The 288,358-nt window shown below is 39.4% G+C and overlaps 11 protein-coding genes, 1 non-coding gene and 1 pseudogene across 19 annotated transcripts; 10 read left to right on the top strand and 3 right to left on the bottom strand.

Annotated features, from left to right (window-relative positions):
- The first annotated feature begins 16,646 nt into the window (after positions 1-16,646).
- Positions 16,647-35,835, top strand: LOC124394863 (annotated as a pseudogene).
- A 21,492-nt stretch (positions 35,836-57,327) lies between these two features.
- Positions 57,328-83,043, top strand: LOC124394368 (alpha-2-macroglobulin-like). 2 transcript variants are annotated; one of them, XM_046862511.1, is made up of 34 exons: positions 57,328-57,628; positions 59,210-59,390; positions 61,368-61,524; positions 61,645-61,697; positions 61,880-61,900; positions 62,048-62,213; positions 62,365-62,449; positions 62,559-62,652; positions 62,736-62,841; positions 63,041-63,150; positions 63,257-63,427; positions 63,515-63,748; positions 63,869-64,081; positions 65,326-65,475; positions 66,739-66,816; positions 70,277-70,355; positions 70,598-70,763; positions 71,864-72,089; positions 72,180-72,303; positions 72,644-72,765; positions 72,841-72,892; positions 73,061-73,144; positions 75,189-75,365; positions 75,469-75,544; positions 75,704-75,860; positions 75,955-76,029; positions 77,748-77,910; positions 80,238-80,428; positions 80,541-80,756; positions 81,441-81,562; positions 81,823-81,904; positions 81,996-82,064; positions 82,151-82,256; positions 82,346-83,043. In XM_046862511.1, exons 1-34 carry the CDS (start codon positions 57,546-57,548, stop codon positions 82,438-82,440), a joined length of 4,284 nt encoding a protein of 1,427 aa, XP_046718467.1. In that variant the 5' UTR covers positions 57,328-57,545; the 3' UTR covers positions 82,441-83,043. The 2 variants fall into 2 exon arrangements, with proteins under 2 accessions (XP_046718467.1, XP_046718468.1); XM_046862512.1 differs by lacking the exons at positions 57,328-57,628; positions 59,210-59,390; positions 61,368-61,524 and having other exon boundaries at positions 61,658-61,697; positions 61,885-61,900.
- A 6,320-nt stretch (positions 83,044-89,363) lies between these two features.
- Positions 89,364-92,168, top strand: LOC124394369 (ovostatin-like). Its single transcript, XM_046862513.1, has 5 exons — positions 89,364-89,564; positions 90,276-90,397; positions 90,627-90,708; positions 90,800-91,039; positions 91,132-92,168. Exons 1-4 carry the CDS (start codon positions 89,409-89,411, stop codon positions 90,884-90,886), a joined length of 447 nt encoding a protein of 148 aa, XP_046718469.1. The 5' UTR covers positions 89,364-89,408; the 3' UTR covers positions 90,887-91,039; positions 91,132-92,168.
- Positions 92,169-92,761: 593 nt separating this feature from the next.
- trnae-cuc lies at positions 92,762-92,833 on the top strand. Its single transcript has one exon. It is a non-coding gene; the product is annotated as a tRNA-Glu (tRNA).
- A 4,523-nt stretch (positions 92,834-97,356) lies between these two features.
- On the top strand, positions 97,357-106,064 carry nlrx1 (NLR family member X1). Its single transcript, XM_046862666.1, has 9 exons — positions 97,357-97,508; positions 98,185-98,304; positions 98,404-98,473; positions 98,561-98,667; positions 98,893-99,515; positions 99,823-101,249; positions 101,961-102,047; positions 102,283-102,534; positions 104,939-106,064. Exons 1-9 carry the CDS (start codon positions 97,478-97,480, stop codon positions 105,273-105,275), a joined length of 3,054 nt encoding a protein of 1,017 aa, XP_046718622.1. The 5' UTR covers positions 97,357-97,477; the 3' UTR covers positions 105,276-106,064.
- Positions 106,065-106,211: 147 nt separating this feature from the next.
- Positions 106,212-115,872, top strand: pdzd3a (PDZ domain containing 3a). 2 transcript variants are annotated; one of them, XM_046862669.1, is made up of 11 exons: positions 106,212-106,652; positions 108,489-108,516; positions 108,614-108,678; positions 108,766-108,971; positions 109,980-110,184; positions 110,288-110,424; positions 110,505-110,709; positions 112,631-112,827; positions 114,072-114,254; positions 114,407-114,631; positions 115,737-115,872. In XM_046862669.1, exons 1-11 carry the CDS (start codon positions 106,637-106,639, stop codon positions 115,767-115,769), a joined length of 1,500 nt encoding a protein of 499 aa, XP_046718625.1. In that variant the 5' UTR covers positions 106,212-106,636; the 3' UTR covers positions 115,770-115,872. The 2 variants fall into 2 exon arrangements, with proteins under 2 accessions (XP_046718625.1, XP_046718624.1); XM_046862668.1 differs by lacking the exon at positions 106,212-106,652 and adding an exon at positions 107,570-107,617.
- phykpl (5-phosphohydroxy-L-lysine phospho-lyase) lies at positions 115,547-121,032 on the bottom strand. Of its 2 annotated transcripts, XM_046862670.1 has the most exons (13): positions 120,846-121,032; positions 119,688-119,806; positions 119,366-119,525; positions 119,181-119,255; positions 118,994-119,081; positions 118,800-118,916; positions 118,615-118,697; positions 117,878-118,103; positions 117,572-117,726; positions 116,918-117,007; positions 116,687-116,817; positions 116,477-116,519; positions 115,547-116,346 (listed from the first exon to the last, which is right to left on the bottom strand). In XM_046862670.1, exons 1-12 carry the CDS (start codon positions 120,902-120,904, stop codon positions 116,500-116,502), a joined length of 1,323 nt encoding a protein of 440 aa, XP_046718626.1. In that variant the 5' UTR covers positions 120,905-121,032; the 3' UTR covers positions 115,547-116,346; positions 116,477-116,499. The 2 variants fall into 2 exon arrangements, with proteins under 2 accessions (XP_046718626.1, XP_046718627.1); XM_046862671.1 differs by lacking the exon at positions 119,688-119,806 and having other exon boundaries at positions 120,846-120,982.
- ube4a (ubiquitination factor E4A (UFD2 homolog, yeast)) lies at positions 121,026-133,727 on the top strand. Its single transcript, XM_046862665.1, has 20 exons — positions 121,026-121,138; positions 123,849-124,018; positions 125,754-125,930; positions 126,260-126,372; positions 126,484-126,636; positions 128,375-128,534; positions 128,634-128,836; positions 128,936-129,127; positions 129,216-129,549; positions 129,642-129,768; positions 130,776-131,083; positions 131,214-131,346; positions 131,434-131,624; positions 131,720-131,820; positions 131,957-132,070; positions 132,222-132,396; positions 132,491-132,671; positions 132,759-132,906; positions 132,988-133,145; positions 133,235-133,727. The coding sequence occupies exons 2-20, from the start codon at positions 123,892-123,894 to the stop codon at positions 133,368-133,370; spliced, it is 3,231 nt and encodes a 1,076-aa protein (XP_046718621.1). The 5' UTR covers positions 121,026-121,138; positions 123,849-123,891; the 3' UTR covers positions 133,371-133,727.
- A 1,034-nt stretch (positions 133,728-134,761) lies between these two features.
- On the top strand, positions 134,762-184,593 carry kmt2a (lysine (K)-specific methyltransferase 2A). Its single transcript, XM_046862664.1, is given in 36 exon segments — positions 134,762-135,639; positions 149,460-149,532; positions 149,775-153,094; positions 160,113-160,290; positions 160,382-160,607; positions 162,106-162,170; positions 162,260-162,745; positions 162,849-162,922; positions 163,001-163,240; positions 163,409-163,555; positions 164,465-164,557; positions 164,640-164,760; positions 164,850-164,960; positions 165,098-165,282; positions 165,375-165,548; positions 165,707-165,817; positions 165,919-165,992; positions 167,969-168,162; positions 168,278-168,378; positions 169,681-169,818; positions 169,914-170,072; positions 170,164-170,281; positions 170,383-170,461; positions 170,549-170,709; positions 170,795-170,947; positions 171,029-171,580; positions 171,583-175,531; positions 175,622-175,690; positions 175,780-175,856; positions 175,993-176,151; positions 176,758-176,832; positions 176,956-177,130; positions 178,281-178,385; positions 178,492-178,575; positions 178,940-179,069; positions 180,093-184,593. Coding segments are annotated over 36 exon segments (12,678 nt in total). The 5' UTR covers positions 134,762-135,393; the 3' UTR covers positions 180,369-184,593.
- Positions 184,594-186,907: 2,314 nt separating this feature from the next.
- c1qtnf5 (C1q and TNF related 5) lies at positions 186,908-190,160 on the top strand. Of its 2 annotated transcripts, XM_046863400.1 has the most exons (4): positions 186,908-187,044; positions 187,397-187,470; positions 188,169-188,404; positions 189,261-190,160. In XM_046863400.1, exons 3-4 carry the CDS (start codon positions 188,179-188,181, stop codon positions 189,779-189,781), a joined length of 747 nt encoding a protein of 248 aa, XP_046719356.1. In that variant the 5' UTR covers positions 186,908-187,044; positions 187,397-187,470; positions 188,169-188,178; the 3' UTR covers positions 189,782-190,160. The 2 variants fall into 2 exon arrangements, with proteins under 2 accessions (XP_046719356.1, XP_046719357.1); XM_046863401.1 differs by lacking the exon at positions 187,397-187,470 and having other exon boundaries at positions 186,912-187,044.
- A 3,456-nt stretch (positions 190,161-193,616) lies between these two features.
- Positions 193,617-196,281, bottom strand: rnf26 (ring finger protein 26). Its single transcript, XM_046863398.1, has one exon. The coding sequence runs from the start codon at positions 195,659-195,661 to the stop codon at positions 194,348-194,350; it is 1,314 nt and encodes a 437-aa protein (XP_046719354.1). The 5' UTR covers positions 195,662-196,281; the 3' UTR covers positions 193,617-194,347.
- Positions 196,282-203,876: 7,595 nt separating this feature from the next.
- On the top strand, positions 203,877-241,689 carry mcamb (melanoma cell adhesion molecule b). 4 transcript variants are annotated; one of them, XM_046863630.1, is made up of 17 exons: positions 203,877-203,996; positions 228,504-228,628; positions 228,744-228,978; positions 230,703-230,767; positions 231,109-231,199; positions 231,280-231,456; positions 231,817-231,944; positions 232,355-232,490; positions 232,580-232,695; positions 233,621-233,762; positions 233,883-234,007; positions 234,978-235,119; positions 235,284-235,388; positions 235,996-236,028; positions 238,260-238,386; positions 238,532-238,646; positions 239,738-241,689. In XM_046863630.1, exons 1-17 carry the CDS (start codon positions 203,939-203,941, stop codon positions 239,738-239,740), a joined length of 1,923 nt encoding a protein of 640 aa, XP_046719586.1. In that variant the 5' UTR covers positions 203,877-203,938; the 3' UTR covers positions 239,741-241,689. The 4 variants fall into 4 exon arrangements, with proteins under 4 accessions (XP_046719586.1, XP_046719587.1, XP_046719589.1 ...); XM_046863632.1 differs by lacking the exon at positions 203,877-203,996 and adding an exon at positions 212,361-212,398; XM_046863631.1 differs by lacking the exon at positions 235,996-236,028.
- A 96-nt stretch (positions 241,690-241,785) lies between these two features.
- cbl (Cbl proto-oncogene, E3 ubiquitin protein ligase) lies at positions 241,786-281,201 on the bottom strand. The gene is made up of 17 exons (XM_046863629.1): positions 281,045-281,201; positions 280,391-280,827; positions 270,471-270,718; positions 257,641-257,787; positions 257,360-257,516; positions 253,775-253,896; positions 252,696-252,833; positions 252,325-252,412; positions 252,100-252,231; positions 251,780-252,001; positions 250,920-251,051; positions 250,426-250,782; positions 249,714-249,808; positions 249,453-249,614; positions 249,235-249,344; positions 247,602-247,799; positions 241,786-245,752 (listed from the first exon to the last, which is right to left on the bottom strand). Exons 2-17 carry the CDS (start codon positions 280,535-280,537, stop codon positions 245,487-245,489), a joined length of 2,721 nt encoding a protein of 906 aa, XP_046719585.1. The 5' UTR covers positions 280,538-280,827; positions 281,045-281,201; the 3' UTR covers positions 241,786-245,486.
- Between the last annotated feature and the right edge of the window lie 7,157 nt (positions 281,202-288,358).

Genomic DNA, 288,358 nt, shown 5'->3' with positions numbered 1-288,358 from the left:
CAGTGTTTGGTAATCTTGGGATTTACATTGGGTTGTATAACATCTGTCTTGCGTATACTGGAATTGCTCATTTAGGAAATTATATTTTTTTTATTTATAGGATGGTTTTGTTTGGTTTGTTGGTTTGGTTGTATATTTTGTGGGAGGATTGGTTTATTATAATTTGAAGTATGTTTTGTATTTCTTGAATTGTGCTTTATCCATTGTTGGTTTAAACAATTGTTGCCCAAGAGGAAACAAAACAACAAATTAATAACGAACAAATTTATTTTGCATTTTGTTGTCGTTGATTGTGTATATTGTAATTTTTCTTTTTTCTTTTTATTATTATTATTGTATTGATTACTGTGACAGTGTTGTGTGTGTGTGTGTGTGTGTGTGCGTGCGTGTGTATTTGGTGTAGGGTGGCCATGTCATTGGTCCCTACTAGAGCTCCTTGTTGTGTCACTGTATTTCAAAGTATTGTGCCCCTCATTTCATTTGACATTTTGAAGCCTACATGTAAGGCAATTGGGTTTCCTGAGATTATTGTAAGCTGTGGGTTTTACAGGGAAATGGTTTTATTTTTGATGTTGAGCTCCATCTTTTAAAAATCTATGTATAATAAAATGGTGACGTCTGTGGTAATTGTACATTTGCTTGTCTCTTTCCATTTAGTTGGTAGCTTGTTAATGTAGAGGTAAAGTGGTAATGTTGGCCAACTGTAGTAATCATTTGCAATCATTAAGGAGCAGGTTGGGCTCCGGCCATATATATAAAAGCAAAAACAGACAACAATTGACAGGGAATGATGGAGAAAAGTTCTGTGGACAGATGAGTCCAAATGTGACATTACTGGCTCTAACAGAAGAGCATGAACAAGACAGATTGTTTCGATCTGGACACACAAGATTTACGCTCCGAACACAACTGCCATCAGGATGCTGAATGGACAGCGATGGCTGGTGACAAATCGAGCCCTCAGCTGCTCCTCACCATCCTCGAGGAGCCGGAGGCGCAAAAAAGGAGACAGAGAGAGATGCGAGCGGGTGGTTAATTTTCCAGATGCCTCTTCTGAAGTGTATTTCTCTTCTTCCCCCCTTAGGCAGCAGCAGCAGCTCCAGCAGCAAGGACGCAAGAACCCGCCACACCCCACTGCATCTCAGCAACAGAACTCACCAGGAATTGTCCTGATCCCTCGGAGCCGTGAACTTTCAGTCCACGTTTCTGCAAGCCTCCGTCACCTACGCACTCACTCAACCCCATTGTCCTCACTATGAAATAAAGCACAATAAACTTTACTTAACACCTCGTCCACGTCTACCGTCTCAGTGCAAAAACTCAACAAATTGACATGGAATGCTTGGAAGAAAGTTTTGTGGACAGATGAGTCCAAATGTGACATTTCTGGCTCTAACAGAAGAGCTTATTCTGAGTAAAAATAACCAACATAGCTACAATTTCATGCTTCAACACCATGTAATCCTGTCTGGACCGTGGCTAAGTAAAACCAACTTCACCACAACCAGAGGTGTAAAGAGTAGCTGAAATTCATACTTAAATAAAAATATAGATACCTTACTGCAAAACTCACTCTATTACAAGATAAAAATCACCAATTCCAATATGACTTGGGTAAAAGTCTTATTAGAGTATCTGATTTAAACAGTACTTGAGTTCTTGACTCAATTTGAACATAGGTTCAAAGATGCACTCGTCCTAAACACCAAGACATATGTTAGTGAAAAGCCCCAAACAGTTCATTTGTGAATTATTCTTTCCTAAACACCAGTCAAATTGTACATCTCAACACTGAATTAACCATCAACACAACAGCCTCTTCAACATGCCAGAATGAAACAAAGCTCAAACAAGTAATTCAAAAAAGACAGTCATGAAGGAATCTTTCAAGAAGGGACCTTCAATTAACAAATAAAAATACAGCAAGCTCTTTTTCGACTGAAACTGAGGCCAGCTGTGCTAAAAAAAACACTAACAGGCAGCAGATGTGGGTAGGGGAGTGTTGAGCCTAAATGACATTTTCAGCAGAGGTAAAAAAAAAAATTAATTGGTGATGCTTATTGTCAATTAAAATATAAAGGAGTAAAAAATATATAAATCATAAATGTAGATGAGTAGAGAGTAAATATTGCTAATATCTTTGATATTCCTAAAATTATAAAGGAGCTAAAAATTACTTAATACAGTAATGAAGAACATTTCCTTAAATACTGACCACAACAGGACAATGTCCTGAAGCATAAGTCCAAACTTTGTAAGTGATATTTAGAGAGCAAACAGTCAGCTGGAGTGTTATTTATCTTGAAATGGCCTGGCCAGTGATTGCACCTAAATCCTATTGATCTGCTCTAGGATGAAATGGATCGCACAGTCAGAAAGTAAAAAAACTTCAACATTGGTACATTTATGTTTGTTTGGTCCTTAACAAAAGGAACATGAATGTGTCTGCACTTTTTTTATCTATATGTATCTTTATCATTACTGTATATTCTGCCCAACATTTCACATTTATTTGTGTATATAACGTATGTGTATATATATATATATATATATATATATATATATATATATATATATATATATATATATATATATAGTAGACTGTTTATTCAGCTTGCTAACTCCTTAAATGCCATAATCTTGTGATTTTGTAACCTTTCATTTCTGCACATTCCTCTTCAATGCCATAGCCTCAGAACCATTTCAGAACCTTTACATTTATTCACTGTACGCCTTTATATTTATTCACTGTACTCCTGAATGTCCACACATCTCTACACTAAAATAGCCTTTATATTTATTCACTGTATATACTTTCATATATACCGATTGCTGTAAATATGCTAGATAGTTATCTGCACTAATATCCTAGTAATATCCTAGATATTTATATGCAATTTTGCACGACTGCTACATTTTGCACTTCTGGTAGATGCCAAACTGCATTTCGTTGCTGTGTACCTGTACTATGCAATGACAATAAAGTTGTATCTATCTATCTATGAATGTGTCTTTTAAAAAACAAAGAAGACTAGGTGTTTCTAAAGTTTTGACAGGCACTGTAGACTTAAAATTCTAGTATGTAGAAATTGAAATATGCATAGTATGCATACTATAATTTCTAGAGTACATACTACAATTTTAAGTATGCATACTAGAAATTTAAGTATGCATACTTTGAATGTAAGCATACATGCTAGAAAGTACAGGTACTAGAAATTTAAGTGTGCATACTTAAAATCGTTCAATGCATAGTAGAATTTTGAATGTGCATAACAGAATTAGACAAAGTAATAATGCTATTTCAAAAAACAGTGTTGAACAGTGATGAAGTAAATCTGATTCATTATGGTACTTATGTAGCTTTTTCATGCATCTGTACTTTATTGAAATATTTCCATTTGGGGAGACAAAAATCATGCAAAATCATTTGTTCCTTTTCATTTCTGAGTGGATTAAATGTAACTTGTCAAGCAGGCAGCAACCACCATCCAGGCTCAAGTTTGTGCTCTGTTTTGAACTTGTTTTGATTGCCGCTTGGTGTTAACTACTTGGCACAAACATAGGGTTCAGCACATATGTGAGGCACATATGAAATCTGATTGGTTTAAGAAACAGACCCGTTACTAATATTCTCTAAGGTAAAAGGGCCAGCAGTACAGACTTTGCAGGCCCTGGGCAGATTAGATTGACATGGCAGCACATAGAGGCTGAAATCTGATTGGACAAAAAATCTAACATTCACATACCCATACTGGAACCAGTGCAGCCAAGAGAAACACTACGAAATGAAGAGAAGAAACTGTTGGGAATAAATGAATACAATTTCATGGAACTAATATTAGAATTTAGGTTGTAAATGTAGGTCAGTGCATTTGATAGTGTTTAGGCCAGCAGAGAAGGCTTTGCTGGCCCTGACCGCCCGCCACTGCTAAAAGAAGTGTAGAAGAAGAATATGTTTGTTTGGTCAAAATAAATCTTCATACCGTTAAATTACAGAGTTTGCTGCATTTTAACAAAAGGAACATGAATATGTCTATCAAAAAACGAAGAAGACTAGGTGTTTCTAAAGTTTTGACAGGCACTGTAGACTTAAAATTCTAGTATGTAGAAATTTAAGTATGCATACTAAAAATTTAAGTATGCATACTAGAATTTAAGTATGCATACTAGAAATTTAAGTATGCATACTTTAAATGTAAGCATACATGCTAGAAAGTTCAGATACTAGAAATTTAAGTGTGCATACTTAAAATCGTTCTATGCATAGTAGAATTTTAAATGTGCATAATAGAATTAGACAAAGTAATAATGCTATCTCAAAAAACAGTGTTGAACACTGAGGAAGTAAATCTGATTCATTATGGCAACCACCATCCAGGCTCAAGTTTGTGATCTTTTTTGAACTTGTTTTGATTGCCGCTTGGTGTTAACTACTTGGCACAAACATAGGGTTCAGCACATATGTGAGGCACATATGAAATCTGAGTGGTTAAAGAAACAGACCCGTAAATAATATTCTCTAAGGTAAAAGGGCCAGCAGTACAGACTTTGCAGGCCCTGGGCAAATTAGAATTCACATACATGTACTGGAACCAGTGCAGCCAAGAGAAACACTACGAAATGAAGAGAAGAAACTGTTGGGAATAAATGAATACAATTTCATGGAACAAATATTACAATTTAGGTTGTAAATGTAGGTCAGTGTTTCTGATAGTGTTTAGGCCAGCAGAGAAGGCTTTGCTGGCCCTGACCGCCCACCACTGCAAAAAGAAGTGTAGAAGAAGAATATGTTTATGAATATGTTTGTTTGGTCAAAATAAATCTTCATACCGTTAAATTACAGAGTTTGCTGCATTTTAACAAAAGGAACTTGACTGCCTGCCATTGAACACCTTCACCACAGCAGATGTCTGCGCAGAGCTCACAACATTATCAAGGACTTTTCACATCCCAGTCATGAACTGTTTAACCTCCTTCCATCACGAAGGAGATACAGGAACTTACGCCCCAGAACCAGCATGTTCAGGGACAGCTTTTTTCCATCCACCATCACACTACTGAACTCTACACTACACCGCTAATCACTACAAAACAAGCACTAACAAAAGACTGTATATAACCTCTGTACAATACATGTACATACTACATAGTATATCCTTTTTACTCATCATCACATCTGCACTTTTTTTATCTATATGTATCTTTATCATTACTGTATATTCTGCCCAACATTTCACATTTATTTGTGTATATAACGTATGTGTATATATATTTATATATTTATATTTTTATATATAGTAGACTGTTTATTCAGCTTGCTAACTCCTTAAATGCCATAATCTTGTGATCTTGTAACATTTCATTTCTGCACATTCCTCTTCAATGCCATAGCCCCAGAACCATTTCAGAACCTTTACATTTATTCACTGTATGCCTTTATATTTATTCACTGTACTCCTGAATGTCCACACATCTCTACACTAAAATAGCCTTTATATTTATTCACTGTATATACTTTCATATATACCGCTTGCTGTAAATATGCTAGATAGTTATCTGCACTGTAAATATCCTAGATATTTATATGCAATTTTGCACGACTGCTACATTTTGCACTTCTGGTAGATGCAAAACTGCATTTCGTTGCTGCATTTTCGTACCTGTACTATGCAATGACAATAAAGTTGTATCTATCTATCTATGAATGTGTCTTTCAAAAAACAAAGAAGACTAGGTGTTTCTAAAGTTTTGACAGGCACTGTAGACTTAAAATTCTAGAATGTAGAAATTGAAGTATGCATACTAAAAATTTAAGTATGCATAGTATGCATACTATAATTTCTAGAGTGCATACTACAATTTTAATTATGCATACTAGAAATTTAAGTATGCATACTTTAAATATAAGCATACATGTTAGAAAGTACAGATATAAGAAATTTAAGTGTGCATATTTAAAATTGTTCTATGCATAGTAAAATTTTGAATGTGCATAATAGAATTAGACAAAGTAATAATGCTATCTCAAAAAACTGTTGAACAGTGATGAAGTAAATCTGATTCATTATGGTACTTATGTAGCTTTTTCATGCATCTGTACTTTATTGAAATATTTCCATTTGGGGAGACAAAAATCATGCAAAATCATTTGTTCCTTTTCATTTCTGAGTGGATTAAATGTAACTGGTCAAGCAGGCAACAACCACCATCCAGGCTCAAGTTTGTGCTCTGTTTTGAACTTGTTTTGATTGTCGCTTGGTGTTAAATACTTGGCACAAACATAGGGTTCAGCACATATGTGAGGCACATATGAAATCTGATTGGTTAAAGAAACATACCCGTTAATAATATTCTCTATGGTAAAAGGGCCAGCAGTACAGACTTTGCAGGCCCTGGGCAGATTAGATTGACATGGCAGCACATAGAGGCTGAAATCTGATTGGACAAAAAATCTAACATCCACATACACGTACTGGAACCAGTGCAGCCAAGAGAAACACTACGAAATGAAGAGAAGAAACTGTTGGGAATAAATGAATACAATTTCATGGAACAAATATTGGAATTTAGGTTGTAAATGTAGGTCAGTGTTTCTGATAGTGTTTAGGCCAGCAGAGAAGGCTTTGCTGGCCCTGACCGCCCGCCACTGCTAAAAGAAGTGTAGAAGAAGAATATGTTTGTTTGGTCAAAATAAATCTTCATACCGTTAAATTACAGAGTTTGCTGCATTTTAACAAAAGGAACATGAATGTGTCTATCAAAAAACAAAGAAGACTAGGTGTTTCTAAAGTTTTGACAGGCACTGTAGACTTAAAATTCTAGTATGCATACTAAAGATTTAAGTATGCATAGTATGCATACTATAATTTCTAGTGTGCATACTACAATTTTAAGTATGCATACTAGAAATTTAAGTATGCATACTTTAAATGTAAGCATACATGCTAGAAAGTACAGATAATAGAAATTTAAGTGTGCATATTTAAAATCGTTCTATGCATAGTAGAATTTTGAATGTGCATACTAGAATTAAACAAAGTAATAATGCTATCTCAAAAAAGTGTTGAACAGTGATGAAGTAAATCTGACTCATTATGGTACCTATGTAGCTTTTTCATGCATCTGTACTTTATTGAAATTTTCCATTTGGGGAGACAAAAATCATGCAAAATCATTTCTTCCTTTTCATTTCTGAGTGGATTAAATGTAACTGGTCAAGCAGGCAGCAACCACCATCCAGGCTCAAGTTTGTGCTCTGTTTTGAACTTGTTTTGATTGCCGCTTGGTGTTAACTACTTGGCACAAACATAGGGTTCAGCACATATGTGAGGCACATATGAAATCTGATTGGTTTAAGAAACAGACCCGTTACTAATATTCTCTATGGTAAAAGGGCCAGCAGTACAGACTTTGCAGGCCCTGGGCAGATTAGATTGACATGGCAGCACATAGAGGCTGAAATCTGATTGGACAAAAAATCTAACATTCACATACCCGTACTGGAACCAGTGCAGCCAAGAGAAAAACTACGAAATGAAGAGAAGAAATTGTTGGGAATAAATGAATACAATTTCATGGAATAAATATTAGAATTTAGGTTGTAAATGTAGGTCAGTGCTTCTGATAGTGTTTAGGCCAGCAGAGAAGGCTTTGCTGGCCCTGACCGCCCGCCACTGCTAAAAGAAGTGTAGAAGAAGAATATGTTTGTTTGGTCAAAATAAATCTTCATACCGTTAAATTACAGAGTTTGCTGCATTTTAACAAAAGGAACATGAATGTGTCTATCAAAAAACAAAGAAGACTAGGTGTTTCTAAAGTTTTGACAGGCACTGTAGACTTAAAATTCTAGTATGCATACTAAAATTTAAGTATGCATAGTATGCATACTATAATTTCTAGTGTGCATACTACAATTTTAAGTATGCATACTAGAAATTTAAGTATGCATACTTTAAATGTTAGCATACATGCTAGAAAGTACAGATACTTGAAGTGTAAGTGTGCATACTTAAAATCGTTCTATGCATAGTAGAATTTTAAATGTGTATAACAGAATTAGACAAAGTAATAATGCTATCTCAAAAAACAGTGTTGAACAGTGATGAAGTAAATCTGATTCATTATCTTACTTTTGTAGCTTTTTTCATGCATCTGTACTTTATTGAAATGTTTCCATTTGGGGAGACAAAAATCATGCAAAATCATTTGTTCCTTTTCATTTCTGAGTGGATTAAATGTAACTGGTCAAGCAGGCAGCAACTACCATCCAGGCTCAAGATTGTGTTCTTTTTTGAACTTGTTTTGATTGTCGCTTGGTGTTAACTACTTGGCACAAACATAGGGTTCAGCAAATATGTGAGGCACATATGAAATCTGATTGGTTAAAGAAACAGACCCGTTACTAATATTCTCTATGGTAAAAGGGCCAGCAGTACAGACTTTGCAGTCCCTGGGCAGATTAGATTGAGATGGTAGCACATAGAGGCTGAAATCTGATTGGACAAAAAATCTAACATTCACATACCCGTACTGGAACCAGTGCAGCCAAGAGAAAAACTACGAAATGAAGAGAAGAAACTGTTGGGAATAAATGAATACAATTTCATGGAATAAATATTAGAATTTAGGTTGTAAATGTAGGTCATTGCTTCTGATAGTGTTTAGGCCAGCAGAGAAGGCTTTGCTGGCCCTGACCGCCCGCCACTGCTAAAAGAAGTGTAGAAGAAGAATATGTTTGTTTGGTCAAAATAAATCTTTATACTGTTAAATTACAGAGTTTGCTGCATTTTAACAAAAGGAACTTGAATATCTTCTTCTTCTTCTTCTTCTTCTTCTTTTCTTTCGGCTGCTCCCATTAGGGGTCGCCACAGCGGATCATCCGTCTCCATACCACCCTGTCCTCTACATCTGCCTCTTTCACACCAACTACCTGCATGTCTTCCCTCACCACATCCATGAACCTCCTCCTTGGCCTTCCTCTTTTCCTCCTACCTGGTGGCTCCATCCTCAGCATTCTTCTACCAATATAATTCATGTCCCTCCTCTGCACATGTCCAAACCATCTCAATCTCGCCTCCCTCACCTTATCACCAAAACATCCTACATGTGCTGTCCCTCTAATAAACTCATTTCTAATCTTATCCATCCTTGTCACTCCCAACGAAAACCTTAACATCTTCAGCTCTGCTACCTCCAGCTCCACCCCCTGTCTTTTACTCAATGCCACTGTCTCTAATCCATACAACATCGCAGGTCTCACCACAGTCCTATAAACTTTCCTTTCATTCTTGCAGATACCCTACTATCACAAATCACTCCTGTCACTCTTCTCCACCCACTCCACCCTGCCTGCACTCTTTTCTTTACTTCTAACACACTCTCCATTACTTTGCACTGTTGACCCCAGGTACCTGAACCTCCACCTTCTCTACCTTTTCTCCCTGCAACCGCATCACCCACTGCCCTCCCTCTCATTCACACACATGTACTCTGTCTTACTCCTACTGACTTTCATTCCCCTTCTCTCCAGCGCTAATCTCCACCTCTCCAGGCTCTTCTCAACCTGCTCCCTACTGTCACCACAAATCACAATATCATCTGCAAACATCATAGTCCAGGGAGACTCCTGTCTGACCTCGTCCGTCAACCTGTCCATCACCACTGCAAACAGGAAAGGGCTCAGGGCCGATCCTTGATGCAGTCCAACCTTCACCCTGAACCAGTCTGTCGTGCCTACTGCACACTTCACTGCCGTCACACTGTCCTCATACATGTCCTGCACCACCCTCACATACTTCTCTGACACACCTGACTTCCTCATACAATACCACAACTCCTTTCTTGGCACTCTGTCGACGCTTTCTAAATCCACAAATACACAATGCAATTCCTTCTGTCCTTCTCTATACTTCTCCATCAACATCCTCAAAGCAAATAAGGCATCTGTGGTGCTCTTCCTCGGCATGAAACCATACTGTTGCTCACAGATGGTCACCTCTTCTCTCAGCCTGGCTTCCACTACTTTTTCCCATAACTTCATGGTGTGACTGATCAACGTAATTCCCCTGTAGTTACTGCAGGTCTGCACATCTCCTTATGCTTAAAGATCGGTACCAGCACACTCCTTCTCCATTCCTCAGGCATCCTCTCCCCTTCCAGAATCCTGTTAAACAATCTGGTTAAAAACTCCACTGCCATCTCTCCTAAACATCTCCACGCTTCTACCGGTATGTCATCTGGTCCAACCGACTTTCCATTCTTCATCCTCTTAATCGCTGCTCACTTCCTCCTTACTAATCCTATCTACATCCTGCTTCACCAACTCCACATCCTCCAACCTTCTCTCTTTGATTTTCCTTATTCATCAGCTGCTCAAAATACTCCTCCACCTTCTCAACACACTCTCCTCACTAGTCAACACATTTCCTCTCCATCCTTTATTGCTCTAACTTGCAGTACATCCTTCCCAGCTCGGTCCCTCTGCCTGGCCAATCGGTATGAATCCTTTTCTCCTTCCTTAGTGTCCAACCTCTTATACAGCTCCTCATATGCCTTTTCCTTGGCTTTCGCCACATCCCTTTTACCTGCTGCCGCATCTCCTTGTACTCCTGCCTACTTTTCTCATCACTCTGTCGATCCCACTTCAGTTTTGCCAACCTCTTTCTCCTAATGCTCTCCTGCACTTCCTCATTCCACCACCACGTCTCCTTGTCTTGCTTTCTATTTCCAGATGTCACACCAAGTACTTTTCTAGCTGCCTCCTCATCACTCCTGCAGTAGTTGCCCAATTATCCAGCACCTCTTCACCACCACCAAGCCCCTGTCTGACCTCTTCCCTGAACCTCACACTACACTCTTCCTCCTTCAGTTTCCACCATCTTATTCTTCTTTCAATCCTTACTCTACTTTTCTTCTTCTTCGCCTCCAAAACCATCCTACAGACCACCATCCGATGCTGTCTAGCTACACTGTCCCACGCCAACACCTTACAGTCTCCAATCTCCTTCAGGTTGCATCTCCTGCATAGCACATAGTCCACCTGTGTGCACCTTCCTCCACTCTTATACGTCACCCTATGATCCTCCTTCTTCTTAAAATACGTGTTCACCACTGCCATTTCCATCCTTTTAGCAAAATCTACCACAATCTGCCCTTCCACATTCCTCTATTCACCTACATGCCCATTAAAGTCTGCCCCAATCACCAATCGTTCTTTCTTAGGTACACCATCTACCACTTCATCTAATTCACTCCAGAATCTTTCCTTCTCCTCCATCTCACAGCCAACTTGTGGAGCATAGGCACTGATGACATTTATCATCATCCCTTCAACTTCCACCTTCACGATCATCACCCTATCAGAAACTCTCTTCACCTCCACTACACTCTTACTGTACTCTTCCTTCAGAATCACCCCTACACCATTCCTCTTTCCATCCACACCATGATAAACAGTTTAAACCCACCTCCAATGTTCCTGGCCTTACTCCCTTTCCACTTGGTCTCCTGAACACACAGCATATCTACCTTTTTCCTCTCCATCATTTCAGCTACCTCTATCCCTTTACCTGTCATAGTACCAACATTTAAAGTACCAACCCGAACCTCTACTCTCCTACACTGCTGCTTTTCCTGCCGTCTCTGTAAACGTCTTCCTCCTCTCCTTCTCCTCCTTCGGCCAACAGTAGCCCAATTTCCACCGGTACCCTGTCAGCTAACGATACCTGTGGCGGTCGTTGTTAACCCGGGCCTCGACCGATCCGGTATGAAATTCTCATTTGTGATCCGCATATTTGATTTGGCACATGTTTTACGCTGGATGCCCTTCCTAACGCAACCCTCCCCATTTACCCGGGCTTGGGACCGGCATTAAGAGTGCACTGGCTTGTGCCCCCCTAATGGCTGGATTAAAAGGAACATAAATATGTCTATCAAAAAACAAAGAAGACTAGGTGTTTCTAAAGTTTTGACAGGCACTGTAGACTTAAAATTCTAGTATGTAGAAATTGAAGTATGCATGCTAAAAATTTAAGTATGCATATTATGCATACTATAAATTCTAGTGTGCATACTACAATTAAGTATGCATACTAGAAATTTAAGTATGCATACTTTAAATGTAAGCATACATGCTAGAAAGTACAGATACTAGAAATTTAAGTGTGCATACTTAAAATCGTTCTATGCATAGTAGAATTTTAAATGTGCATAATAGAATTAGACAAAGTAATAATGCTATCTCAAAAAACAGTGTTGAACAGTGAGGAAGTAAATCTGATTCATTATGGTCCTTATGTAGCTTTTTCATGCAGCTGTACTTTATTGAAATATTTCCATTTGGGGAGACAAAAATCATGCAAAATCATTTGTTCCCTTTTATCTCTGAGTGGATTAAATGTAACTGGTCAAGCAGGCAGCAACTACCATCCAGGCTCAAGTTTGTGATCTTTTTGTAACTTGTTTTGATTGCCGCTTGGTGTTAACTACTTGGCACAAACATAGGGTTCAGCACATATGTGAGGCACATATGAAATCTGATTGGTTTAAGAAACAGACCCGTTACTAATATTCTCTATGATAAAAGGGCCTGCAGTACAGACTTTGCAGACCCTGGGCAGATTAGATTGACATGGCAGCACATAGAGGCTGAAATCTGATTGGACAAAAAATCCAATATCCGTACTGGAACCAGTGCAGCCAAGAGAAACACTACGAAATGAAGAGAAGAAACTGTTGGGAATAAATGAATACAATTTCATGGAACAAATATTAGAATTTAGGTTGTAAATGTAGGTCAGTGCTTCTGATAGTGTTTAGGCCAGCAGAGAAGGCTTTGCTGGCCCTGACCGCCCGCCACTGCTAAAAGAAGTGTAGAAGAAGAATATGTTTATGAATATGTTTGTTTGGTCAAAATAAATCTTCATACCGTTAAATTAAAGAGTTTGCTGCATTTTAACAAAAGGAACTTGACTGCCTGCCATTGAACACCTTCACCACAGCAGATGTCTGCGCAGAGCTCACAACATTATCAAGGACTTTTCACATCCCAGTCATGAACTGTTTAACCTCCTTCCATCACGAAGGAGATACAGGAACTTACGCCCCAGAACCAGCATGTTCAGGGACAGCTTTTTTCCATCCACCATCACACTACTGAACTCTACACTACACCGCTAATCACTACAAAACAAACACAAACAAAAGACTGTATATAACCTCTGTACAATACATGTACATACTACATAGTATATCCTTTTTACTCCTCATCACATCTGCACTTTTTTTTATCTATATGTATCTTTATCATTACTGTATATTCTGCCCAACATTTCACATTTATTTGTGTATATAACGTATGTGTATATATATTTATATATTTATATTTTTTATATATATAGTAGACTATTTATTCAGCTTGCTAACTCCTTAAATGCCATAATCTTGTGATCTTGTAACATTTCATTTCTGCACATTCCTCTTCAAAGCCATAGCCCCAGAACCATTTCAGAACCTTTACATTTATTCACTGTACGCCTTTATATTTATTCACTGTACTCCTGAATGTCCACACATAAAGAAACAGACCCGTTACTAACATTCTCTAAGGTAAAAGGGCCTGCAGTACAGACTTTGCAGGCCCTGGGCAAATTAGATTGACATGGCAACACATAGAGGCTGAAATCTGATTGGACAAAAAATCTAACATTCACATACACGTACTGGAACCAGTGCAGCCAAGAGAAACACTACGAAATGAAGAGAAGAAACTGTTGGGAATAAATGAATACAATTTCATGGAACAAATATTAGAATTTAGGTTGTAAATGTAGGTCAGTGCTTCTGATAGTGTTTAGGCCAGCAGAGAAGGCTTTGCTGGCCCTGACCGCCCGCCACTGCTAAAAGAAGTGTAGAAGAAGAATATGTTTGTTTGGTCAAAATAAATCTTCATACCGTTAAATTACAGAGTTTTTTGCATTTTAACAAAAGGAACATGAATGTGTCTATCAAAAAACAAAGAAGACTAGGTGTTTCTAAAGTTTTGACAGGCACTGTAGACTTAAAATTCTAGTATGCATACTAAAAATTTAAGTATGCATAGTATGCATACTATAATTTCTAGTGTGCATACTACAATTTTAAGTATGCATACTAGAAATTTAAGTATGCATACTAGAAATTTAAGTATGCATACTTTAAATGTAAGCATACATGCTAGAAAGTACAGATATTAGAAATTTAAGTGTGCATATTTTAAATTGTTCTATGCATAGTAAAATTTTGAATGTGCATAACAGAATTAGACAAAGTAATAATGCTATCTCAAAAAACAGTGTTGAACAGTGATGAAGTAAATCTGATTCATTATCTTACTTTTGTAGCTTTTTCATGCATCTGTACTTTATTGAAATATTTCCATTTGGGGAGACAAAAATCATGCAAAATCATTTGTTCCTTTTCATCTCTAAGTGGATTAAATGTAACTGGTCAAGCAGGCAGCAACCACCATCCAGGCTCAAGTTTGTGCTCTTTTTGAACTTGTTTTGATTGTCGCTTGGTGTTAACTACTTGGCACAAACATAGGGTTCAGCACATATGTGAGGCACATATGAAATCTGATTGGTTTAAGAAACAGACCCGTTACTAATATTCTCTATGGTAAAAGGGCCAGCAGTACAGACTTTGCAGGCCCTGGGCAGATTAGATTGACATGGCAGCACATAGAGGCTGAAATCTGATTGGACAAAAAATCTAACATTCACATACCCGCACTGGAACCAGTGCAGCCAAGAGAAACACTACGAAATGAAGAGAAGAAACTGTTGGGAATAAATGAATACAATTTCATGGAACAAATATTAGAATTTAGGTTGTAAATGTAGGTCAGTGCTTCTGATAGTGTTTAGTACAGCAGAGAAGGCTTTGCTGGCCCTGACCGCCCACCACTGCTAAAAGAAGTGTAGAAGAAGAATATGTTGGTTTGGTCAAAATAAATCTTCATACCGTTAAATTACAGAGTTTTTGTATAATGCAAATAATGCATCTTTATACTAATCATTATATTAAAATAAATGCTGCCATGATCTCATTTATTGTCATAATATTTTTTTATTAATACATAAAAACAAGACTCAATTTGCTTAACTAATGTTTTGTTTTCAAAATTCTATTTCAGTGAAACATCACAGTACAATGTGAAACAAACCAATACTTTTTTTACAATAGAGTTCAATGTATAATACAGCTATCTAATTAAAGACATGACATGAAGATGGATCGGCCTACAGGGAAGAGATCCGAAGCGTGTTAGCGTGTTGTGCCACCAACAATCTAACCCTTAACGCTATTAAGACTAAAGAGCTTATTGTGGGTTTTTGGAAATTTAAAAATAGGAGACACTTCCCAGTCTACATCAATTGAGGTAGAGAGGGAACTGAGTTAGAGAGGGTCTCCAGCTTCAAGTTCTTGGGAGTTCACATCTCTGAGGATCTGTCCTGGCACCAGAACACTGCAGCTCTAGATAGGAAGGCACAACAGCACCTATACTTCTTGAGGAGTTTTAAAAAAGCTCACCTGTCCCCGTGGATTCTAACCAGTTTGTATCGCTGAATCATCGAGGGCATCCTGACCAACTCCATCACTGTATGGCATGGAGGCTCCACGTAAAAACCCTGCAAAGGGTGGTCAAAATCACCCAATGCATCACTGGCACCCAACTACCTGCCATTGGTGACAGCAGCAGATGTCTGTGCAGAGCTCACAACTTCATCCAGGACTCCTCACATCCCAGTCACAAACTGTTTAACCTCCTTCCATCAAGAAGTAGATATAGGAACATAACCACCAGAACCAGCAGGTTCAGGGCCAGCTTTTTCTATCCACCATCACCTTACTGAACTATAAACTACAATGTCAAAACACTGCACTGTATAATCGCCATGTATAACTTCTGTACAGAATTGAATACATATCACATATACATACTGAATAATTTATATACCCCTCGTTCTCTACACATATTGTGACTTACACACGTCTATCTATCTATCTATCTATCTATCTATCTATCTATCTATCTATCTATCTATCTATCTATCTATCTATCTATCTAATCAAAGACATAAAGCAGGTCAGAAAAAAAGGTTAGTTTTATCCAAATTGTATTTTATCCTTTATTTCCTTTACTGATATATGGCATGGGGACCCAAATCAAAGGTCATCACAGGATAATTTTGATTCACGTGCCCTTGAGCTTTTCTGCACTAAAAGAAAACATGAACAAGCCCACTACAGCTACAGAAGCTTCGTGCTAATGATTTTTGCATACAGTTTTTGTCCAAAAAAAAGCTTTGAAGAAATATGACTAAATCCGAGTGTTAAAGCTGTGTCGTTCTGTTCTGCAAGAAAAAAACTAAAATTTAAACTATTATACAAAGAGTTTGTTTTAAGAGCATTTAATGTAAAACAGATGAGATTACAACTGTACCAGAGACGATAAACGTGTCCCTCTGAAGAATAATGATCTTTTGTATATGTTGTCCCAAGCAGCACATTGTGAGTGCGCATGCGCACTGCATCAAATCTGCCAGGCTTTGGATTCTCACTTTCGATTTGGAATTCATAAACAAGGAGGGCTGATCCTTTCCGTACCACACATCTGCATCATATTAATAGATTTTTTAAGCTTATCGTTTCCCTATGTGCAAAAATACATGAAGAATTTTGTGTGCAAATGTAGATAGCTAGTATTGTTCATCCTTATCCCTTATAGGAACTGAACATCAGAACTTTTTAACAGACTTCAACATGGTATTCAGCAGGTTTCAGAATAGGACATGGCTACTCATCTGCTTCCTGTTTCTTTGTGTTTATGGAATAACATCAAAACCGTAAGTAAGAATAAAGAAGAATATAAAGTCATACTTTAATATTTTATAGCAATTATATGTATTAGTGAAACAGAAAGTCATGCTGGATGTATTTCTGCTTTGACAAAGGTTTTCATGATTGTAAATGCCATAAAGAGAATGTAGTGATGGTCAGATTGAAGATCAGATTGAGAAAAGGCAATGTCAATACCAAAATTTACACAATAAACAAGTCTCCATACAACATACATTATCTGAAAAGCAACAATATCAGGCTGAAGTCAGGCATATGCAGTATAAAACAAGGGGGCAGAGAACAAGACTTCAAGTTATTGCGTTTTCATGTGCTTGTATGTAATGTAGTGGTGGAACAGGACCAAGAACCAAGAAGGGTTTCGAAATTCATGGGAGGGAGCTGTGTAACAGGCCAGATTACAGCATGTTGCACTTGGATTATGCAATTGATAGTCATTTCTTCCTTTTTTTTTATACATTGTCACTTTATTTAAATAGTTTTCTTCCACCAATTACTAACTCACACAACTCCCCTAATTCTCATTAACAAGCTGAAACATCTAGCAGAATTGTGCTTAAATGTTGTGAACGCTTCATCTCACCAGTGGAAGATCCTGCCCATTTTCCCCTAAAATTTGTGGAAAAGCTTTTTAAGTCCCATTTCAAGACAGCAGGAAACATTTCAGCTGGAAACTATGTTCCACTTTGTGTCAGGGAAAAGTCTATAAAGAATAGTGTCAGTGCTTATCTTCCACCTATTATGATCTGTAAATCTACACAGTGTAGTCAGTGAGATATGTGAACATGTCAGTCTTTCTACAGTTTTGATTGAGTACACCAAGTTTTCTAAATTACTACAATAGTTAATCTCACATAACTTCTTTACTTTTTCTTCTCAAAAAAAAAATGTAATAATTTTTTACACACTTCATCGTGACATTCCCTGCAGTCATAGAGTCAGGCTCTGAGGCCAAATTTTGTGTGAGTCTCCTGAAGCCTAATGAGACTCTGCAAATGGATATTTATCTAATTTACGGGAATCAGAGCAAAACTCTTTTTCAAGAGACAATAGAAAAGGAGTTTCACCAGTGCTTTCAGTTTAAGGTTAGTAATCCCATATACAATGTGAAGAATTAAGTTTTGGGATTTTGTTTTTGTTACTTTACAATATTTACATTGAATATACTGAGTGCCTTGCAAAAGTGTTCAGACACCTGAAACATCTCATATTGCTGAAATTAAAATGGGGCAGTGGATTTTTATTCTGTTTAATAATTTATTTTTAAGCTCAGGAATTTAAAAATATTTTTGTAAGGTTACACTTTGCTCAAAATTTTACTATAGTACAGTAAAACCCTATTGTATGAGCAACTAATAGTATGAGCAAGCAAAGATACAAGCGACCTTGCTTGCAAAACTTTAGCCTATTTTGCGAGCAAATTTCGAAGGCACGAGCAAACCCACGCTGCCGGTTCCCTGCTTTTGGCCTGAGGGTAGCAACAGTCGTTTAGTTTATCTTGTGTCACTCGGTCGCGCTCGTTGTTCAGTGCAGCAAAAACTTTTCTTTTTTAGTGTTATATTTTTATTTCACTAGAAGTCTTAAAAAATGTCTTCCAAGAAAATCAGTGATGATGCTGGGTGCTTTTCCTTGGCATGAAACCATACTGCTGCTCACAGATAGTCACCTCTTCTCTCAGCCTGGCTTCCACTACTACATAACTTCATGGTGTGACTGATAAATTTTATTCCCCTGTAGTCCTGCAGGTCTGCACATTCTCCCTCATTCTTAAAGATCGGTACCAGTACACTCCTTCTCCATTCCTCAGGCATCTTCTCACCTTCCAAAATCCTGTTAAACAATCTTGTTAAAAACTCCACTGCCATCTCTCCTAAACATCTCCTTGTCATCTGGTCCAACTGACTTTCCACTCTTCATCCCCTTAATCACTGCTCTCACTTCCTCCTTACTAATCCTATCCACTTCATGCTTCACCATCTCCACAACATCCAACCTTCTCTCTCTCTCTCTCTCTCTCTCTCTCTCTCTCTCTCTCTCTCTCTCATTTTCCTCGTTCATCAGCTGCTCAAAATACTCCTCCATCTTCTTAACACACTCTCTTCACTAGTCTACACATTTCCATTTCCATCCTTTATTGCTCTGCAGCACATCCTTCCCAGCTCAGTCCCTCTGCCTGGCCAATCTGTAAAAATCTTTTTTTTCCTTTCTTAGTGTCCAACTTCTCATAGAGCGCCCTATATGCCTTTTCCTTGGTTTTTGCCACATCCCTCTTCATCTGCTGCCGCATCTCCTTGTACTCCTGCCTACTTTTCTCATCTCTCTGTCGATCCCAATTTTGTTTTGCCAACCACTTTCTCCTTATGCTCTCCTGCATTTCCTCATTCCACCATGTCTCTTTGTCTTCCTTTCTATTTCCAGATGTCACACCAAATACCTTTCTAGCTGTCTCCTTTATTACTTCTGCAGTAGTTGCCCAATCACCCACACCTCTTCACCACCACCGAGCCCCTGTCTGACCTCTTCCTGAATCTCACATTAGTCTTCCTCCTTCAGTTTCCACCATCTTATTCTTCTTTCAGTTTTCACTCTCCTCCTCTTCTTGTTCATCTCCAAAACCATCCTACAGACCACCATTCGATGCTGTTTAGCTACACTGTCCCCCGCCAACACCTTACAGTCTCCAATCTCCTTCAGGTTGCATCTCCTACATAGAACATAGTCCACCTGTGCACAACTTGCTCCACTCTTATATGTCACCCTATGATTCTCCTTATTCTTAAAATAAGTGTTAACCACTGCTGTTACCATTCTTTTAGCAAAATCTACCACCATCTGCCCTTCACATTTCTCTCCTTTAAGCCATACCTACCCATAAACTCCTCATCACCTCTGTTCCCTTCACCTACATGGCCATTTAAATCTGCCCCAATCAGCAATCTTTCATTTCTAGGTACCCCTTTTACCACTTCATCTAACTCACTCCAGTATTTTCTCCTCCATCTCAAAACCCACTTGTAGAACATAAGCCATGATGACATTTATCATCACGCCTTCAACTTCCAGCTTCATGTTCATCACCCTATCAGAAACTCTCTTCACCTCCACTACACTCTTACTAAACTCTTCCTTCAGAATTTTCTGAACAGGCTTTCTGTTTATTATCTATGACTGATGGAGGCAACCTGTTACACTTAAATCCACCTTTCACAAGACAAGCCGAGAATTTTCCTATCTGCGTGGGGGGTGGTACATTTCATTGTTTCTAAATGGAAACACAACTTCTTTAGTGTTCTCTCTAACTTCAATGTTATTAGTTTGAAAGGTTGTTGTAAAATCCTCTGTAGCTTTTTAAGCCTTTTCATTGTCACTTAATCATGAAATCTAAGGAGTTACATGTCACCTTAATCATAATTGCTAATTGTTCAATAAAACAACTGTTAAATTCCCAACCATGTTACAGTATTACTAAATAGATCCTTTAACATTTATGAAAAATATCTTTTTTATTTAAACTTATAAGTACAAAGTACAGAATACATTAAATGTAAAGTGGAAATATAGACTGGAATATTAAATAACAAAAGCTGAATCTAAAATACGTATTACCCTTGCTGTATTACTTTGTTTAAATATTATACTAATAAAAAAATTAAAAAAAGGTATATTTAGTTAATGATGTCATTTAACATGGAACACATCTCCACAGGCTCCACAGGTGGAGGGTGAATCAGTGCAGGAGATCCATGTAGAGGTCAAGGGTGAAAGCTTTAATATGACAGAAAATACGAAAGTGATGTTTAAATCCTATGATGCAATGGTATTGATCCAGACTGATAAACCCATCTATAATCCAGGCCAAACAGGTGATTCATTCTCCATATATTTCTCCATTATTTCTATTAGAATTATTCAATGAGGAATTTATTTTACTGAATTGTTGGTGCAACTTAAAACATCGTTTTTGTTCTGCCACATTTTGTTTTTCTACAGTAAATTTTAGAATTGTCGCTTTGGATTAAAATTTTATTCCACTTAAACAAAAGGTAAAAGCTGATTTTTTCTATAAATATTTATTTATTTATTACCGTATTTTCCAGACTATAAGCCGCTACTTTTTTCCCATGCTTTGAACCCCGCGGCTTAAACAACGAAGTGGCTAATTTATGGATTTTTCCTGGGTTTTTCCCGGTTTCACAACCTTTAAGACAAAAAATTGAGCCCCATAACATTAGACTAATGAAATTGCCGAATGGGTTCAGGTGAACCAATGAATTCTTTATATTAAATCAGGTGCGCTCCCACTGAATCGGGCCGCACCACATCATAAATATGGTTGCGGTTCCTCTGATGTTTGACCTGCCGCTCACTCAAACTGTCTACAGGAAATGCGAATGATTCATCACGCTGAAAACAACCGGGCATAAAAAAAACGCACTTCACCTGTGTTCTAAGCTGCACGGCATCGGGAGAAAAGCTTCACCGATGGTAATTTTTAAATGCACGACGATGCCAAAGGATAAACTCTCGAGAGAAATTGTTTTGAAAGGAAGGAGGAAGACAGTGAACAATGACTTTTTTGATAGGCTACTGTTTAAAAACAAGCTGTGTAACAGACACTGTCTTTCGTTAAAGCCTGTGTAAAGTTCATTAGTTTCAATGTACGCTTGTTTATGTTCAAAATATAAATCTTTGTCAAATTCAGTGGGTGCGGCTTATATTTGGTGCGCTTAATAGTCCGGAAATTACGGTACTTTTAGAATAATAAGTCTGTAATCTGTTCACAATTCACTGTACAAAAAGGCTCTTCTGTGTTTTTCTTTGTGTAATGTTGGTAAATTGTTTTAAGAGTGTATTAAATAAAATACCTTCTTGTCCACCCAAATTGTTCATAGTACGGCACAGTAATAATTGAGGTAAGAAATTATAACTCCACTATATGTCCGTAATTATTTTTTGTTGTTTGTTGTATTTTTTGTATAATATTTATTATATTTACATACACTGGTTATTATTGGTTATATCAAATATATTGAATCTATTATTTGTATTAACAAATCAGGATAATAATGGTAATAGAATTGGTCAGTGGACAAATGTGACCTCAACAAGACTGATACTGCAGCTTTCACATGAGCTGAATGCTGAGGCTCCACTGGGACAGTATCAGATAATTGCTAATGCTGAAGGGAAATTATTCAGGCATTATTTTAATGTGGAAAAATATGGTAAGATTTACTTTCTATTGCTTTTCTGTCCATACATAAGGACTTTCTTGTAATTATAATCATATTATTATATGACTTATTATTATTATTATTATTATTATTATTATTATTATTATTATTTCTATTATTAGTTTTGCCCAAGTTTGAGATTAGAGTAGAATCACCAAAAAAACATAGTGTCGTTGAGGATGAACTGAAGCTGGAGATTTGTGGAAGGTAAGTGATAGTATCATGTGAAAAACAATAAAAATAGTGAATTAAAATATACCTATGTATTTAATTAACACACAGTCCAAAGCAAAGGTCAATGCTTGTGTTTTTTAAAGGTACACATATGGACAGCCAGTACCTGGTTCAGCACTGGTGCAAGTCTGTCACTGTAAGTTTTTTCATTGGAATGATTATCTTGATAACAACCCCCCAATGATTGCACCATGCCGGGATACAAGAGTAAAGGTGCATAAGTAACACTATATTCAAAAAGGTGTTAAAAAAAAGGTTAATATTTTTAAATTGTCCTCACCGTGTATTTTTTGTGTTTTCCCAATAGATGAGTCAGACTGGTTGTGCCTTACATATACTGAATGTGGCAAATTTTGTAAACTTAAATGACAACTGTCTGGCTGTTAACATTACAGTAACAGAGGAAGGAACAGGTGAGTCAGTATCAGATTATATTATCAAATGGAGACAAAGAAGACGAAAAAAACATTCTAATTGCTAATTTTAAATCCCCAGTTATGCTCAAATTGTTGTAAAGTAGTATGTTATTGTTATTATGTATATTATTATGTATTACATAACGTTAATTGCATTTAATGTTGTTGTTTTTTTTTGTGCAGAATTGTCCATTGTAAAATCTAAAATCATAGCACTCACTTACCAAATTGGTAAAGTGGAATTTGTGGATTTACCAAAACACTTTGAACGGGAGAGAGTTATTGAAGGATTTGTAAGTTTTCATTGCTTTACATTTTTCCACTTTCATTTGTCCACCCATTCTGCTTTTTTTATTTGTGTTGTTTTTGACAAATTATTAATTGTTCTTTTTAAACAGGTCAAAGTTAGTACCTTCAGTGGAGCACCAATTTCTAACAAGAAGGTGTATCTTTCAGAAGGTGAACTTTGGCCTCTAAGGGTTCTACTTATTCTTACTACAGATAGGAATGGATTAGCACGTTTCCTAATTGCTCCACCTGAACATCCTACAACAGAGATTCAATTGCGGGTATTGTATGATGACCCGATTACTCACAGAAATAGGAAATCATTTCAATAGATCTTGAAAGATCTTGATTATTTTACTGTTATCTAGGCAAGTGTCGATCCAGAGCAAAAATACCATGAATACAAAACACTGTTCTTTACAAGTGCTGATACACGTATACATCTGCTCCAACCTGCCACACCGTACAGTCCAGTGTTCAGTGAACTGACAATAGAGAGTTCAGAGGAAACATTTAAGTGTGGTGCTGAAGTTCCCATAACAATTAACTACTATATTGTTGGAGAAACTACTGAAATTTACAGCATTAATCTTATATACATGGTAAGTACAAGCAGTAATATTGTTAACCAAGACAGTAAATGCAAGTCTACTGTTTTACCTAAATATCAGCAGCTTAAAATGAAATGTACCTGACTAAAACTAGCATATATTTTGCCTCTGGCCCAGGGCTTATCTAAAGGACTTATAGTACATCATTGGCATGAAAAAGTTGAAGTGGAAAGCTCTACAGATATCCGAAGGGGAAACATTTCATTCATATTGTCAGTTGCTGCTGAGTTTGCTCCAGCAGTGGAGGTTGTGGTGTACTCTGTCCTGCCCAGTGAAAAAGTCATCGCTGCTAACAAGAATTTTGAGGTGGAAAAATGTTTTAGAAATCAGGTAATGCCAACTTCAAATGTTTTTCCTACAAAATTCCCCTAATTCCAAAACTTGGGACACTGTAAAATGTACATAAAAACAGAATGTAATGATTTGCAGCCATATTATTTTCACAATAAAACAACAACAACAAAAAAACATCTTAAATGTTTAAACTGAGATGGCTACAACAAGTCTCAAAAAGGTTGGGACAAGGCCATATTTAACACTGTGTAGCATCTCGCCTTCTGTCTATATACGTCTGGGAACTGAGGAGAACAGTTGCTAAGGTTTTTTGAGAGGAATGTTGTCCCATATGGGTTTAATACAGGATTCTAGCTGCTTAACAGTTCTGGATGTTTTTTATTGTGTTTTTTGTGTTCATGATGCACCAAATGTTGTCAAATGATGAGAGGTCTAGACTGCAGGCAGGCCAGTTCTGCACCCAGACTCTTCTACTACAAAGTCATGCTATTGTAATAAATGTAGTATGCAGTTAGAATTCTCTTGCTTATATATGCTATTGTACAAAATGTAGTATGCAGTTAGAATTCTCTTGTTTAAATATGCAAGCCATGAAAAAAAAGTTAAGTCAAGTCATTTCCTTAAAATGTTACATTTCCTTAGTTTAAACATTTTATATTTGTTCTCTGTTCTATTGTGAATAAAATACTGGTTTATGAGATTTGCAAATCATTGAATTCTGCTTTTATTTATATTTTACAGTGTCACAAATTTTTTTTTTAATTAGGGTTGTGTATTTTTGTATATGGTTAGTCAATACGTGTGATCTACTATTTTGATTCTAATTTGAGATATAAACTATCTAAACAGATATATATATATATAAAAAATAATCTCTTGGACTCCAGGTTTCGCTACAGTTCTCCCCCTCCAAGGCAGTTCCTGGTGAGAAGAACACTCTCAAGCTATCAGCTCATCCTGGCTCTTTGTGTGGCCTCAGTGTTGTAGATCAGAGTGTGTTCATCTTGGATTCTGAGAACCGTCTAAACTCAAACAAGGTTAAGATTTACTAAATCTTTAAATGCAAAGTTTTTGAGCATATTTTAAAATCTAGCACTCTCCGTGACTACTAAATTATTATAGAAAAAAACAAAATACTTCAAGCTTTTATTCCTGTGCATTCCTAAACATCTAATATTTATAAGAGAGAAATAACGGAAAATTTCAGCCACAGTTCCAGGGTCACTGTTTCAATTTTGATATCTAGGAACTGTCTGTGTTGAGTTTCATATGTTCTTGTTGTGTCTTAATTGGGGTTCTAAATTGTAAGCCTATATCATCAATGGATGCCATTCCCTAAAACCTCATCGTGAAGTTCATACCAGTTGAGTGACAGCAAACACTAGAGAACATTTGGAATTCATAGAACTTCAGTTATATATGAAATTCCTTCCTTTTAACTGCTAGGGGCACGATTTAACACCTAGATAACTATCTAGTTAAAAAACTATCAAGTACACGGTTATGCCTAACTAGCAATAGCACAGATCTCCTAGTGCACAATACCTGTATATCATATCATACTACCTATGATGAGAAGTGAAATGATATGGAAAGACACCAAGCCTGCCTTCTGGCTGAGATGTTGACTTTCAATACCCAACGACTTATTCTCTTCTTACAGATGGTAATCACCAGTTGTTTCTTCCCCATAGCAAATTAACAGTCTGATATGTGAATTGCTTCTGTTCACAAGGAGTGTCAGTTGGATTGTCATTCCTCTGTATGAAAATTTTCAAATTGGTTAAAAAAACAAATGAGTGTAACTTAGGTAGGAATTCTGCATTTGGCCACAACTGGCCACAAAATCATAATATGCAAGACAGACATATTGATAAAACATCCAAATCAGGCCAGCCATTTAGACTTTTCTACACCTAAATTTTTAATTTTCTATAGTCTACGCATTGTAGTCCATCTTGTTCAGCAGAACCAGAACAGTCAATGTGAAACTCCCTGACAATGACAGTGACAATGAGTTACAAATTAAAATAAAGCTATTTTACGTTTGATACTAATAGCATGTAAACAATCCAAATTACATGAACTTAAATACTAATAGCATGTAAACGATCCAAATTACAACTTAAATGTGAAGAGCTTTCTGGCTCTTGGCCCATGTGCCTGCCCCTGCCCCTGCTGCGACATCATGGTAACTTCTTGAGATAAAAAGATAACATTTTTAAATTAATCAAGAGAGAACTTTGATAATGAGCAAGCAATGTTGCTTGTTGATTTTTTTTTTTATTTTAAAGTTTTGAAGTTTAAATGGATGTTTTTCAAAAATGGAAACATACTGTATGTGTAAACTATAATAAGTTAAAATATATCTTCCACAGATATTTAACTTGTTGCCATTGACATCTGTTAATGTCAGATTATGAAGCTGGGCTGGGATGCTTGCATTTTAAACTCCAACAAGTACGTACAGCCATGCTTACAATACTGTAAATAACACATAGTAATAGTAAAGTAAAATTGTTGGAAATATAGTAATAAATATAATCACTGTTCCCTTGCACAATGCAGTTGTGTGTATTGTGATGTCATCCATGGCATATAACCATTATTATGAGTATAAGCAATATCCATTAGCAGGAATAATAAGTACAATTAATTTAATAAATACTTCATAAAACATTAAACACATATTATTTAATTATACTTTATTATATTATGACTTTGACAGGGAGTGGGGATGAAGATGATAACAAACTTGGCTCTTGAGTGTTTGTTGATCCTTGATGAGCTGAATTAAGATTATAATGGTATATCCAGGGCCTTTTCTAAAATATATGAAATAAATTAAATATGAAATATATGAAATACCTTAAATAATAAAAATTTTATTCTTACCTATACATTTTGTATATTACATATTATGTTACTGCTAAATGTATACCAATGATACCAGTATGGTTAGTACAGTGTTATGTACATATTTCTCATTCTGTTTCAACAATTTAAAAGAGGTCTAAAATGCTAATTTTAGCTAATAAACTGCTAATTGTTTATGTTTTCTGCTTCCTTTTCTTACATGGCTATGTAGCTAATGACTTTGCTATTAGTGGATCATCAGCATATTTTGAAGATGATGATCACCCAGTGACCACTGTCAGTGAGACAGTTCAAATTCTTTCCTGAAACATGGATATGGCATCTGTCTGAAGTGGGGTTAGTGAATTTACCCATTACCTATAGGTATAATAAAAGGTGCACACATTTATACTCTCTCAATTTATTATGGGAGAAAACCAAATAATAGTGGTGTGAAGTTCTGATTTTCAGATATTAAATGAATGCGATTTCGTTCTGGAGCAATTACACACAGGGGCTTAAATACATAAACTAATTAAGACCAAATAAAAACAAGTGAGAAAAGTCATAATATATTAGGCTACATAGAAAATAGAAAAGCAAAGCAGCAGTGTATTTTAGGCTGAATGCCACAAAACAAGTTAAGAGCTGAAAAGAGCTGATATGTAAAGACCATGCAACAAAGTTAGAAGGTGTGCGCATAGGAATCAAGTGGTCAGATTTGGAGTCGGGGGGCTGGCACGTTGACTGCCCAGCACTGGAGCAAAATGACAGCATCCTATGCTAGGTAATCAGATGACAGAATGATATCCTCATTTTGGCAGAAAGTAGAGTAACAGAAGGAATCAGGAGGTAGAGTGTTGACAGAGCCCCAGTGTGGAGTGGTGACATCATCCAGGAAGTCAGGAGGTGGAGCAGCAAAAGCAAAAAGTCATAGAGTGCAAGTCAGCCTTGTGCTTTGCCTGAGAGGCTTCTTTTTAAAGCTCTAGCTTGGGCAAGCCCACCTTTTGTACAACCTTATTAGCCTTAGTCTTGAGCTTAACTGAAGAGGCCTTCTTGTGAGCCTTAGCCTTATGATAAAAAAATTGGCATACATAAAATTTACATTAACATAGGAAAAGACAAAGTTTAAAACAGATTACAAAATAAATGCAACTATTTAAACATTTAACAGCTACACACATTTTCACAGTATTCCACATTTGTTTAATGTACTTACAGTTAAACCTATTGAGGATTCAACAGAAAAATTACATTGACAATTAAAAATCTATGCATATTTTATTTTATTTATTTTTATTTAACCTTTATTTTTACAGGCAAGTCATTAAGAACAGGTTCTTATTTACAATGGCGGCCTGACAAGTGGAATAACCACTTAGGGAAAGGGAAGTAGGGCTAAAATAAATACATAAAAAATTAACAATTACATAAATACATTTTAAAACAAAATTATGGAGAAAAACAACTGCATAAATCCGTGAACAAATATGATATCATATTTTTAAAGGTTGAAATTGGAATGAATTTATTCAGTTTGAGGGTATTTTGCAAAGCATTCCAGTCGCGAGCGGCAGCAGATTGAATAGATGCAAGACCAAACGCAGAGTTGGTTTTAGGAATGCTTAATTGAAAATGAAGTGAGGACCGGGTGTTATATGTGACAGGCTTAAACTGTTACAATTTGCATGTTTTACACAGTGTAATTTGTTTCTGTTTACATTGATTTCCACAGAGACTCTGGATCAGTAGAACTTCCTGTCACTGTTCCTGACACTATCACTACTTGGGAAACAGAGGCTTTCTGCGTGTCCTCTGTAGGTCTGGGACTGGCTCCTCCTGTTCAGCTCACTGTATTTCAGCCATTCTTCCTGGAGCTCGCTGCCCTACTCTATTATACGAGGAGAGGTTTTGGAGTTGAAGGCCACTGTCTTCAATTACCTTTCCAAATGCATTATGGTATTGTAAAAAGATTTTACTTAATAAACATTTGTGCATTGTTTGACTTAATAAACAGTTGTGACTTGTGTCACAAATGTGCAGCAAATTCATGGCATGTGCCTCATTGATAGGTTAAAGTGACTCCAATGGCTTCCTCAGACTATATTATCGAAGCTCTTTCTCCAGGCAATTCATCCTGCCTTTGTGCAAATGGAAGGAAAACCTTCAAATGGACTCTGATTCCCACTGTGCTTGGTAAGTCCTACATTTCTTTTAAACTCTTACAGTATATGGAGGTCTTTGCAAGTCCAGTGTGATTTGGTTATTTAGTGAATGATAATTTATCATTTTAATTTGTAAGTTGATTAGAACGTATTGTGGATAGACCAGGTACAGGTGTTGATATAACCAATATATCTTTCTGTTTATTTTTTTTGTGTGCCAATGAGATTGTGAGTGTTCCAGAGAGAGGCCGCATTGACACGGTTACACAAAGCCTAATTGTACAGGTGGGTTTCTTAACACTAAATTTGTACAACCCCTCATTAGGCTATAATTTAACAATACTTTTTCCTCTGTAGCCTGAAGGAAATGAAATGATGAAGAGTCAGAGCTGGTTATTATGCCCCCAAGGTTAGACTTGTAGATATATTTTTACTTTTTAATCCAATCGATTAAACAAACAAGCTTGTGTCAGTTTAAAAGTGATGTATTTAACTTTCTATTTCTTTCTATTTGCATTTTACTACATAATACTACTTAACCTCCTACGACCTGGGTGTCCACATACGTGGACATTGTGCACAATGGTGTCTTTATTGTTTTCTGTAGATACAGACCAAGTGTCCACATAAGTGACATCATTTTTTTCCAAGAAGAGCTTCATGTTAAAAGAAAATATATGGTTATTATAATTATTGGTTCTTCCTAACCCCAAATAACTGGAAGAAATCTAAAATGCAAGCCAAACCAAAGCTCAGGTCTTAGGAGGTTAAATATGGAAATTAGATGGAAATTACTTTTATCTCACTTACAGGGAACAGTGTTTTAAAGAAGTTGAAGCTCATTCTTCCTGAGAACGTAATACAAGGTTCAGCACGAGCTTCGGTTTCAGTACTTGGTAAGACAGAAAACTTTCTGGTTGTAAAATGAATGCTGCAACAAAAAGGTAATTTTTCACAATCTCCCTTTCCATACTACAGTAAATGTAGTTGAGCCAGACAGTAGTTTGTGGTACTTGTGGTACTACAGTCGCAGTCCATGCATTTTACACTTAGGCCTCCATTAGTGTCTTGCCTGAATCAATCCACCTTTTAATATCATCAGTAATAGAATCGCTATAGAAGCCATCAATATTACACAGAAATAGCAGAGTGCTGCCCCACAGACAAGTATCTCATACAATAATAATAAATGGCATTACTAAAGCAAGAAACTCAATAAACACAATATAACAAGTCTTCTTTTACTGCAACCAAAGCTGCATCACATACATCATCTCTAGCAGAAGCATCAATATTAACCTTATAAAATTACCTTGGGCTTTCTGTGGATTTTTATGCATTTACAGCATGTGCATTTTCTCTGTGCATTGCGGTTTTCCTGTGGATTCGAAAGTAAGACATGAAGTGACCAGCTTAATACAAGCCCATAAAGTAAATAAAAACAATGCAATAATTTGCAAATCTCATAAACCCATATTTTATTCACAATTAACCATAGAATACATAATTGTTTAAACTTAGGAAATGTACCATTTAAAGAAAAATTAGGGCATTTTGAATTTGATGACTGGTGGCAATAAAAGTCAGGAAAAAGTAAGGGTTAATAAAATTAAACAGTTGGAGAAATAGTTTGCAACTAATTATTTTAAAGAGGCAAAGTCTATTATGTATAAAATAAATAATAATCGATAATGAAAATCGTTGTCAATTAATTTTTTTATCGATTAGTTGCACTGCTCAAGTAAAGGTTTGGCATGGTAGATGGTCAACCTGCAGCAGGAAAAGTGTTCATCCCATGTCATCCAAGCCAGGGGAGAATTTTATATTAAACGCAACTAAAACGCAAAGAAAATTGTAGCTGGACGTTATGCAAAGCGGGGCTTGTGTGGCATGGAGGTACCACAGTGATGCATGAGCATGCAAAAGGAAAACACACTAGTTTTCTTGCACATGATGACATGGTGTCATGGTGTTATTGTGTCAACAGCATGGTAAGTAAAAACTGTGTAAACGTAGTATAGTTTAATAAAGTGCTATTGATAGTAAACTACTAATAGTAAGATAGTAAATTTATCGTTTTCAAGTGTGATTTACTGCGGCTTTACTACGTTCAAATCCTTGTTTTCACTGTTTGTCCATTTAATTTGAGCATATATCATTATTAAGTAATTAACTAATTAAGTAATTATTATATAAAATTAAATTGATTCTAGCCGCTTTTATCTTTACAAATGAAAAAAAAAAATGTTGTATTATATTTTATATAGGCTTGAGTGGATTTGTTCAAAGGAGAAATCCCCCATATACTTCTCATCAAGCATCCACTATAAGATTTAAAATGTCTAAATTAAAGATAGTTAAACTCTTTAAAGATAGCTAAACACTAAAGATAGTTAAACTGTAAATGCTTTTGTATTTTTTTAGTACATCTTTATACATAAATACCATGAATTAGAGTTTTATATAGTTTTAACAAGCACACTTTGTGGATATGCATTTTCTTTACACAATAATGCACATTGTTTTGATTGCAGGATCCTGTTGTAAATAATGGACTGTTGTGCCTAAAATATTCTGTTGATAAACTGGAGAACACCTACACAACTGCGCTGTTGGCCTACACTTTCAGTCTAGCTGGAGAGAATATTATTCGGGAGCAGCTACTAAAAAAGTTGGATAATGTCGCAGTTCGAGGAGGTACTGAATGGATGGATGAATATGTAGCATTTATATTAGTTACAAATCTAACAAATTTTCATTATTTGTGAGTGGCAAGTAATACGCATTCATTAAGAACTCTCCATTCTATACCATAACACCATTGTTATAACCCCAATTCCAAAAAAGGGACATCAGAGACAGTGGTAACGTGGTAATCATGGCCCTGTCCCAAATTTTTTGAGACCCGTTGTAGCCATGAAATTCTAAGTGTTTTTTTCCCTTAAAACTTCTGAGTTTAATCATGTTTTTTAAAAAAAAATAAAAACATTTTAATAAAATATGGGTTTATAAGATTTGCAAATCATTGTATTCTGTTTTTATTTACATTTTACACAGTTTCCCAACTTTTTTGGAATTAGGGTATAATTTATATACTAGATGATGTTTTTTTCCTTTGTCCCAAATGTGTCCCAAAATTTTAAACCAGCCCAGAACAAAATTCCTGAAAGAAATTTTGATTGGGTGTGACCTAGTCGACTATTTGGTATATTATTTAAAAGAAGGAATGCAGTTGTGAGCTCCGTAACACCAAAAGACCCAGATTACAAGACAACTATGGTGGATGGCAGAAATAATTATTTCCCTGGTGATGGCAAACCTCCTCACAACAGTTAGCCATATCAAATACACAATTCAGGATTTTGAAATATCTATGTTAAAGTCAACATTTAAGGCAGACCCTTACCATAGTACATACAAAGGGTTTACCACTAGGTGCAAAACACAGGTAAGCCAGAAAAACAGTAAGACCAGATAAACATTTAGTACAAAAACTGTACAGTTTTGGAACAGCTTTCTCCAGACACGTGTAATGAAATCTGAATGGTTCAAAATAACGGGAAGAGAAGTGTAAGGAGAAGGGTAGTAATTTCTCATAATGTAAAACATATTACATTATCTTATGGTGTGGGCATTAATGATGGCATATGGATCTAAACTCCCTTGTATTTATCAATTATGTGTTTGTTAGCAAACGCAACAGAAAAAGTCAGAAGCCAGACTTGTTTAAGGCAAAAAAGTACCGGTAGAATGTTTTACAATGGCCAGGTTTATCACCTGAACTGAAATGAGTGGAAGCATGCACTTCACTTGCTAAAAACAAAATACAAAAAAACAAAATTTGAAAGTTGAAAGTGTTCACTTTAAACTCAAAATCAGTAATTACTACTCATACTGTAAATGCTGTTGTAGATAGGTAGCATATCAATAATTTTGTCAATGACTAAATGTTAATGGACTTGACTGTATAGGTCTTAATAACCTTTAATTGTAGCTGGTCATCTTCACTGGTCTCAGTCAGCATCAGATGGCTCCAGTGTATTATCAGTGGAAATCAGTTCCTATATGCTGCTAGCAGTTCTCACTACAGGTGAACTCACTGCTGCTGATTTGGGATATGCTAATCGGATAGTCAGATGGCTGGTAAAGAAGCAAAATCCTTATGGAGGCTTTTCATCTACTCAGGTACTCAATTAACCTGCAGCCCTCCTTTAACATTTTTTTTCATTTAATCAGAATACTGATAAAGCATGTTAAAAGTTAAAGTTGTATTGTTTGTTTTATTTTTTTCCCACCAGGACACAGTTGTGGTCCTCCAGGCTCTGGCGCTTTACTCCACTAAGGTGTTCAGCTCAGACGGCTCTAGCACAGTAACTGTAACATCAGCAGATGGAGACAGTCACAACTTTGATGTAAACCAGAACAATAAGTTAGTGTACCAAGAAAGATCACTGCAGGATGTTCCTGGGAAATACAGCATTGATGTGAGAGGATCATCTTGTGTGTCAGTGCAGGTCAGTGCATCCATCTTTTATTCTCTTAAAAAAGATTCATACAAATGGTGCCTCCATATTTACATGAGTAGAGTCATTTGTATTGAGACTTTATCTAAGCAAGTTCACAAGCAGGTTTTCTTTGCTCATCATTTGGCTAATACAATTTACTGGCATGTAGGCTTTCCTCCAGGTCTTTCCTGCCATATCATTCTGAAATAGAATCATATGAGATTGTTTTTTTTAATCACTAGAAAGGCAGTCAGTTATACACTTTATTTACCCCAAAAATAATTAACTAAAGGAAATAGCTTATTTTTCTTTACTATTGTCAGGATTGTGACCCTGAACTATGGTTGCAATCAGCCACTGCACCTCCACATTCCAAGTATCATGCTGCACTAATCACTCATACATACATCTGTTTCATGTTTTACCTAATTATTGTCACCATGTAAGTTTTGTAGTCAGTGTTTCTCATTGTCTTGTTTTCTTGTTCATGGTTGTTATTGTCCTTATCCATAGAAGTTACAAAATGTTAGGTCTACACTTTTATTGTTTTTATTATGCTTTGAATAATTCATATACATTAAACATCAGTCCAAAATGAAATGACCCATTCTATTCAGTGTCAATTTGCCTTTAAATAGAATTCCAAAAATCCTATTTTTTTTTTTTATTTCTGTCACTTGCAGACAGCACTTTTCTACAATGTCACCACACCTTTTGAAACCAGTACATTGAGCATCACGACTTCAACTGGGGGAAGCTACAGAAAATTACTTGGAAAAAATCTGTTGCTCAAGTTCAAAGTCGTGTAAGAATTAATATTTAATGAAATATACAGAGGATTAAACGATAGACGATATTTTATTATTATCAAAGTTTCAGTAAATGACTCCTAATAGTTTAAATATTGCCAGAATTGGCTATGAGTTACTGTATATATTGGGATAGTGTCTGAGTTAAAAAACAATAAATTGACACGTACAACATGATATTTGGTATCATTGATAATTTAAATACTCCTGAAACTTTTTTCCACTTGAAAGCACTAACATGATCATTGTGGACATAAAACTCTTATCAGGGTTCACAGCAGATCCCGGTGAGGTAAGGAGTAGTAGGGTTGCTAAAACATTTGTACAATAAATGGCAGGATGAAAAGATAATGGTACAATAATTCTCGTTTTGTTTTCTATAGCTAAAAAAGGGCACTTTGGTAGAACGAGTCGATTCCAAAGACGACCATCTTGTCATGTATATCAAAGCGGTGAGAGAGATTATTTAACTGTTTACTCTTTTAAGAGATATGGTGTGGCATGTTTGTAATATTACTTATGGTGTATTTCTTAACAGCTCCAAAGGAATACTCCTATCACCTATTGTCTGAACATGAAACAGGTACTTCCTGTCAAGAATTTAAAGTCAGCTGTGATAAAAATTTATGATTACTACCAAACAAGTAAGACTATTAAAGACTGCATTTTGTTTTAGCAATTTTTACTTTAACTGTCAATTTAGTCATCATATATTGATTTTTAACATATTTCATTCAGGTGACCACTTTGAGACGGAGTACACCGGTCTCAATGATTATTCCCTTCACTCCCAGCTCTCGGAGCACATGCTGACTTGCAGTGCTACAGCGTAGTGCAGTGTATTTTCTGTTTATGTAGCCATGCTTTTGTTTAGTCTTTGTCTTGTAATTTGTTAATTTCCTCAATTGGTCAAATTGTCTACAGCTGTTTTGAGTATTAAGTCTTAAAATACCCAATGTTTCCATACTCAGATGGCAAAGTATTGTTCAGTGTTTGGCGCTGGTCTTTACCAAGCCTTTCTTCCTTGTATTTGTCCATGTTTTTATTTTGCCTCTTTTATGTTAATTTGCTGTATTATGTTTTTTATTTTGGACACCAAATTTTAACTTGACTGCTTGTTTAGTAAATATATTTTTGCATTCAAATGTCCTTATTATACAACACAAATATGCTGTGTCAGATATCACATATGCACTGTCTATATGCTGTGTGATGCTTTTATTTTCTTACTCAATTTTTCTTCGGATGCCTTATATGTTACATTTGCAGTTACTCACATTATGATAGTAGCAGTATAATTTGAACATTCTTTTCAGTATATATTTTCAGTGTTAGCCTTTGGCAAAGATGTTGGGACTCCTAGCTGGAAATGCCCTACCTAACTTTAAATGTTAACAGTTCCTGATAAAAGTGGGCTACATACAATTTAAACATCTTTAAAAAGAAAACACTTTGAGCTTTACTGTCCATCATTCAAATTTGATATTGCTCAAAAAGTTAATAAGTTATAGATAACGAAGTGCCATTTATATACATTTATATACATTATTTTTATTTCATATATATATATATATATATATATATATATATATATATATATATATATATATATATATATATATATATATATATATATATATATATATATATATATATATATATATATATATACCATAATTTCCTCCACTATAATAATAATATTATATAATAATACACTACAATAATTGTTACTCCACCCCAAGAATATTTTCCATATCGCTGCTTTGTGCAAATATCCGATAAAACAACTTTTTTGACTTTCTATATTTTTCTTTGTATTCTTTTTTTTGTAAACAAAATCCAGTTAGCACAAGCTATAAACAGCTGTTTGTGCCGAACTGAGAGCTGTAACCACTTCCTGGGGTGTCACTGCACGTGTGCAATTGGACCAGTAAGACTTTCTAAAGATTAATAAAACTAACAACTCACCCATGTGGGTAATAAAATCCTCCCATATATTAATAGAAGCCTGCACTTATTGGCTACATTTTCCATAAATCATTTTGTTTCCCTAAAATATAAATGACGGATGTTCCTGGTAAATACAACAGTGCAGGTCAGTGTATCTATTTTCTAACTTTCCTAAAAACTTTTTAGTTCTGTTCTGCTCATCAACACCAGGGCTTTTGTTTAAACAGCTGGAAATCTTCTTTTACACACTACTGAAATCCATAATTCAGCAAGATGTATGCAGTGCAGTTGCATGTAGTTACCTTAATGGTTATTGATTCTATTGAGCACTGCAGTCATAATAAACATACTTCCTAAATCTAACCTTTAGTTCTATGGTGAATTAGGTCTTTACAATGTTTTAGTAAAATGCATTATGCAATCACTACATGATTTCAGCATGTCAGCATTACCCAGGTGTTTTAAGCTTAATGGTTTAGACAAAAAAAAAGTCAGTATGTGATTACAAAAGTGCTGTATTTTTTACTTAATTAAAATATATTTTTGTTGCTTTGTTTATTTACTTAATACACATTTGCAGACAGCCCTTTTCGTCAATGTTCCCACACATTCTGAAACTGTAGGGTGTAACCCCATTGGCCCAACAACAGAATCCACTGACGTAGGTGAAGGTATGCTGCATGTTAGTCTTTCTCGCACTGCTGTAAAAAGATTACTAGAATGGATTGCACTTTGTTATGTGAATAAACATTTTTACCCCTAATCTGACTCTAATTTATAATAAAGATTTAACTTGAATATATTGAATTCAAGCTGATCACCTTATTGGTGGTATTTCCTCTTTAATTTTAATAGATCATTCTAAACATTCTGTCTTTTCAAATAATCATTCACTAATGGACCTTGAGTCACTTAGAGGCTTGTGCTTGGCAAACGATACCTGCTCACGGAGGCACATTGGAAAGTCCGAGTCTTAGTCAGAGGATATAACAGTAAACTAATATTCTTTAAGTAGGCCGCTCAATGCTTGCTCATTTATAAAAAATAATTAATTTAGTTACTTGGTTATAACTTGCTAAGTCAGTGATCAGAAGGTCTCAGCTCTATGCCTTATCCATTCATGAGCCTTCAGTTTGTACTATCCTGGCAATAGATTTGCGGTAACAGCAGGATACATAATCAACTAGATATACAAAATGTTGTGACACTGTACAAATTGTGAACAAAAAAGGATTGTTAAAGAGTCACTGTACCTGGCAAAAGAGACACAGAAACTGTGTGGGAAGTTCTGACTACAGAATGCTTTCCTGAGTATTTAGCCAAATTTCCTTAAATACCCAAACCATAGTAAACACTCGTAAATTCAAAGTGATAAAAGCTTTGCAAACACTTTCTTGGGACAAGAGGTTACCTAAAAAACAAATGTCACCTAGCGTAAAGCCGACACCTGATAAGGATCTTCTCAGGGGCAACCCGTACGTCAGTAGGAAAGAATTTCCCCAAACCTGAAGTCTGTTCTACTGATATGGGACTGAGATCATATTTCCCATCACACTTAGACCTTTAAAATGATACCAAACATGTGGAGTTAAAATGCATACATTCCTAAAATGTAATTATTACATTATGCAAGTGTAGTACCTTAGATTTCTGAGAACTTCTGTCACCTTTCCATGACCCGGTCATCATAACAGTGTTTCTATAGCCGAAAAACAGCATTTCAGTGGAACGAGTTGATTCCAGACATGACTATCTTATCATGTACAACAGAAAGGTGGAGAACATGGCTAAAGAAAATATATGACATTACTGACCTTGCTCGAGGCTGCCAGCATTTCCAATCCAGAGTTCCGCTGAGGGTGCCGCTCCGCTCCAGAGTTCTGCCGAGGGTGCCGCTCCGCTCCAGAGTTCTGCCGAGGGTGCCGCTCCGCTCCAGAGTTCTGCCGAGGGTGCCGCTCCAATCCAGAGTTCCGCTGAGGGTGCCGCTCCGCTCCAGAGTTCTGCCGAGGGTGCCGCTCCGCTCCAGAGTTCTGCCGAGGGTGCCGCTCCAATCCAGAGTTCCGCTGAGGGTGCCGCTCCGCTCCAGAGTTCTGCCGAGGGTGCCGCTCCGCTCCAGTGTCCTGCCGAGGGTGCCGCTCCGCTCCAGAGTTCTGCCGAGGGTGCCGCTCCAATCCAGAGTTCCGCTGAGGGTGCCGCTCCGCTCCAGTGTCCTGCCGAGGGTGCCGCTCCAATCCAGAGTTCCGCTGAGGGTGCCGCTCCAATCCAGAGTTCCGCTGAGGGTGCCGCTCCAATCCAGAGTTCCGCTGAGGGTGCCGCTCCGCTCCAGAGTTCTGCCGAGGGTGCCGCTCCGCTCCAGAGTTCTGCCGAGGGTGCCGCTCCGCTCCAGAGTTCTGCCGAGGGTGCCGCTCCAATCCAGAGTTCCGCTGAGGGTGCCGCTCCGCTCCAGAGTTCTGCCGAGGGTGCCGCTCCAATCCAGAGTTCCGCTGAGGGTGCCGCTCCGCTCCAGAGTTCTGCCGAGGGTGCCGCTCCAATCCAGAGTTCCGCTGAGGGTGCCGCTCCGCTCCAGAGTTCTGCCGAGGGTGCCGCTCCGCTCCAGAGTTCTGCCGAGGGTGCCGCTCCGCTCCAGAGTTCTGCCGAGGGTGCCGCTCCGCTCCAGAGTTCTGCCGAGGGTGCCGCTCCGCTCCAGAGTTCTGCCGAGGGTGCCGCTCCGCTCCAGAGTTCTGCCGAGGGTGCCGCTCCGCTCCAGAGTTCTGCCGAGGGTGCCGCTCCGCTCCAGTGTCCTGCCGAGGGTGCCGCTCCGCTCCAGAGTTCTGCCGAGGGTGCCGCTCCGCTCCAGAGTTCTGCCGAGGGTGCCGCTCCGTTCCAGAGATCCTCTAAACGCGCCATTCTGTCCCAGGGTTCCTCAGAGAAAGCCGCCCCGTCACAGAGTTTCCATGAGCGCGTGGCTCAGTCACAGGGTTTCCACGAGCGTGCGGCTCCGTCGCAGTTTCCACGAGCTCTACTCCATGCTCCCCTCCAGAGTTCTGCCGAGGGTGCCGCTCCGCTCCAGTGTCCTGCCGAGGGTGCCGCTCCAATCCAGAGTTCCGCTGAGGGTGCCGCTCCGCTCCAGAGTTCTGCCGAGGGTGCTGCTCTGCTCCAGAGTTTATAATGCGATAAGATTCTAACTTTGTATATCTATTTAACTCAGTTGATTCTAGAGTGTTGGTCTGTGCTTATTAGTTCGGTCAGGTGATTAATCAAGGGTAGTTTCAGTTTCGCTTGAGGTGTGAATTGTGGGCAAGGCTTACTCACTTATATTGAAGGTGTAGGTAGCCACCCTAAAGCCAGTAACGCTTAGTGTTTATTTAGAATTTCTTATTTTTACTTTTTATTTTTAAAACACATTGATCTCGAATTGGGAGACCAGTCATGTGCCTCAAACCCTTCTCTGTAGTCATCTCTTACAGACACAGACGTTCCAATCCACAGAACAGATGTCACATTGCCAGTAACCTCATCTACCCGCCCCCTCCCACACTCCTCAGTACTTTTCCTTCTGACAGCACCCCTCTGACAGTTTTTGGTGACTTCAACCTGCCATCTTGCCTGTTGCTTTTTCTGAATCCCTTCTCTTTGACATTTAACAGCTGCCCTCCAACACACAAGGGAGGAAATGTCCTGGACCTGGTTTTCACCCGCCCCACCCCAGCTACAGAGATGACTGCCACTCCACTTCCAATCTCTGATCATCACCTCTTTTCCTTTTCAATCACTCTTCCTATTCAACCTAAAATAATTTACATTTTTCTCATATCCGTCCTAACCTTCACTCCATCTCTCCCTCCTCTGTAGCTTTCTGTACTTTTTCGGCTCTTCCTGACCCTGACTCCTTTTCCTCTCTACCCTGGACGTTGCTACTGACTCTTTCCTCTCATCTCTTTACTCAACCATGGACCCCTTGACTACAAAACCTGCTCTGGATCCATCAGATATCAACAACTACAGACCGGTATCACTTCTCTTCTTTCTTTCTAAATATCGGGAACGCATGGTTTTTACCCAACTGTCTGTTTATCTCTCACAGAACAACCTCCATGATCCTAACCAGTCTGGGTTCAAAGCGGCACATTCCACAGAGACAGCCCTTTTGGCTGTTTCTGAGAAACTGCATGCTGCTCGGTCAGGCAAGATGTCATCTGTACTTATCTTTCTGGACCTTTCAGCAGCATTTGACACGGTCAACCACAAGACACTTTTGTCAACCTCAAGAGCCTCAGTATCCATGGAACAGCATGGGAATGGTTTGCCTTCTACCTGGAAGGTCATTCATACCACGTAACATGGAGAGAAACCATCATCTGCCCCGTGCAGACTCACCACTGGTGTCCCACAAGGCTCGGTACTTGGTCCCCTCATTTTCTCCCTCTATACCCACTCCATTGGTGAAGTCATATCCTCAGATGGGTTTTTTTACCACTGCTAATGCAGATGACACTCAACTAATCTTTTCTTTCCATCCATCAGATAACACAGCTTCCACTCGGATCTCGGCATGCTTGACAGACATATCTTCATGGATGAAGACTCAATCCCAGCAAAACAGAACTGCTGGTCATCCCAGGTAATTCATCTCCAGGTCAAGATCTCCAAATAACACTTCATGACTCTCTTCTCAACCCTTTAGCCACAGCTCATAACCTAGGGGTAACTATGGACAATGAACTGTCCTTCTTCCCACATGTCACTAATGTGGCTTGTTCCTGTCGATTTGTTCTCTACAACATCCGAAGGATTCGACCATTTCTGTCCACACAGGCTGCCCAGGTGCTTGTTCAGTCTCTTGTCCTTTTTAAGACTCGACTACTGCAACTCTCTGCTGGCAGGTCTTCCCCTGAATGCTATTCGTCCACTGCAAATGATCCAAAATGCAGCTGCACATCTTGTGTTCAATCAGCCCAAGTTCTCCCACACCACCCCAATGCTGCACTCCCTTCACTGGCTTCCAGTAGCTGCACGTATCAGATTCAAAACACTGATGCTTGCCTACAAGGCCAAAAATGGACCAGCGCCATCTTTCCTCAGTGACCTCATCACATCTCGCACTGCACCACGCTTCTTGAGATACTTCAGCACTGCTCGACTGGTACCACCTTCTCTCAGAATGAGAGGTAAGTATACTTCAAGGCTCTTCTCTGTTCTGGCACCAAGGTGGTGGAATGAACTTTCCCTAGATGTTCGTACAGCGGAGTCCCTGACTATCTTCAATCGACGATTGAAGACGTACCTCTTCCTAAAAAACTTAAATTAGCACTTTCCAAGTTTGCCTTGTAGAATTCAAGAGTTATATTTATATTAAGCTAGCATACCAGTGTAGATTTATTCATTGCTAGAGACTCAAAGCACTTTTGTACGTCGCTCTGGATAAGGGCATCTGCTTAGTGGATCAGTGGATTACTTTCCGTTTAGTGGATTATTGTCGGTTCATAACTCTTCATGACTTGTGTGTGTTTGTGTTGTAAATAAAGTATGATAGAGTTACTTCCGCTTTCGGCTCGTGGTCCATGTCCTGACAAAAGAACACTCATATACACTCACCGCCCACTTTATTAGGTACACCTTACTAGTACCAGGTTGGACCCCCTTTCGCCTTCAGAACTGCCTTAATCCTTCGTGGCATAGATTCAACAAGGTAACATTCCTCAGAGATTTTGGTCCATATTGACATGATAGCATCACGCAGTTGCTGCAGATTTGTCGGCTGCACATCCATGATGCTAATCTCCCATTCCACCACATCCCAAAGGTGCTCTATTGGATTGAGATCTGGTGACTGTGGAGGCCTTTTGAGTATAGTGAACTCATTGTCATGTTCAAGTATCCAGTCTGAGATGATTCGCGCTTAATGACATGGCGTGTTATCCTGCTGGAAGTAGCCATCAGAAGATGGGTACACTGTGGTCATAAAGGGATGGACATGGTCAGCAACAATACTCGGGTAGGCTGTGGCGTTGACATAATGCTCAATTGGTACTAATGGGCCCAAAGTGTGCCAAAAAAATATCCCCCACACCATTACACCACCACCAGCAGCCTGAACCGTTGATACAAGGCAGGGTGGATCTATGCTTTCATGTTGTTGACGCCAAATTCTGACCCTACCATCCGAAGGTCACAGCAGAAATCGAGACTCATTAGACCAGGCAACATTTTTCCAATCTTCTATTGTCCAATTTTGGTGAGCCTGTGAGATTTGTAGTCTCAGTTTCCCGTTCTTAGCTGTAAGGAGTGGCACCCGGTGTGGTCTTCTGCTGCTGTAGCCCATCCACCTCAAGGTTTGACGTGTTGTGAGGTCAGAGATGCTCTTCTGCATAGCTCGGTTGTAACGAGTGGTTATTTGAGTTACTGTTGCCTTTCTATCAGCTCGAACAAGTCTGGCCATTTTCCTCTTACCTCTGGCATCAACAACATTTACATTTACATTTACATTTGCGCCATTTAGCAGACGCCCTTATCCAGCGCGACGTACAAACGTGCTTTAAATCTCTAGTAGTGAATAAATCTACACTGGTACGCAAGAATACAAACTCAATATAAATATAACTCGAATTCTACAAACTTGGAAAGTGCTAATTTAGGTATTTCAGGAAGAGGTAGGTCTTCAGTCGTCGCTTAAAGATAATCAGGGACTCTGCTGTACGGACATCTAGGGGAAGTTCATTCCACCACCTCGGTGCCAGAACAGAGAAGAGCCTTGAATTGTACTTACCTCTCATTCTGAGAGAAGGTGGTACCAGTCGAGCAGTGCTGGAGGATCTCAGACAGCGTGGTGCAGTGCGAGATGTGATGAGGTCACTGAGGTAAGATGGTGCTGGTCCATTTTTGGCCTTGTAGGCAAGCATCAGTGTTTTGAATCTGATACGTGCAGCTACTGGAAGCCAGTGAAGGGAGCGCAGCAGTGGGAAAACTTGGGCTGATTGAACACAAGTCGTGCAGCTGCGTTTTGGATCATTTGCAGTGGACGAATAGCGTTCAGGGGAAGACCTGCCAGCAGAGAGTTGCAGTAGTCCAGTCTTGAAATGACAAGAGACTGAACAAGCAACTGGGCAGCCTGTATGGACAGAAATGGTCGAATCCTTCGGATGGAATAGAGAAGAAATCGACAAGAACGAGCAACATTAGCGACATGTGGGAAAAAAGACAGTTCATTGTCCATAGTTACCCCAAGGTTACGAGCAGTGGCTGAAGGGGAGAGCAGAGAGTCATGAAGTGTTATTTGTAGATCTTGACCTGGAGATGAATCACCTGGGATGACCAGCAGTTCTGTTTTGCTGGGGTTGAGTTTAAGTTGGTGAGCCCTCATCCATAAAGATATGTCTGACAAGCATGCTGAGATCCGAGCGGAAGCTGTGGTCAACAAGGCATTTGCGCCCACAGAACTGCTGCTCGCTGGATATTTTCTCTTTTTCGGACCATTCTCTGTAAACCCTAGAGATGGTTGTGCGTGAAAATCCCAGTAGATCAGCAGTTTCTGAAATACTCCGACCAGGCCGTCTGGTACCAACAACCATGCCACGTTCAAAGTCACTTAAATCACATTTCTTTCCCATTCTGACGCTCGGTTTGAACTGCAGCAGATCACCTTGACCATGTCTACATGCCTAAATGCATTGAGTTGCTGCCATGTGATTGGCTGATTAGAAATTTGCATTAACAAGCAGTTGGACAGGTGTACCTAATAAAGTGGTAAATGTAAATCTCAAGCCAGCAGTGATAAATGTTGTTGATTACTACCAAACAAGAATTGTCCAAAATGGTATTATTTACTCATTTACATTATGTAATCATCAGTTTCAAAACATTTCAGGTGACAAGTCTGAGACAGAGTACACCTTGCTGTGTGTGTAGGATTTAAAAATTGCATTTGAAGATGCAGAAAATCCTTTGTCTATCTGCTCTATACTGATTTGATTTTCTGATTCAGATTTTTCTTTTGTGTTGAAATGAAAGCAATCATACATGTGAGGGTTTTGTTGAAACTTTTGACCAAATAATTATATAACATATAAAAGATTTATTTTATTAAAGCTATTGGATTCACTGAATAAGTGAATTAATCAACAGAATGTTTTCATAAAAAATATAACTAACTGATTAAATGTCATTGCATCATTGTGTAAGTCACTATAGAAATCTATGATCAGGTTCTGTTCAATTAAATTTTATTGTAGAGTGCTTTTTCATTTCCACAAAACAGTTTAGAAGAAATAGATATACATTTAAAATTCATAAATATATTCCTTCAATTTTATTCATACAGGTTTATCCCTAAAGAGAAAATCAAGTCAATTGTGGCTGGAAAAAAATAAAATTATTTTTGGTCCTAACTAAAAGTTGTGAAGCAGAATAAGCAGAATTTTACCCAAATGGAATACAGAATCACATATTATGGTAGTCTAACCAGAATAAAAAAAAAAAGCAAAAAAAATAAATAAGGACACAGTGGTCGTGAATACTGGACATTCGTAGAACAATTCAAATGTATGTGTGGCTCAATTAGCTAATCCTCAGACTGGTTTAGAGCAGTGTAGTTTCCCCAACACAGTGATTATTTGTTGTTCAGTTTGATTCCTTTTGGTTCAAGCGGCCTCCTATTGTCAGGACCGGGTCTCAAATACGGGTCGCTTGAGTAGAAGCTTGCAGCTCTAGCAGGCAATGACAGGAAGGGGTTGAAACCCAGATGTTGAGACAAATGTGGGAATGGCAAAAAATTCCTTCTTTTATTGTGGATATCCAAAAAGGAAAACCAAAAAATATAAATCCAAACCGGCCCCAATAAACCAAACAATAGCTAAGCAAAATCAGTTTACGACTTTGGCATAAAAAAAAAGTCAGGAAAACACAGACTTCCTTAAGTAGAGGAAAAAACTGCTAAAGGTCTAGAAATAAGAAAAAAGCAGGACTTACACTCAAAAAAGGCAACAAAATTTGTCAAAACAAAAACACAAAGGCAAACAATCCTTAAAAAGAAAACAATCAAAAGAAATAATCGACAGGGTATTTACTTGGGTAAATACAACCGCCGACAACAAAAACCACGCTGCATAACATCGTATCACTATGAACCAACAAGAGCCTGACACAAAAAACAAACTTAAATACAGACAGAAAGTAACGAGACCCAGGTGGAAACAATACGAACAGATAAAAGAGTAGGGAGTAGTAACACGCTGGCGGCATCTGGTGGCGAAACACGGTAAGCACAGTCACAGGAACGCTCCCATATCCTGACACCTGAATGAATTTTCTGCTGATGGAGAGCCACTGTTTCATAAATAGGCCATGAATTCGATTATTTTATTGTCCAGAATGGCTTTGAGTGTTCTTTTTTTCACCACCATCTAAAAACTGTCCAGTAAACACCCGAAATTGAGACAGCCTTCTTGATCGGTTTGTTGATTTTTTTTTATCTCCAGCTCTGATGCGTTCTTCGCTGCAAATTTCTGATGACAACAGACAGGAAGAAGAAATGCTTATCATTTTACTACAAGCATTAAAGCTTGTTCAGAAAGTGGGGTCTGCGCTTTACTACATTTTTTTACAAATACTACAATTTTAAGTATGCATACTAGAAATCTAAGTATGCATACTGCATTTTTTTTAAAGTATGCATTCTAGAAATTTGAGTACGCATAATAGAATTCTAAATGTGCATACTAGAAGTAGACAACGTAATAATGCAATCTCAAAAAACAGTGTTGAACAGTAAGGAAGTAAATGTGATTCATTACTGTACTGGTACATTTAACTGGTCAAGCAGGCAGCAAGCCACCATCCAGGCTCGAGCTCGTGCTCTTTTTTTTAACTTGTTTTGATTGCCACATGGTGGTAACTATTCAATATACGGTTCAGCCTCAGTTCAACAGCAAGCAGATTTGGATCAGCTACCAAATGCTGTGAGGATTATTGGTGCCCCACTGCCCAATCTCTAAGATCTTTACTCATCCTGTGTGGAGAAAATGGCTAAGAAAATCACTTTGGAGTAAACACACCCGGCCCACTCTCTCTTCAAACTGTTGCCTTCTGGTCGGCGCTACAGAGCACCGTCCACCAGAACAGCCAGGCACAAAAAACTGTTTTTTTCCCACAGGCTAAACTTGTATGAACAATTAAAATACTCATAACTACACATTGTCCATCATAACTGACACATTTATACATAAAATCCAAATGGACAGTTTGTAAACTGAACACTTGTAAGTAACATCTGTACATTTATTTAACAACATTTTTACTCTGTATATATTGCATTATTTATCTGTTTTGTTCACTATTCTGCTAAATTATGTCTGTATTTCTTCTGCACTGGAAGCTCCTGGCGCCAAGTCAAATTTCTTGTGTGTGTAAGCATACTTGGTAATAAAGCTATTTCTGATTCTGATTCTGAGACGCAGGTGGAAACACTATGAACAAAGTGAGTAGCGAGTAGTAACACGCTGGCGGCCTCTGGTGGAGAAACACGGTAAGCACAGTCACAGGAACGCTCCCAGATCCTGACATCTGTACTGCTCTTTTCTACAGCAGAGCTGAATTAATTTGCTGCTGATGGAGCTCCACGGTTTCATCAACAGGCCATGAATGCGATAATTTTATTGTCCAGAATGGATTTGAGTTTACTGAGTGTCCTTTTTTTCCACCCTCACCTCAAAACTGTCCAGTAAACAGCCGAAAAGTGAAACAGCCTTTTTGATCAGTTTGTTAATTTTGTTAATTTTATTTTTTTATCTCTGATGCATTCTTTGCTGCAAACGTCTGATTACCACAGACAAGAACTAGAAATGTCCATCATTTTACTACAAGCATTAAAGCTTGTTCACAAGCTTTAATGGGGTCTGTGCATCCCTTTTCTATACAGTTTCTGAGTTGAGCTTAATGCAGTATAACCTCCACATTGAACCAGGCTGCCATTCCTACTGCACACTTCACTGTTGTCACACTGCCCTCATACATGTCCTGCACAACCTGCATTCTCTGACACAGCTGACTTCCTCATACAATACCACAACTCTTCTTTCGGCACCCTGTCGTATGCTTTCTCTAAATCCAACCCCTTCTGACATTCTCTATACTTCTCCATCAACATTCTCAAAGCAAATAATGCATCTGTATACCAATTATGATATTAAAATAAATGCCGCCATGATTCATCTCATTTGTAGTCATAATATTTTTTTAAATTTAAAATTATTTATTTTTATTAATACATAAAATCAAGACTTAATTTGCATAACTAATGTTTTATTTTCAAAATTCCATTTCAGTGAAACATCACAGTACAATGCAAAACAAAACAATATTTTTTACAATAGAGTTAAAAGTATAATACAGCTATCTAATCAAAGACATGACATGAAGATGGATCGGCCTACAGGGAAGAGATCTAAAGCCTGATAGTGTGTTGTGCCACCAACAATCTAACCCTTAACCAGAGGTGGCAAAAGTACACACATTCATTACTTAAGTAGAAGTACAGATACTCATGTTTTAAAATACTCGGGTAAAAGTTGAAGTACTGATTATACCTTTTTACTTAAGTGAAAGTAAAGAAGTCTTGGCTCTGACATGTACTTAAGTGAAAAGTAGTTATTAGTTCTACCCATTTTAGCTGTTAACTGGACCTCACATCATATTAATATTTGATAGACAGACAAATAGTGCAGATAAACATATATCATATGTACAGCATGTAATATATATATATATATATATATGTAAGCATATGTACAGTGATTACATATAAAGGCTATAACAGTGCAGAGACGTGTGGACATCATTAAGAGCCTTTGCTATGTTTCCACACGGACAGCTAATGAGGTGATACCGGAGAAAGTGCAACTACAACTCTTCAAGTCAAGAAGCTTTTATATATATATATATATATATATATATATATATATATATATATATATATATATATATATATATATATAATCATAGACATTTTACAGATTTAAATGATGTTTTTATCTGTACGATCAATAAAGACAGTAATTTATGTTTGTCACCATTATGAGGAAAAAACCCACAAAACGCCACCCAGAGGGTTAATCGTGTAAGACATGGCGGATTTGGTGTTTGATTTGAGACTGTGCAAAAATAAAACAAAAGTTTACTAGTTAAAAATATTTTTCGGTGGGTTCGTAAAGAAGGGACGTCGTGAACAAGTGTATGTTTTGCTGGAGGTTTTAATTTCACCTCTTTTATATTTATTTATTTATTTATATTTTTATAAAAATAGTAAAAACAGAAATGCGCGCTGAATTGATGGCGTGTTAATAACAATATCTAGTGCCGTTTACAATAATTTTAATTTTGACAGCCAAATATATATATATATATATATATATATATATATATATATATATATATATATATATATATATATATATAAATACAAAACGAATTAAAAAATGTTGTTACCAAATGAATGTATCCAGGTTGAACATCCACATATAGAACACAAGCAGAGAAAAGATGATGATCATGAATGTGTCTGTTCTCAGTCATGTTTACATCACTGACTCCCTCTGTCTCATCCACATTCAGTGTTGGGGGTAACGCGTTACAAGTAACGTGCGTTACGTAATAATATTACTTTTCTGGAGTAACGAGTAAAGTAGCGCGTTACTTTATACATTTACACATTAATATCTGAGTTACTTTTTTAAAAAAGTAATGCGAGTTACTTTTCAGGTAAATTATTTTGCATAAAAAAATAAATACTGAATTAAAATGAACGTAGTCGCGTAGAATCACGCACTCATACATGCGAGCCGCGGGAACCAGAAGCTGAGAACCAGAGAATTACATTACTGTGATGGAAGTATTCTTATTATTTTGAAATAGTCGAGGAAAAGGAGAAAGGAATAATGGTTAAGTGTAGATTATGTGTTGGTGAAAAGCATGCAAAAAATACCACTTCAAAACAAACAAAAAAAAACATCTGCATGCAAAGCACAGCACTACAGATGTGTGTGTGTGTGTGTGTGTGTGTGTGTGTGTGTGTGTGTGTGTGTGTGTGTGTGTGTGTGTGTGTGTGTGTGTGTGTGTGTGTGTGTGTGTGTGTGTAATGCTGTATATATGGAAATGGAGACAGAAATATAGAAAACTTTTGCCGACTTTCCACCACTGCAGATCTACTGACTGCTCAGAATAAAAGTTTTCCGTGGGAGACACATGTACGATGCATCACAGCGGAGAGAGAGAACAAATCAACAGCTCATCTGCTCTTTGTGGGAAGATAAACTTGCCACGGTCAATAGCGCGAACTTTGTAAAAGCGTTCAGAATGTTTCAAGCTGATGATGAAGCAGAGAATGATGTAGACAAGGACGAGGTCATATTTACGGAATTGCACGAAGTTTTATCAGATGACAGCGAAAGGTATGTTCTCCCTCCACATCACCGGTGTGCAGTCCACATGTCTTTTGCCCTAATATAACTTATTTCTTAATGGCAATTATCTATATTACACCTGTTACACCTGTAAGGCGTGAAAGAGATACAAGTAACGCAAAAGTAATATAACGCGTTACTTTCCATAAAAAGTAACTAAGTAATGTAATTAGTTACTTTTTTGGGGACTAACTCAATATTGTAATGCGTTACTTTTAAAAGTAACGTTGCTCAACACTGTCCACGTTAACCCCAAACTTCTTACTGCCTTCTGCCTGCTGATTCTTATCTTCGTAAAGAGTGAGAGTCAGGATTTTATACACCAGCGGATTGAAAAAGACGCGCAGTAACAGGAAATCGTCTCTAGGTTACGACCGTAACCCTAGTTCCCAGAGGAACGAGACGCCGCGTCGAACGCTATGGGAACGCCCCTGCGTGACCGCGCTCTGAACCACGTGTAATCTGACCAATAGGCGTTTGGAACGTGACGCCATCAGCGGGCGACGTCGGCGTAAACAGGAAGCTACAAATGGCTGCGAGATGGACCAGACGCTAGCTCCTGCGAGAGAAGGTAAGCGCTGCAGGGATGCAGGAAGTGTGGCACGGAGACGCAGCGTCTCGTTCCCTCTGGGAACTAGGGTTACGGTCGTAACCTAGAGAAGTTCCCCTTCAGGAACTCGAGCTGCGTCGAAACGCTATGGGAACGAGTGTCCAATCACGCCACACTGACCAGACCCTGCCTAGAGAGTGAGGGCCTCGCACCAGCACGCAAAACAGAGGAGCCCGGGTGGCTCTGAGGTCAAGGTCGTAGAACCTGACGAAGGTCAGCGGGGTGGACCAACCCGCCGCGTCACATATGTCCTGGAGTGGGACTCCAGCGGACCAGGCCGTAGAGGCCGCCACACTCGGGTGGAGTGAGCTCGAACCCCAGCGGTGCGGGGAGGCCAGAGGACTCATGAGCCGACACAATCGCATCCACAACCCATCTGCTCAATGTCTGCTTATTGGCCGGGAAACCTTTCCTATTAGGGCCATAGCAGAGAAGCAGCTGCTCCGACTTCCTCCAAGGACTCGTCCTGCGGAGGTAAGTATCCAGTGCTCGCACCGGACACAGTCGGTAAACGGAGGAGGGCAGAATGCCTGCAACACGACAGGACGTGAGGGAGCCGTAGGCACCTTAGGCACGTACCCAGGTTTTGGGTAGAGAAACACCTTGGCCATGCCAGGGGCAAACTCCAGGCGAGACGGGGCCATGGACAGAGCCTGCAGATCCCCAATCCTCTTCAGGGAGGAAATTGCCAACAGAAAGGTGGTCTTAACCGACAGAAACCTAAGGGCCACATCGGCTAACGGCTCGAAGGGGGGCTCAGAAAGAGTCGCCAGCACAACAGCCAGATCCCAGACAGGCACTCTGGGTCGCGTCCCGGGCCGCAGCCTCCGGGTGCCACGGAGGAAACGTGTTACCAGTGGGTGTCTACCCAGCGACTGCCCCGCAGGCGGGGAGCCATATGCCGCGATGGCCGACACGTAAACCTTCAGGGTCGAGGGGGTTAACCCTGCTGAAAACTGTTCCTGTAGGAACCCCAGAACGGACCCAACCGGGCAGTTAACAGGATCCAGGCCACGGTGCTCGCACCAAGACGTGAACAGTCGCCAGGGTGTGGCCTACGACCTCCTCGTGGAGGGAGCTCTGGAGTGGAGAAGGGTCTCTACCACGTCATTGGAGAGACCGGCTGCCACGAACCGTGCCCCCTCAGGGGCCACAGCCACAGCCTCCACAACTCCGGGCGGGGGTGAACCAGGGTCCCGCCCGCCTGAGAGAGAAGATCCCTCCTGGGTGGAATCTCCCACGGAGGGCCCTCGAGTAGGGGCACCAGATCCGCAAACCACGGCTTGCTCGGCCATCGAGGCGCCACCAGGAGGAGACGGACTCCCTCCTGGCGAACCCTTTCCAGAACTCCTGAGAGCAGAGCGATCTGGGGTAAGGCGTACAGACGTAGCCTCGGCCACGACTGCACCATGGCATCCAGCCCTAATGGGGCTGGGTGAGAGAGAGAGAACCAGAGAACCTGTAGAACCTCCGCCATACCAGCTCCACCACCTCGGGGTGGAGACGCCATTCCCCAGGCCTCGGCCCCTGCCTCGACAGGGCGTCTGCTCTGACATTCAACCGACCCGGGATGTAAATGGCTTTTAGGGACAGGAACCTGTCCTGAGACCACAAGAGGACCGCCCGTGCTAGCTTGTACAAGGGGCGAGATCGGAGACCCCCCCTGGTGGTTGATGTAGGAGACTACCGCTGAATTGTCCGTACGGACCAACACATGGCGATCTCTCAGGTCCGGGAGAAAGTGTTTTAACCCCAAAAACACCGCCATCATCTCCAGGCAATTTATGTGCCACGAGAGGCGTGGGCGCTCCACAAACCCTGGGCGGAGTGGCCACCATGACCGCTCCCACCCTGTGAGGCGTCCGTCGTGGCGTCACGCGACGACACGGAACCCCCAACACCGGGCCACGGGACAGGAATGTCCGGTCTTTCCAGACATCCAAGGCTCGAAGGGCACGCCGCGAGACCTTGATAGTGCGATGCGGGTTTCCCTGAGGAGAACCCCTGCCCGGAGCCACCACTGGAGGGGCCTCATGTGCAGGAGCCCGAGCGAACTATGCTGGATGCTGCCGCCATGAGCCCTAGCAGCCTCTGGAACTGCCGACAGTGAGTGGCTGGCCTTCCGCACCCTCCTGACGGCCGTAAGGATGACTTCGACCCGAGCAGGCGACAACTGTGCCTGCATCCTGGCCGCGTCCCATACCACACCCAAAAAGGTGGTTCTCTGTGCAGGAGAAAGCACGCTCTTTCTGGCGTTTAGCCGAAACCCAAGCACCTTCATGCAGGAGAGGACGACATCTTGATGCCGAATCGCCTGGTGCTCCGAGGGAGCCATGATCAACCAATCGTCGATGTAATTCACAATGCGGATGCCCTGAAGCCGCAGCGGGGCCAGTGCAGCATCGACGCACAACGTGAAGGTGCGGGGTGAGAGTGCCAGACCGAACGGGAGGACCCGATATTGGTATGCTACCCCCGCCGAAAGCAAACCTCAGGAACCTCCTGTGTGCAGGAAGGATGGAGATGTGAAAGTATGCGTCCTTCAGATCTATAGTGACGAACCTGTCCCCGGACCTGATATGCGTCACAACCCCCTTGAGGGTGAGCATCCTGAACCTGAGTCTCCTGAGAGAGCGGTTCAAGGAGCGAAGATCCAGAATGGGACGCAACCCCCCATCCTTCTTCAGAACAACGAAGTACGGGCTGTAGAAGCCTGACTCTCGAACCGAGGGGGGAACCACCTCGATGGCCCCTTTCCCCAGGAGCATGCGTACTTCCTGTTCCAGGACCAGAGCCTGCTCGGGACCCACCAGGGTGGGACACACCCCGTTGAAACGGGGAGGAGAGGACGCGAACTGCAGTGCGTAACCCCCTTCTATGGTCCGCAGGACCCACTAGGAGACTCCTGGCAGCACCTCCCAAGCTGCCAGAAAGTTCCTCAGGGGAACCAGCCCCTCGGGACTGGCCTCTGACCCACTCAGAGCTGCTGGGGCGGGGCCCTGCAGCTGAAGACACCTCGAAAGAGGCGGCGGGGCTCCCCCATCCGTACCGAGACTTTGGGCAGAAGTGGAGGGAGACACCCGCTGGAGGGCGGCCGCGCTCTGAAGCACATCCTGTGGCAGAGTCCACAGCCCGGCCTCCTGGTGGTGCGGGGGAGGGACGGGCACCGTAGCGTGAGGCGAACTCCGCCCCCTCGACTGAAAATCGTCAGGATTTCCGCACCACGGCCCGTTTGCTGGAGCCGAGGGTGACCCTCAGGTCAGCCCGCTTCTTCTTGGGCCCGGGTGGCGACGCTCTGTTTCTGTGCTTCGCGGTGCCCGGAAGGACCAGGCTGGGGCTGCCGCCGACCAGCCCCACGTGACCGGCGAGGGAGGTACTGCTGAAACGCCGCCGACTGCTTCTTAGACTCCTGAAACCTGTTCACGACCGCTGTCACCAAACAGACCAGGAGGAGCCATCGGTGCGTTCAAGAGCACAGCTCGATCCTTGTCCGGGAGGTCGGACAGGGTGAGCCACAGATGCCGCTCTGTGGCTACCAGGGCCGCCATGGACCGACCAACGGCCCGCGCCGTGTGCTTCGTGGCCCGAAGGGTTAGGTCGGCAGCGCGACGTAACTCCTTAATGTCGGTGGCCCCGAGCTAAGTCCTCATCAAGTCACGCAGCAGGTCAGCCTGGTATGCCTGCAACACACCCATGGTGTGGAGACATCCCAGCCTGACCTGCTGCCGCGTAAGCCTTCCCCACTAAAGCCGATGTAGCACGTAGCGGTTTAGTAGGGAACACCGGAGCCTTTAGCGACGATGCTACGCTAGGAGAGAGGTAGCTAGCTAGCGTCTCTTCGACACGCCGCATCGCCCATAGCCGCACGCCTTAGCCCCAACCACATTCGCATAAATCGAGGAGTGGTGCGGCGAAGCAGCGCTGAGTATGGGGTTTCCCAAGAACTGGACACCTCGGCGTGCAGATCAGGAAAAAACGGCAGGCCCCGGCGCTGAGGAAGCGACACAGGACGCAAAAAACGCTCATCCAGCTTACTGGGTGCGCGCTGTCTCTGCTGCTCCACCGGCCAAGCTAGATCCAGCTTAGCAACGGCTCGTGTCACGACCTCGAGGAGCCCCACAAGCGCCGGCGCCGCTTCGCCTCGGCGAGAGCAGGACCGGAGCCGCGAGGGAGAGAGCTCCTCTCAAAGAGCGCTCTCCGGGAGCGAAGCGTGCGCTCTCTACAATGAGAGCAATCGACTCCCTCGAGAGCCGATTGTGCATGCTCCACTTCCAGGCAAACAACGCACCGATCATGCAAATCCTTACCGGTAATAAAACGCGGACACGGATGCACGCACTTACGGAAACCCTGTCTGCCAGCCATCACTCGAATAGAAAAACACAGCGAAACAGCGCTTACCTGAACGAGCAGAAAGCTAGCGTCTGGTCCATCTCGCAGCCATTTGTAGCTTCCTGTTTACGCGACGTCGCCCGCTGATGACGTCACGTTCCAAACGCCTATAGGTCAGATTACACACGTGGTTCAGTGCGCGGTCACGCAGGGGCGTTCCCATAGGGGAACGGTTGTTCGGCTGAAATCGGCGCGCAGTGAAAATAAAAAAATTTGATATTTTACCAAATGGATTAAAACTAAAGTAACGAGCCTGTTTTGAAAATGTAAGAAGTAAAAAGTACAGATATTTGTGTAAAAATGTAATGAGTAAAAGTAAAAAGTTGTCTGAAAAATAAATAGTGGAGTAAAGTACTGATACCAGAAAAATCTACTTAAGTACAGTAACGAAGTATTTGTATTCCGTTACTTCCCACCTCTGCCCTTAACACCATGAAGACAAAAGAGCTTATTGTGGTTTTTCGGAAATTTAACAGTAGGAGACACTCCCCAGTCTACATCAATGGAACTGAGGTAGGAGTTTTAAAAAAGCTCATCTGTCCCCATGGATTCTAACCAGTTTGTATCGCTGAATCATCGAGAGCATCCTGACCAACTCCATCACTGTATGGTAGTAAGACTCCACCGTGTGTAAATGTAAAGCCCTGCAAAGGCTTTACAAAGACGCATCACTGGCACTCAACTACCTGCCATTGATCACAGCAGCAGATGTCTGCGCATAGCTCACAACTTCATACAGGACCCTTCACATCCTAGTCACAAACTGTTTAACCTCCTTCCATCAAGAAGGAGATACAGGAACATACCCACCAGAACCAGCAGGTTCAGGGCCAGCTTTTTTCGCAATTTTCTTTACTTCCTTAGCCTTACATTATACCTTTCTACTTGCTGTTCCATTTAAACAGTGTCTGCACATTTCTTTCAGTGCCATAACCTTATAGCTATTCACTTATACTTTTCAACAGTGTCTACACATCTTTTCACTGCTATAATCTTTATATGTATTAACTGTATGTATATATATATATATATATATATATATATATATATATATATATATATATATATATATATATGTACATACTACATATTTAACTGCACCTGTCAATTTGCACATTTGCTGCTATTTGCAGTTCTGGTAGATGCTCAACTGCATCTATCTATCTCTCTATCTCTCTATCTCTCTATCTCTCTTTCTATCTATCTATCTATCTATCTATCTATCTATCTATCTATTCAAAGACATGAAGCAGGTCAGTTTTTTTTCAAATTTATCCTTTATTTCCTCTTCTGATATATGGCATGGGGACCCAAATCAAAAGTCATCACAGGATAATTTTGATCCACGCGCCCTTGAGCTTCTCTGCACTAAAAGAAAACATGAACTCGCCCACTACAGCTACAGAAGCTTCGCGCTAACATAACATCAAAAATCCCATTGAAGTCGAATGATGCAGTATGTAGCGATATGAACGATCGTTTCATACAGATTTGGTCGGAAAAAACTTTGACCCACACAAGAAACATGACTAAATGCAGGAGCACCATGCAGGACAGACGAGCCCTCCAGAGGGTGGTGCGTTCAGCTGAACGTACCATCCACACCGAGCTGCAGGACATCTACAGCACGCGGTGCAGGACCAGAGACAGGAAGATTGTGAAGGACCTCAGCCATCCCAACAATGGACTCTTCTCTTTGTTGCGTTCAGGGAAACGCTTCCCTCCCTGAAAGCGAACACAGAGAGAATGAGGAGGAGCTTCTTCCCACAGGCCATTCGGTGTTTAAACCAGGAAACACCCAGGATCTAAAAGCTGGTCCACTCTCTCCATCATCACACTTCTTCTCTGTACATATCTCACCTTTCGCACCACGACACTTTAAACTCTGGACTTGCACAGCAAAGTGCACTTTATATTTATTTATTTTATACCACACCATTCTGCACACGGACATTTTATGGACACTCTATACCGCACACGGACACTTACGGACCCTTACACCACACAATACCGCACACGGACCCTTACACCACACAATACCGCACACGGACCCTTACACCACACCATACTGCACACGGACACTTTGTGGACAACCCACCACTAAAATTGTCTATTGTTTACACTTTGGTACACATTGTTTACTGTTTCACTGTCTACTGCCATAAGGATTTTCTTTGTATATACATTTTTCTCTTTGTTTACATACATATCTTTATATATCCTTTATACCTTATATTTTATTCTATAAAGTTTTTATACTTTATTTATCTGCTTTTTTTTTTTTTTTTCTTTCTCCCCACCCTATTCCCCTCTTGCCGGACTGTCGTATAAAGCATTTCACTGCATTTCGTACCCTGTATGTATGTGTATGTAATGAATAAAATTTGATTTGATTTGATTTGATTTGATTTGATAAATCCGAGTGTTAAAGCTGTGTCGTTCTGCAAGAAAAAAAAGTACCTAACTAAAGTGTTAACTATTATTCAAAAAGATGGTTTTAAACATCTTTAATGTAAAACAGACGAGATTACAACTGTACTTGAGACGATAAACGTGTTCCTTCTTTATATGCTGTCCCAAGCAGCACATTGTGAGTGCGCATGCGCACTGCATCACATCTGCCAGGCTTTGGATTCTCACTTTCGATTTGGGATTCATAAACAAGGAGGGCTGATCCTTTCCGTACCACACATCTGCATCATATTAATAGATTTTTTTTTAACTTATCGTTTCCCTATGTGCAAATATACATTAAGAAGTTTGTGTGCAAATGTAGATAGCTAGCATTTTCATCCTTATCCCTTATAGGAACTGAACATCAGAACTTCGCATTTATAACGGACTTCAACATGGTGTTCAGCAGGTTTCATATTAGCACATGGCTACTCATCTGCTTCCTGTTTCTGTGTGTTCATGGAATAACATCAAAACCGTAAGTAAGAATGAAGGATGATCTAAAGTCATGTTTTTATATTTTATAAAAAGTCATGCTGGATGTATTTCTGCTTTGACAAAGGTTTTCATGATTTGAAATGCCATAAAGAAAATGTAGTGCATAAGAATTATTAAACAGAAGATCAGATTGAGAAGAGGCGGGGTCACTACCAAAATTTACACAATAAACAAGTCTTCATACTAAATACATTATCTGAAAATCAACAATAAGATCAGGCTGAAGTCAGGCATATGCAGTATAAAACAAGGGGGCACCGCTCTAAGACAGGGGTGTCAAACTCAGGCCGTGTAATTATATTTGGCCCGCGAGATCATATCAAATGTGTATTAAAGCTGGCCCGCCAGTGTATAGCGCATACACCGCTAATACTACAAATCCCAGAATGCTTTGTTAGTGCGCTGGCGCATCAGTCGAGAGCGCTGAAAAACTTCAAGCTGAAAAACTCAGCGTACTCAGCGCTGAATTTACCCGGCGATTTACCGACCTTGAAGCCCAAAAATGCAGATTTGAACTGCTCAGTAATCCGTTTGTGGTTGACGTGGAAAGCGTCCAAATGGATCTGATTGAACACCAGTGTAGAGACACGCTTAAGTCAAAGTACAACTCCGTGTGTGCTGCACAGTTTCCATGTTTCCTCCCCGACACACTGCACAACTCCGTGCCCAAGCTGCTCAAACGCTCTCTGTTTTCGGCAGCACATATCTGTGTGAGCAACTGTCTTTAATCTGTGTTATAAAACACAGTCCATATAAAAAGGTTCAACATTACAGATCTGGAGAGACGGAAAAAATGCACAATTGCAGTCCATTTTTTTTTTTATAAATATTGAGTTTGGCCCGTGACTTCGTCCCAGTTTTAATTTTGGCCCACTGTGAATTTGAGTTTGACACCTTGCTCTAAGACTTCAAGTTTTTGCGTTTTTATGTGCTTGTATGTAATGTAGTGGTGGAACAGGACCAAGAACCAAGAGAGTTTCAAAATTCATGGGAGGGAGCTGTGTAACAGGCCAGATTACAGCATGTCGCAGGTGGATTATGCAATTGATGGTTATTTTCTTCCTTTAATCATTGACTTAAATGTCCATACTTTCCTACATTCTGTTTTTATACATTCTGTCACTTTTTATAAATAGGTTTCTTCAACCAATTACTAACTCACACAACTCCCCTAATTATTATTAACAAACTGAAACATCAAAAATTTGAATCTTGAAGGTCCCATTTCAAGACAGCAGGAAACATCTCAGCTGGAAACAATATTATAGTGTCAGTGCTTATCTTTCACCTATTATGATCTATAAATCTACACAGTGTAGTCAGTGAGCTATTTCCTGTATTTTGGCCTGTAGATAAGCACCTAAGTTACTATTATGTCTAGTTTTGGTGCACAGAAGTGAAAAAAATAGCTCCTGAACATGTCAGTCAGTCTACAGTTTTGCAGTTTAATGCTGATTGAGTTCACTAAGTTTTTTAAATTACTACAATAGTTAATCTCACATAACCTCTTTACTTTTTCTTTTAGCATCTGCTCAAAAAACTTTTTTTTGGTTTTTTTTAGATACTTCATCGTGACATTCCCTGCAGTCATAGAGTCAGGCTCTGAGGCCAAATTTTGTGTGAGTCTCCTGAAGCCTAATGAGACTCTGCAAATGGACATTTATCTCATTTATGGGAATCAGAGCAAAACTCTTTTTCAAGAGACAATAGAAAAGGAGTTTCACCAGTGCTCTCAGTTTAAGGTTAGTAATCCTATATACAGTGTGGGAATTAAGTTTTGGGATTTTTTTTTTGTTACTTTACAATATTTACATTGATTATACTGTAGAGTGCCTTGCAAAAGTGTGCAGACACCTGAACAATTATCTAATTTTGCTGAACTTCAAATGAGGCAGTGAATTTTCATTCTGTTTAATAATTTATTTTTAAGCTCTGGAACTCAAAATCATTTACTGTAAGGTGACACTTTGCTCAGAGTTTCACTATGGTAGTTATAGACCATTCTCAGATATTGCAATATATTGCAAACATATTAAAGAACAAGCAAATGGTGTCTGACTCATTTACTTGTAGCACCAAATGCACTAGTAATGTTTCAGACACATCCAAACTGTAAAACATCCCAAATGTGTGAGGCGTAGCCAACTTGCTGCCACACAGATATCTTGAATAGAAACTCTTTTAAGTAGGGCACATGAGGCTATGCTTTTTTAGAGGGGGCATTAAAAGTCTACTTGTGGCTGAGAACCCCTACATTTGTATGCTTGATATAAGCATACAAGTACATTTGCGCTGACAATCTTCTCCTTCCTGGAAGCTCCCCCTTTTTTTTGACATACATATGAAGGAAATGTACCAGACATACAAATTCAATCTCTATTACTCTGGAGCTGGCCTGCAGGCCTGTCCTCAATAGCCATATAGCAAACTAAAATAGCTGCTAAATACAGTGGAACCTCGGGTTACGAATTTAATTCGTTCCGGTACTTTATTCGTAACCTGAAAAGTTCGTATCCCGATACAAATTTCCCCATAATAATGAACAGAAACTTCGGTAATTCGTTCTGGACAACCAAAAATATTACATAAATAAAAATAAAGCCAATATTCACTAATATTATTTACTTTTAACATGTAATATTAAAATCATACCACATAAAAACATACAAAAGAAGAAAACATCTTTACCGGGTACTTTCCCTTTGAGAAGACTCGCTGCAGGAGACGACGTTCATAGAAGGGGGAGGAGGGAGAGTTATTGTTTGGAAGGAGAATCTTATTATATTATATTATTTATATATTATTATATATTATATTATAGAATATTAAAGACAGTGTTATTAACACGAACGCTGAGACAATTGTTGCATTAGAGGGAAAATGAGAGCTGTTTCTTTAAGGCTACTATCAGTTGGTATTGAAGTCCAGAGTGAAATTCATTATGGGTATTGTACTTCGGAAAAGAATGTAACCCTGCTAATCTATCTTCATAAAAACAAGTAAAGTGGTTATGCATCGGCTAATGTTGTCCATCTCATCATTCCACGAGCATCAACTAACGAGTTGTTACGCTGCCGCCGGGAAAAGTTCAAGCGGATAAGTAACACGATGCTCTCGCTAGGGACACAGAACGCTAACTGATGTGACGAGCTGCGTGGATAGAGCAAAAACAACCAACTTGCCTGCGATTTTTTGGTGCGTGACGTTCGTATCCCGATATATTGTTCGTAACCAGGGGCAAAAATTTTGATGAACTGCGATTCGTAACCTGAATTATACGTTTGCCAGGGAGTTCATAACCCGAGGTTCCACTGTACATCTTAATAGTATATACAAGGTTGGGCCTTTTCAGTGTCACTTAATCATGAAATGTAAGGAGTTCTGTCACCTTAATAATAATTGCTTATTGTTAAATGAAACAACTGTTATATTTCCAACCATGTTACAGTATATCTAAACAGATCCTTTTATACTTATGGAAAATATTTATTTTTATAATTTTTTTATTTTTATTTTTTATTTAAACTTATAAGTACAAAGTACAGAATACATTAAATGTGAAGTGGAAATATAAACTGGAATATTAAATAACAAAATCTAAATCTAATCTAAATACTTATTTCCCCTTACTGTATTACTTTGTTTATTTATTTTACTTATTGTAATAAAAGGGTATATTTAGTAAATTATGTCATTTGACATGGAACACATCTCCACAGGCTCCACAGGTGGAGGGTGAATCAGTGCAGGAGATCCATGTAGAGGTCAAGGGTGAAAGCTTTTATATGACAAAAAATACGAAAGTGATGTTTAAATCCTATGATGCAATGGTATTGATCCAGACTGATAAACCCATCTATAATCCAGGCCAAACAGGTGATTAATTCCTGCAATATACTCCATTATTTCTATTATAATTATTCAATGATGGCTTTATTTTACTAAATTGTTGGTGCAACTTAAAACATCATTTTTTTCTGTCACTTTTTTCTACAGTAAATTTTAGAATTGTCGCTTTGGATTCAAATTTTATTCCACTTAAACAAAAGGTAAAAGCTGATTTTTTTTTACATATATTTATTTATTACTTTTAGTATAATAAGTCTGTAATCTGTTCACAATTAACTGTACAAAAAGGCTCTTCTGTGATTTTTTCTTTGTGTAATGTTGGTAAACTGTTTTAAGAGTGTATTAAATAAAATATTGTCTTGTCCACCAAAATTCTTTATAGTACAGCACAGTAATAATTGAGGTAAGAAAATGTAACTCCACTATATTTCCGTAATTATTTTTTGTTGTATTTTTTGTGACACTGTTGTTCATTTATTATATTTACATACACTGGTTATTGTTGGTTATACCAAATATATTGAATATATTATTTGTATGAACAAATCAGGATAATAATAGTAATAGAATTGGTCAGTGGACAAATGTGACCTCAACAAGACTGATACTGCAGCTTTCACATGAGCTGAATGCTGAGGCTCCACTGGGACAGTATCAGATAATTGCTAATGCTGAAGGGAAATTATTCCATCACAATTTTAAAGTGCAAAAATATGGTAAGATTTACTTTCTATTGTTTTGCTGTCCATACATAATGACTTTCTTGTAATTACTGCAATAAAAATAAATAATCTAATCATATTATTATAATATATATTGTATTATCATAATTATTATTAATATTATTAATATTAATATTATTATTAGTTTTGCCCAAGTTTGAGATTACAGTAGACTCACCAAAAGAACATAGTGTTGGTGAGGAGGAACTGAAGCTGGAGATTTGTGGAAGGTAAGTGATAGTATCATGCAAAAAACAAGAAAATAGTAAAATAAAATATACCTATCTATCTTATTAAAACACAGTCCAAAGCAAAGGTAAATGGTTGTGTATTTTAAAGGTACACATATGGACAGCCAGTACCTGGTTCAGCACTGGTGCAAGTCTGTCACTGTAACCCAATGACTGCACCATGCATGGATACAAGAGTGAAGGTGCATAAGTAACACTATATTAAAAGTTGTCGAAAAAAATAAAATGTTGTCACCCTGTATTTGTTTTTGTGTTTTCCCAATAGATGAGTAAGACTGGTTGTGCCTTATATATACTGAATGTGCCAAATTTTATAAACTTAAATGACAACTGTCTGGCTGTTAACATTACAGTAACAGAGGAAGGAACAGGTGAGTCAGTATCAGATTATATTATCAAATGGAGACAAAGAAGACTAAAAAAAAAAACAACATTCTTATTGCTAATTTTAATTCCCCAGTTATGCCGAAATTGTTGTAACATAGTATGCTATTGTTATTATGTATAGTACGTACATTATTATGTATTACATAATATTAATTTTATTTTATGTTGTTTTTATTTGTGTAGAATTGTCCATTGTAAAATCTGAAATCATAGCACTCACTTACCAAATTGGTAAAGTGGAATTTGTGGATTTACCAAAACACTTTGAACGGGAAAAAGTTATTGAAGGAAGTGTAAGTTTTCCTTGCTTTTCATTTTCCAATTTCATTGGTCCACCCATACTGCTTTTTCTATTTGTGTTTTTTTTTTGACAAATTATTAATTGTTCTTTTCAAACAGGTTAATGTTACTACCTTCAGTGGAGCACCAATTCCTAACAAGAAAGTGTATCTTTCAAAAATTGAACATTGGTCTCAAAGGGTTCTACTTATTCTTACTTCAGATAGGAATGGATTAGCACGTTTCCTAATTGCTCCACCTGAACATCCTACAACAGAGATTCAATTGCGGGTATTGTATGATGACCCGATTACTCACAGAAATAGGAAATCATTTCAATAGATCTTGAAAGATCGTGATCATTTTACTGTTATCTAGGCAAGTGTCGATCCAGAGCAAAAATACCATGAATACAAAACACCGTTCTTTACAAGTGCTGATACACGTATACATCTGCTCCAACCTGCCACACCGTACAGTCCAGTGTTCAGTGAACTGACAATAGAGAGCTCAGAGGAACCATTTAAGTGTGTTGCTGAAGTTCCCATAACAATTAACTACTATATTGTTGGAGAAACTACTGAAATGTTCAGCATTAATCTTATATACATGGTAAGTACAAGCAGTAAAATTGTAAACCATAACAGTAAATGCAAGTCTACTGTTTTACCTAAATATCAACAGCTCAAAATGAAATGTACCTGACTAGCATAAATTTTGCCTCTGGCTCAGGTCTTATCAAAAGGACTTATAGTACATCATGGGCATGAGAAAGTTGAAGTGGAAAGCTTTACAGATATCCGAAGGGGAAACATTTCATTCACATTGTCAGTTGCTGCTGAGTTTGCTCCAGCAGTTCAGGTTGTGGTGTACTCTGTCCTGCCCAGTGAAAAAGTCATCACTGCTAACAAGAATTTTGAGGTGGAAAAATGTTTTAGAAATCAGGTAATGCCAACTTCAAATGTTTTTCTTCTTACAACCTCACTTCCAAAAAAGTTGGGACACTGTAAAATGTAAATAAAAACAGAATGCCATGATTTGCAAATCTCATAAATCCATATTATAAAACAAAACAAAAAAAAACACATCTCAAATGTTTAAACTGAGAATAGAATAAGGAAAAATAAGGTCATTTTGATGTCTACAAGTCTCAAAAAAGTTGGCACAAGGCCATATTTAACACTGTGTAGCATCTCGTCTTCTGTCTGTCTGGGAACTGAGGAGAACAGTTGCTAAGGTTTTGTGAGAGGAATGTTGTCCTATATCGGTTTGATACAGGCTTCTAGCTGCTCAACAGTTCTGGGTGTTTTTCATTGTGTTCATGATGCACCAAATGTTTTCAAATGATGAGAGGTCTGGACTGCAGGCAGGCCAGTTCTACACCCAGACTCTTCTACTACAAAGTCATGCTATTGTAATAAATGCAGTATGCAGTTAGAATTCTCTTGCACAAATATGCAAGCCCTGTAGCTCTATTTTGGGTGATGCAGCTCTATGTTATTTTATGTAGCACTGGGTTCTGGACAAATGTCTAATTTCACTGTGTATTGCATCAGGTATATATGGTTGAAATGACAATAAAAGCTACTTGACTTGACCTTCCCTGAAAAACACATTTTCTGGATGAAAGCATTTCTTGCTATAAAACCTGTACATACCATTCAGCATTGATGGAGCCTTTAGAAATATGCAAGCTGCCCATTTCACAGGCATTAATGCACTCCTATATCATCAGAGGTGTCACTTAACTGAGTGCTGATAAAGAGCCAAATGGTCCCTCTCTTCTTTAGTCTAAAGGATGTGGTGTCCATGAAATGTTTCTCCAACTAATTAATTTTAATAACACTTATTTTTTCCAGACTTTTGTTGCAATGTCCCAACTTTTTTGAGATATGTTGCAGCTATTACATTTGAATGACCTTATTTTTCCTTCAAATTTTACATTTCCTTAGTTTAAACATTACATATTTGTTCTCTGTTCTATTGTGAATAAAATACGAGGTTTATGAGATTAGCAAATCATTTCATTCTGTTTTATTTACATTATAAAGTGTCCGCACTTTTTTAGAATTAGGGTTGTGTATATATGTATATGGTTAGTCAATTAGTGCAATCTACTATTTTGATTCTTATTTAAGTTCTACTTGTTATGAAAAATCTAAATAGTAATGTAATGTCTTGGACTCCAGGTTTCGCTACAGTTCTCCCCCTCCAAGGCCGTTCCTGGTGAGAATAACACTCTCAAGCTATCAGCTCATCCTGGCTCTTTGTGTGGCCTCAGTGTTGTAGATCAGAGTGTGTTCATCTTGGACTCTGAGAACCGTCTAAACGCAAACAAGGTTAAGATTTACTAAATCTTAATGTGCAAGTTTTTTGAGCATATTTTAAAATCTAGCACTCTCTGTGACTACTAAAATTAATACAGAAAAAACAAAATGCTTTAAATGAAATTTAAGCTTTTAATCCTCTGCATTCCTAAATAACTAATATTTATAAGAGAGATATAACAGAAAAGTTCTGCCACAGTTCCAGGGTCCCTATTACAGTTTTGAGATCTGGGAACTGTCAGTTTCACATGTTCTTGTTGTGTCTTCATTGGGGTTCTAAGCATATATCATCAATGAATGCCATTCCCTAAAACCTCATCGTGAAGTTCATACCAGTTGAGTGACAGCAAACACTGGAGGACATTTGAAATTCATAGAACTTCAGTTATATATGAAATTCCTTCCTCTTAACTGCTAGGGGCATGATTTAACACCTAGATAACATATATAAGTATGTCTAAAAAAACTATTAAAAATAAGACTGATTGAAAGGATATGATCACCAGGTGTGGGAGGGTGTGTGTTTTCAATTTGGAATGAGTACATAGTTATGCCTAACTAGCAATAGCACAGATCTCCTAGTGCACAATACCTGTATATCATATCATACTGCCTGTGATGATAAGTGAAATGACATGGAAAGACTCCAAGCTTGCCTTCTGGCTGAGATGTTGACTTTCAATACCCAACGACTCAGTCTCTTCTTACAGATGGTGAGCACCAGTTGTTTCTTTCCCATAGCAAGTTAACAGTCTATCTGATATGTGAATTGCTTCTGTTCACAAGGAGTGTCAGTTGGATTGTCATTCCTCTGTATGAAACGTTTTAAATTGGTTAAAAAAAACAAGTGAGTGTGACTTAGGTAGGAACTCTGCATTTGCCACAACTGGTTATCAGAATATGCAAAACAGACATATTGATAAAACATTCAAATCAGGCCAGCTTTTCTACACCTAAATCTAATTTTAAAATGAAGCTATTTTATGTTCAATACTAATAGCATGCAAACAATCCAAATTACAACTAAAAATGTGGAGAGCTTTCTGGCTCTTGGCCCATGCCCCTGCTGCCACATCATGATAACTTCTTGAGATAAAAATATAAAATCTTTAAATTAACCAAGAGAGAACTTTAATAATGAGCAGGTAATATTGCAAGTAATGTTGCTTGTTGCTTTTTCAATTTTAAAGTTTTAAAGTATTCATGGATGTTTTTCAAAAATGGAAACATACTGTATATCTAAACTATAAATAAGTTAAAATATATCTTCCACAGATATTTAACTTGTTACCAGTGACATCTATGTCACATAATGAAGCTGGGCTGGGATGCTTGAATTTCAAACTCCAACAAGTACGTACAGCCATGCTTACAATACTGTACATAACACATAGTAAAAGTAAAGTAAAATTGTTGGAACTATAGTAATAAGTATAATCACTGTTCCCTTGCACAGTGCAGTTGTGTGTACTGTGATGTATATTCATTATATAATAATGAAAATGATATAGCATACTGGCATGTTAGACCTCAGTGAGATGCAAAGATTGACCATAACTACAATACAATAAGAGTAAAAAAACGAATTAGTTGTCTAATGTCATACCTGGTTGTGTAAATATTGTATGCCTATATATATGTTACTACAGCACACAACAAATACAAGCAATGTACATTAGCAGAAAATTGCATTTGCACAATTTGGCTTTTTTTTTCATTATTTCTGTTGCAAGCAGCTTCACCTTTCCAACAGATGACACACACACACACACACACACAGACACACACCCACACTGTCAGGATTTCCCCTGCCACGCCCCCTTCCGGCGGCTGTCAGACTTCGCATTCCCCAAAGCACCTCGCCCCTTCTCCCGTGCGTGCCCAAGCTGCTTCATGGGGAACACCTGACTCCCATCTACTCGCTCATCACACCGCCAACATAAACCCCCCATTCACCCACACTCAGGGTCCTTTATTATATGTTCATGCATGTTCGTGTAGGTTCATGGACGTGTGTATCGGCGTATGCGCGTTCCCGCTACGTACCATTTTTCTCGGACTTCTCTCTCTTCATGGCTGCGCTTCCCTTCCGGAGCGTACCCCGGATTACCCTGGCCCTCCCGGTACGGCTGCGTTTGTATTCACTGTATGGATTACGTTTCCTGTGTTCCTGCCCAGCACTGCGCTTTCCCAAGCGCATCTTTGGACTACTCGTCCTGAAACGGATATATACTTTCGTTTTGTGACTCTCTGTTTCCGGTGTGAGTTTTGTGTTGGCTTTGCCTTTTTGCTGTAATAAACTCTGTTTGCTGGTATTTCGGCTTCCGCCTCCATATCTCCGCATAACAGAATAACGGACCCCTGAAAAGGAATATAAGAACAAAAAAAAAAAAGGAACATGATCGGATTACCGCCGTGGTCCTGGCGCGAACCGAACCTCGGAGGTAAAAACACGGAAACTCGCCGGCGTTTCTCGGCCGTGCTCAACGGTGCCACGCCCTAATGCTGACGTCACGGAATTCCCGGCTCGCTTCTCCGGCAACAGGGCTGAGTGGGGCGTGTTTTTGCGGAGCATAGAGGACTATATGTAGTCAAATCCGTCCTTCTACCCGATGGAGAGAGCAAGGATCGCACTCTACATATCTCTGCTGTCTGGAGAATCCCTCTCTCTCGCCAGTGAGTTGTGGAGCGCGACTGGAGGCGATTTCGGCTCGTGTGCCCGGTTTGTACATCTTCTCACGAGGAAACTCGGGCTACTCACAGCGGATCTCCTTCTCCTCTCCCGAGAGTGCGGTTCCGCTCTGCCCCAGGTCCTCTAGGAGGTCTCCACCCTGCTCCAGGCCCTCCAGGAAGGCTCCGCTCTACCCCAGGGCTTCCAGGGGATCCTAACTTTGCTCCAGGACCTCCGTGAGAGCTCGGCTCCGTCCCAGGACCTCCGTAAGAGCTCTGCTCCGTCCCAGGACATCCGTGAGAGCTCGGCTCCATCTAAGGACCTCCGTGAGAGCTTCCTTTCTGTCCCCGAGCTTCCATGAGAGCTCCTCTCTGTCCCCGAGCGTCCCCGTGAGCTCCTCTCTGTCCCCGAGCATCCCCATGAGCTCGGTTTCACTCCAGAGAGTCCCCGTGAGCTCGGCTCCGCTCCAGAGAGTCCCCGTGAACTCGGCTCCGCTCCAGAGAGTCCCGGAGACCTCTAAGGGTAACCCCACTGACCCGGGTTTCACCGAAAGCGACGTCTCGCTCATGAGCTCCTCCCACGGCGACGTCTCACTCCCGGGCTCCTCCCACGGCAACGTCTCGCCCCTGAGCTCCCCGGAAGGCGACATCGCACCCTTGGCCTCCGCCAAAAAAGTCTTTCAGCCTCCAGGCTTCGCTGAGGGCGTGGTTCAGTCTCCAGCTTCCATCAGGGGCATTGCCCCGTCTTTGGTCTCCATCCAGTGGGTCTCCCAGCCGGTAAGCCCCATTGAGAGCCTCACCCTGCCTCTAGTGGCCGCCAAGGGTGTTGTCCCGTTCCAGGTCACCGCGGTGGCTGTCTCCGAGCTCCAGACCTCTGCCATGGACTTCGCCCAGCCTCGGGTTGTTCGAAAGTGCCGTCAGAGCCGTCTCTCGGGTCCAGACCTCCGTGGTGGGCATCTCTCTGCCACAGAGCTCCGTGGAGGACGTCTCTCCGCCTCCTGTCTCCGCCGAGGGTGTCGTTTCGCTCCAGGTCTCCAGGAGGCTCGTCTCTCCACCTCCAGTCTCTGCCGGGGGCATCGCTCTGCTCCAGGTCTCCAGGGGGGGTCGTGTTTCCGCCTCCTATCTCCGCCTCTGGTCTGCGCTGCGGACTTCGCCCATTCCCATCCGCTGGGGTCGTTGTCCCGTTCCGGCTCTCCGCGTTGGTGGTCGATTCGCCTCGAGCCCTTTCCTGCTGCATCTGGCGGTTCCGGCGGTTCCAGCCCGGTCCCCTTCGACCCTGGGCGATTGGAGGGGCCCTCCTCCGAGTGAACTCGGCTCCGCCGAGTGTCAGGATTTCCCTTGCCACGCCCCCTTTGGCGGCTGTCAGACTTCGGCATTCCCCAAAGCACCTTGCTCCTTCTCCCGTGCGGGCGGGGCACGCAATCGGGCTTCATGGGGAACACCTGACCATCTACTCGCTCATCACATCGCCAATATAAACCCCTCATTCACCCACACTCAGGGTCCGTTATTATATGTTCATGCATGTTCGTGTAGGTTTATGTACGTGTGTATCGGCGTATGCGCGTTCCCGCTACGTACCGGTTTTCTCGGACTTCTCTCTCTTTACGGCTGCGCTTCCCTTCTGGAGCGTACCCCAGATCACCCCGATCCTCCCGGTTCGGCTGCGTTTGTATTCACTGTATGGATTACGTTCCTGTGTTCCTGCCCAGCACCACACTTTCCCAAGCGCATCTTTGGGCTACTCATCCCGAGCGGATATATACTTTCGTTTTGTGACTCTCCGTTTCCGGTGTGAGTTTTGTGTTGGCTTTGCCTTTTTGCTGTAATAAACTCTGTTTGCTGGTATTTCGACTTCCGCCTCCATATCTCCGCACACACACACACACACACACACACACACACACACACACACACACACACACACACACTCTGCTTGGAATTAGTTAAATAAATATTTACCAATAAAAAAAAAAGTTCATTAATATAGGTCTATTCTACCATCAGTCAGAGGTGACAGAGAAACTTAGTCTGAGTAACACATTACTGTTTCTTACTTTCCAATAATAAGTATATTTAATTTAATGAATACTTAAAACACATATTATTTAATTATACTTTATTATATTATGACTATTGACAGGGAGTGGGAATGAAGATGATAACAAACTTGGCTCTTGAGTGTTTGTTGTTTCCTGATGAGCTGGATGAAGAAGATAATGGTATCTCCACTACCTTTTCTAAAATATTATATATAAAATACCTTTAATAATTTTTTTATTTTATTCTTACCTATACATTTTGTATATTACATTATATGTTACTGCTAAATGTATACCAATGATACCATTATTGTTAGTACAGTGTTATGTACATATTTCTCATTGTTTTTCAACAATTTAAAAGAGGTCTAAAATGCTTCTGTATAAACTGCTAATTATTTATGTTTTCTGCTTCCTTTTAGACGTATTTGACTATTTATCTTATGACATTGTTAGAACTGTATCATCAGCATATTATGAAGAATATAAAGATCATGAAGAAAATGAAGGTCACCCAGTGAACACTGTCTCTGTGACAGTTCGCAAATTCTTCCCTGAAACATGGATATGGCATCTGTCTGAAGTGGGGTTGGTGAATTTACCCAATATATATAGGCATATGAAAAGGTGCACACATTTAATCTCTTTCTCAATTCATTATGGGAGAAAACCAAATAATAGTGGTGTGCAGTTCTGATTTTCAGATATTAAATGATTGAGATTTTGTTCTGGAACAATTACACACAGGGATTAAAATACATAAACTAATTAAGAGCAATTAAAAAACAGGTGGGAAAGCAAAGCAAAACAGCAGTGCAGTTCGAGCTGACAGCCACAAGACATGTTCAGAGCTTTAGATAGCTGATATGTGAAGTCCATGCAACAAAGTGAGGAGTTGTGCGCCTAGAAATCAAGGGGTCAGAATTGGAGTTAGGGGGCTGGCACGCTGACTGCCCAGCATTTGGAGCAGAATGACAGCATCCTTTGCCAGGTAATTAGGTGACAAAACAATATCCTCATTTTGGCAGAAAGTAGAGTAACAGCAGGAATCGGGAGGTAGAGTGATGACAGAGCCCCAGTGTGGAGTGGTGACATCATCCAGGAAGTCAGGAGGTGGAGCACCTCACCATCTGCCAAGCAGGAGGCAGAGTGATAACATCATCTGAGAAGCCTTGATAGTCAGAAAGTCATAGAGTGCAAGTCAGCCTTGTGCTTTGCCTGAGAGGCTTCTTTTTAAACCTCTAGCTTGGGCAAGGCCCCCTTTACTTTTGTACTGCCTTACAAGCCTTGAGCTTGACTGGAGAGGCCTTCTTGTGAGCCTCAGGCTTATGATTGAAAAATGGAATACATAACATTTACATTAACAAAGGAAAAGACAAAAAATGTATAGTTGAGGCCATGTCCAGTTTAAAAAAACTTTCTTTCGGCTTCTCCCATTAGGGGTCGCCACAGCGGATCATCCGTATTCATGATCCGCATGTCCAGTTTAAAACATATTACAAAATAGATGCAACTGTTTAAACATTTAACAGCTACACACAATTCGACAGTATTCCACATTTGTTTAACGTACTTGCAGTTACAAATTAAAAAATTAAAATTAAAAAATTAAAATCTATGTATAAACTGTTAAAATGTGCATGTTTTTACACAGTGTAATTTGTTTCTGTTTACATTGATTTCCACAGAGACTCTGGATCAGTAGAACTTCCTGTCACTGTTCCTGACACCATCACTACTTGGGAAACAGAGGCTTTCTGTGTGTCCGCTGTAGGTCTGGGACTGGCTCCTCCTGTTCAGCTCACTGTATTTCAGCCATTCTTCCTGGAACTCTTGCTGCCCTACTCCATTATACGAGGAGAGGTTTTTGAGTTGAAGGCCACTGTCTTCAATTACCTTTCCAAATGTATTATGGTACTGTAAAGAAAAAAATTTTACTTAATGAACATTTGTGACTTGTGTCACAAATGTGCAGCAAATTCATGGAACCTGCCTCATCGATAGGTTAAAGTGACTCCAGTGGCTTCCTCAGACTACATTATCGAAGCTCTTTCTCCAGGAAATTCATCCTGCCTGTGTGCAAATGGAAGGAAAACCTTCAAATGGACTCTGATTCCCACTGTGCTTGGTAAGTCCTACATTTCTTTTAAACTCTTACAGTATATGGAGGGCTTTGCAAGTGCAGTGTGATTTAGTGTGAATGATAATTATGATTTTAATTTGTAAGTTGATAAGAACATATTGTATATGGACCAGGTACAGGTGTTTTTATAACCTGATTTTCTGGGTGTTGCTTTGAGCTTTTAACAACTAAATAACAGATACATAAAATAGATATTTTCATGGGTCATTCCCACCCATTCTACAAGCAATTCTATGCTTCTAAAAATCTTTCCCAATCATGCTCTCTCATGTAGTTGTTTTTCAATGTATTGTTCCTAATACTCAAAACTGTTAATATGCTACAGGAGTTGTGAATGTGACGGTGAGTGCAGAAGCAGAACAATCACAGATTTTGTGTGACAATGAGATTGTGAGTGTTCCAGAGAGAGGCCGCATTGACACAGTTACACGAAGCCTGATTGTACAGGTGGGTGTCTTAACACTAAATTTGTACAACCCCTCTTCATTAGGCTATAATTTAACAATACTTTTTCCTCTGTAGGCTGAAGGAACTGAAATGATGAAGAGTCAGAGCTGGTTATTATGCCCCCAAGGTTAGACTTGTAGATATATTTTCCCTTTTGATTCTAATCTAATCGATTAAATAAACAAGCTTGTGTCAATTTAAAAGTGATGTATTTAACATCCTATTTCTTTCTATTTGCATTTTACTACTTAATACTACTTGATAAAGATGGAAATTATTTTTATCTCACTTACAGGGAACAGTGTTTTAAAGGAGTTGAAGCTCATTCTTCCTGAGAACGTAATACAAGGTTCAGCACGAGCTTCGGTTTCAGTACTTGGTAAGACAGAAAACTTTCTGGTTGTAAAATGAATTTTGCAACAAAAAGGTAATTTTTCTACAATCCCATTTTTCCATAGTACAGCCAATGTAGTTGAGCCAGACAGTAGTTTGTGGTACTTGTGGTACTACGGTGGCAGCCCATGCATTTTACACTTAGGCCTCCAGTAGTGTCCTGCCTGATTCAATCCACCTTTTAATATTATCTGTAATAGAATCGTTATAGAAGCCATCAATATTATACAGAAATAGTAGAGTGCTGACCCACAGACAAGTATCTCATACAATAAGTAAATGGCATTACTAAAGCAAGAAACTCAATAAACACAATTCAACAAGTCTTCTTTCACTGCAACCAAAGCTGCATCACATAGACATACCCATCACATCTTTAGCAGAAGCATCAATGTTAACCTCATAAAATTACCCTGGGCTCTCCGTGCATTTTTATGCATTTACAGCATGTGCATTTTCTCTGTGCATTGCAGTTTTTCTGTGGATTTGAAAGTAAGACATGAATAATTGGGATAAGACATTTGGAATAATTTAATACAAGCCCAAAATGTAAAAAAAAAAAAAAAAAATGCAATGATTTGCAAATCTCATAAAGCCATATTTTATTCACAATAAAGCATAGAAAACACATCAATTGTTTAAACTGGAAGTATGTTCGTTGTCAACAAATTCTTTTATTGAATAGTTGCACTGCTCAAGTAAAGGTTTGGCATGGTACATGGTCAACCTGCAGCAGGAAAAGTGTTCATCCCAAGTCATCCAAGCCATGGGAGAATTTTATATTAAACTAAACTAAAACACAAAGAAAATTGTAGCTGGAAGTTATGCAAAATGGAGCTTGTGCGGCATGGAGGTCCCACAGTGATGCATGAGCGTGCAAAAGGAAACACACTGGTTTTCTTGCACATGATGTCATGGTGTAGTGGTGTCATTGTGTCAACAGCATGGTAAGCAAAAACTGTGTAAACCTCATCATGTAGAAGTGGTATGGTTTAATAAAGTGCTATTAATAGTAAACTACTAATAGTAAGATAGTAAACTTATCTGTTTTTAAATGTGATTTATGCGGCTTTACTACGTTCAAATGCATGTTTTCACTGTTTCTCCATTTAATTTGAGCATATATCATTATTAATACACTAATCATTATATAGAATTAAATTGATTCTAGATTTTTTTATCTTCACAAATGAAAAAAATGTGTCTTTCAAAACAATTTTGTTTTATATTTTATGTAGTTTTTAAGCTTGCTATGTGCAAAATACAATACAAATGTTAATTTACACAAATTGCTTGACCTTGCATACTTAAATAGGTTTTGTTTCATGTTTTTTTTATTTTTTTTTATTTTTTTTTACAAAATCAACCAAGCATGAGTGGTTCAAAAGAGAAATTCCCCATGTACTCCTCAACAAGCAGCCACTATAAGATTGAAAAGGTTTAAATTAAAGATAGTTAAACTCTATATAGATAGTTAAATACTAAAGATAGTTAAATTCTAAATGCTTTTGCATCTTATTATGTACATCTTTATACATAAATAGCATGAATTGGAGTTTTATATAGTTATAATAAGCAAAACATCAAATAAAAATATATAAATTTTTATTCGATTAATCTGGAAAAAATTATATAATTAGTATCACAATAATCGTTAGTTGCAGCCCTACTTTTAACTTTTTCCCATTTGAAAACATATAGCACATCATGAAACGAAAAAATAAAACAAAGGACATCCAGAACTGTTGAGAAGCTAAAATCGAGACGAAAACTCGTCTGGCTTAATCATTCGGTTAATCTCAAATACAAAGCATGTAAAGTATTAAACATTGTGTAAATTTACACTATATTGTAAAACTAAATTTTGAGACATCTCTATTCAGCATTCTGTTGCCTTTTGGTACGAATTAGAATTTGAGCAGCAGAGGTTCAGTAAATGGTTATTTGTTTTAAATTGTTCATAAACTGTTTTTTTGTCAGATGCACCATGTAGCTTGATGAATTAAGAATTTTATTGTATTCTTTTGTAGGAGACATGCTTGGCCGTGCGTTGAAAAATCTGGATGGGCTGCTAAAGATGCCATATGGTTGTGGAGAACAAAACATTGCACTTCTTGCCCCCAATATCTACATTCTACAGTATCTAGAGAACACAGAGCAGCTCACAGCAGCGATTCGTGAGAGGGCTACTGGTTTCCTTAAGAGTGGTCAGTGAGATTTTCTTTCTCTTTTTAATGTTACAGATCAAGACTGGCCAACTACAATTGACTTCCTGAACTAACCAGGATACATTTCTTTGCCTTTATACAGGATACCAGAGGCAACTTAACTATAAACATATAAATGGGGCATATAGTACATTTGGCAGTGGAGAGGAGAACACATGGTAAGAATATTTTAAAGCAAACAATGAGGAAAAGGGGTTGTGTTAATAACTGTAATTATCAAGACTAAAACTTATTCAGAGGGTCTTCTCCTTATTATTTATTCTTTCATTCTCAAAGTTACAACATTTTTGAATATATAAATACATTTCCACCACTAGGTTAACTGCTTTTGTCTTGAGGACGTTTGGCAAAGCACAACGTTACATCTTTATTGATCCAGAAATCATTAACAGTGCAAAGAAATGGCTGATAAGTATGCAGAGATCTGATGGCTGTTTACAATTACAGGGAAGTCTCTTTAATAACCAAATGAAGGTATGTATGGGTGTGTACTAGGGCTGATCATTATACAGAATGCATTTTTGGAAAAAGAAAGTTACAGAATTATTTATTTTTTTATGTATTCCAGGGTGGTGTGAATGATGGTGTGACCATTACTGCTTATATCGTTGCATCATTTCTTGAATTTGGCATTACAGTGCAGGTAAGCGTATAAAAGAGTAGTTCCCTTTCAGGAACTCGAGCTGCATGGAAAATGCTTTGGGAATGCCTCGCATTGTCCTCGCTATGAATCACATGAGAAATCCAGCTAATAGGCAGGTCGTGAAAAAATGGGAGCGCGATGGAAGCGACATTAGCTTTTTTCGGTTTAGGTAAGCGCTTTGTGTGTGAATCTGTGAGTTCCGATCACATGTTCCATTTGCCCCACTTTATTTCTGGGGGGGATACACACAGCCGATGTGTTGTTTGCTTATCTTAGAAGCTTGCTTAGTTGGCTCTCAAGGAAGTCAACTGTTAGCATTTTTAGCTGTGTGGCTATGCGCTCCTGGAAGGCTGCTGGGCCGAGCTCCCATTCCCCGGGGAAAGCACTCGCTTCAGCAGTTCCCTTTCCTGTGTGTAACGCAGTGCTCCGTATTTCTTTCTCCGAGGAGGGAGAATTTTTGGATGCTAGCAAACCAACGGACTCCTCACAGCCTGAAGGTAGTGACGCGGGCCATCACTAAGCTAGAGTTCGCGTGGCCTGATGAGAAGTGGAAGCAACGCGTTCCCAGCAGGCTGGATGAGCGTTTCCTGCGTCCCGCACCACAGCTTCCAACCCCATATGCGGCCCGAGCATGCCCTTCATTCTCTTGCACAAATATAGTAGGGTTCAGGGAGTGTGGCTATGGGGAGATGCCCAAGGTTGAAGAGACGCTCTTCCTATACAAGGGTATTTGCCTAAGGTGCCTACGGCTCCCTCACAACCTGTGGTGTTACAGGCATTCTGCCCTCCTCCTTTCCTATCCCCTAACCAGGAAAAGCAAAATCGACACTGTCCAGTGCGAGCACTAAACACATACCTCCACAGAACAAGTCTGTGGAAAATGTCGGAGCAGCTGTTCGTCTGCTAAGGCCCTCACAGGAAAGGTTTTCCGGGTAATAAACAGGTGCTTAGTAGATGGATTGTGGATGCCATTTGTCTGTGTTATAAGTCCTCTGTTCCTTCCACTCCTTTTGAAGTAAGGCTTATTCCACCCGGGGTATGGCGGTCTCTACGGCCTGGTCCGCTGGAGTGTCGCTCCAGGACATTTGTAACACTGCAGGTTGGTCCTGTGCTCAGACACACTAGGCAGGGACTGGTCAGTAGGGCGTGATTGGACACTCGTTCCCAAAGCGTTTCCGACGCAGCTCGAGATCCTGAAAGGAAACATCACTAGGTTACGTATGTAACCCTAGTTCCCTGAGGGAATGAGAGCTGCGTCAACGGGCCATACTCCCTGCATCCATGCAGCAATTACCTTCTCCTTTTTCAATAGCTAATGTAGCTCCCATTGCGCTCCCATGTCGTAGCTTCCTGGTTTGCGCGACGTCGCCTGCCAATGACGTCACGATTTGCCTATTGGCTGGTTTTCACACATGATTCAGATCGTGGACATCGCGAGGAGTTCCCAATTTGTTTACGACAGAGCTCTACTTCCCTTAGGGAACTAGAGGTACATACGTAACCTAGTGACGTTCTGCTTGTTCATGGCAGTACAAAAAGAAAAATGATCAAATGCTTCAACCAAAGTTTATTCCAAGTAAAATAAGCAAACTCTTATCAAAGAGTTGGCTTAAACAAGTAATTTGTTAAATGTGTCCTTGAAAGATAAGATCCTTTTTGGATATGCATTGCCATCATTATTTTTCTTTACACAATTATGTACATTGTTTTGATTGCAGGATCCTGTTGTAAATAATGGACTGTTGTGCTTAAAATCTTCTGTTGATAAAATGGAGAACACCTACACAACTGCGCTGTTGGCCTACACTTTTAGTCTAGCTGGAGAGAATCAAATTCGGGAGCAGCTACTGAAAAAGTTGGATAATGTCGCAGCTCGAGAAGGTACTGAATGGATGGATGAATATGTAGCATTTATATTAGTTACACATCTAACACATTTTCATTATTTGTGTGTGGCAAGTAATACACATTCATTAATACCGCTCCATTCTATACCATTACACCATTGTTATAATCCCAATTCCAAAAAAGGAACATTGTGTAAAATGTCAATAAAAAAAGAATGCAAATCTTATAAAATCATATTTTATTTTACAATACAACCAGAAAATAAATTAAATGTTTAAACTGATGAAATGTACCATTTTAAGAAAAATGTATGGTAATTTTGAATTTGATGGCTGCAGCATCTCAAAAAAAGTTGGCACATGGCAACAAAAGTGTGGAAATTGTAAGTGTATTTTAAAATTAAACAGTTTTATTTATCAGTTCAGATTAATAAACAACAAGTCAGTAAGATGATTGGGTGTAAATAGTGTATCTTAGAAAGGCAGAGTCTTTAACAATCTGTGAAAAAATGTGTCTACAAATTATGGAAAGTGTTAGAATAATGTTCTTTAGTATGAAATAACAAAGCAATTGAATATCCTTTTTACAGTACAAAATATCATCAAAATCTTCAAAGAATCTGCAGAAATATCTGTGCACAAGGGACAAGGGTGAAAATTATTATTGAATCCCTGTTATATTTAGGCCCTCAGGTGGCACATCATTTAAAACAGTCATGATTGTGTTATTGAAATCGCTGCATGGCTTATTAATACCTCCAGAAATCATTGTCTGTGAACACAGTTTGCCGTGTCATCCACAAATGCAGGTTACATTTCTATTATGCAAATAAGAAGGCATCTGTGAACATGATCCAGAAATGCCACCAATTGCCATAATAGAAATGTAACCTGCATTTGTGGATGACACGGCAAACTGTGTCATCCACAAATATAACCTGCATTTGTGGATGACACAGTTTGCCGTGTCATCCACAAATGCAGGTTACATTTCTATTATGCAAAGAAGAAGGCATCTGTAAACATGATCCAGAAATGCCACCATCCTCAGCTTGCATATTTAGAAAGGCTCCATCAATGCTAAAAGGTATATACAGGTTTTAGAGCAACAAATGCTTACATCTAGACAGGGAATGTCTTGCATATTGAGCAAGACCATGCTAACTGCATGCTGCATATTACAATAGCATGACTTTGTAGTAAAAGAGTCTCGGTGCTGAACTGGCCTGGCTGCAGTCCAGACCGTTCACCATTTGAAAATATTTGGTGCATACTGAAATGAAAAACACAAAAAATGACACCCAGAACTGTTGAGCATGGGGAATCCTGTATCAGAGACATCTGGGGCAACATTCCTTTCTCAAAACTTAAGCAAATGGTCTCCTCAGATCCCAGATATATATATGAACAGAAGACATGATGCAACGTGGTAACATGGTAATCCTTATTTACATTTTACACAGTTTCCCAACTTTTTTGGAATTAGGGTCAAATATTTATATACTAGTATATATTTTTTTCCTTTGTCCCAAATTTGTTCACTATGCAAAATTTGAAACCAGCACAGAACCAATTCCTGACAGAAATTTTGATTGGGTGTGACCTAGTCGACTATTTTGTATATTATTTAAAAGAAGGAATGCAAGGGTAAGTTCCGTAACACCAAAAGACCCAGATTACAAGAGAACTATGGTGGATATCAGTAAGAATTCTTTCCTTGTGATAGAAAACCTCCTCACAACAGTTGGCCATATCAAGCACAGGATTTTGGAACATCTGTGTTCAATTCAACATTTAACACAGACCCTTACCTTAGTAAATACAAAAAACAGTAAGACCAGATAAACATTTAGAAAAAAATCCTGTACAGTTTTGGAACAGATTTCTCCAGACACGTGTAATGAAATCTGAATGTTCCAGAATAACGGGAAGAGAAGTGTATGGAGACAGGAAGTAATTTTTCATGATCTGAAACATATCACACTATCTTACGGTTTATCATGGCATATGCATCTACACTCCCTTGTATTTATGAATGATGTGTTTGTTAGCAAACGCAACATAAAAAAGTCTGAAGCCAGACTTGTTTAAGGCAAAAAAGTACTGGTAGAATGTTTTACAATGGCCAGGTGTATCACCTGACCTGAAATAAGTGGAAGCATGCACTTCACTTGCTAAAAACTAAATAAAAAAAAATTACATGAGCAATTTAAAGCTGAAAGTGTTCACTTTGAACTCAAACTCAGTAATTACAACTCATACTGTAAATGCTGTTGTAGATAGGTAGCATATCAATAATTTTGTCAATGACTAAATGTTAATGGACCTGACTATATATGTCTTAATAACATTTAATTGTAGCTGGTCGTCTTCACTGGTCTCAGTCGGCATCAGATGACTCCGGTGCATTGTCAGTGGAAATCAGTTCCTACGTGCTGTTAGCAGTTCTCACCACAGGTAATCTCACTGCTGCTGATTTGGGATATGCTAATAGGATAGTCAGCTGGCTGGTAAAGCAGCAAAATCCTTTTGGAGGCTTTTCATCTACTCAGGTACTCAATTAATCTGCAGCCCTCCTTTAACATTTTTTTTACATTTAATCAGAATACTGATAAAACATGTTAAAAGTTATAGTTGATGTTTTGTTTTATTTTTTCCTATCAGGACACAGTTGTGGCCCTCCAGGCTCTGGCGCTTTACTCCACTAAGGTGTTCAGCTCAGACGGCTCTAGCACAGTAACTGTAACATCAGCAGATGGAGACAGTCACAACTTTGATGTGAACCAGAACAACAAGTTATTGTACCAAGAAAGATCACTGCAGGATGTTCCTGGGAAATACAGCATTGATGTAAAGGGCTCCACCTGTGTGTCAGTGCAGGTCAGTGCATCCATCTCTTTTTCTCTTTCATACAAATTGTGCCTCCATATTTACATGAGTAGAGTGATTTGTATTGAGACTTTATCTAAGCAACTACACAAGCAGGTTTTCTTTGCTCATCATTTGGTTAATACAATTTACTGGTATATAGTCTTCCTTTAGGTTTTTCTTAAATAGAATCATATAAGATGGGGTTATTAAGTACTTGAAAGGCAGTCAGTTATACACTTTATTCACCCAAAAAATAATAAACTAATGGGAATAGCTTATTTTTCTTTACTGTTGTCAGGATTGAGACCCTGAACTATGGTTGCAATCAGCCACTGCACCTCCACATTCCAAGTCCCATGCTACACTAATCACTCATACATACATCTGTTTCATGTTTTACCTAATTATTGTCACCATGTAAGTTTTGTGATCAGTGTTTCTTATTGTCTTGTTTTCGTGTTCATGGTTGTTATTGTCCTTATCCATAGAAGTTACAAAATGTTAGGTCTACACTTTTATCGTTTTCCTTATTATTTTTAAAATCAGTCCGAAATGACCTATTCTATTAAATATAAATTTGCTTTCAAATGGGATTCCAAAAAAGATACTCTTAAGTTAAATATCAGAGATACACCACTGTTTTACTCAGATGCCAACTTAACTTATTTATTAATCCTAATTTATTAATCACAGACAGCACTTTTCTACAATGTCCCCACACCTTCTGAAACCAGTACACTGAGCATCACGACTTCAACTGAGGGAAGCTACAAAAAATTACTTGGAGAGAATCTGTTACTCAAGTTCAAAGTCGCGTAAGAATGAATGTGTAATGAAATATACAGAGGATTAAACAATAGAAGATATTTTATTATTATCAAAGTTTTTAGTAAATGACTCCTAATACTTTAAATTTTCCTAAATTGGCTATGACATACTGTACTGTATATACTGGGATAGTGTCTGAGTTAAAAAACATTAAATTGAATGATTAATGACTAAATATTCTTTTAATAGTTCAACATGATATTTGGTATCATTGACCATTTAAATACTCCTGAAAGTTTCTTTCCAGATATTCTGGGACACTTGAAAGCACTAACATGATCATTGTGGACATAAAACTCTTATCAGGGTTCACAGCAGATCCCGGTGAGGTAAGTAGTAGTAGTGTTGCTAAAACATTTGTACAATAAATGGCAGGATGAAAAGATAATGGTACAATCATTCTCGTTTTGTTTTCTATAGCTAAAAAAGGGCACTTTGGTAGAACGAGTTGATTCCAAAGACGACCATCTTGTCATGTATATCAAAGAGGCGAGAGAGATTATTTAACTGTTTACTCTTTTAAGAGATATGATGTGGCATGTTTGTAATATTACTTATGGTGTATTTCTTAACAGCTCCAAAGGAATACTCCTATCACCTATTGTCTGAACATGAAACAGGTACTTCCTGTCAAGAATTTAAAGTCGGCTGTGATAAAAATTTATGATTACTACCAAACAAGTAAGGCTCTTTAAGACTTTTTTTTTGCAATTTTCACTTTAACTGTTAATTTAGTCATCATATATTGATTTTCAACATATTTCATTCAGGTGACCACTTTGAGACGGAGTACACCGGTGTCAATGATTATTCCCTTCACTCCCAGGTCTCGGAGCATATGCTGACTTGCAGTGCTACAGCGTAGTGCAGTGTATTTTCTGTTTATGTAGCCATGCTTTTGTTTAGTCTTTGTCTTCACATTTGTTAATTTCCTCACTTGGTCAAATTGTCCACAGCTGTTTTGAGTATTTGAGTCATAAAATACCCAATGTTTCCATATTCAGATGGCAAAGTATTGTTCAGTGTTTGGCGCTGGTCTTTACTAAGCCGTTCATCCTTGTATTTGTTTTTATTTTGCCTCATTCATGTTATTTGCTGATCGCCTGACTCATTCTTGTATTATGTTTTTTATTTTGGACACTGAATTTGAACTTGTCTGCTTGTTTTGTAAATATATTTTAGCATTTAAATGTCCTTTTTATACAACACAAATATGCCTTGTCAGATATCACATATGCACTGTCTATATGTTGTGTGATGCTTTTATTTTCTTACTTATATGTTATATTTGCAGTTTCTCACATTATGATAGTAGCAGTATAATTTGAACATTCTTTTTTCAGTGTTATCCTTTAGCACAGATGTTGGGACTCCCAGCTGAAAATGCCCTACCTAACTTTAAATGTTAACAGTTCCTGTTAAAAGTGGGCTACATACAATTTAAACATCATTAAAAAAAACACTTTGAGCTTTACTGTCCATCATTCAAATTTGATATTGCTCAAAAAGATAATAAGTTATAGATAATGAAGTGCCTTGGATATTAGGGCCTAATAAACCAACATGGCTTCATTTCCTACCTTTCAACATCATGTAACATAATTAAAGTAGGCCAAACAAGTCTTTTAAAAAAGACAAAAAAATAAAACAATATTTTATACAAGTCTCTTTAACTAACAAATAGATTTACAGTTTAATGTCACAAAGTAGACAAACTATTAGATTTTAACAAAGAAATAAAACATTTATCTTGGCGATGCCAGGCTTTGAACCACAACTGTGCTGGGATCTGCTAATTGGTAAATCAACACCTTACCCACTGAGCTATCTTTTCTCCCTTGTGCAAGCAGTCAATGGGCCTAATAAACCAACATGGCTTCTTTTCCTATATTTCAACATTATGTGTCTCATATTAAAAGTAGGCCAAACAAGTCTTTTATAAAAGACAAAGAAATAAAACAATATTTTAAACAGGTCTCTTTAATTAACTAATAGATTTACAGTGTAATGTCACAAAGTAGACAAAATATTAGATTTTAACAGAGAAATGAAAATTTTAGAATGGCGATGATGGGTTTTGAACCCACAACTTTGTGGGCATCTGCTATTTGGAAAACCAACACCTTCCCCACTGAGCTATCTCTTCACATTTTGTGCAAGTAGTCAATAGGCCAAATAAACCAAAATGGCTTCTTTTCCTACGTTTCAAAATCATGTAATTTATTAAGAGTAGGCCAAACAAGTCTTTTAAAAAAGACAGAAATAAAACAATATTTTAAACAGGTCTCTTTAATTAACAAATAGATTTACAGTTTAATAAACCAACATGGTTACCCACTTACCCACTGAGCTATGTCTTCTCCCTTGTGCAAGCAGTCAATGGGCCTAATAAACCAACATGGCTTCTTTTCCTATATTTTATCATCATATAACTCATATTAAAAGTAGGCCAAACATTTCAACATCATGTAACTTATAATAAAAGTAGGCCAAACAAGTCTTTTAAAAAAGACAAAGAAATAAAACAATATTTTAAACAGGTCTCTTTAATTTACAAATAGATTTACAGTTTAATGCCACAAAGTAGACAAACGAGTAGATTTTAACAGAGAAATTTAAATTTTATCTTGGCAATGCCAGGCTTTGAACACACAACCTTGCATGGATCTGCTAATTGGTAAACCAACACCTTACCCACTGAGCTACCTCTGCCCCCTTCTGCAAGCAGTCAATGGCCCTAATAAACCAAAATGGCTTCTTTTGCTATATTTCTACATCATGTAACTTATATAAAAAGTAGGCCAAACAAGTCTTTTTAAAAAGACAAAGAAATAAAACAATAATTTAAACAGGTCTCTTTAATTAACAAATAGATTTACAGTTTAATGTCTAAAATATTAGATTTTAAAAGAGAAATAAAAACTTTACCTTGGCGATGCCAGGGTTTGAACCCACAACCTTGTGGGGATCTGCTAATTGGTAAACCAATATCACACCCACTGAGCTATCTCAAATGTCTTCAGCCTGGATCGAAGTCATCCTTACTGCAGCCAAGAAAATAAAAGTAGGCCAGTTACTGAATGGGAGGCAGTTCCAAAGGCTGCTCGGTCTCATGGCAGCAGTGGCCAGTGTGATCCACTTGGCCTCCTCCATTTGAGACCCCTCCAGTGGTAGCTCAGAGGCAGAGGGTTCTCCCGAGGGTGTAACCCACTTTGTACTATCAAGGTCTCGGGGCGAGGTCTTCGAATCTTATGGCACATAAACTGCCTGGAGATAATGGCCGTGTTCTTGGCACTGGAACACTTCTACCAAGATTTGAGAGGTCTCGCCCCCTGTACAGGCTGGCATGGCAGATCCTCATATGGGTTAACTCCTCTCATTGAGAGCGGTTTATATCCTAGGGCAGTTGAACTGGAGAGCAGACACCCTGTCGAGGAAGGGCAGAGGCCCGGGAAATTAAGGCTCTACCCCAACCCGTTGTGCTGGCGGCTCTATCTAAACATCCTCTTTGAGCCCTTAGCCAAGGTGGCCCTTAGGATACCCTATACCAGGGTATGTGCCTAAAGTGCCTACGGCTCCCTCACAACCTGTGATGTTTCAGGCATTCTGCCCTCCTTATTTCCTAGCCCCTAACCAGGAAAAGCTAAATTGACTGTGTCCAGTGCGAGCACTAAACACATACCTCCAAAGGACAAGTCTGTGAAAGAAGTCGGAGCAGCTGTTTATCTGCTAAGGCCCTCACAGGAAAGGTTTCCCGGCTAATAAGCAGGCGCTCAGTAGATGGATTGTGGATGCCATTTGTCTGTGTTATAAGTCCTTTGTTCCTTCCAATACTTTCGAAGTAAGGCTCATTCCACCCAGGGTATGGCGGTCTCTAAGGCCTGGTCCGCTAGAGTGTCACTCTAGGACATTTGTAATGCTTCGGGCTGGTTCACCCGTTGACCTGTGCTCAGACACACTAGGCAGGGACTGGTCAGGATGGTGTGATTGGACACTCGTTCCCAAAGTGTTTTTGAGGCAGCTCGAGTTCCTGAAAGGGAACATCACTAGGTTACGTATGTAACCCTAGTTCCCTGAAGGAACGAGAGCTGCGTCAACGGGCCATGCTCCCTGCATCCCTGCAGCACTTACCTTCTTCTTTTTCAATAGCTAATGTTGCTCCCATTGCGCTCCCATTTTGTAGCTCCCTGGTTTGCGCGACATCGCCTGCCAATGACGTCACAAATTGCCTATTGGCTGGTTTTCACACGTGATTCAGAGCGTGGACAATGCGAGGCATTCCCAAAGCATTTCGACAGAGCTCTCCTTCCCTTAGGGAACTAGGGGTAAAAAAGAAAAAAGAAAAATTATCAAATGCTTTAACCAAAATTTATTCCAAGTAAAATAAGCAAACTCTTATCAAAGAGTTGGCTTGAACAAGTAATTTGTTAAATGTGTCCTTGAAAGATAAGATCCTTTCTGGATATGCATTGCCACCATTATTTTTCTTTACACAATAATGTACATTGTTTTGATTGCAGGATCCTGTTGTAAACAATGGACTGCTGTGCCTAAAATCTTCTGTTGATAAACTGGAAAACACCTACACAACTGCGCTGTTGGCCTACACTTTCCATCTAGCTGAAAAGAATAAAATTCGGGAGCAGCTACTAAAACAGTTGGATAATGTCGCAGTTCGAGGATGTACTTAATGGATGGATGAATATGTAACATTTATATTAGTTACAAATCTAACAAACTTTAATTTTTTGTGAGTGGCAAGTAATACGCGTTCATTAAGAACTCTTTATTTTATACCATAACACCATTGTTATAACCCCAATTCCAAAAAAGGGACATTGTGTAAAATGTAAATAAAAACAGAATGCAATGATTAGCAAATCTTATAAACCCATATTTTATTTTACAATACAACCAAAAAAAATCAAATGGTAATTTTGAATTTGATGGCTGCAACATCTCAAAAAAGTTGCCACATGGCAACAAAAGTGCGGAAATTGTAAGTGTATTTTAAAATTAAACAGTTTTATTTATCAGTTCAAATTTAATAAACATGACAGTATGATGAATGGGTATAAATAGTGTATCTGTCAGGGATCCACCTGCCACGCCCACTTTGGTGGCTCTCTATGTCTCCGGTCTCCCTAGAGCTCCAGGCTTAACCACGCACACCTGGGGCTCATCATCAATCATGCCGCCGCTCTCTCTGAAGCTCCAGGCTTAATCACGCTCACCTGGGGCTCATCATCACTCCACCCCGCTTCTACATATTCTCCTCACTCACACTCACTCCCTTGTTCATTATTGAATGTGTTGGACGTTACCTACTGCCGTATGTGTTCATTGTTGCATACAGGACGCTATGCTATCCGTTCCATTCGGACTCCGCCATCCTGTACTGGCTGCGCTTCTCCTCCCCGAGTATCTCGGATCAGCTACGCTTCTCCCCAAGCGCACCTCGGACTCTCTTAACCTAAGGACTGCCGTGTGTGTGCGTGTGTGTGTGCGTGCTTGTGTGTATCTCTCTCCCTCACTCTTGTCACTTAAACCCGAGCGAGCTGTACTCCGGCTTCCGCCTCCTGTTTCACTCACACCCTGACAGTATCTTAGAGAGGCAGAGTCTTTAACTATCTGTGAAAAAATGTGTGTACAAATTATGGAAAGTTTTAGAATAATCTTCAATATGAAATAGCAAAGCAATTAAATATCCTTTTTACAGTACAAAATATCATCAAAAGCTTCAAAGAATCTGCAGAAATATCTGTGCACAAGTGACAAGGGCGAAAATTGTTATTGAATCCCTGTTATCTTTAGGCTCTCAGGTGGCACAACATTTAAAACATTCATGATTTTGTAATTGAAATCACTGCATGGCTTATTAACACCTCCAGAAATCATTGTCTGTGAACACAGTTTGCCATGTCATCCACAAATGCAGGTTACATTTGTGGATGACATAACATCTAAATAACCTGCATTTGTGGATGACATAACATCTAAATAACCTGCATTTGTGGATGACATGGCATCCACAAATGCAGGTTACATTTCTATTATGCAAAGAAGAAGGCATCTGTGAACATGATCCAGAAACGCCACCATCCTCAGCTTGCATATTTAGAAAGGCTCTATCAATGCTAAAAGGTATATACAGGTTTTAGAGCAACAAATACTTGCATCTAGACAGGGAATGCCTTGCATATTGAGCAAGACAATGCTAACTGCACGCTGCTTATTACAATAGCATGACTTTGTAGTAGACTTTTGAAGAGTCTGGGTGCTGAACTGGCCTGGCTGCAGTCCAGACCGTTCACCATTTGAAAATATTTGGTGCATCATGAAATGAAAAAGTGTTGAGCATGGAGAATCCTGTATCAGAGACATCTGGGGCAACATTCCTTTCTCAAAACTTAAGCAAATGGTCTCCTCAGATCCCAGATATATACAGTACGAACAGAAGACATGATGCAATGTAGTAACATGGTAATTCTGGCCCTGTCCCAACATTTTTAAGACCCGTTGCAGACATCAAATTCCAGGTGGGTTTTTTTTTCTTAAAACTGTATATATTCTAAGTTTAAGCATGAATTGTTTTTATGAAATATGGATTTATGAGATTTGCAAATCATTGCATTCTGTTTTTATTTACATTTTACACAGTTTCCCAACTTTTAATTTAGGGTCGTATATTTATATACTAGTATATATATATTTTTTCCTTCGTCCCAAATGTGTTTATTCTGCAAAATTTAAAACCAGCACAGAACCAATTCCTGACAGAAATTAGGATTGGGTGTGACCTAGTCGATTTGGTATATTTGTTATATTATTTAAAAGAAGGAATGCAATGGTGAGTTCAGTTCTGTAACACCAAAAGACCCAGATTACAAGAAAACTATGGATAGTGGATAGCAGTAAGAATTTCTTCCCTGGTGATGGAAAACCTCCTCACAACAGTTGGCCATATTAAGCACACAATTCTGGATTTTGGAGCATCTGTGTTAAAGTCAACATTTAAGACAGGCCCTTACCATAGGATATACAAAGGGTTTACCACTAGATGCAAAACACTGGTAAGCCAGAAAAACAGTAAGACCAGATAAACATTTAGGGAATATTTTTTTACAGTTTTGGAACAGATTTCTCCAGACACGTGTAATGAAATCTGAATGTACCAGACGGGAAGAGGAGTGTATGGAGAAGGGAAGTAATTTTTCATGACCTGAAACATATCACACTATCTTACGGTGTGGGCAATTATCATGGCATATGGATCTAAACTCCCTTGTATTTATCAATGATGTGTTTGTTAGCACATGTTGTGTATGTTACAATGGCCAGGTTTATCACCTGACCTGAAATGAGTGGAAGCATGCACTTCACTTGCTAAAAACAAAAAACAAAAAAGAAAATTACATGAGCAATTTAAAGTTGAAAATGTTCACTTTGAACTCAAACTCAGTAATTACAACTCATACTGTATATGCTGTTGTAGATAGGTAACATATCAATAATTTTGTCAATGACTAAATGTTAATGGACCTGACTGTGTATGTCTTAATAACCTTTAACTGTAGCTAGTCATCTTCACTGGTCTCAGTCAGCATCAGATGACTCCAAATCATTGTCAGTGGAAATCAGTTCCTACGTGCTACTAGCAGTTCTCACTACAGGTGATCTCACTGCTGCTGATTTGGGATATGCTAATAGGATAGTCAGGTGGCTGGTAAAGCAGCAAAATCCTTTTGGAGGCTTTTCATCCACTCAGGTACTCAATTAACCTGCAGCCCTCCTTTAAAAAAAAAAATCATTTAATCAGAATACTGATAAAACATGTTAAAAGTTATAGTTGTAAGTTTTGGAGATGGAGACAATCACAACTTTGATGTGAACCAGAACAACAAGTTACTGTACCAAAAAAGTTCACTGAAGGATGTTCCTGGGAAATACAGCATTGATGTGAGGGGGTCATCCTGTGTGTCAGTGCAGGTCAGTGCATCCATCTCTTTTTCACTTTCATACAAATGGTGCCTCCATATTTACCTGAGTAGAGTCATTTGTATTGAGACTTTATCTAAGCAACTACACAAGCAGGTTTTCCTCGCTCATCATTTGGCTAATGCAATTTACTGACATATAGTCTTTCCTCCAGGTCTTTCCTGCCATATCATTCTTAAATTGAATCATACAAGATGAGATTTTTTTTGGCACTTCGAAAGGCAGTCAGTTATACACTTTATTCATCCCAAAAATAATTAACTAAAGGAAATAGCTTATTTTTCTTTACTGTTGTCAGGATTGTGACCCTAAAATATGGTTGCAATCAGCCACTGCACCTCCACATTCCAAGTATCATGCTGCACTAATCACTCATACATACATCTGTTTCATGTTTCACCTAATTATTGTCACCATGTAAGTGATCAGTGTTTCTCATTGTCTTGTTTTCTTGTTCATGGTTGTTATTGTCCTTATCCATAGAAGTTACAAAATGTTGGGTCTACACTTTTATCGTTTTCATTATTCTTTGAATAATTCATATACAATAAACATCAGTCGAAAATAAAATGACCCATTCTATTCAGTATAAATTTGCCTTCAAATAGGGTTAAAAAAAAAGATACTCAAGTTAAATATCTGAAATACACCACTGTTTTACACAGATGCCAACTTAACTTATTTAATAATCCTCACTCGCAGACAGCACTTTTCTACAATGTCCCCACACCTTCTGAAACCAGTACACTGAGCATCACGACTTCAACTGAGGGAAGCTACAGAAAATTACTTGGAGAAAATCTGTTGCTCAAGTTCAAAGTCACGTAAGAATGAATATGTAATGAAATATACAGAGGATTAAACGATAGACGATATTTTATTATTATAAGTTTTCCTAAATTGGCTATGACATACTGTACTGTATATACTGGGATAGTGTCTGAGTTAAAAAAACATTAAATTGATTGATTAATGACTAAATATTCTTTTAATAGTACAACATGATATTGGGTTTTATTGATCATTTAAATACTCCTGAAAGTTTCTTTCCAGATATTCTGGGACACTTGAAAGCACTAACATGATCATTGTGGACATAAAACTCTTATCAGGGTTCACAGCAGATCCCGGTGAGGTAAGAAGTAGTAGTGTTGCTAAAACATTTATAAAATACATGTCAGGATGAAAAGATAATGGTACAATAATTCTCGTTTTGTTTTCTGTAGCTAAAAAATGGCACTTTGGTAGAACGAGTCGATTCCAAAGACGACCATCTTGTCATGTATATCAAAGAGGGGAGAGAGATTATTTAACTGTTTACTCTTTTAAGAGATATGGTGTGACATGTTTGTAATATTACTAATGGTGTATTTCTTAACAGCTCCAAAGGAATACTCCTATCACCTATTGTCTAAACATGAAACAGGTACTTCCTGTGATCAAAATTTATGATTACTACCAAACAAGTAAGACTTTTTGAGACTGCATTTTTTTCGCAATTTTTACTTAAACTGTCAATTTTGTCATCATTTATTGATTTTTAACTTATTTCATTCAGGTGACCACTTTGAGACGGCGTACACTGGTGTCAATGATTATTCCCTTCACTCCCAGGTCTCGGACCACATGCTGACTTACAGTGCTACAGCGTATTGCAGTGTATTTTCTGTTTATGTAGCCATTCGTTTTGTTTTGTCTTTGTCTTCTCATTTGTTAATTTCCTCACTTGTTCCAATTGTCTACAGCTGTTTCGAGTATTAAGTCTTAAAATACCCAATGTTTCCATTCTCAGATGGCAAAGTATTGTTCAGTGTTTGGCGCTGGTCTTTACCAAGCCATTCGTCCTTATATTTGTCTATGTTTTTATTTTGCCTCATTCTTGTTATTTGCTGATCGCCTAACTCGTTCCTGTGTTATGTTTTTGATTCCGAATTTGGAATTGTCTGCTTGTTTTGTAAATATATTTTAGCATTTAAATGCCCTTATTATACAACACAAATATGCAGTGTCAGATATAACATATGCACTTATCTATATGCTGTGTGATGGTTTTATTTAATCACTTAATTATTTTTTTTTCTTTGGATGCCTTATGTGTTACATTTGCAGTTCCTCACATTATGATGGTAGCAGTAAAATTTTATCATTCAGATACTTGTATTTATATGACACAAATATTTTAAAATATTACAAAAGTGGATGTTTTTATTTTTTAACATATTTACCGAAATATACATATGTTACATACAGTATATGCGTATAGAATAGAATTTTGGAAGGTGAGATGATGCTAGAGGAATGGAGACGGAGTGTGCTGGTGTTGATTTTTAAGAATAAGGAAGATCAGTCAAACCATGAAGTTATGGGAAAGAGTAGGGAAGAGGTGACCATCTGTGAGCAACAGTATAATTTCATGTTGAGAAAGAGCACTACAGACACAGTATTTGCTTTGAGAATGTTGATGAAATAAGTAAAGAGAATGTCAGTAGTTGCATTGAGTGTTTGTGGATTTGGAGAAAGTGTTGTGGTATTGTATAAGGAAGTCAGTTGTGGCAGAGAAGTATGTAAGGATGGTGCAGGACATGTATGAGGACAGTGTGACAGCAGTGAAGTGTGCAGTAGGAACGACAGACTGGTTCAAGGTGGAGGTTGGATTGCATCAAGGATTGGCTCTGACCCCTTTCCTGTTTGCAGTGGTGATGGACAGGTTGACGGACAAGATCAGACAGGAGTCTCCGTGGACTATGAGGTTTGCGGATGGTATTGTGATTTGTGGTGAGAGTAGGGAGCAGGTTAAGAAAAGCCTGGAGAAGTGGAGGTGTGTGTTGGAGAGACAGGGAAAGAAAGTCAGTAGGAGTAAGACAGAGTACATATGTGTGAATGAGAGTGAGGGCAGTGGAGTGGTGCTGTTGCAGGGAGAAGAGGTGGTGAAGGTGGATGAGTTTAAGTAACTGGGATCAACAGTGCATAATAATGGAGAGTGTGTTAGAGAAATGGAAAAAGCCTTTGTTGAAGCACCTCTGGCACCAATTATAGCCTCAAGTCTTTTTTGCGTATTATGTTACAAACTTGGCACACCGGTTTTTGGGCAGGTTTTCCCATTCTTTTTTGCAGAACCTCTCAAGGCCCATCAAGTTGGATGGGGAGTGTCAGTACAAAGCCATTTTCAGATCTTTCCATCGCTGTGTTCCCTGGTGGTCTAGTGGTTAGGATGCAGCGCTCTCACCGCTGTGGCCTGGGTTCGATCCCCGGTCAGGGAACCAACCCCAGCCATTAAGGTTACAAAAGCCTTAGTGCCAGTCCCAAGCCCGGATAAATGGGGAGGGTTGCGTTAGGAAGGTCATCCAGCGTAAAAACGTGCCAAATCAAAACATGCGGATGGTCCGCTGTGGCGACCCCTAACGGGAGAAGCCGAAAGAAAGGTTTTTTTTCATAGATGTGTATGGGCTCTGGCTGTGACACTCAAGGACGTTCACAAAGTTGTCCCATAGCCACTCCTTTGTTATCTTGGCTGTGTGCTTAGGGTTGTTGTCCTGTTGGATGACCTGTAGACCCGGTCTGAGGTCCAGAGCAGGTTTTCATCACGGTTTTCATTACATTGCCGCATTCATCTTTCCCTCTATCCAGTCTAGTCTCCCAGTTCCTGCCTCTGAAAAACATCCCAACAGCATGATGCTTCCCTGTAGGGATGGTATTGGCAAGGTGATGAGCGGTGCCTGGATATCACGCTTGGTATTCAGTCCAAAGAGCTCAAGCTTTGTTTCTCGTGGTCTGAGAATCCTTCAGGTGCCTTTTGGCTGTCATGTACCTTTTACTAAGGAGTGGCTTCCATCTGGCCACTCTACCATTACAGGCCTGATTGGTGGAGTACTGCAGAGACGATTTTTCTTCTGGAAGGTTCTCCTCTCTCCACAGAGAAACGATGGAACTCTTTTAGAGTGATCATCAGGTTTTTGGTGAAAGGCCCTTCTCCCCAATCACTCAGTTTGGTCGGGCAGCCCGCTCTAGGAAGAGTCCTGGTGGTTCCAAACTTTTGTCGTCAAATACAAAAAATCAATTTATGGATGATGTAGGCCACTGTGCTCATTGGGACCTTCAATGCTGCAGAAATTTCTGTATCCTTCCCCAGATCTGTGCCTCGATACAATCCTGTCTCTGAGTTCTACAGACTTCATGGCTTTGTTTGTGCTTTTACATGCACTGTTAACTGTGGAACCTTGTACAGACAGGTGTGTGCCTTTCCAAATCATATCCAATCAACTGAATCTACCACAGGTGGACTCCAATCAAGTTGTAGAAACTTATCAAGAATGAACAGTGGAAACAGGATGCACCTGAGCTCAATTTTGACTGTCGTGGCATAGTCTGTGAATACGGATGTACATGTGATTATCATTTTTTTTTATAAATTGGGAAAGATTTCAAACAAACTTTTTTTACATTGTCATTATGGGTCATTGTTTGTAGAATTTTGAGAATAATAAAGAATTTAATTCATTTAGGAATACAGCTGTAAAATAAAATGTGGAAAAATTGAAGTGCTGTGAATACTCTTACACACGCAAACACACATACGTGTGCACACACATTCATACTTACTTTATATAACTACCTTACGTTTCCTTAATTCTCTTAAATAAATGGTAAAAAACGTTTCATTTTCAAATATTTATTATTGGTTTACAATTGCTTCTGGAGTAAAAAAAAAAAAACAAGAGCAAGTAGCAGGACATAATGTGGTCCTTAAATTAAAGCAATTGTTTAAAACCAATGTGCCAACAAGTAACAGGGATCACAAGAATCAAATCTAACATTAAACATAATGTAACAAAAGTTTAACATTGCAACATTAAACATTATTTTCACATTGTAATTGCATGGTGTAATAATCAGTTTGCACTTTCCCTGACCTGGAACTTGAAACACTGCATTTGAGTGATTGTCCCAAACTGGAGTCAAAAATGTTGGAGTAATGTCCCTCCTAAAACTCATATCTAAAAGTCAAAAAAGAGCGAGAGTACAATAGACATCAACCCATTTACAAATTAGATAAGAAAAGTTAAGTTCAATTTACAAAAAATGAAAAGAAAAAAAAGCATACATATTTAGTGATTGTCCCAAAACCGGATAAAAAAAGCAAAAATGTGGAATAATGTGGTCACCGATGTAACACCAATGAGTTTTATAAAATAGTAAATTTTTGTAATGGAAAATACATCAAAACGCATGTTTCACTTCATGTAAACAATTTGTTTTAACATGAAATCAAACCTTAAAATGTAGATAACTTTCATATACAGTCGACTAAGTTTGTCCAACATTTTGGCATATTTGCATAGTATATTTTTAGTAAAGTAAAAAAAAAAGTAAAGAGGACATATCATACACATGTAATTTGCTTAAATATGATGCATAAAGGTGACCGTATATCTTACAATGATTCAAGTTACAAATATTTGCTAACAGATGAAAACTCCTATAAACATTTACATTTAGAGAACATTTATATGTTTGTTTGAAAGGTAGCATATTATCAAAGTAAAATGTATGTCGAGATGATAAAGCTTTTAAAAAAAAACCATGTAATCTGTAAAACATGATGCATGTTGACAGTACCTCTTTAAAAGATCAAAATTACTCTTTATTTATAGAAGGCGGGAAATAGTTAATGCACCTATAACTGCAGTCACTGCAAAAATATATATATATATATATATATATATATATATATATATATATATATATATATATATATATATATATATATATATATATATATACTGTATATATCGTATTTTTATCTTTAAAAGTCTTGAAAAGCAAACATGTGCTTTACCAGTCATGGCAAGGCAAGCTTGGCAAGGCAAGGTAGGCAAATATGGTCAAACTACATAACCATAACAGTTAACCTCCTGTGTCGAAACATAAAAAGTAGTTGAGGCTAGTTAGTGACCGATTAGAGTCAGTATATAGAAATATAAAAAAAATTAACAGGTAGTACATAAATGATAAATGCATTAATATGTGGTTGTGTGCTGTTTAGTTTATAAAGTAGGCCGGCATATACAGTAATGGTCTTTCGGAGTAAGAGGAGAGCTTTTGAAAATGGATTTGGATTGTACTTAATGTCAACAGTCTGCTACAATGACTCAGGACTACAGTTTGCATTTGATCACTATCACTGCACACTTCAACAACGTTTAACTGTAATAAATGGAGGGTTCCCTCTTAAGTCTTAGTCCTTTCGCTGAGATGGCAAAAGAAAAAACACTGAGTTTTTCCTCGCCACAGTCGCCACCAGCTGCTCATTAGGGACAAACTTACACTTATAAAGAACAATCTTATTGATTCTTTCTTACCACATTATCTGTGTAAAGCTACTTTGAGACAATATCCATTGTTAACCGCTATACAAATAAAAATGAAATGAATTAAAATAATTTTCATGGATGAGTCCTCATGAATTAAAAGTCCATTTAAAATACTCATAACCTCTTTTTTTTGTATTTGACAGACATTCCATAAAGGTATTATTGCATAGTATTGTAGTGGTAAAAACTAGGAACAGCTATAACTTCTACACAGCCAAACAGTTATTTTATACTCTCGCCTACAACTTTATTAGGAACATCTTTGTTCAACATTCACACATTTATCAAATCAGCCAATCAATTAGATTGACACAGGTCAAGAGCTGCAGTGTCTTTTTCTTACTAATGATGTTTGCTGTGAACATTAACTAAAGCTCTTGTCCTGTATCTGCATAGTTATTGTGCATTGTTCTTTGGCCACATGATTTGCTGAATAAGTAACTGCATTCTTCCATTTATGAATTCATTCATTGCTCTGAAGTTCATGGTGAATCCAGAGCTAATCCTTGGAGCACTGAGTGGTAGATGTCCTTTGCAGTGGTCCATACAAATACAAACATACACAAACACACAGAAACAAGAAGAAGAAGAAGCCACTGTGGACATTAAGTATATACAAAGAATTTACCAAGCTCAATACCAGGTCTCTGGGACTGTGAGATCAAAATCTGGTGAACTTTTCAGAATTAAAGATACATTAGTCTACAACTCACAAAATGAGGGCTGGCTACTATTTCAATTTCTTATTCTCACAAAACATCTCCAAAGACCAGACAGGGAAAACTGCAATTTCAGCAGGACTACGAGAGACCAGGCATTTATAGTCTTATGTATTAAAATAGGACATTATTTGTTCAACGGCTTTTTTTTCTGTTAGTTAATTCGGATATCATTATTGTAAGTACTTTTCACTATCAGTGAACACTGGAAATTTGGATATTAATAATATCTACCCATTTATACATCCAAATACAAATGTAACAGAAATTACAACTGATATTACAATCCTCTTATTCATAACAACCATACCCTTTGTAGTTTCTTTCCTACTTTTGTCTAATAAACACAAAAGTGATCTGTTGCTACTGTCTATATGGCACACATGCCACCAATAGAGGACTAATACAAAGTAGAGACCCTTTTCTATTAAAACCAATACAATTCCCATTATATGTATACCAGTACAACCATTACAAATTCTAACAGGGTTCCTATTATTGTTTTCCCCTGTTTAGCAGAGCTAAAGCAGGTTAAACCTTTGTCTAAAAAAAATAAAGTACTTTTTTTGAAGGGGCAAAAACGAGGTTTGAATATGAGTATTGCAAGTCGTATTGATTTCGACGTACAGATCTAAAAGAGAGAGAGAGAGAGAGAGAGAGAGAGAGAGAGAGAGCGCCAGACAGACTGACAGACTGACTCGTTTAAGGAAGGAACAGGAAGTGCTGCTGCGTTGCTGCCGTACGGACACCAGATGCAAGGTTTTAATGGAGATCGATAAGGAAGACTTGTGTAAACATTTCCAACCTGAACACGATGCTGCAATGCAACAGTGTTAAAGCAGTGGGTAAGACCAAATCATTTGTCCTTTGAGTCGCTTGTTCTGTACAATCGCTACTACGTCTCCTTGTCAAAAGTCACCCCATCGCCATGTTTACATGAACATGGTTCCGGGTTAGTGAAAAGACTGTAAACATACACATTCCTGTATATAAAGTAAAATGATCGATCACTATATAGCTGCCATGTGAGGTGTGTTAGTGTTTTAGTATACAAGTATATATTTTGCTTGCAAGTGCAAATAGTCAACATTGTTCAGAGTTGCCATTCTCAGATATATAGTCATATGGATTTATATGTAATGAATTTGGAGTCTATGATCAGGTTCTATCATCAAAGTTGGTTTAATAAGATACATCTGTGGATAGTTTGATTACATATTATTAGCTTATATTCACTAGCACAAAACGCCCATGTTCACGAATGATAATAACCCACGATTTATTTCTGTAATGTGATTAGTCATTTGTAAAAAATACTGCATATTTGCCCAGATTCCAGGTAGATACTCTGAGTGGAAGCATGCCCTTCATACAAAATGAATGCAATGAGTTGTTCATAAATATTTATACTGCAAACAAAGCATTTTGGTCTGAAAATGTGTTTAATGGAAAACTGATTCATGTGAAGCAATGCAGGTTTATAAGTATAAATATATCATATTGGGACTGTTACTCTCATAGGAGGGGTCCTAAAGGATAGCAAAATGTGGCGATTTGGAAGAACGACAGGAAGAGGAGCTGTAAGCTGGAGATCTTACAGTGCACTAAAGGATTACAAACATGAAGCAGTTCCAGGGAGAAGTATGTTTTGAAAGTACATTTCTCTAAGTTATTATCTTATTTGCTTACAAGTACTGAATTGTCCTGGGGTTTTTTTTCCAATCAATACCTTTCTTTCAGAAGTGGAGTTCACATTTCCACCTAGTGACTTCTGCTGTGTCAGAAAAGCAGGATCCTTATTACATGCCAAGTAATGTACCTTTTTTTTTAAAGTCATTTCTTGTTGTAGCATGTAAAACTATAACAAAAATAAAAAATAAAAAAAACGTTCTTACAGGTGGATGAGTCGTTGTGGATGTGGGTGGAGTGAACGGGTACCGTTAATGGGTTCATCATTCTCTGGTTACAGTTTAAGATCATATTCCTCTGGCACAGCAACCACAGGTGAGCTGAAACCTTTGGCACAGTTCTTGGGTATTGGGTACCTTTTGGAAATAATGCAAAAACTTTCTATTTGCCACGGCTTGCTCATCAGGGATCAATGCACACGATTCACCTTGACTGTTGATTTCTGTAAAGCTGCTTTGAGACAATGTCTGTTGTGAAAATTGCTATAGAAATAAACTTGACTTGACTTGACTTCAGTACTGTGTTGAATTTGATCCACAGATCCCATAGAGATCCACAAACAAAAGTTAATGCTGTGGTTCAGCCACTTACCTCAGGAAGAAAAACAGTTTGGGGGTTTCTTCTCTCCTGAAACCATGCATATAGAGCCACTTATTCTTGAAAAAAACCCAGATGAGAGGAAAGACCTCTCGATTAACCCTTTCAAAGGAAATGAATCAATGAAACGCTCAATCACACCTGAACAGCTGTTTGATGCAAAACACGGCATTAAGGATGGAAAAGGACACAACATATTGCTGTATGGAGCTGTTGGCACTGGGAAGAGTACAGTTGTCCGCAAGCTGGTTTTGGACTGGTGTGCTGGATCAGCTCTTTCCCAGTTCAAGCTGTTGGTGCCCTTCTCTTGTGAGGATCTCGCTCAGTTGTCTAAATCCGCATCACTACGAGACCTTGTGGGTAGAAAATATGTACACCTTCGGAAGACACCATTTCTCAGTGGAGATAATAACCAAGCCAGCGAGATCCTCTTCATCTTCAACGGAATGGAGAAAATGAAGCTAGACTTTAGGATTGGCAGCACTGAATTATGCAGTGATCCTAATGAGGCTCTGTCATCAGGAGCTATTGTAGTGAACTTGCTGAGGAAATACCTACTACCTGAGGTGTGTCTAAGCTTCTGGTCTCTGGACTTATTCATTAGCATGTTTATAAATTAAAACTTATATCTGGTGAAGGTTAAAATGCAGCGAATATTAGCACAAGGCTTTTTTTTGTCATGTTTAATAAGGGCAGAATATTTTCGAGAGATTTAACTTGAATTGGGGTGCCAACAAATTTGCTACTTTTTTGAGAAAAATTTAATAATTATTGAATTTCAGAGACATGTTGAATTCTATTAAATACAACATTAAGATTTAGATCTTCTGAACTTACACTCACTACATCTTTAACTTCTCAAATATTTTTCAGGCCAGCATTTTGGTTACAACCAGGCTATCTGCTGTAGATTATATCCCAAAGAAATATGTGCACCGCTATGCTCAAATCTATGGTTTCAACGATCCTGATCTCCAGAGAACATACTTCACAAGCAGACTGTTACAACAAAGTGGAGAAAAGCCAAGCAAAGAGGCAGAATCTCTGATAGAGATGCTCTACCTCAACCTGCAGCGTGAGAGCCAGTTAGCAGCAGCCTGCTTTTTACCTTCCTACTGCTGGCTCACATGCGCCACGCTCCACTTCCTTCACTTTACTGATGCCAAGGCACCCATTCGCACTCTTACTGGTATCTACACAAGCTTCCTGAGGCTTAACTTTGGAGGAGAGGTGATGACAATAGGAGGAGACCAAGCTTCACAAGAGAACCAGAATTCGTTAATGCTCTATGTGGTTCGCACTGTGGGGAAGCTGGCTTTTGATGGAGTCAGCAGTAAACATACTTCCTATTCTGAGACCGATCTTGAACAGTGGATTGGTGGGAAGATCAAAACTGATGAAGAGCTTCAGCAACTGGCAGTGTTTCGTACAGATGTTCTAGACTTCTTCCTCGTTCCCTTTGTAGAACATGGTCAAAAGCTTACAGAATCCAATGAGAAACGCTTTGTTTTTGCTGTTCCAGCCATGCAGGAGTATTTGGCTGCCCTTTATGTTGTTCTTGGTGAGAACAAAACGGCCCTGGAGAAAGTCACTAAGCAAGTGTCATCAGTCCTTGGACAAGCTGGCGAGGACATCACCACCTTAATGACCATTCTCTCTAAGTTCATACCTCTCAGGATCTTTGCCCTGTTTAACTTGGTGAAGCTGTTCCCCAAATTCTTTGATCGGATAACTAGTCTTAGTAGGGGACGCATCGCCAACACTATGGCTGCAGAAATGTTCCGCTCGGAAGACAGCTACAATGAAGATGTTCTCGATCAGGTGGAGCAAAGCTTGCTTGGAGTGCAAGGCCCGCAACCAGAGCAAAAAGATGATACCAGGTCCTTTGAGTTGTACCCGATCTTTATGGGAGGACTTCTACATTATGGGAACAGAAGGCTACTGGAGCAACTTGGATGTGACATTAAGAGCACCACAGTGGTCCAGATCACTCGAACACTAAAGAAGCAGCTGATCAAGGAAAGCTGCAAGCAGCAGCCACCTGAGGAGTTGATGGATTTGCTGGTTTTGCTCTACGAGCTACAGAACCCTCGGCTAATGGCCGAAGTGCTGCAATCTGTCAAAATCATCAACCTGTCCAATGTGCGCATGACCCCACTGAAGTGTTTTGTGCTGAGCTCAGTGTTAAACTGCTTACCTTCTGGCTCTGTGCTGAATGAGCTCAACCTGTCCTCCTGCCATGTCACTCCAGAGTTGCTACAAACCTTATATCCTGCCTTTAACAACACCAGAAGCATCAAGTGAGAGATTTTCTGTTTAATAAAAAATAATTTGTGTTTTAGTGCAGGGATATTTATTTGGCCTATTCATAATTACAGGGTAATGACTGTGTTTTTGACTTTCTTAGAATATTCTGTATTTTTTTACAATTAATTTTTTATGATTTTATACATAATTTCTTTTTTTGAATAGACCAAATGTTTGTGAATACTAAAATAAACTTAAATATTAATCAGTGGTTCTACAATGAAATCCAGGGATTGCATTTATTGTTAAGATTTAGTAGTTCCAATCTGGTCCAATCGTAACCCCAAAAACAAAAAGAAAACCAATATGTATATAAATAATGTACCTAATGTGTTATGTTGTGAAAGGTAAATGGTTTGTGGAAGTCTTATTGTTTTAATAAACAAATTTTTGTTTTAGAAAAGTAATTTTTATGAAATAAATCTGGAATGTATTTAATAGGGTGGATAGAAACTAACCTTCTATAACTAACCTTGCTAGAGTTCTGAGGTTCTCTATAGACCTGTTTAAATCATTAATAGTATAACAAATGAATTACCTTTTTCATTGACTTGTCCTTTTTAACTGGAGAAAAAAAATGCAGAATAGCAGTGGATTTGTATACTGACTGCATTGGTTTTCTGTTTTCTCTTTGAGAAAGTAGACAAACTAACGGCATGCGTGTGGGTTTTTTATAGTTGTATGTTGTTTTATATTGTCTTTAGTCTGCAGTTTAACAACCTGGATTCCGAATCCTGCATAATGCTGCGAGATCTCCTGCTCGAACCCAACTCTAAAATTAAATCATTACAGTAAGGCAGATTTTTTTTCAGCACTTTATTTTGCACTAATGCTTTAAGAGGTAGGTAGCCAGCTAACATCAAAACTGCCTGTATTGATGTGCTATTCATTGCTTGAATGGTGTCAGGTAAAAGTATATGAACAATAAAACTGAACATTGTTGTTTTATAAATGTAAACTCACTGTTAATATTTTAAGCTAGATTGTGCAAATGCAAATTGTAATATAATGAATCTTTGGTTACAGGTTGTGTGATAACTCTTTGCTGGACAGAGGGGTTAGCCATCTTCTGGATGCTCTGTCTGGTAACCAGTCTTTACAGAAGCTGTCTCTGATGCATACTGGCCTTGGAGATGGTGCTGCTTCTGAATTAGCTGAAAAGCTGGCCTTGCATGGTGGGTTACAGGAGCTGAATGTGGCCTACAACAACATTGGAGATGGTGCGGCACTCAAACTGGTAGACGCCTGCAGAGAGCACCCTACTATTCACACATTACAGTGAGTATGACTGGTATAGGATTTTACCTTTCGGTTGTCACAGCATATGGTGGATATAAAACGTTTATACGTCAGTGTTGCATTAGTGTTCCTACCCATAAACTAATACTTTGCTGAACCACCACCTGATTTTATTACATCACTTTTTACACTTTGTGGGTAGGAGTACGTGAGCTTGACTTGGCAAAATTTCCCCTTTACATTCTAATGACATTAAATTGTAAGAGCATATCCTGTACATAGACCTCTTCAGGTCACCATATAAATTCCTTGATTTAAGTGGATCCTTTGGGTTTTTGATGTGAAATTCATCTTAATTTGATGTGAAATCTAATCTTTCTAGCAGATGCCTTGAGGTTTTGTGCCAAAATTTCGATTGTTAATTATGCCCTTTATGATTCCCCTTAAACTTCAAAGCCCTATTTCTCACTGATGAAACAGTGCCCCCAAACAAAATTCTACTGCACCATTCTTTAGTTCGGCTTTCAATACAATAATTCCGGGAATCCTCCACTCCAAACTCCTAAACCTTACTATACCCCCTGCCATCTGTCAATGGATCACCAGCTTCCTGACAGGCAGGAAACAACAGGTGAGACTGGGAGGTGTTACCTCCGGTATTCGGACAGTCAGCACTGGTGCTCCTCAGGGGTGTGTCCTTTCCCCACTGCTATTCTCCCATTATACGAATGACTGCATATCAAGTGACCCAACTGTCAAACTCCTGAAATTTGCAGATGACACCACGCTCATTGGACTAATCCAAGATGGTGACGAGTCTGCATATAAGCAGGAGGTAAAGCAGCTGGTGCTATGGTGCAGTCAGAACAACCTTGAGCTAAACACACTTAAAACTGTGGAGATGATAGTGGACTTTAGGAAACATCCTCAACACTACTCCCCTCACAATATCCAACATCCTGTGTCACCTGTGGAGAACTTCAAGTTTCTGGGCACTACCATTTCCCAAGACCTGAAATGGGAATCAAACATAAACTCGATTCTGAAAAAGGCCCAGCAGAGGATGTACTTTCTAAGGCAATTACGGAAGTACAGTCTGCCACAGGAGCTGTTGATACAGTTCTACACTGCAGTCATTGAATCTGTCCTGTGCTCATCAATCACCATCTGGTTTGGAGCAGCAACAAAACAGGACAGAAACAGACTGCAGAAAACTGTTAAAACAGCAGAAAAAATCATTGGTGCCCCCCTGCCCACTCTCCAGGACTTGTACCATACAAGAACCAGAAACCGGGCAGGAAAAATCATTAATGACCCTTCACACCCTGGACACAACATCTTTCAGCTCCTCCCTTGTGGCAGGCACTACAGAACTTTGCTCACTAAAACTGCCAGACACAGGAACAGTTTCTTTCCCCAAGCAATCACCCTCACTAACAACTGACCATAATTATATTCCCTGCTCACACCTATGAGTACTACACAGAACTGTCAGTCATCACATTATCTGTATATGTTGCACACACTATTGCTTCTATATACTATTGCTTCTATATACTGTACAAAGTTTTATAGTAAACTCTCTCATCATACCTGGCACACAGTACTGTCATTTGCACTACCATGCACTCCCACACTTTATGTACATTACTGGTCTGTATCCCTATTTATTACCCACACTGTCTATACTGTCTCATATTGTCTGTATTGTCTGTATTGTCTTGTATAGTCTGTTTTTGTCTTGTCGTGTCTGTTTTGTCTTGTATAGGTTTTTATTTATGTCTGTACTTTTGAAAATAACAAACAGCTGGAACCAAATTCCTTGTGTGTGTCAACACACTTGGTCAATAAACCTGATTCTAATTCTGATTCTGATTCTGATTCACGGTTGGTATAATGTCTATTTAAAATTATGGCCAAAACATATCCTTAGTCTTATCAGCCATAACACATTTTGCTTTATGTTTCAGGTTATTGTATGTATGTTTGGGCTTCTGTATAGCGCCCTTAATCAATAGCCCAGAAATGTGAAGAAGATAGGAGTTTGTTTCGCATGTAGAGAGCAACAAGTGCTTGCCAAAAATGCATGCAGCTTCTTTAATTTTGCCGTAGGCTAATTGGCATTGATTCTGAGCAGCTTTCTTCTTGTCCTTTGATCAATTTTGGAAGCATATCTTATTCATATTTGCTTCAGTTTTTGATAATTATATGTGTATGTTTGAACCTTTGCAATCTCTTATAGCACTTTTTTGATCAATACCTTTCAACAACGAGATTCCGTGCAAAAAAACATGAAGATTTGTTTTTTAATTATAAAAGTGTATGCATACTTGTTTTTTTTTTTTTTCAACAGAGGCTTGTACAATCTTCAAATCCACTACTACACTGTATCATTTTATAATAAAATGCTAAGCGATATATGTTCCTCTTGGTATCTTTGCAGCTTGTATTTGAACCAGCTAACCGACGTGGGGAAGCAGTCGTTGCATGTCCGTGGTGTTCCGCAGGTCAAAGGCGGAAGACGTGTAAAAGTGCTGGCTTCGGTGACCGAGGGCTCGGACATCTCAGAGGACTGGCATCCCATTTTGAGCATCATAGGAAAGAACTCATTATCCTGGGAAAGGGAACGTGTACGTGAACAGCTTCTGATCTTCGTGAAGGATCTGGAGTGGGGTCGCAAACAGAATTCAAACTTCTTGAAGAAGTTGCACTTCCGCAGAGTGGAGCGCGTGGTGAGGCAGACTCTGCGCATGCTGGAAAAAGGAAGCAACGTTAATTGATACAACCGCCTTGCTTTAAACATAGCTTTGGTGCTCTTCTGGGAAAAATGTAGCATACAAGATTTTGTGCATTTTGTGTACAAATTAGTGCAGCACTGGTCTTCCTTTTTCCATTATTTTCCATCACTTAAATCGGTACTGGAGTACTCAGCTCGGGTGCACATAAATATGGCCTTAAGTATGCAGACACCTGACCAGTCACATATATATCCTTGTACATTTACCTTTTACCCATTGCAGATCTAGTCCTTTTTTTGATACCTGAAAAGGCTTTCCACAAGATTCTAAAGTGTGGGTGTTGAGATTTGTGCTCTTTCAGCCACAACAGCATTAGTAAGTTCCAGCACTGACCTTTGGTGAGGTCTTGTGTGCAGTCAGCATCCCATTTCATCCCAATATTGTTCAGTGCGGTTGAGGTCAATGCTCTGTGCAGGACACTACATTTCTTTCTTTCACTCCAACCTTGAAAAACGATGTCTTCACATGCTGGAAAATGTTCTGGGATCCTTGGTTCCAGTTGAGAGAAATTGCAATGCTGCTTCAAACAAATAATAAACTTTGCTGCAACATTTTGGGAAAGACCAACATATTGTGATAGTCAGGTGTCTGCATACATTTGGTCTTTATGTTTAACAGGGGCAAAGAAAACTGTTACATTTGCTTGTTCATGTGGATGCTTTTTATTGTTGAATAGTGTTAGGAATGAATTATGTACCAAGCACGTCTTCCTTGTTTGAGTGTTCGAATTGCATTATTTGCCATGAAATGAAATGAAAATTTGGTATTAGATTTGGTATTTATTATTTGGTATTTATTAATTGTGCCTTAACATTTAATCTTCAGCCATTTCAATCCTAACCTGGCAGATTTACCTTGTTACATGGGTTTTAGAAAGATAAACCCAATCACTGTGCCTTTAATTACACTTAAAAAAGTTTATTTTTATAAATACAGTATAATGTGAATGCCAATCTCTCCAAAAAACTAAATAAACAAGCAAAATGTCTAAAAAAAAAAAAAAAAAAAACCCTCAATCTGATTCTTTTTTATGGATTGTTTATTCAATTGAATTTTATTTCTACTCATCTTGTTCATTAAAATATTCTAATGTGTTTACTTTCAGTGCCCTAAACAATATTATGTAATCATTGTAAAATCAAAACACTGGGGTTTATTGATGACTGACTCTGAGTCTGATATTGTCTCATAAATCTCAGCTTAAATATTAAACTCGAGTGAGTTAATGTGAAGGAGAAAGGAGGAGTTCTGTCCAGTGAACAGCCTTTGTGCTTGAGGTGTGCACCTTGAACTCAATAACAGTGCAATTCTGTCATCCAGCCAAGACGCAAGCAAGCAACGCCATGAAATACAGCACAGGTAACCGGAACCAGAATTAGTTTGTTATTCACATTTATTTCAATTTGATTTGATCGTTTTATTGTCTGGGGGAAAAAATACATGGTTTCAGATTCTACACAATCAGCAATGTACACTTCATACTTTTTGTTCTGGGATTTTTCATTAGTGTACTTGTGCCGTAATACACATTGAACAGTAGATGTCACCTGTTTTTGAAAGGGGAGTTCTGATATTATTGTTATTATATTATTGTTATAACCATTTTTTATATTGGTATTTTATATTTGCATTTATTTAGAAAAAAGTGTATTTTATAAAACCAGGTATACCAGTTTAACAATTTTCAACATTTTGAGAAACTTGTTTGTATTGAGGTTTGGAAAAATTAGGAAAACAGGTTTTTATAAAAATGTTTCAGTAGACATCTTATGCATGCAACTATCCAAGTATCTGAGAAAGGACTGATATAACCATGTAAAATTGTTTCTACTTATTGTATTTTGCCTTAAATACTGTCAGTTAAATCTTTAGATGGGGGATTTATTTAGTTTTTTTAGTAAATAGGAAAAGCTTGGATTGCTCCTATCAAACATGGAGTAGAGTAATCAAAGGTTCCTCTTAAAGTTACACTCTATGGAAACAACATGTTTGTCTGTTCAGAACGTAACTAAATTAGAGAAGAAATGTGATCCAAGTAATGCATTCAAATTAATACAGAAACTTTAATGTCCTTCTTTTGGCTTCTCCCATTAGGGGTCGCCACAGCGGATCTTTCTCCATACCCCCCTGTGCTCTACATCTGCCTCTTTCAAACCAACTACATGCATGTCTTCCCTCAACACATCCATAAACCTCCTCCTTGGTCTCTCTTCCTCCTTCCTGGCAGCTCCATTCTCAGCATTCTCCTACCAATATACCCCATGTCCCTCCTCTACACATGTCCAAACCATCTCAATCGGGCTTCTCTCAGAACAACATCGCAGGTCTCACCACAGTCCTATAAACTTTCCCTTTTACTCTTGCAGATACTCTTCTATCACAAATCACTCCTGTCACTCTTCTCCACCCACTTCACCCTGCCTGCACTCTTTTCTTCACTTCTCTAACACACACTCCATTACTTTGCACGGTTGACCCCACCTCCACCTTCTCCACCTCTTCTCCCTGCAACCGCACCACTCCACTGCCCTCCCTCTCATTCACACACGTACTCTGTCTTACTCCTACTGACTTTCATTCCCCTTCTCTCCAGCATGTACCTATACCTCTCAAGGTTCTTCTCAACCTGCTCCCTACACTCACCACAAATCACAATATCATCCGCAAAACATCATAGTCCATGGAGACTCCTGTCTGACCTCGTCCGTTAACCTGTCAATCACCACTGCAAACAGAAAAGGGCTTAGATCCTTGATACAGTCCCACCTCCACCTTGAACCAGTCTGTTGTTCCTATTACAAACTTCACTGCTGTCACACTGTCCCCATACATGTCCTGCACCACCCTCACATACATCTCTGCCACATCGGACTTCCTTATACAATACCACAATTCCTCTCTCGGCACTCTGTCATACGGTTTCTCTAAATCCACAAACACACAATGCAATTTCCATCTACATCTTCTATTGCTCTAACTTGTAGCACATCCTTCTCAGCTTGGCCACTCTGCCTCGAATTTGAGGCTGCAGTAAGCAAAATAGTGAAAGTATTTTTAAGTTAATTGTAAACCTCAGTCACACTTCAGTGGGCCCAATAAAATTTTTGACTAAAACTAGATAGAACAATGTATTGTATGGACTGAGTTGCAGGGATATTCACCTTTATTTTAATATTTATTTATTTTCTTTTACAGAAACAGAAGATGCAACAGACAGGCAACAGTAAGTTTACATTATTGATTCATCAATAACTCCCTTGTTGTTGAAGTGATTTATATATTAGCTTTGCTTGTATTTATTACTTTGTTTCAATTCTAAGGAAGTTCACATTTAACCCAAAAGAAGGAATTGACAATCCAGCACTGATGATCTCAGATGACCCAGGTAAACAACATGAAAAATAATATGACATGAAGATCCTTAATAAATATATTTAGTAAATAACACATCAGTGAATGAATCTATTTTCAGAGCCAAACTTATGTCCGAGGTTATGCCTGCTAGTGCGAGAGCAAGGCCAAGGATTTGGTTTTCATCTGCGGAAAGAGAGTGGCTGCAGGGGCCATGTTGTGCAGCAAGTTGCCCCATGGAGTGCAGCAGAGCGCAGCGGTTTGAGAGATGGAGACCGCATTCTGGAGGTCAATGAAGACTTTGTGGACAACCAAGAGTATTCCAAGGTAAGGACCTTAAATATTTTTTTATTATTTGTTTGAGTACTAGCTTATATTTCCTGCTTATTGCATCCTACACAGCATCCTAGTTTCTCCAAAATAAAGAGACTTTTTTCTTTTTTAGTAGTAAACCTATAACAGACAATGTAAAATTAATAATAATTACATAATTATTAAATATCACTCGAATACTCTCATTTTTGTAGAAAATAGCATGAATGTACTTTTAAATCTATATTTTGAATAATTTGTAAAATCATAGTAGGAAAGAAATATTACACCCTGAAATATATAGAATATGTTTACAGTGAAATGTTGATCTGTGTAGCGATTCTGGTGCTAAATTATGGGTCAATGCGATATTTTTTTTTTTACATTTCTGGTGTGAACAGAAGATATTTAGTTTCAACAATCTCAAACATAAGGGATAGCAGTCAGGTTTTCCTGTCAGCTTATACGAAATATAAAGGAACGAAACCGTCCTATCTGATTTGCAATTTTTTTAGCATCTTAAATAACATTGTCATGCATTATGTTATAATAATTAATTATTAGTAATACAATAGACATACAGACAGCAATGCAGGTATTGCTGATTGGGAACAGTTCTGTCTGCGATATGAGATTCATGCTATTTAAAAAAAAATAGGTCATATACAGGCAAGATTGCAATTCCCAATAGCACCACTATTAAAAGATAATCAAATGGGTAATCGTGAAAATAGCTAGCTAGTATCAAAATACATAAACTTACAATTGTATAATTTCAGACCAACATAAGTATTACAAGGTATTAAAGAGCAGTTGTTTAATAATACGGATTATTTAGAGTGGATTTTTCAGGTAATGGAACATGAGGTATAAACACATTTTTATATGAAAGACAATGACAATTTGGTACCTTAGTTTTCTCAGCGTGTATGTACAAAAACAGGAACAATGCAAGCATAAATTCAAGAGGGGATTCAGTGGTGTAGTGTTTTGCTAAAATCTCTGGTTGTGTCTTCTTTAAAGGTGGTGCTGAAGGTGCAAGCATCTGGATTGCAGCTGTGTCTGCTGGTCTTGAACTCTGCGGAATACGAAACAGCTGTGAGTGAAGGAATAGACCTCATGGCTCTGTCCAGGGTTCATCGAGGTGAAGACTGTGCACGTCCTCGTTTGTGCCACATCAGCAGAGAGCGTGGCATTGGCCTGGGACTCAGCATCTTTCCCATTGAAGGTAGTGCATTTTATTTGTACTTGTGCAGCAGAAAAAAAAAATGATAGGGATCTGATCTGCCTACGGTGAATAGATTAAATATGCCCTCTGTGTGTGTTTGCAGGTAAGAGAGGAAAGTATTATGTAAGCCCAGTGAGCGAGGGTCCAGCAGAGAGGGCAGGAGTTCAGGCAGGAGATCATCTTCTCTCGATCAATGGTGTCGTTGTGTCAAAACTCACACATTCTGCACTTATGAAAATGGTTGGTTGCCTTTGCATTCATCAAAACCTTTACAGTTTACTAGTGGTTATTTAACTTCTGCTGTATTTTTTTGTTTTCAGTTTAAAAAGAGTGGCGAATATGTGACTATTTTGGTAATAGACAGCAGAAGCGAAGAAAGCTATATTCGTCGAAGACTGCCCATTCTCCCTGCTTTTGCCAGCACTCATAATCTGCCTCACATACCAAAAACTCTACACCTTACCCAGGGACCACAGGGCTATGGGTTCCTTTTACGACAAGAAAAGCTGCCTACAGGACACATTGGTGAGAATTGCAGCAAGTATTCTTTTATAAAAAATTTGCAGATCATTGCATCATGGTGCTTTTTAAATTAATCTTGCTACTTGTTATATATTAATAACAACTACACACTCACTGGGCACTTTATAAAGATCATTATACTAATACTGGGTAGGATTTGCCTTTACTCTCAAAACAGCTTCAATTCTTTGTGGCATTCCACGTTCTTTTGAGATTCTGGTCTGTGTTAACATGACTGAATCACACATTTCTCGCAGATTTTCAGGCGAAACTTCATGCTGTGAATTTCCTGCTCATCACATCCCAAAATGTTCTAATGAATTCAGATCATCAAACACTTTGTCATGCTCATAGAACCACTAGGAGACAAATTTTGCTTTGTAGCACGGTGCTTTATCATGCTGAATGTAAATGTTAGGTGGTGGGTATATTGTGGCAAAGAGGGGATGTAAATGGTCACCAAGAATATTCAAATAAGTTGTGGTATTTAAACAATGATGGCTTAGGATTAATGGGCTCACAGTGTGTGAAGAAAACATTCTAAACACAGCACCCCTGCAGATTATTGGTGAACCTGTGCCCACAGCAGCCTCAGGTTTCAGTTCATGTCTGACAGGCATGGAACCCAATGTGTTCTACTGCTACTGTAGCCCATGGCATAAGGTTTGATGCATTGTGCATTCTAAAATGATTTTTTACTAACATCAATTGTACAGAGTGGTTATGTGAGTTACTGTAGCCTTTCTGTCAGCTCAAACCAGTCTGGCCATTTTTATTGACCTCTTTCAATGAGTGTTTAAATAGATAGAATTTTCCTTATTGCACCATTCTGAGTAAACTCTGCAGACTGTTGAACATTAAAGTCCCTTTAGATCAGCAGTAAAAAGAAATACTTAAACCAGATGGCTGGCACCAACAATAATGCCAAAGTCAAAATTACTGAGATCACCTACTTTCCATAGTGACTGTTAGTGTTAACATTAACTGAATCTGCAGGTATCTGCATGAATAACTGATTGGATAATTCTGGTTCCTGATAAAGTGCTCAATGTGTATATATTCATGAACAGGGTCATGCTGGAACAGATTTGGAATCATTATTTTCAAGAAAATAGAAAGATTTAAAGCTACAGCATACAGATACATTCTATACAATCAAGTGCTTCAAATTCTTGACAAGAGTTTGTGGAAAAAAAAATATGGGTGTGAGGTTCAGGTGTATAAATATGTAGCTTGTATGTAGTGTGGTCTATTGTTTTGCATATAAGGCCAATTATGTCCATTTAAGTTCCAGGTTGTAATTCTGTAGAATGCGACGAGTTAAAAACAGGGTGAATACTTATTCAAGACTTTATATATAAACTATATTTTAGAAGTTAGTGACATTAAATAACTTTTGACACTAAATACTACAGGAAGTATTAAAATTGGTAGTTAAAATGAAAAGAAAGAAGTATTGACATTTTTGATCACCCATTTACATAAAATGTTATTTTACTTCTTAGATTTGTATAGTAAAGTCCCCAATTAGCTTGTTTTTTGAAAGAGTATGACCCAAAGATTTATTTTCTTTTGCCCACCTTGAAACTAAATCAGTTACACACTGATTTTGTATAGTTTTTAGTTTGTCTGAAGAAAACCATTAACTAAGACCTGCCCTATAAAATCATTTGTGTTACTTACATTAATTACTCTATTGTGAACAAAGATCCAAAAATGATCTTATGATCAAATGTGTACTAATTCAAATAAACTAGTGATTTGATTTGATTTGATATTCAAGTCATAAGAAACTGTATTAATTCACCCTGATCCCAACTCTAACTTTCATACAAATTTGCTTTATTCTGCTCAGGGTTGTACCTCATGTTTTAGTGTGAATTGTTTCATAGTGATGTATTACGTGTCTTCTGGCTCACTACAGTTCACCTGCTGCGAGAGGTGGACCCGTGCAGCCCAGCTGAGGCAGCAGGGATGGAGGATGGGGATCTGCTACTGGCGGTCAATGGAGAGCAGGTGGAGAACTCTGAGCACGAGGAAATAGTCAGCAGAATACGGCAAAGCGGTCAGCAGGTCACACTTACTACTATCTCTATTCAGGGCAGAGATTACTACAAACAGGTGTGTGCACATTCATATTTATACATGCAGATACATGCACACAAGGGTGGAGTGCTACATGTTTGAGGATAGAATTCCAAGATATGCAAAGAATAGTGGCTTAGGCATTAATGTAATGCATAATTTGGCATTCATGTCTTCCTGTGATCTTGCTATGTTACTTCAGGACTGGGTGTTATATATAAACCAGGGCTGATTGCAAATATTCTACACCCTTCGCCACATTTGAACATGTTTATACATGGCTAAATATATGTGGACACCTTACAATCACACCCAAATGTGGGCCTTCCTTAATCTGTTGCCAGAAAGTTGAAAGCATTTAGGTGTCTAGATTACCTTGATCCCTTCACTGGGACTATTAGACCCACACCTGTTCTAGCACGACCATGCTTCTGCATGCAAAGGGCATTCAAGCTTGTTGTAGAAGACCTCAAGTATCCTGCACAAAGCCTGATATCAGTCCCACTAAATAACTTTTAAGATGAACTGGAAAGCTAAATGCTCCCCCAGGCCTCCTCACCCAATTTTAGTCCTTGAACTCACTAATGCTCTTGTTCTGTAGCTGAATGAGCACAAAACACTATAGCACCCATCCAAAATCAAACAGGGGAAGCCTTGCCATAAAAATAACCCTTCTCATAACAGTAAAGGAACACAGAAATGATGATCAGGTTTCTACAACCTTATAGTGTAAAACTATCATGAAGTGTATTTTTTAAGTGTTTAGTTATTCTTGAGCATTTTTTTCTTAAAAGTACTAGTTAAGTACTACACTGATGTCACTGTGAAACATTTTTAGCTTTGTTACAAAGATGTTTAGTTACAGGATAGCGGCAAGGTTTTGCTGTTATATCCTTATTTGCCATTTTCCAATGAAATTCAACATTGTAGCAATAAGAAATTACTATAGAAATAATGGACTTCTTTTGCTATCTTGTCTGACTATAAAGATCTGCACTGCTATCTTTTTAGGTAGAGATAAAGCAAGTATTAAATCCCACTGATAACATTATCAGCATACAGTTGAACAGCATTGTGGAAAATGCATCAAATGATTAACCACAATTGAAACAGACTACCAAAGTCACCATAAAAGCTTACTACAGATTAAATCTGGGATGGCAGTGAAAATAACATTTTTTAAGCTAAAACAACAACTACAGTACATGAAATATCTGTGGAATCAGTGTGTGTTGTGCTGTTTGTGAATTGAAATGCATTCATATCTTGCTTTTCTACAGCTGGGTCTTTCACCACTTATGTTTTATGAAGAATACATTCCACAAAGAGAGCGCTTCCCTACAAACACTCTACCGTCCAACAACCTGCCGTGTTCTCGACTGTGTACCCTTCACAGAGAGGACACAGGATTTGGCTTCAAACTGGCTTATAGCCAGAATGATTATAGAGTCTATGTTGGCCAGGTTCTTGTCACTTTTCTTTTTTTGTTCATAATGTTATTGTATTCACCGTTTCATTTCACAAGCGTTTACAGCTTAGTCATATTAAAACCATACCAGATTAGATTTTTTCAATGAATCACTGATCATCTCCAAACGCTGTTTGTCCCTGCTAGGTGCAAGCTGGACATGCTGGAGACAGAGCAGGGCTGCAGGAGGGGGATGTGATTGTGGAAGTGAATGGGCAGAGGGTGGAGCACGGGCATTTTGAGGAGGTGGTGACACTGATCAAGAAGGGAGGGACTTCTCTGACCCTGCGCGTCATGGACAAGGATGCGTTTGAGAATCTCAGTGCAAGTGGCGTACCGATCGTTTCAGATGTGACCTTGCACAGCACACAGGTGAGAAAATGCATCCAGAAAGAGGACTCTAAAGATATACAACCAAAGGGAGAGTAACTCTGAGATGTATATGCTGAAAAGAAGAAAAAAGTAAAACCTTAAACTTGATGCTGCATTCGCCAGTGGAAATGACTTCACCTGACGGATGTCAAAAACCGATGCTAAAATACAATAACTATCTAACACTTCAAGATTCCTCACCCATAGTTTGGTCTAAAATAAAGTGGAACCTCGATACTCACGACCTTGACACTCGTTCGATAGTTTGCGACTTTTCTTTTTTAACCGGACTAAGAGTAACTCTCTTCTGATATAAAAAAAAAAAAAAAAAACTGATCGTTTGCAAAATGATTGCAAGTGGTTCGAAAGTTCGGAATAACATTTCAAAACAGAGTTTGTACTAATAAATAACATAAAAATGTTTGAAACACTATTTTAACTTTTAACTATTTTGGCTAGTCATTTAACACGTTGTTAGGAGATGTGGGTGGATCTGATCTAATTTGATCTGTATTTACTCAATTAAACAAGATATTCAACATCCCTGCTTTAACACTCATTAGACTCATTGGTATTCTGCAATAAGATTGGATTTAGTATTGTTGATGAAACTATGAAACTATATAGGTTTTCTTATGTTTGTTTTTATAAATAGGCTTTAATACATAGTCTGTCTGTAAAGCCAGAAACCGTTGTAAAGAGGTAAGAGGGGAAAATCTAAGTTAGGTAGTCGTGATTAAAGCTCTGGGTGATCAGAAAGTTAAGAGTTTAACCCCCAGCACCACCAAACTGCCACTGTTGGGTCTTTAACCCTCTCTGGTGTGTTATCATGGCTGAACCTGGACTCAGACCACAGTTTTCTATTAAGCTTGAATATGTGCTGTAATGTACATGTGGCAAATAAAGAGGCTGGGAAAAATTTAGACATTTAATATGATTAATAAATACAAACTTAAGTATGTGTACAGTCGATATGTATTTCTCAGTAGTTTTTGACTTTACAAACACTGTGTAGAAGGATAGCACAATTATTGGTAGCTATAGATTAATAAGACTTCTTAATCATCTTTGGCTTATGCACACAATGCTTTCTTTTTTTGTGCAGGTTCCTGATTCAACACAAGACAATTTTGTATAAAAGTCTATGAACAATAAATCACTGGATTGTTCCTCTCTTGGAAATACGCTAAGCAAACTGACTCTTGCTGAAAACACTAAATGCTGCATCTTTCAACAGATATAGTAAATAAAATGCAGAAGACATTGCGAAAGTGCAAAGACATTGTTGAAGACTTATTAAAGACAATTTTGAAGTTTTTATTATAAATTTTTCAAGATTTCAAGAAAATTCTTTAATATTGTAAATGATGTAAAATTCATTAAAAAAGTTCAAATCCCAGTATCTTAAAGCTGACACTGCTTTTCCCCTGAGCAAGGCCCTTAAACGTAAACTGCTAAGTTGTATAAAATAACTGAAAGTGCCCCTGGATAAGGGTGTCTACCAAATGCTATAAATGTAAATGTTAAAAAGCTTGTGTTTTAAAGTTTTTTGTTTCCCCTTTTAAATCAGAGGAGACCGAAAGCAAGGCAAATGTAAATTATAAAATGTAAATTATAAAATGATACACATGCTCAAAGTATAATTATAGAGTAAAAAAAACTGTTGTGTTTCACGTCCTTGTTTCTTCTTCTATATTGTCTGTTTCTTCGTTGATCTGTGGGGTAAAGTAATTTTCTTGTAAATTTCTTTTTTTTTTTTTAAGGATTTTTATTTTCAGGTAGTCGAAATGTACAAATACACTGTAAAATTACATTTTAATTGCTTTCTCTAATTTTTCTACTAACCATGTGTTTCTGTTGTCCAGGTCTTACAGGCCACCTTCAATTTCTGTAAATGGCCCAAAGTTCATTTTGAATAATAAGAACAATATGTAAAGTAATTTTGCAAAACATTTTTTTAAAAGGAATAAAAGTGTTCTAAAATGTTTTAGAATCTATGTATTATATTAAATATGAAATTGTATCGGTAAATCAGATCAATAATGAGTTTCTCACCTGTGAGTATTTGATCGATATGTTCAGTGACCCTTTCAGCATCCTGCTTGCTGAAACACATGGGGGGTTTAAATTTGACAACGTTTTCCCCTGGTCCATCTGTGCTCAAGCAAATATATTTCTCCTTTAGCCTGGGGAAGTAAAATGAGAGCAAAGGCTTTTAGATCAAGGTAAGTCTTTAATGAACAAAATGATAATGGATTGATTGTCACATGTCAAGATATTTCTTACCTCCTAACAAGCAGTGCTGTTTCTTCTGTTGCTGGTGTAAGATCAACTCTGTCTTTAACCAGTTCAAAGCCCACAAAGAGACCTACACCACTGTGGGTTAATATATTATATATATATATATATATATATATATATATATATATATATATATATATATATATATATATATATATATAAGATGTTTACACTTAAAACAAAGTTCTGTTAAACAGCGTGACAATATCTGGATTAAAAAGACACTTTTCCACGTTTTGAAGTGAACATATTAATAGATTAATAATAAGCACTGTATATTAATGAATAGTTATTATAACAATAATTATTATACATTTTTTTGAAAACCGGCTCAAGTACAGTCATGCCTTTGCCAACTGATACAATTCAAAGACACTGTAAAAAAGGTCATTAGTTGGACTCGGCACCAAAACGCTACACTTGGCGGAAACCTTTTGGTTCTCATAACTCGTAAAACACATCCCCCAGTGAAGCATGATTGTGATAGAATCATATTGAGGGGTTTAGCAGGTATTGTTCAAAGTAGATGAAGCCAAATACAAGCAACCTGTTGTGGAAGACACCTACGACTTATGCTGTATATGTCTTGTAGAAAATGATGCATGGTGTAACAGAGAATGCGGTCACCTCTACACTCACCGCACATCTCCAATAATTTGGTGTTTAGCCTGGAGCTCTCGAAGGAGCTTCATTAAATGATTTCCAACATGGACTGCGTTACTTCTCAGGTCCTCTTTCTCGATCACGTCGAGTACTGCAAGGCCAATTGCACAGGACACCGGGTTTCCACCAAACTGCATTGAAAATAAAGTCAAATAAAATCCTAAAAATCCTGCTCACTTTCCAGAGCACTATGGGACACAACAATAATAATCAAAACAAATAAAATGAAATATATAAACCATAAGGGATCTTTTATGACAAACCAATATAAGAGCATCTCACAGTGTTGAAATACTCGACTCCATTGTCAGTAAAGGCAGCAGCTATCTCCTCTGTGGTGACCACACATGACAGAGGGTGCCCATTGCCCATTGGTTTGCCCATAGTCACAATGTCAGGGCAGAAGTCTTCACCATGGAGCTGAAAAGCCCAGAAGTGGCTTCCCACACGACCAAAGCCAGTCTGAACTTCATCAGCTACAAAAACGCCTCCTGCTGCCCGTATATACCTGTAAAATGCACTTATTATATTATTCATATTTTGTACTGTTTTATTTTAGCAGCAGTATAGAATACCCTTTTAAAAATAGAATACAGTGGAACCTCGATACTCGCGACCTCGAAGGTTCGGAGTAACATTTCAAAACAGAGTTTGTACTAATAAATTTCATAGAAATGTTTGAAAAACTTTATTATTGTAATATTTATTTAAAGTAGTAAATAAAACATTTATGTCAAGTTCTGTTTCTGTTGAGTTTACACTACAGTACATGTACCCTTGAAAAAGGAACCATCAAAAGGAGAGTCAAAACCTCGCCATTTTTTGTTAGTCGTCAGGGGTCATAGAACATAACCCCCGTGAGTATCGAGGTTGCACTGTTTTCTGTTCTGAAGTTGTCCAAAAACTTAAAAAAAAAAAAAATAAAGCATTAAATATCAATATTCCAGTTCCTCTCATGTGTACTGTACAGGCATGTGAAGTAATGTATTTTGGGTGAACAGAACAAAATAAACACCTACTGTGCAACTTTTTGAAAGTATCCTAGAGGCAAAATGATCTGTCCAGCAACACTGGGTAAGGACTCTACAAAGAAAGATGAAATCTATATAGAAAAAAAGAAGAAAAATAACAAAATGAACACATACTGCCAGACAAATCTTTACAACTGTCTCAAATAATTTATGAAACACATTAGACAGCATACCTTACGTCCTTTTTTATGTACTTCATCAATAAGATTCTTAACAGTATTTGCATAAGCTTCGGCTGGGTTGGGATGATCTGCACGGTACAGACCCCTGTAGGTATCAGGGACTGGTGCCTGTGTGAGTCAAACCAGTTTCAATTTTAGCTATGAACAATGTAGAAAATTCTGTATTGTTCATGTTTCTTACCCACCACATGAACCCATTCTTTTTGGCCTGCCAGCTTCCGGAACTTGTAAGGACTTATGTCAATAAGACTGGTAAGATGGCCATGATATGCACTTCAAAAAAGGAAAGCGGCAAAATAGACTTGATCACATAAAAAAACAAGAGTTTCTGTTCAACCTTTCTTGACCATTTAATATTAAAGAACTTCTTACTGATCTAAAACTATAACATCTTCATTTTGGGTGTACTGACGGGCCAAACGCAAGGCGAGGTCGTTTGCTTCTGAGCTACAAAAACAGAAATATTTAAATCTGTTACCATGTTGTGCTTGTCCACAATATTATATACTGGCATAATGCTATTACAACATGTAGCTTTCAAGTGACAAAGCTCTTACCCTGAGTTGACAAAATAGAAGACGGATAGCTTCTTTGGTAGAGTGGCTGCAAGGCGTTTTGCGTACTGGACTATATTATCATGGAGAAACCTGGTGTTTGCATTAAGTAACTCCATTTGAGCTGCTGCAGCCTGAGTGATGTGGGGGTGACAATGACCCACTGCAAGATAGACATCATAACATCATCATCTTTGTAGAATTAAACCGGAAATTTTACACTTTAAGATCATCGCTTCATTTGGATTAAACCTATTCACTGTTGTAGTTCAAAATCTATACAAATAAATGTAATAACATTTTTATAGATTTTAAATACACGTACCATGCTGCACATTGCTAATGCAGTCTAAGTACTGCATCCCGTTCTCATCGTATAAATATTGTGCTTGTGCTCTCACTATTTTCACTGGGTCATGGGAGAAAAAGAGTCGGCATGACTGCCTGTAATGACAAGGGAAACTGTGAGGAGAGTGTTGTTCAGGACAGGTTCAGGAATGCAGCAGTGATAAAGAGAGCATGTTTTTAGATTTCCTGGAATCCAAAGTGCAATTAATTTACTGAGGCAGGACTGTAAAAAAGACACCTGGTCATAAGTATGTGCTTTTTTAGCTTTGCAGTCCACATTTAGTCCAAAGGTGATCAACTCTTCTGGAAAAATGTTCCACTAGATATTGGACTGTGTTTGTGAAGATTTGTGCTGTTTCCGACACAAGGGAGTTAGTTACGTCAGATACTGATGTAGGTGAGATGAGGAGGCCTGGGGTGCAGTCTGTGTTCAATAGGGTAAAGACCAGGGCTCTATAGCCAAATTATGTAAAGCATATCTTCATGGAGTTTGCATTGTGCACTGGGGCATTGTCATGCTGGAACAGTTTTGGGTCTCCTAATTCAAGTGAAGGGATAATGTAATGCTACTGCATACAAAGACCCTATACAACTGTGTGACTTCAGCTTTACGATAACGGTGTGGGAAAGAACCACACATATGGCTGGGAATTTCAGGTGTCCCAATACTATTGTCTATAGAGTGTGTTAGAATCAGAATGATCTTTATTGCCCAGTATTATGGGTCGTGCGTACAAGGAATGTGTCATGGTGTGTTGGTGCTAGAAAAATATGAAAAACTATAAAAATTAGGAAAATAAAATGATAAAATAATAAATACAGATTATAGACATTAACTGTACGGTTTGCGCGTATGTACAGTGAGGCAGTGCAATAAAAGTCTTCCCGAATAAGTCCAATGTGCAGGTATATATAACCTGCCCAGACCTGGAACATGATTCTTTAGACATACGTTATGTTTACTGTAGTCATTTGCTGAGATCACATTTATAAAGTTGAAAAAAAAGCATAAAATAGTACTTAATGCCACTACTCAACTTGTACTCAACAATACCACAAATGAAAATTCTAGACACCTTAATAACGGCAACTCCACAACTCTACGAAATAAAGTCATTATAAGATTTGTTCATACCCGATCAGCTGTTTGCGCATTTTCAAAGTTTGTTCCTTTTGTAAAGTTTCCAGCGCCATTATAGCTGAATCTCCAGTTGGACTGATGAAACCACCGCACTGCTACTCCCGCACCACTTCCAAGTTCTACTTGTTTACAGTGAAATCTCAACGACTAACGTAGATGATGCCCTGACTGGTGACTGCACCGGTGCTGTCGCAGCTTGATGACGTTTTACACATTCGTGTTGATTCCGGAAAAAGCAGTGCTCAAACATATAGCGAGCACCATAACATTACAAACAGCTTACACAGGTATGGCGTTTGCCTTGTTTGATATGTTCACCTTAGATTATACAAATATTACAGCTAATTTCGACGGTTGCGACTTCTTTTTTTTTGCAACTGTGTGAGAAATGTTAGTGTGCTGATTGACGTGCTCGCTCCAGGCTGCTGGGCGAGCTAGCATGTCAGCCTGTTAGCTGCTAAATGGTAGCTTACTTGACAGACAACATCTGTTCTGACAACTGTTGAAATGTTTCGCTTCTTTGACGAGGATAAAAATCGCATTAGGTCATATAACATGCTTATTTTTTAAGGGTAGCACTAAACTCTACTGCATGACACATCAGGTTTCTGAGCTGCAATATACAAAAGAGCAGTGAAAAAAACATGACAACATGGGTCTGGTAGTGTAGTGGACAATGCTGTGGTACTTACTGAGGAAATTGTACTTGCTATTGAAGTGGTATTTGTTGTAGAAGTGGTATTTGGTTGTAGAAGTAGTATTTTGTTGTAGAAGTAGTATTTGGTTGCAGAAGTGGTATTTGGTTGTAGAAGTGGTATTTGGTTGTAGAAGTGGTATTTGTTGTAGAAGTGGTATTTGTTGTAGAAGTAGTATTTGTTGTAGAAGTGGTATTTGTTGTAGAAGTAGTATTTGTTGTAGAAGTGGTATTTGTTGTAAGTGGTATTTGTTGTAGAAGTGGTATTTGTTGTAGAAGTGGTATTTGGTTGTAGAAGTAGTATTTGTTGTAGAAGTGGTATTTGGTTGTAGAAGTAGTATTTGTTGTAGAAGTGGTATTTTGTTGTAGAAGTGGTATTTGGTTGTAGAAGTGGTATTTGTTGTAGAAGTAGTATTTGGTTGTAGAAGTGGTATTTGTTGTAGAAGTGGTATTTGCTGTAGAAATGGTACTTGCTATTGAAATGGTGTTTGTTGTAGAAGTGGTATTTGCTGTAGAAATGGTACTTGCTATTGAAATGGTATTTGTTGTAGAAGTGGTATTTTGTTGTAGAAGTGGTATTTTGTTGTAGAAGCGGTATTTGGTTTGCTTAAGTGGTATTTTGTTGTAAAAGTGGTATTTACTGTAGAAATGACTCTCGCTCTATAAAATAGTACTTACTATTGAAATGGTGTTATAGGAATGGTATCAAACATTTCAGCGGTCATTCCTTCCCTTTGAAAATAGCGTATTTGTAACGTGGACATTTCCGGTTAGTTAAAGCGCACAATCGAAACACAAGGTTTATACACAGTGATATTGTGTGGGACCACATTGTTCATGCTCTCTCAGAACAAGAACTGAGAGATCTGCTGTCAGACAATTCAAGTTTTTATATGACCAAAAAACAACCTGGATGCTAACTAGCAACTCGAGTATATCTACTTCTGTCTTAAACCCACATGATGAATAAGAATTTAATATGAATTCGTTTATAATTTTTTTTAAGACACGTTAGCCTGCATTGTATTCCATACACCTTCTTGTTTATTGGTGCTCACACACAGGCTCAGATGAAGCATTCAAACCCTCACACACACTGTTCCACCGCAACAAGGATCACAGAAACATGGCTACACACTTCACTTGATCTAACCACAAACATTAAAAAAATGTATGAAATATTTATATATGCAATAAGTTATGATAAAACACAACTAATTTTCTCCGGGGGGTCTTGTTCTGCCGATCGGTTTATTAAGACTGCAGTTAGGACACCGGAAGGAGCTCGGAAGATCGCAACAACTGGTTCATTGAACATCGGGGGTGAAACTCATACATTAACTGTAAGATACTTAAATGACAGGAGTCAGTTGTGATCTTAGGAACCTTTACTGAACATAGTGCTGCATTTTACTCCCATCTTAACTCAGCCTGTGCTGGAACACACTAAACATCACTTCCGCAGGAGGAAACTAGCAACACCCTCCCAGTCCTCTTAAAGGAACCACACCATTGCAATACTCAACCAATAGACTACCTTCACCACAGCAGATTAAACAGTGCATCCCTGCACTCTCAAAACTTCTGCACAGACTCTTCTTTTTCCACGATTTCAAACCTTTTTCAAAGTTTTAGTACATTATTATAACTTCCCTCCCTACAATTTAGTAGAATGCAGTTAGCAATGTGATTTATCGTTAGCATAGACATACAAACTTACCCGGTCATGCAAGTGCAATGCACGCTAATAACCTCCCTGGTTTCCTTAGCAACAAACCAAACAGATGACGTTTTGACAGCGTTTGAATTGCTCCAAAGTCACCAAACACAGGATAAAAATCATTCACGAAGTTTGACCAAACTGTTCAGACTTTTCCGATAAGGAAGTAACTGTAGACATTCAGACCACGATTCTCTCGTGTGGACGCACTCGGTCTTAACCAGATAATAATACACGTCTGGATACAGTTTATTTCAGGTTTAACTAAATGAAAAGTTGTCGCCTCAATGTCTGATTTAAGGGGTCTGGTAATCCCACTTTATCATCTGTTTTAGCTTTAATGATTATCGTAACTGTTCCGTTTTAGCTGGACTTAAAAAGTACGTGCACGTCTTTTTTTTTTTTTTTTTTTTGAAGATCCGTCAAAAAAAATGGCACCACCGGAAATGCTTCATCTCAACGCGTTTGTTATTGTTTACTTCATTGAAATGGTCTATGGAAATGGAACTTGCTAGAGAAATGGTACTTGCATCACTGTATTGAAGCCTGTGAAACTAAATGTTCCCACTGTTCCCCCTTGCAGGCTGGTGTTCAGCACATGTGGATGGAGTTGATGCTCCAGTGAAATGACAGACCAGGGAAACAATAATCAGAACATCTCTCGAAACCCTTTTGCTGCTCTTTTTAGTTCGCTTGCTGATGCGAAGCAGTTTGCATCAGGCCAAAAACTACAGCAGCAAGCTGAACCACCATGTAAGTGTCTATGTTCCAGCTGTGTAATACAGTCCGCTCAGGAATTTTCAGCATCCTTGAATCAGATTGGTAAAAAAAACATTATTAAATCAGGACATTGTTTTATCTTAAAGTAAATTTACATCAGGCTACATTGGTGAGATTAAGCTAATTATTATCATCCAAAAACATTTTGTTTCATTGCCAGTTTTAACCATCTATACCAGGGGTGCTAATAATTCTGGAGCTGAATATAAATTAATCAGTAATGTGTAACCTGTATACATGTGGTAGGGGTATCAGAGCTGTTTTTTTTTTTCTGAAAATACTGTATATAAAAATATATATAAATATTATATATAAATATAGAATGAAAAATGAAATGGAAAGAAATAGTCTAAAGTTTGATTAAAAAAATAATAAATACAGTGAAAGGATAACATGAATTTTTACAGCTCATTTCTAGGACAGTATTTAAATATTTAAATAGTAATACAATAATAATTATTATTGTAATATTGACCATGAAAACCTTTTCTTTAAAAGGTCAGATTTTCTTTAACCCTTTTGGACCAAAGAATTTGTTCAAAAGACACTTTGAAGAATCTTTGTTCAAGAACTTTGTTCAAGAATCACACAATTTGGTTTAACGTGGGTTGTAAGTTTTGCTGAATCAAATGCAAAAAAGTTATTTGATAGACGATAATATTTTTCACACATTATAGCTGAGGCTATAATTTGTTATGAAATTTTCCATATCAAATCAGTGAAGAATCATGTGGCAGCTACACAGTGCAAAAAAATTCAGGTAATGTTCTGAAAAAAATGTGATCTCTGTGACTTTAATCATGGCATGGTTGTAGGTACCAGTTGGGCTCGTTTGCAGCTTTCATAAACAAATTTTCTCCAGGGTTTTTCTCACAGTCTTTAGAGTTCAGACAGACAAGTGCAAAAAAACATCCTGTAAACACAGGGTCTGCAGGCTGTAACTTGATGCTGAAATTTGTAAGCTTGAATCGTGTTGATGAGAGATTAGAGGATAATGGCCAGACCGGTCTGAGCTAGAGTAGTGTAAATTCACTCAAATAAGCACGCTTTAAAACAGTGTTCATCAAATTTTGAGGTGGATGAGCTACAACAGGACCGCATCAGGTTTCACTCTTGCCAGCAAAATACAAGAATCTCAGTCTATCATGGACAAGTTGAGAAAAAAAGGCCATGTGATTTGCCAGGTTGGGTTCAGTCTGTACCCATGAAAGCCTCAGATTCCTGTTCATGGCTGACAGCATTGGAACCCGATGTGGCTTTCGTTAACACATCCACCTAAAATATTTTATGTTTTGTGTATGCTGAGATGCATTTCTGCTCAGTGCTGTTGTAAGAAGGGATGATATGAGTTGCTGCATGCTTCCTGGCAGCTCAAACCAATCTGACCTTTGGTTTGAGTTGATCTCAGATCTTTCTGAGAGGCATTTCTACCCACAGAATTGTTGCACACTCGATTTGTTTTTGCTTCCTGCACCATTCTATATAACCTGTTGTGTTAAAATCCCTGAAAATCAGCATTTTAAACCAGGTAACAAAACCATGACATGCTTAAAGTCACAGAGATGATATTTTTCCCTCATACAGCTGTTTGATGTCTGATGATTAACTGAAGATCTTGACTGGTATAAGCATGACGTTATGCATTGTGCTGCTGCTACAGGATTGGTTGAATGGATAACTGCATAAATCCTATAATCATGCCTTACAGCGGAAGAATCCGGGGAGAGCCAGTCCGAGTCTGACAACTCTGTGTCAGACAGCATCGGGGACAACGATGACTCAGTGGCCGAGATCAGCCGCTCATTCCGCTCACGACAGGAACTCTGTGAGCAGCTTAATGTCAATCACATGATCCAGAGAATCTTCCTTATCACCTTGGATAACAGTGAGTGCTCTAATGGCTTGTCCACATCCTCATCACCGTTAATGATCTGAGTTTCCTATATTTATATATTGGTCGAATGCTTTTGAGAAATGAGTCATAGACTATAAGAAAAATGGCTTCTTATGATCTCACAAAATGGGTCTGAGTAACACTGCTTTCCAGAAGTAAGGGAAATGACATCACCATTTTCTGTTAATCATCTTAGTCCTATCCCTGACTTTTCCGAGATTCGGACTTACTGACTTTTGTCCCTATATTTGAATTCCAGTCTTCACAGACTTATTCAATGCTGATACCTATTCATATTCAAATATATTTTTGACCTGAAGGTGACCCTAGTCTTAGAAGTGGTAATGGCATCCCTCTGCGCTGTGTCTTCCTTGAAGAGATGGCAGCTGACCTCGATGGCCAAGACTGGCTCGACATGGACACGATAGAGCAGGTGACCAACAGTCTCAACACTGTTGAAAAATGGCACACTTTCAAAAATAGCTTGTGATTTTTTATTTATTTTTTGTACAAGAGACTAATACATGTACACGTGACTTCCCAGGCCATTTTCAGCAGGCTTCTTTTACTGGAGCCGGGTAACCACCTGATCTACATGACTTCTTGCAGCGCCGTGAACCTGTCAGCAGATCGCGATGCTGGGGAGAAACTAGCCATACCGTACCTTTATGCCTGCTACCAGAGAGCTAAGGAAGAGGTGTGTGACACACAAAACTCTACACAGTTGCATATATCTGCCTGGAGACCTGTGCTAACCTATAGTGAGCCTTAGTGCAATAAGATGCAAAAGTCAGTACATTTCAGTCCTTCTTTTCCATTGTCCACTGATCAAATGTTTAAGCAGTAATCTATGAAGCACTGAGCTTTCTTATCAATATTTGTGCTGTTTGTTTTATGTTCGAGGTTGGAAGCTATAAAAAAAAATGGATGAGTGATGTGATTAAAAGTCCTCGTTTTCTGATCACCTGATCATCACACCCATATGTAGGTCTTCCCAAATTGTTCCCACAAATTAGTAAGCACACTTCTCCAATAGGATGACTCTGTGTGCTGTTTCAGCAAGACTATGCACGTGTACACAAGTCATTGAGATCATTGAAGACGTGGTTCTTGCAAAGCTCTGACTTCAGCTCCTGAACACCTTTGGGATGAACTGAGCACACCCCAGGCCTCTTCCCCTGACCTGGCTAGTACTCTTGTATCTGAGCACAAATCCCTATAGTCATGCTCCAAAATCTAGTGGAAAGCCTTCCCAGAAGAATGCACCTTATTATAACAGTACAGGGGAATAACTCTGTAATGGGATATTCAGAAAGCACATATGAGTGTATTTGAACAAATTTAGCAGATCCTCTGTTGCGCTTTTTCCAATCAATTGCCCTCATGTTAATTGTTCAGCTGAAGCTGAAGATCGTCAGACCAGAGAATAACTACAGGGCTAGAGACATTAGAGCAGAAAAAGAGTATTCTATTTACCCTCTCTGGTTTGATATCTTCTTCTTTTTCTTTTTCGGCTGCTCCCATTAGGTGTCGCCACAGCGGATCATCCGTCTCCATACTACTCTGTCCTCTACATCTGCCTCTTTCACACCAACTACCTGCATGCATTCCTTCATGGCTTGCTTAAACAAAAAGTTGAATCGACAGAGAAAAAAGGCTTATTCTACCTGCATCAGATTTGAGGCAGTGTTTCATAAGCTAGCCAAAAGAAAGTGTGAAGCATCACTATATATCAACTAAAGTGATGATCTTCTTTATAGCCATAAATGAATTATTGATTAGGGCTGTCAAAATGCAAACGCAAATTAATTTTAACGGCACAAATCTGATTAATTTCTGTTGAACCATTTTTATAAAAAATATAAATATATTAATAAACGACATCCTTTCTTTACCGAGATATAAAAGAAAAAAACTCCACCGAAAAAATTATATTTAGTCACTAATTTGTTTTACTGATGCGCCAAGTTTTAAATCAAACACCAAAATCCGCCATGACGCACACATCCGGCAATTAAAACTGTCCATGTGGAAACATTCGGTTTGGCGCCCTGATGATTTACATAATTTAAAACACCATAATAATTAAATATTTTGTTTTCATGCTCTATGTTGAATATGGTTTGACTAATAATAAACATCCATGTTTGTTCATACCCATGTAGAATAAAGTATTAAAAACTTGAAAAGTTTAATTTAAGGTACATTTTAGAACAGACGAGTAAACTCCTGACAATCATCGCAATGAAACATTCAAATCTCTTGACAGCCCTATTATTTGTTTCAATAAATTAAACCTCACCCTGAAATACTTCAAATATACGTATGCTTCCATTTAAATATGATTCTAGCCTGCAGTGATATAGTGGCATATGAAGGGTGTTTCCAGTGTGATTGTTTTGTTAAAAATTATTCATCAAATTTGTATCAAACAGGTCACGAAAGTGCCAGAGAAGTTGCTGCCATATGCTGTGCGCTGTAAGAACCTGACCGTGTCAAATGCTCGTACAGTGCTGCTTACTCCAGAGATCTACATCAGCCAGAATGTGTATGAACAGCTACTGGACCTGCTGCTGGAGGCGGTCAACAGAGCGCGTATGTCATTGCCATTACATAATCACTATTGTGATGTGGTAATATACATTCTTTATTGATATTTTTTTTTGTTTTGTTTTGTTTTTTCAATGTTTGCAGATATCGACGAGGTGGTGGAATTTTTAGAGGAAGTTATCGCTGGCCTTTTGGCTGACCAGGAAGTGCGCACTTTTGGGGAGGTTATGGTGCCAGTATTTGATATTTTCCAGGGTCGTGTGAAAGACTTAGATCTTTGCCAGCTGCTGCTTTATTCCTACTTGGAAATCCTAGTATACTTCAGTCAACAAAAAGACATTGCAAAGGTTTGAGCTTCGTTTCAATTAATGCGATTATGAATTAGTAGAAAAAACATAAAAAGCCTTATAAAAGTGAAAACTTGTCTGATTTGTCCACTCTTGTAGGTTTTGGTGGAACACATTCAGCCCAAAGATCCTATTAATGGACTTCAGTATCAGAAGAGTCTTCTGGGCACTTTGTTAAATATATCATGTCTGCTGAAAACCCCAGGAGTGGTGGAAAACCATGGCTTTTTCCTCAACCCCTCCCGCTCCAGCCCACAGGAAATGAAGATTCAGGAATCTAATATCCACCAGGTAACAAAACGCTGCTTGTCTTGTTAGTGTGTTTGAGTATAGAATTCAGGAATATTTTTCTCTTTGTTTTGTCTATTTCCTTTATTAGTTTATGGGCCAGTTTCATGACAAGCTGCATCAGATTCTAAAGAATCTACTGCAGCAGTCGACAGAGACTCGTCACCTTCTGCTCTCGTGGCTGGGCAACTGCTTGCAGGCCAACATGGGTCGTGCCAAAATCTGGGCTAACCAGATGCCTGAGATTTTCTTCCAGATGTACGCTTCAGATGCATTCTTTTTAAATCTAGGCGCTGCCCTCCTCAAACTCTGCCAGCCCTTTTGTCGCCCTCATTCTCCGAAACTCCTAACCTTTAACCCCACTTACTGTGCACTTAGAGACTTGAGTGAGGAAGAGAGACGCAATAGGAATGTGCATGCCAGAGGTAGGGTATCTGTCTTCCTTTTTGAATGTTGCACATGTATTTTCTTATCAACTCCTAAAGGTCATAAACAAATCGCATACTTCCCTTTCCAGGGCTTGAAAAAGAGACATGTCTGATTCCTGTTCCGTCTCAGCAAACTGTTGAATTTCCCCAATCATACAGCCTCCTCACAGAGAACCTGATCCTCACTCAGCTCACCCTGCACCTGGGCTTCCACAGGTCATTTCTGCTCTGTTACCTACATACTCACCTACAAATGTAAAATAACATTAAACTAATACTAATATGGGTATGGACTGTATAAATGAGAAGGTTATAAGCACCAACTAGTAATTGGAGTCCATTACTATATTACCAGGATTAATTCATTATAATAATAACAATAATAGCTTGGGTGTTATTGCTTACAATTTAGCAATAACACCCAAGCACAAAATAAAGTTACAAATAAATATATTCAATACAACATGTTAATACTGGAGTATACTGTAGGTGCAAACATGATATTGCTGATATACAACTATTCTATAAACAAAAATAATTCATAATAAAGGCCATTTTAGATTCATTCAAAATGTGCCCGTTTGTTCTGTTCATTTTGGATAGACAATAAATTTAGGAAAAAGATCCTGAAGAACTTGCACTGTGTTTGCAGCTCATCAGATAGCAAGCTCAAATTGGATTGTGCATTAAATGTGTTTCAGGTGAACTTTAGTGTGGATGTAGAAATCAATGTTCCATGTCCTCTTTATATGTGAAAAATTTATATTTTATGTATTGTTAAAATATCTAAAGTATTGTTTGCCTTGTCTGCCAATTATGTCAAAAATACTGATGCACAATGAATGATTCCAAGCTAATATAAGCATTCATGGAACACCACTGAACAAATAAAATCAGTGTTGTAGAATATGGTTTTTATATTTGTTATTCGTCATTATAATAAGCAGGCCAAGCATTTACATGCTACACTTATAGTGGTGTAGAATTGAATTATCCATTTTATTGACATTAGTAACATTTCTGGTGTTTTTCTCCCCTAATATGCAAAAAAGCATAGCAATATAGCAAAAAATAAAATGACCACGTTAACACTACACGTGTGTAACCCTACTCAGGCATTGTAACACAATTTGCTTTTGGAAAACAGCTCAAACATTTTTAATTTCTTCCTCTCATAGACCTCATTACTGATCAAAAACAATTATGTAAATTTCTCTGCACAGAGTACATGATCAGATGGTGAAAATGAACCAGTCGCTGCATCGGCTGCAGGGCACGTGGCGGGAAGCACAGCTCAGTGGAGGGCCAATGGCAGAGCAGCTACGGGAACAGTTTGAGCGCCTCATGACCGTTTACCTGTCCACCAAGGCTGCTGCCACTCAGCCTGCCATGCTCCAGAACTGCCTCAATCTGCAGGCGTCCTGTGCCTCTCTGCTTGTACAACTCAGTCTGGGAAACCAGGGGCCTGAGCACATTCCCCTCTCCTTCCCTCTGCCTCCACTACAGAACAGCCTGCTCTGCTATGTGCCAGGTGATACAGCTTCTTATTAATAAGACCTCTTTGTGGTCTCAAATACCTGTTAGAGGCGATTAGATATTTCGTATAGATTTGCTGTATTTCAGCATTCGCCAAAGTATATCGGGCTTATGTGCTTTTGCAGAGTTTTTTGCTGATAACATGGGCGATTTCTTCATATTCCTGCGGCGCTTTGCCGACGAGGTGCTGGAGTCATCCACGGAAAACTTGGAGCAAGTCTTCAACTTCATCACGGTGTATATGGGAAATGTAGAGAGGTGGAGAAAACGTTACCTTTTACATTCTCTACGTGTGTCTTTTCAGGTGTTATGTTATTGATATCAAACGTACCTGTTTACTGGCAGAATGAAAAATCCACATTTGCGGGCAAAGCTGGCTGAGGTTTTGGAGGCCGTGATGCCGCATATGGATTCCGCATCACCCGGAGCTCCCCAGACTATTATGTTCCAGCGACAGAGGGCGTTCTGCTCCTACTGCCATGCACCCCATCTAGCCGAGGCTCTCATCACTGTGTTTGTTGACATTGAGTTCACTGGTGAGTTTCAAATCACCTTTTTTTAACACGTCATCTATTCTCTGTCACTTGTGATGGCATACCTGTGTTCTCTTTCCTTTCATCTATATTTTTAGGTGATCCTCACCAGTTTGAACAGAAGTTTAATTACAGAAGGCCCATGTACCCCATTCTGAAGTACATGTGGGGAGAGGAGAACTATAGAAAAAGCATTAAGGTAGAAAAATATTGAGGGAAAGTTAATTGCATTAAAAACTGGCCTCTTTTTTGTAAAAGGTAGCAAATTGTTGTACTTTTGGTTTGTAATTAAATGCAGGTTAAAAAGATCCTGAAGCTTTTGTATGTTATTTTAGCATTTGGCAGACTTCGCATCTGAAAATCTTGAGGCCATGAATCCACCACTCTTCCTGAGGTTTCTTAATCTGCTCATGAATGATGCCATTTTTTTACTAGATGAGGCTATACAGGTATTCGCTTTTGACTGCATATTATTTTATATATGTATTGTGCATTTGTAGTGCTGCTCAGATATCTGACAGTGAAATACCTATGTGAAATGATTGTGTGATAAATTGATTTAGCTGAACCCTTGTTCTGTCTGGGGGGTTTTGGTTTTAGTACCTGAGTAAGATCAAGCTCCTACAGATAGAACGGGACGGTGGTGAGTGGGAGGGTCTGGCTCCTGACGCCCGCCGAGAGAAGGAGTCCAGTCTGCAGATGTTTGGACAGCTGGCTCGCTTTCACAATATCATGTCGAATGAGACGATTGGAACCCTGGCTTTTCTGACATCGGGTGAGATATGTGGTGGTATTTTGTGCCTTTAAAGAACCATGATGAAATATCATTGAATTTCTTGGTGATTATAATTTTCTTTTTTTTCTTTCAGAAATCAAAGGCATCTTTGTTCATCCTTTCCTTGCTGAAAGAATCATTTCCATGCTCAATTACTTTTTGCAACACTTGGTGGGACCCAAGATGGGTGCTCTGAAAGTGAAAGACTTCAGCGAGTTTGACTTCAAGCCTCAGCAGCTTGTGTCAGACATTTGTACTATCTACCTAAACCTGGGGTAGGCTCTTTTATATCTATTTAACATGTGTACATTTCCAGCAACATCATCAAGGGCTTCAACTAAAACAAACAAAAAAAATTTCAGAGATGAGGAAAACTTCTGTGCCACGGTCCCAAAGGATGGGAGGTCGTATTCCCCCACTCTTCTCTGTCAAACTGTTCGAGTCCTAAAGAAGATCAACAAACCTGGGGATATTATAGTGGCTTTCAGCCAGCTAGCAGATAAAATAAAGGTTTGATGCATTATTGGTTCTTATTATTATTATAACTGTTGTTGTTGTTGTTTTCCTTAACTTCTAAACTGTGTCATAAAGTCTTTGGCAGACCGGCATCAGCAGGAAGAAGAGACCTACTCAGATGCTCCTGATGAATTTTTAGATCCCATTATGTCAACCTTGATGCTCGATCCTGTGGTTCTTCCTTCCTTCAACGTCACAGTCGACCGCTCAACAATAGCACGCCACTTGCTTAGGTGTGTTGCACAACGTTCTGTTCATATACTTTCACACACGAGCTTCTCGGCCTGATTTTCGTTTTGATCTCATCTTTTTTGTCCTGCAGCGATCAGACAGACCCTTTCAACCGCAGTCCACTCACCATGGACCAGATCAGACCCAATGAGGAGCTAAAGCAACAAATCATACAGTGGCTAGCTGAACATAAGCAGGGGGGCGTGCAGATGGGACCCAGTGGCTAACGCGCTCACACACACATGCACACAAACACACAAAGCCGCCAATCTTCTGTTTATACATGTCTAAGCCTCCTAAAAAAAACAGGACACAATTTTGCATCACAGGAGCGACACACACATCTACTGACATGGTATAATCTAAATGACTCTGTTAAAGCCAGATAGATTAAAATAACCTACACATCTGTCTAAAGTTGCTTTAATTAATGTCAGCTCAAAATCATTGCCTGTAGTGCTATAAGGTCTAACTGCGCAGCAAGCCTTTATATTGCTGCAATAAAAAGTCCATAATACTTGCTGTCTTGCTTTCTGCCCTGTAAAGAATTTTTTGTTAGTGTGTACAGACAATATAAAGATCTTTAAAAAAAAATAAACTAGATAGTTACATAGAGTTATCCTCTATCTTTAAGGAAGGCAAGTTTAATAAACTGACATTTTGGTTATCATACTCGCGTGATCAACTAAAACAGTATTGCTGTGCTATTCCATTTGCAACAGAGGTACAGAATTCTTATCAAGCGGCTGTTTTATCGATTTACTGCCGTGATCATTTTTCACAGTGTGTTCTTCAGTAATAATTGTGTGAAATTATACCTGGTATAATTTTAATATTTGAAGCTTAGATTTTTGCAGGACAGACTGAATTTACCATCAAGTAAGTAATAGTACCTGTTTCCTCTTATTTGCATTGCACATTCTTTTGCCTTTTTTTTTTTTTTTTTTTACCTGATGGTACTTCATCATAGGGTTGTGCTACATTTTCATGACACTGTAATTATTTGATATCATGTGAATTGTCGTTTGTGCATATTACCAGAATCCATTATGTTTGCAGCATTACTTCTTGAAACAATGAGTCAAGTCTGGTCAGGCATATTTACAATTATTGTGGCTCATCATGTACGAAACACTGAATGACCTCAGTGTGAAACTGAGAAACTCTAGATGTCCTCTTGTCCACAAAAGGACCTTGTCCTTAAAAGAGAACTGACACCAAGTACTGTTCATATTTCTTTTAATAGACAGTAAAAAAAATACAGATTTGGAGTCATTTTGAATGTATGGTTATATAAGTGGTGTGATGATGATGATGATGATGATGATGATTGTAAATTATTATTGGGATTTTCATGGCAGTGTAGAATGTGCACTTACAATTCAATTTGTTCATCTGTTTGCTGAGTCTCGAGTTATTCGAGCTCAAAAATTTGTTTTTGTCTTAAAAAAAAATAAATGAGAAATGATGACAGCCTTAATAACAATGTTGTTTTTTTTAATCGATTCAATGCATTTAGCCCAAATATAGATGTGTATGAAGAATTTATTTTCCAAGATTATGCTGGCATGTCTGATGATCTCATAATATTATAATTCCTACGGATAAAGCTTTATTTTACACTGTGACTTTTCTCTTTTTTTTGTTTTGTTCTTAAGTAAATTTAATTCATATTATGAAATATTTTCAATGAGATTGTCTGTGTATTGTACCAGGAACCAATCATTATTAACATGATTATTAACGTGTATTATTAACATGCAATCAACCTGCTATTAATAGTTAATAGGTGTTTTATGGTATGTTTATTAAACTATCCTGAAACATTGTTAATATTTTTTTTCCTTTTTTAAATAAGTGTTAATTTATACAGAAATTTAATTTCGGGGGGTGTTGTTTCGTCTCTATCCAACTTAATGAAGTATTAAAAAGTGGGCTCGGTTTGCAAATTTGTCTTTACTTTTATAAATAGATGTTAATAGATGAATGATGGTGTTGCTGAGTATTTGATGTGTTTGTTGTTTTTTATTTACGGGTCCTGGGGGATGTGTGAGTGTATGAGTACAGAAGCTGCGTAGGATAACGCTGATCGTTTTCTCGTCTGAAGTCGGGGTCCATGTTTACCGCCACCCCGGAACCTGCATACTGAAGTCTCTCCGCTTCACGAAAGTGGTAGTTCAATGAAATCGCTGGTTTGGGGCTACGCCCACCGAGCTCCCTGATCCGAGGGCAGGCAGGCAGAGTGTTAAAATGGCGCACAGCTGTCGGTGGCGGTTCCCCGCTCGGCCCGGAGGGAGCAGCAACTCGGGCGCTGGGAGAAAAGCGGGCCGGATCCGGGTCACGGCTTCCCTCCGAAACGGCGCAGGAACCCATTCGACCGCGAGCGGGCTCGGGCCCGGGTTCGACGCGGCGCTGCGAGTGTCCACCGCGATCGGCGACAACCTGCAGCAATTTCGGGATGTTTTGGGCGAGTCGAGCGGCTCCAGCAGTGGCGAGGTAAGCGACCCCTTTCCGTAGGCCGGCCGGCCGCTCGCTTTCGGCTTCGCCTGGCAAGAGATCGCGCTCGAAATAAGTTTGATCTTTTCTTAATATGGGGAGTTTCCACCAGACTGCTGTTCACGCTCAGGCTTTACAGTTATTTTGCTGCGCAGCAGGCACACATGCCTCCCATCCATGTGCTGTTTTCCTCCCTCTCTCTCTCTCTCTCTCTCTCTCTGTATCTCTCTCTCTCACTCTATCTCTCCTAGCTAGCTCGCTAAGCTACCTCATAGCTAACTTAGGCACAGCTTTGACAGCGGATCAGATGGTGAACGAAAAATCTCGCCGTTTTGGAGGACGCATTTCTTCTGCAGGTGCATTTAATGGCGGTGTGTTCAGCTCTTCGTGCACACCAAAGGGGGAACTGGCCCCAGAACATCCTCAATGTTTTGACAGAATAGACCTCCACATATATTAAGAGTTATTAGCTGGATTCCTAACACTTTGCTATTCAAGTACAGTTCAGTACAAACCAGGAGATGGATTTAAACCTGGATAAAAGATCTGAAATGCGTTCAGACTTTATATACAACTCCAGTCAGGCTGTAAGTGAGGAGCTAGCAAGAAGAGGACAGAAAAACAGCAAGCTGGCTAATCTACCCTGCCTGGGGTACCAGGGCTGTTTAGTATTAAAACAAACATCTTCTGCTTCCAAATTAAAACTTTTGAGTAATTTCTGCTGTACTATATATTCGTTTTACGCGTATTCGCTATAAGTAGTCAGATTTCTACTATGGGTTCAGCTTCATGAACTCCCAAGTGACTGAGTGAACTTGCGTTCAAAATAAATACGCGAGGAACAAAACAAAAAAGAAAGGAAAATCTAAAATGGAAGAAAGAAAGACCATAAGAAAGGTATCTGGTCATAATATTGATTACACTTTAAAATATATATTTTTCTCGTGGCGTTAAAAACACCCTCAGTGCTTCATATGTGCATTGGTCCCTGACAGCTCCTAGCCCGCTTCTCCCCCTGACTCCTGTCCGCTTCCATTTATTTTCATTTCTTCTACATTAGATTTCAGTGCGTATTTCTGAAACACTGATTCCTTCCACATCGTCAGTTTCCTCCTCTTCCCCGAGCGAACCTGTGCTTATCAGCAGAGCTCACTAGCTCGTTATTCAGGGCTCATCCGGGCCCTCCGAGCTGCGCGATGATGCTAACAAGCTACACCGCTGCCATTATTATTTTATTTGTATTTTGGTGGTTTCTCAGAGCAGTTTTTCGCTCGCACACTGTCAGAACACGGCGCTCCCGGATTCCTCCGTGGGACCGCCACTGTTTCAGAAACGCTTCATTTCACTGATTTATTTTGTGATTTGGGGGAAAAAACCCAGCGGGGTTGAGTGTTTATGCTAGCGTTAGCCTGTTAGCTCGGGCCGGTGATGCGCAGGAAAATGGGAGGTGGACATTTTTTTTTCTTCCCCGTAGCACGTATTGCGTAGTAACAATATAAATTCGCACAGAGAGATGGAGATGGACGCTGATGCTATGAGCAGGGATGTGGAGTTTCCTGGAGCGCTGGAGATGCTTTAGGATAGTAAATTCAGGAGGTAAAGCAGCGCTGCTGAGCGGAGGAGGAGGAGGAGGACTCCGTGTACAGCGTGTCTTTACCAGGGGCTCTGCGCGCGCGAGGGGGGTGTGTACTGTTATGGAGCAGCTCCCATCTTCCTTCTCAAGTGATGAAGGGGGACAGTGCACACACACACACACACACACACACACACACACTGTGCATCATCACTTACAGCACAGAACATAATGGAGAAGTGCATCACATTGCAGAAGATCACATCACGGAACAGCACATCCCCAATGTGATTCATTGCAGAACATCATTAAAGCACATCATCACATCATAGCACCAAAATCATGCAGCTCTCTATGCAATTCACACGCTTTAACTTCGCCTTCATTTCCAGTTTGCCTTCAGATGCACTGCTTTTGCTTAAAGAATCCCCAAGTATGCCACCTGAAACCGTCAGGGTTAATAAACAAGAAGAAGAAGAACACCTGAGTGCATGCAGTTACGAGGAAATAATCAGCAATGCATGCTGAACCTAAAGTAGAATGACTTTTATTTGGCATGTCTGACATACAGGCTCCTGTAAATATGCTGCTTCTATGGAGAGATCTGACGAGTACACTTGGCATGCCAACTGTCTGTAAACTAGCAGGGAAACACAAGCGTGATGGTAATGTCTGGGGCTTGATTTTTGTCAGATTGGTAGCTAATGTGGTATTAAAATATAAGTAATAGACATAATTGCATTTGTAATTCTCACCTTTGACAAACAGGTATATAGCTATGTGGTGTTCTGTCTTGGCATTAGATATGTCGATATTTTAGTTTAGCTTGTGTCCCTGTTTCCACTGGCATTCTTTACATTATTTGTATTTAAGTTGTACCTGTAATTGACGCTGTATGATTATTATTAACTATCATATGGTCAGTGTCCATATTTCCCAATTGCTATGAAATAGTGTGAAAAGCAAACCTCGAACATACATTTTATAAAGTTTACTTAAGTGCTGAACAACCAGGGATTAATGAAATACTGAGCAAATTGTTGCTGCAAATTGTGAAAAGAATTGTCAAATGCCTCTTTATGGAACTTTAGCTGACAAGTTTTGACACCTTTTGTCATTCGGATCGCCACGGATCTCCATCTGCTCCAGCCAGACCCTGAAATTGCATATGAGTGAAATAAGAATAGGAGATCCCAGCGGATCTCGCGGCTTATGGAAGTTGCGTCCACAGTGTCTTGGATTTGTTCAGAGGGGGATGTTGCGCCTGGCTGGGATTGTTCAGGATCATCACGGCCTGCTGAGCTCACACAGCAGCTTGAGGCCTGCATAAGCAGGAAGACACAAATTTAAATTTGATCTCTTGTTCATGCTGGGTCTTAATAGAAAAAAAAAACATTTTATACATTTAATAAAGAAGATTGACAGTAGCTTTAAACCAAAAAATTATGATTTTGTTCCTGATGAAAGATTGATTCATAAGACCAGTTTCATAAACTCCCATTCAGGGTCTCATTCGGAAAATCTTACTCATCTGGTTCAAAAGTTAAAATGTATGCTAATATAAAGTATACCTTTTAAAGTGATATTTCATGGTGTTTCAAGTTTTTCAGTCATCCAAGTCAGGTTAAATGTCATAGTATTAACACAAGGTGACTATTCTGATTATAACAAGTTTATAACACATGTCCAGGCTTGAAAAGGTCCCAGTTTTCTGGTCATTAATAAGACTTTTTTTTTTTTCTTTTCTTTTTTTTTTTTTTCAGCCCATTTGCTTTGCCTCTTAGTATCCAGACTAACCATTTTTTCCTAAGGTAGAATGTAGATCACTATCAAGGCCTTGTACAAAAGTCGCCTTGAATAGATAGAACAAATGAATGCTTTGCTCCACTGGTTTCAAACGAACGGCGTAAGCTTTATGCGGAGGGAAAAGGTCCAGCAGGTGCTTAGCCTATTTATGTGGAGAGGGTCTGTCTCCCCCAGACAGCATGTGGATCATAGCAGGAAGCTTTGTGTCTGCCTTTATTTCAGCCTTTAAGAAACGCAAGCGGCTGAAAGAGCACTGCCGTGGATATCAAAGGGAACCCTCCTCCTTCTCTCGCTCCTCCTCCCCCTCAGGGACAGCACCGGGGACATATGCACTGCCATCCATAGTTTCATTGTAGTTTTTTTTTTTTTTTTTTTTGCAGGCAGTTTAGTTACACTTTATAGTTTGTTGTTCGAGGATCATCCATTTGAGGGTCTGGAATGGTTGTCTGTGATTTTTATGTCCCATGTTACACCTAGCATGTGGCATAGTTTTATTTATTTATTTATTTTTTTGGGTCCACCGAAAATCTCACCTCACACTTCAGAACGCTAACTCCAGGTGTGTGGGTGTTAGGTGCTGGAACATGCTGCTTTTGCACACGCTAAGTCTGCACCGTGTGATAAATGGCCAATGAGAATTGTGTTTCTGTTTCATAATGCAAAGGGAAATTTCTCCAGGTGCCTTTGAAGTCTTTCAAACTGTAAGATGAGTGCAAATGAAAGTTGTCAGGAGTTCCCCCTTTTTTTGCAGCAGCAGCAGCACTTTTTTTGGCGGTGGTAAAACTTCCTTACACTCCATTTCTGTACTTTACATTGTCTCGTTTTAATTCTAAAATGCAATCGTGTTTTTGCTTCTGAATTGTTTTGTACTTGTGTACACTAGTGGTCAGTTGTGGTGTGTAGTTAGAGAATGTAATCCAATGGGAGAAATCGAGACTTCTTATGTAGGTTCTATATATTCTATACAATTCCTAAGGGTTTACCAGTCAAACATGGGTTGCGTAATTTACTGTAGGCTCATGCAGTGATTATAGGGGAGTTGATATGGTTATCATTGGTCACACACAGTAGTATAATTATGCCCTATTTTCAGGAGTACAGCTTCCGTGCACTTCCCACTTTTCGCCTTGTTCTAGAGTTAACTGCCATGTTGAACTTTCCTGGGTTTGTGACCATCTGCTCAGGATGGGATACGTCACAACCCTGTGTAAATAAATAGCCGGCTTGTTAACCTTTTGTTAGCTAAAGCTGACAGATGGCAAAAAAAAAGTTACAAGTATGAATGAGGGGCATGTTGCGCAATTTAGGCGTAATGTTTAGACCAGGACTGTCAGGTTTCTTTAAAAAATTTATTCAGAATATATTTAAATTCAAAGTCTCCATTATAGTTGCAACAGTTTTGCATCAGTGCACAAAATTATAATTCTGCTCTTACAAACTCCTACATATTATCGCCTTCAAACAAAGTACAGAAAATCTCATGCAGTTATATATTTAGTAAAGGGTTATTGACTTGTTCTTATATTGTTTTGAATGAATAAACTATTCATTATTTTATAATTTGTCAAGCTTTGTGCATTTTAAATTATAACCGTATTATAATTATAGTCATTATAAATGTGGCTAATTGAGTAACAAATGAAATAGAACTAATAACTAAAGAAAGTTAAAATCTGCAGATTTCAGTGGATTATGCTTGTAGCTGTAACTGAAATCCTCAGTAAAATGTGCCGGAAATAGTAGCCAATGATGTTTTATTATTGTTTATTGCTGCCATGTGGAAGCACCCTGCTGAAAATTTGACTGGAAATTACGGCATATATTATGGAGAAAACAATGTGCACTGTCACCTCTAAAGTTTATATTATACTACCCTGGATTAAAAAAAAGCCACTGTAATGTAAAGCGGTCTGTCCTCTCAGTCTTGCAAGCACACGTCCCAGCATTCACATTTTAAATGAACCGTTTAGATCTTGAAAAGAGAGTTCCATGGTGCCATTTCAATCAAAATACGATGCAAAAGTAATGGCATTGTCTACATCAACAAACAAAAACTGAAATCAATACAGGATCAATTCCTCACTATGTGCAATTTATGGGCACCCATACGTTGCACATAGTGAGGAATTGATCCTGTATTATTGTTGTTCTTTCGGCTGCTCCCATTAGGGGTCGCCACAGCAGATCATCTGTCTCAACTACCTGCATGTCTTCCTTCATCACATCCATAAACCTCCTCCATGGTCTTCCTCTTTTCCTCCTTCCTGGTGGCTCCATCCTCAGCATTCTCTAACCGATATACCCCATGTCCCTCCTCTGCACCAAACCATCTCAATCGGGCTTCTCTCACTTTGTCCCCAAAACGTCCCACATGGGCTGTTCTTCTAATAAGATCATTTCTATCCTGTCCATCGTCGTCACTCCCAATGACAATCTCAGCACCTTCAGCTCTGCTACCTCCAGCTCCACCTCCTGTCTTTTACTCAATGCCACTGTCTCTAAACCATACATCACATGTCTCACCACAGTCCTATAAACTTTCCCTTTCACTCCTGCAGATACTCTATCTCAAATCACTCCTGCCACTCTTCTCCACCCACTCCACCCTGCCTGCACTCTGTACTCTGTCTTACTCCTGCTGACTTTTATTCACCTTCTCTCCAGCGTGTACCTTCACCTCTCCAGGCTCTTCTCCACCTGCACCCTACACTCAACACAATTCACAATATCAACTGCAAACATTATAACAGTCTGTCAATCCTATTGCACAGTTCACTGCTGTCACACTGTCCTCATACATGTCCTGCTCCACCCTCAAATACTTCTCTGACACACCTGACTTCCTCATACAATACCACAACTTCTCTCTTGGCACCCTGTCGTACGCTTTCTCTAAATCCACAAACACACAATGCAACTCCTTCTGACCTTCTCTATACTTCTCCATCAACATTCTCAAAGCAAATAATGCCTCTGTGGTGCTCTTCCTTGGCATAAAACCATACTGTTGCTCACAGGTGGTCACCTCTTCTCAGCCTGGCTTCCACTACTCTTTTCCATAACTTCATGCTGTGACTGATCTGTTACTGCAGGTCTGCACATCTCCCTTATTCTTAAAAACTGGTACCAGCACACTCCTCCTCCATTTCTCAGGCATCCTCTAACCTTCCCAAATCTTGTTAAACAATTTTGTTACAAACTCCACGCTCCTAAACATGTCATCTGGTCCAACTTCACTCTTCATCCTCTTAATCGCTGCTTTTACTTCATTACTAATCCTATCCACTTCCTGCTTCACCAACACCACACCACCCAACCTTCTCTCTCTCATTTTCCTCGTTCATCCCACCAAGTGCCTTTCTAGCTGTCTCCCTTATCTCTTCTGCAGAAGTTGCCCAATCATCCAGCCATCTTCACCACCACCAAGCCCCTGTCTGTCTTCTTCACTGAATCTCACACTACAGTCTTCCGCCGTCATTTTCAACCATCTTATTCTGTTTTCAGTCCCCACTCCACTTTTTCTTCACCTCCAAAACCATCCTACAGACCACCATCCGATGCTGTCTAGCTACACTGTCCCCCGCCAACACCATACAGTCTCCAATCTCCTTCAGGTTGCATCTCCTACATAGAACATAGTCCACCTGTGTGCACCTTCCTCCATGTCACCCTATGATCCTCCTTCTTTCTAAAATACGTATTCACCGCTGCCATTTCCATCCTTTTTGCTAAATCTACCACCATCTGCCCTTCCACATTCCTCTCCTTGAAGCCATACCTATCATCACCTCTGTTTCCTTCACCAACATGGCCAGTAAAGTCTGCCCCAATCACCAATGGTTCTTTGCTAGGTACACCATCTACCACTTCATCTAATTCACTCTAGAATCTTTCCTTCTCCTCCATCCCACAGTAGGCACTGATGACATTTATCATCACCCCTTCAACTTCCAGCTTTACATTATCACACTATCAGAAACTCTCTTCACCTCCACTACACTCTTACTGTACTCTTCCTTCAGGATCACCCCTACACTATTTCTCTTTCCATCCACACCATGAAAGAACAGTTTAAACCCCAATGTTCCTGGCCTTACTCAGTTTTCACTTAATCTCCTGAACACACAGCATATCAACCTTTCTCCTCTCCATCATATCAGCTACATTCTCTCCCTTTACCAGTCATGGTACCAACATTTAAAGTACCAACCCGAACCTCTACTCTCCTGCACTTCTTCTTTCCCTGCTGTCTCTGTAGATGTCTTCCTCCTCTCCTTCTCCTCCTTTGGCCAACAGTAGCTCAATTTCCACAGTTACCATGTTGGCTAACAATACCTGTGGCGGTCGTTGTTAACCCGGGCCTCGACCGATCCGGTATGAAATTCTGATTCGTGATATGCATATTTGATTTGGCACGTTTTACGCTGGATGCCTTTTCTAACGCAAACCTCCCCATTAATCCGGGCTTGGGATCGGCACTGAGAGTGCACTGGGTTGTGCAACCCTAATGGCTGGGATTGATGACAGAATTGATCCTGTTTTCAGCATTCAAATTTCAGACAGAACTGCAGACTTATTTTACACAGACTGTTTAATGGTAGTTATTCTGTAGACTGACAAGTCAAAAAGTGAAGCATTTTCAAAGGCTTACCAAAAAGTTGTTTGTCCAAAATGCAGAAGTATAAATAAAGCATCGGTTTTGAATATCTCTGTTTTATAATTTACACTGCTGGACAGAAACACTGTCTCAGTGTTGAGATATGGTTATAAATGTATCTGGGAGTAATGTAGACGTATCCAAAGTTATTGTTTTGGAGTGGCCTTGTCTTTAAGAACCCTGAACCATGTTAAGATGCTGTGGTAGGATTTTGAACAGGCAGTTCATGTTCAAAATTTAACAAAATTACTCCACAGCAATGTGGAAGACGGATCTTCTGTTATTAAATGTGTTTGTTTGCATTTGATGCTGCTAGTGGTGGTACAACCCGCTATTAATGATGCAGTTGGTCTACTGTGAAAGTGTTGAACTTGGAATTACATTAGTTTCTAATAAGTGAGGTAGAAAAGGTGGGGTGGGAGTCACATTCTCCACTATTTGTTAGCTTACCTCCTGAAAACAGTGAACTCTATAGTGTATAGTGTTCTAGATTTAACATGTAGCCATGTCTACATGGTTTTTTTTTTGTTTGTTTGTTTTTTTTCATCTGAAGCAGATTTTTGTATTACATATTTAAATGTAGAAGGTGCTGCTTTGTTTAATGTTGATGCAGAGAGCAGCCGTGTCGATTCAGTGTCACTAGCTTAACTAAGATGTCATTGTTGGTTTACCTCAGGTTTTACAGATTATTCAAAGTTATGGGTTTTAGTTGAATGCAGCATAGGCCAAGGAGTTTTTGTAGATGTAGAAATTCATGTAAAAACTTTTTGCATTCTGCTTATCTTATATTACATTAGGATCTGAAGATGTTTAGTCTGATAAAAAGGTAGTATAAGTCTTGGTAGAAATAGGTCTCTGTTAAACTCGTAATGTTTAATTTTCTTTGTGGGCTTGACTTTTTTTGTAAATTGAATACTGTTAGTGCTTTTGCAAATTCAGCAAGAAGAATACCCCTATACTCAAGTGCTGCAAGCTTTTCTTTTCTTTTGTATTTCTTGTAATGCATGAGCATGGTGGTAGGTGGAAGTTCAGGTAAGGAAATGTGAAGAAAAGAATAGCAAAATCATTTGTTTCGAGTTTACTTTGACCCACTTGCTACAGCATCTCTTCCCTTACACTTGGAGCAGGTGTCTGTATATGAGCCACGCTGAGCACCAGATTGTTGTGTCCAGTATCGCCAAACCAGTTGTATGTTTCAGACCGTGGGCACTGATTCAGCAGCCGGCCTGCGTCTCTGAGTCAGGAAGCCACGTGCTGTTTAGATCAGCTTTACATGCATGCTCTAAGCTTCTTTATCTCGCAGCTGTGGCTGCTGTTCATATCAGTGATGTGCGCATCATCTTTCCTCCTCCCTCTCTCACTAAGTGTTGTTTACATCTTGCAATGTGTGACATGTACTGAGTGTCCTGAGAGAGAGAGAGAGAGAGAGAGAGAGTGAGAAACTGCACTGTCATTTAGAGCCACTCATGCTGTCATAGTGACTCAGAGCTGCAGTACTACACCAATCAGTACTGCCCTGCACACAAGCTCAGTTTAATGTAGCTAACTAGGATAAAGATTATGAATTTCAGCCAATTTGCAATTAATTGTGTAGAAAGTATTTTTTGCTTATTGGAGCGTTTTTTTTTTTCCCCCATCGTGATTCATGCTTTGCTGTGTATGGAGATTTTTACTAAATATATCAATATGCACTGTATTGCCAAAAGTATTCACTCGTCTGCCTTCACATGCAAATGACCTTGAGTAACATCCGATTCTTAATCCATAGGATTTAATATGATAGAACAGCTTCAACTCTTCTGAGAAGGCTTTCCACAAGGTTTAGGAGTATGTTAATGGAAATTTTGACAAAGCGCATTTTTTTGGTCATACACCACTCTATTTCTTCCCAAAGGTGTTCTATCGGTTTGAGGTCATGACTCTGTGCAGGCCAGTGTAGTTCCTCCACACCAAACTCACTCATCCATGTCTTTATGGACCTTGATTTGTGCATTGGTGCGCAGTCATGTTGGAACAGGAACAGGCCGTCCCCTAAATGTTCTCACAAATTGTCCAAAATGTCTTGGTATGCTGAAGCATTAAGAGTTCCTTTCACTGGAACTAAGGGGCCAAGCCCACATCCTGAAAAACACCCCCATATCGTAATCCTCGTCCACCCAACTTTACACTTCACAATGCAGTCAGACATGTACCGTTCTTCTGGCAACCGCCAAACCCAGTTCTGTCCATCAGATTGCCAGACAGTGAAGCGTGATTGGTCACTTTAGAGAACACGTCTCCACTGCTCTAGAGTCCAGTGCCGGTGTGATTTAAACCACTGCATCTAATGCTTTGCATTGCACTTGGTGATGTAAGTCTTGGATGCAGCTGCTCGAGCATGGAAACCCATTCCATAAAGCTCTCTACGAATTGTTCTTGAGCAGCTGCTCGAGCATGGAAACCCATTCCATAAAGCTCTCTACGAATTGTTCTTGAGCTAATCTGTAGGCCACATGAAGTTTGGAGGTCTGCAGCTATTGACTGCAGAAAGTTGGTGACCTCTGTGCACTATGCATCTCATCATCAGCTGACCTATTCTGTGATTTTACGTGTTCTGTGATGTCCACTTTGTTATAATACCACTAACAGTTGACTGTGGAATATTTAGTAATGAGGACATTTCACAACTGGATTTATTGCACAGGTGGCATCCTGTCATGGTTCCACACTGGAATTCACTGATGCCCAGGTGCTTAATTTTTATATGCCTGTAACCATGGAAGTGATTGGAACACCTGAATTAAATGATTTGGATGGGTAAGTGAATACTTTTGGCAATATAGTGTACATGAGGATGAGCTGCATGTGTTACTATAGTAGCTGCATTGTAATTAGGGCTGAAACGATTTTTTGAGTAATTCGAATACAAAAAAATCTTTCAAGGTGAAACAAGGGGCAAGGAGAAGATTCAGGCCAAATAACATGATAAAGTCCTCAAAGTTTGGGATCATTTTGAACTCAAACATAAAGAAAACACAGTACAATGCATTTACTTTCTTTGTTTGTTCTTTTTACGGTCATTTAAAATAGATTTTCATATTTTTGTCTCTGATGTTTTATTTCTATATTTGAATTTGCATTTGGATGTAATATGGCAATTAAATGCACTTAATCGGTTTAGTTTTTACTAGGGCTAAACGATTCCTCGAGGAATTCGAATACAAAAAATCATCAAGGCAAATTATTTGTTAGTTTATTCGTTTAGTTCATTTAACTACACATGGAGCATTGTGTTCCCCACGGACCTTTATTACTGTCACACCATCCGCTAAACTCTGGAGCGTTCTGGACAGGTAAACATAGAAGACTCTGCAGAATGGAAATTGCAATTCAGTTTTTTTTCTGGTACTATAAAGTGGGTGACTCTGCCCGATTAGCTAAAAAAAAAGAAATAGTCAGAATTACAAGAAATAGAGTCAGAAATGCGAGAAATAAATAGAATTATTTCTTGAATTTCTTAATTCTTACTTTATTTCTATTTTTAGCCAATCTGGCAGCTTCACCCCCTCTATTGTGCCAGAAAGCTTAACGTTTGAAATGAAATAGGCTACAATCAATAGAATCGCATGGTATCAAACTAAGACTCTGATCCCTGGAGAGAACTCTGTCTAACAATCAGCTTGGAGAAGACTGAAAAAGACAGATGAAGCAGAGGAGGCCTTGTTCAATACTCTAGTATTATAAAATGATTACTTTTTACAAGGTCACACCTATTAGGGATACATTAAAACATGAATTTTATCCTCATGTTCATGTCGTATGTGATTCAAGGGGTGCATTTACATACACAACATTTAGTTCATTTGCTTTCCATAAATGCTTAGTGTGATTGGTGTCCGGGCTCTGTACGGGCCACTCTAGTTCATCCAATTCCCCTTTGGCACACTATGTCTTCTTAGATCTCACTGTGTGTACATCGGTGTTGACATGCTGGAACCCCTTAGTTCTAAGTGCCGGCTGAAACATAGATTTTTTTTTTTTTTACTTTGTTGCCACAGTTTGGGGAAGAAACACATATTGGTTTAACGGTCTAATGTCCACATATTTCTACTCATGTAATGTACTTGGTGTTCTCCTGACCCCAAGGATCCTGCCAGACCCTGTATTCCCTTTCCTATTTACTCTTTATTTGATCTTTAGATTTTTTTATTAAAAAAAAAAAAATACACACATTTTTATGTTCCGGCAATCTGGAGTAGCATAATGTTATATTCCTGCTAGTACAGTCCAAACAGCTCACCCTTGACTGGGTTGAGTATAATGAGAGCATCATTAAAGTCTCATTTAACCCAACTGTGCTAAGTGAACAAGAACATTGTGTATTATGGGATGCGGGAAGCATGTTATAAGATGGGAAGGTACAAATTGAGCTATAGAACATGGTGTTGGAAGTGGTGATGATGGATGTGGTTAATAAATCTGATGCTTTCCAAAGGTTTGTTTACTTTTTCCTTTGCCGTATTCCTGCCAAAAACTGCTGAGGCTTGTAGTATTCAAACTCACCCCTCCATATCATCCCTCTTTGTTTATTATGTGGCTTGAATTTCTAGCCCTGTTTACTCCTGGTATATGGGTGCCAAACGATCGTATTACAAGTGGTCAGGCAAACATCTGATCGCATACAATTGCATTTCTTGTCTAGAAACTTTTGGCGTCACTTCAGAAAAGACTCAAGCATTACCGGCTTTAAAGCAGTTGGATGGCATTTCTTAAACCATTCAATGGAAGCTTTACACATAGGCTATTACAGTGGCAGACTCTGCCACATTTGTGCAGCTTTTGCTCAGGTAATCACATTTTGCAAGCTTTATTCATCAATCAAACCAATAGATGTTTGCCATTTATGGTAAATAAACAACAAACAAAAAAACAATACGCAAATGCAATTTGATTATTATTTACAGCTTACTAAGAAATGTACATGCATGTGGACTTGAGTGAAACAGGCATAGGGAATTCAAAAATAAAGGAAATTATGACCTACCTAAACTGTTGACAGAATTAGATCAGAAGAACTATATATGGCTTTTGTAATAAGTGTTCCTCCTGGACTCAGCTTGAGGTAGGACAGAGGTAGGCAGCAAAATGTATGTAGGCCTGTAGCACTATAAGATATTCACCTTGTTTGTACATCTTCTCCTTTAGGATAAATGTGGACCTACTGTTGACCAAGCTGTCTCTTGTAGCAGGCATCCGAATATGGCTAGCGCATTAACATATCAGCCAATATTGTTACATTTCTCTGCCAATTTAGCTGCATTAGACTCAGTATATATTATTATGTACCCAGTAAAATAAAATACTAATATGAAAAATCTACGGGAAAAAACGTGTGCTGCCCAGTCTTTGTTGCCTGGATACTAGCGACATTTATATGAACTTTTTGGGTTATATTTCTCTATACATTGCACAGATTTTGACATCCTTGCCTTTTTGTGGTTCTGAAAACATTGTCATCTGTGCTAGCTAATTCATCTGACTCCATAGTTCCTTTTCATGAGCCTTTCTTTTCTTCAGTTGCAATACAGCATGCAAATATTTTTCTTTGATTGTTGAATTTTTTGCTATATATTGTTACAATTATTTTTAGCTACTTCTGCAAGCATATAGAGATTTGTCCATCCCTTAATGAATCTAATAATATGTGGGAATCATCTTGGAAATAGGATTGTTTATCTTATATACATTATGTATAAAAATAATTAATTCATTTTGACTGAATGTGACTTCTCTATATTTTTATAGGAAGATGCATTTGAAGGTTTTGATACAGTCATTGAAAATGGAAGAGTACATAGTCCTGGGTGGACCCCCACAGGTGAGGTGTCTTGAACTTATATTTTTAATGCCTTCATTAGCTATTATCTCTTTTCCTATTTTGTTACAATAATATTCTTGATGGAAATAATGATTTGACTTATTTGTCATTTTTTATAATAATTGTCATTTTGTAATCCAATAACTTGTATTGTAATAATTTATAGTATTTGCCACAAAGGCCTTCGTCTCAAGGAATAATTGTATTTTAGTTTCTAAATGTTATACTTTTCTGTTTGTTAGCTAAATTGTCACATGAGAAGAAGCCAAGAGGCCGTCCCCCACGATGTTCAACTGTGCAGAAATTGGCTACACATGTTGAACCTCATCCTCTGTCTGTCATTACAAATCCACCCACAGAAAAGGTAAAGCGGCCACCAGGTAGACCTCCTGGCTCTGTGGAAAAAAAAAGAGGTCGTCCTCCTGCATCTGGTAACCTGAGAGCCTGGCTGCAAGGTAGCCAAGTGTTACCTAGTGAGAGCAGAGATGCTGGACTGGAGCAAAACTGTAGTTCAGCTCATCGCAAGGACATGGTGGAAGATGACAAGGAGAGAAAGGCTGCAAAAAGAACACCCCTTGGATCTGTGCAGCAACAGGACTCTGAGGACAAGTTATCAAAAGTGGGCCGTGATTCAAAGGTGACCAAACTGAAGCGGATGCGTGATGTTAAAGTGAAGCCCCTCAAGTCTGGACTTTTGAAGGGTGTCCCAGTTCCCTTTGTGCCAAGACGGAAGCGTGGCAGACCTCCTTCTGCTGAGCGCCTTAAAGCTAAGATTGCTGCTGCTTCGTTGGCCCCAAAGTTGTCCCTTTCTGAGTCTGGCACTGCCAAACATAAGGCCTTTAGTGTTCACCTAGAACAAGATATGGATCCCCGTTCTACACAGAATCTCAAGCTCAGGGCCTCTCATTCTGCTGACGAACATACTACCCCAAATTCCCCAGGTTCCGAATCAGTTGTCAATCCAGCCACACCTCCAAAACTCGGAAATCGTTTGGGTTTACGGCAAAGTCCTCGCCATATTAAGCCTGTACGCACTGTCCCACCTTCCAAACGCACTGATACCACTATTGCAAAGCAGTTACTGCAGCGTGCTAAGAAAGGGGCACGCAAAAAGAAACTGGAGGCAGTGGGTACTCAGGGAGCGGCAGCTATTGAATCTGGAATTAGAAGGAGAACAAGAACACAGCTGAAAAACATTCGGCAGTTCATTATGCCTGTGGTGAGTACAGTGTCCTTGCGGATTATTAAGACCCCTAAACGATTTATTGAAGATGAGTTTGGTGCCCCTCCCCCACACATGAAAATTGCACGTTTAGACTCTGCTGTGCCAGCTCCAGTCTCTCATCCCTCAACATCATCCTCCACACTTGTTTCCACTGCCCCAAGTACAACTGGAACTGTGACCACCTCTGGGTCAGGACCATCTGTCGAAACCTTCCCTCCCCCTCCACCCCCTGCGCCCCCTACCAGTGCCATTGTGGCACCAGGAAATCTTCTCAGTAACAAAAGCTGCAACAGTAATGGGCGTTTCAGTAGCAGTGCAGCATCTTGTGGCTCCAGTGCAGTGTCGCAACATTCCTTCCAGCTCTCTTCAGGAGAGTCTTCACGCTCCAGCAGCCCAAGTCTGGATGACTCCTCTTGTGACTCGCAAATTTCAGATGGCACTCAGGTGCTCTCGGAGGAGCCTGATCATTCCCCTTCCTCTCAGGGAGAGAGGGAGGCTAGTTTGCACCATTCCCCACGCCCACTGTCCCCACCATCAGAGCCTGAGTTAATGGAGCCAAACAGACGGGGGCGCAGAGGACAAGGCCTTAGAAGAGGCAACTTTGTGTCACGTGGTCGGAGCAATCTGATCAACAATAGGAAAAGGTCCATCATCAGCCCTGCCACAGGTGTAATGATGTCCTCTTCTCAGGCAGGGTCCCAGCAGGCCTCTTCTACTGCTTCTTCATCGTCTTCTCCACCACCACCTCCTCTTCTTACTCCACCTCAGCCTCCTCAGTCGGCTTCATCCAGTGTATCTGCCATTAGTGAACATCACTCCCACTCCCCATGGATTATGCCTCATCCTATCCCCCCTTTCTTGCCTACTCCTCCAATAATCCCTGGTTCTCATGACAAACGCCGTGCCATACTACGGGAGCCCACATTTCGCTGGACTTCTTTGTCACGCATAGAGCAGCAATACTTCTCTTCCGCCAAGTATGCAAAAGAGGGCCTTATTCGCAAACCTATATTTGATAACTTCCGCCCTCCACCACTCACAGCCGAGGATGTGGGACTAATGCCTCCTGGACCTGGAGGAGGGGGAGTGGCACCAGCAGGGTTCCCTACAACAGGTGGTACATCTGGGGCAGGTACAAGGCTTTTTTCTCCTCTACATCATCACCAGCATCCCTCATCTCGTTTTGAGCCTCCACTCCATAAGCGCAGCCCCCTTCTCCGTGCTCCTCGCTTTACTCCCAGTGCTGCCCACTCCCGCATTTTTGAGTCAGTGACTCTTCCAGCTTCCTCAGGGAGCAGCCCTAGCTCTCAATCCCCTCTCCAGACAACACCACCAACAAACAGGTTCTCACGGCGCAGGAAGAGGAGAACGTTTGGGCATTCCCGCATACAATCCAGATCACCCTCACACTCCATGACCACCAGGAGCAGTCAGTCAGGGTCCCAGGCTGGAAAGAGCTCTGCTGAACTCTCTGCACTAACTAGCTCTGTTCCAACAAGTGTGACTGGCAATTCCAGCCCTTTACCTGGGATTGCAGTCAGCCCAGTTGCTCCAAGTGCCTTACCTCAAGCTTCTTTCAATACATTTTCATCAAGTTCTCTTGGTTCTATTAGTCATAGAGCTGCTGATGTTCGAAGAGTGGATGTGGGCCTTGGCAGTGGTGGGAGTTCTGCCTCTTCCTCATCACAGCTCTTCCCTCGTTTTGCTTCCAGTCCCCAAGGTTCAAGTGGGGGCACTGGAAAAATAGGGAGAGAAAGGACTGTCTCAACTTCAAGAGATGCCCTTCCCAAGGAGAAAGATAGAGAGGCAGAAAGAAGTAGAGACCGTGGGAAAGAAAATAAAAAAGAAGCAAAAAAAGATTGGGATAGAAGAGGAAAGAGTCTTGCTGCAGACGGCCCTACTAATTCCACCGCAAGCCTTTTTGCTGTGGATGGCAAGGATGTTGATGAAACTTTCAGCCAGAAAAAGACTCCTGGACAAAAAAAATCTGTTTCTGTTGATGCTGGTGCAGAGACCCCATCAGTTGAGACAAATGTAATCCAACCAGCAAGGGCTTTTTTGTATAAAGGACGGATGTCCAAAAAAGGCAGATTGCCAGAAAAAGGTATGGAAGATGATGAAATGGAGAAAAGCAAAGAGAGATCTAGCATACCTATCCCACCCATTCATTCCAGAAAACTCCCCTCCCCACCATCCATAGGTTCTGTGCTTGCACTCGCTGAAAAACAACCAGCCACAGACAGGCGTGTGGCGGGCCTCCTGAAAAAGGCTAAAGCCCAACTCATTAACATAGAAAAGAGCAAGTCTTTGAAAGCAGTGGATCAACCTAAAGTGCAGGTTGGTGTTTTTATTTTGTTTTCAAATATGCTTGAACCTTGCTGTATTTTTACATGCTAATAAGTCAAAGTTTTGTTCTGTGAATAATTTTCAGTCAATGTGTCATATTGTCTTAAAAAACAGAAAGCCAAACTAGCAAGCAGATACTTTCACTGTCCACTTTATTAGGAAGGCTTGCTTATTAATACAGTCATCCAATAAAGTGATCATGTGGAACAAAAATTATGCAGATACAGGGATCTTTAGGTACTCTAATGCTCAAACATCAGGATGCAAGGTTGCTGGTGCCGGATATTCTTTTCGAGTACTTCAGTAACCGCTGTTCTCCTGGAATTTTCAATAACAACACTTGCTGGTAATGGAGAGTGTGAAGAAAAGAGTGCAGGCAGGGTGGAGTTGGTGGAGAAGAGGGGCAGGAGTGATTTGTGATAGAAGGGTATCTGCAAGAGTGAAAGCCAAAGTTTATAGGACTTTGGTGGACCTGTGATGTTGAATGGAACCTTGAGAGGAACCAGACTCAAGAAGGAACCCATCCTCATCTGGTTGGCACTGAATGTCCATTTATTACAGCTAGACGATGTTGAGTTGTGCAGTGATTGTGATCAAATTCCAGCTGTAGTTCTGAGTCTTTGTAGCAGATTGTTGTCATTAAGTACAGTCCAAATCCATCCTCAAAGCTGGATTGACAATTTGGATTGGCAAGACACACTATGGCAGCATAACTAAAAGGGAGAGCCAGAAGGTAACGCAGGCATGAGGGATCACTGGAAAAAGAGACTGCTTGCCACACCACCGTCAAAAAACCTGAGTGAATGCTTAAGAGCGAGGGGACGACAGCATACAAATATCCCAGTTCACCAAACACTATACACATGATCCCTTGAGATGTGCTCCTTTACCTAAGAAAAACCTACCCATAAAAGGCTTGACTAAATAAATATGTTTTCAGCATCAACTTTAATTTTAGAAAAAGAAAGAAACATAACATTCTTTAACATAAGAAAAAGATCTGCCCCCTGCTGGTATTCTTCATTATTTGAGGTACTAACAAATTGCCTGCATCTTTAGATCCAAGTAGGCGTGGGGGATCCTAATGGTGCAGTAGTTCACTCGGATACTGCATCGCGAGACCGTTAAGTGTTTTATATGTCAGTAGTAGTATTAAGTAGTATTATCTAATAGTATATCGATTTGATGGGGAGCCAGTGTAGACTGATTAAAACAAGGGTGATGTGGTCATATTTTGTAGATCTAGTAAGGACTCTTGTTGCTGCATTCTGAACTAACTAAATCATTTATGCACTTGCTTGAGCACCAAGACAGTAAAACATTACAGTAGTCTACTCTAGATGTGATAAAATCATGCACTAGTTTTTCTGCCTCATGTAAACATCAGATTTCAAATTTTAGCAATATTTGTAAGGCGAAAGAAGGATATCCTGATTGTTATTCACACCAGCCTCAATGGAAAGACTAGAGTCAATAATTACACCAAGGTCTTTGACTACTGTACACACTGAGACGGAAAGACCACCCAGAGATGCTACGTAATCGGAAAGTTTACTTCTAGCTGCATGTGGTCCTAGTAAAAGTACCCGCATCTTATCAGAGTTGAACAGAAAGAAGTTATTAAGCATCCACTGTCTAATGTCCTTTACACACTCCTGAACATTGTTAAGATGATCTCTCTCATCTGGCTTTTCTGAAAAATACAACTGTGCATCCTCAACATATCAATGGAAGCTAATACCTTGTTTACATATAATTTTACCCAGAGGCAGCATATATATAAAGAGAAAAGCAGCGGGCCTAAGACAGATCCTTGCTGAACACCAAACTTTACCTCAGACAGAATGGAGAACTCACCATTTACATCAACATACTGATAGTGATCAGTCAAATTAGACCTAAGCCAGGAGAGAGCTGTTCTCTTTATACCAACATTTTGTAGTCTAGCAAGAAGGCTATTATAATCAATGGGATCAAAAGCTGGACTAAGGTCGAGCAAAACAAGTAAGGAGACACAACCCTGATCAGAGGACAATAACAGGTCATTTACCTCCTTAACTAGCACTGTTTTTGCGATATGATGTGGCCTAAATCCCGACTGAGGCATTTCTAAAGTTATTTCTAAGTAGATGTGAGCATAACTGCTGTGCAGATTCTAGAGTCTTGGAGATAAAGGGAAGGTTTGACAACAGCTGACAAGGGTCAAGGAGAGGTTTATTAATTAGGGGGTTGATAACTGCAAGTTTGAAAGATTTGGGTACATAAACAGTGCTGATGGAAGAGTTTTTTATTTTTAGAACAGGTTCAAATACTTCTGGAATCATCCGTTTGAAGAAACTTGTAGGCAAGGGATTGAGAATACAAGTTAATGATTTTGATGAGGAAATAAATAAAATTAAGTCATTCTCTTAAATGGGAGTAAAACTTTGTAATTGATCGTCTGTTATAATTATAATGCTGTCTACAGGGTTATTTGTAAGTTTGGATTATTTTTTATTTTGTTATTGAAAAGGTTAATGAAATCATTACTACCCATTGATGGTTTGCATGTTAGTGCAGTGCTTTTATTCCCCTTGCACTAAAAGCTTTTCTATCACTCAGGAGACTCTCCTTCCATGCTATTTGAAATACTATCAGTTTGGTTTGATGCCATTTTTACGTTCTAATTTCCGTGTGGTCTGTTTTAAGGTGCGCATATGATAATTGTACTACGGTGCTACAGTTTCTCCCTAATCATTTAGATTTTAAGGGGAGCTCCATCATCTAGAGCAGGGGTGGCCAACCAGCCAGAGACCGAGAGCCACATTTTTTACAGTGTTACCGCAAAGAGCCACATCATACACATGGGCACACATGAACATCACCCATCCCTTCCTCTAACACACACTCGCACGCACGCTCGCACACACACACACACACACACACACACACACACACACACACACACACACACACCTCTGCTCAGCCAGATTTATTGTAAATGTCACACACCAACATAATGACAGAAATTGACTCCTACAGTACTAAGACCACAGGACAGTCATTTTCAACAATGAACATTGTTTGGACTGTCTCACACACACACACACACACAAACTCTCAGTTTAACCAAGTCCACAAACAAAAATATAATAATTTAAAATAGCGTTTTTCTTTTGCTATGCATGTTACTTAGTGGGACTTTTGGCATTCCTTGCCTTGAACAATCCCCTTCAAATCTGGCTCGTATTCCGTTGTTGCCACTCGAAGCAATTCTTTCACATGGGTGTCAGTCAGAACAGATCGATGCGTTGATTTCACGTGAATATACCGCAAAGTTTCCCAGTAGGGGCAAGCTCATTTAAGTCTTAACAATACCGTATTGAACTCAAGCGAAGCGAACACGCACATTAAAAAAACAAACAAACACAAACATCAATATGAACGTAAGAGCCGCATGAAACCAGCCAAAGAGCCGCATGCGGCTCGCAAGCCGCGGGTTGGCCACCCCTGAACTAGAGTGTAACGGAACGTTAATTGTAGGCATTCAGTAGCCCAGCCGAGCTCTGCGGGGTCAGACGGACATCTAATTAATGTCGATAGCTATGGATGATTATTGATAAAAAATCACTGCAGTAGTTGATGTGAATGTACGCTTAACAAGGTGAGGTGGCAAGGTACTAATGCTATGACTGAGGCAGATTTTAAAAGAGAGCTTTAGACTATGGAATTATGACACTTTTTTAAATATATAGAATCCAAATGTTAGTATTAAATCAAGAGTCTGTCCAATACTATGAGTGGGTCCTATGACAATCTGATTAATTCCTATTGAATCTAGAATGGACACAACTGCTCAAAGTCTTCTTGATTATCAAAATGAATATTAAAGTCATCAACAATTAAAGTTTTGTCTAAAGAAGTAGCTAGATTTGTGATGAAATCTGCAAATTCTTTGGGGAAATCAGGGTAAGGTCCTGGGGGTCTATAAATAATAATTAATGGAATTAACTGACTAGACTTGCTTTTAGATGCTAAGTATTCAATGTTGGTGTAAAGAACTTAGAATGTGTTACATTTGTGTTTAGTTTTTTGTGTGACGCTTGGATTATTATTATAAATAGCTGCGACACTGCCTCCTCTGCCATTTAGTTAGGGCTGGTGTATGCAAGTTTAGCCAGAAGGACTAGGTTTATTTAATGCCAAACATTAAATTCCTTAATTCCTAAACTTATTTCATTTATAGTCAGTGCTTTTGACGTAAGAGATCTAATATTCAACAATCCTAGCCGATGTGCTTGCTGTGCATTCAGGCTTATTAATTCATAAATTATATAATCAATTAGACTTAAAAATGTATTAATTTAACGTTAATCAAGTTACTTAAACTGACTTTTTGAGAATCTTTACATTTTGGTTTCGCTCGGGAGAAATTTGGTGGCCCCTGAGTGACGACTCCATGCAGCTAGCAGACGGTTGGTTTAGCCTGTTTGTTTGCTCCCTGGCCTTGGCTCTTGATAGATTCTGGTTAACTAGTCCTGTTCTGAGACTATGACCTGTACCATACACAAAACACGAGATAGCGACAATAAGTAAACCTACTGTATACTTTGATTATACAGTACTGTGTGATGAGAACTATAAACACTTTAACTGGGATATAAATAGACACAATGCGGTGCAAAAAACAGCAGCAGTCAAGAGGTGCAAGAGACAGCATGTAAACAATGTAAGAGTCAAAGGTGCAAAAAACAGCATGTAAACAGTGTAATAGAGTCAAAGGTGCAAAAACAGCAGGACCATTGAGAGCATCTTGAGCAGCTGCATCACTGCCTGGATTGGGAAGCAGGTAAACAGTGTAATGCGGTCAAGTATAAATGATAATAAATACATTTACATTTACTTTTGCAGCATTTAGCAGACGCCCTTATTCAGAGCGACGTACAAAGTGCTTTGAGTCTCTAGCAATAAATTATGGTGGAATGGATTGAGATGAGTAATGAGTGTGTGTTAAGTTCAGGTTGTGCAGTTCGGTAACACACATTTGAGTGAGTGTGTGAGTTCCATTCAGGTCTGTGTATTGAGGAGCCTGATGGCTTGCAGGAAAAAAACTGTTGCACAGTCTTGATGTGGTGCTCCCATCGATGAGCCCTAGCATTAGCTTTGGCTTAGTATGCTGCCGAGTGGTCGCCCGCTCGCCCCGCTGGGGTTTATAGGTACAAGAATGCTGATTATGGTGCTGCCATACAGGAGAATAGAGAAAGGCCGAGGAGGAGGTTTTTGGATGTGGGAACGACAAAGACAGGTGGTTTATTTGAAAGAGGCCGATGTAGACAACAGGGCAGTATGGAGACGGGTGGTCGGCTTTGCTGACCCCTAACAGGAGCAGCCAAATGAAGAATAAGAACAGTTTCCAGAGTTTACACAAATGGCGCAAAAATAAAGAACACATCCAATGAGTGGCAATTCTGTGGGTAGAAACTAGGGATGCACCGAAATAAAAATTCTTGGCCGAAACCGAAAACCAAAAAAGGAGGAAAGCAAGGCCGAAAACCGAAAAAACCGAAACACCGAAAGAAATTATGGCAATTATTATTACTATTGCATTTATGGCTATGACTGTGTACTAACCTTACTGAAATCAAGGCATTTCAATTGCATAAATTAATATTAAAGTTTCAAAGAATTAATCAATTACAAATTATGAAAATATTTATTTATAGCACATTGCAACAATGCACAGGATAAAATAAATTAAAATTTAGTCTTAAATGTTTAACTTTAATGCACTCATGTGTACATAAATAATAATGTAAAGGCCCTCTGGCCTGCTGAAAGGTTGTACAATTAAATATGTTCTTTCATAAAAACAAAGTGCATTTAGAACAAGTGCAACTGCTTAAAGATACAACACTACAACTATCACTGGGAAACGTCCACCACAGACGGAGTGCGCATGCTCGGAGGGGTTTTGCTTTTCTGTGCGTTTGCGTTCCTCTAATATTCAGCATAGCGATCGGATGTTTGGATTTCAAATTAAACCCGACGTGGAGAAAGTTTTTGCAGACGAAATTTCGGCATTACATGTTTTGCAAATCGCTATCCGTGGGTCTTTCTCAGATATACTGAAATACGTCCACACCGCAGACATGTTGTTTTAGACATGCACGTGCAGGCAGTGGTTTCTGTTTGCGTCATCACAACAAACTGTTTCGGCCGTGTTTTTTCGGTGATCAAAGTCTTTCGGCCGGAAACCGAAAATGCACTTTGGGCCATTTTCGGCTGAAAATTTCCGGTGGCCGAATATTCGGTGCATCCCTAGTAGAAACGCATTGTTAATGAAAAAAGTAAAAGGAGAGGGGCCAGACTCATGCACACTGACAGGAACATTATGGCAACTCGGATTACCTTTATTTGGCATCACAACCATGCAGTTAAAGATTAGAGAACATCATGACATTTTTACATTATTCATTACCAGTGTGCAGGTGTACAGATGATTTCAATAAAGTGACTGGTGAGATTATATAACTGTATTTCTGACAGGCCTAAATAAAAGGGGGACAGTTTAGTTGCAGTTTGGGTGAAGCTGGTTATTCATGGGAAACTTTAACAGGTGTTTATGTGCTGTAAATCCTTTTAGTTTCCTTTTCCCAGAACCCAGGTTCCAAAGTGCTTACAGCAAATGAATAGGCTAAAGATGCATGGGGAAAAAAGACTTACCTGAAGTACATAGTAAATAGTTTGGACATCTGTTTATTAAAAGAAGCTAATTCTTCTGGTGTTTGTTACCCTCCACAGTTAAATGATGTTTTTTGAATTATAGCAGGCCTGACATTTGTCTGGCCATTTCACAAATAAAGCAATACTTGGTTACTCTGGTTTCTAAGTTAATCATTTGTCCTTTAATAGGGGATTTGTTCAATCCTGCATAATATGTAGGAAAACTGATTTTACACCACACACATTTTCAGAATGGCAGCCCCCCCCCCATGCAATGATTTATCCAGTGTATTGTTTGCTTGCATAGGGTCAGGAAAGTGATTCTTCAGAAGCATCAGTTCGTGGTCCACGGATCAAGCATGTGTGTCGTCGTGCTGCAGTAGCATTGGGTCGCAATCGTGCCGTGTTCCCAGATGATATGCCCACCCTTAGTGCCTTGCCATGGGAGGAGAGAGAAAAGATCCTGTCTTCCATGGGGAATGATGGTAAGTTTTTTCTAGTAGTGTCATTGTCTTTGTTTTAATTCATTGTGTGAATATTTTTTTGTGTATTTACATTTAAGTCGTTCTTTTTTAGATAAATCTTCAGTGGCAGGTTCAGAAGAGGCAGAGCCATCCTCCCCTCCCGTAAAACCAGTAACAAGACACAAAACAGTCCAGGAAGCCACACCCAGAAAGGGTCGACGCTCACGGCGTTGTGGGCAGTGTCCTGGTTGTCAAGTCCCAGAAGACTGCGGGCATTGTGCCAATTGTCTGGATAAGCCTAAGTTTGGGGGGCGCAACATCAAAAAGCAATGCTGCAAGTAAGTTGTGAAAATAAAATCTGAAGGGAAAAAAAGTTTACTATCATTTCTTGACAGTTTCGCTTTCTGCCAATACCGGTCTCCCTAAATTTTAGACTGAAATGAAATTGTATTTAGTGTGAAGTATAAAGATAAGTATTGTAAATCAAAATTTAGTATTTGTGTTATCAGTATTTATAGCAGACATTACAAATTTGTCCTCTGAAAGTAACTCAACATACAGCTAATTATTTTCAAAATACCTGGCAACAAATGTGAGTACACCCTAAGTGATAACAGTTTAACGTCAATTAACCATGCAAAGCCACATGTCCTATTTATCATGTTAATTTTTTTTAGTTTGACAGGACCACACAAATGTGTGTATCTTGTATTGGAGCAGTTAAACTGTGATGCTTTAAATACGAATTCTCTCATACTGACCACTGAATGTTCAACATGGCACCTCATGGCAAAGAACTCTCTGAGGATTTGAGAATTAGAATTGTTGTTTTTCACAAAGACTATAAGAAGGCTATAAGAAGATCAGTAACACCCTGAAACTGAGTAACAGTGCAGTGACTATGGTCACACAGAGGTTTTCCAAGACGGGTTCCACTCGGAACAGGCCTAAGAGGTTAAGTCTCCGTGCAGGTGCAGAAGCTGCTTTAAAAAAACAGACACATGAGTGCTGCCAGCATTGCTTTAGAGGTTGCAGAAGGTCCACTTGTCAGTGCTCAGGCCATATGCCACACACTGAAACAAGTCGGTTTGCATGGCCGTCATCCCAGAAGGAAGCCTCTTCTAAAATTGGCTCGCAAGAAAACCTGCAAACAGTTTGCTGAAGACAACCTGTCCAAGAGCATGAATTACTGGAGCCATGTCCTGTGGTCTGATAAGACTAGGATATACTAGTTTGGCTCAGGAGGTGTCCAGCATGTGTGGTGACGCCCAAGAGGAGTACCAAGAAAATTGAAATTAGGCTATACTCTGGCATGGTGGTGATAGCATTATGGTTTGGGGCTGTGTGAGTGCTGCTGGTACTGGAGAGCTGCAGATCATTGAGAGAAACATGGATTCCAACATTTACTGTGACATTCTGAAGCAGAACATGATGCCCTCCCTTCTGAAACAGGCCTGAATGGCAGTTTTCCAACATAAAAACAACCCAAACACTATCACACAACCAGATCTATACTTCTATTCAAGCTGCGCATTGACTACTCTTAATCATATCCACGTTTCATTTCTAAAGTATTGTCTCTTGAGAAGGTGGTTGCTAAAATGTGAGAGGTGTACTCACTTTTATAAGATATTAATATATATCTAAATCTGTTTTTGTAAACAAATGAAAGTATTATTGATGTTTTTCCACTCGAAATGAAATGAAAATTGAACACTACAGTTATAATGTGAGATATAGACCCTTATTGGCTGTGCATTTTATTACCAGCACTTTTTATTTATTTGAATGCTTCAGATGTGCTTAACAGACAGATTTACTTCTGATTTGTCATAGGGAGAGGAAATGCCAGAACTTGCAGTGGATGCCATCAAAAATATTTCTTCAGAAACAAGGAAAAGGTCAGTGTACCACCCCCTCTTCAAGCCTGTAGACTTCAAGCAACACTTTCCGATTTCTCACATGTACACACTGCATTTTACTTTTTTAGGTAAAAAAGATAAGAAGAAAAACAAAGTGCCAGAAAAAAAGGAAGCTCATCACTCTGTCAAAACTCTGTGTCCTGAGGTAAGCATCAAACCCACCCCAGCTCCCATAAAAGATGACCCTCCAGTGAAGAAAAGTGGCACTCCACCCCCAATACAGGAAGAGGTTAAACAAAAACAGCAGCCACCATCCACACCACCACCCAGCTCTTCCCCAAATGGCAATTTCCCTTTAGTTCCTAGCACAGAGGACTCAAGACCGCCCTTGGCTTTTCCGAGTTCTGCCTATAAGAAGGACCGAAAGCTGTCTAGCCCTTTATCCCGCTCCCCGCACACCACGTCATCTAGCCAACCACTGGAACCATCTAAAGAGATCATGCAGCAGCAAACCCAGACTTCAGCAAAAAAGGAAGGACCCACAAAGTCACCAACTAATGAACTCAAAAAGAAACCCCAGCAGCATACTCAGTCTTCATCTATTGCACCCTTGGGTAGGAACCGTTAATTATTCACCTCCCCACATTCTCAACCTTATGCCTTTTTTGTGAAATTTATGTTGGATTTGAATACAGATAGATCTGATTTTATTTTCAGCTACAGAAGCAAAGCAAGTAAAAAAGCAGCCTGTTCATTGTGGTACTCCACCAAAGTCAAAACCAAAGGAGAAGGTGAGAGCATCTTGCAAAGCTTTTTTTTTTGTTTACTTGGCTCAGATTGTGACCACCCACCTGAATTGTTGTTCACAGGAGAAACAGATGGTCACAAAATCTGACCGCAGTACTTTAAACTTCCTGAGCACTCCCTCGATTGGGGGCACTGCCAAGCAGAAACCACCCTCCGACGGAGTGCATCGAATTAGAGTGGATTTTAAGGAGGACTTTGACATCGAGAAGGTGTGGGAAATGGGTGGGCTCAGCATTCTCACCTCTGTGCCAGTCACCCCACAAGTAGTCTGCTTTCTCTGTGCTAGCAGTGGCAACGTAGAGGTAAGAACGTTTTTGGCACTACATATTTACTTTGGTTTAGATGATGGAAAAATACAGTACCCTTTTGCCTGATTAGGTTACAGGCTATGGTTGAAGCTTTGGCTCCCTCCTTTTAGGCACTGAATTATACAACAATGTTCTCTTACTGACTGTGTGGAATTTCCACAGTTTGTGTTTTGCCAGGTGTGCTGTGAGCCTTTCCATATCTTTTGCTTGGGGGAGACTGAACGCCCCTTAAATGAGGAATGGGAAAACTGGTGCTGTCGCCGGTGCCGCTTCTGTCATGTCTGTGGCCGGCAGCACCAGAAGACTAAAGTAAGTGTTTTGGTTTGGTGGATGTTTCATTTTTAAACTGTTGTTAGGATTCTAATCTTTACAATAATATTCTAATGTAATTTTTCCACATCTAATGATTGATATGTGTGAACTACAGGCAAATTAGCAAACCAAAGTGAAAGGTAGGGCTGCACAAGACATTGCCAGCTAGCATTTTTCCCATCTTGTTACAGCAGATCTACCCAAGCTTTTCTATATAGACTTGAATGGAGCTGTTGAACTCAAATTTTGCCCGGGCCACATCAGTCACTTGATGGATCATAAAGTTCATAAAGGATCATAAAGGAAGATGATTCTAAGAAATAACTTTGCTAACAGATTCTTTATAACACTTTATAATACTGATTAAATAATTTGTTTAAGGGGTTGTATAGTTGTTACATGGATAATATAGTCTGTTAATGCTGTGAAAAAAATATGGAGTCAGTATTCTGCATTTAGTGTGTTTAAAAAAAAAAAAAAAAAAAAAAAAAGACTCATCAGCTAGTCCAATACATTGTTGAATTAGGCGTCTCTGAGACCTCATTTGCCGTTGCTGACCACCTGTCACCTGATCACATCGAGTTGCACGTTAATACCAGATGTAAACTAAAGGCTACATGTTTCACAGGGTCAGAAGGATCTTTGATTTGAATGCACTCCAATGTTCAACACTAATGTTGGTGTTTTATTGATATAAAGGATAGACACACACTAATAATTATTCGCATTTAATTTTGGAGTTGGCTTTGTTAAAAATGCCTGAGGTATAAACTGTTAGCTGGGGCAGCAATCAGACATTAAACTAAATCAAAATACTTATTTACCACTGCAATTCTTTCAGTCTATTTTCGAAAAACCCGAATTAGCTCTGAAACCCAGCCTGAAACGATCTGTCCTTCCACACAGGAGCTGCTGGAGTGTGACAAGTGCCGAAACAGCTTTCACCCTGAGTGCCTGGGACCCAACCATCCTACAAGACCCACCAAGAAAAAAATCTGGGTATGACAAACTTCCTTTGTTTCTCTCAATTTACAGTTTTACTTGCAGCTTTATTATTTACAAAGTTGAATATCCTCCACAGATTTGCACCAAGTGTGTCTGCTGTAAAAGTTGTGGGGCCACCAAACCAGGAAAGACTTGGGATGCCCAGTGGTCACATGACTTTTCCTTGTGTCACGACTGTGCCAAACATTTTGCTAAAGGTTTGCGTTGATCCCACTGATAAATGTTAGAAGTACAATATTATGTATTTTATTATATTTTATAATCTAAAAAAAAAATGTTTCTGCAGGAAACTTCTGCCCTCTCTGTAACAAGTGCTGTGACTATGATTATGAAAATAAGATAATGCAGTGTGGAAAGTGTGATCTCTGGGTTCATGCCAAATGTGAGAATCTAACCGGTGAGTGGACTTTGTGTGCTTCTGTGGACTGTCAAGTGCGAAAAGTGGGGAAAAATAGTTACGCTTTTTGTTTTCTGTGATTATCATAGTATTGTTTATGCTGACAAGGAAATAAAAAAGTACTATTTTTCTTGTAGATGAAATGTTCGAGTTATTGTCGAGACAGCCTAAAAACATGGCCTACACCTGTGTTCACTGCACTGAGCATCACCCACCGAAGTGGCGTTCTGCCTTGGAGAAGGACATTCAGAGCAGTATGCGCCAAGTTCTCACTGCACTCCTCAACTCCCGCACTTCCACTCACCTTCTCCATTACAGACAAGTAACTATTCTCAACAAATTATATCAACCTGTTTGGACCTTTTGTTTTGTTTTTTTGGATCTTTGTCTGATTTCTGTACTGTGGTGTGCTAGGCGGTGATGAAGCCACCTGAGTTGAACCCAGAAACCGAAGAGAGCCTTCCTTCACGACGTTCCCCTGAAGGGCCTGATCCTCCTCTTCTTACAGAAGTTTCCCTGCCCAGTGATTCACCCCTTGATTTAGAATCTGTTGAGAAGAAAATTAATTCGGGGCACTACAAATCCGTGGTAAGAGACTGTGTGTTTTAATCCACTTAACTATTTGTGGGATTATGTCCTTCTGCCCAGATTTTCAAGGGCTTGTTAAATGTGCACGGGTTGGATGACCGTTTTTTTTTCCTCCCAAGAACTAAATATTGCTGTCTTCTTATTATTCTGTCTTTAAGCTGGACTTTAGTGATGATATTGTGAGAATCGTCCAAACAGCCATTAATTTAGAGGGAGGTCAGCCAGAAAGCAGAAAGAACAACCGCATGGTGAAGTCCTTCTTTATTCGGGTAAGGCCTGAGCAAGTGTAAGCACAGTGTTTTCAGTCGATTGTGCTTCAGGCCTGGGGCTCTGCTGTTTATAAACACTAACACTGCTTTTCTCCTAATAGCAAATGGAACGGGTTTTTCCTTGGTTCAAGGTGAAGGAATCAAAATTCTGGGAGGCACACAAAGTCCCTTACAAGTACGGATTTTTTATTTTTTTTATTTTAAAGAACGTGTTTTCTATTGAAGCAAAGCAGATTCTCTTATCTAAGAGGTTCTGTTCTGGTAGATTTTACATATTATTTGTATGTTGTTTGTCTCAAAAGCATTTACAGTTTACAGGTCATTGTCGATCATAATACATTTCGTTTTTTATTTTGAACTGCCTGGAATTTATTTTATTAATTTAATTTTTAAAAATTGTTTACAAATTTTTACATATAGTTCACAAGAAACAAAAATATACAAACACTTCACAACAGTTGAAAAAGTAAAAGATTTGACATACACTTGATTCTTATTACTGCTAAATGCATAAATGTAAATAAATAAATGAATGATTATTATTTCTTTGTTTTGTTACCGGATACTTTGTGATGAGCCCCCTAGTGTGTAACTTCTGCTTACTAAATATTCGGCGGGAAGTGCACATCATTGGTTTTCCATCATATTTTGCATATTTGACCTCTTTTCTACATTGACTTATATGATTTTTGAGATCAATCTGTGTGCACACTTGGGACAACTGAGGGACTCGTACAAGTTTAGTACTCAAGTTTATTTCTATAGCGCTTTTCATAACAGACATTGTCTCAAAGCAGTTTTACAGAATTTAACAGTTAAGGTGAATGATGTGTATTTATCCCTGATGAGCAGCCATGGTGACAGTAGCAGGGAAAAACTCCCTTAGATGTTATGAGGAAGAAACCTTGAGAGGAACCAGACTCAAAAGGGAAACCCATCCTCATTTGGGTGATATCAAGAGTGTGTTTATAGTCTTTAAAACAATTAAGAAAACTGGAGAGTGAGAACTAACATGAGCACTGGAGTGTAAGATTATAAGTAATGTTCATTTTATAGTTTTTTACACAACTATTACAAAAGGGTGAACATACATTTATGCTGAAGAAGGCAGTAAGGGGTGTAGTAGGTGTGGGGAATGACATGTAGGTTGTTAGAGGGCAATACTAACATTTTACCAAATAAATATACATTTTAAAATATTATTTAAAAAATCAGATACACAGATTATTTTTTTTATTAGTTTATGTATGAATTTTTTGTAATAATTGTAATAGTTCCTCAGTTGTCCTATGTGGTGTGAAAAGATGGATCTCAAAATACCATAGCCATTGTAGGAAAGAGGCCAAATAAGCAAAAGATGCTATTAATTCAATGGTGTGCACGTCCTACAGAATTTATTTTAAGTTGGATCTTAAAATTATATAGCCATTTTTGCAAAAACCAACTATGCAGTTTACAAAATAAAGAAACGGATACTGTATATATACAAAATAATCATCTGCTGTTTGAAGTGAATTCAGGGCTAACATTTTTTTACTTAAAAAAAAAAACAAAAACAAAGCAAAATGCAATTTTATGTTTTATCTTTTAAAATTATATATAAAAAAACTGATTTAAACAATGCTTAGATGTTTTTAGTATCTGAACATTTTATGTAGATACAAGAGAGCAGACATCTGACTGGTACAATGACAGTGATATAATTTGAAGCTGTAACAGCTTGTCAGTGTGGGTATCTCTCACTCCTCGCTCTCCTTCAGAGCACAAATATCACCTGTCCATGGGGAATGCATGGTTTAGTTCCTTTGTTGGAGACCAGCATCACGTTTCACTTAGGTGCTTTGACAAGTCTTGTGGTTGCCCTGTGGTGAGACTGTGGTACACATTGTCTGTTAAAGTGAATAATTCATGGGGATGTGAAGCATTGTGTTGTATGTTTTAGAATCCCCTTTCTGTAATGTATACTCCTCTATTGACTCCTTATTATGATCTAGTTGTTTACGTCTTTAGCAGACCTCTGTACATGAAAAGATTATTCTCATGATTTTAATAGTGAAACGGTCAGGGAATATTTCGGTAAATCTGTCCGTGTCTGCAGTTTTATTAAATCTAGTAATGCCAAGTGATGTTATTTTCTTCTTTCTGCTGCAGTAGTGGTTTACTTCCAAATGCTGTACTACCTCCTTCTCTGGATCACAACTACGCCCAGTGGCAAGAGAGGGAAGAGATGGCGTGTGCCGAGCATCATCTTTCTATGAAGATTATTCCCGCTCCTTGTTCTAAAGCTCCTGGGGAACCTGACTTCCCACTTGTACCTCCACCTCCACCTGCACAGCTAAAACATGGTGAGGGCACTCAAATTCTGCTGACATTGTTTTTCAGACTGAAATGTGTAAAATGAGACATTTTGATTCCTCATTTTATTTCTTATATTCTCTCCCCACCACCAAAATGACTTAGACCTGAGTCAAGAGGACTACCCCGAACTCCCCCCTCCCTCTGGTGTTGGTGACAATAGACAATGTGTACTTTGTCTGAACTATGGTGATGAGAAGACAAATGTAAGTCAATGCACAGTTTTCAAACAAACATGAATCAAAGAGAAAGTAATCTCAAGAGCCAAAACCTCTTACTGTTTTAATACATAACAAAGCGTTAGGGTTGATTTATAGTTCTGCACGTTAGTCTCTGTGAGCTCAGCAGGACTCCTTAATGTCTCTGTGCAAGTGCCCAGGTATTCATACTTGCACATAATACGGGGGGAAGAAAAAAAACCCTGCATGATTTAATAATTTTCCAGGCAAAGTCTGACTAAAGCATTGTGTGTTTTTTTTTTATTATTATTATTTTTTTTTTTTGTCTGATTTCAGGACCTTTTTTTTTTTTTTTTTTTTTGGAACAATTTAGGCTTTTGCTATATCCACAATTTTATCCATATTAGAACTATGTTACTTTTGTTTTTATTTTAGCTGTGTTTCTGAGGGTTATGTCACCTACATACTTGGGAGTCCATAAGAAAAAACAGGATGTAAAATACCCTGTTCTGCAGGATTAAACTGTTCAATATAATAAACTACAACTGGTATTAGGCATCATACTCTATAAATCATATTTATATTAACACAATAATATGATGGCAGGTCTCCTTATACAGTAATGTGATCATATCACCATGTGTGAAGCAAAACCTGAAACTTGTGCTTGTTTGTACTCTCTGTTCACTGTGTTAGTTTTATCATAGGGCAGAAATATAATTAAAGATGCTGGTCTGAGATCTAAACAGATTGACTATGTTTAAAGTTTGTGACCTTTAATATATTTGGACTCTTTTGAAAAGCATTTTTGGAGCTTGTGAGGGAGAACAGGACCTGGCTCTTGGTGTTTGATTTTTGTAGTACAGCTGTACTTTCAGTAATATCACTTAGATTTGAACAGTATTAATCTGCATTTGATCAAAAGTGCCAGAGAAGCATAGCAACATTTTGTCAAACCGTTTCCATGAACACAATCAGAAAGATCTCCCGGCCACTTCGCAGTTCACTCCAGATGCACAACACAGCGACTACACACGTAGCTAACTTTTAAGAGGACTGCATCTATGCTAACATCTCTGTCTGCACTCTGACACGAGGACACAAATATGCATTAATGCAGATGTATAACTTGGCTTTTACAGAACCCTCTGTTTCACTGCTCCAGTTTAAATAGTTGCTACATGAGAATGCACAGATTATCTTGATCTAGAATGTTTGTATATTATATATTGAAGTATATTGGAAATGTTATACTGAAATTTTATACATTTTTTTCAGTAAAATACATCATTCGTGTTCAGTGCTTCACTGAGTTCTTTTTTCGGACAGGAATGCGGAAGGCTGCTTTACATTGGCCAAAATGAATGGGCTCATGTGAACTGTGCATTGTGGTCAGCAGAGGTGTTTGAGGACGATGATGGCTCTCTCAAAAATGTCCATATTGCAGTAAGCCGTGGCAGACAGCTGGTAAGGCGATGTTAATGTGCGCTTTGCTTTTTGTATGGTGTCTGTTCAGTGGATTTACAAGCTACCGTGAAATATTTAATGGTTCTCCCTTGTAGCGCTGTGGAAACTGTCAAAAGCCTGGAGCCACTGTAGGCTGCTGCCTTGCCTCCTGCTCAAGTAACTACCACTTCATGTGTGCTCGTCAGTCACACTGCACCTTTCTGGAAGACAAAAAGGTGTATTGTCAGCGGCACAGAGACTCAATCAAAGGCGAGGTAAGAAAGTTTGCAACATGATCAGTGTTTCGCATTCTTAATATTCGTGCAACTCATCATTACATATAACAATATTGGAATTGTTGCTTAGGTACTGTCAGAAACAGGATTCGAAGTGACCCGGAGGATTCTGGTGGACTTTGAAGGGATTAGTTTAAGAAGAAAGTTTCTCCATGGCCTTGAACCAGATAACATCCACATGATGATAGGTATGTACGGAGTCTTTGTCTAATATTTTCACAAATTCTGTAAATATTAATATATATAATTTATGGCAATGTGAACTTTACTCTCTTTATTCTGAATGTAGGCTCGATGACTATTGATTGTCTCGGGATGCTAACAGAGCTCTCAGATTGTGAGAGAAAACTCTTTCCCATTGGATATCAGTAAGTAATCCATTAGGTCCTGATGTATTTTTGTGTGATATTAAAAAAAAATTATAAAGTATAATAATTCACATCCTATGTTTTAAGATGCTCAAGGGTCTACTGGAGTACACTGGATGCCCGCAAAAGATGCGTCTACACCTGTAGAATTCTGGCATGCCGCCCCCTAGTGGCAGACAACATCAATAACAACATAGTCACACAAGAGAACAATCGCACTATTGCCCACAGCCCACCTCCAGTCTTGGGTAAGTCCTAAAGGTTCTGCTCTGTAAAATGAGTTGCAATGTGGTAATTACATTTTACACTCGCTTAACTACCACTTCCTTTTAGAAGAAGTGGACCCATCACTGTTGCCTGATACAGTTTCTGTTGACCAAAACATCTTGCCCTTGATGCCAAAACAAAGGGTTTACTTTAGAAACAGACATCCCAGTTACCCTCCCTGCCATCAAACAACTTCTTCTAGACAACTGCCCTCACCAGGTATCTATTATATTTTTATGCGCTGTTGTTTATTCATTGGACTATGAATTTTATTATATGACAGATTGTTGTTCTTCACAGGGGCTGTCAGTTTGGTTAACGAAATTGTAACAGTCAGTGACCCTCAGCTGAACTCCAGTCTACCTAGTATTGGGTCTCGTCGCCATAGTACTTCCTCCTTTTCCCTTTCACATCAGCAACCAAGACAGAGAATTTCCTCGGGTCCACAGGGAAGTAACTCAGCCAACCAGATCCAGACAGTCTCTCTGTCACCTGCCTCAACCTCCCAGGACCATGGATGTGGGGATTCTGTAAAAGGGAAAGCATCTGGTGATGAGAAACCTCCATGTCGAGAGATAACCACTGTAAAAACCATAGCTCAGTACAGACCCGTTTATGGTGTTACAGAGAGATTGGGTTGTGGCAGAGATGCTGGCAAAAAGCCACATGAAGGAGAACGTCTTAAATTTGCACCATCAGCTCTTCTGTCATCGCCTCCACTTGGAACTGCAGTTTTGACCGGGTATCAAAGATGCAGTGAAAACATGATCGTAGAAAAGGGGAAACAGGTGACAAAAGACACTGATCTACCAGCTGGAGCAACTCTCTTGTCCTATAATCCCACGCTGCAGACTTAAAAGATAATGGTGTTGCAGGGAAAGAAGCAGCCATTGCAGCTGGGCCCGACTCAAAAGAGATTCGAAATGCTGGCTCACCCCAGGCACTGCATCACAAAACCGGGGGTAGGAAATCCCATGACAGTGTCTCAGGGCCATCTCCAGCTGCAGCTCTTAAGCCTCTCTGGTCACCTGGAGTGATGACGGGTGAGGAGGACATGAAAAGGGGAACTCAGTCGAGCCCCTCTGTGGTAGCTAGTCATGTGCCCTCTACCACCAGAGAGAAGCCCTCCAAAATTAAATTAACAGAGGGCAGGGATTTTTCAAAAGAAGGGAAAGAGATGCCTCAAAATAGTAAGGCACAAATACACAATAGTAACTTTAGCAGTTCAAAAGGTTGTAATATCAAAACCCAGGCCCAAGTGCCATCCTCACGAAATACCAACAAAGCCACGGCAGTCATTAGTGATAAAACCTCAGGCTCTACTGAAATAACAAAATCACATAATCAGAGAGGCGAAAGGCAATTAAAGTCTAGATTTAGCATGGAGAAAAAACACAGTTCTCTAGTAAATGTAATTCAGTCAGTGCCAGGTACTGAGCGGAGTTTAGGCCTCCCACATCCTCACTCTAAATCAAGAGAAGAATCTTTGCTGATGGAGAAGCATTGCACAGACCGACTGTCTCTGGTATCTCAAAAAATAGATCCTAATGGAACCAAAGCTGTCAGCACATGCTCTAATACAAACACATCCACTTCCAGATCCCCTAGTAGTCATGCTTCACTTAGGAAGTCTTCCCATGCAATGCTTTTTTCTCCTTTTGCGAGTTCTGAAAGCTCAGAGTCTGATAGCCATACACCTACAGAGGAGCAGAATGTCGACCACCACTGTGCTGAGGATGATGGTGAAGGGGCAGATCATCATTTAGAAGATGAAAGCTCCCCGGAAAAGCACCACGAGGAGGACAGTGATGGTTCCACAAAACGGCGATACCCTAGACGAAGTGCTAGGGCTCGCTCAAACATGTTCTTCGGACTCACACCCTTTTATGGTGTTCGTTCCTACGGTGAAGAAGATATTCCCTTCTACAGCAGTGGTGATATCCCAATAAGAAAGCGTTCAGGTGGCAGCAAGCGATCAGCCGAGGGACAAGTAGATGGGGCTGATGATATGAGCACATCATCTTCTGCAGACAGTGGAGAGGATGAGGAAGGTTTCGGTCCAAACAAGGATTACTATTACAATTTCACACGGACCATCATAAACCCTGGCTCTAGTTTTCCTTCTATTGAGAGTATAGATCATTGTTTGGGAAGAAGATCCCAGATTCACAGGTTCATGAGGGATGGAGTAAAGGAAACCGATGACGAAAGTGATGAAGTAACAGCAGCGACCAAAAGTTTAGAATGCCAACAAATTGGTCAGCTGGATGGAGTTGATGATGATTCGGAAAGTGATGCCAGTGTAAACACCAGCAGCACAACTACTGCTACGACATCCTCTACACATAAAAGCTCAACCAAAAAGAGAGGTCGAGAGAGCCGAGCTGAGAAGTTGAATGCTGACTCAGGGAAAGAGACTGAAAACACTACTGGTGATGGAAGCACTCATAGTCGCGATGTACGTAAAAATCAGAAGGATAACTGTTTGCAGTTAGGAAGTGTAAAATCACAGGGACAGGATCCTCTTGAAAACCAGCTGTCACTTAGTGCAGATCTTCTTAAGTCTGATTCGGACAATAACAACAGCGATGACTGTAACATCTTGCCTTCTGACATTATGGAGTTTGTTTTAAACACCCCATCAATGCAAAGCTTGGGACAACAACCAGAGGCTAACTCCACCGAACCATTTTCTCTGGATGAGGGCTACGAAGTAGACGTAAACCGAAGGAAGACTATACTCTTTGAAGATTTTACCCCACCACTGGCCAGCTCAGAACCTGTAGATAGTGGAGTGAGTACCTCAATTCCAGTGGAAGAACCCTATGTCCTTCCACTGGAGCTGCCATCTGACCTCTCTGTGCTCACGACCCGCAGTCCATCTGTGAATAACCAAAATCATGGCTCAATCATTTCTGAGAGCTCTGAGCGCAATATGCTGGCTTTAGCTGCAGAGGAAGCAGGAGTGGATAAGGGCGGGGACAAGCAGAGAGCAGGAAGCGCTGTGTCTAGTGAGAGCCCACGAGATGATGGTGGAGATTCACAGACGGCTGAAGGTGACATGACACCTGATCATTTCATTTCTACCCACATCGATGGAGATCACATTTCAAGTCATGGAATAAACCAAGTAACAGAAGCAGGAAATCCAGATCTAAACAGAACGCCTAGCACACCAGGCTTGCCAAGTTCACCTACAGTGGCAACACAGGGCCAGAAGTTTATTCCTTCGGCCTCAGTCAGTACAGGACACACTCAAATTGTGAGTCCTGCTGTTCAGTCCATTCATTCCCCTATGAAAGCTGGTCCGGAGAAATTAATAGTTCTCAATCAACATTTGCGCCCTCTGTATGTTGTGCAAACTCTCCCCAATGGTGTAACTCAGAAGATACAGATTGCTCCATCTGTCAGTACAACCGGTGTCATGAATAGCAGTGCACCTGTTCTGACCGGCCTCAGTACTGGTATTTCCCCTTCTCAGTCCATTTTCCCTGCTGTTACCAAAGGTTTAGTTCCTGTGCCTCATCACCCTCAGCTTCATGCCTTCACTAGCACCAGTCAGACAGGTTTCCAGTCAATTATTCCCAGCACTACATCTGGCATTTTTATTGGTGTTCCTTCACATGATCCTCAAATTATTGCATCAGAAGCTGGGCATAGACATGAGCTGGCCCCCAGTGTTGCTATGGTGTCCAGTGCATCGTCCATTACCCCAACCCCTACAGTTCTTACCACTGGACATGGCAAAAAGCGGCCAATCTCACGTCTGCAACCCCGTAAAAGTAAGAAGCTAGCCCGATCCAGAAGCCAACCTACATTAGCACCATCAGAGGTTGGGCCTAACATGACACTTATTAACCTGTCCTCGCCACAAATTGCTGCTGGCATCTCTGCTCAGCAAGGACTGGTTGAACTTGGCACAATAACAGCCGCAGCTGCAACATCTCACCGCAAAATGCCCAACATTATAAAACGGCCCAAATCTGGAGTAGTCTACTTCGAGCCTGCTCTCCTTCCGCAACCAATGCCAATTTCAAATGCTACTCAGGCTGGTATCATTGGGCATGATTCCTCAACCCACTTATTGCCTTGCACTGTGGCAGGACTTAATCCTAATCAGTCCTTATTGAATGTGGTATCAATGCCTTCTCCTGCACCTGGGAATCTATTGGGAGCAAATTCAGTGTCTTTAAGTACCCCAGGGCTCATTAGTCCTGAGATCACAGGCCCTATAAGTAGCCTTGTATTTAAAGCCAGTCCACATAACTTGGGCCTTGCAGAGCAGCAAATGGTTCTTCAATCTGGAAGCCCCATGGTGTCACAAATTGCCAGTTCTGCTCAGACTTCCATTGCTAGTAGCATCTGTGTTCTTCCACCAAATCAAATCAACATGTCACCCAGCCAACAGCAAGACAAAGAAGGCAATGTTGGCAAAGAAGGCAATCTTCAGAATCCTGTAAGCAAACTAGCAGATAAAGCCAATGATCCCAGTACAAACGCATCTGGTCAAGTGGCTATTGTACGCAGTCACCTCGCACATGACCCGAATAAGGGTCATATGGTTGGAGTTCCCACTCGGAGCTCACAAACCTCGTCTGTCTCACAAGCCGCAAGAGAAAAGCAGGTGCTGAAGTCAACCTCTGCCAAAGCTTCCTCAGGCATTGGTAAGATCAAGCAAAAAGCAAAGAGGACTCTACCAAGTGCAGCCAATACTGGTGGAAAAAAGCACAAAGGTGGACCGACCGAAGAACTGGCAGAATCACAGCGTGTTCCTGACTCTTCAAAACAATCCGCTTTTCAAAGGTAAACCCAGGTCCTTTTGCAGCTTTATTTTGCCAAGTATGCCTTCTCACAAGACATCGAAGTGAAATGTTATATTTTGTTTATCAATAGGGGTAAAGAGCATATGGAGCTCGAGCTGACGAATATGGCAAAATCTAATGAAAAGGGTTCAAGAAAGAGGTACACAAATTCCAGCTAATGAATCTGAAATAACCCTGCAGATTTAAATGTGTTACTCCTGGACTAAACAAAATCTCTCTTACTTGCAGTAATTCTAGAAAGTGTGAACCCTCTTCTCTTAATCAGAAGGCCGTAGAATCCCATGACGAAAATCTCAGGACTGCTAGTGGGTATACTTTTAATTCTAGAAGACATACATGTGCTAAAGTGTTTATTTTGTTTAGTAGACGATTTGATTAACTACCTCAAATAAATAGTTTTCTTTCTTTAGTACATGTGATCAAATTCTGTGTATCTTTCAGGTCAGAATGCAGACCGAGCACCTGAGACTCTGCTGGTAGCGACTCCTGATCAGAAGGACGATGGACCGAATTCCACCTCAGACTACAAACCTAAAAAAGGCCTCTTGTTTGAAATCTGCAGTGACGATGGCTTTAAGGTCTGCTGTGAAAGTATTGAAGGTAAGTTTGATTTGTGCTTTTGTTGAACAGGGGAAGTTGAATCACTTTGCAATTATTGTCATGTTATTTGTTGTATATTAAATATATTATTGTTTGTAATGTAATTATAACCCTGTTCTGTTTGTTATATGAACTTATTGGTCCAATTTATTTATTTATTTATTTATTTATTTTTTCTTTCCTTGTCAGTGGCATTGCTTATAAATATAGAAACTATGTTAACAATATACTTGTATAACGTTGAGATTAGCGAAGCATACGTTCTCCATGTACTATGACAAGTAGGAATGATTCTAGACTTAAATGTAACTCCTCCTCTCTCCTTTTATTTTGGGAGAAGAATCCTTATTTTGTGGTGTGTGTGTGTGTGTGTGTGTGTGTGTGTGTGTGTGTGTGTGTGTGTGTGTATTTTTTCAAGAAAGCTCATACTACTTTAGACCAATATTGTTGTAGATCTGGTAATATAATATAAATGGGAGTTATAATCGTACGACATTGTAGACTTGTAGGGATGATATTATATAGCACAAATAGAAATAATGTAATTAAAGCAGCATATTGGCAAGAAATGGTATTAATCCTTGATGTTTGCTTCCTTGCATACAGAGGCCTGGAAATCTCTAACCGATAAAGTCCAGGAGGCACGCTCCAATGCCAAACTCAAAGAGCTGTCTTTTGATGGTAATAACGCAAGGCACATAATAATTTTACATAATATTTAAATCTGTGTTACCGGACGTATATAATTATTGCCTGTTGCATATTAATTTTTTCCGTTTCTGCTTTGCTTCATGGCCTTCTCAGGGGTGAATGGGCTGCGGATGCTGGGTATTGTCCATGATGCTGTAGTTTTTCTTTTGGAGCAGCTGTACGGTGCCAGGTACTGCAGGAACTACAGGTTCCGCTTCCACAAGCCGGAGGATGTGGACGAGCCTCCTCTTAACCCCCATGGATCTGCCCGTGCTGAGGTCCACCACAGGTATGTCGCACTGTCTTTATTGTCTAGCGTTGTGTTGTGCTTGTATAATGAGCCATATTTTGTTCTGAGTTTGATCAAAACCAAATTTAGATTGGTTTGATCAGTGTTAGTCTATCAAATTAATTGATTGATTAGGTTTTTATTTTTTTTGACATTTTAATTAATCCACATCGGGCAATTGTATTCAAATTAGGCCGATTATTAGGCAGGCGCATCTGAGATAAAACCGTACATGTACGTTCGGCGCTTGCGTGATAGAACATAACTCTCATACCAGCAGGTGGCAGTAGTGTGTATTCGGCATACAAACAGGTTCCAGTCGCCGCAATCATTACTAACTGGATTCGTGTTGTTTTTTTGTTTGTTTTTTTATTTATCATGTCTGCTAAGTTACAAAGACAAGTGCAAAAAATTTCAAGAAGCTCTGTGTAGGAAAAAAATAATAATAATAATCGTTGCGTTCATTCGCTAAGCTAAATATCCAATCAGAGTTCTCTTTTTTTGGCCCGCTGATTTGATATACAGAAACAGCTGATGCAGTCCGATCAGAACCAACAGTGTGGGGTTAAACACGTAAAGACGACTGACGCTGTATTTTAGCCTATACGTAGACACTGGGACCTACTAACAAGTGCACTGATTGGAGAGGCTTGTGTTGTTCAAAAACATTACAAAACCCATTACGGTCGATCTTTACTTAAAAGGTGTGATTATTCAGCTGTTCCAAACGTTACAGTTTCTTGCAGTTTTCCATGTTTTTGTCGTGCCCATTAAGAAAATTGAAAATTGAATAGACTGGTATCAATTTAAAAAAAAAAAAAAAAAATAAATCATATACAAAACAGTTTGAGTGCATGATTAAAAAAAGAGGTAGATTTTTATTTTTTTTTTTTTTTTTTACTTCAGTCATTTAACATCAGACGACAAAGCAGGGGAGAAAATGGCTGTAGTATTGTGTAGCCTTTGCTGGCTAACATCTCTGAATCTTTAAAAAACATCTATAGAAGCTTCTAGAAATACAGCCAACCTAATATATGACCAACTTAAATGATTAATTTTGCAATAACCATTGTACCTAGGATGATTCAAGCATTATTTCTAACAATATTTTGTTGAATCGTAGTAATTATCTTTCTGACTCTTCCTGAAGGAGGTCTGTGTTGGACATGTTTAACTTCCTGGCCTCTAAATATCGCCAACCACCTGAGTACAATCCTCAAGAAGAAGATGATGAAGAGCAGTTTAAATCTGCACGGTCTGTCTTTTAAGTCTCCCTTACCTTCATCTCATTTTCAATGTAATGTATTTATTTTTTGGCTATTCTGTGGTCAGCAACATTCATTTTTGTGTTGGTCTTACAGACGGTGCTCCAGCACAGATGTGCCACTGGCAGTTCGGTTCAGACACTTAAAGAAAACATCCAGAGAATCTGTGGGCGTGTACAGGTACAAAAATTTCTCCAATCTTGTGTGCAAAAATATACATATCCACTCTTTCCAAACATTTCAATCCATTCTTCTGTTTAATTATATCATTATTTATAATAAAACATTTTATTCTTAACCTTTTCATACTTCGTACATACATAGTCAGATTATATTTTAATATACTTTCATACTTTATTTTTTTTTATTCTTTATCTTTACAATTTTATTTCTTTTTCATGTTTACATGTTGGACAGTCGAAAAAAAGCATTCCACTGTATGTCATACTCTGTATGATTGACTATGATTTATTTTTTTTTTTTTTTTTATGTAATTTAAATTTAAAAAAATGTGTCGTCATGCAAGCCATGTTCCTGTCGCCAGGTCAGCCATACACGGCCGTGGTCTGTTCTGTAAGAGAAACATTGATGCTGGTGAGATGGTGATCGAGTATTCGGGCAACGTCATCCGCTCTGTGCTTACTGACAAACGAGAAAAGTACTATGACGCCAAGGTAAACACTTCAACACTCTCATACTAGAATATGCAGTCTAGTGTAGTCTATGGCATATTTTGCAATGTGTTTGTACACACAGTGCATATGTAGTGACTAGGGGTATAATGGTACAGCAAAACAAAACATGTTTGATATAATCTATTAGCATTTTACCCATATTATCTATCTGTCAAATACTGCTATAAATGATTAGAGTAAAACACTCCCTTCTCTCCAGCAGAGGCTGGAGCGGTATAAAAAGCACATTGTGTTTCTCGCATGTTAATAAAGTAGTATACTAGCTGGTGTTCATTCAGTGCTGATGTCATAATTACAGCACAGACACTATCTTCTACGCTAAGACAACATTTCCCAGCTGATTCAACCCGAATTAAAGAAATCAACATGTCAATTAGGGAGTTTACAGCTGCTAATAATAGACTCCGTTTGGAATCAGAGTTGCCGGGTTTGGCGAAATCTCCAGCTCAACTGCATCCAGAAACTGCACAAAAAACTCCTGAAAAAATCTGGCTGTTGAAAAAGAGGCATGGAGATATTTCTATTCTGTTTCTCAGACCTTGTGTTTTTTTTTTTCCTCCCCCCAATTTGGTCACCATCCAGCTCTTCCTGGCTATATAACCAGGTGGAGAGAGTGAAATTTGACACATCCTTTGTTTGAGACACAAAGCAGTAACTTTTGGTACTGCAAGTGGTGGAAACCGCCATCTGCCTTGTCGTGCATACATTAACTCACAGACGCATGCAGCTTGTTGTAGTATACCTGTGAGTGACCAGGGAGAGCTAGAATAACATACCGGCCAGTCAGAGATCATACCGATATTTGTATCATATTACAGGCTTTAACTGAGATTATATGTCAAAAATGTACCTATAACACTGAAGTCTAGTAAAATCCTAATATAACTTAAAATAGTTCACCTATATTATATTACACTATTATGTTAGGATATTTGTGTAGTGCAGTATCAACTCCTGAATTCAGTAACAATGTTGTTTCTTGAACTTTCTTTTATTTCCCAGGGAATTGGCTGCTACATGTTTCGCATCGATGACTATGAGGTGGTAGATGCCACCATGCATGGCAACTCTGCTCGTTTCATAAACCACTCCTGTGAGCCCAACTGCTACTCCCGCGTAGTCAATATCGACGGGCAAAAGCACATAGTCATTTTTGCGCTGCGGAAAATCTACAAGGGCGAAGAGCTCACCTATGACTACAAGTTCCCCATCGAGGAACCAGGCAATAAGCTGCCTTGCAACTGTGGGGCCAAAAAGTGTCGCAAGTTCCTTAATTAACGCCTCCCTTCCTTACTTTAAACTGAACCCTGTCCTTCCAAACAAAACTGTTTTTTTTTTTTTTTTTCTGTTTTGTTCTTGTTTTATTTTGTCAATGTGTGTATTTTGAATAATATGGTTATTTATTGAAACAGGCTCAGGTTTTCAGAGGGATTTATGGCACTGTGCCTCAAGTTGATTCAGGAAAGGTTTCAAGAGCAATGTCATAACGAATAAACGGAGGAAAAAAGGACTTCTTCAGCGGAGCGTTCCCTTACACCTCCAAAACAAAAACAGGCCAGTCGAAGATGTGCAGTCTGCTTGTTAGCAAATTGTGTGCCCTGTTTAGCCCAAATCTTTATTACAAAATTCCAAATGTGTAATATTTAATCTTTTTTTGCCCTTGCAAATGAAATGTGAAGGGAAAAGAGAGAAAAAACAAAGTATGATGGAATTGCCACATTATTTCATTTGACACCAAAGTGCAATTTTTCTAAGGGAACGGTACACTGTCTTTTTAGATAGAGGAATCGTGAGAGGTCCATTGTTTTATTGTTGTTTTGTTGCGATTTGATTCTTGTTTTTAACCTACCGTCAAAACCTCCCTTTCTGAATGTACATCAAAGCCTTCTCCTTCTGCTGATGTGGTCTGTGTGTGTGTGTGTGTGTGTGTGTGTGTGTGTGTGTGTGTGTGTGTGTGTGTGTGTGTGTGTGTGTGTGTGTATGAGCCCTTAAACAGGTGGATGGAGAACGCTAGAGGGAGCTTTTTATTCCCTGTGTTGGACATATGCAGGTGTTTATCAGGGCAGGGGTAGGAAAATTAATTATGAGTGTACCTGAAATGTTGAAGAAGTAATAACCCCTGGATGTATCATTGGAGACTGGATGTGCTGAGATCCTGGTGGACTGACAGTCAAGGGACTAAAGAAATTTGGCGGGTGGGAGGGATTGCTTCATTCGACCTCTTTTTTTTTAAGTAACGTGGACTGATGTTTGTAATGAGGACATGTAGTATGTGCATGTGTTAAGGCCTGTAGCTGGTAGTATTTACTCAGAATTTTTTTTTTAACGCCATCCAAATGTTTTCTTAAGAAGGACGAGTCATTTTAAAATTTCGCTTTCTTTTTTTTTTTTTTTTTGTAGTAGATAAGTAAATGTCATTATTTCCTTTCATATGTAAATAATATGTATATTTTTCTATCTCGAAAAAAAAAAACCAACAAAACTGAAAAGCTCACTAGTGAATAGCACTTATTGATATTTATATTTTTAATAAAATATTGTATTTATTTTACCAACATTTTGTAGTAGATAGTGGTTTACAACACTAATGCTTGTCATTATTTTTTTATAGTGTACTTTTTTTAAAACAGTTTTGGCTTTTTTTTCCTTCCTTATTCTCTTTTCTATTCCAAAGACGGAAAGCCGTAGTCGTTCCCGTAGTGTGCAGTCCACCAGTAGCTCTCATTGCCGATCCAAATTAGTCATGAGATGAGATGTAATTAGCATAGGCTGTGAAGCATCTAGTTCTAAGTGCTTATCTGTATAAAAAAAAAACTGGCATGTCTTCTCCAATGGCAGCCTTAATAATCTCACACGTAAATACCAATCTTCCCTTAATAGGATACAGTTTTATGTGGAGAAATGATGAGTAGAAAACTCACATTTAAGCAAACTGCAAAGTTTCCATCTATTTTATTATATTATATAAAGGAAAAAAAAAATATTTTCATAGATACGAGTATACCCGAAGGAATCTGCCACGGAGGCTAGCCCATGAAAACTTTCTTCTAAAGCACTATATTTGGAGGAATGGATGAAAAACTCGTTCTCCCTGTTTCGTGCACTGAACATCAGTCTTCTTCCCAGCTTGACACATGTTGCCTTGGCACTGCATGGAGGCTCTAGCTAGCCATTTAAAGCACACAAATGTGCTCTTTTTATGTGTATTGTTCTCTTAAATTTTTTTTAATTTTTTTGCATCACCCCTTAGGACGACATTTTGTTTCCTTCGCAATAAAATTGACTTTGTGATGGAATTTTAGATTTCCCATTGATGTCTGTCCTCTCCATTTTTTTTATTTAATTTTATTTACATTTTTTTTTTTTATAGCAACGGTGTGGTGCCTTCTTTAACAATCATTTTGTCCATCCGTTAGTTCCGGAATCAAATCCAGTCATCAGTCTTGGCTGATTCTAAGACCTGATAAGAGACCGACACATTAGGGAGCGTTCTCTCATTAGGGTGGAGACATATCTCTCTCAGACGTCTTTCGCAATGTCTTAATAATAGTGAAAGTATTTCTCTTTGAGCGAAACCATTTCCTTGTGGATGCAACACTGATTTGTGCGTACACTGTCTTCTTGACAGTCAGAACTGAGTTGTATAAAAGGGATAATGTAAAATCGAGCTTATCGATGTTGCAGAAAGCCCAGGGGATGTGTACATACCTCCAGACAAAGCTCACTCGATTGCTACAGTGTGCACCTCCTGGCTCTTGTTTTTCAGAACGAGCCACTAAAAGGCCAGTTTCTGTGTAGCATTGTCTTATTGCCTCATGTGAACTCTAATCACTTTTTTTTTCCTTCCATCAAGGCTGTTGCTGATGCCTCAAGCCTTATTTTCCAGATTCATAACACAATCATATATTGATCACGCTCTTTATAGTTCCTAATTGGCTGCTTTTTTTCCAGATAATTTTTTTTTCTGGATTTGTGGGTTTGATGGTGTTGCCGCAGATTCTCGCTGGGAGCTTCTTGCCGTGCTCCTCGCGACATGGGTCTCGTCATCGATTCAGGTATTCGAGTTCCTCTAAGTCCGGCTCTCTGGATGCGGCACAGGGCCGGGCTGAACTCTGCAGCTAGGCCTTTCGTTGAATGTATTATTTGACTCTTGCGATTGATCTTTTATCATAGTTACTTTTTTTTTTTTTTTTTTTTTTTAATGATTGTTCCAATGTGAAAGGCAGGGACGTTACAGAAGAGCTTTACGTTTCGTTTTAGTCAGTGAGGATTGTACAGCAATGCCGATCGTTGTACAGAACTCGTGTCTGTCGACCTGATTATGATTTTACCAATCCTAAGGGCTTTGTCAATGACTTTTTTTTTTTTTCCCTCCATAAAGCTAGTTTAGTTGCAACTTCAAGATGCTCCACAAACCAGTGTAATATGGTGTTCAGTCAGTGTATGAAAAGCTACCAGGTTCCTGGACTTTATTCTTCCACACCACACCAGTGGTACCACACCTTCTCCTGTACTTGCTCTGTAGTATCTATATAAATATGTATACATATTCTTACACACATAATGAATATATTCTACCTAAACATATGTATGGATAGTAAAACTGTATTTCAATATTCACAATATCTACACAGTATATGGAATGGACAGACAAACGTAGTTACAGTAGCAAACAACAGTTTTCATAATGGTTAATAGCAATGTTCAGTGTAATCTATAATGACTTTGTGTTACAGATACAGTTTAGATTAATGTGCAGCATTTTAAATATTGACATGTATTGTTTTCTGTGCCTGTGTATGCTTTATGACTGGAGCATTGCAGTTATGATCTTATGACTTGTTTCCTCCGTTGTTGGTTTTTTTTTGGGGGCCTAGGCTGAAAGATGATATTTATACAGTGAAATAAAATAAATGTAAGCTGTGGTTGTAAAGTTTTTGAGGATAGCCATTCGTTTCAATGCTGTAGTTTTTCATTTTACTCTTTGTACATTTTCACATACTTTGTGGTTGTCAAGACAAAAAAACAAAACAAAAAATTGACCTTTCAGCGGATTGCATTTTCCAAAATCCCATTCTGAAAATTCAGTTCAATATTTTATGTCGTGTTTTGTAATAACTAACTAATGAATATTTTTATTTATTTCTGCAACTTTGAAACATCTTTTAGGTCTTGTATTGACCTCAAGGTTAAATGTAGGTGCACATCATATGGTAGACCCCTACAGCGCTCAATTATCATTTATTAAACATCAGCTTAGTTTTTGTGCTCAAAACCTGACCATTGGGGGGAAAAAACAGCTTGTGCTTGTACTTTTTTTTTTTTAAATGAACACTTCCTTATTCTCTGTATCTCGGTGTGTTCAGTGTTTGATAATGTTTCTTATTTTATTTTGTTCTCCCGTTGCCCAAACAGTGTTCAGTGTTCACAGTAATGAAGGAAAGACCATTGACAAACCACAAATTGCTTAAGAACGAATGTATGAGGAAAAAAATGTACATAACTGTATAAAAAAAAAAAAAAAAAAGCAAAATTTCTAATGTTTATTTTCTATGCACTTTTTTATTTAAGTGATAGTTTAAATAATAAACATGTCTTGTTTACTCAACGTGGCTTCGTTATCTTTCATTTTAACGCAGGTTTTTGTAGTGATGTTAATAGATAAGGAAGCTTATCGGTCTTTAAATGACAAAAAAAAAATCAGTGTAAATGCACAGTCTAAAATACTGCACTAATGTACTTTTTGTCACTGCACTCAATTCTTTCGGCTTCTCCCGTTAGGGGTCGCCACAGCGGATCCTCCACATGTTTGATTTGTCACGTTTTTACACTGGAAGCCCTTCCTACCGCAACCCTCCCCATTTATCCAGGCTTGGGACCGGCACTGAGAGTGGCTGGGGTTGGTTCCCTCACCGGGGATCAAACCCGGGCCGCAGCGGTGAGAGCGCTGCCTCCTAACCACTAGACCACCAGGGAACCATACTCAAGTACTATACTATAAATGGCTGAAAGTATCCGAACACCTAACCTTCACAACCATATGCGGGTATCACTAAATTGTTTCCACAAAGTTGGAAGTACACAATTGTCTAAAGTGTCTTTATATGCTTTACATTTATGATTTTTATTCACTGGCTCTTATGAGTCTGTTATGATGATGGCCATTTGCATGATTTATCAAGGTTAGTTTGGAAGAGATCAAGAGACCTCTGCTCAGATCCCTGACCTCATCCCGGAACACTGGCTGCACCCCAGGCCTCCTCACCCCACAACAGATCCTGACTTCACTAATGCTCTAGTGGTGGAATGAGCACAAATCCCTTCCGTCATGCTGCAAAATGTAGGGAACTGGGGCAATGAAAAGGGGACCAACTTCATATAAATGTCCATAGTTGTTTTAAGGGATGTTCAACAAACGTATGTTTGTGATGGTCAGTATTTGCAACATACTTTTGGCCATCTAAATCTCTCTTCGAGAATTTGTTCTGTTGCTTAAGTATTATTGAAAGTCGGTAATTGCGAAAAGTCCAAAAAGAAAAAGCAACCCTCCTAATTCATAATTTTATATATATATATATATACTGTATATATAATTTTATATATTTTACATTTATTATCATTTATTTGCTCCTTTTTTCATATATACCATTTATATTTTCATAAATGTATCTTGAGAAATTTGTGCTGTTCCTAAGTATTATTGAAACTCAGTAATTGCAAAAAATACCAAAGATCTTCATATTTTTACTCCATTTAAAGTCATTTGTTAATTATTTCAAATGGCATTTGATTTGCATCATGACCTTTGTATTTTTACTCCGAATGAAATCCAAAATCCACTTTTGAGGAGTATTCTAGCATAAAACTAGATTTAGTATTCTTACTCATGCCATGTATTATCCTGCTGCACTGCATTGTCGATGTCTCGGGGTCTTGGTTTTAAAAGAATTTATGATTTTGTATAGTAATATTTTGGCACATCCATGTGATATAATGAAAATACCTAACATGCAAAAAGCACATGATTGTACTGTGATGAACCAAACCATTTCACTCTGACATTAACCATGCCTACTGGCTGTCTGTTTGTAAAAGACACACACTACATGTAAAATGTACATTGTACATACTATTTCTGATCTTCAGAGTTTTGACTCCTGGAATTCAGCAGGCATAATTCTTTTAAGCGGTCTCTACAGTGTCTTAAAAATCACCCCTGTATCGTTGCCAATGCTAGAAAAGTACCTAGTAGGCTTACCTTAAAAGCTGAATGCATATATAATATATATAATATATAATATTTAAATAAAGTTTACATCGAGTAACTAGCTAATTTGGTCATGTTCTTACTCAGTAGTCCTTACTTGCACCTCTACGGTCAGCTTCTTGGTTTTGTACAAACATGTCTTCTTTTACAAAAATGCCAGCAATACATCTTTAGATAGCTGTGAGGCAGACATTAAAAACATGGAAAGATTGTTTTGGCAGTTTATGGTGGTAATAGTAGAGATTATAGTAAACAAGATAGCTTAAAGATTTCCATGAAGGATTAGAAACGAGGAAATAATTTGATTCCGAATATTTTTGCTGCATTTGCCTTCTGTCTTTCGACTGAGCGTTTGGTTTATCACTGTGACCACAGTGCTCTGATCTTCAGTGCTTTCATACTTTAGTAATTAATCATACAGAAGAAGTTATTCAGACTTTAATCCACATGCACTCCAGGTCATTGTTTTTGTATTTCTCTCTCTCTCTCTCTCTCTCTCTCTCTCTCTCTTGCTCTTAACTTCTACCCTCCCTTTCTGTTTAATTGGCTTGCATTCCCATTTCCTCTCAAAAGCGTCAGAGTGCTCACTTTTTCCCAGGCTTCCCAGTCTGGGACACAAAGTCTTCCTTTTTGTTTCACTCTGCTCCAAAACAGTCACGGCTTTAAAGAAGTTCTGAGAAATTAATGGTAAGTTATTAGTTGTATTGTATTTTGTTGTGATGAATTAGCAGGTATTTGACACAGTGGCAGATGTGTTATGACTAACCGACCAGCTTTAACCACAAATCTTTTCCGAGAATGGGCTAGTTTTTCTGTACACTTATACACTAGGCTTTTTAGAAAGACAGAAATTGGGTTATGTAGATGTAGGAATTGATATGTAGAAGTGGGACTATCTATTATTAATAACTTGATGGGATTAAAAAAAACTTAAAAAAATGTTTTTATTTTCAATATCAATATATTTTATAGATTCTGACAGGCTTTGAAATTGTGATGTTTCTGAACACTCAAAATTCAACATGCTGTTTTGCTTTAGAAAAGAAGAACCACCTGATCAGTGATCGTTCCATAATCTTACTGTATTGCACCAGAAAAGTAATAACAGTGAAGGTAAACCAATTTACTAAAGGTCTTGTGCACTGACATGCTTGAACAATCCCCAAGTACACACAGTGTAATACACACAAATATACTGTACTTTGAAATAGTACAAATGTTTACTAGAAGCAAACACTTAAACAGACTGTTTTGTATGTCTGTTTTTTCCCTAAATGAAACATAGATTTTTCTGCTTGTATAGTCTTGTCTGCTTTCTTAGGCATGCATTGATGGTCTGTACTCTGTTAATGTGAGTCAGCACTTTCTTTTATTTTACATAAACCAGCTGTTTGAAAAGCAGAAGTCATGCCTAGAACACCACTGGTTTACAGTCAGGGGCTGAAGTTTTAAAAGTGTGCAGCCTGGGGCAGTACTAATAAAAATCCACCAAAGAGTGAATCATTTGTACTTTTGCTGATGGTGCATTTTTGCTGCCTGATTGTGGAGTGATTTCAGGGTCTGTGTGCACTTCTCGCTTGATAGAGACATAAATCAGTGTGCTAGTTCATTCCTCCTCTTTGATGCGAGGGAGGATATGAAAATACACAGTGTTGTTATTATTTCAATTTTTCCCCCTTGCGCTTTCTGCCTTTAAACTTCAGCTCATACTTCAAGCATTATGGAGCATCTTCTTTTGAGTTGAAAATAATATTTTTGCTACTCGAGTGTCATGCTTTTCTCATGCTCATTAAATGTACTTTTATTAACAGATTTAAAGAAATGATGACTATCCAATCCTGGGCCCTCTCCATCCTTCTTTTTTTGCTGGCGCATTATTCAAATCAGCTTGAGGATAATAAGATTCACAGTCTGTGTATGGGTAGCCCAGGTATCCCGGGTTCTCCTGGGTTGCATGGACGGCCAGGACAGCCAGGCAGAGATGGCAGAGATGGGCGAGATGCACCACTTGGGGAGAAAGGGCAAAGGGGTGATCGTGGAGAGCCTGGTATGTGGATATTTGCTTAATAAAAGCTAAAAAAACTAGCTGGGTAAAAAATAATATTAATGATGATGATAATATTAATCAATATTAAATTGATACATATTTGTATTATTTATTATTAATATAAACAACAAGTTTTTGAATGTTTATTATATTTTAAATAATTGATCTGGTTGACACATTTATATTTTATATTTTATCACATCCCATTTCACATTTAGTTCCCATTTGCTGTAAAAATGAACCATAAATAAAACCAACAATTAAAATAAACAGTAAGGACCCCTTTAGTTTACCCCTATATTAAATGCTGAAGTAAAAATAAATAGTGTTTTGTGAGAGGAGAGGAATGGATCACTGGCTCCAACTTCAACTGAAGTACACAGAATCATGGAACTGACCCAAAGTTTAAAGGCCACAATTACTGGTTACCATTGGGACTGATATCAGATACTAATTAAACTATAGTTGTCGTTGTTTACTGTTTGGTCACATACTGTAGCATGGGTTAGTGGTAACATTGGATTTTTGCTTGAAAGGACAAGATTAAATGCCAGCACCTGTAAGCTGTCCCTGCTAGGTCCTTGAGCAAGGTGTTTAACCCCTTAACTGCTCAGACAGTTGCTGTGGATAAATGGCATAAATTTAAATGATTAAAAATTGCAGTATATTGTACATACATTACACTCTGACATCCATGTGGTGCAGAGAGTAGCTGGAAGAGTAAAAAGAATGATTGTTTTTAGTGAATTTGGCAGTCATAACTAGCCTTTACTTGCCAACAACAATAATTCATCTATTTCATTAATGCTTGAGCTCAAGAAGTTAAGCCAGCTCTCATTGTGTTGATATCTCCCAGGGGAGCCAGGGGTGAGGGGTCTGATCGGTGACAGAGGTGATCCAGGAGAGAAAGGTGAGAGGGGACCTGCAGGAGAGTGTGCTGTGGCTCCTAAGTCAGCATTCAGTGCCAAGTTGTCTGACTCCCACACCATGCCTCTAGCAATAGGGGATGCAGTACGCTTTGACAAAATCATCTTGAATGAGCAGGGTGATTACAGTGCAGAGACTGGACGCTTCACATGCAGAGTGCCAGGTGTGTACTATTTTGCCGTCCACGCCACTGTGTACCGCTCCAGCCTACAGTTTGACCTGATGAAGAACGGACAAGCCATGGGTTCCTACTTCCAGATGTTTGGCAACTGGTCCAAGCCAGCCTCACTGTCCGGAGGCACTCTGCTGCACCTGATTCCCAGTGATCAGGTGTGGGTGCAGATGGCTCTGGGTGAGTATACAGGCTTTTACTCAAGCCCGAAGACAGACAGCACTTTTATTGGCTTCCTGGTGTACTCTGATTGGAAAAACTCTGCTGTTTTTGCTTAGATTTAATGCACATCATGCATTTAACTTTTACCCAAAAATGCATTTAGTCAAAGCATTACACTACAAAGCACATTTTTTTTACAGTCGTATTTATTCTTTATAAGCAATTTATTAGTGCTGGAAGATTTACTTCCCATGACGTAAGACAAACTACTGCCTTTTCAAGGTTGTGAGGGAATCTGAAACGCCAGTCCGATGTACGCACTTGCTAACAAAATTAACCAGAGTTTTATTCTTATACATAATATTGCAGCAGTTACAGACAATAACGAGTGATGATCACTGATCTTTTAAATGTCTTCAAATAGACAATGCACTCAGACACATTCAGACATTTTAGAATTGTTTGTAAATAAAGTATTACATGAAATTAAAAAAAGTGTTTTGCACATCATTTTTTGTCAGTGAAAGCAAAAGATTATACACTAATATAAACTGATGCAAAACTATCATTTGTCTCGTTTTATTCGAATTCTAATTTATTCTGTTGATCATTTAAAAATTATATATTTTGAATTATGACTTAAATTATCAGTAAAATTGTTTTAATTTAATTGATCATTTAGTTCAATTTTGATAAACTGCTTGTTGAACTCAGTATATTGGCATAAAAGCCCCGGGTGCCTCTTAAAGGCGAGCGACGTGTTGCTTTGGTCGCGAGCCCAAACTGGGAACGGAGACACAAATTCATGCCAAGTCACAGATGTTCCTTGGATTAATGACTTCACCGAAGGCCATTATTAAAACCCATTTACAGGCAAGGCTGTAACATTACTGTTTTACACTCCATAACATTCATGACTGCCTTCTGACCCAACAAAGCCAACCAGTCACTAAAAAACATACCCCTTCCTTCTCTTTTTGAACTTCTGCCATGGACAAGTACGGAACATTTTTCTGGCACAATTATTTTTCTAAAGAAATGCAAGGAATGGGAAGTTCATTTTCATGAGGTCAAGACCCATGAATGCTCTAACCTGTCGATATTACGGGTCCTCAATTATGGCAGACATTACATGCTTTAAAAAATCTCACAGTGTCTGACACCAGGCTCTAAATCCCATATGCTCACCATGAATTGTTCTTGGATCTGTTTGATGTTGAATCTCAGCCATGTCGCTGTGGGTGAGGTCACAGCTAGAGAATCAGATTCATGAGGGAATTGAGGTTACAGTATGTCTGCTGTTTCATAATAAAGCAAAATATTCTTATGAAATATTATCATTATTATGAATCTCATTAAAGATCTATATTTTATGTAAGTTCGGAAACGTCACTTAAATATCTCATTGCAAATTCATTTTCTCGTTCACCTTTTGGCTTGTGAGTTAAAAAAGCCTATCTTTGAATACTTTTGATACCTTTACTGATTAGGTCACACTAGAAATCATTTGCAGCACAAAACAGAGGTGAGTAGATTATAACAATGTAATGATATTTTTTGCATAGATTTTAAATGTTGAATCGTGCATCTTTAAAAAAAGATTATTAAATACAAAACGCAATAAAGCTCCTAGTAGTTTTATATCCAGCATATCTTACTAAAGCAGGCCTATTGTTAATAGTCCTGGGCATTTAAAAGAATGTTAAACCCATTTGTTCAATTGAACAAAAACCGTACCAAACGAATTGCTTCAATGGTTTGTCCTTTCATGCAATTTGTAATTTGATTAGGCAATGCATGATCTATGTGTTTTCAACCTTGAGCTGAATTCCTTTTTGTTCTCATTCATTACACCTGTAACACGAGTGCAAGAGACATATGATGGAAACGTTCTCAAAATGGGCTGGATGGAAATTTATGCTGTTTTGCTATTAACTGCTGGTGATGCAATTGAACTTAAAATTAAAAAATTCTAAGGAACATAATTTACATTTGTTACCAACAAATAAAATGATGTGGATGCTAAAGAAATAGTAGTCTTGGAAAGACAGGGTGGCTTACATCTGCTAAACCTTTTATGCAAGCATGTCATGATGCCAAGCAAAACAAGGAAGGAAAAAAAAATTAAGTAAGCAAATTATTGTTTGTCTGTTTGTCCTAAAACAGCATGGGATGCCATGTCTGAGCATTTCCAAAGCGCCTAACAAAATGTCCGTGTGCATATGGAATTTTATCATTCACAATCTAAATGTCATAATCACTCCTAGATTATACTATCCTGACATTGCTTTCGTTAAAAATCAATAAAAATTAACCATTTTTCCACATCTTTCTGTTTCAGCTGAAATGAGGCTCTAAAAAATAATATTATAATAATAATAATAAACCATGTATGTTATTTTAGATTGTTAAAGTACTAACAAATCCAAATTCTTATTACAGTCATTGTTTGGATTTGAAAACTTAAATGTAGCCTTCAGAATCTAATGAAAGGTCCATTTTGTGTACAGGTTTTCTGGATTTTCTATATTAGCGAAATTTTTTGCATTTATTGCGTTTTTAAAAAGTTTTGGATTTAAACATTGAGCCCATGACAGTAGATGAGCAGTGCTAGATGCACTTGTTAAAAATTTCAAATCAATTTAAAATCCGTTTAGTTTATGAAGACACTCCACACTATGAGGAACGACATGCTTTTCTAAAATGTAGTGGAGTACGTTTCCCCATGATAAAAATACTCTGATAATGTAAAAACTTTCTTTCGACTTCTCCCATCAGGGGTCGCCACAGCGGATCATCTGCATGTTTGATTTGGCACGTTTTACGCTGGATGCCCTTCCTAACGCAACCCTCCCCATTTATCCGGGCTTGGGACTGGCACTAAGAGTGGCTGTGGTTGATTCCCTGACCAGGGATCGAACCCGGGCCGCAGCGGTGAGAGCGCCGCATCCTAACCACTAGACCCCCAGGGACCCTCTGATAATGTATAGATATTTAAAAAATGTACATCAGTAATGTTTGACTTGGAAATTCTATCCAATTCTGCATTCAATTCTCCAGTTGTACATAAAGTACGCAGGCGACAGTGTGAACAAAATTCCTGTGTATTTAATCACTTATATTACAAACATTTATGCAACATCATAAAATCAAATGTTTCAATAGTCCAAAATGATGCATTACAAATTAAAAAGTGGTAAAGCTCAGGAGAATCAGAAAATCAAACAACTAGAAAGTTCATAGCATCCAATTTAGTGTCTGGCTAAAATTTGTGTCCTATTGAATACCATTGTAACTGTCAGTGATGTCCCTGTGATGAAGGCATCAAAAGTTTGCTAACTTTCTTTTAAGAATAAAAAAAAAAATGCAGCACTACTCAAACAAAGAATCGCTCAGCACATGAGAAATATTTGGAGGCTGTAATAGTATGTGGTTCCGAATGGGCAGCCTGTAAGACTCGTTTAGGAAAAAGCTTCCTCTCCATGATATCCAGCAGTCAGTATGGCAGCAATAATTCAAAACAGCACAACTCTGGGGAAACACACACTGGGAAATATAAACAGATGAGTAGGTTTACATTCACTTACACAAACATGGCAGTTTTGTTTACACGAGATGGAACTTCAGCCTGTTTCTGAGAGCAACGCTTATAGCAATCGAATGATTCTGGAGCGTAACGTCTCACTTTTCTGAGCAGTTTACTACTCAGTCGTTTTCTGTGCTGGGCCTAATCCACATTACAACCATTTGCCTACACCTCTAATAAAAAGATTTGTACAAATGAACCTGAAGTAAATAGAAAAAAAAAGACCACAGCCTGATGTATTTGGTTACTTTGGCTGAAACACAAAACACGGTGTTAAAGCTTCAATGTTTCCCTGATTATGTCGGGTTTCAGATTTATATATTTTTTTTCTATAACTGACAAAAAGAAAAAAAAAATCCTCAGAATTTGGGTCAGATTCTCTCTTTTAATTCTTTCATCAGAAATGTGTTTTTTTAAACACTTTCATATAAAAAAATAACATGAAAAGCTCTTGGATTTCTGAATATCAAATCACAATTCAATTCACAATGCATTGATTCAAAAGAACATGAACGAACACACAAAATCAAGCCATTGCAGTAGAAGGACAAAACAATCATTATATAAACACAAGAAAAAAAAAATTACTTCCCGAAATATCGTTATGTCCACTCGGCGCAAATCGATAAAGCAGTTCAACAAATGGGACTTGTAGAAAATCATTTGTAATTTGAGGAGCCGGGGAATACGAGACGTTCACATTATAAGGCTGGAGTACTGAGTCACAAACATGTTGCTGAATATTAGCTCATGTTTAGTGTATACTGTACTGATAGAAATAAAGTGATTCTAACCCTCGCATTGTTCTTTCTCCAAGTAAATCTTACAATCATGTATTCAACACTCCAGTATAAAATATTAGTGTGCGTCAGTAGAAAAGCGGAATCATGAAAGGAAAACACTACATACGAAAGGGCTGTGTCGTGGTGGCAAGCCTCAGTGTGTGTGTGTGTATAAAAGGGAACATTCATGAGAGTTTATATACAATCAAAAGTAGCAAAAAGATTCAGCACAGTGGAATGGGCAACAGAATTTGCACAATGGGAAACCAGCCGTGCATTACCCTGAGATTCGTCGCCACGTTTAGTTCAGTTTTTCAGAGATAAACGTCCATGGTTTGGAGGATCATGTGGCGACACAGTGGGCAGTTGTGCTGGTAGATGGGTTGGCGCAGCAAGATGTTGGTGCAGTCTCTGCATAAACACAAGTGGCGGCAGGGCAGAAGCACGACGGTCTTGGTGCTGTCCTGGCAGATGACGCACTTCTTTCTCTCCTCTTGCTCCTGTAGGAGTGTGAGCAGGCTGTCAGCAGGGGCGGCTTTGCAGCCGTCTTCGGATGCCATTTTTCGAAGCGGCCTGTGAGAGCGGGCATTCGGGAGCGTCTGATCTGAGGGTTCAGGAGCTGGAGGTGGCGCTTGGGGCTCATCTGCAGCATCGTTGTCGTCCCTCGTTTCTTCTCCTTCAAGCACGTCGGTAGGGTCGTGCTCGGTGTTGACTTCCTGGACCGTCCCGTCTCCTGTTCTGAGAGTTCCTCTTCCTGCAAAGGTCATCCAAAGACCAAGCCGACTGTGCACCCAGGTTGTGGCTTGCCGCAAGTGTCTTTCCAGTAAGTACAACCTCTGTCGAGTTCTGTGAAGCCGCTGCAGAGCGGGCGCCCCGTTAACATGGTCTGCTATTCGTCGAACTACGCTCTGACACAGAGCAGGGTTTAGGTAGATGGTGGCACTTATGATTATGGCCATAGTCAGCAGCAGTCCATAGGAGTTTAGCAAGAAGACACTGATTAAAGAGCTGGCAAACTCCACGGCTAGCCTGCATGGTGTCCAGAGTAGAAGCGAGGTGCCCACTAGGGTGCTGTAGAAGAAGGTAAAGACAGTCAAGACAAGCTCGAGAGCTTTATGTAAAGGGCTGGCTACGGCTTCGACCATGCCGAGCACCAGAGCGTACAGGTTCTGCGTTCCTATGAGCAGAAGATTGATGATGGTGTTGACAAAGTAAAGCAAGAGGCTAAACACAATACCGCAGCCCTCACAGATCTGCCTCAGAAAGCCTTGTCCAGAGAGCAGCCCACGATGCAGAAGCTCTTTGGTGCGCAGCAGTACATGCGTAGACAAGTAGCCTATCATTTTGCAGCTTTCGAGCAATCCACCAAGCAGCTGCATCCAGCCTCCGATCACATTGTGGGTCACGACGGTCATGCCGTCCATCATGGTGATCAGGTAAAACAGCGAGAGATCCACACATTCCTGCAGTGAGTTAGTCAGCAGCATTGGTACACTACCGACCAGGTGGATGAGTGTCGCAAACAACCGGACCAGTGAGTTCACAAGTATGAAATTGATGTCCAAAAGCAAACAAATGAGGTCAATGCACTTCCCAAAAACACTGAAGACAAAGTGAAGCAAACCCATATTAGGATCTCCTCAATGCCAACTCCAAGTCAGGAAAAATCAGCTGCAGATCATCTTTGCTGTGAAAGTGAACGCTTCCGGGCCTTGTTTTATCTCCAATGCAGGAACATAATGTTTAAAGATTACAGTAAAACAAAGGTCAGCTCCAGAACAAGAAACTTCCAGACTTGAGATCATGGCTGTCTGTGGAAATTAATCACAGCACCCTACTTATATGTATGTAATCATATGTAATCCAGAGAAAGAAAGAAAAAAAACAGGTTTCTTCCGATTAATGTTGATTAATCAGGAGCCAGGAGGGATTTTAAATAGCAAACAAGCTGAGTTCTACCGCACAGACATGCGCCAAACAGCGACCGGATGTTTACGTTTAAACCGACGTGCATCGCTCATTCGTTAGCCTCCAAGCTAAACAAGTCCAGTGCGTTACATTTCCTCAATGCTACCTGGTTTCCAGTGCATTCTAAAGTCAGCAAGAAACGCCTTCCTGTCAACCCCAATCACTAAAATAACAATATATTTGTACATGGACTCGGACTGTTTTCGATTTCACTTAAACACCAACTCCCTGCCCTCACTATCCGCCATGTTGCTTTCGGGCATATTCATCGCACCATGTCTGCGCGCATCTTGCGCAAAATCCGGCGTAAAGATTGCGCAGAATTCTGGCGAATGTGTGTTTGCCGACACACGAACAGACTATTTAATTTTTTTTTTTTTGCCCCCCCCAAAAAAATGCGCTAATTCTTAATTTTGGATATTTCATTTATTATATTTATGTAGCTTTTTTTTGCAATATGTTGCGATAAAACAGAAAGAGAAGTGTACAAAAATATACAATATATTAAATATCAGCCAGTTACAAATAAATAATATACAAATGATTTTATGTCAAAATAAGGAAAATTATTATTATTTTTTAAATATTATGAACGAATGGTCGCAGTATATTAAACTATTATTTTTTTAGGTTTTGTTTAAAAAAAACACCAATAGAGGGCGCAACATGCCCTTACAAAAACTGATCTAACGCAACAAAGCAAAAAAACGTGTTTTCAAACGTTATCTCTACTCAGAATAAACTTTTATCACACACACACACACTTTGTTGAGACCTTGCAAAATTGTTTTCTTTCTGGGTGGACAAGAAATCCCCAAAACCCCTTGTGGATTCTGCTACATATATTCTGCTACACCCTGTCTCCAAGTCTGGCCACAGCATCTTATTAAAATCTAAGAGTTTTAATTGCAATGAAAAAGGATCTACACCCAGTTCCACCCATTACATTAACTGATCTTGGTCTTCAAGTGAATGTTTTTGAAGCTTTAAAGAGATAAAGGCAATATAGTGTTGAAATGAACACGTTTAGTGACTATAATTTTGTTCCCTATAGGTTTATCCATAATAAGCAATCCAGTGGCTACTGTGGCAAAGAAAAACTCCTTGAGATGGTATGAGGAAGGAACCCTAAATGAAACAAGACTCAAAAGGGTGCCTTGTCTGGGTGGCACTGAATGTCCATTCATTATATTTAATAGTCTCATTTTATGGATTTCACTATTCAATAGATATAATTCTGACAATAGGAATAAGACTGGATTGTGAAATGTGTTGTCTTTTGAATTATTTTTTTCCCAATATATCACCTTTCTCAGTACAATATTGTTTTTGTTTTAATTCTTTCCTCTGTTCACTTTGTCTCTTTACAACAGGCTTATTGGTGGCGCTATTTTGTGTTTTGTGTGTTGTCTTGCACTGTCTTGTGCTGTCTTTTCACTGTTTGCACCTGGTTGCACACATGCACTTTATGTGGCGAGGACACTAGTCCTTAGCCCTGTGTTTTCTGTTTTTGTGATTGTTGTATGTAGCATCAGGGTTCTGGAGAAACGTTGTTTGATTTCACTGTGTACTGCGTCAGCTATATATGGTTGCAATGACGAAAAAAACTTCTTGACTCTTGACTTGTTTTGCAACACTAATCTGTTTTCATGAACACATGACTGCAAATATTCCTCTAGTAATAGTTCTTCCTGTATCTGGCTTTTACACAGTTTTATTGTGACACTTGAATGTTCCTGCCGTATGTGGCTTTTCCCCTAACTGTTAGCACAAAGTTAGAGTCATACAGTTGTATAGGATGGTTCTGGGTGTGGTAGAATTAAATGTTCCTTTCAATTGAACTAGGAGAGCCAGAAATGTTCCGGCATGACAATGCCTATGTGTACAAAGCCAGCTCCATTCAGATATGGTTTATATGGCTTTGAGTGGAAGATCTTGTATGGCCCTCTAAAGAGCTCTGACCTCAACCCCACTGAACACCTTAGGGAGGAATTGGAACACTGACTGTACCCCAGAACTCCTCACCTCACATCAGTAACTGACTTTACTCACACCCTTGTGGTGGAATGAGAACAAATCTCTACAAGCACACCCCAAAACCATTTTCCCAGTAGAGTGGATGCTATTATTACGGCAAATGAGGTCTAAATGTGGAACGGCAGGTCAGAAAAACACATATTAATTTTACTGTCAGGTGTCCACAAACTTTTGTCCTTATATTGTAACTGTCTTATGCTGTTTATGTAAAATGATAAACTACTTGCAGCAAGTGGATATGTTTCTATTTTTGGTCTTTTTTTTTAGTTCTGTAGTTTACGAGATCTCCTAAATCCTTGCTTTTTGAAGGACCTGTATTGACCTTTCAATGTGCCAAAAACAATATGAGAAGAATTAATATTGATCAGAATCTAGAGGCAAATGGAAGTGTTTAGGGTAAATTGGTTATGTAGAAGCTTCTGTGGGAAAACACAAACTGTCAACAGAAGAAACTGCTGGTGTGCAGTCTGGTGTCAGCTCTGGCTTTGACCTCACATACCACATAAACCCACGCATTTCAGCCAAAAACAACACATGTGTTCATGAAAAAGCCTGAAATGGGAAGAGCCAAAGTAAAGAAAATATTGATATGTTAAAACTTGTATTCCCATGGGCTGATAATTTGGCCTGTGAAAAATTGCCTTCCCAAGGACATTTCTTTTAGCCTTGTACTCAGTTGTAAACTTGTGCCCTAAGCAGAGGAAATGTCATTTCTTGATGATCATAAACTTGTTCCAATCATATTAACAAATACATCAGTGTTACACAAAGAAGTCTTAAAAATGTTTAAGCATAGTTATGTATGACTTTTAAAACATCTACATGAAAACAGCCTATTGCCCATCTTGTTCTTGTAAGCATGCCTTCTGTAAATGGGAATTGAAACATCTTTGACCCTGTGCCCCTGAGCCCCCACTCTGTGAGAGACACTTACAGCCACCACTCTTGTGCTTTACACACAATGGCCTCTTCTGATTCACACAGATGACTTGGGTTCAGAATGGAAAGAATGACTTATATCCTATTTCCTTCCTAATCTGTCCTTACATGAGGAAGGGTCTTTCCACCAGTAAAAAAGTTGAGCTGAGAACATTCACAGTTTCCATACATCAGGCTTGGACAAGTAAAAAAATCCTTAAGATGCTTTTAGCAAATGAAGTCACATAATTAGCAGGAGAGCATCACAGGGAGTGGTTTAAATTAATATTAAATGTTTGATCTTAACGGAAATAAATTAATAATATATTAAGCATAATATTACATATTATTTGCTGCTATAAGCCCATATATAGCCTGGCCAAAATATGATGCCATGATTGTAGTTCAACTATTTTACCTCATTTTTGCTCAAACAACATTTTAGAACCACAAACTATCACTGAATTCAAAATCTTACACAGTGGAAAAACAGCTACGCGAAACATTAACACAAAAGTCCTATTAATACAGTTTAAATTACGTGGTAATGAGGGAGTGAGAAAAGAATTCACACCTGTGTAAACACAATTTACTATAATTATCCACTCAATTTCCCATATTGTCTCAATTGCACAGAAAATCAAAAAAAGAAAAGGAGACAACAACAACAATGGAACAAGTAGGACCATAAAAGGAAAGGAGGCAGAGGAAGACAAAGAGGGTGGCTCATGGGATGAGAAAGACAAAGAAATGAAATAAGAGCTATTCTTGTTGATGGTGTAATCATCTATGGCATGAAGCTGAGGGAAGCTGGACAATGAATGCAGCTATATTTGAAAGACAGACATTTTTTTTCTGTAGGACTTGGGGAACATCATGAGAGAGACAAACCAGTTGTTTACTAAAGCTCAAGAGACTATTAGTATTTTCTATAGGCTATGGCACAAAAAGTAAAGTTAGATATGTGATCATAGTCATCAACTGACTAAAAGACTTTTAGGGCTGTTCCTATCAGAACTACTGAAGGTTTTCAGTTTTGCTTATTTCCTTGATATGCAAGAATAGCAGACATTTCAAACCAACTGTCTCATGACCATGACCCCATAATGGTAGACTCTAAAAGGCCCCCTCACTTCACATACAATACTCTAGCCATTCTTGACCCAGATGGCCTGGCAGTAAACAAATCCTATGTGACCTTCCATTTAACTTCCTTTTGTTTTGGACAGCCAAGACAGATTCACTCAGAGTTAGTGGATGCTGGGTAACAAAGTCATCATGAGCCCTGGTAACACACCCTGATGGCAAAGACTATAGCCTTAACAAACTAAATAGAACTATTCTGTATATATTGTGTGTGTAAATATAAATCTAATAGGTAGTCTGAAAATTTGACACACACACACACACACACACACACACACACACACACACACACACACATAAATAAATAAATAAATATATATATATATATATATATATATATATATATATATATATATATATATATATATATATATATATATATATATAATCATTGATGGGTCTTATGTAGTCAATGTTCATTTTTAGTCCACAAGTCCCTCTTAGAGCAGGGCAGTTCCTAAAATATATCAGTCCCAATAAGAATAGAAAGTTTTTTGCATAAATAGTCATCATGCTTGGCATTTTTTGTAGCTTGTTTTAATTAACTGCCCAGTGAGATTTTCTCCAGGTTCAGGAGTACTCTCCTATCTCCCAAAACTCGTAGTTGAATATCTGAGTCTAAAATGCATTCTAGATATAAATGAGTATGGGAAAATTGTTATGCATGGTTCCAATTTGGAATTGGAATGTAATTGTATTAATGTATTCATTCATGTATACATATTCATTCAACTGAATAACTGAATGATAAGATAGGGGCATTAGCCTTCAATTACAAAAAGAAAGAACACAAAGAAAATGAAGGCATTTTTCTGTTACAATTTCCTGCTTTAGCCTTTAACGGCAAAACATCTTGTGATTTCATATATATATTTTTTACAATAGTGAATTAGAATTTAACTACATTTTCTGAACGTGTGCAACATTTACCTGTGCATCTGTGATTAAAAATAAAGAGAATGGGTTTTTTTATTGCTGTGAAAATGAATGACAATTTGGTACTTAGCACAGGAAGTCCTAGTGAACACAAAGAAAGAGCAATATAACTCTACGAATAACTTATCTAACACTTAGTCCATAAGCATCTACTGTCTCTCTGAATTTGGGCTTTTTCCACTGCGCTGCCTTCCCAACATTAGTGGCAAGCGAAGAACATTAATCGGTCTCAAAACAATACACAAAGCACTCTCAGATGTGAATTTTCCAACCTCTTTGCACTGATATTAAATATTAAATAATCTCTTCTTTTTGTACCCTATAAACCATTACTGCTCTTTTTTTTATGTACACCGTAAAATAATGAGCAGGAAATGACTCTTGAGGAAATTTGAATCTCTAATATCTTGTCTACTGTGAATATAAAGTCATGGTATATGCTAGTGTGGTCCTGTAGTGTTTTTTTTAGACGTTCAGGTTCATGTGTTCCTAGTAATCTACAGCACACAGCTACCTTTTTCCAGGTGAGAAAACAATGTGCACTTAGACTCAAGCTGTCATCAGCACATTATGACAGATGCAGTAGGCGCAACAGATCTCCAATGACCCACCTGTTCTGTAGTGTTACCACATCTGCCCATCCAAAAAAAATAGTCAACACCTGGATTTAACTAAGCAAATATGTAAGAACCTCCCATTGGATAATTACTGCATGGATGATTATGTTTTAGCTGGCAACAAGTTATTTAACAACCATGTTGGAAGACACGCCCTGTGGTGCAAAAGATGTTAATCTGTTTCAGAATGGTCAACTTATTGGCATGCATCAAGCAAAGACAACATCTAAGGAGAATGCTGAAACTACTAAAATTGGGTTAAGAACTGTCCAAGGCATTATTAAAAACTGAAAGGATAGTGGAAAACCATCATCTTCGAAGAAGATATGTGGTCGAAAAAAAAAATCTTGAACAATCGTGTTTGGCGATCAATTAAACGTTTGGTGAAACTTAAATGGCAAAAAAAACGACAGTAGAACTCACACCTACTGTATGTTTAATAGTGAAAGTAAGAACATTTCCACATGCACAATGTGAAGGGAACTATGAGATTGGGACTGAACAGCTGTGTAGCCTTAAGAAAACCACTTATCAGTGAGGCTAATCTGATTAAAAGGCTTCAATTTGCTACGGAGCATAATGATTGGAGTCGGGAGCAATGGAAGAAGGTCATGTGGTCTGACGAGTCCAGATTTACCCTGTTCCAGAGTGATGGGTGCATCAGGGTAAGAAGAGAGGTGGATCAACTGATGCACCTTTTATGCCCAGTGCCTACTGTACAAGCCTGTGGGGGCAGTGCTATGATCTGGGGTTGCTGCAGTTGGTCAGGTCTCGGTTCAGCAATGTTATGTACCCAAAGAATGAGATCAGCTGACTACCTGAATATACTAAATGACCAGGTTATTCCATTAATGGATTTTGTCTTTCCTGATGGTCAATTCCAGCCTTGTATGTGTCTACAATCTTGTTCTCTGATACAGTTCCCTGGTGGTCTAGTGGTTAGGATGCGACGCTCTCACCGCTTCGGCCCGGGTTCGGGAACCAACCCCAGCCATTAGGGTTGCACAAGCCAGTGCACTTTTAGTGCCAGTCCCAAGCCCGGATAAATGGGGAGGTTTGCGTTAGGAAGGGCATCAAGTGTAAAAACGTGCCAAATCAAACATGCGGGTTATCCGCTGTGCCGACCCCTAATGGGAGAAGCCGAAAGAAGGTTTTACATGTCTACAATCTTGTCCCTGACGTCCTCTGACAGCTCTCTAGTCTTGCCCATGGTGGTGGAGAGGTTTGAATAGACGAGGTTGATTCTATGACAGATGTCTTTTATACACATAATGAGTTGATATTAGGAGTAGGGACAGGACTAATTTTGTTAGTGGGAGACTTGCTGGTTGGCACAGGATCAAATACTTATTTCATTCGATCAAATACAAATACATTTACAAATAATATCAGGATTGTTTTGATAATCTTTCTCTTTCTGTTAAAATAAACCTACCATTTTTAAATCTGTTAATTTTTTTTGTAAGGGGAAAATGTACAAAACCAGCAAGGGGATCAAATAATTATTTCTCCCAACATATAAAATCAAAACGTGTTAATTACGCAAAATCCGCCATGAAGCACACGTACGGCAATAAAAACCATCCGTGTGGAAACATAGCAACAGTTCCGTTTGGTGTACTGATGATTTACATAATTTAAAACACCATAATTACTTTAAAACATTTACAATAGTATTTTATTTTTACGAACTGCTCTGTCATTTGAAATGTAAACAGGCTTGTCTGTTTGAGCAGCTGGCTCAGTGCAAAGAACTAGAAGTAATGGGAATCTATGGTTTTTCTATGTTCTTTTTCCCATGTGTTTAATAGACAGGAACAAGTTCATGTTTACCGTCGTTGTAACACATCTCTGTTCTTTGTGATCTATGTTTAGGGTGGTTTCAGTAATACTAAACATACATTACATCTGCATAAAGCATCCATATTTGTCCATGTTGATTAGAGTATTAAAAACTCGAAAAGTATTATTTGAAGGTACATTTAGAACAGATACAAAAAACATTTTAATAATAATATTTATAAACTGCACACCATGGTGTTATGACAACCATCCCCACCATCCCCTACACACACAGACAATGAACACCAGGCAGCTCACATCACACGCTGTCCTTCACACACTACACTACACTACACCCCCCCCCCCCAACCACGCAAGTCTCGCGGTGTTCTCGCGATGTTTCGTAGAGCGCATGTCTTTCTCCTTTTGCCATCTCCAGCTCTCACTCAGTAAAGCGAGAAGTTCGCTGTCAGTTCAGCTGCAGGACCTTGGGGGGGAGAAATGGCTCAGCAAAAGGTCGCCCTTGCACTTATAGGACTTTACCTCCTCAGTTGGCAGGGTGAGTGACAAATTATCCGTATTAAAACAATTTGTATTTTTATCATTCATGCACACATAATTTTTTTTGTTGTTGGGAGAATAAAAAGTTTTTTTTTTGCTGCACTTCCAGGATGAAGTGCATTACAAAGTGATGCTTTGAGGTTTTCTCATTTGGGTTGAACAGTTATACAATTACAATGACCTACAGTTACAATGCAGCATTAAATACATTACTACTATAGACTTTTTTCTGTCTATATTCAGGTTATTTATTATATGCATACCTTCTCACATATTGCACCCAACTTATAGAAAAGATGAATCAATAAATCATGAATTTACACCCAAGATTTAACTGGCATGTATTATGACATAAAGATATGAGATGGGTTATTCCAGGGCTAATAATTAAATAAATAATGAATAATCCTTTTTTAGTCCTATTTTTGTTATACATGTAGCATTTCTTTTTTCAGATCATGCGAAATGTATTGTAATTGTTTACTTATTATTTTTAGAAAACCTTTTTCTTATAACATTTCCTCAGTGTAATATATAAAAGTGTGCAATGGCAGCAATTTTTTGTTTTTTTATAAGAAACAGGCGCATGTTTGTTGCCAGGACGAGCATCAGGTTCAGTCCGGCTGTGTGTTTGGAGAGCATTGAAAATAGTAACATATCTAAGTGGTGTACACTTTAGAGACCACAAGCTGGTGGTTAAATCGAGCCACTCGTGAGAGCACCTTACTGGATCACGGCATTACTTAAAACAATTTCAATGCTTCAGGTAAAGATAATAATTCACAAATGCCTAACTTTATGGGTTTTCCTTCCTTCTAACATGCACCATCAGTAGAAGTGATGGAAATGTATAAGGTGTGACAAGTGCATTCTCACATGACCTTTTCCTATTTCAAGCCTTTTCACATCTTAATGTCAGTGACACCAGTTCCTTTTGCCCCCTTGTCTTTGTTTCTAACTTCCTTGCTTGTAATCCCCAAACATCTGGGTCTCTTAATGTTTGTTTTTTAACTCTAAGTGCTTCTCCTCATTGTGTCTACCTCCTGTTTGCTCACATTCCACTTTTGTCCCTGATGTCACACTTTACTATATTAATTTCCTGTTGAATTTAGTTGTATTTATAAAGCAAATTTTCAATTTTGATTGGCCTACTTTGACACACATTCAAAGAAACACCAAAGAAACACCTGGACCAGGTTGTGATTAAACCCAATTAAACAATAAAATAGATCAGAAAGAGGTGATGAATATATCTTTATTGCCAATAATTAGCAAATTACAGTGGGGGCCAAAATACTTTTGTTTTGCAGTCTGCTTTAATTTAATACAATTTAATACAACAATATTCATTATCCACATCCTGAATGAAAGTCTAAAATATTTACATGAATTTCATAGTTTCTTGGAACCTGGTGCATTCACGAAAAAAAATCCAGTTGAAGAGATTAGACATGAGGAATATCTGACCTTGTGTACAAAGCAATTAACATTATTGGTATCAATAATTTGCTTACTGTAAGGAATTATCTTATCATCTGTCCCCTGGACAGGTTCACCTTCTGTCATATAGACAGGATACCCCCGAATTCAGCCTTTTCTCTCGATCTTTGCTCTCCTGCAAGTACTTGGACAAGTCTCAATGAAACACACGAGTCAGTTTTCAGAGAGAAGTTCCAAAGCTTTATTGTGTCACACACGAATATATATCACAGATAAAATCTGACAGGGAGATCAGTGTGGATGCGAAAAGAGGAACGAAGGAAGAAGGAAACAGAAAGAGGACCTGTCTAGGGTGTATGTGCAGATCAGCACATACCAAAAGGTGACAGTCTAAAAAATAAAATAAAGACAAGAACTGAATGTTCGGGGTCACAAGTATTATTCCCGTGATTAATGTCTGACTAATGCTTAAAGATATAATGATTAAAGATATAGTGCTTAAATATATAAAATAATTCTCACACTTACATTTAAATAGAAATATAAAATAATCAATATATTGAACATTAAAATTTTTTTTAATAAAAATCTAAAGCCTTATTTTTGAAAGAAAACATCATTGTGGTCTCAGATTTTGGACCTCACTATATACATGAACTATAATGAATGATACCACCTTGAGCTAAAGAAGGTTTTGTTCTTGATTTACCTTCTTTCCTAATACACCACTGGATCAGACTGGATACACTTGTGTGATGTATTGTAGGTCTTTGGCCCTTTCCAAAAATGACACAATGAGACGTGCTGCTGTGGAAATCTATAATGCCTTTTGTGCATATATCATGCTATTTACAACGCCAACTGGCAACCAGATGCATCCCAAGCATGCCACACGTCCTGTTCTGAACCTCTTTGTACCGTTCAAAAGTCTAAACTAATAACTGTGACAGAGGTTAAACCTTTCATTTCTTCTTGTTGCTATCTGTGTTGCTTATAATAGAAAGCAGATTTCAGAAGCTACTGTACTTAGGGATGTGCTTTGCTTAGTTTGGTTGGCTGAATGCATCAGTAAATATATTATTATACCATATATAAAGAATTATTATAATTTTTTGTTTGTTTAAGGAGTCTTAGGTCAGTGACATTTTCACAAAGAGCTTGTGAAATCTGCCTATGATGACATAAGGAGGAAACTTTGAGTGAAAACAAGATGTATGTATGTATGTACTGTATGTATGTATGTATGTATGTATGTATGTATGTATATACAAATTAGACTTAAAATTGACATAATAAACAACACTTCTATTCGAGGGCAGCTTAAAAAAATTCACAGTGCACAAAGATGCCCTCGCTGTTAAGTACATGACATTAAAGGACATCTTTCCTGCCTGACTCATCAAAGTTGCATTGCAAAAAAAAAAAAAAAAAAAAAAAAATAAAATAAAATTCCAGCCATATCTGTAATAAAGAGCAAATGTGAGCTCACTGGCACCATCTAATTATGAGTTAAAGGCCACTCTGACACTGACACTGCAGCGTTTTCGAGTCCCATGTAGAGGAAACATAGCATTACAAAGCACTCTTATACAAGGACTGAAGAGCAACAATCAAGTGCTTTGTGTGTTATCTGCAATTTAGTGATCATAGTAGAAGTCAACTTGTGACAGAGTGAACTGTCCCTATGGTCGGCATGACAATACACACACACACACACACACAACACTTTCACTTCTCCTTTGGTTCTTGCTACAGCGCTGTGGGTGCACACGCACGCCAGCAAGCACGCCGCTCGCAAACACACACACACACACACTCACTTCATTCTTTCATCTCTCATCCCGGACAATGAGCGCACACACACACACACACACACACACACAAACGGAAGGACTTCCGAAAACTTTGTGTGCTCACCTGTTAGCTGCGTCGGTCTTCCGGGTTGGGTTTGGATGGCAGCCAACCGGAGCGCGCTGAATAGCGGCCGGCTTTAAAGGGCCAGCGCTGCGTCGCGCATGCGCAGTAAACCCGGAAGTCGGCAGGCTTATGTTGAAGGGACACTTTTGTTTGTGTGATTATTATTATTGTTATTATTATTAATTTCACAGGAGCAGCAAGAGCAACGCTACCTCCAAGCGCTGCAGACTCTGCAGGTGACCATGCAGCAAGCCATCCAACCAGCTTCTTCATCACTGGGCCTGGAGAGCCCACGAATGGAGCTGCCCACACCAGCACCCCGGAGAATTAGCCTGTCCCCAAGGGCCCCGCACACTCCAACAGTAAGCCCACAACTGGAGCTTCCTGCACCAGCTCCCCGTGGAAGTGCTACCGCACTGAGGGCCCAGAGCACACCGACGCCCACCAGTCAGCCAATGCTCAGAACCGAGCCCAAGTTGCCAAGCTTCCAGCATGGGAAGACATTGAGAACTATCTGCATCGGTTCGAGTGGCTCGCCAGAACCTGGAAGTGGCCGGAGGACGAATGGAGCTACCAGCTGGTTCCGCTGTTGACCGGGCAAGCACTGGAGGCCTACCTGGCGATGGATGAAGACCAAGCAGTGGTCTACAGTGAGCTGAAGAAGGCGCTGTTGGAGAAGTTTAATGTTTCTCCTGAAACCTATTGTCAGCGGTTTCGATGCGACTACAACCCCAGTCGCAGAGACTCCCTCAGAGACGATAATCGGCTGAGGCACCTGTATCGCCGTTGGGTGCGGCCGAACTACACACCAAGGAGGAGATTGGGAGATGGTCATCCTGGAGCAGTTTCTCCGTGTCCTGCCATACGAGATCAGGATATGGGTAAAGGAACGGAGCCGAGAACTGGGCTAGCTGCTGCCAAACTTGCCCAGCAGTATCGGAACGCTCACCAGGAGAGTCGTCGTTTCCAACTGGTGAAAGGTGACCAGAAGAGTTCTACCAGTGGATGGAGCGCTGGAGAATCTCGCTGCCACCTTCAAGCCAGCAAGGGGGACAAAGACACCAGAGAACCGAAACTCATCTGCTACTATTGCCAACAGCCAGGACACAAAGCAACTGTGTGCCCAGCAAGAAAGGCCAAGCTGACGGGGTTCTGTTATGTCCCAAGGAAGGAGGACAGTACAGTGAATTGTATCGGGAACCCCCGACTCGTTCCAGTGACCGTGAATGGGAAGGAGTTGAAGGCTTTGTTGGACACTGGGAGTTCAATGTCACTGGTGAAGAGATGTCACGTGACCAGGGTGTCTTTCACGCAGCACACAAAGTTACAATGTGTGCGGAGAGGTGAAACAGTACCCCAAACCGAGGTGAATGTGTCCATAAACGGGCAGACATACCTACTCACTGTGGCTGTTGTGGAAACCCTACCGGCAGATGTTATTTTGGGACGTGATGTACCGGTATTACCCGAACTGGTACAAGCAAACTGGGAGGAAGAGCGGCGAGATCCAACGTCCAGCTAGCCTGTCCAGTCGTCACCGGGCCCAAGCTAAGATGGGACTGCAGCCATTGCCTGACATGGACAGTAGCTTGTTGCAGGGCGGGACCAAGGGGCCCAGAAAATCACGTCGCCAACGTCGGCTGGAGAAAGGACTCGGTACCCCAGTGCGGAGATTAAAACCGAAGGACTGGAGGTCAGTGGATGGACTGTACCGGTGAACATCGTGGAGCTGCAGCGTGCAGGCAGTCGCTAACCCTTTGTTTGAGAAAGCGAGGCAAGGCAAGCAAGCGGACGTGTGTGGGGAGCAGTACGTCATTAACAACAATATACTGTATATGCAAGCCTCAGACATAACCAGGTTGGTGGTGCCGAGATGTTGTCGCCCCGTGGTGCTGCATCTAGCACATACAGTTCCCTGGGCGGGACATCTGGCTCTGCAGAAGACCTACGCACGTATCAGCTCACGATCTGCCTGGCCGGCGTTGTACACGGATGTACAGAAGTACTGCACCACATGCCCCACCTGTCAGCAGACCAGTGCTGTGCGACGACGAGACAGGGCCCTCTACAACCATTGCCTGTAATCTCCGTTCCATTCCAACGCATCGCTATGGACATAGTAGGGCCACTGGAAAAGAGCAGTACAGGATATCAGTATATCCTCGTCATCAGCGACTATGCCACTAGGTACCCAGAGGCGTTTCCTCTCCGCTCCATCACCACCCCGAAGATAATAAATGCTCTCATCCAGCTGTTTTCTCGGGTGGGAATCCCAGAAGAGATCCTCACGGACCAAGGGACCAACTTCACCTCAGGACTGATGAAACAGTTACACCGACAGCTGGGGATCACCGCTATCAAGACCAGTCCATACCACCCGCAGACAGATGGACTGGTGGAGCGTTTTAATAAAACGCTCAAAGGCATGCTGCGGAAGTTTGTGTCGGATACTGGAAGGGACTGGGACAAATGGCTACCTTTCTTGCTGTTTGCCTACCGGGAGGTGCCACAAGCATCGACTGGCTTTTCACCCTTCGAGCTCCTGTACGGTTGGCAGGTCCAAGGACCTCTGGACCTCCTCCGGAGAAACTGGGAGGACCCTTGTTCAAGAAATAAGGCTGAAAAGGGCATAGTCCAGTACGTCCTAGAGATGAGGGATCGTTTGGAAAACTACAGGAAGCTGGCAGCGGAGAACCTCCAAAAGGCGCAAAAGTACCAGAAGACGTGGTATGACCAGCAAGCCCGTAGCAGAGAGCTACGACCAGGACAGAAAGTACTGTTGTTGCTGCCCACGTCCACAAGTAAGCTCCTTATGAAGTGGCAGGGGCCCTACAGTGTGGTACGGCGGATGGGGCAGACATCGTACGAGATCTATCATCCTGACAAAGGCAAGGCAAAGCAAACGTACCATATTAACCTGCTGAAGGAGTGGAAAGAGCCTCCCAGCGAAAAGGCAGACCCGGTACTGCTCATTCAGAAGGTGGAGGAAGATCGGGAGGAGGATCATCCGGAACCAAAGGCTAGCGGACAGACACAGCCAGCAGAGGTAGACCTCGGACACTTGGAGGCACCCAAACAGGCTGAGCTGCAAACGCTCTTTGGTCGATACCCGGCGTTGTTTCGTCAGAGGCCTGGACGGACCAACCTGGTACACCACAAGATCCGCCTGACCAATACAACCCCATCTCGACAGAGACCGTATCGGGTGCCTGAGAGGCTGGTGGCACCACTGAAGGCAGAAGTTAGGACGATGCTGGAGATGGGAGTAATCGAGCCGTCAAGCAGTGAATGGAGTGGAAAAGATCGGGGGAGCCAAGTACGTGACCACATTAGACCTGTGTAAGGGATATTGGCAGGTGCCTCTGGAAAGATGTCCAGACCTTACACAGCGTTCAGGACCCCACTTGGACTGTTCCAGTTCACGGTTCTTCCCTTCGGCCTACATGGGGCACCAGCAACATTCCAGAGGTTGATGGACCAAGTGCTGCAAGGCGGGGAAGAATGGTCGGCCGCGTATCTGGACGATGTGGTGGTTCTGGCGAGACCTGGGCTGATCACCTTAACCACCTCGAACAGACCCTGAGGAGGATCCAGGAGGCGGGCCTGACACTGAACGTGGTTAAATGTGGGTGGGCCAAGGCTGAGGCAGACTACCTGGGTTACCGCTTGGGTGACGGAGAGCTGAGGCCGCAAGTGGACAAGGTAGAAGCTATTCGCAACAGCCCGAGGCCTACAACTAAGAAGGAGGTCAGGTCCTTCTTAGGACTGGTGGGATGGTACCGCGGTTCATCCCAAATTTCTCCACCACTGCAGGACCGCTGACCAACCTGCTGGGAAAGGCGGTGAAGAACCCTATAAGGTGGACTGACGACTGTGAGACAGCCGTCACACTGAAGGAAAGAATGTGTGCAGAGCCTGTCCTACGCAGTCCAGACTTCACAAAGCGGTTCACCGTCCAGGTTGACGCATCTGCGGTGGGCATTGGAGCAGTCTTGACCCAGGGTGAGGAAGGCAACCAGAGACCAGTCGCCTTTCTGAGTCGGAAACTGCTGCCACGTGAAACCCGGTACTCCACTATTGAAAAGGAATGCCTGGCAATCAAGTGGGCCCTGGAGAGCCTGAAGTACTATCTGCTCGGGAGAGAATTCACCCTGGAAACAGACCACAGAGCGTTAACCTGGATCCACACCATGAGGGACCACAATGCTCGGGTGACCAGGTGGTACCTCTCCTTGCAGCCGTACAACTTCAGGATCAGACATCGTCCAGGGAAACAGAACCTGACTGCTGACTACCTGTCTCGCCACCCGGCAAGCTCGCGGCTTGCAGAGGGGGAAGGTGATGTGACAGAGTGAACTGTCCCTATGGTCGGCATGACAATACACACACACACACACAACACTTTCACTTCTCCTTTGGTTCTTGCTACAGCGCTGTGGGTGCACACGCACGCCAGCTAGCACGCCGCTCGCAAACACACACACACACACTCACTTCATTCTTTCATCTCTCATCCCGGACAATGAGCGCACACACACACACACACACACACAAACGGAAGGACTTCCGAAAACTTTGTGTGCTCACCTGTTAGCTGCGTCGGTCTTCCGGGTTGGGTTTGGATGGCAGCCAACCGGAGCGCGCTGAATAGCGGCCGGCTTTAAAGGGCCAGCGCTGCGTCGCGCATGCGCAGTAAACCCGGAAGTCGGCAGGCTTATGTTGAAGGGACACTTTTGTTTGTGTGATTATTATTATTGTTATTATTATTAATTTCTTAATTTCTGTTATTAGCATTATTAGTACTATTATTAGTATTAACATTATTGTCATGTTTATTTATTTTTATGATATTCACAATGTTATTAAGCCATTTTGTGACTGGCTACAAAATACCAAACCCCTTTGGGTAAAATGGTTGAGTCCAAGGGGAGGGGCTTACACTATATAAGCCAGCCTCCCACTATAATGCAGGGAAGTCGTAGGAGTGGTGCATTGTGGAGATAACAGAGGCTGAGAACTATTGTGGTGAATGCACATGAGCAGGTGCGGCTATTTGGTGGATAGTTTTCTTTACTTTCCCTGTATTTGTCTTTGTGTTGTTGTTTTGCCACTTATTCTTTTCTTTATTATATATATATTTTGGACCTTGCACTTGAGCACGCTGTAAACACCACTTTACACGGAACATCACAGCGAGTATCGCCATCATTTGGGTAGAAGGCGAACCCGTAAGGCCGCTCTACCACACAACTTTAAACTGAGGTAGTTATGCTGTGTGAAGTGTCTGGAATGTCAATCTGAGACGGTTGGCTGTAATTGTTTTAGACCAATGGTACAGATACTTTCACAAAGAATAAAAGAATGAATGAATTTCCATTATTCTGTGAAGAAATGGCATCCCTTTCAGAATTTTTTTTAATCAAGATTTAAGCATTACTGAACCATTCGAATGAGTGTACACTATTTCTGTTCTTTAGAGTCACACTCGTGCATTATGGAGACAATAAGAGAAAGCTGTGTAATCATTTTTCAGTCACTCAGCTTTAACTCATATTCAAGGCAAATGAAATGAGAGAAAATCCACATGATGCATTTTAATTCTCACTTTATGCTCTTTTTCGGAGATTATTCTTTTTTTTAGTTTTTTGTCTGTTTTTGGACCTTATCTCTTATCACACAACCGCTTGTTGTTCACAGTTTCTGTCCTTCTAGGGTTACTGTATAAATATGTCTGGATAACTCATTGTTGTTAATGTTAGGGTGACAATATCCAGACCTCAACATGAGCAGGAAATTTTCTTTTTTTTTTTTTTTTTTTTAGACACAACTGCAACTGTTAACTAGAGCTTTAATTTACTAGATGTTTTTGTCAAAATGTTCACATATCACGAGGATACACATTGTAACCCAAATGACCCATGATAAAGCGTTTATAGTGTATTAAACATAGATGCACGTGAGAAAACATTGTCATTTGGGACTTTCCAGGTTTCCAGGAAGAGATGTTAACAACTCTGTAATGATCATTTTCCAGCTTCTGAGTAGATAAAGATATTTTCAAGGTTCTTTTAACCACAGTAAGTGGAGTGATGTAGTAGGTGCCCCTCTTTGCTGATAGATGTTATCACTGGGAGCATGGGGACGTATTCAAATTCAAACAATAGGAACAAAACCTGTTATGCTGCAGAAACCTAGAAAGAAGTTCAGTAACAATGTCTTAAAAAAGATCTTGAAAAAGCTGATGGAGTGCCCTGTCAAATTGCTGTTGTATCTTATGAAATTTTAGTCCAGTTATGGTAAAGCATTTTCATTCTCATGGGCCATGTGTTCCTCTTCAGTGAACTTTCAAAATGAAGCTATAATGACCTTGAAAGCGAATGCTCTCTCTCTTTCTCTATCATCATCTCTATCATGTTTTGTTGAGACTAACAAGCAGCTGGCCACACCTGGCACCCACTTTTGCACCAACAGTCAGCTTTCAGAAAGGAGCAAGTTCAGTGCCTCCTATAATACAGTATATCTACTTACTTTGATCCATTTTCCCCAAAGCCTGCAGATTTCCTATTTCCAATTTAACCAACATCCCACCACTTTTAATTGTTGGGGATAAAATAAAAAGCCTAAAAAATTTGCATTGCAATGGGGAATCCATGTTGCAAAATCATATTGACAAGATTTAAAATCTGCACAACTCCCTCCCTGTATGTTTTTTTATGATTAATATTATTTATATTAGAGGTCTTTGAATTTTTGGGTGTGGTCAGTGGATGTTTATTTTGAGTCATGGTCAAATTTAAAAAAGAAAACTCTGAATTTTCTGGTCAGGCTTAAAGAAATGTTACCTTTTAGCAGGAGTAGATTTAATCGTCAGTTTAAAGAGGTAATTTATTCTGTAGGTACTGAAAGAACACTGACCCACAAAAACCGTACAGAAGAGGCTCTGTGTGAGGAGCCATGCCACAGTCAGCTGGGAAATTCCTTTATGTTTGTTTTAACCAGGGCTGTACAACCAGCTAAATGTGATTTAGCTTTCATAGAGCATTGGTCCTCTGTTAAGAGTGCTAAATAACTTCCATGTAGACATTTATTATGAAAAGGTACAGGGTGGCGCAGGGAAACAGGAAATTTAGGGACAAGGAGTTGGCGACCCTTAGACGTCGGCAATTGTTTGGAACCCCTCACCATTAGTCTTAATGGAGAAGTGGGGTAGTGTTGCCCAAAGAGTATTCACTGTACAACCTTTTATAAGAAGGTTATAGTGTGAGAGCTACGCAAATGAAATTACAGTGCCATTACCAGTTAGGACGTCATGATTGTGTCCTGTCTGCTAATTTTGAAGTCCCCAGCTGGTGTTCAAATAGTCCGCACACCAGAGAATATTAAGGCTGTTCGAGCTGCCATTGTTAGGATCCCTTGCCACTCTGGTCGACAACAAACATCATTGCTGTGCTGAGCTGTTTCTGAAGGCAAGGGGTTCAAAATTAGGTCACACTGGTTCCAAACAATTGCTGATGCCCCAAGGTCGCCAACTCCTAGTTCCAAAATTTCCCATTTATCTGCACCTCCCTGTATGTGTGTGTATACTATAGCTTCAAACTCTATTGTGATTTGGAGAAGTAGTTTGGCCTGATCATATCTTATAAAAACACCACCCACACCTTTGCTCTCTTCCCAATCTACCCTTCAACCCCCCCATGCACAAAACTAAAACCCACATTTGTTGTAGTACTCTGCAGGCCTGAATGTTGGTCTTGTTTTGTGAAAAACAAGATCAAATTAAAATGAAAAACTGTACACTGTGTTCACCTGGCCACTCTGAAATCCCCCACAGCTGTGAACACATCATTAATCAACTAAACTCTCTGATGTTCTTGCAGTCCCATGGTTTTTTTTTTGCCTCAGATTTTTCATTTTTGAACCTTTTTATAAGAATTTTAGGCTGATAGTGGCAATGACCTATTATATCGAAATATATTCATTGATAGAGTTCAAATGCACTTTTGCAAGCCACTCTGGATAAGGCCATCTGCCAAACGCTTTTGAAAGTTGCTTTATTATGGACTTTATTTTGCTGGGATATGACCAGTGTATGACCAGTATGAACACTGGTATGACCAGTGTTTGTCAGGGTTTGTCCTGGCAAAAGTCCTTGATTTTACCAGTGTGTTTCTGACTGGGAATTGATCATTCACTATTGTTGCATAATTAGTACCCTACCTAGTAAAAAAACTTTTAATCTGGTCGGATGTGTGTACATGTATGTAGCAGCAGGCAGTTGGATTTAGAACAAGAAGTGCATATTATAGTTATACATACGAATCTAATGTCCAGGTGACCACCAACTTTTGTCAATATATAACTATTTTGTGATTGTCCTGTAGAGTGCAATTTCTTATCAAGGTATTACCAGTTACTCTGCAGTTACTACTATCTCTCAAACAGTTGCATTATCTAACCATTCTGATCAATGGTGTATTCAAGTTGTAGACAGAAAGCAGCTCTGTGTTTTTGTTTCTACATTTCTGTCATACTACTATGCCAGTAGACGTGTGAGATCTACAGAATAGGGATTGCTATGTTTAACTGAGGGAGAGACTTCACTGATGCGGTTCTTTTTAAGTGGTCAGCAGCAGAAAAAACGCTGCCTAAGCAATAATGATTGCCTAAGATAACGTCATAGAAATGCTCTCTCTCTCTCTCTCTCTCTCTCTCTCTCTCTCTCTCTCGCTCATTCAGGTAATCTTCAGACAATATTATGTACGACTCACTTACGTTTAGAGTAGGCCTTGTGCAGTCCCGCTCAATCACATTATCTCCCTTGTTTATTTAATAACAAATGCAAAATGAAATTGTAATAAGGATAACTTATATACTGCTGCTACTGCATGTTACAATACGTACAATGTCCTTCCAAACTGATTGTAATGTAAGCATACAGCCAGGATGGGACACAAGTTCATCTCAGGGCACATTATCACAAGGCTGTTGGAACTGGAGAACTCTGAATAAACACATACAAACATAAGGAGAGCATGTAAAAGGCAAAACAGATATTAACCCAAACTCAGGATTGTCCCTGGGAGCATGTAGATGTGAGGAAGAAACACTAACTGCTACATAATACATTAAAACAGAGATCAACACTACTTACAACATTTACTATGGTATACTGAACAATACGATTACAATAAGCTGATACTGTGCATTTCTGGGAGTTTAAGTGCAGTACAAAGTTTAAATTATAAAGTTGTAAGGTCTTTTAGCTTTAGAGTGAACTGTGCTTGGATCTTGCTGAGTGCATTGTGTGCATTTTTTTAAGCCCTGACAGCAACACAGTTATTGCTCCCTTGAGAAGCTAAGGATGAAAGCTTGGAAAGATAGTAAAGTTTGACGTTCTCAGAGATGGTCCTCAGCAGCTGGAGGGTGGACATGAAACCGAACACACGATCATGATTAGATGGTCGTTATGTGTGGCCTTTTTGTGTCTGTCGTCGGAAAATTGCTACTGGTGTCATATGCACAGAGCAAAAAGAAATGCGGTGCATGGGAAAGAATTTATGGAATGTATATCTCAATGTGAACAAAATGTCCTTATTTTTTAGCATCGTTTCCTTCATAATGTACTATTTTATCTAGGAAGAGACTCTTCAGTGTTCAGTGTGATACTAAAATCTCCCCTGGTGTTGCAAAAAAAGGCCCAAAGTGCCTAATAAGAAGACAGAAAAATCGTTTATTAAAAAACATCTTTCATATCACATGGGCTTGAGCTCATGACTGCTATTAGAATAACAACAAATTTTAGGGAATTTTTTATGTAATATAAAACTTTTCTGTTTACCTTATCAAAAATCAATGTGCGCTTTAACAGCTCTGGCAGGTGAAAACAATTTTATCTGGTTTTTTGTGTACAAGGTTTACAGTAAGTGCATGTAATAATTTTATTTGATTATGAAAGGCTGAGTCATGACCCATTATAGTGTGAGGATTTCAGATGTTTTTTTTTTTTTTTTTTTTATCTCAGGCAAAAGCTTCTTTTTAGAATAATATCACTATTTGTTCTGCCTAGCACTCATGTGCCTTTAATGCAAAGCAAATGACTTGTGCACACAAAACAAACAGTTTGTTCGTTTATTCAATTAAGACCCAAATCTAGAACCCTTAAAAGTAGACTTTCAAGAAGGTTTAATGAAGCCTACATCAATGGCTAGCATTTATCCAACAGAGATTCCCTTTAAGCAATTCGGAAATATAAGGGCATGCAGGTACAAAGAAGCATTACCGTTTACCTTTCTGTGTATCTTACTATTACCTCCCAGAATTCACTTGTTGAGACTTACAGGGCAAATTAAAGTTAAATGTTGAATATTGCTGGATAATTTATGTCCTGTCAAGCTCTGTGATATGATTGATGAACTGAGAAAATGTTGCCTACACAGTCTGCTTTCTCTGTCTAGACACCATGTGTAATCTACACAGACTGTCACCTCACTTCTCACACTTATATATGGACACTTGTAGGGTTAGTGGCTTTTGTCAGTATTTCAATTATGAGGCCTGGGTTGCCTTCAGGCACGGAGTGACTTTTATAATGGTCATCTTATCCTAGCGGACATACTGCATAGAGATGCCAGGCATTTTGCCCATTCTTTCTCTGTCCATCCTACTACATCTTTGTCACACGTTTAACTCTTCCTAGGCACTGTACACAGCATTTAATCCCACTATACATGCCTTACTTTGAGATTTGCTTACTTTCTTGCTTGATTTTTGATCCAAAATCTGTTAGCATAGCGTAGTTGATTGCTTTTGACATTTGAATTGGAATATGTATGTCTATATCCTCACTCATTTTTGAAACTTTATTGAGTTTGCTTCTTACTGGAATATCGGATGGCAGAATAACACATAGTGAAAGTTGAAATAATCTACAGTTCAGCACCTGTGGTCTGTTCTTTATCCAGTCTGTTAAAGAAAAGAAAACTTCACCCTCATCCAAACACAAAGTCTTTAATGTAAACGCTGTCGGCTGCTGAGAGGAAGCAAAAGGCACAGTCTGGCATTCTGGGACTTTCCAGCTTTAGTGAATCCTTTTGCGTCACCAAGAAAATGAGTAGTACCTAATAAGAAGAACAATTGGGCACAGATTCAATATTCCATTCTTTTTAGCAGCTGACAGAGTGGTCTTTGGGAAACGGATGTTGATTGTAGTGTGTTGGTGTGTGTGTGTTGGTGTGTGTGTGTGTGTGTGTGTGTGTGTGTGTGTGTTTGTATACGTGTGTGTATAAGGGGGTGGGGGATGGGGGGGCGGTCGGTACTTATCCTTCCATCAAAAGTCGTAGAGATTTCTTCTCTCCAATCATTATTATCTGCTTAATAATTGATGCTTCCTGAAACACCAGTCTCTGCTGATTCCAGATATATTAGTAGCCTTTCAAGCCAGCCTGGTCTACAAAGCCCTTTTTTTGTGAATAAGCCTCATTGTTCCAGGGCATTCTTGTTTACCAACATAAAATGGAAGTGGATTATTGAAAAGTGTCTAAAGCAGATAGTGCAAAGGAATGCAAAGAGCTGTTTTAGTATTCAATTTTCAATCGGAAATCCAGGCATCTTTAGCATATCCGTTGTGAGTAACAGTCCAAAAGGATTTTGGATTGGCTCCCGCTGGAACTAGCTGACACGACACTGTTGCGAGAAATTTGGCAAACCCTCACAGTGACACCGTTTTAAATCCAGTGTCAAAGGATGTGTCATGAATAGTTTTTTCTTGACTAAGAATATACTCTATTTCTCTGTGTATCCGGGGCAGTGGTCCAACAGGAAATAATAGCACACCTACTATTACTAAGAAACAATAGAACATACTTGATGGTAAAATAAAATAAAAATAAAAAAATTATGGAATGCAAGCAAAACAGTGAATGCTTTTTATAGCACAGAAAGCACTTGTCCTGTAACTCAATTTCTGTGTCTGCTTGGAGAACAGTATTAATAAGTTTAATTCGGTATCTGGCTTCTGTTGCTTGTCAGATAGCAATGCAAAGACCCGCCTAGCCTTTATCAGCACTTAAAAGAAAACATGGAGGAAATATTCACTTTAAGCAGGCTTTATAATGTGATGATATGGATGTTCAGAAAAACAAACAAAATAACTTTATTCTTGTATTGAGATGTTGACTTTTAAATAGGTTGATGAAGTACAAAGATTCAAGAGTTATATTTATATTAGGTTTGTAATCTTGCGTACCAGTGTAGATTTATTCATTGCTAGAGACTCAAAGCTCTTTTGTACGTCGCTCTGGATAAGGGCTTCTGCTAAATGCCACAAATATAAATGTAAATGTAAAGGTACAAGAATCTTAGCTAAAGTAAATAGAGATTTTCTGATGAGTTTCGTGGTTGTTAATGCTTGCCTGTATTTTGGTCCATCAAGCTTATTCAGGTCAGGCTGTTTCATACAATCATTCTTTTGTTTGTTTGTTTGTTTATTCCCAGAGAAACTAGGAATCTGGAATGGGTAAATTTAAGATGGATGCTGTTTTCTTCTATGTTCTATGATATTGTTAGCCCGCTAATCTGCTAATTATGTTTGCATGGATGGCCACATGGTTCATAGCTCAGTTGTATCTGATGTTTAAAGTGCCTACCAAGTATTAAAGTTTTTTGTACTGTATTTTGTTCTCGCCTGTCGTGTTTATTTGACTTCTGCTTAATGCTTTTCAACAGCTAACAGATTAGGCTGAGCCTTAAAGCATTGTTTTCTTGTTACACTTACAGTGTTAAATGGTCATACCGAATATTTTGTTCTGAACTATGATAGAGTATCAAATATTTCTAGAATTAGGAGTCTTGAATGTTTAAAATATTCGAATACTGCTTTATGTGTACTGTCTTGGCACTCGTAGCATGTGAGATGGCTGCAGAGTACACCCTTGAGTTATTACTCATTATTTCCTTTTATGAGATGCTTGAAATAACTACCAAGGTGGTCTCCATTGCTGTTACTTTAAAGAATAAAATTGAATGTGTATTATCTCTCTGTGTATTTCTAACTACATTATATTCATTTAACTGGCCGAATTAAAAGGATTTTGCACATTTCTTTAGCACAAATATAACTGTACTTTTCATGGCCAGTTAGCTGTAGATAAGGAATGTATTTACCAAATACATTTGAAAGCCAGTCTAATTTTTCACTTATAACCACAAATAATATCCATCAATAAAGGAATTTGAGTTCATCTGAGTATGATGTATCTTTTAAAACAACAGGTGGAATGTCTCACTATGGGAACCACAATCTCCTCTTTTGGTCACTCTACAAACTAAGGCATTTTATCTTTCATCAATGCATTCCATTGATGAGGCTAAAACATTTTGAACTTTCAAAAATTGCTGTAATTTCATCCATGGATTCTGATGCCTTTAATAGCACTTGTACTCAACATGGTGCCATAGCACCAGAGCAGTTTCTTTGACATGCTCGAAGGTATGAAATGCTGTGCACTGAATCATGCCAGTGTCTGCTACACCAAAAAAGGAGTGAGCTGCTCACTAGTGCTTCATCATTTTGTCTGCAGCAATTATTTCCAGAGGGGTTGGCTAGCTTTAGAGTCAAGACCCTGTATTCCATTCAGAGATTTTCATCGCATATCCCATTCTTCTTGAACTAAGTTATTTGACAATATATGAAACAGTGTAGTACAAATTTTGGCCAGTTGGTTTGTTCCCATACTCCACTCCTGCAGTTATTTATACCTTTTCCTGTGTTGACGAGGGTCTAGTGCAGGGACGCTTTTTTTTAACGTGGGAAAACATGGCGGAAGTTTAGGAGCATGGGACAAACCATGAGTGGGAAGTCCTCAGAGACCAGCACTAAGTGCACTTAAGATATAGTACATTAGCTAAAGCAACGGTGACCCTTTTCAGTGTTTAGCAAGCTGTACATGAGAAAGTGACCACATTCCACATGAAGTCAAAAGTCATTTACGGCAAGTCATTTACAGCTAGGGGGGTTTGGAATGAAGTAATAAGACATCTTGTATTTAGTGAATTGAATCTGATCAAATTAAGAGAAAATATGATAAAATAATGTAATCTTGCGTACCAGTGTAGATTTATTCATTACTAGAGACTTAAAGCACTTTTGTACGTTGCTCTGGATAAGGGCGTCTGCTAAATGCCGTAAATGTAAATGTTTTTTTTTTCCAGCCACATTTATATTCAACCAACTCCTAGGCAAAAGATTAAGCTTAAAATGTTCCTTTCAATAAATTATTGATTTGTAAGAATTAAACAAATACAAAAGCTCTGTATTAATGCTGGTTCCATTTTATGCGATGGTAATGGTAATGGTTATCATGTTTATATAGTAATTTAAATTTTATATTAAAGATTTGAATCATTAGCATGGTTTTACCTTTGCAGACAAGAAGACTATATTCAAATTCCAATTTAATCTGTCACATACACATTCATACAGAGTATGACATGGTGAAATTTCTTTAGACTGTCCATCATCTAAACATGAAAAAAAAAAATGGAATAGGAAAAGATTTTAATAATACTATATATATATATATATATATATATATATATATATATATATATATATATATATATATATACACACACACAAACAAATTAGAAAGAAATGTATAGTTACGTGGATGAGATATATTGACAGAAGTACAGATTAAAGTGTCCTGTATCCCACCAGCACCATCTTGGAATAGTTATAACAACTGTACTTAACTGAACTGCAGCTCTCAGGAGTGCGTTTGTTTAATTCTTGCAAATTTTCTTACCGATGATAGGTTGGGCCAATTTCTTTGCTCAGGAGTGACATTTCTTTTTCTTTATTCACATGCTTCTGTCGTTACGTGATGAGTTAACCTGCAGTGGCTGGTCCACTAATGGTCGCCATGTGGTAGGCCATAGGTCAATGATGTTATTTCCTTCTTTTGTCACGTTGGAGTGTGTATGAAATCAGCAGCTGTTTATGTTAGTATTTCAGTGGTCATAAAATATCCCATTTTTGACCTTCTTGCTGTTTCTAGGGAGAAAATACAGGGTAAAAATTTTAGCTTCAGCAATCGTTTTAGAATAAAAAAAAATAAACAACATTAATTAATAAATAATTCATTTAGCCTTGAGACAATGCTGTAATGCCTTTCTTAAACAGCTGTTATAATTCAGCTTTCTTGACTTGGAAAAAAAAAACCCCACCAAGGTTAAACTTTTATTACTGTAAGAACCCAAATATTCTTGGTATGTATTCTAATCAATATTTCATGTAACAATGTAACATTGTATAGAGAATAAAATTCCTCTTTAGGATCTGCTTCCTCTGATGGTTTCTTCCTTATAAGGCCTCAGGAATCCTTTTCCGCTCCATTGTCCAAGACCTAGTGCACTGTAGCATTGTCCACTGTTAAAATGCTTTACAAATGAATGAATGAATGAATGAATTGAATTATAGTGAAAACAATGCTCTTCAGATTAAACTCGCTTTGTGCTGTTAAAGTGATTACAGTTCACTTCAATTCAATTGACTTCTATAATGCTATTTTACAATGGACATTATCATAAAGCAGGCCATTAATGTTCTGCCTTGTTCAAGCTTAAATGAGTAGCCTAAATTTGTAGTTCAAAACATTATGCTTTCATTCTTTTTTAAATATGTTATGGTCTTAAGATTAATTTGAAAAAAAATAAATAAATAAATGTGGATGAGTAGAAGCAAAAATAAACAGAGTAGTGTGTGGCAGTTGAGAGTTTCTGTTGAAAAAACGCTGAAATATTGGCTGTGGTAAGAGTGGGAGAGTGCAAGGATAGAAAAGAAGACCTATGATAAATGACTTTTTGTTAACTGTGCAGACATGATGTTCTCATTTTTCAGATTATGAAACGTAAAGAGACATGCGATCACAGTGGATCTGAAGTGTATCCAGGAACTCTGGGTTTGAGAGAGGAAGGTACACATCTGATAAGACATCAGTACATTGCATTGAAGCACAATCACAACTAGAGGCAACTTAGAATAGCCAAAGGAAACTGAGGAAACTGGAGAGCACTTCAGGAATTCATGTGGACATCAAACTTGGACCCTAGAGCAATGATGTGGTTACGCTACACACTGCACCATGTTCTGCCTTGTAAAAGACCATCTGTGGTGAAATTAAAAAATGTGATTCTTGGACAGTTTCATACAGTAATTGTGCACAGAAATGTCCAAGAAAAAGACACAGGATTAATTTGTGTCATAGATAATCTGCGTGATTTTATTCAAACAAACACAGCTGGTTGCATAACGTATCACATTGTTTACTTTACATACCTCATAACCTTTCCATGTGAATGTCACTCACACCTGATACAGTTTATTCTTAGACCTGTAATGTCAGCTATGACAAAGTTTCCCATGATATCATTTCCAAATTAATCTGCTCTGTGGGGGGCTGTAGATATTTCCTATTGTGGTTAATAATACCCAGCACTTCTGAATTCTCGAATCTCATGAGAGAGTGATTAATTTATCATCACTTTACTGAATATAATTTGTAATTAAAAGTTTATATATAGTATTGTTGTATGGTATTTATATGTATATTAATGCACATGCTCTAATGCACTATTTGTGCTGTAGTACAGGAAGTTGGATGACAAATTCTCCACAAAATCTAACAATAAATTGATTTTGATCTTAAGTACCGGTAGATAAATCATGTTATGTAACAAATAAATACATATGATCACTAATATGGTGCAGTATGGAGATATTTATTTTTTATTTAACATTTATAGAAGAAGTGATCAATGTCAGCACTTAGATGTAGAACGCACTTAAAGATAGAACAGTTTCTTTGAAGTCTCCTGCCAAAGGAAAGTCTTTATGTCATAATACTTTCATGCATTTTGTGGCTTGTTGATAACAGCCTTTTTTTGCATTAATATTTACTTCAAGACAGATGAACAAGAGAGGCTAGTGATATAAGGAATGCTCATAGCTGCTGTAATGAATTCTAATAGATAACAGGAACAAAATTGTTTGTGAACATCCACCATTAAATGATACTATTGATAGGTAAAGTATATAACGCATTGTTGATTAATAAATTAAAATATTTAGCATTGGCAAATCCCAAATAAAATGTGCTGTTATGGGAAAATAATCAGCTTTTGGGTCTTAATAGTAACTCAGTAACATTGTTTTGTGTTGTGGTTTTGTGTCATCTGTAGTATTTATATAAAATACTTTACCAAAAACCTTCTCAAATATAAATGCTTGTGTGGGACTACAGCTACAGTCCCTGTTTAGTCAATCTCCTTATCTAGCAGCAGCAGGAATACTGTGTTTATGCTCATAGTTACAGATATGACACACTGACATTAGAGCTCCCATTTCAGGAGGTTCTTTGGCAGCAGAATATGTATACTGTTGATTTGTGGAACCAGAGAAACGGGAAAAATATTTGTGTGATTATCAGAAGTAGGCCTTCTTTTTGTTCTAAAACAAAATGTATCACATGAAGTTGGAGCTTCAGAGCTAGGATTGTGGTCATTATCTAAGGCCTGATCACTGTTGCGTAAGGAATATTCACATACTTGAATGTCATTTTAGTGATTTCAGGTGTGTCAGTTTCTAAGCAAGAAATTCATCAAGTATGGATCTGTAAACAGCAGGTTTAGCACCCATTAGCAAAGTAGTGTTTTATTTTGTAATGATATGGAACAGGGTTACTACAAACCTGGAGGAACACAATTGAATTAGATGCCTTTTGATGTGGTAGCATTGAGGTTTTTTCTTCACTGGATCTAGGAGAGTCAAACGTGTTCCATCATCTCATTTGAACAAAGTAAGCTTCATGAATATATGGTTTGCATGGGTTGGAGTGAAAGATCTTGCTATAGAATTGGAACGCTGACTAAATCCTGGCCTCCTCACCTCACCTACATCAGTACCTCACTTTACTAACATACTTGTGGCTAAATGAGCACAAATCTCCACAAGCACACTCTAAAATCTCAAATCTCAAATCTAGTGGAACATCTGCCCAGAAGAGCAAAGGGAATTATAGGAGGACATTGAGACTAAATGTGGAATGACATGTTCAAAAAGCACCTATGATTAGCACTTATGGTTACATATAAAAAAACCTTTTGCTTTTATAATGTACATTAGTTATCAGTTGAGAGAAGTGGGCTTCACTTCAGAAAAGTTTGTTTTTATTGTTTTTATTACATTGTAATTCCAGTTGTCAGAGACTATTAGTGGCTGATGCTCAAGAACCATCATACTGGCAATGAGCTGGCTTACCATAACTCAGCATTTCCCCTGTAGTCTAGTTTATGTCTTATCAGTCAGTTGTGTTGTAGGAAGATGCTGTAGTTCCTCCTGTTTTACAGAGCACAATTTGCAGTCTTTGTCTATATGGCTGTTTGTATTAAAAAAATATTAGTTTGACAATTTAAAGTCACAAAGTGTCTGGTGGAATCAATTGTCAGTATCAGAGCAGTTTTGTATGATTAAATGACTGTGCGTCACAAATGTTCAGGGTTGCATCTCTTGAGCAAAAGTCCTAGTATTCCTGTAAGTTGGGCTGGCTCCAAGAAAACATGGGGCCCATGAAAGGATTTATGCCCGCTCTTAATTCAAACTTCTGAATGAGCATGTTGCAGGAGAGAAGGTGTCCATATAGGGCTTAGGTACATGGGATTCAGGGAAGGTTTGTTCATGTTGAAGATCATGGGGGTTTGTTTGAATTACCTCTGAGCAGAATCTACACCTTACACAGATTCCCATATTTCACAAGTTCTCAGAAAAAGATAAACATGTCAACCTTTAATGTACAGACACCAGAGGAGCCACATTAGCAATATACAGAGATTGGGTGGTTATTGTATTATTTTCCTTGTGCATCTCTAAGGACTTTTATACAATTGTTGTTATTGTATGTGAATAGAAATGCTGTACAGGGACTATACAAGCCAAAATGTATTCCACAATTATTCTCCCAGCAGCAGCCACATTACACATATCTGACCTATAAACTGGGTATAATCTGTGTGTGATGTCATCCTTTGGAGTACTTTTACATTTCTTTTGTTATATGGTCAGAATTTTGATTTCACACTATGTTTGCAGAGGACATTTTGATTGTATTTGTATCTGGAGCTCTTTTCTCATGTAAATTTGTTGTTTTGACTGTGATTATGGCTCCTGTCTGAGTGAAGTACAACTTTTAGTCCTTCAAATTTAAGTGCTGTGACTGCTTTCTGTCACTGTCATGTTTGCTGCACGCACGTTGTCACATGATCAGAGCACTTAAATCACACTGGTGTTTGATTATCATGGGTATTTTTACTCACACTTTTTTTAGCACCTTTTCTTTGTTTTTTTTTAAAGTCTTTAGTCATCACCAGCACAATGTTCATGTTCCCTAGTCTGTGTGTTTTTACTTCATGCTCCAAATCATGACATTTTAATATTTATATTATTTCATAATAAATTGCAAATATTCCAGAATTTTCTTTCAAATTATACACAGACCATAATTATTACCTGTTATTTAGTTATGAACTATTACATAATTATTATTAACACATGATTAGCTCTAAAGATTGTGCAGCATAGAACACTGCATAATAAAAATACATCATAAGAGTCACATTCTTTGTTTTACAAGGAATCAGTTCCAACTTGCAAAAAATTATAATTGCAGCTATGATCATTTATGAATATTGGCTTCATACCAAATCAATTATGTAGCTTGTAGTTATGTACATTTTAGTTATTATGGAAGGTACACCATCTCAATTCGATGTTTTTTTTCTCTCTCTGTGCATCACATGAGACTCCATGAATGACTTCTTTTTTCACTCTCCAGCCAATTGGCAGCCAATTATGCTCCTCTTGCTTCCCTTCTTCTGCTAGAACAGACAGAATAAGAGGGTCACTTATTCGCTTCAATCCAAAAAAACTACAAGCCCATTCTTAGCAGAGGCAACATTGGGGTAAATCGTTCAAAAAGAAAAAAGCTCTGACACTCGGGTCACTGCTATGTTATAATGGATAAATCGTGAAAATATGCTTTATTTGTGTTTTGCCAATTTTGCATGCCTCAGACATTGTTGAACCAAATCTGGCAGAGAAAACTTACATAATCTCCTTTCTTCTATTCTGTAGCCGGTACCTGCAAGCCACTCCTTTGTTGTAGTTTTTTTCAATGTTCCTGAGTGCTTTTAGTGCAGGCAACATCAGTGAAAACATGAAAGAGAATTGATTGGTGCTGAATATGCCTGTGTAATGCATAACCTTGTGTTTAGGGATGTTTAAGGTTCTGTTGTTAGTCGTCACTGCAGGCTGAGCAGGTCTGATTGACACAACAGAGTAGTCCAGTCGTGAGCTAACATCACTAATGCACAGGAAATGCTTTTGTTGGGGAAAACTAATTTAATTTTCTTTAATGGGAGAACATCCTTCATGGTCTGTTTCCATCTCACAGATCTGACTGAAGGGAAGGAGGGCTCCATTTTCATTGACTATGAGTTTAAAAAGATGCTCAAGCACATAATAATGACATAGTAGGACGAGATAATTTCTAAACTCTGCTTCTTTGTCCAGATTTTTTTTTTGTTTTTTTTATCTCGAACAATTGGATGTACAGTTTAGATCTTTAGAGCTATAGGGCACTTAATAGGGGAAAAAAAAGGCACATTTCCAGGAAGCGACATGAACAGAGGGCCACTATACTATGGTGTAAATCAAGCCTTTATTCTGGCTGGGGAGTGATACACTCAAATGGTGCATATAATATACACATGGGTGGGCTCAACGGATTCCACTCATAGCAATTCTTCTCATCTGCTACGTTTCACTTCTTCTAGCTGCTCTCCCACCATATCAAGCATTTGTTATGGAAATGTTGTTTGTGGACGGCTAAAACAGTTCACATGTGCTTTGAATGCCCTAAGGAATTCTGTTTTCATTCCGTCGTCGATTAGTCATCAAGAATTAAATTCCATTTGGCATCATCTGATATGCAGTGCAACATTTTGTTTAAAGCTTGTCTTGTGGTTGACTGACTTTCTTTGTGTGTGTGTGTGTGTGTGTGTGTGTGTGTGTGTGTGTGTGTGTGTGTGTGTGCAGTTTGGGCCAAGTTCGAGGTAAGCATGGAGGACAGGGTAGAGGTGTTGCTGGGCGAGGTGGCAGAGATCCCCTGCTTATATAACCTGAAAGGATCTGCCAATTTACCCACGATACAGTGGTTTGTAGTAAGTGAAATGTTTTTATATGTTTTAATTGCTTATCTTTGGAACATTTGTTACAGTGTTGTTAGTGATATCGGTAAAGTTTCCAGTAAAACTAATGCATTCCTATTAATTTTAGAAATCAGCAGGTGGCAACAGAGTGCGGATCTACCACCGAGACAACAACAAGGAAATTGTGGATCAAGGCACTGGTTTCTCAGGGAGGATCAACATCTCTCACTCTTGGGAAGGCATACTGGGAAACTCTGTTCTGATCATCAATCCTGTACGAGTCAGTGATGAGCGTGAATTCATCTGCCAAGTGAACGTGGATGGAGGCAGTGATGAGGGACTCACTCGACTTCTAGTGTTCAGTAAGATAAAGCCATCCTGCAGGAGTGGATCTACCTGATACTTGATAACATAACAAGTACTTTAATATTAGCATTAATACTAGGATCCATATATGAATAATAACACATTAATATTTAACCTATCATGGCCCTAAAGTAGTGCAACAACATAATTTGAATCCCAATGATGCCATAGTCTCATCTGTGAGTCCAAGAGAGCAAAATTGTCTGTACTTGCTGGGTGAAAAATTCATACTCTGTTTCTCTTGTCAATCAAAGCATTTGCAACACATCAGGCTTATGTTGACTTAATGACATAATGGTTTAATAATTCAACACGGACTAATTGCCAAATAATGTGTATGTGCTCATATCTTACCTCAGAGGTTACTCTCCCTGATGCTAGCAGGCACTCACTTACTCCCACCAAGGAAACTGAATTGCAAGTGATGGTTCCATAGTTACTATCCTATATGACTATGGCGCATATTAGTTTTCTTGGAGCGACTTAATGGTTCATACCCTCTACTCAAACTGATCTCGAAGCTACTGATCGAGCCTTTTTCCGCCTCTACTGATTATTCCACAACTTTTTCCATGGCAACTGGAGACAATCCTGGTCCATTCTATTCCTCAGGACCTGACACAATTGTTATACACTGGGTTCTCTGCGAAGCTGAGTACTATACCGTATAAATGCTAAATAATGTTTACATGGAATAAGCTTGTATTTAAACTAATATAAGCAACGCTATGTTATCTGAAGCATTTTGCTAAATGATATTATATATTACTAGTTTCTACTGTTGATAGCTGAAGCGATTTTTCTCTGTTTCTCCGCTTAGCCAAGGTGTTTAGGCGGCAGACATGTATCAATATCTTGTCTGTTTACTGACATGTTCTAATATGTTCCATAGATCCTGCACCATCATACAGACTCACTGTGCTCTGAATTTTGCACAGTGCTTGATGCACTTGCCACTCACAACCGACCTTACTATTACCATAAAACCAAATTTTTTTACTATTATTGCTATTATAATTATTTTATATTATATAATATTATATTTATTATCATTATATTGTAAACCGACCTAGCTAAATTCCTCAACAATCTGGATGAGACAGATTGAGTCAGCAATGAAAACATGACTGAGAACAGAGAACATTTCTGAATACCTGATCATCATCATCTTCAATTTAACTTGAGTAAAAAAGTGTAGTCAGTACTTTAACTTTTACCAGAGTCTTTTAAAGAACGAGTATCTGTACTTCTACTACTATGTGTGTATTTTTGCCATCTCTGGAATCTAATGTGGTGCTTCCTTTTTGTCAGTTGTTAAAAGTTTCTTGGTCTTTCTCAGTAAAATTATAAAAAGATAGAAAATATACCTATTCTCCACTGAATTACTTGTAGTGAAAGGAGCAGCCATGTTTTCCTGAACTACATAATGTTTTTTTTTTTTTTTACTGAAACTGGTCATACTCCCACAAACTGCAATTATAACATGAAAATAGTTAGCTTACTTCAATGCGGCTTCACAAATTTAAAGTACTGCGCTTGGGTTTGTGTTTATAAGGAGTGTCACATGCACTCATTGTCTTCTTAATCCCTATTTAAGTTTTCAAACTGTATGTATGTGTTAATAGTAATTTGAAAATTGTCCCACACATAAACTGCAACTTTGAGTCGACTGTACCAGGAATTGGAATGCGCCTATAATAACATGCCTTTTTTCCTTTAGATAATCCATCTTTTCCCATAATTGAAGCAGGACAGTACGCCTCAATCTCAGAGCCTCTTAATAAGGTAATGGATTATGCGTCAGCTTCCACATTGTGGTGAACACAGTGTTATGGCTTGAACAGAAATGTGCTACAAGCTTAACAAAAGATCTGGTCTGATAAAGCTGGAAGATGATTGCCAGATGTCCCTAAATTCTCAATACATATGGGAAATTAACACAAGACATCCTATATATATTGCCCTTTCAGTCTGTACAAAGAGGGAGCCATCTCTCCCAATTTTGGCTCTTAGTCTGGCATGTTTGATGTGCTGGCCATGTTTTTTTATATACAGTATATTTTTTGGACACTACCTGTATTGATAACTTAAAGCCCAACAATATCATTGTTTTGGCATTGTTGCAGATTGGATCCTGTGAGGTCAGTAATGGATATCCTGCCCCCAAGATCACTTGGTACAAAGAGAGAACTCCCTTATACACCTCACCCCAAAATGGTATGTCACACAACATTATGATGCTACAGAGATTCATGTATATTTTAATTCTTTAACGAGTTTCTCTGCCTCTGCTTTAGTTGACATCAGGAACAGAGTGACTGAGAATTCCAATGGCCTGTACTCAGTACACAGTGAGCTATACCTCACAGTAGAAAAGCAGGACAAGGATGCCTACTTTTACTGCGAGGTCACATACTTTCTTCCTGGGGCAGAGAAAATGATTGAGTCCAAGCATATCAACATCACAATTCTCTGTAAGACATTTCTTATTATTTTGTTTTTTATTGATAACATCACAACCCAGAGCTGTATTATGTACTTTTAATGAATTCTTTTTACTTGAAATCTGTAGTTTGGCTGTGTATTGATTCTGTGTAGATTGTCTATAGCATTTGATTTTCCAGACCAGAAATATTTAGACTCATTTTCACACCCAATGTAAACCAGAAATCAGATTAAATAGTGACACTAAACAGTGATTGAATATAGTGGAAAATGTTACTAAGTTAATTGAATTTTATTGCTACTATAGAAATAGTACATTGCAGGAAAAGTTTGGGCTTACTAGTGAAGTTTACTGTGTTGTTTACTGGTTATTGTCATCGTTATTACAGATCCAACATCGGAAGTTACGATGTTCCTGGATTCCCCCGAGCTGCTTGTGAAAGAAGGTGACAGCATAGAAATAATCTGTCAAGGGGACGGGAATCCACAGCCAGTCAAATCCTTTACACATAATAATGTAAGACGTTCTATCAATTCATAGAGCAGTTTTTATTGTATCTATATCCATATAGGATATCCATATATCAGTGTGTTAATTGTTCAAATGTACAAAGAAATTATGAATTTATACAGACAAGTTCAAATGTTTTTATAATGTTAGGACAGAGACAGAAACATAGTTCTTAGTAATTACATATGTTGGGGTTTTTTATGTTTAAGATGTGTTTTTTCATTTATAACAAATATAGTAATGTTAAGAATTGAAGCTATTTTAAATATCGTCAATAGCAAAAAAAAGAATTTTGTCTGAATGTGATAAAATATTAAAATGACCCAGAAACTCTGAATTGCGAAAGATAAGAGAGAGAAAGTCCACAGGTCAGTCATTTGGGTATAATGTTCACAGATTTCTTCCCTTCACTGCAGGAAGCAATTGACACAGATTTGGACAAGCTGGTGCTTAGTAATGTGACTCGAGTAAACAGTGGCATATACGAATGCAGCTGTCTGGATACCACAACCTTTGACAGCATCACAGGCAACTTGACCCTCATGGTTCATTGTGAGTAAAAAAGAACATCCTGGCTGCTGCAGCTTGTTTGCTAAGCTAATGTACTGCATTATTTTAAATGGTGATTTTTGTTCTTGCAGTTCTGGATCCAGTCGTGATCACTCCTGAGAACCCAGATAGCCTAGATGAAGGAGAGGATCTGAATCTGACCTGCAATGCCATGTCCTCACTGCCCACACAGACATTCTGGTACAAGGTAGACTTGTGGTTGATCACACAAATCAATCAAATGTTAAAAGGTGATTTAACCCCAGTGAAGGTCTGAGAGTTAGCTGTGCTGAATACTCCTACAAAGACGGACACTTGAATATATTTACCACAGCACTGATGCATGCTCAGGTTTAACAACAGCTTTATTAGTAGCTGTCATTGCAGTCAGTGCCATAACATTCTCTTTTGTGCTTTCTGTGCATTTTACACCCAAATTATGAGTCCAAATGTTTGCGGACACCTGATCATAAGCATGGAATGCTTTTTGAGCATCGCATTCCACAATAAGTCCCAATTTGCTCTTATAATTCCCTCCACTCTTCTTCTGTTCCACTAGCCATGAGGGTGTTAGTAAAGTTAGGTGCTGATGTAGGTTGAGGAGGCCTGGGGTGTGTTTCAATTCATCCCATAGGTGTTTAGTAGGGTTAAGATCAGAGGTTTATAGCAGAACAATTAAGATCTTTCTCTCCAAACCATGTAAATCATATCTTCATGGAGCTCACTTTGTGCGCGTGGGGCATTGCCATGATGAAAAAGGTTTGAGTTTCCAAGTTCAAGTGAACGCAAAATTGTATTATATCGCATTCAAAGACATCTTATACATTTGTGTGCCTCCAGCTTTGTGGTAACAGTTTGGAGAAGAACTACATATGGCAGGAAAGGTCAGGTGTCCCAATATTTTTGTTCATATAATGCCTATGTCCACTGCAGGAGGTTCGGATGACTATAGTAGAAAAGTACATTTGAAGAAAAATACAGCAAAAAAATACTTCATTTTCAGACAAACATGAACTAATTCGGACATAAAATAAAGTCCTTGAGTTTCTGAATCAGCCATGATTTATAGCTTGTCTTGTGTGTTGATGTGAACCACGGGATTGGTTTATAGAGCTGTGTGTGAATGTGTACAGGACAATGTGCGGCTGGAGGAAGGTCATGAGCTGAGGTTAGACAATGCCTCATTTGCCACAGCAGGGGACTACGTTTGTGAAGTATTTGCACCTGAGCTTCCTGCCTTAAAGAAGCACGGTATTGTGCAGATCCGCGTAAGGGGTACGTTTTTATCAAAAGTGAAACAATATTGAAAAAAAATATTTCCCACCTTAGACACACTAATTTGCATAAATGTCCAGTTGTGAGTAGCTAAATAGTGCACACCTGATCTTTCTTTAGGAAAGCCGATGATCACAGAGGGAGTGGCTGTAATTCCTCTGGATAGCGAAACGGCCATTAATGTGAGCTGCAGTGCGGCAGGACATCCAACTCCTACCATCGACTGGAGTCTCTCTGATAAACAAGTACTAAACACTGAACACCTAAAAAATATTCATAGAAAATGAGTCACTAGATTTGACAGTTTCTACTATTCAAAGATCTGAAAAGTTTAAAGTAGTATTAGATGGTTGCTCTGTGTTCTATTAAGTGTACAATGTACAATACACTTGTAATTACACCTAATTGTATTTATTCTGTTAAGGGTGTTTCTAAATATTTGTTTGCTTTCCATTAATGAAGTGTAAATGTTGTAGTATATGATGTGAAGTATTGGCCCAAAGAATCAACAATGAATGAATTAATAAGAAGAATATACAATTACTGATGCATTACTTTAGTTATGTGCTGCATCACTTCAGTTTTCGGCCAGTGAAGTTATGGAATTGTCCAGCTCAAACCAAATTGTGTATGTTTTTTTTGTATTGTTGCTCTAGTCCTCTTTATCTACTTTACCTTCGTTGAATTCTGCAATCTGAAGGCGTGGATTCCTTTTCTATAACAGCACAGCTTGGAATGTAGTTATTCTTATACATTACCGTTTTTACATATGATAATGATTTAAAAGAAAATTGTGTTTAACAAACCAAAAAAAAACCCTTCTAATTCTGACATAGAGAAGCTTATGAATTAATTAATAAAAGAATATACAGTTATAGTGGGTATATATATATATATATATATATATATATATATATATATATATATATATATATATATAAAATCTTACAGTTACAGTATGTACCCTGGCTGCTTAATATAATAGTAAGAAGAAAAAGAAGAAGACATACAATTACAGTAGGTTGCCTGCTAACATTTAGTACTTGGCTACTGAAGATAATGATAAACAAAATAATCAGTTACCCAATGAAGTTGAACTTTTTTCAAATATCAAAAACCTGATAATGAAACACAATGTTACAAGTCTCTGTGTATAATCCTTTAGGAGTATAGACACACACCTGTCGTATGTCTAATAAACTGTGTTGTCTGTAGGCTCAGCTGGGAAGATGGGACACCAGCAGAGATAACAGTGTTCACAGCATTATTTCCATCAGCACCACTTCTGACATCACGGCCTCCTGCAGGGCCACCAATGACCTGGGTACAGCCGAAAGCTCCCGCACAATTCAAGCCAGTGAGTTTCTGCTGCAGCCTTTAAACATTATACTAACCTGAGTTTATTAACCGCTCAGTCTGACTGTACTTCCGTCGCTAACATGTAGTCTTACATGTACAGATCCCCTTTATCAGGGAAGAGGTTTTTTTTTTTTTTTTGGTAAGAGTTCACTTGTTTTCTAGTTCAAATGAACCAAGCAACTACAACAACCACAACAACTACCACCACCACCACCACCACAACAACAACAACAACAACAACAACAAGCAATACTACTGGTATGATGGGTAAGTGTCTGATAGAGTGTTTCCAGAGTGCCCATCTTTCAGAACATTAATGTTACAATTTAATTCCCTAAGAAAATGGTAAACAATCCTTCCAAAAATAATTTTACAGCTGCTTTAAAGTCAGACGTGAACCAAATTGCAGATATTATTTACAAATAAAATAGATTTGGTACGCAAGCTGCAATTTTTTAATAGTGCAAATACTATCAATTACTTTATTAATAAATAAGAAACTATTATAATTTTTTATATCAATGTATACAGCACATATGCAATAGGTTTTAGTGAGACATGGTCTATTCAATTTTTTCATACTATTAAGGTTTTTTAAGCATTTTTAGGGAGAGCATTTGCACACAGATTGATTCAAAGTCAGTGTGCTTTAATGCAGACTCCTGACCCCATCAGCTTATTGCTTCGGCTCTGGTTTCATGCAAATCAGAGAACAGCAGCTGTGCATGGGTGAAAATAAGATTTTTCAGGAAGGTGTTGGATTTTATTGCCCCTCCAATCTGTTTGGATGCATGTCAACTGATTGTGGTGTTTTGGTTGTGCTTGTGATTGTGATAGACAAACCTACTAACATTAAACCTTATCCTCTCGGTAGCAGGAACACCCAACCCGAAAATAAACAAAAAAGGTTTGTGTCATTTTGTTTTGATAAGCCAACAGGCCGAAAGGCCAGCAGTAGCATGCCTCATCACTGTTCACTGCTGTCTACCTGCGCATGCTCCACCCACTGCACTCCTCTTTTACCCTGAAGATCTGAAATATTTACATTTCGAAGGCGCTCCATGCACATAAGTTGTATGTCACACTGATCAGAAAGGCTACTCTGTTTTCTACTCTGTCTAGGGATGAAAACATTGTCAGCCGATTACTAGCTCAAGGAATGGCTTCTTTAGCAGAATCACACTTGTCTTTTTTTCTTGCTCACATCCACATTTATCCTGTGGTCTGAGACAGAGCTTGATGAGCTGAAGAATGCTTTTGCTTTGCCACAGAATACAGACATCATTACCATCTATCGACACCATCTCATGCATCAATTAAGTTTCCAGCCACTAAAGTAAAAAAAATTTCAATCTCAAACCAAACTGCATGTTTTTATTTATTGCGCTCAGAATCCAAAGCAGCCGATGTTCTTGCGCTAACACTCTCGATCCACTAGACCTTAGTTAAATTTTCCAACCCGAAGGCTTGTTCTGATACGTTATCGTTTCCATAGTAACAGCTCATTCACAGGCAGATGATCCACATAATATAAGCCTCTGATTATGAATTTGAAAATTTTATTCAACAAAGAATAAAGGGTGTAATTGTGACCTGAAGACGTTTAACAACGCATATTAAAGAGTTGCCAAGAGTCAAACAATGATAGCAAATGGAAATATCTGGAATATGTAACTAATATTTCTTACTACAATAAGATTGCAATCATATAGAAGATTATTATATATTTATTTGCTGCCATTTCTACTCAGTTCAAGCATGAAGTAGGCTTGTTCTATTAGCAGATAATCTTGCTCCCTTTTAAGCATCATATGAATAATAATATTTATAAAAAAAAAAAAAAAAAAAAATAATAATAATAATAATAATAATACAGGCATACTAATAAAAATAATAAGAAAAGAGAGAACATTCAATTACAATAGGGTGTCTATGCTTGGTCCTGAATAATAATAATAATAATAATAATAATAATAATAATAATAATATAAAAAAGAGGAAGAAGGAAACATCCGATTACAATAGGGTGCCCATGCTTGACCCCATTCCAGAACAAGAAGTTCTTATCAGCATCACAGTACCAGGCTGTAGAAGAGTTGCTTCAGAGCTTGAGAACATTCTGGAAAAAAATGTCTCAATCTACATGATATTTTTCTGATTTAAAGAAACTGATATTTTTCTCTTTTTAAGCATTTATTGCAAGAAGCATAAAATGAGTAATAAAGTCCAGAAATTGGTTTAATGATCTCATATGTGGTTAAATGTAATTCTATAAGAGTCTTCATAACCTTTTCACTTTCTGGTATCTAAGACAATCTGATTTTCTGGTATCTTTCTGGTATCTATTTTATCTCGTCAGTGAGGAAACGCCTGTTTTTAGCTGTTACAATGTAAGTGATATTAAGCCATACTACAAATGGGTAAAAACATAACCTGTCATCTATAAATACATTTTAAAAATCATAATTTCAGAATCATTGTCATATAAGAGTAATATTTAAGGACGTTCAAGTCCACGTCAAGGATCATTTTTCTAGAACAGGACTCCGCTCTTGAGTTTTAATCTGTACTTAGTGCTTGTTTGAATCGGGAGTGTTTGAGCTTGTACATCAGACTGTGCTGGATTCTGACCTTCCTGGAGCAGCTACAGATCTGACAGAGTTCAGTCTGTTAGGATATTTTGAACAATGCTGTAAAATTACAGCAGGGGTCCAGGGGTCCCCGAACATACGGTCCACCCCCACATTTGGAACGGCCTTCTGAACAATTTTGAAAATGTACATTTTAATTGTTTTACTTATATCTATATTTAACAATAAAGGTTGGCTTTTAAACAAAAATTTTCCTTAGTTATTAACAAAGCCTAAATATTTGTTAGATTCACCCACCAACCATATGCATAAGTAAAGATTATGATTTCACTAGCAATCAATTTGGAAAATGTCATTATGAAATGTTTTTCCACAATAATACTGCTAGTCACTCCAGTCCATGTGATTTTCTGTTACAAACCAACCTGGCCCCCTTTTACAGAAAGGAAAAATGATGTGGCCTTCAAAGAAAAAAGTTTGGGGACCCCAGTTGTAGACTGTTCTAGAAAGCTTGTAAATGCCTGCACTTTTTTGTTTATACCACCAGGGGGCAACGGATTCATCATTGCAATCATCATCATTTTCATCTTATTGCTGGCCATCCTGGGCAGTGTGCTGTACTTCATGTACAAGAAGGGCAAGATCCCATGCGGGCGCTCAGGGAAGAAAGATCTGTAGGTTTCCTTTTCCTCAATTGGCGAATGCACACTCTAATTTGTAGCATTATTCCATAAGACATATTCCGAATGAGAAACCGGTATTATAATGTAGCATGAGGATCTGTTTATCTATCGATCTAAACACTTTGTCTCTTCTCAGCACAAAGGAAAAGGTCAGTAATGATGACATCGTTGTGGAGATGAAGAGCAGCAAATCTGAGGAAGCAGTGCTTCTACAGGGGGTCAACGGTGATAAAAAGATGTCCAGTGACCAGGTTGTTAATCCAAAATGTTTTAATACGTCAAACATATTCACACATGAAGCACATATATGAAAATCATTAGTGAAAGGGTGAAGTGATGCAATTCCCACCCCAGAGGTGTCTTTTTCCCCCTATAACAGCACATAAACATATCACACTTTTTTTTTTACTGATTATTATTACAATAAAAATAGTGAAATGTTCCTGTAATCAGTTCGATCAATATTCAAGCACACACTTTATGTCATTCTGTGAAGAAAATCCAAACACTTACCAAAGCAGCTTCTTAAACCCCAGGCCACAAAATCTTCAGCTCTGAAGTCTTTCCCACAGCAGACAGGTTTACCTCAGACTGTTTTCAAAGCATAGAGATACAGTGATCAGGCATACCATTATGACATTATAACATTATGACTGCTAAGTAAATAAATTATCTCTTTCTCATGGCACCTGATAGTGGGTGGGATATTATTAGGCAGCAAGTGAACATTTTGTCCTCAAAGTTGACATGTTAAAAGCAGGAAAAATGGGCAAGCGTAAGGATTTGAGTTTGAAAAGGCCCAAATTGTGATGTCTAGACGACTGGGTCAGAGCATCTCTAAAACTGCAGCTCTTGTGGGATGTTCTGGTCCGCAGTAGTCAGTATTTATCAAAAGTGCTCCAAGAAAGGAACAGAGGTGAACCGAAAGGCTGGTCCGTGTGGTTCGATCCAACAGACGAGCTTCTGTAGCTCAACCTGCTGAAGACGTTAATGCTGTTAATGCTCTGTTTTTAGGACTTTTTGAATAACACCATTCTCATTAATTTGGTTTGTTATTGGGCTCGAATGCTGATTTTTTGAAGGGGAAACCAACAAACTTGTTTATTTCTGTACCTCAAATGATTTTTACACATTTACAAGCGTACCTTTATTTTCTGAGATAATCCGTCCAACTATAATCCAGCATTCAACAGCGCTGTGGGATAACAATTTATCATGTGACACTGCAAATTCTGAACACACAGCTTCTTGCTCTTTCTGTGTACTAATCTTTATAACATGATTCTATTAAAATCCCTGAATGTTTTCTAATGCAATAATGATGCTTTGAACTCGTCTGCAGTGAGGAGAGCGGCTAAGCAAAGACGACAGCCCGCTAGCAGTCTCCATGTTCCTACTCTCTCAGGATAACTCCTGGAACTTCCTACCTACAGGACTTTCACATTTACTCCTCCCCTGTGAGCTGGAACACAATCCTGGATCAGGTTCTCCAAATCATTTCTGCCTTTCACTTTTTGTTATTGTTCTTTTCCCCTCAAACAAGCCTCCACTGTCTGTTAAGGATGATCTGCTCTCTACGCTCTACATCATGTATATATATATAAGAATGTACATATGTAGTTATTTAAAATAATTCTGATGCAACCTAAAGTGTTCTTTGTGGCCTATAAGTAGGATTCGGATGTCCGAACGGCCTCTTTGTTGTTTCGTCTGTTTAAAAGGCTCTCACTGCTGCCTCACTCTAGTCTGTGCACTGAACCTCGAAGCTGCCTCTCACTACTGTCCTCATCCAACACTGTAAACGCTGCACCTGCTGCCTCCAACACCACATCATCACCGAGAAACCGAACACAAAATCTATCGAAATTATTTTTTTAAAACCTTGTCTTTTTTAATGTATGTATAATGTTTATGCTGAAAGAAAAAAAACTTTCCCAGTGAAATCCGTACACTCTGTCTACTTTATCAGGAACACCTTTATACCCGCTCATGCATGCAGATATTTGTTTAGCCGATCGCGTGGCAGCAGCACAACGTATACAATCACGCAGATACTGGGGAAGAGCTTCAAGTAATGTTCACATCGAGCATCAGAACGATAACTTCAGACATGGCGTGGTTATTGTTACGATATTTTAGAAACTGCTGATCTTGTAAGGTTATACAAAAAGGTGCAAAAAAACCCATTTCTGTTACATGTGTAGACGGGGATTAGGAAATAATCTGATTGGGTCGAGATGCCTGGAATAATACGAGGTGGTATCAAAAAGTTACAAGACCAGCTCTGTTTACAAGAAAGTACTTTATTTATGAAGTGAAGTGAGCAGGAGCCAGATCTGGTGATGATGAAATTAGATGTTTCTGGAGAGAAACTCACGTGTAAGGAGAGCTCGGTGTCACAGTGCACACGTGATCAGAATAGCAGACGTGTTAACACACGATTTGCACAGCTCACAGTTGACATGATGGTCGGTGCTTCCTGTGACTGTGTGTACAGCCCTGTGCTGCCATCTGTTGGCCTCTCACAAAACAAGTCTTTAAACATTTTGATACCACCTTGTACATGCAATCACTAAACCGTAGAAAAGCATCTCAGAACCCACAAAACATCAACCCATTTAAACAATTACAGATCAGATCTAACAGAAGACCATGTCAGGTTTCACTCGTCTGCTAGGAACAGAAATCTGAGGCCATCATGGGCAAGAAATGGGCAGATTAGAATATTCTCTTCAAAATCGAGATTATATTTGATCCCCATTCTGATGTGGAGGTTAGCTGAAGCTCCTGACCATCTGCATGATGCCATGCACCGCTGCTGCTGCCACAATAATGCAGGTGTACAGGAGTTCCTCTTAAACCATGACGTGTTTAATGAATGTGCTAAAGCCCTTCTCATTTCTTCCTTTTGTTTATATATAGCATTATGTATAAATGATGAATTCGAATCTGCTCCAGGGCTGCACATTTCAGTTAAGACCAACAAAAACAGGTTGGTCATTAGTACTTGATATTTTCATATGTGTATTATTTTTATTTTTGAATAGAAATAAAAACTGAACAGAAGGGCACATCTATAATTATTCAAGCACAGTTTATACTTTATTCGCTACCAAAGAAAACACATAACCAAAGGCACCATAATACAAATGTAAGCTAGTCAGATCGATGTGCAAAAACTAATACGTCCTCTTTTATTTTTTTGTGTGTTTCATTTGTGCCATATTACTGTAAAGATATTTGACCCTCCCTCCCCCCTCCCCAATAAACTCATTAAATACATTGTCCTTTAAATACGGTTTTCTTTCAATTCATTTTACATTTGAACAAAATTTCCTGATAATCCGAAATCTGCATAAATGAAAAAAAGAGAGATTACAATTCAGAACATAAGATCAACTCCTGAAGATTTTTTTATTTTTATTTTTTTCCAAAATGGCTTTTAATAACATAGAAATTTGTGAAGATGAAGGTGGGATTTCTGGGTTGGAGTACATCAACATTAATAAATATCATTAGTCTTTATTTCTTGACAAAAAAACAAAAACAGAAAAAAAAAAAAAGAATAGACACCAGCGACCTGGAGAGGGAACGTGTCCTAGTTCATTTGCACTTGAATGCTTTTCCAGTTTTTGCAGCGATGTTTAAAAAAACAATAAAAAAAAAACAAAGAAAGTAAAACAAATAAAACACCACAAACACACCTGCTCTGTAAAATGCATGAATCATAATGGTATTTGAGTTCAGACTGTTACAGAACATTCTATCTTCGTTGGCCCAACACTGTATGTATGTATGTATGTGCGTGCGACACTGTACATAGTAAAACGTCTGTATTTAATACATATATCCAAACTTATTTGGCTTTGACATGAAGAAAGCACAAACCCTACATGAACTTGTGCAACCAGTTTATTCTAGAGAGCGTGTCACTCATCAGACCACACTAAAGGAGTGTTTAAAGAGATACACATTTGTGAAACTCGCGCACGTGCAGAAGTCGAGGATCATGGCACTGAATTGATGAGACGGCAGTTTGGATCATGAATTCGTTGATCACTAAGGCGAAGCGAATCTCAGACCCGTGCCCGTGGGATGAGTTTCGTGCTCTCTCTCTCTTTCCCTCATATCCAGGGCTGAAAGGCTGGAACGCTCGATTCTTATTAAGGCGACTTCTGACAATTTCGAAGAACCATCACGAGCATGCGACGCACGTTAAATAACGACACGTTGACGTCCAGCACGTTTACCCTTTAACACTGACTTCTTTAAAAAAAAAAAAAAGAGTTTTCAACAGTTCACCTCAAGCTATCAGCATGCAGAGGTTATTATTGGAGTTACAGGGTAACTTCTACAGCACTAGGAGGAACTCTGTACCAGAACAGTACCTAAAACATGAGACTGAAGACGTGTTTGATTTGATTCATGTAATTAGACAGTATAGCACTTTGCAAACATCTAAAGTGATATGAGGGGAAAAATATGGAGCACACGACGGAATCTTTGCAAAATGGGGAAAGTGCGCCCTCACGTGGTCGGAAAAACAATCTACTCGGCATAAGGTCACTGTAAAGGCTTCGGGGGCTGTGTGACAGTATGACGGGAATATCGCTTACGCAAGGACACGTTCGCTCATTCGCAAGGCCTCACTCTAGGGGGCAGCAGAACAACATTTCTAGACATATGGCACTGCTCACAGTATTATTCACATCAGTAAAAAAAATTAACAACATGGAGGAATAAAAAAAAAAAAAAATTGTACAGGAATACAAAATGAATTTTTTTTTTAATTTTCCATGTAGTCTATATATATAAGTAACTTTATACGCTCGATTTTAAAGTGACAGTATCGGAGCACAAATTGGTGTACGGTGTGAAATCTTGCAATACACAGATACATGGGTGCACACGCACAAACGCACAGGGTATACAATAACGACAAGAAATACAGTAATCGGAATAAAAAAAAAAAAAAAAGCTCTGATCTGAAAACAAAGCTTCACTACTTCACATGGTGCAAACCAAAATACTGAAACTATGAATGATCACCTGTTTTCCATGGCAGAAAAGAAAACCTGTTTGATCGTTGTCCTTTCTGGTGAACTACGCTGTACCTACAAGCTACATATTGTGGAAGTACCTGCTATGCCAGTGCAATATTTTAGGGTGTGTGTGTGTGTGTGTGTGTGTGGGGGCCTGGGTATATACATATAACTATAATTGGAGAATGAAATAGCATGTAGAGGTGATCATTTATTTCCTCCAGAGCTTCATACGCTGGGAATTTCGCCTCTGTAGAACACAAGCGTCCGACGGCGTGTCCAATTTCCAAGCAGATCTGAGGAAAGCCGACAAAACTGATAGACGTGTCGAATTAGTCGAAGACTTCAAAGTAGTCGTTCAGTGCTTCTGCCCTGAATGCGAGAATTACGGACACATTTCATTTCCCGTTCAATACTGATAGAGTCTGTGTGGATGTACAGTATTCCTGAGAAGGATAAAAAACAAAAAAAAAAAGACAAACACGAAAACCATTTCAGAACGCAACGAGTGAAACCTCTAAACCGCTGACACGAGCACAAGCTTTCCTACAACGAGGTGTTCGTTCACATACTTTCACTCATTTGCATACATGCTCCAGTGACGGCACTGACAGGAGTATGACGTCTCAGGGAACACCCTATACATGAAAAACAAAAGTGATCCGAGAGAGAGAGAGAGAGAGAGAGAAAGAGAGAGAGCGACAGACGACAGAGAGTCAGACGACAGAAGCAGCCTGTTGGCCAGAGGAGCACAGGCTGCTCAAAATTTCAAGTATGCTACATAAATCAAAATCAACTGAACAGATACTGTCACTTTAAAACAGGTTAAACACAATATTCACAAATATACATTTAAGGCTTAATTGTTTAGCACTAACAAGAGTAGCAGCAGTAAAGCACTTCTGAATTAATAATAATTATAAAAAAAACAAAAAAAAACGAAAAAAAAAAAACAACAGTAATAATAATAATAATAATAATAATAACAACAATAATAATTTCACTTAGCTGATCAGTTTCAGACCAAATCTCAGAAACTGTATAAGCGAACACTTCCTTCAAACAAAGCGTGTTGCTTTGTGTCCAAACTCCACTAATCTGTTAGAGAACACTCTAGAAAGCACGCATGTATAAAAGCTTGTCATTCGCCATCACACAAACACACGCACGCACAAAGGTTCGGAGTCCTCGTCTGCTTCAGGGCTCGGACAAATGTGTTGGGTTTTTCATCTCGGGTTTTGCGTTCTTCTGGTGCCATATTCTACAAAGCATGGGCATGTGGCGTTGTAGCGGGATTCAATTCTGCGCTATGCACGTGTATCGGTTACAGTAATGCTACACAGCAGCAGAGGCAATGCAGGTGACTGATGACTGTTTACGCCAATGACAACTGGCGGCGTCAGCGACATCACACGACCGTACTACTCTACACACTCGCGCACACATACACACACACACGGGAAAATCTATGGTGGATCGGATCTCTATAGGTCGTGGTACTGAGGCAGTCACTCATGCCGTGCCACTTTAGAAAATGACCGACACTCACATTTACCACACGCACACAAAGTACCAGAACAACACACAAAGCAATTTTTGACACTAGCAAATGTTCAGCTGCAGTTTTCCCACATGTGACAGAACAGCAGTGCTGAGGAGTCCCTCCCATATCCACAAGCATAACACACACACACACACACACACACACACACACACACACACACACACACACACACACTCTGGACCTGCCCGAAACCTCCCCATCCTTAAATGTGTATATATTAACTATATGGACTCATAAATTAAATTATTATATAAAACACACTTTTTTTTTTGTCCTTGCTTGAGTTTGACTAAAAGCCTCAGTGGATGTGCAATGCCATGTGGCTGACTTCAAGAACAATGCTCCTGCTGGCTGGCAGCATGCAGGAGGTGGATATGGCCAGCACCTCACGCACCAGGGATGTACGCTGATCGCTGGTTGGAGGACGGCCCTGGAGTAAAAAAAAAGAGGGAGAGACTGGACTCGCTCTGGATCAGGAAGGGCTGCTATGTGAGAATGTGTGCCGTGGAGGGGACGGACACGAACTCGCGCAGGATGTTCTTGGCCATCTCGATGTTGTTCTGCGCGATCATCAGTGCTTTCTGGATGTCCTGGTGCGAGTAGCCCTGGCTCATGAGTAGCTCAATCTCGCTGCTGATCTGCGGGTTGCTGGATGCGGCTGCGGGCGGGACGGGGCTTGGCCTGCGGTCCGAATTCATGCGACGAGGCAGGGGTTTCGGAGGTCGCTCGGGAGCTTCTGCGGAATCGAACGCTGCAAGAGATGATTGTAGCGAGTATGAATTAAGAAGAGGATCACTGTGACATCTGGGCCAGACTGAAATTTATAACAATACTGATATGCTGAAAACACTGAGAGGCCACAATCAAGTAAACACACACCTGATCATTAAATTCATGTGATTTCTGAATACCCCCATTATACATTTAGTCCCAAATCCGCTGTTCTAACCGCCTCCACATCTTCTCAGAAGAGTGGAGGCGGTTAGAACAGCGGATTTGGGACTAAACGATGTGCTCATTCAACCACAACAGTTTCACAGTTTAACAGTTAAGTCAGGTACTGATGTAGGGTGCAGTCAGCATTCCAATTCATCCCAAACGTGTTCAATAGGGTTTAGCTCAGAGCTCTAAAGCAGGCCACTTAAGATCTTCCACACCAACACGTGAACTGTATCTTCAGCTGGTTTTGTGCACAGAGGCATTGTCATCCTGAAACTGGTTTGGGTGAAGGAAAGATTTAATGCTACCACATCTAAAGACATTTCATACAATTGTGTCCTCGCTTCTGAAAGGGAAACTAGCTGTTCATAATACTAGTAAGGCCTCGTTTTTTTTTTATTGACATCTCACCAAAGAAAGAAAAGAAGAAAGAATTCACTATGCTATAACGTATGTGTGGGGAAAAATAAAGTTGACAGGAATAAAATTTGATGTGGTGTCCTGCTCCTATAGATTATGATCACGTTTTATATGTTCTGCATTCTGCATTGCTTTTCTGCTTGCTTCAGTTGTGAAGAGTTTGAGTTACTGTAGACTTCCTGTCAGCTTGAACCAGTCTGGCTCTCTGACCTCTTTTTTTTTTTTACCCACATAACTTCTGCTCACTGGGTGTTTTTGTTTTACACACCATTCTATGTTAACTCTGTTGGGGTGAAGATCCCAGGAGATCAGCAGTTTATCAAAACCAGTTTGCGTTGCACCAACAATCATGGCACGTTCAGTTTGCTGAAGATCACAAATCGTTTCCCCCTGATTTGATGTCAAATCAAATATCGAATAATGTCTGATTGAATGTTCTCCTAAGGTATTGAGCTGAATTGTAGTGATTCAGACTGTTGTCACAATACTGTTTAACTAAATGAATGCATGAATGTGAAGGTGAAAAAAAATAAAAATAAAAAGCTGTGGATTAGTGTGAAAAGTTTTTCCCCATTAAATTTGTATTTTTTTTTAATCTGTGAGATGCCAGAAAACTGCAGCTACGTGTGGACAGCCTCAAATTCTTTAGCCATGAAGCAAATCAAAACAGACACGGAACACAAATCAAGTAGAAACATAAACAAACCACTACTAAAGATGGACCAAGCACAGCTCACTCGCAAGCTATTTTCAAGAGGTGCAAATCCATTTATTTATCAAAAAATTGCTGAGTTTTTGATCTGAGAGCACTTGGGATTGTGAAAGTGTTTATTTTAGGCTGTCAAAGTGATAAGTGGAAGAAAAAAAAAAGAAGAAAAAAAATGTTTTACCTGGGTAGAGATATCTTCTGGGTAGATTACCACTGAAGATCAGCTAAACTTTGTGCAACATTGAGAGGGATGAATTATATAAATAATATTAATAAACTGGCTATTGATACTGTCAACTGAGGTCAGAGGTTTCCAATTGTATTTGGACTACAGGTGTGTATTATAAATGGTAGATATACTGCAAGCGGGTAGATACAAAAATAACAGCTGTGGGTGGAATTGATCACAAATCCCTCATGCTATTGAAGAAAAGTAACAAACTGAACTTCACGCGGTACAAATCATATTTGTTTGAAAAACTTCTTCAAAATGATGCGATGAACTTGTAATGATTTGTTAGCGTGTACTTACAGAGCGGCGTTCCTGGTTCGCTGTCCATAGACAGGCGGCTGAAAGCAGCGGATGAGCTGCTCGCCTCAGAAAGCGTGCGTCGAGCGATGGGCAGAGGCGGTTTGGGAATGTCATAGCCGTTCTCCTCCTCCTCCTCCTCCTCACACTCCGCCTCATGCGGCCCGTTACTGCTCACAGGCGGAGGTAACTCGGAGTAGTCTGGATACAGAGGGGGATAAGAGTGATTACAATCCTGCCTCACTGCACAAATTACAGTGGTAGAGAACCGAGGCAACCACATATCTACAGACATATTTAATAACTATCCACGTGCACACTTGCTTCGCTCCCACACAGCTGCTCATCCACACTGAAACGTCTGAAAACGCTTCCGTCTCTGTGCTGCACGAGAGCAATACGTGAACCTGCGTCATTTCCGCCTGCCGTTTATTTACTTTCTGGCTCTGTGAAACATCGCAATGACAAAAATGACTCATTGTTTTTCAAAAGCCTCTGTTCTCAAAATCCACACGGTGACGCACAAATGACAGTTTCAGATTTATCCGCTTTGGGGAGCGCTTTTAAAAACTATATGTTTTTGTTGACTAAAAGTGCAGTCTCAGTGTGGATGGAAGGCCAAAATAGAGCAAAAAATAGGCATTTTATAAATGAAAACTTATAAACGTGGACGTGGTCTTCATCCTTAGAATGCAAGCTCTGTTCCCCCCACCCCAGACTTTTGTTTCCTGTTGCTTAACACTATAAATCTAACCAAATTTCGTTACGAGTAAAGTTGATATTGGCCGAGAATTTTGTCTTAAATATCATTATTAAAGACACCATTTTTATTGAAATGTAGATGTTTAAAAAAAATACAGTATTTGAAAAGTCAATAAACTCATGAAATTACTCATATCAAAACTACTGATATCACAATGGTTTTCTCTCTACCTTTTTCTAAATGTAGTGTTCTTATAAAGATAACTATGAGTCACTTCTTGCATCAGGTCACACTTTTCCTTCAATCTCACTCTCACTAAACAGTATTGCCAGCACTCTGTCTATTTAGGCTGTGCCCCAATTCATGCCTCAATGATCAATGACTAGTTGGTTGTCTACTTTCTCATAATTTTTTTTATCCTCGCCTGCCTCTGCTTGAAGGTTCTCTTCGACTGGAGGCCACTCTGTGCAGCTGGGGATGGTTTCGCACCAACGGCCTGGAGATCCATGAAATAACAGAGTAACACAGGAGCTTTGAGGATGTATTTGGATTGTACTTAATGTCAACAGTCTGCTACTCTGACTCAGAACTACAGTTTGTATTTGGCCACCCAGATGAGAATGGGTTCCGTCTTGAGTATGATTCCGCTCAGGGTTTTTTCATTGTGCCATATCGGGGAGTTTTTTCTCGCCACAGGTGCGCTCATTAGGGACAAACTTACACTTATAAAGAACACTCTTATTCGTTCTTTATTACTGCATTATATGTGTAAACTGCTTTGAGACAATGTCCAGTGGTAAAAGCGCTATGCAAATAAACATTTATTAAATTGAATAATATAGGATGATTCGCCTGATGTGTCTTGTGAAATAAGTCTTAACTCAAAAATACAATTGCATTATTGATGCAGGCTGTGTGAATGTGTAGGCATACCTGAATCACTCGCTTGATAAGGGAGTGTGGCACTGAGGGCCTGGGCCTGAATGTTGAACATGGCTTCATACATCTGTGGGCCATCGGGGTCTAAATCATCAAGAATGCCCCTGGACAATCAAAGAGATGGTTCATTACACATTATACACAGACACACATGTACATATACATATATACATACACACACTGCGATTGTTGATGCTTCTAAACCAATGCACCTGGAATTAAGAGTGTTGGGGTGGTGAGGCCTGGGTACTGCTTCCCCTAGTGAAGGAGTCATCGCGGCCAGCATAGGCAGAGAGCTGGGAGTCATGTAGTCTGACTCGTCATTATTCTCATCACCATCCTCCCCCACAAGCTGCTTCACTGCAGGAAGGGGCCTGACCGTGCAAAAAAATAAATAGATAAAAATAATTTAAACATGCAAGTGATACAGAGCGAGTCACACGCAGAGTCGTACAAATATACACAACATTTACCTGGCTGCAAGGGAGTAAATGGCATTGGCTGATGCAGAGGGCTTCACTTTCGGGTTGTCGTACTCAGTTCCAATAGAGGCTGTTGCGCCGAAACACTACAGCAGTGAGGCAGAAATGCGAAATGGTACACGTGATATTTTTAGAAATTATTCCAAAATATATTATGCAAATGCAGAGTAGAGAACAATGGCATGATTTAACAACAAAAACAGTGTCCGTTTACCATCTATTAGGGATGGTAAGATGCACCGATTCACATCGGCATAAAAGTTAAAGATGTGATGCATCGCTTAAAAAGTTTGCATATGATACAAGTAGTCAATTTTATCATGAGGCATAACACTTTTTTTTTTTTTTTTTACCATATTTGCATCGGTAAAAAAACGTTTTATTATATGTAGGGCATGAAATTTAAGGGTATAAATGATGTACTACAACTTGAAATGAGATCAGGAGATGCCACGAGAACAGTGACCCGTGATTTGGAAATTGTATGAAAGAATGGCCTGCGTGGGAGTTGAATGGCAAAATCCATTTAGATGGGGATAAAAAGCTCTCTCATTACCCTAATCCCAGGTTATAGTTTTATCGAAGCTTAAAAAAGAAGCACGTCTCGACTATAATACAGAGTGTTTAGACTGCTGATAAGTCCACTATTGACTCAATACTACTGTTTGGTACTAAGCAAAAAAAAAAAAAAAAAAATGCCCACCAGTTGGTGCTCGAGACTGGCAGAGTTGTTGTTCCGCTGACCATCAAGGGCCGAGGGCAAGGCGAGCGGAAGGGAGTGTCGGTTAGAGAGCTCGCGTGACCCGCGGCCCTCTCCTCCTACAGCAGCCATCTGGGAGGGTGCTTTGGGGACTGGGCGTATATTCCAGTCAGCCATACTGCGATTAGGAGTAGGAGGTGGTTTATCACGAGGTGGTTCCCCAGGCGTGCAGGGCAGCGGCCGTCTCAGGATTCTAATATCAGCTCCGGCAGAATGAGGCCGCTCAGGAGGAGGAGGAGGTGGCAGGTCTCGCAGAGCCGGAGGCAGAGGCAATGGCTTGTCTTTGTGGTGTGAGGAAGCCTGAGGAAAGGAAGGAAAGGTTAGCGATGCCATGAAACAACATCTTTCGGCTTTCTTCTAGCCATGTGATTATACATGGTCCTGCTGTTTACCAAACGCAGTACTGTGCTTTCAAAAGGCAGTGTCATTAAATTTACCTTAGATGTTGCTCCAGGACTGGAGGCCCCTGGAGGGTTAGGAGGTCTGTGTGGAATGAGGTCTAAGCGTGGGGGTACTGGAGGCAAAGATGATTGGGGTGGCACCGACAGTGGGGATGGAGGCCTCTCCACCTGCAAAACACAAAAAAGATAAACCCTTACTAACACATTATCGTTTCATACAGGATGTGACACTACATACTGCACTACAAAAAACATCAATTTCATCAAATTACTGACAAAAAAATAAAAGTTTAATGACTGGATAATGCATGGCAACCTAAATGATTTCAATTAAGTGATCACTGACAAAAATAAAAAATAACGCTTAAAATACAGCTGGGATGATTTTGAAGCACTTTCTGACCAGAGATGGTCCATCAATTGTCAGACTGCTCCAAAAGATTACTTTGTCGGAACTAAAACTAAGCTGCACAAATGGTTCGTCCACTAAAGTATGAATAGCGCTCACAAAAATGCTGACAAAGGCCATGTTTCACATCTTGTTTGATAAGTCAGAATGAACAGGCGATGTGAAAAACAATGAAGGAAAATATGTACAATAGCACAGGGAGAAATAAGTATTCTTTATAATGAAAGGCCGGAAAATAACCGCTGCATGAAATGAAGATGCATGCAAAGTTATCCAAATGTAATTTCCATGATTTCTTTCTCCCACCCTCTTCATGCAAAACAGATGCACTGAGTATATAACTGATAGCACAGATGTAATCTGTCTCACCGACAAGAGGCTACAGCATTCCGAGGTGTGTGAAAATAAGCCGAGTTGAGAGTGAATGGGAATTCCTTCCGAATCATTGTTACTGAGGTGAAAGTCAAAGTCTTTAAGAAACACTCACTTTACTACAAGCCAGCTTGCTCATCATGAGGTGGGGGTCTTCCAGTCGGTCATCGTCATCATCATCGTAGCTTGGTGAAGGCGCCCCCTCTGCCCCGAACATACCCCTGCAGCCCCCATAGGATCCTCCACTGTTGTCCTTAGGGTCGAAGGGGTCAACTACAATGGGCTCGGTGCCCTTGATTTCACAGCGGCAAAAAGGGCAACCCTGGCCTTCTGATTCCTGTGGCACAGAATTCGAGACTTGGACAATCAATAAACAGATCAAACTACGGTAACTGGTACTAACCAGGAAGTTGTTGCTACTGCGGTCATTCTGACCTGCCATGCAGTGAGGCAAGATGTGCACATGAGGTGGCCGCAAGGTTCAATCTTCACATCCTTGTCGTTCTCGGCGCAGATCTTGCACAGCTGGAACGTCGAGCCCATTTCGCAGTATAGCTCATATTGCTCCTGTTGAATGCAGGAAAGGAAGGAGTGCGTTACAGCATTGAAACTTCTAATAGGAGAATGCACTTTTGTGAAGAGCGCGGCAGCGAGACTAACCTGTGTGACTTTGATATGGTCTTGCGGTGAGGGCTCACACAGCCCTGTGAGGTCCGGGTTCTGAGTACGGCCGTCGGGAAAGAGATAACTGAAACACAGATGTGCAGTTCATAAAAAGCCAATTCATTAAAGAAAAAGAAAAAAAAAAAAAAAACAATGGCTCTGAGACTGTTCCATTAACATTACTGTAACAGAAAGAAAAATCATAATGAATCATCTGAAATTCTCAGCCTTAACCGCGACACTACTTTCAATGTAGGAAGCTAATTTATACAAAATGAAAAGCAATGATGCATGTACTGTATTATTTGTAGAAAGCCATCCAGTCTAGCACAACAGAAGTGGGTTATGACGGATATAAACACACTTACAATCCTTCCCGGAAGCCGTCAATGAGAGCCTGGAAGAGAGGCTTATTGTGGGGAATCGTTTGCAGGATATTTCCGTCTGCAGTCACGTAACCGATGGCCCACTGGCCCAAACGAGTGCAGCTCAGTCTGAAAATGTAGCTACAGTGCAGAGAAAAGTAGTCCCAATTAAAGTTAACGTTTTACACAACGATAAACATGCAAAAAAGGCAACATTTGCCATTGAATGTACTAGTGTTTTAGCGGAGGCGTGGTCAGGAACAAGATGTGAAGGGTGGCAAGACTTGCAGCGAGTGAGCCGATAACAAATGAGCATCAACACCTGTGTGTGATCTATGCGAGCCTATTTATGTCCACTTCCTCTCCCAGTAGGCACTATGCACCAAAGAGCGAGAGCGGTGATTCAGAGTGTAGCAAACTCCGGCAACCTTGTACTTTAATAGGACGTTGACAGCACTGTGTGTGCCCTTTTTTGTTTAAGCTGGATTAGTAATTTTACGCGGCGAGAAAAACGCTATAGGACGATGAATCGAAGCTACGTAAAGTCTGCCTCCTTTGTTCTCATTCCATCAGGCGAGAATTATCACAGTTATCTTTATCGACGCTGCTTACGGGTCCTTTTAGGAAAGCAGAATATGAGACTGCATGAACCTACAAGGACATATACAGTACTCGCTAATGAATATGCAACAAATCGGTGTGACTTCATGCGACTCTTACAATACATCTATTGATCTCTTGTACCAAGCTGTTCTGTGAGCCGCTGGTTGCACGAGGTCTTCTGACCGAACGTGAATTGTCTCTGTGTGTTCCCATTTTGTGTGAAAACTGTTAATCAGAATTATCTAACCCCGCCTGCATGTAATGAATGGTGTTTTTGGATGGGACTGTGGCTGCGTGCGAATATATATAGTGGCTATCTTATCCAAAAGGACAATGCGTAGATGCCCTATTGTTGTGCACAGGCCTCGTGTGGGAGAGAAGCATGAAAAAGGCTGGAGAGTTATGACCGTACAGAATAGGTTTATTGTTGGGGTATTGTCCATATGGAAACGTGGAAGAGATTGTAGTGGGTGTACTACCTGCCCGGCTTGTGAATGAACTTCTGCAGACGAGCTTTGACCTCGTCGTAGGTGAGAAAAGCCATGTATCCCGGGTGAGTCACCGCAAGGCTGTTCCAGTTCCTCAGCAGAGATGACCATGGCTACGAATACACACAAACACACATGCGGTTAGAATCAGCGCTGAGCACAATGTGCGAGCCGGTAATGAGAATGAGTCATTCGGTGCAGCGGGTCTGCCAGTTAGTCTGATAAAAAACCCTTGGGTCCACGTTAACAAATACAGACCGGAACAGCGGGACGTCTAATTGGAAGAGAATGAATGCGAATGAATTTAATGGATATGAGAGCATAGGTGAGAAGCTGAGCAAATGGAATCGTTCCTGGGCGAATCAACGAGTGTACTAAAACAATGAGCTTTTTTTTATTTCAACCTCTACTGAAACTGCAGAGCTCAAAACCACGGCGGTAGTATTGTCAGACACAAAAATAAAGAAGCCAAACTGACCAACTCTCAGTTTCATACGGCCAGGCAATACGACAACTGATGTCAACCTGTGATTCTGTGAACCTGTGATGATGCAATCGGTAAACTAATGAATATTCAAATGGGCATATTAACAGAAAAAGTAACATTCTGGCATCACATCCAGAAAATCATCTCTGGACAAAATAACAGCCCTTTTTCTGTGACGTACATGTTGAGGGACACTTGTTAAGTTGCAGAAGAGTGATTCATAATCATGTTGGGGTCATGAACTTGTTCATTCAGCTACAGCCAGCTTTTAATCTCCTGTCAGAGATTTGGTTAAAATATCTAATTTAGCATAAAAGTCAATGGACAGCTAGGACAACAAAATAGCGCCAAATTAATACATTTTAATAGAACATTTGGCTTCACCATATCCAAATGACACTTGATGTAAGGACAAAACAAAACTATGTATTCAGCTGCACTATATGATGATAAATCCATCACCGTCCTCCTTACTGAGAGGGGGGTCAGAACGCTCACATGTCATCGGCCTTGCCTTCCTTAAAGATCTTTTAACATCCATCTGTCTCATTTGCATTCTAAATGCTTCAGTTCGGAACATGCTGAGTGATGTGTGCAACCGCAAATGTTAAATATGGTCAAAGACAAATATATACAGTAGTTCCTTTTTTGAAAATGACTGTTCATGTTTGCATTCATTTTGAATGAGGACTTATGAAATTTTGAAAAGAGGACTTATGGACCACAAAACTGAACAGATCATACAATTTGGCTTCAACTATTTGGGCCTTGGTTTCCTTTAAGGAGACCAACACATGTACAGATGATTTTGTGAATATATTAAATTGGAAAATATATATTAATGTGTTAATGAACATCAAAGTCAAACATTTCTTTTAATATTTTGTTATCACCAATTCATATTTTGAAAGTTCTGGGAAATTACGCCACATCAGCAGAAATGGGGGCGGTCCCTTTTAAACAATGCTCAACTGCACCCCTCAAATTAAACATTTTATCCAAAGAATTAAAGTACCAGAGACTTGGACTTTTCCTGCCATCAAACAGGTCATTCAGAATCAGGAAAAAAATATAAAAAATAAAAACATAGCCTTTCCGTGTAGAGCTTCATCAAAGAGTAAACACAAGCTCTCTGTAAACAGCATGCCTATTTCTGGCTGATGGCAAGGCCAAAGAAAGATCCCAGGAACAATTTTGAATGCTGACTATCAAAACACAGGCACAGTGATCCTACTGAGAGCATATGATGTGAAATACTGACATAATACTGTAAATAATTCCAGAGTAGATGATGATTCAGGTCACTGAATATACTTGCTACCGCTTTCTTCAGAACATTTAAAATTCAGAGGCAGCGTTTAAGTTTTTAATAAGCCACATCTTGCTTTTTTTCAAGCCGCTGAGCTGAATCATAGCAGATTTCAAACGATCCCCTCCTTCTTCCTGAATTAGCGTTGATGCACAGGGATGAGGGGAAAGCAGCTTAATTAAAGGGTGGATATGATATGTAATGATAGGCTGCCTCACTATGCACTCTCTGTGATGCCTGCTCTAACGTAATCTGTGTAATGAGTCGATTACTTACACAGAAACACAGGCTTCTAAATGCTCTTATAAGAGTAGGAAACTGCCAGAATTATAGACCCAAAAAGATATTATTAACAGAAGAAAAATAATAACGTCAAGGCGTTTGATTAGCTACACGTTTGTGCCTCCATAGTTTGTGAAAAGTTTGTGCTGGGGAATGGTAGTCAATATGAGGGATGGTTGCCAAATATAGGGAATGGTAGCCAAATAAAGGGGATGGTAGCCAATACAGGGGATAGTAGCCAAATTTGGTGGATGGTAGCCAATATGGGGATAGAAGCCAAACACGGGGGATAGGAGCCAAATATGGGGGTGAGTAGCCAAATATGGGGGATTATAGCCCAATATAGTGGATGGTAGCCAAATATGGGGGATGGTAGCCAAATATGGTGGATGGTAGTCAAATATAGTGGATGGTAGCCAATATGGGGGATAGTAGTCAAATATAGTGAATGGTAGCCAATATGGGGGATAGTAGCCAATATGGGGGATGTGGTAGCTCAGTGATTAAGGGTCGGGGTTCAAGCACCGGTATCGCCAAGCTGGCACTCTTGGGGGCCCTTAAACAAGGGGAGAGCTGAAACATGGCTGACCCTGCACCTTGGCCCCCAGGTCCCTAACATTGCTGGGATTTGCGAAGAAATATAAAAAAATATATGTGCTGCAAAATATATTCTTTCAATGAAACCACATCAGTGCCTGACCTCACCATAGCCTTTGTGTCTGAATGGACACAAAATCACTACAACCAAACCCAAACAGACTGGAGGCTGTTATAACAAAGAGGACCCTAATACTTTCAACAGTGCGATAGTGTGATGGTCATGCAGTCAGAAAACTGTCACAAAGGGAGGATGGCATTCTCAAATTTGGGGGCTTTGACCATAAAGGTCTACTCGCTGATGTTACTAACGTGACCCACATTAGTGGTCCAAACAGGGATGCAAGATTGTAAAAGCTGAGAGAAATAAGGCATGGTTAGGCCATGTAGTCCAAGAAGGTGAAGATCCTATTTAATTACCCGTTGGAATAAGTGAAATGAGCTGAAATTTGGATATACTAAAGTCTTTTTAGGTTTTACCAGAAATGCCAGTAATCTAAGTGTCAGGATGTAAAACCATGAACTAGGATTTCAGCACGGTGTGAAACTAATCGCTGAGAAAGCAAATGGCATGAAATGTACATTCAATTGTGTGTTTATTATCTCTATGTATTGGGCTCAAATGGTCAAAAGTTCTCCTCGGATTTGAAGATTGATGACATTTCAATCTTTGTTAAAGATTAATAATCTGTCTGAAGCTTGATCACATGATTCACTCCGTTTGCAGTCGTTAGAAATGGTGCAGCAGTATTTATTCCCCCCACAAAACACATAGATGTTGAGACACCTGCAGATGTGTGTGAACAGCGAACAATGGCCATTGTTAAACTTTTGATACCAGAAACAATATCGGAGAAGGCAGTCTGTGTCGGGGAGAAGTTGTGTAGCCGAAATAGCGCACCTGAAACAGTCTGGTGAAGATGTCGAACTCGAATACGGAGATGTAGTCATTGCAGGTGAGGTCTATTGTGGACTTGAGGGCCATGGCCTCTAAACCAGAGCTGATTGGGTGAAACTCGTGCAACGCTTGGCGGAAGACCTTCCACTGTACGATAGTCCTGCTCAAATCAGGGAGACACACAGAAACGTGAAGTTTTAAAAGCAAGCCAGACAATAACGTGATTTGTGTCACCCAATAAAATGAACTTCCGGCAATAATAATAATAAAAAAGGATCACTCACTTGTCTCCAAACGATCTTCTCCAGAATTCTGCTGCATCTGCCTTCGTGATCCTGAAATTATCCCCTTGGAATAAACCGTTGGGAAAGATGGCTTTGAGCTCAGCCAGCATGTGACTGAAGATTAACGATAGTTTGGTCAGGTTTCGCCTGAAAGAAAAGGAAACAAAAAAAGTATGTCAAGAGTCATTTGCGCAAAACACAAACACACACACATGCAAAATTTTGGTTTATTTACAAACAAAGGTTTACTGAAAGATGAATGACAGAAAATATCTATTTAGCAGCTTTTCTGTGTTGCAGAGAATAAGAAGCGGCTCCAGAGCGAGCAGGGAAAGACGTGAAAGCTATGGATGATGCTACTGGCCCTGGGCGCGAGGAGAGGAGAGGAAAGGAGAGGCGAGGCGAGGCAGAGAGTCCAGCAGGGAGAGGCGGGTTGGGGGGATGTCATGATTTACAGACTAGCACAGTGGGGGATTGTGCAAATGCTCCAGTCTGGAGAATTGACATGCACAACAGTGTGTGAGTGTGTGACAAGAGCGCAGATGCCTCTCTCTCGTTCTCACTCTCTCTAAACTCTGTACCACAAGCAAGCACAGGTGAGAGCACAAATCAAAACACAACAAATACAAGAATCTCTTGAGCTCTGATGCTAAATAGACAGAGATACTCTCATTTTAAGAACAATGTTATATAGCGATCAATAGCAAAACAGCGGCCTAGGAGATTTCTTTATCTTCTCCAGATGTCATTCATCTTCTCTCTCTCTCTCGCTCTCACACACACACACACACACACACACAATCGCCTGCTGTTCTCGGCATTTCTTTGAACCGATTTATCTTCCTTCCAATAAAAAAGTGAAGCAAAAGTGCAAAGCGCATTGCCTTTAGCGGCGACTATGAATTTGAGGTCAGAGCACCTAATTTAAAATAAATAAATAAATAAATAAATAGCCTGTCTCGACTCTTAATGCTAATGTTTACCAATTCATTCATCTATAACATAGCAAAAGAGCAAGAGCCCCTGTTTTTTCAGGGCTTGGTGCAAAAAAGGTGGCAATGTGCTGCCCTCAATGGGGAACAGCTGTGCTGCATTGCCAAACGCAAGCAACTCCTAAATGAGGATACGAAACACGCAAAATGCTGCCTGATTAAAACATTAGCAATGCGGCCACAATGAAATGAACAGCAATGTCAAAAGTTAATAGCAATATTAGCAAAGCAAATGCTAGACAACTTTAAAAAGTCATTAAAAAAAGATATACATTAATTAAATATTACAATGAATGAATAATTCAGACCCTTTGCTAGGAAACTTGGAATTCAGCTCAGGGTAATCTAGGAGATGTTTCTGCACTTGGACTGGACTTGGTCTGTGGCAAATTCAATTGATTAGACATGATGTGGAAAGACACACCACTCAGGCATAACATTATGACCACCTGCCTGATATCGTGTTGGTCCCCCTTGTGCTGCCAAAACAGTCCTGACCTATCGAGCATTAACAGCATTAACCCCTTCAGCAATTTGTGCGTCTGTTAGATCGGACCACACGGACCAGCCTTCACTGCATCAATGAGCCTCGGTGAACCCATGACCCTGTTGCCTGTTCACCACCGTTCCTTCCTTGGACCACTTTTGACCAGAAACATCCCACAGGAGCTGCAGTGTTGGAGATGCTCTGACCCAGTCGTCTAGACATCACAATTTGGCCCTTTTCAAACTCCCTCAAATCCTTACGCTTGCCCATTTTTCCTGCTTTTAACACGTCAACGTTGAGGACAAAATGTTCACTTGCTGCCCAATTGATCCTACACACTAACAGGTGCCATGAGGAAGAGATAATCAGTGTTATTCACTCACCAGTCATAACATTATGCCTGGTTGGTGTATATGGTCTAAATAGCTGAAAATGCGTGCACACACACACACACAGTTTCTTGGTCAGCCCTTCTCTTAAGATTGCCGTTTTACTATAGAGGCTAATAGGATCTTGGGAACCATCAGATGTACTAGTAGATATTCTGTCGACTTCCCCAGATCAGTGCTTCAACACAATCCTAACTGGGATCTCTGCAGCCAGGTTCTGTGACCTCATGGCTTGGTTTTTGCTCTTGTATGTTTTCAGCCAACTTTATATAGACGGGTGTGTGCATTATCAAATGTCCAATCAACAGAAAGTAAAGAAGTGTCTCACAAATCATTCGTCGAAAATGGGATGGACCTGGGCTCCATTTAAACTTTTATAGCAAAGGTTCTGAATTCTTGTGTCTTTTAGTTCTTCCTTTGAATAAATTTGCAAATATATATATCGCAAGTCCGGGGTTTTTGCTTTATCATCACAGGATATGGAATGCACTGTAATGACACTTACGGCTGATGCTAATGAGCTACAAGAAGTGGCACCACCACCATACTGTACTTTGATTCTGTCTCTCAAAATGTCCTTGTTCTTCTAGAGTGGCACCATTTACACCAATTACACTTAAGCACCTCAACATGGAGACACTTCCATTTATTTTTGTCAAATACATTTCTTGTTGCAAATAGCGTGCATCTTTAAAGCATTTTTTTTTTAAGAGCAGTAGCTTTATACAAGATGCAAATCTTCATTTTTAGCATTATTTGCTGGAGTGCTTGCACTGAAATGAAGATTTACATCTCGTATAAAAGCACATATACTGCTCTTTAAAAAATCCTTTCAAACTGCCCTTAAAACTTTCAGAACTAGATCCTCCTCCCATGGGGCTCTGGTAGCGCTTGTTTGTTTTAATGGCTAGAGTAGCAGGGCCTAAATGCTATATGAAGGCCCTTCTCTTCCTCTGGGACTCCTGCCAGCACTTTTCACTGTGAATCTCCTCTTTTTTTTTTAAACCCACAGATCCCCCCTCCCATACTGCAGTTGCGTGCTATAGAACATAGAGGCTAAAACTGGGTGGCAGTAATCATGCAAACTGCAAAGCCATGATTAGGGAAGTGCATACACAACTAAAATATGGTGAAAACCTGTGTTCGGTTTTGATGTGCTCTTGTGTATTGCCATTTATAGTTGTTTTTTTTGACTGTCAAATATCTGATCTGGAAACTGATCTCACCATTGTGTGGAAATTTGCATGGATTGATTACACTGCTCCTGCTGGTTCAAACAAACTAAATATCTGTATGCCCCCCCAAACACAGACACAAATCCTCCACTGTCCACCCACACACTAGCTTTTATGACTAAGTATGAACACACAAGCTTTTGCCCCCCTCCATTTTTCTATTCAGGCTCTTGGCCTCTCCTCGTCATGACACTGCATATGAGCCAAAGATACTGTGATACTTCCCTAGATACTGTGCTTTTGTAAGCCTTCCTCCTCTTTTGGCCTGACCTTTAACCTGCAGCTGGCTGCTCCCTTCCTGTTTCCTGTTTTCCATGATAAAAAAGCCAGGCCAACAACGGAGGGGAGACAGAAGTCTACGAATGCCCAAGGCAGACAATCAAAAGAGCCCTTCTGCATCCCCACCTTTCGCTCGGCGCGCTGCGGAACTTGAGCAGAAGTGAAATGAATGAGGGGTGACTACTTGGGGTCACGTTTCAAGTCTTGTGCAAGAGTGTATAATTTGCCAAACACGCTACACTTCCTTTTGGACATTCAGTAAGTGCCAGTATTGGGCCATTCTCTGTTCCGTGCAATGTGAAGGTGAAAGTACATCCTGCGAGAAAAGGGAAGAACCTGGTGGATATACACAGTCCATTGTAGGCCTACGCAGCTACAGACTACAGCTACATTTTACAACTGTTTTACGACACACCGAAACGATCATCATTATTTTTAATAGAAATGTTAGTGCCATACGAGTGCATCAAACTCATTCTAATTGTACTTGTCACATACACAGAAATACTTGTAATGACTCTTCTGTGGTATAGAATTAAAAGTAGTATTTACATCATAAATGATTTTCCATACACAGAAGCAGAAGAATTGAAATCTATCTATCTATCTATCTATCTATCTATCTATCTATCTATCTATCTATAAAAAAGAAAAAAAAGGGACTATCTTGAGATCATTGTGACGTAATGTAAGATATTAAATATTTCACAAGTATTTTTTTGTGGGGGAAAAAAAATTTCCCAAACACACAGTGAAGGAGTTTTCTTGTGAAAAAGCCTGATCGACCTATTTGTAATCAAGAAGTAAACACGTCCATAATGAAGCTGGCATGGAATCTTCAATGCAATGCATCAATGCATACATTTTCTTCCTATACCATAAAAAAATAAAAGTATTCATCAAACACCATAATGAACGTGAGAATTCTGTCACTTGGACATCAGAGCAGTTGATTTCCAAGCAAAAAACCACAACTAAACATTTTCATAACTAAATTTTCAATAACGAAATTAAATGTATGCTTTATATGTGCCATCTATAATAGAATCTAGTAAGCTGTACTTTCTAGGGCCGATTCTGATCTTCTGTAGTGAACCATTTTATTCGAACTGATCTGGACTATATTTAACGTTCGACTTGACATCACATCGGCTAAAGCAGCATAAAAACGTCATTATTAGAGATCGACCATTATGGAGTTGACGAGAAGTAATTTAGAGGTTTAAGAGTTCTGTCCACTGGGGGCAGGTCTGAGCTGAAACATACTCATCCAGCAAGAGCTCAAGCTCAGAGAACATCATCAGCTTTTTGCGCAACAAGGGAAAGAGAGCTGGAGTTGAAAAGGTTATGACTGGTGATGGGTTTGTTGTAAAGATATTGTCGTAACCAAAAGTCCTCCCAATAAGCATAGCTGTTGCAATATACTGGCCCATTTATAGCACCATGTTCATAACGTAACGCACGGTTACAATCAGAACGCCGAATGGACACGTCATACGCGCTACATCCATAATCCATACAGTTATGATTATGTTGATTGGACAAGCATGAAAATACAATCTTCTGAACGCATAAAGGATGCGCTGAAGGACAATTACGAGTTTCTGGGGTTTCCGATTTTTTTAAATATACACAGTCATCTCTATACATATTTAACTCTCCGGAACTTGCTTCACACCAGATCAGTCAGGAAACAGCAGTGACAGCGGTCTCTCACTTCACTGCACACACATTTACACCAGAATAAAGCAGGCTTCGTATATCCACTATATGACACGGGAAATTTCTTTTTAAAGTAGTGTCTATTCCCTCTGATTTTGAACTTCCGTGCAATTTTACAGCCCTAATTTTCTTTCAAAAGGTGTTTACAGACAACAGAAAGGAAAAAAAGAGAACAAAGCGTGTGTGTGTGTTTCTTTTTTAATTAGGTCTTGAGGGCAAACGGGGAAGTGCACAGTAGTGCTTTTCTTTTTTTTTTTTTCTTAAGTGTACTTGCGAGAACATAAATAAACATGATGCGAATGGGGAAGGGTAGGCATACTGCTCATCAAGCGTGTTTCCATCCTTAAAAGCCACATGGCTAGCCTGCAGCGGTGTGGGTAAAAATGGCCGAGCGAGTTTATACTCCACTGAGGAAGCTGGTGAAAATGGGGTCATTTAGCCGTTCCCTTCTTGTAAGCGCGTCACGCTCGTGTGGGTTAATGTGATCTTGTTAAAAGAGTAAATAAGAGAACTGAATTAAAGGAGTCATTTAAAAGTCGTTATCTGGGAGTCTGGAATCGTTGCGTTGCTTTTAAATGAAAAGGGTTTACACTGCACCTGGGTAATGAGTAGGTAGAGAGAGAGAGAGAGAGAGAAGAAAAGAACGCAAGGCAGACTGTAGTGTAATCCAATTTCTCATTAAAGACCAAAATTTCAAACAGTGTATGGAGAATGTCAAAAACAATTTTATATATATTTTTTTAAAAAGTGTAAAAAGGTAAAAAAAAAAAACGCCGCGTGCAAACTTATTTACGTTTTCTGTGGTAATCCGGCGAAACGACTCGAAACTCGAGTGGCGCTTTATCTCGAGTCTTCATCGTGTGCTGCTTTGTCTTTTTTCGCTGAATGAGTTTGCTCAGCTCAAACAGGAGTTCACAGAGCGCGCGGCGTAACAGGACGTAGAAACATGCAGCACGAGTACAAAAGAGATACCTTTACCACAACACATGCGTTTGTGCGAATGCGCTAGAAGCTTGAACTAAAGGAAACTTGATCACGATCTCATCGCACAAAGCAGTTACGAGTTGTCAGTTACACCGCACGACCTGATGTTCGACCCTGCCTACACTCCAAAAAAAACCCTGCATTGATATTCTGCTCTGCCGTTTTACATATCCCGTAGCGGCCTCGTCCATACAGGACTATTGAATCAGAGATAAGATCAAATGATGGCCAAACTGAGATTGCTAAATGCCTTGAAGGGTTTGAGGGGGAGATTAACAGGCACCCTGTGCACAAGAATCTGCTACGACATTGTGGTCTAAATTTAGCCACGGGTGGAAGGTTCTCCTATTATACAGACCCGAGGTGCACAAAGGCATGACAGGATTATACCCCAAAAACATTTGCACAAATGCACAATGCAAAACACAACTGATCATTTGCAAATTCAGGAAGAAGATGGCAAACATGTAAAAAACAATAATAAAAATAATAATAAAGAAATAAGCTGAAACTGCTTATATATCACTGCCTTGCACTTAAGTGCATGACTACACAACTGCAAATCTATCACGTGCTTTAGATGCTAATAGACTAATCTGCATTACAGTGGAGGACGGGTGACAAAGGTGCACAGCAGTTTTAAAATTGGAGCAGTGAAGCGTAGCGAGAGAACACAAAAACATTCACAGATCTATGAAAAACAATGACTTATTAAACACGATATGGTTTTACATCCTTAATAAGATTGCAGTTACATGCTCTGTGGTTTTGCTATAGAATTGAGCTTCCTTAAATGTATTGTTATTCTTTATGTTGGGTGTGTGTGGGTTACCAGTTGTACACTTTTGCAAGTAAAAGAGATCGAATCCGATATCTAATCATCAGTTTAACAATGAAGCTGCAGTCACACACACACACACACACACACAGCGACTCGCACTGAAGGCTAAGAGCTGGTAACATGAATGTCAGCAAACTAGATGTTAACGTGTTTGAGGACAGTAAAGCGCATGTAGTCGAACTACGAGGGGCGTTCAAGTCAAAGCGGGACTTTTCATTTTGCAGGTATAAAAATGGATGCTAGCGTGGCGGTACTACACGCAGTAGTAAGTGGCTAGCGTGTCCTATTACTGATGGACAGCGCACATGTCGTGGGACTGTCCAGAGACCATCGATCAAGATGGCAGACAACAGTGTAAGTGCTTGCATCGGAACAGCACGTGGTAAACGAAGGCGTATCGCACGGTACGGTGATGAGACACTCAGCAGTAACACATCTGTATGGTGTGAACGTTTCAAAGATGGCCGAACGTCAGTCAGCGACGATCCCAGTTGTAGTCGTTCCCAGCCAGCGGCAGTTACTCCTGTGAACATTCAGTGAGTGGAACGCATGATTCTGGATAATCGACGCGTAACCTGACGTGAAATTGCAAGAGACAAATCCTTCTACAGGAACGGTGCAGGCGTGCTGCCAAATCTTTCTACGCTAAATCCAGGCATTAGTTAAACACTGGGGTAAGTGGATACATGTGGACAGGGAGTATGTCGAAAAATAAAATGTAGTTTTCATTCCTTGAAATTTGTTCTTTTATTTTATCGTTTGGCTTTTTAAAAGGTTTGACTTGAACACCCCTCGTATGAATGGGAGTGCGGACACTAGAGCGCATGTCCTCTGGCTTCCAATTTGACTGAAAACAGGTCCAAGTTTTATTAAAGAATGTCTACGTTTAGTATCTAAAAACAATGTGATGGCTGTAATTATAAATAAACTATCATTTATTTGGCATGTACCCACTCTGTGACTTCTTACGGTGCGTTATGAATGTGACGGAGATGCGAATTGAAGAATATCAGTGCAAACGGTGGAGTTTCACTCTCAGCCTCTCACAGCGGTCTTTGGTATTTGGCAGACACCTTTTTCCAGCAGCCTATTAAAAAAGCCTTCGAAATCTCCGCCAATAAATACAATCTAATGCCGTTTGTTACAACACACACTAAGAATGGCATCAATCTAAAACTCTGCTGGGTCGAGAAAACGGTAAAAAAAACGAGAAGTGCTCATTTTAATTAGATGCGGGGTGAAGACCGCTAGTGACTTGTCTGTTTTGGACACCAAGTTAAAGGTCGTCTCACCACTTATGTGACAGAACAGAAAAAAGTCTTGAAGCATGTCATCCTGGGGCCCTAATTCAGCTACAAGGGCAGTCAGCATTTTAATTAATCCCAAAAGTGTTCAGTAGGGTTGATGTCAAAAGCTCTATTGCAGGGGACGCAAGATCTTCCACTCCAACCCACGTACACCGTGTTTTCATCCAAAGACATTCTACACAACAGTTACAGTTTGAAGAACAACCATATAAGACTGGATAAGTCATGCGTCTAATCACTTTTATTCATATGCACCGATTAGGTATAACATTGACATAATAACATTATGACCAGTGACGTAAAGAACACTGATTATCTTCATCATTGCACCTGTTAGTGGCTCTTAGGCAGCAATTTAACATTTTTTTCCTAAAAATTGATCAGAAAATCAGAAAAAATTTGATCGAGTTTGACAAAGGGCCAAATTGTGATGGCTAGACGACTGGGTCAGAGCATCTCTAAAACAGCAGCTCCTGTGGGATGTGAGCCAACGCTACTCGATGCACGTGGGAAATGAAGGCTGACCCGTGTGGTCCGATCCAATGGATGAGCTCCTGTAGCTCAAATTGCTTAAGAACTTAATGCTGTTGATGCTCGACCGGTCAGGACTGTTTTGGCAGCAAAAGGGGGACTGACACAATATTACGCCGGTGCTCATAATGTTATGCCTGTTTGTTGTAGTGTATCAGTGAACTTGGCTGTGGCATTTATAGCAGGGGTCAGTATTTGACCACATGGTCAAAAGTACTGACAATATGTACTTGTTAATGGTAAGATGTTCAAAGAAGGTAATGAAACAATAACATTAGAAGAACTTGTTTGCAAATATACACAAATGATTTTCTTGGAAATTCGGGTGATATTGTCATACTTCTTGTATTGTAAGAAGACAAAACATCTATTTTTAAATATCAGAGAATTTGCATCTTCTCTGCCCTGTATTGTCAGGTACATGCTGCTTTAAAAGAAATTGAGAGAGAGAGAAAAAGAGAGAGAGAGAGAGAAAGAGAGAATTACAAACCATCTGCTCCTATTACCTTGTGTAAAGCTCAGCACTCTGGATCGAAGCACGACTCGACCCCCCCCCGTGCCACAGAGCATATGGTGTAATCATTTATCTTGCTTTTTAACTTCCTCCCACCTGTTTTTCTTTTTTTTTTTTTGCAGAACAAACTGGATTGTGTTAAAAATTATAAGAAAGCTGTTTAATATGAGTGTAAGTGCTGAAAACAACTAATTATATATTTATACATTTTTATTTTTTATTTTATTTTTACAAAAGAAAACCCTATAAGACAGAAGCAGTGTGTACGTGCAGTAAAACAGTGTGTCCTCCACCAGCCCCACTGAGTTGAGCTGATAGATCTCGATGGGCTGTGAGAAAAAAGGAACTGGAAGTGCAATTGCTAACAGGAAGAGCAGTGTCTGAGACACAGTGTGACTGGTATACCAGTTAGTCATAGATTCCTAACATGCTGCTCAAGCATATCACTACCTAAACCACATCCATCCAGGTTTTAGTAAGCAATAATATTCGACCAAATCAGCAAACCTGTGACGCTTAAAACTAACAACTTTCTCATTTTATTAGTTCGAAAAACAAGAATTTAAAGAAGGAAATAAAAAAATGATCAGGTCCGAGATGCAAAACATTGAGCTGGTTATACTGCCGAACCCATTGCCTGCTCCAGGTTTAACATGCGGAGTACATGAGAAAATTGACCAGCTGGTTAAAATAACACTAGTAATTATAAGACTAGCACTAGGTTAAGCAGCATTTTTTTGGATCCTCTTTGCTTCATTTCTTCTACAGCTAATTTCATATCACTTTAAGGAACTGAAAAATAAAAACTTTCCAAAACCAGCCCATGGTTTCCTAGAAGAACTAACCTAGCCTTCTTAGCAAGAGTGGGAGACTAAATTAACTACTAAATAACAATAATAAACAGCCTTCAAACATTCACTCACGCATTCACACGTGTGCTGCAGTTATTACTAAATGTGCCAATTAACCATTTCTATACACAATATGGAAAAACTTTGTGGGCAAAAATTGAACATCCTATTCCACATTTAGCCCCGATTTGCTTTTATAATAACCTCCACTCTTCTGGGAAGGTGTTCCACTAAATTTTGGAGTGTGCTTGTGGAGGTTTATGCTCATTCAGCCACAAGGGTTTTAGTAAAGCCATGCACTGATGTAGGTGAGTTGAGGAGGCCTGGGGTGCAGTCTTTGTGTTCCAATTCATACCAAAGGTGTTCTATAGGTTGAGGTCAGTGCTTTATAGCAGACCACTCAAGATCTTCCACCCGAAACCATGTAAACCATATCTTCATGAACATGAATGTAATACTGCATCCAGAGACAACCTAAACAATTATGTCCCTCCAAACTGGCTATAACAATCTGGTGTCCTAAATAATAAAATAATTATTTGTCCAAATAATGTACACAAATGACAATTAAGCACAAGGTTCTACACAATGTAGATGTGATTTGAAGGTCACACATTCCTGTCTGGAATGAGTGGAAACTGGAATTACAAGGTGATCTGCTCCTTAACCTCAAGAAATTCCAATTGAAGGAATTCGGGATGGCGTTCCCAACCTATAACAAGCCAAGACTGCAAACCTACAAATGCATCAGTGCTGTTTGCCGTGTCATGTAGCACAACATGATACAGAACAAACTGAGGGCAGGTCTGCTGGTTACTAACATTCATCTAAAGTATGTCATCAGCTTTCTGGTCACCGACGTAGCAACTTTTTATGTCATGTCATCGAAGTAAGCACAGTCATTGGCCTTATTCAGGTTGACTTACATTTACCGAGTGTAAGTGTGCGGTCAGCGGTCCAAGGCCTTGCTTAAGGTTTGAACACACAATCTACTGTCTCAAACTCCAACATCTTTCCCGCTGTGCCACCTCAGGCACCCTTTAATTAAGTTTAGCTGGAGGTTACTGTGTACATAAAGATTAGGTTTGAACAGTGGCTTTTGGCAGTTCCAAAAAAAGTCAACATGCATGCAGGCCAATCGATCCTGGGTGACAATAAAACAACAGTTTGCCTTTTATGGGTAAATGCACGAATGCGTATGCACAAAAATGAAACAATGCTCAGACTCTTCTCTGTGAAACAATTTGCATTGTACCAACAACATGTACACAATAAGCGACTTCAGCATAAAGTGAATAATGCAGAAGAGCAAAAAACAAAGTGAGGGAGAGAGAGAGAGAGAGAGAGAGAGAGAGACGAGTGAATTATAAAGAAATGGCTCAGATCACTTTTGAAGCAAGTCTATTACCGATCAGGGATTGTCCCAAGCAGAGCACTTCCTCTTTCTTACTGCAGCTATTTGCATTGAACAGTAATACAAACCACAGATACAATCTTCCAGCAGAAAAAAAAAAAAGACAATACTAATAATCTGTCCTACTTAGGTTACAGATCTATGACATTTGTCTCTAACATGGACACATTGTTGGGTATGATCGAGAAAAGGACGTTCCTTTCAGAAGGCAACACCACAAACACTTTTTTAACATAACAGTTTCACAAGTGAGAGAGCTTCTGCTTTTAGATGGACCTCCTACGCAGCAGCCTTTTCCTAATGAAGAATCACTTCTAAAAAAAAAAAAAAAAAAAACTAATGAGAAAAAAAAAAACAATGAACAACAGACAGAGACCACTGAGGGGAAAGGACAGGCTTATTACCTGAGTTTTAAGACTTTACCATGCTTATAACATCAACAAGATGTCAGTACGTCTTAAGCCAATGCTCTCCCCATTGAACATATTCCATTAATTCTGAATTAATTAAAAATCCAGAGGATTTTTGGACCAGAGTTGTGGACACTGGAACCAGAGTTTCAGAAACTGAGACCAAAGAATTACCCACTGGAACTAGAGAACTAGAAACTAGAACCAGAAAATTAACCACTGGGACCAGCATTCCAGCCACTGGGGCCAACATTCCAGTCACCAGGTCCAGCATTCCAGCCACCAGGTCCACCATTCCAGCCACTGTCAATGGTACACGAATTCTAGCAACTCAGATAACTCAAACTGAAGAGACTTCATTTGTGCAAATTTAGGTTTTGAAACAGCAAAAAGAAAAATGCTGAAAATGGTGGATGTAAAAGTTAAAACGTAAAAAGACCACCTACACACCCTCGAAGTTGAGTCCCCCCCGTAGAACCAACCCTGGCTCAAATGCAACAAAAAGGGGCAAAGTACATTTCGCACGAAACCCATCAGACAAATAAAAGTGAGTTTAGCAAATAAAATTCTATGCTTTGATGCTTTTAATTTGTGCACACAAAATAAGTGTTACCTTGTTGCACACAGTGTGTAGAGTTTCTGACATTTAAGAGTTATCAGTTGGACACGACTAAAAACTTGACACTTGACTTGCAAACATGTCAACTTAGCGCTTTGTGTAAATATCGCTTTGCCAACAGTGGACAGGAAACAGAAGTGTGTGGGTGTAGCGATCTAAAGCGAGAGCGAAGATGTAAAAACATTTGAATGAAGCTTAGTCAGAGCCATGATGCGTGGATGTACAAGGACTGAATCGAACACCTCCGCAGCTCACCTTGGCTGCGAGTTCTCCTCGTACATGCGCTCTTTGCCCTCCTTGAACAAACTGATCGTCTGCTTCGTCTTCTTCGTCAAGTTCTCCATGAACACACGGAAGTACTCGTTGTCACCCAGCGTCTCCATCTTGCCCTCGTAGCGGGACAGGATGGTGCGGAGATGCTGGTACGTGTCAGGGAGCAGGTCCAAGATGTATGGAGGACTGTTCTTGAGAGCCAGCTTAGGGTTCTGGCATAATCGCACCACCTGAAGAAGAAGAAAAAAAAAAAAAAAAGGCCAGTTACAGCACACTGTTTCTACAGGTTAACTGTATAATATTTTACCCATTTGTCTTCCTGCATGTTCTCATAATTCATTTAATTTACTTCAAGCACAAAGAATGAATTATGATAAAGCAACAGCTCTACAATGAGCTAAAGCTAAAAACCATGGAGGAAAATAAGGACAAATCTGTTTATTGTTAATCATGAAATTCTCCTTTGTGCTTAGTAAGTTTTATTTATAAAAATAAAAAATAAAAAGACCAGAGTCCATGAAAAAGAGTCCTGTAAATTACAGGAAAGCAATAATCAAAAACTATAAAAGCAACAATGGCTTCACTTTAACCCTCAGTTAGAGCTACAAGGTTCCTGTCTGGAAGATTTAGTGGCTTCAGGTGGTGTCATATGGGCCTGTTTTTCTGAATCCTGGACGTTTGTCTGGTTAACAGATAACCACTTCTAAAAACAGGACTTTTCAAGAGAAAGTCAGTTGTTAGAATACATCGGTAGATGATGGTGATCATTACAAATCACTTGGACGTCATAACTTGAATATTCAATTTAATCATCATAAGCAATTGTGTACCAAAATGTTAAAGGAAGATGTTCTTGCAGATCAAACGCCTCCAAAGGCCAGAGCACAATCATGTATCAGATCTGATCTTCTGAGCGACATCTAAACCGCAGCTGCTAGAACATCACACATTTGAGCTAGACACTAATAGAAAAAACAAGGGGTCCAAAAGGGGTTCTTTTCAACACAACAATTCCTCATTACAAATTATATTACTGAGAACTGCACTATACAAAGTACTGGGACACATGACTTTTGCAGACATGTGATTCTTCCCCAAACTGTCACCACAAAGCCGGAGGCACACAATTGTACAGGATGCAGTAGCTTTCAATATTCCATTCACATTAACTAGGAGACCCAAACCTTCAACCCAGACCTCCACATCCTACAAAAACATGAGCAGCTGACACCAATGCATCCCAAAATCTATTTTCCCCATTAGAGCACAGTCAGAGTGTTTTATTCCTCTTATACCAAAGTTGCCAATTCTAATAACCTGAAAATTTAGCTGTGGTCCGTGTATGTGCATTATGAGGTCTTCATTTCTTTCTTGAACTAATATTAAAAAGCAAAAAAAAAATTTTAGCGAAAATGACATTTCTGAGCACACACAAAAAGGAAATACCTTTTTTTTTTTAATATTGTTTAATCACACAAAATGTAATTAAAGTCTCACAATAGCCTTCCTACAACAATCCTTACGTGGAAGTACAAAGGAATTTTCTTTCATTTGAGGTCTTTAATAGAAAAAAGAAACAACCACTAAAGAGCCATTTGTGATGAATAATATGATAAAAACTAGGGCAATAGATTCAGAAATCGCAGACAATCTAGTACACTATAGTGCGATGAGTGAATGAGTGAAGATCAAACTCCCATTTCCTGTCATTCTCGTGTTAGTTTTGAAAAGCAATGCGCAGATCAGTATTAATTACAAATACATAACATTAGAATCTTGAAGCGAAGCCAGAACGTTTGATGGAATAATCGCTGATGTTCTGATGAATTATGCGCTGATGGTTGAGCAGTTAGTTCACATTTGGGTTGCTAAAGATGATCGCAAACCCAAATAAATAAATGTAAAAAAAATAAAATAAAAAAAAAAAATAGAAATGAGGCATATTTGAAATATCTTGCATTTTGAGCAAACAGTTTATAAACAGCAATATTGCATAATTAATTTTTTTTTAATGAATGAACACAATGTACACAGACCCATTGGGCCTTTTATCCGACAGAATGTCGGCAAATTAACTGTTGCTACGTTGGAAAGCATCAACTCTTCTCAAAAATGACTCTTCAGAGAGCTTCGATGTACTGCTACATAGCGCACATGAACACTGTGCAGCACAGAAAAGAAAACGAGTAGAAGTCAGGGAAACACTGGGACACTCTTATAGCTAACAGGACTAGTCCTTCTTGCTAATTTGTATGACAGAAGCATGCTTAAAATATCCTTATACTATAAACAGGAAGGAAGCTATTGGAGCGGCAGAAGCAAAACTATTCCAGCCATTTGACCTCGCTTGGGATCAATTCCAAAATCAGTTCAGAGCTGGATAAAGCTATACGAATAATATTAAGGTACTCTATATTAAAAAAAAAAAAGGGTTGAGGACAACTGACCATAAAATTCATATGTGCTTCCCATTTCACATTTTGTCCCTGTTTGCTGATATATTGACCTTCACTCTTCTGGGAAGATGTTTCACTAGATTTTGGAGCGTTAGTAAAGTCAGATACTGGTGTAGTGTGAGGATGCCCAGTGGCATTCAGTAGGGTTGAGGCCAGAGCTCCATGGCAGGCTACTTAAGACCTTTCAACAGGTTGGGTCTTCTAGTTTAAGTCAATGGAAAATCTAATGTTTCACACCTGAACACAAACTATACAATAGTGTGCTCATTTAGTCCATTTAACTACACATAGAGCACTGCGTTTTCATACGGACCATCATTACTGACGCACCCCCCGCTAAACTCTGGGGCAAAAGACGCTGCAGAATGAAAAATGGAGGAACAGGGAGAAAACAGCGAGAGGCGAGGAGAAGATTCGCGCCAAAGAAAACGCCAGAAGGTTTTATTGGGATCATTTTAAACTAAAATACCGTACAATGCGGCTACCTTTATTTAGAGATTTTAAACTGATTTGTATATTTATATATTTTGATGTAATATGGCAATTAAATGCACAAAATGAGTTTTTACAGATATTCTTGTATGCAATTTCAGCAATAAAAAATGTTGAATAGTACTAATTTAGTACTGCTTTTTAAAAAGGAAAAGTACTACTTATACGATTACTCGGTTGAATAAACGGTAGAATGCTCGATAAAATAATAAACTAAATAATTAAACTAAAATAATCAATAGCAGAAAGCCCTTGTGTGCTCCAACTTTGTGGTAACAAGTTTAGGGAACAACCAAATAAGACTGGACAAATGAGGCGCCCGAAATCTTTTTTTGTCTAAATAGTGTATTACAAAAAAAAAAAAATCTCAGATAGACGTACAGATTAAGGGGACAATCACTGAAAAAAAACTACACACTCGATTTTTCAAAGTCGATTTACTTTTTAATTTCTAATTTTGCTTCACTACATTTTAAATGTGTATTATCTTTTTTTTTACTCACTGCATTACAGAAACGCATGCATCTTATCACTACTTTACGTAAGCCATGTTGAATAAGAACCTGTCGTGAGACCACAAGCCTAACCCCATGGTTCCTGTGAGAGTGTGAGGAGTAAGAGGCTCATTGTGTGCCTGTAATAATAGAAGCTTATCTCCTTAAAAAGCTATGATGTGCACGATAATAGATCACTGAACTAACTATTAATATAGATCCCACGTAGTACTTTTACTTGTGAATATTGAGAACAAAATTAAGTACTTTGAAAGGAAGTTAAAGAGAAAAACTAGCATTAGCATTTTACCTCAGAGAGACACTGAGAATAAGAAAGTAAAAAAGATGGCGTACAGCAGTTTGAAGGAACTGCTATTTTGTAATTTTGTTTTTAATAAAACATGCCACATTTAATTATCATACTCCATTATACTGAAATCTGGAGCTTGGCTTGTGAAATTGTTCCCTATTGTAGTGACTAAACTAAAAGGGATGCAGAACTGTGATAAAACTAGAATTTAAAAAAAACTAATGGTTTTATACTTAAAAGTCCCTCCAAGTGCCTTTAAATGCACACTGAACCTGGAAATTCATAACAAACAGCCAGTGTTTGTCTGGCAAAGGACACGATACAATTTCTTTTATTCAATTAGGGCAACTGTGACAACTTCAGATTCTATAAGGTCAGGTGATTAGACAGAGATTGAACAGAGAATCGGACAAGAATTTGCAGAATTATATCATTAAATTGTCCATCAATACTGGTTCTGTATTATATCGGTATATATATCAATACCAGCAAGTATCTTCTAAACTGTTTTGGAGCACACCAGCTCATACACAGGCTTAACAGTAGCTCAGCGCTTAAGGTGTTTCTGATTTCCAGTCAGAAGATGAGAATTGCTGGGCCCTTGAGAAAGGCCCTCAACCGCCAAGTAACAGTAAGTCACGCTGGGTAAAACTGTCTGCCAAATGCCATAAATGTAGCTCTAAACGGTCACACTAAAGTGCCACACAATGTCCAATTTGATTTAATGTGTTTCTCCGAATAAGAAACAACTTATAAACACACTCGTACCTAATTCACATCCAATTCTGTGCAGAAAAAAAAAAAAACACGCTTCTTTTAGAGATTAACATCTGTAGATTTCAAACCATCCTTGAAACCACTGAATCCTGAAAACGTGGCGGTTGTGCGTGTTCACATGTTGCTCACCCTTTACATATCTGCTACACAATTTAACTCGTAATGACAAGCTAATTTTTAGCCTGAGGATCTACTCCCGGTGACGGACGAATGGTTTTTTGGCTAACATTTTGTCTTGGTGTGTGTATAGAGTCTTCATGGAATTGAAATACAAGGTGAAGGTGTTGCAACAGCAACTGCTCAGAACTGCTGCACTCTACATGTAGGTCCATTCAACTTTGGAAGAAATACAATGAGAGTATAATTGATATGATAACAAAAAAAAGAATAATAATAAAAAAAAAAAAAGAATGGCGCGAGCCAAAGCGTCATGCTGCTTTTCTGATCGTGAAAAAATGGATGAAGCGGATTTAAGCCAATATGGAACGTCAATAGCGTTCCTTAATTTACATAGCATACCAAAAATGTATTTTAAAAATAGGAAACAACTACACAAGCTGTAACCTCAACTTCCTCGTGTAACTACGCACTTAAAAATATTCTCCTGCTTTTATCATTTGAACATCTAGTCCTTGCGGTGTTTGCTGATCAGAACTACTAACGCTACTCTAATGGAAAAAAGCACACACAAAAACAAAAAAAACAGAGATATACTATTGATCAGTACATGGGTAGGAAAGGGGGATATGCTCCAGCAGCTGAAAAAGCGCATGGCGGCGAGTCAGGGCTTTAAGGAGGAAGTCGGTGGAGTCTGCGAGTGCCTCTTATCTGCAGAGAAAACCTCCGTCTTGAGTGCGACAGCGACTGTGATTGGGTTGAGGGATAAACGGGCATCGCAATGAGGACACCGCAGACCCCTGTCTCACGCTCGTCTTTATGCTTCTAGCCTCGTGCTCTCCCAAAACACGAGTTAGTACAGTCCTGACAAGCAGGAGATAACGCCGCTGTCACGACACGTCCTCTGTATTATCAGCAAGCGTGCATGCAAGCCGCCACGACGTACACGCGCTATCTCCCTCGTGCATTTATACATATACTCCCACAACATGTGGCCTCCATTGGATTTTTTTGGAGAAGCTCAAGAACAGCAAAGGGGGATACAATTCTTATGAGGCATCAATATTATTTTATTCTCATATTAAGCAAAAGACACACACACACACACACACACACACACACACACACACACGGCACGGTGTGAAAGGAAAATACCCGATGACTTCATGCCCACATGCAGCACCGACACTAAAGCGAGCTCCCTGAAACTGATTATTTTCCATATTATATTTAACTCATGAATAACACCTCGACCATTTAGCTATATCCGCTAAAACTAGTTGCATCCTGTTATTGCTTTCTTTTAGCAGCTATAAACATGAGTCTTCCTCACTGACATTTTCTTCTTCTCACATGAAGTATAAAAAAGTAGCTTGTCTTCACATTGAAACCACGACGTCTTCGATCCTGTAAAGCAGCTGTGCCTCGGACGCTGTATGAAACGATTTTCACGGTTCAGCATATCGAAGAGTAGCAATGTGAAATGTGTACTACCTCGATCGTCTGTCGAATCCCTGAGAAACGAGGACATTATATAATTAATAGAACCCTGTGGTTTGAATGACAGTCGGTACAAACTGCCACCTCGTTCTTATAAGGTAGCGCTGCGAATAAAACTCCATTAGACGCAAAAAAAATTAAACAAACAAGAAACTAAATAAATACTACATGCAAAGCTTGGCTTACATCAACGTGAGCAGGTTTTTACTATTTAAATTAGCCCTACAAGCACAGAAGAAAGACACCACCCAGTCTGGCAGCATTTAGAAATGTTGACAGCAGATGGATTGTAATGCAGAGATGCACAACTAGAAACGGGCCTTTATTCAGCATTCTTCATTAAATGTGCTGGATCCAAAGGTTGTCTCAGGGATCGTTTTAAGTGAGGTGAGAATACACCCTGAATAAGATGGCAGGTCATCTGAGAGCATCACGTACACACTCATTAACACCTCGGGGCCGGTAGATAATCCGTGTAGTAGAAGGAAACAGGAGGACCTGGAAGAAACCGGGGGAAAACGCCGCACAGACTGTAACTCGAGCTCAGAACTGGGAATGCCTCCCTGTTAGAACCAGCGCTGATCAATCGCTTCATTCAATACTACAATTTCACTCCTCGGGTATTTTACACAGTTTATTTTATTGTGTTTTATTTAGCGGTAATGATCATACAGACACAGGCAGGGTTCGCTCTTGGAACCATCGGGTTCATGATTCAGGACTAAATACCACAAAGCGGACTCCGCGGCTCACAAAAGGTTAAAAAATATACAATACCAACAATCATACACGATTCTAAAGCGACGTGTAGGTAAATTGTTCGCTCACCATTTTTGTTTCTCGCAACGTTGCATTCAAATACATGCAAATGCACGTTCGATTCGTTTGAACGGATAAAATCAATGGATGGAAACGTTAAACCGACTGTTGCAGGACGCTAGACCATGCCTTCCCTTATAGAAAACCACTTTGACATTTCGCACTGGCTACAGAATGACTGCTTAAAGGCATAGCTGTTGCCAAGAGAAAAGAAAAAAAAGGAAGAAAGAAAAAGAACTGGGGAAATGAATAACCCTACTGTATGTCTTAACTAATGATTAGCTTGAAGAAAATCAAAAAGCAGCCATTCATTAACAAAGAGATATGAACAACAGGAAACAACCCGTAATTTATTTAGCTGGTCTTCCTATCAGATTTCCTGACAGAATCTAATCTTGTGTATAGGGCGAATGGTGACGCTCAGTTTCCGCCACTGGCTACAAAAAAAAAGGCTATTTGGTCTGAGGTGCTTCTGGGTTGTTCTCTCTCACAGTCCATAACTACTTATACACCTCCTTACTTTACGCCTATTAATGTTTTTTTAAATCTGAAATGGTACAAAAGGCTCAAACCTGTTCCAGACTCAAAATGCTCCTGTACACAACATGAGCTCCATCAAGACACGATGTGTAAAAGGTTGGAGTGGAAGAACTCTGGTGACCTACATAGAGACCTGACCTCAACTCCACTGAAGAACTGTGGGACACCTCAAGTCTGCCATCGTGGCTGAATGACCACAAATCCCCAAAATCTACTGTTCAACCCTCCCAGAAGAGTAGAGGTTATTATACCAACACCCGGAATGAGATGCTCACATAGGAACTGAGTGTTTACATGTTTGGTCACATGGTGAAAGATATCCAGCAAGCCATTGTGACTGGAGTTAAGGCGAATGGTGGGCCTAGATATCTGGTGATCTACGATGTGTCCAGCATGATGGTGGTGACGCTGGTGTAAGAATCTGTAGTTTGATTTGTTTGAGTAGAGTACACAGATAAAAGGCAGAGAGTCTGTGACGGACTAAAGCACTGCTGCATTGCTGATCTCTTAAAGCAAGAATGAAGCGAGGGCTTCAAAGCTCCTGCTACCACCATCAGGAGGTAATCGAACAGCGCTGTGGGTAACGTTGAAACCGCTTTACTGGGAGATTTAATTACAGAATAAATCTTGGACCCAATCATTAAGGGTTTTTTGGGTGTCCTCCATGTAGAACAAAGTGCTTTTCCTATCTGAACGCTTAATTATCCAGAGAGCGCTTGCAGAGCGAGTTTGTGTCTGTGGAAGTGCGTTATTATAGTGTCTCTTCCTGAACTGACATGACATGACATCGCGAGGTCTGTCTTGGTGCAAGATAAGCCTGATTGAGGAACTTCTCTCTCTTTTCTGAGCTGCTCGTGATGTTAGTTCTGCTTTTTATTTCGAAGAAAGTGTAAAGCTCAATAGTCAAATACATTTTTAGATACATAATAAAAATACATCAAAAACAGAAAAAAACAGTGGTCGAAAACACGACAATCCCAAAATTAATTAACTTTTTGTTTTTTTTAAGAAGCCCTTGCTTGGTTGGTTGGTTTTGAGGACATGAGTGAACTGTAACTTCTGTCAGTGCTCACAAACACTTGTTTTCTTTGCTTGTATGTTGGTGAGAATCTCGCCGGAAACACAAGGTCAGCATGTAACCACAATTCTTTCCATGAACTGCAGATCTGCTCTGAGCCACTGAGATGTGTTCTTTTTACAAATGATCACACGGGATTGATCAGAACTGTAAACACTTCTGCTCCATATACGTACGCTCGCTTGTTCGGCAGTTTTCTGTAGCTGAAATGATGTTGCATAAAGAAACGCATCACATAGTGGGGCAGAAAAAAAAGGTCCAACCGGAAACGAGAGTAAGCCGTTTATATAAGATTCATTCCTAAAATATTAGTGTAATTACAGGTTCAGCTGAGCAAGACCTCGTGTAATTGATAGATACAGGGAGACGGCTCTACCTTAATAGCCGAGTGGGACTGTCATGCGATAACCCGGTCACATGATCCGATCAAAGCCACAACTACTACGGCATTCTGGTGTGAACCGGTGATTTCTTACAGTGGCTTATTTTTAAGAACGATGCAGGATTTGATTGCGCATGCCGACGTATTTCTTACTTTTTCGCTGATTTACACACCGGCCAGTAATCGGGAAAAACCTCACCCCGGGTAAATCTAAACAAACATCAGCACAACTAACTGGACGCGACAACAAAATGATTCTTTTGTACGTATATCGTATTTTTTAATTTGCATACGGCTTGCAATCGTCTAAATACACGAAGAGCGAGAAAAAAAGGCGGTAAAAATGTCCAGCCAGACCTGCCCTCGAGGCGGGACATACAAATGAGAGCATCTCATTGGACGATCCGAAGACTAGTACAGGTTGAGTCATCAGAAAACTTTGTCTTGTATTCCGAAGATAGTAGAATGTACTATAGTGTAATCAAGAAAACATGTCTATGACTTGAACAGGCAGATCTTCAGGAAATATAATCATAACAATAAAGGCACTTTAAAGAAGCAATCAGGGAGTAGTGGTGTATGTGAGAAGTCTTCCTGATGCTTTGCTGCTGATCTGATAAAAGTGTATACCGGCTAGACATCAGGAATGGCGTTTAGCAAGACAGACACCACATACAGCAGCGGTGTTGCTCATGCTATTAGAGCTACTCTGTCTGTGCTCACTGATTACCTGATTTTTGAATAAAGTGATCGAAAATAAAAACATGCCAAACCATGTCAATACCCGTCTATCTCAAGAGCTGATGAGAGATAACATCTTGCTAGCTGGTTGTATCTGAGATCAGATCACACAGGCCAAAACTAGCTAGCCGATTTAGCAGTCAAGCCTGGGCCATGTCTCGATCGCAAGCTTTCTCCCCGAGCTTCACGGGCTTACCTTGTCCATGAGTTTCCAACATTTCTCCACGGTCTTTTTGTCCACGGCCCCGGGCTGGTGATGGGAGTGGTGCATGTGATGGTGAGGCTGAAACGCGTCCTTCATCATGCCAATCAGCCCGCCGCCTTTCTTCAGATTTCCTGCCATGTTTCGCCTCCTCGGAGTCGGGCAGCGTGACTGGTGGTGCTGGTGGTAATGGTGGTGGTGGCGGTGGTTGTAGTGGGGGACGGTGGGACAGAAGCTCGCCTCTTAGTCCAGGCGACTTTAAAAAAAAAAAACACACACCCCCCGGTGAGGACAGCGCCCGAGTGCACTTCGAGCGAGGGTCCTTCGTCGGGGGGGGGAGAAGAAAAAACCTCTACCGACTCGAGGGTGCCATTAAATCCCCTCGGCAGCAATGAACCGCGCTGTCATTGGCGTTGCTACAAGTACAACCGCTTCGAGAAAGGAAAAAAAACACGAATAAATAAATAAATATCGACTCTCTAATAATAGTAATATTTCTTGCCACCAAAGAAACAAATGAGTCTATAATTTTTTTTCTTTCAACGCCACCCTGTGCGTACTGGTTCCAGTTTCCCCCCCGCTCTGTCTCCCGCAACGGGAAGTTCAGTTCACAGTTGAAGCGCTCACCAGGAGGGGAGGCGGACTCACTCAAATAATTAGGTGCAGCTCCAAGAAGATACTTTAAACCAGGAACGCGTCGTATTTACTTAGCACAATATAAACAACTGATAACGCGGACTACAGATTGCCAAGTGATAAAGAAATACATTTAGAAACAGGAACGACTTCTTTGTCTCCCCCCCCTCCCAAGTTGGTTATTAACACTCTTCCTGTTCCTCCTCTTCCGCCTCCTAGTTCGCCGCCGCCTCTACCGCGCTAGGAACCGCCCCCTTACAAGCCCCGCCTACTCCACGCCACGCCCTCTCCTACACACGCAGTCTCCATGCACGCCAGCAGTGGAACATAAACTCTGCAACATGGAACATTCTCACAGTGATGGGTCGTGCATTTCACACCCAGGCCTTCAGTGGTGTCCTACCTGACTCAATCCAACTCTTAATAACCACCACGGCTGTAGCAACCATCAATTCTATACAGAAACGCACTATAACCCGAGCGCTGCATCACGGACAGGTGACTCATGCAGTGAGGATGAATGTCGTTACTAAAGCAATAAATCCAATTAACACAATTCAAAATGTCTTCTGTCACTGCAGTTACAGCTGCGTTACCCGCATACATCATCTCTAGCAGAAGCATTATACAATATTAAACTCATAGAATGATTTTTTTTTGTCCATTTTTTTTGCCTTGCATTATGGTTTTCCTAGGGATTCGAAATGAAGGCAAATTGTGTGTTTTTGTTCATTTGTGCAAATTCTACAGGAAAGAAAACACGTATACTTGGTTCATAAAAAGCTTGACAACTGTTTTGGCTGACCTTTTCTCACAACCTTTCTTGAATAGTCCGTTTGTAAGTGTATCTGTGACCAAATCAGATTCTTCTCCTCTGTCAGCCACTGTGGAATAAAATTAAAATAATAGTAAAACAGCTATTCAGTCCACATGATCTTGATCTTGTAAAGTTTGCAGCATATGTGGTTTGGGAAGTGACTGTTGTGCGCTCTGACCATTCAGTCAAAGGACATGAAAATGCTTATGTGTTCGATGTGCTAGATAGTCCTGAGTGATCAAATCACAGTGTTAATGGTTAAACCAACAGCTTTAAGAAAACTTAAAGTTTATTAGAAGTTTATGAAATGGCAATACATGATGTAACGGCTGAAATCTGATTGAATAGAAACCAAAACGTAAACTGTCCGTTAAAGCATTTCACTGCATGTCGTACCCTGTATGTATGTGTATGTGACAAATAAAATTTGATTTCATTTGATTTGATTGTCCCTCGGTGGCAGAGCAGGAGCAGCACACTTGAAACGCCATGAAATTAAAACTATGGACTATTGGGAGAAATGTAATACATATTTATGGACAAAAGTATATTAAAACATAAATCAGTAATTCTAATAGAGTTTGGGAATGGAGAGGGGCCTTGCCAAGCCTTGAAGGCCCATCGCTGCATTTTCATACCTAGGGTTTAATTTTTACACAATTTATCACAGGTCAATAAAGTAATAATGATTGCAATTGCAATAAGTGTTCTTCGTATTTGAATTATAAAAATATACATTAATAATAATAATTATAAATTCATCTTAAATGAATAAGACTGCTTTATCTTAGAGTCATAGGAACCATGGCAAGACATTACCCGGAATAAAACATACCTTAATGCAAAGCCAGTTCATTGCACTGCATGGCAGCACACCTCAACCCACCTATTTTGAGGAATGGAAGGAAACTGGATAACCTCATCGAACCAGATATGGGGAGAACATGCAGAGACACCAAGCTGAGATCAACACTATGGATGCTGGAGGCTTGAGGCAGCAACACTTCCTGCCGAGCTAAAAGAACTGACTTGATAGAACTGGAAATACTAAAGCTGTAGGTCATGCTGTCAAAAAAGAAAAATACATTTATCATCATCATCATGGGACCAGCATTTTTCACAGGGTGTATCTCACCAGTAATCCAAGGGATAGTTTCCAGATGAGTGACTCATCAAACAACATCGTCATCGTCGTTATCGTCATCATCATCATCATTATTAAAGAATTTTTAACTAATAAAACACATACAGGATGTGGTTTTATCCCTAACATAAGAAAATATTTAAAGTCTGAAAAAAAATTGCTACGTCATGTGATTAAATATACAATATTGTCCTTTACAGTTAAAAAAGAAAGTCGTTATACAATAATACATTTAAAAAAATTGGAAGTAAATCCAATAAATAAATAAATAACCTTGCTTTGTGCTGGCATATTTTACACCACCACATCATTGATCATTTTCCTATAACAGCACAGCTGGATATTTTTATTTCTTACTCAATTCTGTGTTTTGCAATATTATACAAATATAATACTGTGATTTCATTTACTGACCTTCAGTAAGTGCTTTATCCTGGCCTGATCTGTGAAGTGGTAAAGATTTTCTCTGCACCTCCGTGTCACCTCTGATTAGATTCTTAATAAAAATAAATAAAACATGAATAAAAGTTTAGATATTTTAGATGTTATACACAATTTCCCTATTGTGCAGATGATCTGTGACTGGTTATTGCAATTTGAGAGTAAATCAACAAAATGTTTTATTATCTTACAAAGACACCAGACAATATTTAATTTATAACTGTCAGGAGTAATTTATTATTTTACTGTTTCATGAGCATGTCATAGAATAGTGAAGGTTAATACAGTAATATAAAGTTATTCAATGCTTCAATATGCTTATTTTGTAACTGTCAGTGGGGAAACAGTAGGAGCAAACATGAACAAAAACACTGTGGAGAACAATGTGCAAACTGTATCTATATTTTCAGTTCTGGTAATTATTCACTGGTAAGCAAATCCACAGATTACTGCACTCTTTTTGGGGCCCACACTGTTAATGAGAGCAAATGGAGTTAATATTATCCAGATGCTATTGCTTGCTTTCCCTCTAGAGATTTGTATGATTCAAGCCTTGTCTTTTTGCCTGTTTCTCAGAACACGTCACAATCTCTTTCAGCTCTCACAGTGGTTTAAAAATGTTTGCAGGAATGAAATCGTTAAATGAACCCTTCCAAAATGATTCCATATTTCAGTATGATGTGACATTGATGACCTCAATCTCATCACACAAGTCACTGGTTTGTAACGTAGATACTGATCATTGCGGAGCATTGTGCAAATCTAATGAATTTGGAGGATTTTTGCCTATAGCATTAAATAAAAATCACACATTTTTGGTGCCTTGTTTCAGCATTGAACCCATGGACTGTGCAGTATCACAGGTTGATGTTCATGTGCCACATGTTCTTCTCTTATTTACTTTCCCCCACCTCTTGTTCTATCATTATCATCATCATCATCATTATCATCATCATCATCATCATCAAAAAATATGATGAATAATCGTTGTAAATCACCTGGATCAATCATATGCTAAAAGAGGTCTGGGCATGCCCACCTCATTATACTATAATATCTATAATATCTTCTTCTTCTTCTTCTTCTTCTTCTTCGGCTGCTCCCATTAGGGGTCGCCACAGCGGATCATCCGTCTCCATACCACCCTGTCCTCTACATCTGCCTCTTTTACACCAACTACCTGCATGTCTTCCCTCACCACATCCATGAACCTCCTCCTTGGCCTTGCTCTTTTCCTCCTACCTGGTGGCTCCATCTTCAGCATTCTTCTACCAATATAATTAATGTCCCTTCTCTGCACATGTCCAAACCATCTCAATCTCGCCTCCCTCACCTTGTCACCAAAACATCCTACATGTGCTGTCCCTCTAATAAACTCATTTCTAATCTTGTCCATCCTCGTCACTCCCAATGAAAACCTTAACATCTTCAGCTCTGCTACCTCCAGCTCTGCCTCCTGACTTTTACTCAATGCCACTGTCTCTAATCCATACAACATCGCAGGTCTCACCACAGTCCTATAAACTTTCCCTTTCATTCTTGCAGATACCCTACTATCACAAATCACTCCTGTCACTCTTCTCCACCCACTCCACCCTGCCTGCACTCTTTTCTTTACTTCTCTAACACACTCTCCATTACTTTGCACTGTTGACCCCAGGTACCTGAACTCCTCCACCTTCTCCACCTCTTCTCCCTGCAACCGCATCACTCCACTGCCCTCCCTCTCATTCACACACATGTACTCTGTCTTACTCCTACTGACTTTCATTCCCCTTCTCTCCAGCGCATATCTCCACCTCTCCAGGCTCTTCTCAACCTGCTCTCTACTCTCACCACAAATCACAATATCATCTGCAAACATCATAGTCCAGGAGACTCCTGTCTGACCTCGTCCGTCAACCTGTCCATCACCACTGCAAACAGGAAAGGGCTCAGGGCCGATCCTTGATGCAGTCCAACCTTCACTCTGAACCAGTCTGTCGTACCTACTGCACACTTCACTGCCGTCACACTGTCCTCATACATGTCCTGCACCACCCTCACATACTTCTCTGACACACCTGACTTCCTCATACAATACCACAACTCCTCTCTTGGCACTCTGTCGACGCTTTCTAAATCCACAAATACACAATGCAATTCCTTCTGTCCTTCTCTATACTTCTCCATCAACATCCTCAAAGCAAATAAGGCATCTGTGGTGCTCTTCCTCGGCATGAAACCATACTGTTGCTCACAGATGGTCACCTCTTCTCTCAGCCTGGCTTCCACTACTCTTTCCCATAACTTCATGGTGTGACTGATCAACTTAATTCCCCTGTAGTTACTGCAGGTCTGCACATCTCCTTATGCTTAAAGATCGGTACCAGCACACTCCTTCTCCATTCCTCAGGCATCCTCTCCCCTTCCAGAATCCTGTTAAACAATCTGGTTAAAAACTCCACTGCCATCTCTCCTAAACATCTCCACGCCTCTACCGGTATGTCATCTGGTCCAACCGACTTTCCATTCTTCATCCTCTTAATCGCTGCTCTCACTTCCTCCTTACTAATCCTATCTACATCCTGCTTCACCAACTCCACATCCTCCAACCTTCTCTCTGTGATTTTCCTCATTCATCAGCTGCTCAAAATACTCCCTCCACCTTCTCAACACACTCTCCTCACTAGTCAACACATTTCCTCTCCATCCTTTATTGCTCTAACTTGCAGTACATCCTTCCCAGCTCGGTCCCTCTGCCTGGCCAATCGGTATAACTCCTTTTCTCCTTCCTTAGTGTCCAACCTCTTATACAGCTCCTCATATGCCTTTTCCTTGGCTTTCGCCACATCCCTTTTTACCTGCTGCCGCATCTCCTTGTACTCCTGCCTACTTTTCTCATCACTCTGTCGATCCCACTTCTGTTTTGCCAACCTCTTTCCCCTAATGCTTTCCTGCACTTCCTCATTCCACCACCACGTCTCCTTGTCTTGCTTTCTATTTCCAGATGTCACACCAAGTACTTTTCTAGCTGCCTCCTCATCACTCCTGCAGTAGTTCCCCAATCATCCGGCACCTCTTCACCACCACCGAGCCCCTGTCTGACCTCTTCCCTGAACCTCACACTACACTCTTCCTCCTTCAGTTTCCACCATCTTATTCTTCTTTCAATCCTTACATTCCTCCTCTTCTTCTTCGCCTCCAAAACCATCCTACAGACCACCATCCGATGCTGTCTAGCTACACTGTCCCCCGCCAACACCTTACAGTCTCCAATCTCCTTCAGGTTGCATCTCCTGCATAGCACATAGTCCACCTGTGTGCACCTTCCTCCACTCTTATCGTCACCCTATGATCCTCCTTCTTCTTAAAATACGTGTTCACCACTGCCAAAATCTACCACCATCTGCCCTTCCACATTCCTCTCCTTAAAACCATACCTACCCATCACCTCCTCATCACCTCTGTTCCTTCACCTACATGCCCATTAAAGTCTGCCCCAATCACCAATCGTTCTTTCCTAGGTACACCATCTACCACTTCATCTAATTCACTCCAGAATCTTTCCTTTTCCTCCATCTCACAGCCAACTTGTGGAGCATAGGCACTGATGACATTTATCATCATCCTTCAACTTCCACCTTCACGATCATCACCCTATCAGAAACTCTCTTCACCTCCACTACACTCTTACTGTACTCTTCCTTCAGAATCACCCCTACACCATTTCTCTTCCCATCCACACCATGATAAAACAGTTTAAATCCACCTCCAATGTTCCTGGCCTTACTCCCTTTCCACTTGGTCTCCTGAACACACAGCATATCTACCTTTCTCCTCTCCATCATATCAGCTATCTCTCCCTTTACCCGTCATAGTACCAACATTTAAAGTACCAACCCGAACCTCCACTCTCCTGCACTGCTCCTTTTCCTGCCGTCTCTGTAGACATCTTCCTCCTCTCCTTCTCCTCCTTCGGCCAACAGTAGCCCAATTTCCACTGGTACCCTGTCGGCTAACGATACCTGTGGCGGTCGTTGTTAACCCAGGCCTCGACCGATCCGGTATGAAATTCTCCTTTGTGATCCGCATATTTGATTTGGCACATGTTTTACGCTGGATGCCCTTCCTAACGCAACCCTCCCCATTTACCTGGGCTTGGGACTGGCACTAAGAGTGCACTGGCTTGTGCCCCCCTAATGGCTGGGTTATAATATCTATAATATCATATGATTAAAATAGAGACTGTAAAAAGGAGTAATATCAAGTTTTTAAGTACATTTTATAGACTATTTAAATGAACTAAAATACTTTTTAACTCAAATAGTCAACTGAAACATATTCAACATTTACAAATGAATTATGGTTCCTCTAGCGTCATTTTGCTGCAGTCCACATGGTATAACATGAGATCTCAGAAAAAACACCACCACCACATATAGTAAATAGTAGAAACAGATTATACAATAGACACAATTTATACAATTAACATTGATCCTTAAAGGAAACCAATTATCTCTTAAAGAGTTTTAAAAATAATCCAAACTCTCCCTGCACACCGTGGTTGAATTCTCAAAACTAAGTATTTATAAAGTGTGCATTATTTTCCTATAACAGCTCGGCTCAGAAAGTAGAGGAGTAAGGGGAACAACCTAAATCGGTAGCCGAAATGTCAAGGAGGCATGTAAATTCAGCCGCATTATAGAGAAGCATTTGCCGGTTATTGTCTTTAGCCAAGTTTCTGTATGATTCACTTGAGTTGTCATAAGTGCCTATAAGTTATTTTTCATTAAAATATATTTTTCTTTTGGTGGGTTTTGAGCTGTCTGTAAATTATAGATAGTTTCCACACTTATGTTACTTTATTCACCACAGTGAGAACAAGATCTCACACTCTTCTGCATGCTTTTGGTGCGAAGGTCAAAATTGTGAAAGTTCTTGA

The sequence above is a fragment of the Silurus meridionalis genome, chromosome 12 (assembly GCF_014805685.1).
Source record: "Silurus meridionalis isolate SWU-2019-XX chromosome 12, ASM1480568v1, whole genome shotgun sequence".
Lineage (NCBI taxonomy): Eukaryota > Metazoa > Chordata > Actinopteri > Siluriformes > Siluridae > Silurus > Silurus meridionalis.
This window is presented reverse-complemented; position numbering and strand designations above follow the sequence as displayed.

What these genes read in the sequence shown, in the direction of transcription:
- ube4a (XM_046862665.1), top strand. Translation starts at nt 123,892, where the DNA reads ATGACAGACCAGGGAAACAATAATCAGAACATCTCTCGAAACCCTTTT. An exon ending in GGAGGCGGTCAACAGAGCGC is followed by an intron (nt 128,535 to 128,633) that starts GTATGTCATTGC and finishes CAATGTTTGCAG; the next exon opens with ATATCGACGAGGTGGTGGAA. An exon ending in TAGGAATGTGCATGCCAGAG is followed by an intron (nt 129,550 to 129,641) that starts GTAGGGTATCTG and finishes TTCCCTTTCCAG; the next exon opens with GGCTTGAAAAAGAGACATGT.
- c1qtnf5 (XM_046863400.1), top strand. Translation starts at nt 188,179, where the DNA reads ATGATGACTATCCAATCCTGGGCCCTCTCCATCCTTCTTTTTTTGCTG. An exon ending in GGGTGATCGTGGAGAGCCTG is followed by an intron (nt 188,405 to 189,260) that starts GTATGTGGATAT and finishes GATATCTCCCAG; the next exon opens with GGGAGCCAGGGGTGAGGGGT.
- nlrx1 (XM_046862666.1), top strand. Translation starts at nt 97,478, where the DNA reads ATGCTGCAATGCAACAGTGTTAAAGCAGTGG. An exon ending in TGAAGCAGTTCCAGGGAGAA is followed by an intron (nt 98,305 to 98,403) that starts GTATGTTTTGAA and finishes CCTTTCTTTCAG; the next exon opens with AAGTGGAGTTCACATTTCCA. An exon ending in TCTAAAATTAAATCATTACA is followed by an intron (nt 102,048 to 102,282) that starts GTAAGGCAGATT and finishes CTTTGGTTACAG; the next exon opens with GTTGTGTGATAACTCTTTGC.
- phykpl (XM_046862670.1), bottom strand. Translation starts at nt 120,904, where the DNA reads ATGGCGCTGGAAACTTTACAAAAGGAACAAACTTTGAAAATGCGCAAA. An exon ending in ACAGCACTGCTTGTTAGGAG is followed by an intron (nt 116,818 to 116,917) that starts GTAAGAAATATC and finishes TTACTTCCCCAG; the next exon opens with GCTAAAGGAGAAATATATTT. An exon ending in TATCGATCAAATACTCACAG is followed by an intron (nt 116,520 to 116,686) that starts GTGAGAAACTCA and finishes GGCCATTTACAG; the next exon opens with AAATTGAAGGTGGCCTGTAA.
- mcamb (XM_046863630.1), top strand. Translation starts at nt 203,939, where the DNA reads ATGGCTCAGCAAAAGGTCGCCCTTGCACTTATAGGACTTTACCTCCTC. An exon ending in CACTCGACTTCTAGTGTTCA is followed by an intron (nt 228,979 to 230,702) that starts GTAAGATAAAGC and finishes TTTTTCCTTTAG; the next exon opens with ATAATCCATCTTTTCCCATA. An exon ending in CGCTCAGGGAAGAAAGATCT is followed by an intron (nt 238,387 to 238,531) that starts GTAGGTTTCCTT and finishes GTCTCTTCTCAG; the next exon opens with CACAAAGGAAAAGGTCAGTA.
- LOC124394369 (XM_046862513.1), top strand. Translation starts at nt 89,409, where the DNA reads ATGTTAAAAGTTATAGTTGTAAGTTTTGGAGATGGAGACAATCACAAC. An exon ending in CATCCTGTGTGTCAGTGCAG is followed by an intron (nt 89,565 to 90,275) that starts GTCAGTGCATCC and finishes CCTCACTCGCAG; the next exon opens with ACAGCACTTTTCTACAATGT. An exon ending in TCACAGCAGATCCCGGTGAG is followed by an intron (nt 90,709 to 90,799) that starts GTAAGAAGTAGT and finishes TGTTTTCTGTAG; the next exon opens with CTAAAAAATGGCACTTTGGT.
- LOC124394368 (XM_046862511.1), top strand. Translation starts at nt 57,546, where the DNA reads ATGGTGTTCAGCAGGTTTCATATTAGCACATGGCTACTCATCTGCTTC. An exon ending in CTGGTTATTATGCCCCCAAG is followed by an intron (nt 72,893 to 73,060) that starts GTTAGACTTGTA and finishes TCTCACTTACAG; the next exon opens with GGAACAGTGTTTTAAAGGAG. An exon ending in TACTGGTTTCCTTAAGAGTG is followed by an intron (nt 75,366 to 75,468) that starts GTCAGTGAGATT and finishes GCCTTTATACAG; the next exon opens with GATACCAGAGGCAACTTAAC.
- cbl (XM_046863629.1), bottom strand. Translation starts at nt 280,537, where the DNA reads ATGGCAGGAAATCTGAAGAAAGGCGGCGGGCTGATTGGCATGATGAAG. An exon ending in TCTTCACCAGACTGTTTCAG is followed by an intron (nt 253,897 to 257,359) that starts GTGCGCTATTTC and finishes GTGTATTCGTAG; the next exon opens with CCATGGTCATCTCTGCTGAG. An exon ending in TTATCAAGCGAGTGATTCAG is followed by an intron (nt 247,800 to 249,234) that starts GTATGCCTACAC and finishes CTCTGTATCCAG; the next exon opens with ACTACTCCGAGTTACCTCCG.
- pdzd3a (XM_046862668.1), top strand. Translation starts at nt 107,572, where the DNA reads ATGTCCAAACCATCTCAATCGGGCTTCTCTCAGAACAACATCGCAG. An exon ending in CAGCATCTTTCCCATTGAAG is followed by an intron (nt 110,185 to 110,287) that starts GTAGTGCATTTT and finishes GTGTGTTTGCAG; the next exon opens with GTAAGAGAGGAAAGTATTAT. An exon ending in GCTGCCTACAGGACACATTG is followed by an intron (nt 110,710 to 112,630) that starts GTGAGAATTGCA and finishes GGCTCACTACAG; the next exon opens with TTCACCTGCTGCGAGAGGTG.
- rnf26 (XM_046863398.1), bottom strand. Translation starts at nt 195,661, where the DNA reads ATGGGTTTGCTTCACTTTGTCTTCAGTGTTTTTGGGAAGTGCATTGAC.